The sequence below is a fragment of the Meriones unguiculatus genome, chromosome 15 (assembly GCF_030254825.1).
Source record: "Meriones unguiculatus strain TT.TT164.6M chromosome 15, Bangor_MerUng_6.1, whole genome shotgun sequence".
Taxonomy (NCBI): Eukaryota; Metazoa; Chordata; class Mammalia; order Rodentia; family Muridae; genus Meriones; species Meriones unguiculatus.
The window spans coordinates 6,940,368-7,156,386 of record NC_083362.1 but is presented as its reverse complement, the minus strand read 5'-3'; the positions used below and the strand labels follow the sequence as shown (position 1 = coordinate 7,156,386).

The 216,019-nt window shown below is 47.0% G+C and overlaps 2 protein-coding genes, 3 long non-coding RNA genes and 1 pseudogene across 7 annotated transcripts; 3 read left to right on the top strand and 3 right to left on the bottom strand.

Moving 5' to 3' along the window:
- Positions 1-13,071: 13,071 nt before the first annotated feature.
- LOC132648033 (uncharacterized) lies at positions 13,072-22,583 on the bottom strand. The gene is made up of 2 exons (XR_009586393.1): positions 21,981-22,583; positions 13,072-17,796 (listed from the first exon to the last, which is right to left on the bottom strand). It is a non-coding gene; the product is annotated as an uncharacterized LOC132648033 (long non-coding RNA).
- LOC132648034 (uncharacterized) lies at positions 16,648-27,209 on the top strand. Of its 2 annotated transcripts, none has more exons than XR_009586394.1 (4): positions 16,648-16,793; positions 25,089-25,237; positions 26,031-26,188; positions 26,866-27,209. It is a non-coding gene; the product is annotated as an uncharacterized LOC132648034 (long non-coding RNA). The 2 variants fall into 2 exon arrangements; XR_009586395.1 differs by lacking the exon at positions 16,648-16,793 and adding an exon at positions 22,602-22,673.
- A 12,833-nt stretch (positions 27,210-40,042) lies between these two features.
- Usp42 (ubiquitin specific peptidase 42) lies at positions 40,043-62,586 on the top strand. 2 transcript variants are annotated; one of them, XM_060368087.1, is made up of 18 exons: positions 40,043-40,192; positions 44,162-44,408; positions 45,488-45,688; positions 48,375-48,485; positions 49,226-49,328; positions 50,079-50,146; positions 50,785-50,855; positions 51,827-51,909; positions 52,513-52,624; positions 53,015-53,155; positions 53,322-53,422; positions 54,699-54,852; positions 55,297-56,025; positions 56,108-56,202; positions 56,939-58,414; positions 59,174-59,475; positions 60,961-61,000; positions 61,725-62,586. In XM_060368087.1, exons 2-17 carry the CDS (start codon positions 44,171-44,173, stop codon positions 60,966-60,968), a joined length of 3,993 nt encoding a protein of 1,330 aa, XP_060224070.1. In that variant the 5' UTR covers positions 40,043-40,192; positions 44,162-44,170; the 3' UTR covers positions 60,969-61,000; positions 61,725-62,586. The 2 variants fall into 2 exon arrangements, with proteins under 2 accessions (XP_060224070.1, XP_021507449.1); XM_021651774.2 differs by having other exon boundaries at positions 61,577-62,586.
- A 77-nt stretch (positions 62,587-62,663) lies between these two features.
- Cyth3 (cytohesin 3) lies at positions 62,664-160,625 on the bottom strand. Its single transcript, XM_021651763.2, has 13 exons — positions 160,445-160,625; positions 86,947-87,029; positions 84,973-85,037; positions 84,477-84,543; positions 77,462-77,580; positions 73,255-73,335; positions 70,960-71,072; positions 70,614-70,762; positions 69,490-69,601; positions 65,639-65,715; positions 65,489-65,560; positions 65,250-65,404; positions 62,664-65,032 (listed from the first exon to the last, which is right to left on the bottom strand). The coding sequence occupies exons 1-13, from the start codon at positions 160,476-160,478 to the stop codon at positions 64,960-64,962; spliced, it is 1,200 nt and encodes a 399-aa protein (XP_021507438.2). The 5' UTR covers positions 160,479-160,625; the 3' UTR covers positions 62,664-64,959.
- A 14,251-nt stretch (positions 160,626-174,876) lies between these two features.
- On the top strand, positions 174,877-191,297 carry LOC132647958 (uncharacterized). The gene is made up of 3 exons (XR_009586284.1): positions 174,877-175,052; positions 189,910-190,307; positions 191,049-191,297. It is a non-coding gene; the product is annotated as an uncharacterized LOC132647958 (long non-coding RNA).
- On the bottom strand, positions 181,414-181,879 carry LOC110557408 (large ribosomal subunit protein uL23-like; annotated as a pseudogene).
- Positions 191,298-216,019: the final 24,722 nt, after the last annotated feature.

Genomic DNA, 216,019 nt, shown 5'->3' with positions numbered 1-216,019 from the left:
AGATTGCTTCTCTGCCCTGAGGTCTGAGTGGTTGGGGGACGTAGGCTCTAAAAGACTGTGGGAATCTTAGTTCCGGCTGCAGGCTGGTCAGGAAGGCTTGTGCCTAGAGAGCCTCTGTCTTAGCTGCCAACAAGTTACTGCTGACAGATAAAGAATGTTCCCACCCAGCAGATCTGTAGTGAGACGAAGAGGGAGGTGTGCGCACGTGGCATAGTTCTGTTTATTTGGTGCATTTTTGTGTATGTGTGTGTCTTCCAGAAAAATCTAGGTGTGTGATTCAGGACTCTGGTGTTTTAAGTATCAAAATGTTTACTTAAGTAAAGAATTATGAAACGTGTACCTCAGCTAGCCCTTTCCTACATACCTACCTCCTTTCTTTCTCAACCTCTTTCCGTCCTCAGATAACTGGGAATGGAGATAAGGCATTTGTGCCAGAGGAGATCCACTGTTCCTCCCATTCGCCATTGACATATTTGGCTCCTGGCCAATGACTAGGAAACAGATGGGCCTTCCATGTTAACACATCATGGCTACAGTACAATCTGGGATACCATAAGCATCCTGAAAATACATCTCTAAATTACAACACTATCTTGTACATGGAGAAATTTTGCAAGAGGGAAGAAAATTCGATGAAATTCCCTGTGTATAATGTTCCATAGCCTGAATGAGGGCCTCCAGCAGAAATGTAGAAGTGGAATGAAGTTAAACCTTTGATCAAAATGAGAAACACCTTCCTAGTGTTTGAAATTCCTCCACGAGAGGATGAGCTGCTATACTCTCTCCTGGGTCAGGAGAGGGAAGTATCCGCTCCCCTCCCATGCTCCTCAGTAAGATCTGGGGCTACTACTAAGCTCCTCAAATGCCCTCCAGAGCCTAGGCCCCCTTACCTGGAGGCCACATGCTGAGCTGATGGATGTGTGAATTTGTCTTGCTCCAGGAAGGTCCTAATTTGCCTAATCCCTTGACCTTGTTATCCTGTCATGGGAGAATTTTAGTGCTAGACATCCTAGTGCCTTTTAACTATCCGAGGTATGACTGGTAGCAAAACAGTTTTAAAGATAAAAGGATTAGCCAAGCAAGCGTGGTAGAGAAAAGGGTGCCTATTCAGGAAGGCTTACCTACTGGCTGGGAAGCCTAGCATCCCCACCCTCACTTTGTGTTTTTTTTTTTTTTTTTTTTTCCCTTGAATTGCCCTCTTATCTTTACCAGCAAGCATCCTAATTACTCAAGCAAAGTTAAAGCATGGAAATAAGTGCTTTGGTGCCCTTAGTGCCCAAGCTCCAGGAAGGGCAGGACCTGGCAGGATTGTCCCTCTACGTAAGTTCAAGGATGCTCGGTATCTCGGTCAGCCCCGAAGAAATATCACACTAGATAATTTAGATACACACGAGACCCCCAAAAAGAGCAAGACCAAAACGGAGAACAGAGACTAAATCCCTTAGAAATTCAGCAAAGTTTGAGTCCATTCCAGGACTAAATACCAGATACCAAATGTCAGAAACAATACCAGAAAGATGCTGGGAACCTACTTTATGGCTTGGCTTCCTGTTTAAACGGTTGAGCTCCTCAGGCTTGCTCTGGTGTCTTCCAAGCCTCAGCTGCAGGGGCATGTTTTGCCACTGCCCCCTTTTGTCCTTATTCTCACCCTCCCTCCCAGGTGAAACAGCTGGAAGAGGACGGCCAGCTGCACCTACACCCTGTTCTTCAAGGGGGCGGCTTGCAGATCAAACTAGTTAATTCAACCAGCCATTACAGACATTAACATCAGGTGGGAAACAGCTGGAAAGCTAGGGAAATTTGAGGCAGTGAGACAGGAGAGGGTTTGTATTCCTACCTCCTGCCTGACTTTGCCCAATGTTAACGGGTCACTATCTGAAATCACTGGGTGATTTCAAGTCTTTGACACCTTAAAGACTTGAAAACACACACACACATACACACACACACACACACACACGTAGCAGGCACACATGCGTGCCTGTGGGTGCATATTGCCGTGGTAAGGGAACCTTCATACCATAGATCAGACACTGCAGGGGAGCAGTGGGCTCCTTGAATCAGAGTAGTCAAGGGCACGGGGTCACTGCCAAGGAGGAGGAACGGGCTGCTCAGTGGCATGTCATGGATTATGGACTGTTCTCCATTTGAAGTGGGATGGCCCACCATAAATGGGGGCAGCAGCTTCTGGTGACAGCTCAGATAGAAAGACAAGGAAGAAGGAAACGTGACTTTGTGTCTGCTTTGCCCTCACTCCTGCTGGTGTGGTCATTGGTCCTGTTCCTGCTGCTGCTGGAACCCGCTCCTTTAGACTTCCAATGCACGCTGAAGACTATAGCTCTCCAGGCACCCTACAAACTTTCAGCATCAGCTTGGGACTCCCGAGACATCCAGCTTCTTGGACTGAGAAACAGCTGGATTCTCAGCCACTCCAGTTGTGAGAGAAGTGAACTGCCCAGTTAACAGACAAGACAGTTGTGAACTACCCAGACTATATATATATGGGATTTATTATATATACATATATATTATTATAACACAACACACGTGTGTGTGTGTGTGTGTGTGTGTGGGTGTAGTCTCACCGGTTTTGCTCCATTAGAGAACCCCAATACAGGGTGTTTCCCTAAAATTCATCTTTCTGTGCTTATACTCCAAACTGGTTCAAGCTGTATAGGTCCTCTGCCTTCCATATCTGGACGTGCAAGGCATGTCTGAATGGAAACTGAGCACAAAAGAGTAGTACCCACATGGTTCCTAAGAGATGAACTGCACTGTTCAAAGTAGGGTGTATGTGTGGTTCAGTGCGGGTGAGGGCCCCCGGCTGCCGAATGCATCATTAGTAAAGGGGCGTGTGCATGCGGCCCAGGTCAAGTGGGGTACTAGGCTGCCCAGCTTAGCCCATGTCATTTAGTGTGTTCCTGTGGACACGCCTTTGGTGTTCCACATGGGGCACCTGCGAAGGTCAGAGGACAACTTGTGGGAGTCAGGTCTCTCCTCCCACCATGTGGATTGGAGGGATCTAATTCAGGCCATCAGACGCCCTGAAACTCCTGTTACAGTGGGTGTGCTGTGCCACGTGAGTTTTGGGAAATGCACCCAAGTCCCCTCTCTGCAAGAGGAGCCAGCACTCTTAACCACTGAGCCATTACTCCAGCCCCAAGGAAAAAAAAAAAAAAAAAAAAAAAACCTTAAAACTCGAGTGGCCCTCCACCCCGCCCAAGTCTCTAGGTAATCTATCTGGAGAGACCTCTCAGGCAGCTGCCTCCAGTGTCCATGTGAGTCCATCAGTTTCTAGCAAACCTTCAAGCAAATTAGCAGCAGCAGACGGCCATTGGAAGAGGGAGTGTCCCTGCTGTCCTAGGAGGAAGGTAAGGACCAACCTGAGTGACAGTTCCTTCTTGCAGAGTATTAAGATCTATGGGGCCAACGGGCTCCCTGATCTGGCTCCCCTGAGCCCTGTCCAGATTTTCTCTGAGAAGTCTCAGATTTGTCTTAGATGGTCCTGGAGAGGAAGCTGAGTTCTTACTCTACACTGGAACCAAATAGTTTGTGTTCCCAAAAAGGAGGACTCTGTCCAAGAAGGAATGTAAATAAGAGGGTACTGGGAAAAGGAACAGCAGCCTTGTCCAGTAGATTTAAAGCAGTGGTGCTCAGCCTTCCTACTGATGAGGCCCTTTAATCAAATTCCTTATGTTGTGATGACCCCTGATCAGGCAATTATTTCATTGCTACATTATAGCTGTTAGGAATTGTACTGTAAATATCTGAGATGCAGCATAGCTGATATGTTGACCCCTGTGAAAAGGTCATTTTATCCCAGAGAGGTCGTGCGTGACCCACAGGTTGATTTTTGTTTTACAGTTACTGGGGTTGGGGGCACACATAGGGTTTAAGAACCACACACTTTGGAGAAATATTTAGCATTAAATTTAGAGAATGGGACTTTCTTACACTGTGTCAATGATCCAGTGATTGTGAAACTATCTAAGAAAGCTTCAGCTTCAAACGAAATAATGGATTTTATGAAAGATTTATCTTTATGTGTGTTAATGTTTTGCCTGCATGTATATCTGTGTGAGGATGCCAGATCCTCTGGAACTGGAGAGTTACACAAGCTGCTATGTGGGTGCTGGGAATGGAACCGGGTCTTCTGGAGGAGCAGCCAGTTCTCTTAACCACTGAGCCATCTCTCCAGGCCCAGTAATGGCTTTTGAGCTTCATTTTTTCTTTATGTTTATGGATATTTTGACTGCATGTATATGTGCAGAGGAACCTGGCTCTTAGCAAGAAGGGCAGGAAGTGCTATTGACCCCTGAGCATCTCTCCAGCCCAGGTTGCTAATAGTGGTGCCTTGGCTGGAAAGGGTTTTCCAGTTTTCAAGGAGCAGGCACAGGCGTGTCTAAAGAAACAGTACAGAAAAGAAACCTTGGGTCTTATGCCCTCCCAAGGCCAGCATTGCCTGCCCCCAAAGGACACTGGCTGTTTGCCAGCTAACACCTCCATGAACCCAGGAGCAACCAGGGAGAGTCTCAGGCATGGCAGGTTTCTGCTCTATTTGGACTCCAGTTTCTTTCAGGTAACTGCAGAGCCCTCATATTGCAAGCTGCAAGAATAGGATGGTGACTCACTTGCATGACATGGACACTGTAATCAAACCATTGAAAAACCAAAGAAGCTACTGCTGAGCATCCCTGGATTAAGTACATGCACGGCAAGAGCTTAAAACAGGCACACTACCGAGGGGCTGCAGCTTCTGCCGCTAGGCATTTGGCTGTGGTCTTACTGCCATGCCTCAGGGCAGTTGCTGCAACTTGCCTGCTAGTTAAATAGACTAGATCTAGCTATGGGCAGCCTCTTGAGTTTGCTCCACAACAGGTCACCAGTGTTCGAGAAACAAAGAACCAACACCAGTTGGGTTTTGTTTGTCGTGTGTTCATGAGCTCCTAGCCCTGACTAACACACATGTTCTGCCAAGGCTGCCCAGATGATGTCTTCCTGGTCAATAGTCAGAGGGTTCTCTTTTAACTCTCAAGAGTTTTAGTTCTCCTGCGTCAATGTTCAGTTTCTTGAAGCAGGTTATCTGACAGACAAATCCCCTGATCTGCCGCCCATCCAGAAAATGTGCTTTTATTTATTTATTATGTATTTTTGCCCTCAAGAAACTAAAAAAATCTTTCCCTCTGATAGAAATATTCCCAGTGTCATTCAAAGGACTCTGAAAGGCACAACTTTGCTCTTGGTCAAGGGGGTGCATGCAAGAGAGCAAGCAGCAGCCCAAAGGGGGCTGTGAGCACTTGGCTTTATTCCGTGCAAGTAGCCGCATCATTTCACCACTGGCTGGGGTCTGACCTCCGGGCTTTTGCAGTTGGCTCTTTCTTTCGTTCTTTAAGAATCAGGGCAAAGGAAAGAGGAAAATTGGGAAGGGGTCTACAGCCTTAGTCACCAAAGTTCTGAGACTGTAGCAGGGGCTTTACATCCAGATTGTGGGGGAGGAGAGGTGAAGGCTAAACATTTGTCTAAAAGTCTTATAAGATGGATTGGAATAAAGAGTTGAATTCATTGTCATAACCCAAGTTTTACAATGTTTGATAGAAAACACTAATATTTAATGTTTCCTTTTTTCTTCTCTCTCTCTCTCTCTCTCTCTTTTTTTTGAGACAGGGTTTCTCTGTGTAGCCTTGGCTTTTCTGGCTTCACTTTATAGGTCAGGCTGGCCTCAAACTCACAGAGATCTGCCTGCCTCTGCCTCCCTGAATGCTGGTTTAAAAGGCATGCACCACCACGCCCAGCTTCTAAATTAGGTCCCTAATACAGGGAATTAATTATTTAGCATGGGTTAAGGTGAGCCTACATTGTCAGGGGTGGTCCCTTGCCTGAAGACTGATCTGGCTTAACCTCTTGACCAGAAGGGCTTTTTCTTCTTTTCTTTTTGAGTCAGGACCTCTCTATATAGTCCTGTCCTGGAATTCACTATGTAGACTAGGCTGGCCTCAAATCAGAGATCTGCCTGCCTTTGCCTCCCAAGTGCTGGGATAAAAGGCTCATAATATCCAGCCTGTTTTCTCTTAACAGGCCTTCATTACCAATTTTAAACACACACCTCTCCCCAATGAGTGGAGGGCAAAATAACCAAAATACAAGCCCTCTTTGGATCAATATGGTTTATACATGCATCTTGTAATTTCCTTTCTACCAGAGCCAATTCCTTTTCAGCTTCAGTTGATAATGTTATTGGACTACTTAAGTCCTTATCATCCTGTAAGATTTGAAATAAGTTACTTAGCTCTTGAATAGCTAAACCAAGGGTAGGCCGTAGCCAGTTAATATCGCCCAGCAATTTTTGAAAATCATTAAGAGTTCTTAACTGGCTTTTTTCTAATTTGTACTTTTTGTGGTCGAATTTTCAGACCTGTTTTGTATTCCTGGTAATTAATAGAATCTCTTCTTTGAATCTGTAGTCCCCAACAAGGCAAGAATTTATTTCATCAAGAATATTTTCTAATGTTTTCGTATCTGATATCATCCATATAGTGGTAAATTATGGGTTGAGGAAATTGCTTATGAATTATCTCCAACAGTTGTTGTACAAAATACTGGCACAAAGTAGGACTGTTTAACATCCCCTGCGTTAAGACCCTCCAGTGATATCTCTTTATTGGACAGCTTCTATTCAAAGTGGGTACTGAGAAAGCAAACCTTTCCCTATCATGTTCATGTAAAGGAATTATGAAAAAACAATCTTTTAAACCAATCACTATAATAGGTCATTCCTTAGGTAACAAGGAAGGCAATGGGATTCAGGATTGTAACGATCCCATTGGCTGAATAATTTTGTTAATTGCTCTTAGATCTGTTAACATCCTCCATTTGTCAGATTTCTTTTTGATGATAAATATTGGAGAATTCCAAGGGCTGTTGGACTGCTCTGTATGTTGAGCCTCCAGCTGTTCCAGGACTAGCTGTTCTAGTGCCAGTAATTTTTCTTTACTTATAGACCATTGTTCAATCCAAATAGGTTGGTTTGCCAACCACCTTAGTGGTAAGGCTGTGGGGGTTTTATTAGCAGTGGCTTCCCAACTTGAAGTTGAAAAGATGGCCTCTGCTGTATTTTGTTTATGGACAGCCTGGACAGTCTGAAACTGATTTTGATGACATTTTTAAAATAATTTTAGCTTCTTTATCAGGAGTATTACCTGTTGTTTGGCTTGCCTCTGTAATTGGGGGGATGTTAATCTGGGTTTTCCATTGATGTAACAGATCTCTTCCCCAAAAGTTTATGGCTATCTGCCGGTTGTGGTGGTGCACACCGGTAGGATTTGCTGAAGTTTATGGCTATCTCAGCTACATATAGCCTTAATTTTCCTATTTGACCTTCTGGTCCTGTACATTTACGCCATCTGACACTTTGTTTCACTTTAGATAAAGTTACAACTCCTTGGAATTGAATATCCACCTCTTGAAGCGGTCAATTTGGAGGCCAGAATTTAGGAGTGATAATTGTAATATTAGCCCCAGTATCTACCATGCCTTCAATTTTAATATTATTTAAAATTAACTTTAACTTTGGTCTTTGATCATTTATAGAGGTTTGCCAATATATTTGTTCTTTGTTCTCTTCCTGTTTTTTTGTTTTGTTTTGTTTTTTTTATTTTATTTATCTATAGAATCTGCTTTGGCCTCGCTGTCTAAGTTTTTAATGTTTATTCCCAGAGCAGTGGTGTTTAACTTTCTTGTGGAGTTGTATCCCTGTCCTGTTTTGGGGCCTGCGAGAGGCCCCCTTGGGCATTTTTTGATAAAGGATTACCCCATTTATCTGTGACTGCTCTACACTCACTAATCCAATGTCGAACCTTATCACATCTTCCACATATTCTAGGAAGCATAGGCTCCCTTCTTGAATTATTTTGGTTTTCCTAGTATGTTGGTATAATGTTCTTTTGAAATGTATACACCTTACCCTTGTTCATTTAAATGCTGATTTCCACCCAAACACACACACTCTCTGGTTTCAATCTGGATATTGCATTGTGATACTTATTCTAAGCATCCTGCCTCAATTTTGTGTAAACAGGCCAAAATAAAGCAACTAGCTACAATGTTGAGCAGGGAAAGGAAGTAGGTGGGAAAGGGGAGGAGCCAGATGACAGGAAATGAGTGGGAGGAGAAAGGAGCTGGGAGAAGAGAGCTGGAGAGAGATCTTGGAATGACGTGGAGAGAGGGACTGGACCTAAGATTTCACAAAAAGCAAGTATAATGTGGGAAATCTAAGTGTTAGGAAACTATGAGGGCTTGGAGGTTTAGGATGGAGTAACTATTGCCCAGCATTGTGTTCTAGGTTAACTAAATAAACCCAGTCTCTGTTTGGTGATTTGGTTATACAGCTGTTTAGGATTAACAGCAGCTTTACCAGAAGATATATCAATAGTAAATATTAATTGCCATGCCTACAACACTGGTAATTTCTTTTGTAGTAATCTCGCCCATCACAATTACAACATTTCCCAAGGTCTTCTCCTATCAAGGTAAAATTGGGTGAATGAGGTCTGATGTCAATCGTATTTCTAATCCATTCGTCTATTGGAGCAGATCTTGCTCTTAATGGCTTTATTGCCTCTTTGCATTCAGTATTAGCATTTTCAAAAGCTAAAGATTCTATTAATGCTTTTCTAGCTAGTGGATCTGATAATACTTCTATGCACAGCTGAAGTCAATCTTTGTAAAAAGTTAGTTAATGTTTTACTTGCACCTTGTATGACCTGGGAGAATGGCTCAAGCCTTTTTCCTGATTCCTCAAACTTGTCCCAAGCATTTAAGGTTTCTAGGCAACATAATGTTAAGGTTTCTTCATTATATACAGCTTGTATCTCTGTGTCAGCATACTGGCCATCACCAAGCAGCTGTTCCTTAGAAACATCAACACCTCTGGCTCAATTTTTGTGCGCTCTCTCTCTAGCTTCTTCTCTCCACCATGATGACCACTGTAAATATGGCCCAGGTTCTAATATTGCCTTTGCCATATCCTCCCAGTCCTTGGGGATTACTCTACTTCTAATTGACCAGGAAGTCAGCATTTGTTTTACAAATGATGAATGCATTCCCTAAATTAGTGACACTTTCCTTAAATTTCCTCAGATCAAGCACTTCCACAGGGCGCCATTCAGCTTCACGACAATATAGTAGATGATCATAACCTGCTGGTCCCTGCTGTGTACTGCCTGGGTGAGCCGGTGTCTGTTTTTCTAGCCACCTTTGGTTGGCTTTCTTTAGTTTTGTCTTTTGCCTCTGCCTGGGTATATTCTTTACTCGGTATTGTAAACTCGTCTCTTAAGGTCTACACCCGTATTTCATACCTATCTCTCTGTTGTTTGTTTTAATAATCTCTTGAATCTCTTGTGTTATGCCTCGCTTCCAACTTTTAATTTTTTCTTTATATTGTTCTAGTTGTTCTTTGTGCTGTTCCAGTATCTTTTCTAAAACTTCTACCCTATCTTTCTGTTGTTTATTCTGTTCTGCAGGTTTTTGTATCTCTTATTTTATGTCCTTTTTCCAACCTTCATTTTTTCCTTTATAGTGTTCTAGTATCTTTTCTAAAGCCTTTGCCTTCGTGAAGACATAAAAGGCTAATGCAACGATTAAAGTTAAAGTGAGGACTATGAATATAAGCATAGTCACAATTTCCAGACTTTCCTTCATTTCAGTCTTAAAACCTTAGAATAGATTATAGCCAAGCTCCAAGAAGTCTGTTTTATTGTTTCTTCCATCCTGTTAGACTGTAGTGACAGCCAGTTTTGTTATGTTAAGTCTCAGGTCTGACCACAGTAGGCTGCAGGGCTAGTTTAAAAGTCTCTTAAAGAGACAGTAATTGACCTGGGAGTTTTTAGATTTTAAATTTGGTTTTTATCACTGAGAGCTTATTCCCCCCACCAAATTATGATAAAGTATGATTTAAAGGGTGTGGATACTTAGATTAATGTTTACTATTGATATATCTTCTGGTAAAGCTTGCTATTAATCCTAAACAGCTTTATAACCAAATCACCACACAGAGACTGGGTTTATTTAATTAACCTAGAACACAATGCTGGGCAATAATTACTCCCTCTTAATTACTCCAAGCCCTCATAGTTTCCTAACATTTAGATTTTACCCATTATACTTGCTTTTTGTGAAATCTTAGGTCTGGTTCATTCTCCACGTTGTTCCAAGATCTATTCTCCAGCCCTGCTCTCCTACCTCTGCCCCCTCCCCTTTACCTTCTACTCCTTCCTGTCCTCTGGCTCCTCCCCTCTCCTGCCTACTCCTTCTTCTCTATTGCTCAACATTGTGGCTGGTTGTTTTATTTTGGATGTTTACACAAAGTTAAGACAGGTGATGCTTAGAATAAGTATCACAATGCAATATCTAGATTGAAACCAGAGAGTGGGTGGGGGAGAAAAATGAACAAGGGTAAGGTGTATACATTTCAAAAGAACATTATACCAACAAATATGTAATCATAGACTCGTTCAGGAAGCAGATCATATTTTTGGCATCTTTGGCTTCTGGCAAGGATGAGACTGCCAAGAGTCCCAAGAAACTGTCTGATGTTTAGCCAAGAGATAAACTGTTTGCTTTTCGTCTATTTGTTTTTCCCCTTAAACTGCCTAACAAAATCTCACCTGCTTTTATCATCCCCCTCTTCCTCCAAGAAGTAACCCTAGGATTATCCATATAACCACCTGGGCTAGGAAGAAGAGTCCTTGCCTGGTGCCTGGAAAGATATATGAGGGAAAAGAAAAGGCAAAAGTTACTTGCTTTACAAGGCCCAGGCCGAGAACCCGGAGAGCCAGAGCACAGGGTCTTTTAAATGTCCGATCAGACTCCATTAGAGACTCTTGACAGGGTCACAGGAAGCTGCTCCCTCTGTTGGGCTCCACTTCCTTCTTCTTCAGCCTTTAAGGCTGCTCTCAGCATGATGAACACTGGCTCTGTCTGCTGTCGGACCATCTAGTGGCCTTTGGAGTGGCAAAAATCAGCTTGACGCCCCTCCCACATAGCTTCTTAGGGAGAGAGGAGATTTAGCCCTCATGTGATTTTTAGGTTAAAGCAGTTGTGGGTCTCTCTTTCGGCTGCAGATTAGCAGTGCAGTTTTGAATTGAGGCAGCATCTGGCTTCTTACATCTGGGTTGCATTTTCTTATCAAGAAGAAAATTCTTAGTGAGAAATAGTTATCTAAATGTCTCATGGATTTAAGTTCAAAATCTGGGAAATGTGATCCCTTAGACTGTCAAAAACAAAACAAAGCAACGAAACAACAATAACAAAACTCCACACTGATCATCTTACTTGGGGTTATATTTTCTTTCTGGGTGACTTTATTGTCAAGGCCAGTTGAGGATCCGGTCCTCAGGGCTCACCTGGGTTTGAGAGGAACCTCTGGCTCCTTCAGCCTTCCTTTTGACTGTTGTCTATGTGAGGGTAAGTCAACAGCCTTGCTTAACCATGTTTTCCTCGGAAGCATTGAGGAAATTTTTCCTCTTGTGGACTGGTTAGAGTTCATTGGTTGGGGTCTTCCTGAACAAGCCAACAGATGACTTCCCACAGTTACAGAACATTTGAGCAGTTCCGCAGGACCCAGCTGACCTTGGAAGGCAAGTGGAAAAATAAATATTCTCCCTTTAGATTCCTCTTACCAGATGGCAGTGGAACACACCTTTGATCCCAGCACTCAGGAGGCAGAGGCAGGCAGATCTCTGTGAGTTCAAGGCCAGCCTAGTCTACAAAGCAAGTTCCAGGACAATCAGAGAATCTACACAGAGAAACCCTGTCTTAAAACACACACACATACACACACACACACACACAAATCCCTCTTACACATAAGTATAATTACTGAATACCATCTTAGGTTTTCTATTGTTGTGAAAAGACACCATGGGCACGGCGGCTCTTAATAAGGAAAACATTGAATTGGGGCTGGCTTACCGTTGCAGAAGTTTATTCCAGTATCATCGTGGCAGGAAGTATAGTGGCAGTCAGGCAGATCTGGTGCTGAAGACGTCTGAGCGTTCTACATGTAGATCCACAAGCAGCAGGAAGAGAACCTAAACCACTGGCTTGTGCTTCTGAAACCTTCACACCCACCCTCAGCGACACCCTTACTGGAAGTCCTCCACAAGGCCACACCTCCTAATAGTGCCATTCCCAATGAGCTTACAGGGGCCATTTTCAGTCAAGCCACCACTAACCTCTACAAGGTCAGTCACACCAGTCAGGTACTTTTGCCTACTGTGTTATATTTAGATGAAACCTGGGCCAAGACCAGACACTTCAAATAAACTTCAGTTAAACATTTTAACCAATTCTTGTGACTGTTATCAAGAGCAGATCAATAGCTCCACTGATTTAACACCAATATATTGGGGTTTTGACCTTAACATTTTTAATATCATACCTATCTCTCTAAGTCTCAACTTTTATATGCCTTAAATGACTTACTCAGATCTATACAACTTGAATGTACTTTCTGAATTGCGAAAATATCCATCTTAATGTTCATACGTAAATCCTCTTTTTTTTACCAAAGTCTTTCATTCCTATATCCTTCTAATTCATTACTTATGGCTTTCCTTAATACCACAAGACATAATCACATTAACACATAAAATTATTTGTTGTAGAATTTTCCTTGTAGGGGCAGGGGTCACTCAACACTGTCCATTTTCACTGGACTCTTCCTCCTGGAGGCACAGGTGGAGGAGGTCCCCACCGCTAGCTTTTCTTGGTCTATATACTCTAGTTACAGCCTGGTGGCAGGAGAGGCAGGACACCCAGTGAGGGCCTGGTGGACCTCCTTACTCTTTTTCTGTGAAGGACACCTACAACAGACAAACCCAGCTGTCACTGCAACCTGGCAGGGTGCATCTCTTCCAAGGGAGAGGATCTGAACACTCTCCCAGATGGATCTGAAATCCTGGACAAGTCCCAAATGATTAGGAATATTCTCAGGGTCACACACCCAAACAAAGGCAAAGCAAAACTTCACTCCTGATCCAAAGGGAGTACTCAGAAATGCATGTGCACACAGGCTAGGAAGAACACTTGGTTTTTATTTTAAGGTAGGTGGTGACTGTGTCTTTTCTCCATTGGCTGGGGTCTGACCTCACGGGAGGTTTTGATTGGCTAGTTAAAAAGCATCAGAGCAAATGAAGAGAAGGAAACCAGGAAGGGCTCCTTAAGTCACTCTCTATAACAAAGGCTTTGACAGGCTGGGGAGGGATTAAAATATGTGCAGAAAAATCTTACGAGGTGGGGGATATAAAAAGACTGAATTCTTTGTCACAAACGCCACAGTTTTACAGTATTTGATAGGAGGCTAGTGTTTAACATTTCTATACCTCATCCCTGTGCAGGCTGAGCTTTACTGGCTATGAGTACATGAAGCTGTGACCCCATTGTTTTAGGGTCTGCAACAAATAAATTGTTTCCTTAGACTCTGGATTGGTTTGTAGTTCAAAGACAAGCTCCAGGAAAAGAGCTGTTTCTGCTCCCAACAATCTGTGACCCCAGGAGCAGTAGGAGACACTATTCAGACTGAAAGCTTTGGAAGCTGTAAAAACATTGTAGGATACAGAACTAGGTCAAGGATGACAATACACAAGGTCTAAGTTCAGCACTCTGGAAGTAAGAGTATTGCTGTGAGTTCCAGGGCAGACTAAGACGCAAAGGGAAACACTGTTTCAAGTCAACCAAAGCAATCAGGAGGGCTTTTCCCCACAGTCCCAGTCTAGAGGTTAAAGCAGGAGAATCGAGTAGGGAGTGGTGGCCACGTCTGAGAGGCAGAGGCAGGCAGATTCATAAAGGCTGTGAGTTTGAGGCCAGCATGGTCTATAAAGTGAGTCAGGACAGCAAAGGCTACACAGAGAAACCCTGTCTTGATAAAACCAAAACAAAAGGATTTAGGGGGAGGCGGGGTTGGAGAGATGGCTCAGCAGTTAAGAGCACTGGCTGTCCTTCCAGAGGACCTGGGTTCAATTCCCAGCATCCTCATGGCAGCTCACAACTATCTATGACTCCATTCCAGGGGATCTGACACCCTCACACAGGCATACATGCAGACAAAACATCAATGCACATTCAAATAAATCACTTAAAAAAAAAAAAAAAAAAAAAAAAGGAACCCTGGCTACATGTCAGCTTGAATCCCGACCTTGCCTCAAAATTTAAAAACATTTTTCAGCTTACATAGCTTATTTACCCAGGGTACAGTTATGACACAGGTATTACACCAATGACACAGTCCGTCACTCATAAGGATTATGGTTACGTCAATCACAGGCTGGCTGTGAGGATGAATTACTCCCTTCTGGCCAGGGTGAAAGGCTGCAGGGTCATGGAGAGTCTACTCAGCCCCCTCCTACTTAGGAGGGCCAATTTCCCAGGTCAATGCAGGCCGTCTTGGGCTTTAGCCGTGGCTCTGGCGGTCTTCTGCAGCTGCTGAGTGCCTTCACGGTGATTATAAAGAGTCAAAAACAGCAGGGCTGTGACTGCAGCCACTTGCCAGTGAAAGGGTTGTGTCACTGCCATTTCCCCTGCTCAAAATAACATTTCTGTTGACAGTTTGCAGGTTAGTTTTTTTGAAGTGGGGACTCGTGGCCCAGGCTGGCCTCTTGCAGAGGGTCACCCTGAAGTCTTGATGATGATCCCGACTCCATCTCCTAAGTGCTAACCTGACAGGCACAGCCACCCATGGCTGGCTCTATAGGCATTTTTCAGACAACTGTGAATTTCCTCTAGTAACTCCTAAGAGAACAGATACCTGTTGTAAACAACAGATAAAGATGGGATCACAGGAAATAGAAGCTGGAGGGATTCACCCTTGATAGAGCTTTATTAGGGAGAGCTACCAGCTCGCAGACAGCAGCAGCCATGTGGGGTCTGAGGTGGGAGTGTGTAAGTCAAGAGAGCCACTAAGTACCGCCATGGGGACCCTGAAGGGAAAGAGACACAGTTCAGTTCCAGAGAACAGTGGGAGAAGGTGTTGCTTTTGTCCGTTTAATTCAAGGGTGTCTGGGCATCATCAGAGGGGCTGGGCTTGCAGCTGTAGGGGTGTGGAGAGAACAGAACTCTGGAAGAGCTGTCAGGTCCCAGCAGCTCTGCAGCTGACCTTGAGAGACTGCAGGGGGGCTCCCCTGGTTTGGGGAGCGGGAGCAGTGGTTAGAGGGTCTGGGTTGACACTATCCGCTGCGCACTCCTTTGCAATCCCCTTTGTTTTGTGGCTTTTCCTATACACTTTCCTGAGACTGGGGCTCAGGTGGTGCTGGCTGGCCTCGACCCCTGCAGTGTAGCACAGGATGGCCTGATCCTCCTGCCTCCACTTCCCCAAGAGCTGGGATTACAGGCATAAGTGGCCATATTTACATTTGGTGCTGGGGAATCCAACCCAGAGCTTCAGGCTAGTTAAGCAAGCACTCTACTGCCTGGATTACAGGCCCAGCCCAGCCCCCGTGTCTTTTCTAAGAACAATCCTGAACCTTTGCCTTTAGGAGCCTGAGCTGTGCTGCCAGTGCTGACTGAGGGCATTCTTGTCAGAGGACCTCCGACCTTAGAGGTCATTTCCCTTCGTTACCTTTCACCATTAGCATCTCCATTCAGAGAAATGCGCTAAGTCTCTTCCCTCTATTTCTTGAGGTGAATTGGATACCTGGTTTGCCATCTGTCCTGTGCCCGACCCAGTCCTTTTTCCCGATACCTGCAGCGTAGACTAAGGATGCAGAGGGACTGGATCCACACTGGAGGTGGTAAAGACTTTATAATCCCAAGAGAGGACCTGAAGCAGACTTGGAAGGAGGATGGTTATACAGTCACAGATCCTACACAGAGAGGGGTTAAGTCATGGCAGACAGGGTCTAGGGGGAGGTCCTAGAATCGACCAAGTGGCAGAAGATAAGAATGAGGGCCAAAAGCAGCATGTGGTGATGTGGGCCTCTAATCCCATCAGGGAAGTGCCTGTGAGTGTTCTCAGCTCTCCTGTGGTGAAAGGGCAGGCAGAGAGGAGCTAGCCTGGCATACGCAAAGGAGAGCAAAAGACCCTGCCTCAAGAAAAGCTTGAAGGCCAGCTCTGATGCCCAGGGAAGCTCTGTGGCCCTGCACACATGTACCATGTCATGTGTGCCCTGTCCCCCCTGCCCCAGACACACGCAGAGATTAAAAAGAATGAGAATGAGCAGAGATTCTGAGGGAGAGCCTTTAATGGCATTTTATGGTCTCCATGAAATGGAGAGCCATGCAAGATAGAGAGCAAAGAACTCACTATGTCCCCAGAGAACTCCTGACGGAGCTACCCCCACCTTTGGGTGTGCAGGCACACAGGGCTGAGCTACCAGCTCCCTTTACATGGTTCGGCAGGAGAAGCTTCCCGCATACCAGGGCGGCGCTCCGCCAGCTGTGCTTGTTCCTCAGTCCTAATGCCCTCCTTTAAATGTTCTTTCACATTCATTTCCTTTATGTGTGTGGGCATGCAGGCCTCAGTGCACATGTGGAGATCAGAGGACAGCTTGTTCTAAAATGTGAGTTTTGGAGATAGAACGCTACCCACTGAGCCATCCTTCTGGCTCCTAGTATCCTTTCTTAATGACAACCCCTCCTCTTTGTTTCTAGGAGGCTTATTGGTGCAACAGAGTGTGACCAAGTCATCATCCCAGGACCTGACTCCTGTGGTCAAGTCTGTTGACAGCCCCCTACCAAGAGGATCTCCACTGAAAGAGGAGAATTCCCAATAGTCTCCGAGTTTCTTTCATCTATTTCTCAAGGTGAGTTAAGACATTTGGCTTATCATCTGTCCTATGTCCTCACAACCCCTTTCCTAGACACCTGTACTTATTAAGGATGCAGATGTTGAAGGTGGGATGGTAAAGATCTTACGGCCCCTGGAGGAGACCAGAAGGGAACTTGGAAGGAAGATGGTTCTACAGTCACAGATCCCACCCAGAGAGGGCGGTGCCCCGTGGCTAGGCAGGGCCAGGGGTAAGCAGCAAGTCTGCATGAAGCAGCAGGACACAGGTTGGCGGGAGAAAGCTCACTGTGCAGATGTGCACATGCAGTCTCAGCACTCAGGAGCCTGATGCAGGAGAGTCACGCGTTCAAGGTAAGTAGGCTACGTGGAAAGTTGCAGAGTAACCTGGGCTCTTAAAACAAAGAAGTAGAATGTGGGGGAAGTCTGAGGAAGTCTCTTTTCTGGCATTTCTGAGGGAAAAGCAAACCTGGGTACAGCAAGGTGCTCAGCATTGGCAAATTGGAATAGTTCCATGGGGTTGGGTACAGGAGTTGTGGCCAGTTGCCTGATATCTGGCATTGGGTCAATTAGGGGAGGAAAAAGCTGGCTTGAGTATGAGACTTCAATTAAGAAGTTGTTGGGAATACAGACTCAGGATTGCTTGGTTTGTTCAGGATGGCCGCGCCCCTGGTCGAGAGCGCTTTGTGGCCCCAAACAATGACTACCCGAAAAGCATCCACCTCCCCCAAGCCTTCAAGCTTTGGGAAATATCAAAACATCCTAAGATACAGAAAGTAAGTTGGGTGTGGCCATAGACACCTGAAAACTCAGCACTCTGGAGGCCAGGACAGGAGAATTGCTGCAACTCAGCTGGGTTACAAAGTGAGACCCCCATCTCAAAATAAAAAAATAAAAAAACAGAGCTGTGCATGGTGGCACATGCCTATAATCCCAGCACTCTGGAAGCTGTGACAGTATGCCTGCCCATGAGTCCAAAGCCAGGCTGGTTGATTTGGTAGTCTCAGGTCATCCACGAAGACCTAAAAAAACAAAAACACAAAAGGGAGGGGGAGAAATTTGTTAACAAAAGTTAGCGGGCATGCAGTTCAGTGTTTGCCCACACTACTGTGGAAGGCTCAGTGAGGGCGCCTTTACTTGTTTTCTGTTGGTTTGCCTGTCTGATATCTTGAGGTCATGTCTCATAGTCTTAGCCAAGCCTGGATAGAAGTTACTGTGTAAGCCATAGGCTATGGCCTCAAATATAAGAAAATCCTTCTGCCTCAGCCTCCTAAGTGCTGAGATTTCAGAGGTGAGGTACCACATCAAGCTAGGATTTCAAGTTTGAGGCCACTCTGGGCTAGAGATTGAGACTCTGTTTCCAAGGCTATCACCACCCTGTCCCTTGCCTGCAATTAACTAATATGCAGAAATACCACAGAAAGAGGCTAGAAAAGCAAGCACAGGGGACAAACCCAACTGAGGAGGATTCTTTCCAGCTGTCACTTCACCTGAAAAAGCTAAGGTACCATTGTCCTGTAGCCCCAGGTACTCAGGACACTGAGACAGGAGGATCACTTGAGCTCAGGGATTTGAAAGTAGCCTGAGCAACATAAGACACCATCTCTAAAAAATTTTCATTAAAAAAAAGTCAAATATGAGCTGGTTACAGTGGTGCATGCTTGTAATCCCATCACTCAGGGAGGCAGAGGCAGGAGGATCTCTGTGAATTTGAGGCCAGCCTAGTCTACAAAGGGAATCCAGGATAGTCAAGGCTACACAAAGAAACCCTGTCTCAAAAAAACAAACAAACAAACAAAAAACACGTCAAATGTGGTACCCTTAGGAGGCTTGAGCATGAGGACTGCTGAGTGCAAAACCAGTTGCAGCTAAGAAGGAAAATCCCAGGCTAACCTTGTCTACACTATGAGACCCTGTCTCAAAAACAGAGTGCCAGGGATGTGGCTTAGTTGGAAACGTGCTTAACCAGTGTGCAGGAAACCCTGGCTTCAGTCTCCAGCACCCCAATAAGCCAGATAAGATGATGCATCCTGACATCATAGCCCTCAGGAGCTAGGAGCTGGGGGATAGGGAGCTCAAAGTCCTCCTTGCCTACACAGCAAGTTCCAGGCTGGCAGGGACCATCAACAAAGAAACACAGAATCAACCTACATACCAAGATAATACTGAGCAAAAAGTACAGTGCTGGAGGTATGGCCATATTTCAAGATCTCTTACTAAGCCACAGTAGCAAAACAGCATGGCACCTGCCCAAAACAAACACTTAGCTAATAGACTAGAGACCCAGGCACAAGCCTACATGGTCAGTTGCCCGAGTTTTGATAAAGGTGCCTAAAAACACACTGGAGAAAAGACGGTCTCTTTTGACAGTGTTAGGGAAAACACGTAGACAAGTAAAACTAGAACTACAGCTTCTCTCCCTGTATAAAACCAACTCAAAAGTCAAGCCAAGAGCCTAATGAAAGATAAACTCTGAAACTCTTAAGAAGTAGGACACACACTATAAGACATAGGCAAGAACTTTCTGAAAAGAACTTCAATAACTCAGAAATGCTGCTTACAACTAACAGGATTCCATAAAACTAAAAGGTATCTACCACCAAAAGCAACAACTGATTGTAGACCCAGCCTGAAGAATGGGGGGTGGGGAGGGATCTTTGCAGACTATACATCTGACCTGGGATCCAGAGCTACAATATATACAATTAATCCAAACACCATCAATGAATGTATGAATGAAATGAACAGCCAGGTCTGAAAAGATACATGCAGCAAATAAACTTGAAAAGTATCAAACCTCCTTAACCATCAAAGAAAAAGGAATTAAAACTGCATCGAAAGGCTATGGGGAGAGCTTAGTAGAGTGACTGCCTAACATCCAGGAGTCCCTGGTCTCCACTGAAATCTACGTGAATAAGTAACGGCCACAGGAACTGGCTAATGCCCACCTTGTCCACCCCCATCATAACCACAATGTAGATTTCCTTCACAGCACAGTGAGGACAAAGCAATGACAGTCAGCATTCTGTGCATATCCACATGTTTTGTTTACAGTGTCTGCAGTCCCCTCTAAATCCTCAACAACACATACCCTCATATGGGTCCTTCTGCCTACAGCCCTGTAGCCTGGAGATCAGCCCTCTCAAGCTAGAGATGTGACTGGGTGGTGCAGGACTTCCTAGCATGCGCGAGGCCCTGGCTTTAGCCTCCAGCACAAGGTCAGCTCTCTAAATTACTACAAGTCAGTAGTGCCAAAAGAAAACTCAAATAGCTACTATCACTAACCACCATGAGAGCTTGGATATTTAAATATGGTCACTAACTGCTATGCATAGGTACTATCAATTGTAAAACCTCATTTATTCAGGGAGTTAGGGCCAATAAACATATGTAATATATAAGGTATCATATAGTGAATTTGCTTATTTGATAGTAAAGAAATTAAGGGTTTTTTTGTTTGTTTTGTTTTTTTAACACCAGGACCCAATATTTTAATGCCTCACATTCTTTCATTTCTTTAACAGTTCTGGGCACTTTGCAGTAACTCTTGCTATTCCTTGGGTCACATCTTACATGGTGATTTCCATAGTTACCTATCAATCCTGTCAAGCTCTGAGGTCTCAGTGTTAGCACAGAGGCAACCACATTGTTATGAGGACTGTTTGTCTTAATTTAGGGCCACAAAACTGTCAGGTGGCAGGCTTTTGGCAAAGCCTGGCTAAAATGTACCTAGCTATGCATAATGGTACATCCTTTAATAAATGCACTTGGGAGGTAAAGGTAGGGGGACTGCCCTGTTTGAGGTCACCAGGGGCTACATAGCAACACTGAGGCCAGCTGAGCTACATGATAAGTGGTCACACTCTTGCCAAGTTCCCTCTTCCTGTTGACACTGGTCTCTGTGATCCCTGTTACACAGTGAATACTACATGACTTTGAGTTCAAAAGATACCATGGTAGATATCTTGTTCCTCTCATCTCTCTTTTAAGGCAAGGGGAAAAAAAAATCACACTGAATTTCGGAGACCCTGAGTAAATAAATATGTTATGGGTAATTTGTGACACAGGAAGAATAGATAAACAAGTTAAACCATATCTTAAGCATCATGTTGGGGAGGGGACTGGCCAGTAAAATTTTTGTTTACTTGCTACCAAGCAACACTTGTGATGTCATTGGGATTAGAACCCTCACTGGGTAGATCCTTACCTACATAGTGACAGTTAGCTTGGGTTCAGCTTGACTTAGCAGGTGAGCATACCTACTTTTGCTCTCTCTTCCTTTTTTAGATTTGGTGATGCTGGGGGTCCAGCCAAAGCCTTGCCTAACCTAGACAAGCAGTGGACTACTGAGCCACACACCCCACACTTCTACTGCGGTTCCTTTTCAAACATTTTTCTTCCTTTCGGTTTCCTGGCACAAGCTATCACTCCATAGCGTAGGCTGGTCTAGAACACACAGTATGGTCCGGACTGGCCTCCTAAGTCAGTGATCCTTCTGTCTCCCAAGAGCTGGGATTACAGGAGTGTACCACCACACCTGGCTTGCCTTCTTAATTCCTCAAAGGCAAATAACTTAAGGATCCTCACTGAAACTTACTCTTGCTATTCCTTGGGTCAACTAAGACACCTCACATGTCATTTTCCACAGTTAACTGCCAGTATGAGAGGGCTGCTCCAATGTCAATCCTTTCAGCTTTGAAAGGATCGCCTTTCAATGGCAGTACAAGAGGCAAAGGATATAGTATTTCAAGTGTTGTTAAAACAAAAAAGCCAAAACCATAAATTTTTCATGTAACTACACAAATCTTCTGGCAAAGCTCTAACATGAACACCTAGTTAGGCATAAGGCTGTTCTCCTAGTACATATGAAAGAAGGGTTCAAAGGCAAACCCCAGGTACATCCCAAGTTTAAGGCTAGCTGGGCTAACGGACACCCGGCTTATAGATAAATAAATAATAGAGGAGCCTGGGCATGGCGTCTCCGCCCTGTAACTGCAGCAGTGTGAAGCAATGACGAGGAACAGCACTCATGTACGTCCTGTTCACAGCAAGACATCTCAAAAGTACGTGAGAAAAAAAAATTCCTTACACTTTTCAGTGCCATTATAACAGTGGGTCCTCAAATAATATAATTCTTGGCCAGGGTTTAGAAATGTTTGTTATATTCACGCGCACGCTGGTGAATAAGGATGGAGTTTCACTTAACCTGTGCGACGGTCCTTCATTTGGGAAGGAGCTCTGGATGTTACCTAACTTGCAGGTCCCAAGTGCATTAAATACACCGGCGTATTTACAGCAGGTTCTCGGGAACTCGTACCCCGTTGTGATTTCCTTTGGTGAGCTCTGATCCTTTAGTCCTGGCTCCTAGGAGATTTGGTTCAAATTAACGTGCACCAATTCTTTCCTTCAGATCGATTTTACCCTTACTGTCAAGTGAGGGTTAACCGTCAAGTCAGCGAATAGTTTTTTGTTTTGGTTTTTTTGTTGTTGTTTTTTTAAACTTCGAGGTGAGCTGGAAACACACCCTCCAACACGCTTCGCGCGGTCCTTAGCTAGAGCCACAGCGGCAGCTACTTATATTCATATCCTGGTCCTCCATGAACATCATCAAGGGCCGGGTCGGACGGGATTAGTCGGTAACGGGCGAGAGGGTGCACAGTTCCCGAAGCATCACTGTATCTGAGGCCCCAGAGGCAGGCGCTGTCCGTTAGTAACGCCCACTGCGCGTGGGATGCAGGGACAGTCCGCAGGCGCACCGCGCTCGGCTCCACCAGGCACCCGTAGGGTTAGGCTGGGCGGAGAACCGGACGTATCCCCTCCCCCGAGCGGAAGTTCCACATTGGCTTCTTACTCCTGGTGGAGCGGGAACTTCCGCCGGCTCCGCCCTCTTCCACTTCCGGTAGGGAAGAATGGGTTGGTCCCGCTAGGTCGAAAACTGCCTAGAAGGTTTTAGTGGTGACGTTTTTTGGGGCGGCAACCAAGGGTCTCATTAGACCGTATGGCCGTGGACTCTGACCTCACCTCCTGCTGCCTTTGCAGACTGGCTTTCAGAGAGCCTAACCCCCTTTGACCATGACACCTTATTTCAGTTATTCTGCTCTGGCCAAAAGTAAGCGCTGTGTCTGGAATGCCCTCCTATCTTCTATTCCCGAACAGTACACATCCATGTAATATAAACTGAAGAGCCACCTGGGTTTGATTCTTTTGTCTTACTCAGACGTCATGAAAAGGGAGCCTAGTATGGTGGCCTCTGTCATTAATCCCAGCACTTGGAAGTGAAAGCAAGGATGTCAAGAGTTACAGATCATTCTGGGGTGTATAGCCTATTTCATAAGAGCCTAGGCTACATTCCACCTAGTTTCAGAAAGAGGGAGGGATGAAAGAAGGAAAGAGAGGAGAGAAGAGAAAATGAAAAAATGAAATGGTGAGTAGGTGAGAAGTCACTGGTATGCTGTTTTCTAGTTGACCTGGACCTCAAAAGTTCAAAATATTATGATCTAGACAGAACTAAGCCCTGAAGTTCATAAGTTTATGGTTCTAGGCCCTGACCCCTATACTCTACTCTTCGTATTATCACCTCAAGCCTGCCATATTTATTACAGAAATTAAATAGAGCAAAAGATTTGTGGGCTTGTTGTTGTAAAAGGATGGTAGCAGCCTACTGCCTCTCAACAGCAAACCAAATGAGGTATCAGTGTTTGTGATCTGAACATATGGGAAGTAAAGACAGGCTAGGGAAGAGGTCATCAACTACACAATCAGGCTAGGGCCATCCTGGGCTAGACGAAACGCTATCTGAAAAAGCCAAGCCAAACAGGTTACTTATATATCTGAAAGGGTATGTGTTGCAAGGGGATTATAGCAATCATGGTGTAGTCCATAATGCAACTGAAGGATTGAGTTTGTACCAAAGTCCTAGGAATCTGGGGGAGGGGAGTACCATCCTCCTCTGGCCCTGGTGAAAAAATGGCTTCAGGTCATCTAGAGTTTACTCCAGCCTGTCTTGTTTAGCAGTGGTGCTTTCTGAGGCCAGAGCAGGCTGTCTAGCTTGATCTTCAGCCATGCTTGCAGCCATCTTCTGCAGCTGCTGGCGTGTCCTTACCGTGACATTAGTGTTGAGAGCATCCGAGCTTCCATGCGGCAGTGCCTCTGGTCAACAGTAAGGCTCTGCTCGACTGGCAGCTCCCACTCCACAGAGATGCCTTGCTCTGTTGGTGTGTTTGAGAGCCAGTGTCGTGTAACGTAGGCTGGCCGGCAGCAGACAGAAACCTTGAAATCTTCATCCTCTGGTGTGCTTCTCCCAAGTACTGGATTAACATACAAAGCTATAAGGAATGTGTAAACAGATTTTCGTAGATAAGTAATTTCTGCCTGATGGCACAGGCTACCAGCAGAGGCCCTCTACCATCTTACATGTACTTCATATATGTAGTTTCACCAACAGAGAAAATCCTTCCATTCCCTGGGCACATCGACTGACACTCATTGTCCAATTGTGATCTACTAACTTAACCTAGAAGCTATAACATGAAAAGTATAATATCTAAAACAGTCTTGTAAGGACTATATGACATCCGAGATTTACACAACATAAGGGGAAACTGATAACACATGAGCAGAAGATAACCTTACAAATCAGACACAGCAGTGAACTCCTTCAGAATGCTGGGAAGAAAAGAGATCCTGAGTGGCATTTCAGTGATGCAAGTAAAACCAGGGTTTAGGGGCTGGGAGAATGGTTCACTGACTAAGAACATTTGCAGCGTAAGCAGGAAAACATGAGATCAAATCTGCAGCGCCAATGTGAAAGCCAGGCATGGGTACACATGCTTGGAAATAAAGCAAAGAGGAACAAAAACAAAAATAGTGAGCTTCAGATTTAATGAAAGGGCCTCTTTAAAAAAAAAAAAGAGGTGGAAAAGCCATGAAGAATGACACACAGTGTCCTACTCTGGCCACACAACATGCATGGAAATGAGAGTATGCATGGGAACACGACACACGTACAAGACAGAGAAACAGAATAAACCAAGTTTTCACGCTCAGTAAGCAAACACTATACAAACTAGGCAACAGGACCAGAGAGACGGCTCAGTGGGTAAGGAAGCTTGCTGCCAGGCCTGATCACCTGAGTTGAGTTTCTAGGACCCAAGCTTAAGAACCATCCTCTACAGGTTCTCTTCTGACCTCCAGATGTGTACTGTGGCTTGTGTCCACACATAACACAGAAGTTATAAAAATCATTTTTAAAATAAAAAATGGGGATTGGGACAGATGTAAGATACTTAATGAAATTTCAAATACTTTTTCCTAGAAGGCTTGTTGGTCTGTGTGGACAATAGGGACCAATGTCCTAGGACCTCTGACCTTTGCGGTTAAGTCCATTACTGGACCTCACCGAGAAGATCTCCCCTGCAGTAGATTTCTCCAAAGCCTCTGTGTTCCCAGCACCTATATCTTGAGGTGAGTTACGCACTTAGATTAACATGTGTCCTAGGTGCGAGCACTGCCTTTCCTGCATACTTCTGCAAGTACACTAAGGATGGAAACGTCAAAAAGTGGGAGATCCTTGCAGCAGCAGGATCTACTCAAAGAGGGGGTTGCCATGCAGGCAGAAAAGTTCCAGGCTGAATCAAAAAAAGGGGTCCAAAAGCAATGTGTGGTAGCGTGGGTCAAGAATTTTAACTCTTGGCATCTTCAGGCAACGGACCAAGTCCAGGACAGCCTGGGAAAGAGAGACTGTTCCACATAGCACTTTCAGACAAAGGGAATGGGGAAGATTGGAGGGATGGCGTAAAGCACATAAAGTCCTTTCACAGTGAGCTTGAGGAACAGAGTCTGGATACCGAAAACACAGAAAACCGAGGGAGTCCCAGAGGCCCGCACCTCTGTGGTGGGAGAGCAGAAAAGAGAGGCTGTCTGGAAAGTTGTATGCTTCTAGCCTAAGTGACATGTTGCAGAAGAGAGTCCGACTCCGAAAAGCTGGTCAGTGGGGGCCAACACCATCTCCAGTCCTGTGGCCTCCATTAGAGGTACCTGGCATGCATTTGTCACCACACAGAGTTTATGAAAATAGGATGAGATTCTAAAGCAGCCGCGCAGGATGTACCTACAGGGTGGGAATAACACATTTTGCACGATAAGGGTCTTGAGAATGAAAGCACTGGTAAGTGTGTCAGCAAGAGCCTTCATTCACTGACGATGATATTGCTGGGCCAAGATGTTTGTTGGTGACAGTACTGCATCTTTCTCCCAGGAGGCTCATGGGTGTGCACAGCCAGTAGAAACTAGGCCATCAGGTCCTAGGACCTCTGACCTCCTCCCATTGGAGAGGACCGCCCCCTCCTCCCGTTGGAGCTTCCCTGCAGGAGGACACTTCTACAAGGCCTCCAAGTTACCCCCCTATTTCCTGAGGTGAGTACGATACCTGGACTGTCATCTGTCCCATGTCCTCTATTCCCCGCTCCCTTCCTAGACACCTGCAAGAGGCCTGCGGTTACAGATGTTGGAGGTGGGATGGGAAAGACCTTTCAGCCCCAGCAGGGGAACCAAGAAGGCCTGGGAGGAAGAGGGTTCTAAACTTACAGATTTCACACATAGAAGGAGTGTTCCTGTGCTGGGCAGGGAAAGAACACTTGGTTCGGTCAGGAGGTGTGGAAGACACTAATGAGAGACAAAGAACGAACGCGTGGTAAAATCACGAAACTGAGTGTTGGGCGCGATGTCTCGACGCTCAGGAAACTCATGGAAATTCACCATTTAGATATTAGCTTACTAGTTAGATATTAGCCTGGGAAACAGGATGTCCTGGCTGGCCTGGGCCCTCAGTAATGGGAATGGAAGGTTGAGATGGCTTAATGGGTATAGCACTTGCCAGCAAGCAGGCGATCGGAGCTTGTGTCCCGAGAACACAGCAACATTGAGTGAGGAGACCTGGGAGGCAGAGCTCTGAACATCCGGAAGCTCGTGGGACAGCTAGCCAGGAAAGTGAGGCAGAGAGAAGGTGGACTAAAAGGAGAGAGGGTGGGACCGTATCTGACGATGCCCGGTGCCCCCCAGCACGGGCATGGCCATGTTGTGCCCGTTCACAGGTGAGTGTGCGTGAGGACACACACGCGAAGACAAACGCAAGCACACATAATGACATGAGGCCGAGTAAGTGAGGATTCTGAGGGAGAGCCCTCAGTGGTCCCTCACGGCTTCATGAAAACATGTGGAATGGCCAGGGGCTCACTGTGTCACCAAGGAAGACTTGAAACTGCTGTGTCCACTGTCACCACCTTTGGGAGTACCAAGATCACAGGTCTGAGCTCCCGCGCCTCGGTGCGAGGAGGGAACTGGTGGCTTCCTTCCTGCATGCTAGGCTAGCACTCTGCCAGCTGAAATTACTCCCAGTAACACTACGCCTTCTTATATTAAAATGATTTGAATCACATGCATTGTGAGTTGTGGACCCAGCAGCTGTATTCCATCACACATACGAGTGGGCCTGAGGACAACTGGGGTCTCAGTTCTCTCTTCCCATGCGGGGCCTGAGGATCTAGATTGTTCACTCCAGTAGTTGGACTGCCAACAAAAGCCTTTCTCCACTGCACCCTTCACCCACACCTAATGTCCTTCCTAATGACAGTCCCTCATCTTGGCTCCTAGGACAGCCATTGGTTTGTGCAGCCAGTAGGGACCTAGGACATCAGGTCCCAGGACTGCTGACCCTCTGGGCCAAGTCCATTACTGCCCCCCATACCCACTGGACTTCTACAAGCCTCCTAAGTCATCTCCCCTATCTCCTGAAGTGAGTTAGACACTCAGACGGAAGATGCTCACATTGTCCTGTGTCCGACCTGAGAGGCGATTAGTCATCCTCGGTGGCTCAGAGGGGAACCCTGCTCAGAGGGAAGGAACAGAAGCATGCAGTGGTGGGGGCATGTGATCCCAGGGCTCAGCAGGCTCTGGAGAAGCATGCAGCAGTGGGGGCATGTGATCCCAGGGCTCAGCAGCTCTGGAGAAGCATGCAGCGGTGGGGGCATGTGATCCCAGGGCCCAGCAGGCTCTAGAGGGACATTAAGTTGTCCCTGATATCCTGGGAAATATATGATGGTACAGGGACCCTGTACACTCAAAACAGGAGTAAGGAGACTTCAGGGGAGATGGCTTGATGCTTGCCCGACGAGCATGAGGACCTGAGTTAGGGTCCCAAGACCCTGTGACACATTTAAAGGTTAAGGCAAACACGTCAGGATTCCTGTCAGGCCTATGGTGAGATGGTAGGCAGAGACAGGCCACTTGAAGTGACTGGATCAGCTAGCCAGCCCTGGGCAGAGGATGACTTGAGATCCTGACCCCAGAAAGGTAGAAGGAGAGGACTAACAACTGAGTCCTGTGGCCTCCACACAGACCATGGGCTTGTTACTGCATATTATGTGTTTTTGTTTTTGTGTTTGTATCTTTTTTCTGTCTCTTGTCTCTCTTCCACATACACATACAGCACAACACACAGAAAAAAGGGAGGGAGAGAGAAAGAAAGAGAGAAGGAGACAGAGAATTTTCTGCCTAGGTACGTATCTGTTCACCACATGTGTGCCTGGTCCCCGTGGAGTTTAGAGGAGGGCATCAGATTCCCTGGAAACCAGTTACAGGCTGGTATGAGCCACTTTGTGGGTGCTCAGAATGAAACCTGGGTCTTCTGCAAGAGCAGCCATGCTTCTTAACTGCTGAGCCATCTCTGCAGCTCTCCCCATATCTTTTCTTCATGGCAATCCTGCATATTTCTCTTAGGAAGCTTTTTGGTGTTCCAAGTTGATAAGGACTTCAGTGTTCAGGTCCCAGGTCCTCTGACCCTCTGAGTCCACTCCATTTCTCCCTCTTGAACCTATTGGCATTCCCTCACTCAGGAGACTTCTCCAAGCTTCCCAGGCTACTCTCCCTATTTCTTGAGGCGTGCCAGATACTTGGCATATCTTCTGTCCCTGCAGCCCCCTTTGTACATCTTTGAGATGTACAGAGATGTTAGAGATGGTATGATCAAGTTCTTACAGCAGGGGACCTGAGGGAAACTTGGAAGATGGTTATACCATCACAGATAACACCCAGAGAAGGGGCTGCTCCATGGTGGTCAGGGTCACAAGGAAGGCCCAGGTTGAATAAATTGGCAGAAGAAAAGAATGAAAGCCAAAAGCAGCGCATCTTGGTGTGGATCTGTAATCCACATTCAGGAGGCTCAGAGAAGAGATATTCAGGTGGAAGGTTGCCTGGGAAAGAAAGGATATTCCAGGCCTTGGAAAATGTGAAGGGGGTCACTGAGGATTGGTTCTGGGTTTGAGTCCCAAGAAGGTATGTAAAGGCTGAGGGGCAGAAATAGGCTATCTGGAAGTTTGTGCAGCTAGTGTGGTGAACACAACAGAGAACAAGAGACTTAGCATAAGACAAGGCAGAAGATGAGGCCTAGCACCAGGGAGTCATGGCCTCTACACTCCTGCCATGCTAAGCATCCCTTCCCTGCCCCAGACATAGCCCAGGCACAAAGAAGAAGAATGAGCAGAGAGTCTGAGGCAGAGCCTTTAAATGGCCCTTCCCAGTCTGCATAGCCAGCCATGAAGGGTGACGAACAAACCACTCTGTGGCCATAGATGAGTCTTGAACTCCAGATCCAGCTGCCGTCACCTTCAGGAAGCTAGGATTGCAGGCCTGAGCTGCTATGTGCCCTCCCTCCATGCAGTGTTGGGCTAGGCTTGCCCTTCACCAGCTGAGCTTATCCGCAGCTCTAATGGCTTTTCTTGAAAACAATTTTGAATTGCATTGATTGTATGCACACACATGACTCACCTAGGTAGATCTGAGAGCAACTTGTAGGTGTCAGTTCTCTCCTGCGACCACCAGGACTCAGGGATCTGGGTGATCCATTTAATTAAGTGGTTACACTTCTGGCAAAAGACTTTCTCTCCTGAGCTAGCTCACTGTCCCCAAATACAAATATAGTTTCTTGATAACAGCCTCACATTTTTGTTCCAAGGAGGTTCATTGGTGTCCCTAAATCAGCAGGACCCAGGACTCTGAGCCTTGGGGTCAGGTCCATTACCAGCTTCCCACCAAGAGGAGCTCCCCTGCAGGAGGAGGATTCTCCAAGCCTCCCAAATCACGTCCCTAGTTCTTGAGGGAAGTTGGACATACCGCTGTGTCCTATCCCGTATCCTCCCAATACCTTTCTTAGAAGCCAATAGTGTATTAAGAATGCAGATATTAGCCAGATGTTGTGCACGCCTTTAAGCCCAGCGCTCAGGAGGCAAAAGCAGGCCGATCCCCGTGAGTTCAAGGCCAGCCTGGGCTACAGAGGAAGTCCAGGGCAGCCAGGGCTATGTTAAACAGAGAGACCCTGTCTTGAAAAACAAAAGAACCACAACAAAAGAATGAAGATCTCAGAGGAGAGATGATAAAGACTCTAAAGCCACCGGAGTGGACATGAAGGAGGCCTGTAAGGACATGGTTATACCCGACGGACCTCACTCAAACAGGACAGAGTGAGAGGGGATCTCGGATTGTGCAAGGTGGTGGAAGAGAATAATGAGGGCCAACAGCACCATGTGAACCGGAACAGCGGAATACTCAGGCAGGAGAGATCAGGTTGAGGTCCCCTTGGGAAAACCAGGAAGTTCCATGTTAGTCTGAATTCTCAAAAACAGAGAAGAAGGGGCATTGGGGAGCTGGCTTAATGGGCAAAGTGTTTACCAACAAGTGTGAGTGTGGGCTTGAGTCCCAGGAAAGGAGGGAAAAGCTCAGTGCATAGCACATACCTGCACTCCCAGCTCCCCCACAGTACGAGGCTGGCAGAATACAGGAGGCGCTCTAGGTTCAGATAGCCTGGTCTGTGCAGCAGAGGTCAGGAGTCTCCCTCAGGAAAGGTGGACAGCGGGAACCAACCCCTGAGGACAGCGTGCGTCCTTATACCATGTGCTGTTCCATGGCATACCACCCTCATATTCCTATTTTTTCAAGACAGGGTTTCTCTGTGTAGCCCTGGATGTCCTGGCCTTGCTTTGTAGACCAGGCTAGCCTCGAACTCACAGCGATCCCCCTGCCTCTGCCTGCTGAGTGCTGGGATTAAAGGTGTGCACCACCAAGCCTGGCCAGCCCCTCAGATTCTTATGGAGAGTGTTAAATGGCATTCCTTGGTTTTCAGGTAGTCCTGTAGGATGGCCAGGATTTCAGTATGTCACTAGAGTAACATTGAACCCAAACCTGGTTCCACTCAGTTTCAGGAATGCTAGGCTGATAGGCTTGATCTAATTTGAGCCCTATATAACGTTGGGAGAGGACACTTGGCTTCCTGTATCATAAGCTTAACACTCTACCAAGCGAGGTTAGTCTTCACCCTTAATATCATTTCCTTAATTAAATCTATTTTTACTGCATTTCTCATTCTCTGTGTGCACAGCTGTGTGCGCCTGATACTATGTACACGACAAGGTATAGAAAACCGTGGATCTCGAGGATCAAATTCACATAGTCAAGCTGGGGGCCCGGGAGAGCTTTTAGCCACTAAAATACCTTGCAGGCCTCTAAGATTTTCTCTTAATGATGAAACATCCTCTCTGCTCCCAGGAGGCTCAGTGGTGTACTTGGCCAGTAGCGACCTAGGCCATCAGGTCCCAGGACCTCTGACCCTTGAGGTCAAGGCCACCTCCAGCCCCCCACCCCTTGGAGCTCCCCTGCTGGAGAATTGTAAAAGCCTCCCACACGGCTTTCCCTATTTCTTGAGGTGAGTTAGATGCTCTTGGATTATCTTCTAGCCTATATCTGTCCAGCACCTTTCTTAGACACGGGTGGTGCCTTAGAGATCCAGATGCCTGAGGTGGGCCTCACCAGGGAACAGGAAGATCTGGAAGGGAGCGGGTTACCCAGCCAGCACCACCTGCAGGTGGGGGTGGGCGCTGCCTGCCTGCAGGGACGCGGGACCAGAGGGAGGGTCGAAACATGTGGTGTGGCCTGTGGTGGTGTGGGCCTCTGATGCCATCACTCAGGGCCACACGGGGGAACGAAGAGGTCAGGGTCAGCCGTGGAAACACAGGACTCTAAGGAAGGGAATGCTGGAGAGATGGCTTAACAGACATGTGTCTGCCAACGAACATGAACCTGGGGTCGAGTCCCAAGGCCCGTGGAGGACCGGTGCGCAGCGCCCATCTGCACTCCCAGCTCCCCTACGGTAAGATGGCAGACATGCAGGAAACTAGAATTTCTAGGGGTAGATGGACTGGCACATGCAGCAGAAACTAAGAGCCTACCTCAAGAAAGGTGGACACTGAAGAAAACTCCTCAGAGCTGGTGCCATGGCACATGGCTTCAGTCCCAGCACTCGGGAGGCAGAGGCAGGCAGATCTCTGTGAGTTCTAGGCCAGCCTGGTCTACAGAGCGAGTCTAGGACAACAACAGCTGCACAGAGAGATCCTGTCTCGAAAAAGAAAGAAAAGAAAAAAAAAAAAAAGGAAAGAAAGGAAGGAAGAAGAAAGAAGAAAACTCCTCAGGAATGACCTGTGTCTCCACAAGTGCCATAGCACACGTCACCCACCCTCACAGGGAAGAACTACCTCAGATTCTCAGGCAGAGCCTTTGATGGCGTTTCTTGGTTTTAGGTAGCCATGTGGGTTGGCCAGTGGCTCAGCGTGTCCCTGAGGATGAGTTTAGACTTGAGTTCTACCTGTCTCCACAATCAGGAAGCTTGGATAGCAGGCCTGAGCACCATGTGCCCTTCAGTCGGTGCCGGGGAAGGAGCTCACGGCTTGATCCATGTTTGGCTAGCTCTCTACCAACTGGCTTTTATCGCCAAGTCCAAATGCCTTTTTTTTTTTTTTAACTTTCCATTGATTCTTTGTGAATTCCTCACTAAATTCCATTCACGTGTATGCTGTGTGTTTGTTACCTCGAGTCCCCCATGGCATTCCCAAGGTGATCGAGGGCAACTTTAGGCAGCCAGTTCCCTCCACTGTGTGGGTCCCAGGGACTAAACTCTGATCATCAGACTTGGTGGCCAAAGCCCTCATCTGCAGTGATATCCTGCCAGCCACTCACACTTCCTTAATGACAAACCCACATCTTTACTCCTAGGAGACTCACTGGTGTGCTTAGACAAAGAAACCGAGGTCTTGGGGTCCCACGACCTCCGACCCTCGGGGTCAAGTGCATTGTCCATCCTTCACCTGTCGGAGCTCTCCACATCTCCCAAGTTACATCCCTTATTTCTTGAGGTGAGTAGACACTCGGCCCGTCTTCTGTCTCATTTGCCCTCAACACCTTCCCTAGACACCTGCGGTGTACTGGTGGATGGAGATGTGAAAGCTGAGTTGATAAGGACCCTGTAGTCTCAGCAGGTGACCTGAGGGAGACCTGGAAGGAATGTGGTTCTACAGCCACTGACCCACCGAGAGAGGAGGCTTCCACCTGCCAGGCCTGGTCCTAGGGAGCCCTAAAATGGATCAAGTGGTATAAGACAAGATGGGGGTGGGGGCGAAGCAGCCTGGGGCGGTTTGGCAGGTAATCCCAACACTCCTCAAGTTCAAGTAGTCAGGTGGAAGTTAAGGTGAAAACGCTGGTTTTTCAGGCTAGGTCAACTCTCAGAAATGGGGGCAGCAGCGGAGTTAGATTAATGCACTAAGCGGCCGTCAAACAAACTCTAGGACCTGATGTGAGTCCCAGGAACACATGCAAAGGCCTGGCAGGCAGGAGGGAGACATCAGTACCCACATAGTCCTCTGACAAGAAAGCATGCAGACAGAGGAGACTGTCTGGAGACTCATGGGATTGTGGTCCTGGTGCACACAGTGGAGAAGAAACCCTGCACCTAAAAAGTAAGCAGTGAGGACCAACACTTGGAAGATGTCTTGCACTCTCCATGTGCCTACTACTGCACGCCACACATCACCACCCTTCGTCAGACACACACAAAGGTTAAAGAGAGGAATGAGCAGAGCTTCTGAGAGAGTGAGAGCTTTTCATACCATTTCATGGTCTCACTAACTGTGTAGCATGACCATCATTGGTGACTTTGAACTCCTGATTCAGCTGCTTTCATGTTCAGGAGTTGTAGCGAGAATTTTGTAATTTTGCTTTCTTTAAAATAACACAGAAATATTATGGGACTATGTTTTTTTTTTAATCCCATGTGTGGGGATATGGGGCTGCTCTGCAGCAGCTGATTATGATTTGCCTCATGCTCTGGCAGAGGTGTGCTTTTGCTAGCTGCAATTGTGTGACATTTGGAATTCTGGAGACTTTTGAGAGGTGTATAAATGCTAGAGCCCCTATAGCCTGGTTGGTGGCTGGATTCTGTTGGTTGCAATTTAAGTAGTTGTGCACAAAGAAGAAACAAGGAGAAGGAGAGGAAGAAGGAAGAATAAGGAAAGAAGAAAGAAGGAGGAGGTAGAGGAAGAAACAGAAGAAGAGAAAGAAAGAAAAAAATAAATAAAGAAGAAAGAAAAAGAGAAGTTAAGATCAAACTTGCCCCAAGGAACTTGATGCCTGTAACCAGCAGGAATTAGTCTAGTGCTAACCTTGCCCCCTATCTACTCTTAGGGGCTTGGAAGGGTGCAAGAAATAGGAATGCACAAAGTAGCAAATTCCCGCTGCAAGGAGTGCTAAAACCACAAGCCTTATCCACTCTCTGCTCTTTGTTTGGCATTGGGGAGAGGACCTATGGCTTGCAGAAAGCTTGTACAGCACTCCACCAACTCTATCTCACTCTTCATATCCTTTCTCTTGTTAGACCATCTTAGTTCCATTTATTAGTTATTCTGTGCTATGGTACTATGTGTCCAGGGTCCTGTGTACAACTTTCAGGGTCAGAACAGACTCCTTCCACTGTGTAGATTCTGAGATGGAACTCAAATGGTTTGGCTGGTGGCAAGTGCGTTCATTAGGTAAGCCGTCAGGCTTGTCCCTGAGACCTCCCCTTAACGACAAGCCTTTCTCTCTTGGCCTAGGAGGCTCATTGGTGCACCCGGCCAGCAGAGCACTACATTGCCAGGTTTCCGGCCCTCTGCCTTGTAGTCCAGTCTTCTGGCAGCCTCCACCAACTGGAGTTCCCTCTCTGAGCCTTCTAAGTTCCTGCCCCTACCTTTTGAGGTGAGTGAAACTTTTGGTTTCTCTTTTGTCCTATATCCTCTTAGCCCCTTTCCTAGCTAACTGAAAAGAACCGAAGGACATAGAGAACAAGAAACACTGCTTCAAAGCATGCGTCTGGCCAGGACCACACAAGAGGGGGGGCTTGGTACGCTTCATCCTCACTCACAAATGCACACATAATAAAAATGGCGTGCGGGTATTGGAAGGGAGGAACCTTTAATGCCACTTCATCTTCTCCTGTAGCCGAGTAGGATGGCCAAGGATGTCTCTTACTATGACACTGAACTTCTTAGCTCCCTGCAGCTTTGTTGTTGTTTCAACAAAGGGTCTCACTACGTAATCCCTGGCTGTCCAGGAACTCAGAGAGATCTGCCTGTCTCTGCCTCCCAAGTGTTGGGATAAAAGGTGTGTGCCACTGTCTCTGACTTCTGAGTGCACATTGGGGATGTTGGGATTTCAAGCCTGGCCTCCAGGGGCCCTTTACACCGTGGAGGGGAGGGAAGTCATGGTTTCATGTACGTTATGCTAACATTCCCACTCTATGAATTTATTCGGCAATCCAAAATAAGTTCTTTTGTTAAAATATGTTTTTATTGCCCTGTGTGGGTGTGTGTACATGCATGCATGCATACTATACAGTTTGGGATGTCAGAGAGCACTCATTTTCCTCCTGTCACTATGGAAACCCACCTCGGTCCCTCAGAGAGGAGTCTGGTTTTGACACAAACACTTTTATTTCTGAGCCACCCTGCTAACTCTTAACAGTCTCTCATCTTTGCTCCTAGGAGTTTTATTGGTGAGGTCAGCCTATAGGGACCAAGGTCACCAGGTCCCAAGATCGCTGACCGTAAGGGTCAAGTTTCCTCCCCAGTTGAGAATTCCTCACATCTCTTACACTACTTCCTCTAACTCTTGAGGTAAGTTGGACACTTGGTTTGTCCACTGTCCTGTGCCTCCATTGCCCCCTTTCCAGAGGCCTGCAGTATGTTAAGGATGCAGGTGTCTGAGGTGGGGATCTGGAGGTCTGGAAGGAGCCTAACAGCAGCTCCACCCAGGAGGGTGTTTAATCCATGCCAGCCAGGGTCAGGCGGGTCCCAGGCTGGAAAAGGCGTCAGAATGAGGACAAAAAGCAGTGTGTGGTATAGGCTTGCAATCCCAATACTCAGGCTCCTCAGGTTTGACTTTAGCCTGGGAAACAAAGGCTATTCCGGGACTAGTCTGGGCTGTCAGCAACAGCAGCGTAAGTGGAATTATGGGAGAGCTTTGGGAATAATCTTTACTGGCATTTTTTGTTTGTTTGTTTGTTTGGTTGGTTGGTTTGGGTTTTTTTGTTTTGTTTTGTTTTTTTAAGAAAAGTAACCCAGGCAGAGTTAGACAAGTTAGCACTGGCAAATTGTAATAATTTTGGTTGGCTTTTAGTGAAGAAATAGTTTGTTGTTACTTGTTTTTCATGACTTAGTGGAGGCAAAATATGTATTTGAGAGTGAGTGGGGAGTAAGGATATTTTGTGAATAGAGCCTCAGCTAGTTTATTTTGTGAATGAAAGACATCCTCCTGGTATAAGACTCTCTTTCAACATAGAGTCAGCTACTGTTAAGGAGGGGAGTCTTCCAAAACCTGCACGGTTTGATTTGGATAATGTCAAACATCGTAAGGTATAAAATGTTGGTTCTGTCTGGTGCTTCCTACCTGCACACCCAGCACTCTGGGGGCTGAGGTAGGAGGATTGCTTTCAGTTCTAGGCTAGCCTGAGCCACAGAGTGAGACCATGTCCCAACAAATACAACGGTGGAGAAGGAGATGGATCCTTAATTGAAATGTTTTTATATTTATTTACTGTTAGGGGTCTGCTCATACGCTGCAGCATGCTTGTGGTAGGGATCATAGGACAACTGGAGGAAATTAGTTCTTTCCGTCCACTTGTTAGTCCCAGGAATTGAACTCAGGTCGGGAGGACTGCAGCAAGAACCTTTTCCTACTTATCCATTTCACTGGTCTGCCCATGAATCCTTCAGTAAAGATCTTCCAAGCATGAAGATCTGAGACAGATGGTCAGAACTCATGTGCAGCTGCGAGGCATGATGACATGGGCTTGTTTGCCTAGGTCGGGGGTGATAAAATCAGACAAGTCCCTGTGCCTTTCTGGAAAACCAGGTCTAGCCTTCTTGGCATGTTCAAGGCCAGTGAAAGTCACTGTCTTAAAAAATAACACCAAAAAATAAATAAATGAATAAAAAATTACAAAATCACCCCCCAAAAAATCCGCCAATGGCATCTGACTAATGATGCCTAAAGTTCTCCTCTGGCATGTACATGCACACACATACACATGTGCATGCCCCTATGATGTACATGTGCTAACATGTATGCACAACACACACAGATGCCAGGCATGATAGTGCACCCTAGTAATCTCCATTCTCTTGAGTCTGGTATAGGAGGATCAATGGTTCAAAGTCATCTACAGAGCCAGATTGGGGCAGGCCAGGAACAAATGATACCCTTCTCAAAAAAGCCTGCCCTCAGAAAAGAAATGATCAGGCATAGCCTACTCAGAGCCAGGAGTGGTATATTTGGCAAGTTTTGCAAGGAAGCAATTCTTTTGGCCAGACAAAGTGTCTGCAGAGTGTCTAGCATCCACTCTGGCCTGTCTTGCTGTAGGAGAGCTGCTTTCCAGGGCCAGTGCAGGGAGCCTGAAGTGGCCACAGCTGGAACAGTGTTTTAGCCACAGCTGCTGGCCTGTCCTCATAGGGCCAGGGAGTGGGGAGGGCCACAGCACAGATGACAGGACATGTAGATCTCAGGGCTTAATGGATGCCATCTCGCCAAGCTCTTGGTTCAGTGAGAGACTCTCTAAAAAAAAAAGTGCTACTGAAGTTAACTTCTGTCCTACACACACACAAACACGGTGAGTCCACCTGTATACATACAAGCACACTTACATACACAAAATATGGGGAATATTGAGGAAGACATCCAAAGTCAACAGTTGGCTTCCCAATGTGCATGCTTCCACAAGTGTGCCCACATACGGGTGCCCACACACTACACAAATATGGCCGCAGCTGAAAAAAAACACCTGGTGTTGACCTCTTGTCTCAACACACACGAGTACACACTCACGCACACACTCTGTCTCTCTCCCACACACATACTCCAAAGTTTTTCTACTGAAGTTGCTAAGGTGATCTGAAGGAAGGGACATCGAACTTTGTGTAAAATGAAATGAAAGGTCAGGGACATTTGAGAATGTCCCATCCACTGGGGCCATATTTTCTTTCTCCTTCACTCATTTACGCCTGTAAGGCCTGCACCTGCAGACTGAGGCGGAGGATGCAGGATGTGGAGGTCAAGCCCCCCTTACAGAATGAGATTGCCTTTATAAACAAATACCAAGACCCCTTTTCTTAATAAACCCCAACAAATGGTGGGGGGAAAGGGGAGGAGAGAGAACCTCTGTGACTTCAAAGGGAAGCAATTTGACACACCATAAAGCTTAGTTGAATACTAATTTATTTCCTCAGTTCCTTAGCATTTGGATTTGGCCATCTGAAAGGCATTTGGAAAAGGCAAAGTACTGAGCCCAACCAATGTCACTTCTAGTCTCACAAATCTTTCGTCTTTGAGACAGGGTCTCACTATGTAGTTTTGGCTGACCCAGATTATAGACATGCACCATCACACTTAGTTGTTTTCTTTTTTAATACAAAACATATAACTAAATATATTTATATTATTATATAACTAAATATATATTAATTTTTGAGGCAGGATCTCACTCTGTAGTCCAGGCTGGCTTGAGCTAATGGCAATCCTTCTGCCTCAGCCCCCTGAATTTTAGGATTACAGGCATGAGCTACCTCATCTTTTGCAAATCTCTTAATGTTAAAAAGGTTTACAATGGTGAAATTCCATTCTTTGTAAAGAATAAAGTTGTGTTAATCTTTACAGGTGATGCTGAAATTTGAGCAACTGGGGTTCCCTTTTCTCTTCTTTATTTCTTCAAAGTACTTTGGCTTTTTGCCCCAAATACACAATGTTAATTTTATAGCCAACCTACAAGGACAGTAATAAATCGGTAGCCTGGATAGGTACAGGCTCCTGACCTCTTCATAATTTTACAAGGTTAGAACAGGCTGTGGCTGGAACACGTAAAAAAAGGAAATGTGGAGTTTTGTTTTGAAACTGAGTATCACTATGTAGCATAGGCTGAGTTCAAACTTCCGATCCTCCGGCCTCACTCACCTATGCTGGGAATCATGGGATTTTTAATACCCAAGCTAAGTTGTCTGGCCCGAGAAGGTTCTGAATAGAGGAAATGACAGGCTGTGATCTGTCTTTTAAAATAAAACAAAAAACCGTGTCCACAATAGTAAAGTGAAACCAGAGTGGAGTGCCTGAGGAGCCAGTTAGACCAGGCTCAGAGAGAATGCACGGGGGTGGTGGTCAGGACCACAGCTCTCGGGGTCAGGAGGGTGGAGTGAGGGGTCAGCAGTGAGTGCTTCACGGCTGTGTCCTAAGTGAATGCCACAGGCAGGCGCTGCAGAGGAGAGGGAGCAAGCATGAGCTACTCTTGACAAGAAGTATTACTGCAACGCTAGGACACAAGAGCCCACCCCTGTTGCCTCAAACTGCAGAGCAAGGCTTGAGGTGAAACGACGATGGGGTGCTGTCTCTTTGCTCTGTGTGGCCAGCGGGGGTCCCCGGTGATGGCCGGTGGGTAAAAAGCCGGAGATCGAGGAGCCCGGGGTTCCCCCCTGCCCCCGCCACCATCTGTAGGGCCGAGCGCAGGAGAGGCATCAACGCCCAGGGATGGACAGCTCAGGTGTACCGCCGCGTCAGGGCCCCAGCCAGAGCAGCTCCGGGGGCTCAGAGCGGAAGCGGCCCCGCCCCGCCCCGCTGCCGGACACCCAGCCAATCAGCGCGCCCCGCCAATCAGGGCGTCGGACCAATCAGTGCGCCTCCTCCGGCGGCGCCCGGCGCTCTGCTGACGCGCGAGGCCAGCCCGCGCCCCGCCGCCCTTGGGCGACGGCCCCTCCCGCGCTTGCCGGGCCCGTTAGCTGCGCGCCGCGCCTCTTGCGCGACGGCCCCTGGGCGGCGGAGGCCGCGGCGGCGGCGCGTGCGGGCGCGGCCCTGGCGCGCCCCCTGGCGGCCCGGCCGGCGAGCTGCGGGTGCGGCGCTGACCCGGAGGCGGCGGCGGCGGTGCCCGGATGGAGGCACGTCATTGTCCCCCGCCGGGCGGCTGGGCTGTGTGCGGCGGCGGCGGCGGCGGCGGCCGAGGGGGATGGAGCGAGTGCCGAGCCGGGTCAGGTAAGCTCCCGCCTCCTTCCCGCCCGCGGCGGGCCGGCGTGGGGCCGGGCCGCGTGTCCTGGCTTCGCGGCCTCAGCCGCCCCGCCACCCTCCGCCGGCCGCGGCCCGCCGGGACCGGGGCGGCCCCCCGCCCGCCGCCCCCTCTCCAGCCGCCGGGCGGCCCGGGGACCCCACGGCTGCGGGACCGGCGGCGCCGCGTCCCGGCCGAGCCAGGCCCGCGGAACGGGAGGCGGCGGCCGCGGCGGGCGGGCTCGCAGCGGAGGCAGCGCCGGGGCTGCACGGGGAGGGCCGGAGCCCCCTGGTTGCCATGGCCACTGCGCTCCCACCCCCACCGGCCCCAGCCCGCCCCCTCGGCCCTCCGGCCCCACCGGGCTGCAGCCGGCAGCTCCCGGGCCGCCGGGCGGGTTTGGCGCTGCCGGGGTGGGCGTGTGCACGCTGGGACAGTGTAGCCGGCGTCTGGGGCCCGCCCGCTGCCCCCCGCGTGGCTGCCACCTCCGGCTCCGGGGCGCCCCTCGGAGCGGGGGCTGGCCTCCCCACCCCCACCCCGCTCCCACCCCACCCCGGACAAACTTTCCCACCCGGGCGCGGTCCACTCGGCTCCTCCGCAGAACACCGGAGTTGCCCACGCCGGAGCGGGCACCCGAAGGAGAGGCGGGCGACGGGGGTGTTGGGGGGAGGAGCCCCGTAGCTCATTCCCCTCCGAAAAAAGCAAGTGTGCCTTCCTCCCTCACGTTCTTTATCTTTGGGGCAGGGAGAACCAACTTACCTGCAGGAAAAGACGGGTGGGAGGGATCAGATTCAGATGTTTGAAATGAAAAATTGACGGGACCAAAGTTTTACAATCTAGGACTTTAACCTCCCTAGAATGAATACAGTTGAGATTACTTTTGTTGAATAGCTCTTTTATATTTGAAGGCCTTAGGGCTTGCTTGTTTGTGTTTCTTTTCAAGTAAATACACTCAAGTAACAAAAAGTGTTGGCAAACTAGTTAACGCCCCTTTTACAAAGTAACCACCAGCTTCGGGTTCTCATAGCTGCTTAATGGGGGATAACTTTTCTTCAAAGTCTGCGTTTTAAATACTCTGCTTTTACCATGTCACTCATTCAGGTGCATAGGTCTGGGAATAATCAGTTACACTTACTTGTTTTTACTTAGGGACAGGTTTCACTTTCTTTTCTGTAATCATTGAATCAAGACTGCAGTAAGTATTTGGTTTGCAGAGGTTTAAGGCCAATCATTCTGTTCACCTAAATAGAGTTAAAATTCAAGTGTTATCTTTTTAAAGTTTCTTAAAATGGAAATCTTACAAGAACTTGTATTCTGCTCTTAATGAAGAAGTCGATTGTAACAGTTTCTTTTTTTAATGTGTTGACCTTCTTCAGTGTGTGTGGAGTGACACAGTGTTTACATATTGATAATCTTTTTTAAAATGAAAAAGATGGATGTTGCCTGGTATTTACTCCTCATAAAAAAGACGTAATCAAGGAAAGGTTCTTAGTCTTGCACGTTTATCTAACTCTGGTCCTGTTCAGGTTGCTGGAGTCTTTTTAAGCGGGCTCTTGTAACTTTGTATCTCATGAGAGGGTGTTGCAGGTTAGAGATTCAACTTTCATTGAAGTAGTTACTTAGTAGTCACTTAGTTTCTCAGTCCTATTTTGAACCCTAACTTTCAGAAGCTTTACTTAGACTAAAGAACAGGAGCCATATGAATCCTGTCTTAAACAATGTAGTTGGGTTTTAAGAAAGGTTATCTCTATAAGAGGTGGAGTTTAGGTTGATACCTGATGGTTTTAGGGTAAGATTTCATTGGTTGAGTATCTAAATGAAGATGAATTGATTTAGTTAGTCTTGCCAGAATCAAAACAATAACATACTTGTTGATGACTTGTGTGTTCCTTAATATTTTTTGTTTAAGCCTACTGCCTGTTTCTGGCCCTTGCTAGAATAAATACAATGTTTCATTTGGTTGTTTGTTAATCATTGCCTGAAAAGGTTGCTTATCCCAGAAAAAATCAAGGGGTTTTACTGCTATTAATGTTATTTTAACTAAAGATAGATTAACCTTTCCTTACTACCCAATTTTGGCTTTCTTCCTTTAACTCTCCCTCCTGTTCCTTCTTTTCCTTTTCCTTTTGCCTGTAGCATGAGAAAAGCATAAACTTTATTTGGATAATAGGCCCAAGCTTTTTTGTGAATGAAGGTCATTTATCTTCAATTGACTAAATATTCAGATCAGATATAATTGACTTACTTTCTGGCTTTCTGTGACTGTCCCCACATTGTTAAGGTTTTACTTCACTTTAATTAAAAATTGTAAATAAGAAGCTTGAAGCTTTTAAGAAACAACTTTATTGTAAGCAGCAAGCATGTGCTCACATGTTCACTGAAGTGGCAAGGACATGAGTATTTTATTACCCTTTGTACTTTAAAGTAGTGAATATTTTAAAGGCCAAAATTTAGAGGTATTTCCTTAATTCAGAGTTTTTAAGGAATTAGATGATTAAATGCCAAAGATGATTAGATACTAAAGCAATTGATAGTTACTTCCTGTTTGCATGATTTCATTCATTTGTTGAACACACGTTTGGAAAGCTTTCCCCCTTTCAGGTAGGGTAGGGAAAGTTTTTACTGCAGGCTTCCGTCAAAATAAGCACAAGAAGGTTGGGGTGAAAGGTGTTGTCAAGGAAACCCTTCTAATTCAGTCTTGTAATGAATGAAAGGAATTGTCAGGGAAAGCATCACAGAAGAATGAATCCTGAGCCTGAGAACTGAAAGTGTTAACTGGGCAGAGGTAGAAAAGAATATATAAAAAAATAGTTTGCGGGGTCTCAGAAAGAGCAGGGACTAAAAATGGACCCTATGGTGGGAGCATACTGTGGGGAGTATGTGTTCCAGAGACCAAACCGTGCCAAGTTCAGATACTGGGAAGAAATATAGGGAGGGCAGTGGAGCATGCCTGAAAGGTTTTCTTCAGTGTGTAACGTGTAGATTTGCCTGCACGGACACTTAGAGGACCATTTCTAGAAGCACTTTGCTGACTAGGTGGGATATGGTTAGACACCAGCCCTGCTGGGTTTCGTGGCCCTGGCTTTCGGTCCCAGTAATTGCTGCATTCTGTAGCGTAGATTTTGACTGATCTTTCAAAGGTTTATCCTGAAAATTTAGCAAATTAATATATATTAATCATATATTATAATATATATAATCATATATTAATCATAATATCATATATTAATATGATGTCCAGCACATAGAAAAACTCAATTAAGTATATTTCAATTCAGAGAGAATTAAATACACATATTTGTGCTCAAAGTGTGATGTTAGTAAAGTTATGTTTCATTTTAAAAGTTAAAATACCATATACGTGGACTTTTTCAGGAAAATGTATTTGTTTCACTGGTAAGACTTTCTGCAGCTGTAATTTTTCAGAACACCAAATTTCATACAATGGTATTTTAGACTTTGAGTTAAAAATTAAATCTAAATATTCTCTATATTATAAAGTGTAGAATGTTCCTAACGATTAAGCAGTAGAAATTTAATATTAAGTATATATAATTATGAATTGAAGGGCCTAATTATAAACTTGAAAGATGGTTTTGGGGATATGGTCAAGGTTCCTTTTTTTTTTTTTTTAATTATTGTTGTTATTGCTGCTCTTGAGGCAGGGTCTTGTATTGACTCTTGCTCTTCTGGCCTCTGTCTCTAATGTTGGGCTGACAGGCATGCTGCACTTGGCAGGTTTAGCTTTGGAGATACGGGAAATGGGATCCGGGCTTCATGAGTGCTAGGCAAGAGTTCTGCCAACTGAGCTACATCCTACCCCCACTAATGTTTTATATTTGGGTGATTTGTTTGAAGCTAGTTTAAAATTCCCTAATTTTAAAATTGCCAAAGATACAGTGGCTGGCTAAATAGACTCCTCTCCTCACCTTTTGAAATAAGCATACTTTTGTCTTTTGCAGGGTTGAAAAATGACCATAGTTGACAAAACTGAACCTTCGGACCCATCAACCTGTCAGAATCAGTCTGGCAGTTCTGAGGCGGTCTCACCTGAAGACATGGACACAGGCTCTGCCAGCTGGGGTGCCGTGTCTTCAATAAGTGATGTTTCAAGTCACCCACTTCCGTTAGGGCCGGTGCCTGGTGCTGTAGTTTATTCCAGTTCCTCTGTACCTGATAAGTCAAAACCATCACCACCAAAGGATCAAGGTACGGCTGCGGGAGTACTGCCAGGGTCCCCGTGCAAATATTTCAGAACGGCAGTAATTTCCAAACAGGAACTATTTCAGTTCCTCTAAGGAACATTCATTGATTTGTCCACCGACCCACCTACCCATGCCCCACTGTTAACATGTATCACAAACACGATAGATTGATTTTTAGTTATCAGGATAATAATGTTTTTAATTTCCAATTTCTTGGAGGATAAACTTTTATCTTGGCTTCACACTCACTCTGTAGCCAAAGCTGGCTTGATACTTTTTTTTTTTTTTTTTTTTTCTGATTTTCTTGACTCTTGCTCCTCAGCGCTGGGATTACAGGTAGTGCTGGGGAGTCAACCCAGTACTTTTTGTGCATTCTAGGGAAGCACTCTGTAAATTGAGCTACATTCCCAAACTATTATTATGAAAAAGTGTGAGAAAACATAAACATGGAATTCTAATGAGCTCTCAGAGAGCCATCAGCCAGCTGCCAACCGTTCCTGGCATTCGGGTGTCCCTCCACCTGCTGACCCTCTTCACGTTCTGTGTGCATGTGTGCACATGTGTGCATGTGTGCATCTCATACCTTCTCACCTTCACACGTGTGGCACACACACAGCCACAGAAAATCAGTCAGGAGCTAGGTTTCCCCATTGAATAAGTTTTAAAAATTTGAGTGCCCCGCTGTGGTATCTATGTGGAGGTCAGAGGTGACTTTCCAGGGTCTGTTGAGGGTTCCAGGATCGAAGTCAGGTCATCACACTTGTTTGGCAAGTTCTTTCACCTGCTGAACCGTCTTGCAAGCCCTCAAAAAAATTTTTTTTAAATTAGTTTGAATGAAGTCTACTCTTTGCTTTGGGTGAATTTATGTCTGTTTAAGGTCCTGTAATTTGTACCTTCCCCCTTTTGTCCTTGAAAGTGATTTGTTGAATAAGCCGAATGAGTGTGGTATTAGTCTCACCCTGGGCTCTGCACGTTCTCTGTGTGGCAGGCTGGCAACAAGGTGTGAGGTCTTGATCAGATTCAGGCATTGCTCTGTTTTGATCATTTGTTTTTAATCTTTTGCTCTTTTTTTTTCCCCCTAAGTCCTAGGTGATGGCATTGCTCCTCCTCAAAAGGTTCTATTTCCATCTGAAAAGATTTGTCTTAAGTGGCAACAAGCTCATCGAGTTGGCGCTGGGCTCCAGAATTTGGGCAATACCTGTTTTGCCAATGCCGCATTGCAGTGTCTGACTTACACACCGCCCCTTGCCAACTACATGTTATCTCATGAACACTCCAAGACATGTGAGTGCCGAGTCTCTGTGTGCATGTCTGTCCTGCTGTGGTTTGCTTCCCTGCTGCTGTCATCCTCTGAGATGAACATTAGATAGTGAAGTTACATGATCATGGGCTTGGTAATTAGCTCAGTGGTAGTGTGCTCTCTTAGCATGCACAAGGCCCTAGCTTTAATCCTCAGCCTGCAATAAACAAACAAACAAAAAACCCAGTTATATGATCACTGAGAAGTTGGCTTGCTAGTTTAGAAACTGGGGTGGGGGTGGAGGTGGGAGGAATTCTTAGGATTGGTGTTTTGGTTGTATAAGGAGCATTTTATACCTAATTTGATCTGTAAAGTATTTTTTTAAAAGCTTATTTTGTCAGCATTTGACATTTCAGAACCCCTTGATTTTTTTTTTTGGGGGGTGGTGTCTCACTATGTAGCTCTGCCAGCCTTAAAAATCAAGGTGGACTTCCTCCTCCTCAGGCTCCCAGGTGTGAGCTGCCATTCCTGCCGTTTTCTTTTAGATTTCTTTTAACTTGGTAGAAGCCCAGCTCAGTGCTGGCTAGGGAAATTCGGAATTAAGTCATTCAGTTTGAAGGTTGACTGCTGTCCTTGTCCCTCGCCACAGCTTTTTTTGAGGTGTGATTGATAAACGGTAAATGGCATACTTCAGATTCACAAGTTGAAGCATGTTGACATTTGTGTATACCTCTGAGACTATGACAGCAGTTATAGTCATCATATCCAAAAGTTTCCTAGTCCCTCTGCAGTCCCCACTTCCCTGCTGCTGTAATCACTTCCTCTTCCTAGGCCACTTCTGATATGCTCGGTCACACAGGTTAGTTTGATTTTTTTTTTTTTTTAGGATGTTGCATATATGGCATTACAAATTATTATTTTAATTTGCCTGTTTTGGCATAATTAGTTCAGCATTGTTCTGTTGGTTGCATGTATGTACCTGTTTTGAGTTATCACAATTACACAGCTACACACTTGGGAGGTAGAAGGAGGAGGATCTACAAAGTGAGTTCCAGGCCAGTCTGGGCTACCTGGGATCCTGTCTCCAATACATAATTAAAAAAAAAAAAAAATTAAATCAGATGTTACGAATATTTGCGAGCCTTCATAAAACAAATACTTTATTTCTCTTGGAAATATATGTATGAATGAAATGGCTTTATCCTGAGAACTTTTAAACACTTCAGAACTGTTTCAAAGGGATTGTAATGTGTCAGTCCTGACAGGCAGGGGCAAGAGTGCTGTTCACAGCCTACATTTTCAATACAAGGTGTGCTCAGGGCTTTTATTGTTTTGTTTTGTTTTAATTTTGGTACTAAGGCTTAAACCTAGGGTGTCATGCCTGTTAGGTAGATGTTCTGCTATTCAGCTGTACCCTCAAACCCCAGGCCTTACCATTGTGATCATTCTCAGGGATATTTAGGAGAGGCTTCTGCCTGTTGTGACTTTTTTTGCATTCCCTAATTAGTAATGGTGTAAGCATCCTGTGGGCATTTGAATTCTGGATATTTACTTGACTGAAATGAATGCCTATTCAGTTCCCCTCCACCCCCTTCCCCAAATAGGATTTCATGAGCCCAGACAGGCACACCCACTTCTGATCCTCCTGCCTTTACCTCCTGAGTCCTGGGAATTACAGGTGTGTGTCGCCATGTCCTTTGTATAGAGTGCTGGGAGTGGAGCACAGGGCTTGCGTACATGCTAGGCAGGCAGGCTGCCAACTGAGCCACAGCTCCCCCTCCCCTTTTAAGTCTTTTGTCTGTCTGAAAACTCGTTTTCCAGTTGTTAAATTTTGAGGGTTTTATATATTTGGGGAATGTTAGACTGAGACTTGGAAATGTTTTCTCCAGTTTGACAGGTATCTTTTTATTTGTCTCAGTGTCTTTTGGAAAGTGTACTTTTAATTGTCAGCACTTGTAGTTCATTCATTTTTATTTTTAATCAGTTATATATTAAGTGTGTTGTTAAGAACTCTTGAGCTGGCAAGCTGACTCAGAGGCGCAGGTTGCTTGCCACCAGGCCTGACAACCTGAACTCCATACCGAGGATCCCTGTAATAGAAGGAAAGAACAACTCCCACAAGGTGCCCTCTGACCTCCACACACTGATACAGGTTTCCAGACAATACAACACACATACACAATACGTAAAATGTAAAAACATCCTTACCTAGTCTGAGGTCAGAGATATTTTTAGTATGTTTTCTTCTAGACATTTCTACATTTTATTTGGATCAGTGATACCTTTTTAAGTTAATTTCTGTTTGCGGCATGAAGAAATTTTTTTTGTCTTTCAGTGTTGGGGATTGAGCTCAGGGCCTCGCACATGCTAAGCAAGTGCTTTGCCACTGTGATACACAGGTCTCCTGTGTTGCAGTTGCTTGCACTGTGTGTGTGCAGAGAGTAGCCTTCCTCCACCGAAACATCGGGCACCTTTGTCCTGCGTATCTGTTACTTAGTGAACGTCTGACTTGGGGTACATTTCTTCTCCTGTCTTTAAAATAGTCAGTATATACTTACCACTCAGGCTTCCTGGGTTAACCAAATGAAAATTAATGATAGTAGCGGGCTCAGTGCGCGCGCATGGTAGCTGGCACTGTTGCCGCATCATGGGCATCTGCCCCTCACTTCTGGTGGACCTTCCTGTTGCATGTTGTCACATTTTGCTCACTCGGTTCTCATTATCTTGCAGGCCACGCGGAAGGCTTTTGCATGATGTGCACAATGCAAACGCACATCACCCAGGCTCTCAGCAACCCTGGGGATGTGATCAAGCCCATGTTCGTCATCAATGAGATGCGGCGTAAGTCTCAGCTGCAGTGTCTCACAGCAGTGGTCCATGTCTGAGCGGTGTTGGCAGCCGTAGCTCCTCCTCCTAGTATTTTGAGATAGGCACTTACACTGTAGGCCAGGTTGGACCCAAACTCATGGCACTGTTTCTACATACCTTCCAGAGTGCTGAGGTTATAGGTGTATAGCCATGCAGGCATCTACACAGTTTTCTTTTTCTCACACGTCATGCTTTTTGAGGCAGGCTCTCCTGTGTCTCAGCCTGGCCTGCACTCCTGATCCTCTTAATTTCCACAGCCCAAGCACTAGAGCATAGGGTTGTGCCGTCATGCCCAGTGTATTAATGTCCTTTGTACTATTCCTTTTTATAATTTGAATTTGCCAAGTTGTAATAAAAATGAATACAAAACTCATTCAGGCTTCTAGCTAGATAATTAGGGGACAAGAGGTAATTAACACAGTGACAAACTATTAATCATTTTGCCTAAAAAAGCTGCTGAAAATACAAAATTGTCTGGGTGTGGTGATGCACACTTGTAATCCCAACACTTGGGAAGGGAAGGCAGGAGGATCAGGAGTTCAAGGTCATTGGCAGTTACATGGAGAGTTTGAGGACTGTGAGAGCATAAGGCTCAGCCTCAAAAAACAAGCCATTCAGTGATTTCCCAAGCACATAGTTCAAGGTGTTGCTTTGAGGGGTCTTGCCCTGGCATAATGTAATCATAAAGCCTTGTCTTTCTTCAAATCTTCTAGGTATAGCTAGACACTTCCGTTTTGGAAACCAAGAAGATGCCCATGAATTTCTTCAGTACACAGTGGACGCCATGCAGAAAGCATGTCTAAACGGCAGTAATAAGTAAGTACAGCAGAGTGAATGTTGCTTCCTATGGCCACGTTCCCAGCCTGTCTCCTTGAAGGCTCACAGATCTGTCTGCAGAACCTCTTGTGGTTTTTTTTTTTTTGTTTGTTTTGTTTTTTTCATTATTTTAAAGTGATCGGCTTACTATAACCATTTGAATTTGTTGATCTTAGATGCAGGGCAGCAGGCCTCAGTCTTTCAGGCTTTAGTTTCCGGGTCTGAATCTAGCTGCTTTTCTTTTTCAGCCATGCCTAATATTTTCCTTGTTCATCTCCAGACTCAGAAGTCTGCCACACACCCCTCCCCATTCAGTTCTGTAGCTTCTTAAAAGTCAGATGCAGACTTGGGAAGACTGCGGATTAAAGGTTCTAACCTATCTGCTAGGCACTTGCTCTCATTGTCTCAGGGTCTTAAGGATGGGTCTCTGACCGTCAGTGCTGAGCAGAGGAAGGTGCTCTGCTTTCAGCTCCCCTTGCTTGGCCTCAGCAAAGAAAAGCGAAGCACAGGTTTGCAGAGGGCGTCTTCCTGATTCTCTGCCCCAAGTCCCTTCATAGCTTAGTTCCTTGCCCTCTTCACCGAGTCCTGAGAGTGGGCCAGGTCTCACTTGGCCCACCTTCTGACTTGTCATCTTTGTGATTCTCCTCTCAGTTCTTATTCTTTCGTAAACAGATGCTTCTACACTGTAGCCACAGTATCCAGAGTGTTTGCCAAGCTCTCCTCTCATGTCGCTGTTTGACTGTTTTTCAGATTAGACAGACACACACAGGCTACCACCCTTGTCTGCCAGATATTTGGAGGATACCTAAGATCTCGAGGTAAAATTTTATTTGAAGGTTCATGCCATAACATGCTTACGGTTTTAAAATGTTAACAGCAGGGGCAGGATGATAATGAAAAGTAGATCCCAGCTCTGCCCAGACTTCTGTTTATAGTATTTCCTTCTGGTACTTGCTTATGCAGGAGCCAGCTGGGAGCATACTACGCATACGATTTTCATCGTTCTCTCCCTGTTAGAGATCTCACGTCTGAGCACAGGTCTAAGATGTCAGTTCCCTTTCGTTTCCTGTTGAGGGAGAAGTGAGTTTCTGTTTTGGTGGTATCAGTAACAGTGCCCTATAGAACATTCATAACATACCATCGTGTGTGCAAACGTGTTCAGGGCGATGCCTTCCAATTCCTGAATCACAAGGTATCTAGAAGGTATAACACTATAGTCTAGCTGATAGTAGCTCAACTAAGCTAGGCTTGTCTCACTTCTACCCATGGTATTTAGGATTTACTTACAGGCTTTTTGGGTTGTTTTTTGTTTGTTTGTTTGTTTGTTTTGTTTTTTTCTCATTGTAATAAAAGTTGTACTCTTAAGTTCTTTATTTTGAAATATATACTGTCCGTACAGTAGTTGGTGGGGCAATAAATAGACCTTACTTACTGTTCATATTTTCTTTTTTTTCAGTCAAATGTTTAAACTGCAAGGGTGTCTCAGATACCTTTGATCCATATTTGGACATAACATTGGAGATTAAGGTGAGCTCAGCAGTTCCCAGGCGTGAAGTTAAATAACCTTTCTAGCCTTGGACTTACGCATGCTCATATCAATCAAACGTAGATGGTTTTACTCTGAGAAACCTTACTTAGCTCATTGAATTTTTTTACACTCCTTTTTTTGTTGTTTGGAGCTTGTTTTTCTGTTTATAATTCAGTTCTGTGCTTATTATAATAAACAAAGGAGAAATAGTTCAGAGAAAAGCAAAACCTGCCTCTTAAAACTTGCCTCTGAGAACTCATTTTTGGTGGGGTGATCTATACTGCTCAAGTAGATTGCTTGCTTTTTAAAAAACGTTTAGAGTCTTCAACATGTGTATCAGATACACACACGGGAAAGTGTGTATCTGTGAAAGTATGTATGTTTTGTGTGGGTGTGCACCTGCAGGGGCCAGAATAGAGCATTGGGTCCCCTTGAGCTGGAGTTACAGGTGCTGTGAGCAGCCTGACGTGGGTGCTACAAGCTGAACTCTGGCTCTTCTTGAAGAGCAGCAAGCACTCTTAACCTCTGAACCATCTCTCAGGCTCTAGATTGCTTTCTGTTTATGAAGATGGCCTTATGATTATGCCTTAGCCTGTCTGCTGTTTTCATTTGATTCTGCTTGGAAGCCTTGTTTTCTGGGCAGTTGTTTGGTGGGTCTCGTAAGTAGATATTTCTTAGTTTACATGCCTACCTAGTTCCTGCTGGTTTTATTTTTATCCTAGTGTAAGTTAAAACTACCATCTGCTTTTGTTCACTTTAATCTGCTTGTCTTTAAAGTAAGGACAAGCAAGGAGGGAGTATAATTTCTTATGTAGATGTATAAAAGTAGAAGCAACAACAACAAAATTACAATATAATTTCCTGTTGCTTTTCGCTGGGGGGTGGTTATGTGCACACATATTTTATCTGTGTATCCATCTCAACCCCTGGCAGTGTGCACGCTGACATGATGTGTGTGCCCTTTTCCTAGGCTGCTCAGAGTGTTACCAAGGCTTTAGAGCAGTTTGTGAAGCCGGAACAGCTCGATGGAGAGAACGCCTACAAATGCAGCAAGTATGGCTGGTGATGTGCTTCCTTCTTTTCCGGAGAGAGTTTGCTTTCTGTGGTTATTCCAGCTTAGAAACTGACTCAAGTTTTTAGTGCTTTTTAATTGATTTTTCCTTTTCTTTGTTCTTTTTGTTCTTGGTATTGGGTGTTGCGTCCAGAGTCTCACGTGTGCTGGGCAAGTGCTCTGCCGCAGAGCTGTATTCCGGCCCAAGTGAGCCATTTAATGGTATCAGTTATTGAGACTTTGGAATTGTCTTTTTAAAGGCAGAGTCTTCTGCGTGGCCCAGCATGGCTTTTGGGATCTGATCTTCCTTATGTCTTATGTTTCTTTCAAGTCCTTAGGTAGTTCCCTCTGTATTTATTACTGCTATGTGTATGTGGCTGTTACGGAGGATTTAGCCTGGGGCCGTGTGCACTGACTCACTCCCTCCAGCCATCATGCAGTCTTTGATTTTAGTACTTGACTGTTGGTCCAAGGGGATGGTTTGTTGTTGTTTTTCAGTTTCCTTGTTTTAAAATCTTAATTTAAGGTGTTTGAGAAAAATGAAAACCAAAACACTAAAACTTATCTACACTGAGCATCCTAACACTTCCTTCCTGTGCTTCAAGGTGCAAAAAAATGGTTCCAGCTTCGAAGAGATTCACCATCCATAGGTCCTCTAATGTTCTCACCATTTCACTGAAGCGTTTTGCCAACTTTACCGGTGGAAAAATTGCTAAGGTATATATGTGATTCATGATTTTTTTTTCATTACTGTACATTGAATTTCTCCCTTCCCAATCAGTGAAGGGTGACAGTGTCCAAGATGCAGTAATGTGCAAGAGATATAAGATGTGCTCGAGTCACTTAATAAAAAATTTGAGAATGACATATAGAGCTGTCAGTGCTGCATTTTGTTGAAGACTCACAGTGTGGCCTTATTTAGGGCAAGCAAACACAGTGGGATTATCAAGAGGCCTCTCTATTCCATGCACTAGGTGCCTGGGGTCAGGGCTGCAGGGCTGCGAGGCCCTTCCTTGGACACCCTCCTTTGCTATGGGACTAGGTGAAAACATGGGCCATCTGTCTTCAGAAATGCTGGACCTTTTTCTTCTTTTCATTTATTTTTAGGATGTGAAATATCCCGAGTACCTTGATATTCGGCCCTATATGTCTCAGCCCAACGGAGAACCAATTATTTATGTTTTGTATGCTGTGCTGGTGCACACTGGTTTTAACTGTCATGCTGGCCACTACTTTTGCTACATAAAGGTAAGCTGCTAAGTTGGGTGGCTGATAAGCCTGCTGTGGGATCAGCAGTGGAACTTCTCCAGTGAGGGTGAAGGTCTATTTTTCTTAGGTGGTTTTTGACTGTGGTCCTGATGTCAGACTAAATCCAGTCTCTCTCTCCCCCTCTCTCTTTGTGGTCTCTTTGCAGGCTAGCAATGGCCTCTGGTATCAGATGAATGATTCCATCGTGTCCACCAGTGATATTAGATCGGTGCTTAACCAGCAAGCTTATGTGCTCTTTTATATCAGGTATTTCCTTAAAAACAAGCCATCAGCTTTGTTGTTATGTCGATTCTTCCCCCCCCCATCAGCATACTTAAGTTTAATTTTGACCTACTCTTTGCAGACAGCAAGTTAAAGATGAGTTGCCATGCTCCCGAGCATGAGGAGGTCTTTCTGAGTACTGGCTATGAGCCTGCAGGCTTCTTCTCACCAGCAGCTGTAGTGGCGGGGACAGCCTTGAGGAGGCAGCTGAGTGGCCTAGGGGCTGCGGAGGCTTGGGAAAGGCTCTGTGTCCCTGCGTGCCCTGACCCAGCACCTCCCCAGATTGCGCACAGGCCTCCAGTTGGGTGCTACGGCACCAGCGCCCACTCTGTCCTGCTGTGGCTGCAAGCCCTAACTCAGCAGCTCTCCCTGGAGAGAACTGTAATGCCTGCTCCAGGCTGCAAGGCCCTTGGGGTAGAACTCAGGGCCTCATGCAAGCTAGCCTCAAGTCAGCCACAGCTGCAGCCTCACAAGGCATCCCAGCTAGCTGAAATCAAGGCTCTCCCCAGATACTCAACCTGACGAGAGTGGCCACATCCGACCTTGATCTTTCTCATGAGAGGGATTTTCATAAAGCCTGTTTTTTTTAATATTCTGAGATGGATGTATATGGGTGGGAAACAGTTTGAAAGACTAAATACAGGTATTGAAAAGAGCAGTGTGGACAAAAGCCTAAATCAGAAGGGGAGATGCGGAGTCAGTGACAATTCTGTAAGTAACTGTTTTGGCTATCACAGATTCTCCATAATGGTTTATATTTATTATTGAAAACATAAACAGGAAAAATAGTTTTCAGACAGCAGAACTATCAGGATATGTTTAAAACATCAATTGAAAGCCAGGCATGGAGGCTCATGTTTGTAATCTTAGCCCTTAGGCTCAGGCAGGAGGATTGCCCCAAGTTTGAGGCCAGCCAAAACCTGACAATAACAACAAAAACCCAAACCGAAACAAACATTTCATTGACCATCTGGTGCTGGGTGCCGTGCCGTATACCTTTAATGTAAATCTCAACACGCAGAGGCGCTCTGCAGATCTCATAGTTCCAGGCCAGCTGGGCCCACGTAATGTGTCATTGAGTCAGTTTCTTGTGTCCTGCCTTCATCCCGCAGCACTGACAGCCTGACGGAGGCGATGTGTGTAGCTCTTCGAGACATGGAAGACCCATTTCCTGTTCCTGACAGGCTTGGGTACTGTAGAATTTTATAAGTGAATCTTCTAAGGAGATATCCTTCCTCAAACAAGCCATTTCTGTCCTCAGGTCCCATGATGTGAAAAATGGAGGAGAACCCACTCATCCTGCCCACAGCCCCGGCCAGTCCTCTCCCCGCCCAGGAATCAGCCAGCGGGTCGTGAACAACAAGCAGGGGGCACCAGGCTTCATTGGACCCCAGCTGCCTTCCCATGTGATGAAGGTAACGCTTGAGAGTCAGGAAAGCATTTCCTTCCTGCTTGACTCACAAGCCTGCTGTCACTGCGCTAGTAGCCTCGTCTGCAGCTGAACCCCCTGCCTGCAGCCACTGTGGCCCTGTATTACAGAGGCCTCAGGGTGGCAGAATCACCCAGCGGTCCCTCCTACTGTGTGCTCCCACGCTCCGTGTGGGCTAAGTAGTGGGTTCCTAATTAAAGCTGGACTCGGGAGTGCAGCTCCTTCAGGGAGGGACACTTGGTTCATGTCGGGGGGGGTCATCTTAGGAATGTGGCAGTGTGAAAGCTGTTTGTGCTTGTAAACATATAACAGAAGGGTGGATATTTCTACAGAGGTCAAGCTTGTCAGTTCCCAAGACCCGAATGAGAAGGGCCCTAGCCATGTGCACACTGTCTAGAAACTCACCCAGCCACTCTGTTCCTCCTTCTAGAATACGCCACACTTGAATGGCACCACGCCAGTGAAAGACACACCAAGCAGTTCGGTGTCAAGCCCTAACGGAAACACCAGCGTCAATAGGGCCAGCCCTGCTAATGCTTCGACTTCTGTGCAAAACTGGTCTGTTAACAGGCCCTCAGTTATCCCAGAACACCCCAAGAAACAAAAAATTACCATCAGTATTCACAACAAGTTGCCTGTTCGGCAAGGTCAGGCACAGCTGAGTAACAACCTCCATGGCACTTCTCTGGAGGCCCCTAGCAAGGCGGCGCCCTCCTCCACCATCACTAACCCTTCTGCAATACAGTCTACCTCGAACGCACCCACGACATCAGCTTCTACTAAAGTAGCAAAATCAGTTTCCCCCAGCGAACCCTGTTGCCAGCCCATGGTGAACGGCAAGGCTAAACTGAGCGCCAGTGTGCTGGTCCCCTATGGGGCCGAGTCCTCGGAAGAGTCTGATGAGGAGTCAAAGGGCGTGGCCAAGGAGAACGGTGTGGGCATGGTGGCCGGCACTCACTGTGCCGGGCCAGAAGCTGAAGACGAGGACGGTGAGGCTTCCCCTCATGAGCTGCAAGAATCCGCCCTGCTAAATGGTGCTAATAGTGCAGACAGTGACTCAAAAGAGAATAGCCTGGCATTTGCCAGTGCCGGCTGCCAGGCCCAGCCCGATGCACACACCGAAAACCTCTTTTCAAAACTTAATGGTCTTCCTGGAAAGGTGAGTGGCAGGGAAGGAGAGCTCAGATCTTGGAGCTTACTGAGCTGGGTTTCTTGGGCTGAAGTAACTGTTTTTATTGTAGGTGACACCTGCTCCCTTGCAGTCTGTTCCCGAAGACAGCATTCTTGAGACCTTCAAGCTCGCCAGCCAGGCCAAGGGCCCAGCGGCTGAAGAGAGGTAGGAGTTGTGTCAGTGAGTATGCTAGTGTTACCTCGGGAAGTTTCACAGGGAGCACTTGAGATAGTGCAGCGAATGGCATGATCCTCTGTAGGACTTGTTAGCTGCCCCTTAGAAGAGTAAGATCCCAGCTGAGAAACTGCTGACATTTCCTCCTGTACATCCTCTTCAGATCCAATGGCGTTCCTGAAAACGTGTTTTTAAGACAGGGACTCATGTTCAGATTGACCTTCAACTCCCTATGTAGCTGAAAATGGCCTTGAATTCTCAGTCCTTCCGCCTCCTCCAGAGTGGTGGAGGACAGGTGTGCGCCACCACGCCTGGTCTGTGTTGCTGAGGGCAGAGCCCAGGGTTTTGTGCATGCTAGGTGAGCACTTCCAACTAAGCCACAAGCCCCAGTCCCTAGATGGTTTTAGACATCCCAGGTGCTGGGGTTTTAGACATTCCCAGGTGCTGGGGTCACAAGCGTGTGTAGCCACCATCCTTGGCTATACTTCGCTCTTCAGATGAGTCAGATACTTACCTGAAGGTATGAAGCTTCTAGAACTGCAGAGTTGTGGAAGTAGGCCTTATTTTGTACTTAATGAGGGAAAAAAAAAAATTTGGTATCCAGGAATGATAAACCTGATAATGGTTTCATCAGAGAAGTTACAGGCTGTTGAGCAGAACTGCCGGGCAGGCCTGGGCGGCAGGCAGGCTAATCGTACCTTGTGTCTTTGTCTTGATGTGGCTGTAGTTGGACTACAACAGGGGAAAGCCCCCAGAAGGACCCTGGTTCACAGCTGGAGCCCATCAGTGATGAGACTGGTCCCCTTGAGACCCTGGAGGCAGTCCCCAATGGGAGCATGAAGAGCCCTGCGACCGTGTCACCCCTGGAGCCCACTGTCAACTGTACCAAAGAAGACTCCTCCGTCATTGTTCCAGCGAACCCTGTGGAGGTTGTGCCCTCCGTCGCTGCTCTTTGTAACAGCACCGGTACTACCTTGGGGAATGCCCCACTGCCTGAATTGTGTGACCCTGGAGACTTGACTGCCAGCCCGAGCCAGCCAGCCCAAGCAGTGAAGGGGGATATAGCTGAGAACTCGCAGGTCTCCACCTTGACGGAGCCAGTGGAGAGGCTGAGTCCTGCTCCCTCAGGACTCGTGGGTGATGGCTGTGAGCAGAAACTCTTCCTTTACCTCAGCACAGAGGGGTCAGAGGAGGCGGAAGACTCTTCCAGAAGCTCGGGGGTCTCTGCCGACACGATACCCCCTCAGCCTGACAGGACCACCAGCAGCTCTTGTGAAGGGGCTGCTGAACAGGCTGCCGGGGACAGAAGCGAAGGAGGCAAGGTGGGGCCCAACGCTCAGGAGCCCTCCCCAGCCAAGGAAAAGATGAGCAGCCTCCGGAAAGTGGATCGAGGACATTATCGAAGCCGGAGAGAGCGCTCCTCCAGCGGGGAGCACGTTAGGGACAGTAGGGCCCGGACAGAGGACCACCACCACAAGAAGCGGCGCTGCTACAGCCGTGAGCGGCCCAAGCAGGACCGCCATCTTGCTAATACATACTGCAACGGGGACCAGCACCTGGGCCATGGCGACAGAGCTAGCCCTGAGCACCGCTCCTTGAGCAGGTACAGCCACCATCACTCACGGGTTAGGAGTGGCCCGGAGCAGGACTGGAGCCGGTACCACCATTTGGAGAATGAGCACGCCTGGGTCAGGGAGAGATTCTACCCAGACAAGATGCGGTGGGACAAGTGCAGGTATCACCACGACAGGTACACCCCGTACACGGCCCGGGAGGCCCGCGAGTGGCGGCCTCTGCATAGTCGCGAGCATGAGCGCACTGCCCAGCTTGGGCGGCCACACAAGGACAGCTACTGGGGTCGTAAGGGCTGGGAGCTGCAATCCCGGGGGAAGGAACGGCCCCACTTCCACAGCCCACGCGAGGTCCCTGGCCTTCCCCTGCCCCTCGAGAGGCATCCCCAGGAGAAGGCCTCGCTGGGTGTGCAGGACAGCACCCACAGCCTCCCTGAGCGCTTTCATGAACACGAAAGTGTCAAGTCAAGGAAGCGGAGGCATGAGACCCTAGAAAACAACACTAGCCACCTAGAAAAGAGAGTCCACAAGAGCCTGGAGAAGGACGCGCCAGAAGAGCCGAGGGGGAAGAAGCACAAAAAATCTAAAAAGAAAAAGAAGTCCAAAGACAAACACCGGGATCGAGATAGCAGGTGAGCCGAGGAGGGCAGCAGTGGCTGAGCCTGGCGTGGCCGCGGTGCCTGCCCGGTCCTGATAGTGCCGGGCCAAGGGGCTGGCTCACTGCTCCACAAGTTGGATTGGTTTTGTTTTTTTTTTTTCAGTCATTTGCATTTTGAGATTATTTTACATATCTCTAAAGTTTCACACAGTTGGTCCCTAATAACTCTTCCAGCCTGTCACATCATGTTCTTGTACCTGCTGTATTTTCTTGTCTGCCTGTTTGCCTGCATAGAGTAAGCTTAAGACACACCATTTATTTCTTTCTTTGGCTTTTATTCCTTTTTAAGGCACCATTTCTCATTTTGAAGTCTTAATTTTTTTTAATCCTTGTGAGGCCCCAGCAGGCTTCCTTCTGGCTCAGGGTCCCCGGCGCTGTTGCACTGCACCTGATTGGTTTTGCCTCACGTAGGAGCTTAGCTGCTGGCGACTGTCTTAACTGATGTCTGATTCCTGAGCATGAATGCCACATCCCTGAACACTAAACTGGAAGACGACCGCCATAGCCATTTGTAACCGGGCAGCAGGTCACAGCTGCCTTCTGTCCTGTGCCTGGACACATGGCAGAATAGGGCAGAGCACTGTTGGGGAGCGCCTTAGATCTTGTTTCTGCAAAAGGAAACCACACGTTAGCAGGAGAAATTTGCTCATATATGCATACTCGGTGTCCTGGGGGATGGGGAGCCCGAAGGGCAGGTTTCCTTGGTTCTGAACTCTGGCTGCTTCTTCTGCAGGCACCAGCAAGAATCTGATGTTTCAGGAGCATACTCTGATGCTGACCTCCATAGACACCGGAAGAAAAAGAAGAAAAAGAAAAGACATTCGAGGAAGTCGGAGGACTTTGTGAAAGATGTTGAGATTCATTTGCCGAAGCTCTCAAGCTATGAGGCTGTCGGCCATTTCCGGAGAACAGAGGGCACCTTTCTGCTGGCTGCCGGCCTGGCTGCAGAAGACAGCGGCTCTTTCCGGGAGAAAAGCAAGCATTTGAGGATGGAGAGCCGGCCTGATAGATGCCATCTGTCAGAGTATGGCCAGGGTAAGAGGATGGGGAACTAAGGAACGGTGACGAACGCAGAAGAGAAACGCAAGGGCCACAGAAGGGTATGAGAATGGATTCGAGTCCCCAAGACAGACCCACCCTGTGAGCAGAAGTGTGCTTTGACCTCTGGCTGGGTGTGTCTAGCCCTGTGGAAGGCCTGAGTTGCATGGAGCTGGGCCCAGCACAAAACCCTGCAACTTAGAGCGCCGTTGTATGTCACACAGTAGAACTTTGGCTTTTGAAACGGTCTGTGCTTGTGTGTGTTGTGTGTGCACGCTCTATCTCTGTGTGTGGTTTAACTTCGGAACCTCTAAAGGCACTCGTGGACCCAGGTCCTAGGTTAGAGTCAGTAGCGAGGCCTCTAGAGTTGTAGCAGTCTTGAGCTCTGGCACCCTCCACGCTGCTGGTTTCTTCCTGCTGAGCTCGTCTCCCTCTGGCACTGACTAAACTTAGGGCGGCCCCTGCACTTTCACCTTCCTATGCAGTCCAGGCTAGTCTGGAACTCAGTCCTCCTGCCTCACCATCCTGCATGCTGGAACTATAAGGCAGTACCAATGTGCCTGGCTGCTCCTTTCTCTTCCTGTCCTGTTTCCAATGAGCTTTTCTTCTAGGTAGGAGCATTGGCCTTGTAAAAAGTGTATGGGATATGATTGTGATTGTCAGTGGGGCCAGAGCATAGCCTAACTAACCTGCGGTTCGAAAAGTAAGTGTGTGAAGTTGGAGGTTTTGTGCCGGTAGACTTCGGCTGAGGCCCACGTGCTTTGTGTTGCCACCGAGTAAGGTGAGGCGTGGCCCGTCCCACTGAAATGGTTTTTTTGAAACAGGATTTCTCTGTGTAGCCCTGGACTCACTTTGACCAGGCTGACCTCAGACTCACAGAGATCCACCTGCCTCTGTCTCCCCGAGTGCTGGGAGAAATGGTTCTCATCATCTAGCACTTGGTACAGAAAGCCTGTCAATCTTGCCTCAGACACTGAAAGATCGTGGGCACAAATAAAGGGCCTGTGTTGTGGCAGAGACGTGGGCATCTTGGTGGCCAGGGGAACCTTTTGCTCCTTGTGAGTACACCCATACACTGCCTCAGGTTGCTCCAAACCGGTGGCTGATCTGCAGCTAATGCCCCTGCGCCCACACCTCACCCAAACCTCTCTCCAGGGCCTGGCCACTGATCCTTTCTTGCAAGAGCAGCAGTCCTTCCTCCAGCTCTTTTTTGTGACTCTCAGCTCATTTCTTTGGCCTGACAGAAATGTTCGTCCTCACATGAGAACATGCAGCAGTGTGCTGGGGCAGAGAACTGGTCCTCGGGTGTGGCTCTTGAGCATTCTGTGCTGGCGCTGTTTGCAGCACCGCCAGCCAAGGTCTGCTTGCTCATCCCCTAGAAGTGATTTTCCAGCAGCTGGTATCAAACTGCAGGAATTGATTATGGATACAGTCTTACAGGTATGCACGCATACTCAATCGTTTCCTCCTTTTGCCTTCCAGGTGATTAGAGCCTTGGTCTCATAACAACAAGAAGATTACGGTAAGCTATCTTCCTGTCTGTGCTTTGGTCATTTGTGGGAGTGCTGAGTGGATATAGGCGGGTTTCCTTGTGAAGAAAACCGGGTGTGTGTGTGTGTGTGTGTGTGTGTGTGTGTGTGGCGGGGCGTTCTTGGCGTGTCTGTGCCTTCAGCACACAGCCACTAGCTGGCACCCACACATAGAAGTTGTGTCAGGGCTGTACCCTGGTTCCTAATGCTGGCGTTTGATTGTATAGCCTGAGACACAGGAACTCAGAGCCCGTACCTGGTGAAGCGAAGACTGTCTTTCAAGGCCCAGTCAGCATAGAGGGTTTTGAAGTGAGCTGCTACAGAAGCTCAGTTTGCAGCTGGTTGACAGGCTTTGTCTGTGTTATTGAGACAAAGCCGCTAACCCCTGTCCTCCGCCCAGTGAAAGGGGCACCTGAGGTCTGGGGCCCAGCATCACAGGGCTCCCTAGGCAGTTCAGGAAGGTAGAGAGCACAGTTCAAGAACTTTTCAAAAGCCATGGGGGCGTGTCCAGAGAGCCCGGGAAGAGACCAGCCTCCGTTAGGCTAATGCCTGCACCTCTTATCTTCCAGATTCAACATTTGCAACAGAAGCCATCCCCAACTCAGCTTAAATTATAAACATAGAAAATAACTGTCCAAACTGCGTGGTGCTTCCTTAGTAAATACTGTACAGATTTTACCATGGACAACTTTTCCTTTTTTTTCTTTTTTTCTTCAGTTTTTACCTTTTCTTAATTGCCCTTATTCCAAACGGATACTTTCTACACTGCTGAACGTTGTAAATTACCGTGTACATAAAACCACACTGACAATAATGCCCTGGAATAGACCATCTCAAATGCTGCTTAACCACAGACTCAGGTTGACTACTTGTATCTCATGTAATGTTCCTCCACGCTAGACACCTGGTGCACGGCCAGCTGGGAACCATGGACTTCAAAAGGACAAACGACAGTGCGTCTATTTAATTTAAAGACTTACGTAAAGACCCAAGCTCTCAACTAGACCTTCGAGGGCTTCCTCTGCAATGTCTGATACTAGAAACTAATTTGCTTCACATTTTAGTTGTATTCAAGATTTGAAGATGTATTTTATAGACAAGTTCTGTTTTTGAACTTTGTGGAATTATTCCAATCAATTTACCAGTTATGATGAGTATTTGCATTATGAATGTATAATCCAGACATTATTTGTAAAGCCTACAGTATGTTTTTTTTACCTAACACTTTTTATACTGTGTCTCGTCTCGACAATATGATATTGGAGTCTGAGTCGTCAGCTTGATCCCTTCAAGTTTCTAGTTACAGACAAAAATCATACTGTGATTTTATTTTTAATATGGATATGCTATAAAACTGTGATACACTTATAATTCACTGGTCCTGCATCAGGAGACGGGAGTGGGGAAAAGACTGTATTTAATACAGTGTGTATCTGAATAATCTGTATGGTTTATACAGTTTGTGTTGTTCAGAGATGTCTAAAGTTGATCTTTGTTTTTTTAAGATTAAAAAAGCACTTGCCCCACTGTATATACGGCATGTAAGATTTATATAGTATATAAATGGCAGCAAATTAAACAGCTCTGTCTCGGTTTTTACTCTGTTCTCCACAAGCTCACAGCCACACCTGTTTCGAAGAATTGAGTCTTAGGCAGTTTTGTTTGAGCAGTACGTTTTTATTTAGGGAACACAGTATTTGACAGCTGTAAGCCCTCCATTTTGCTAGCTGTTTGCTTTGCAATAAAATAGCCAGAAATTATGATATCAACATTATTAGGGTATTTCTTCATGCAGACTGTAGGAGTATGTACACTGTATAACAAACACTGCAGAAATTAATACATATGTACATTATTTACATAGTAACTATTTATTGTAAATAGAAATGTTTTCTAAGGTAAAAAGAAGGAAATCACAACTTGTGGTTTCTGGTCTGTAACGACCTAACTTGTCAGCAAAGCACACCTGTAGCTCTGAAGTCAGTGTGCCGCGAAGCACAGTAGGCTGCTGCAGCTCCAGACGGCTCCTAGTTACACTGTGGTACCACATCAAGTGCCCTGACACTCAAAAATGGCGGCCAGGGCCAGGCAGGACAGGAAACTGTCTTTGGCCAGAGTAGGGCTTAATGCTTCAGTGAGAGCGCAGAGAGAGAGTGACGGACAGGGGTGTGCCTGAGCCTTCGTAAGCTCTGGAAATGGCCTTTGTGCCCTTGGGGCTAATACTGACACAACATAACCTGAGTTAGGTGACTCCACGTGGGTACTGAGAGCCAGTAACTTCGGATTCTTAGCACCAACATCCCTTCAAAGATAACTATGGCATCAAAGACGGCGTCAGGTGGCCTCATGCTTAATGTCCCCAATATCCAACGGAGAGCTCTGTTCCCCAGGGCCACACCTGGGCTGGATGTGAGGAGACAGGAATGCCAGTCCGCACCTCCCAACAGGTGCCAAACCAGCAGCGGGTTCAGGTTGAGGGGGAAGGAGGAGGGGGTAAGGACCACGGAAGACTGGGAGCCAAGCTGCATACACACCAGCCAGGCAGCTCAAATGCAAGGGTTTCAGATTTGAGGTATCAGTAAAAGAAAGCAAGCCCTAGAAGCTTGGGAATAAACCAATAAGTGATTAGTCTGGTGCATGAGGGAGTTTTTGGCCTTCAAGTCCCCTGCACCATCTTACATGACAGTTACTGCCACCAAGGTCAGAGGCAAAGAGCCTCAAGCCAGCTCACAGAAAGTCATGTCTAGGTGCATATGGTTGTTGGTTTTCCAGGACTGTCGGGATGCAGACAGCAGGGAAGCAGTTCTGCATGGGAAAGCCATTTCCAACAAGCCACATGAAGCCTCAAGAGGTTCCTCCAGATCATGAATGGGCCTCCCAGAGCCGCAACAGAAAAGGCCCTACCACCTTACCCAGTCTCAGCCCAAGCACAGGGTGGCCTGAACACACACCCCGGTATACACAGGGTTCTATATGCTACAGGAACCCCTCAGTGCCATCTTCAGCCTTTCCCCTCAAACGGGATGTCAAGTGCTGGAGAACTCGGCACTACAGAGGCTGGGTGGGTTATTTCTGGCTGCTTATGCCTACTCATTACACAAAACACACGTCAGTGAGCACTTAAAAGTTTGAAAACAGCAAGCAACAAAAGTACTGAAGCCGTGAGCCGTGTGCGGTTGGACCACACGGAACTGCCATGTCTGAAAGTCAAACAGCAGTTTCCTATGGTTTCACCCATACATAGGAAAGGACTCCGTCTCCCAGGCCTCAGCACTTGACGGGATAAACAGCCTGACCCACTGCCGTATTTTAGTGAACGAGCGGTCTTAGAAGCCTGTGAGGGAATTTAGCACAGCTCTTCACCCAGAGGCTGCCTGGGCCCCGCCTGCCACCCCAGGCCCCTCTCCCACCGCAGCGCTGGGGGCTGCAAATCTAGGCTGTTTTCAGTGCACAGTATATGCTTGTGTCCAGGAGTTTAGAGCTGCCATTCTAAAAATACTACTGTTAGAAATTAAGTATCTTTCATTATAATTTTCAGAATATAAAAAGGCATATAAAAGCTATAATCCTATATATCTGAGAAAAATTCTGAATAAAAAAGTGGTAGGTTTTCCTTTCCCATTTTGATATAAAACAGCGACTTCTAGAACAGCTAGCGCTGCCCCTAAGAGCAGGTGTGGCATGGTGTGGATGAGGCTCTGGTTCCAGAAAAGGAGTCCCATGTGGGCTGTGCAGATCCGGAGGCCGTATCACCAGGTGCTGTTGTGGACAAGGGTCTCCCCAAAGGTCAACGCCAGGACAGTGACAGGAAGGAAACACTCACAGCTGACCAGCGTCCCGGAGCACAGCACAGGCTCTGAGGCTTGGCTGGCTGCTCTGGCGGACCCCGGCACCGCACCGCCTCCTCGAGTAGCCGGGGTCTCTGCTGTGGAGCCTGGGTCTTGGCATTTACCTATTTCTTATTGGCAATCCTCCTTTTCCTTGTGGCCAGCATGTCATAGAACGGGTCCCTGCTGATGCTTGCTCTGGGGAAAAAGTTCAGCAGTTTGAGGCTGCAGGAGGGCCTGGATGCCAGCCCCACCACCCCACGCGTTCCCAAGCAAGCAGCAAGTCCAGGGGTGAGGTAGCCGGGCAGGCCGCCTGAGTTTCTGACACTCCGAGGAAAGGCATCCCACATGCACACACGTGTGCACACACTCCTGCTCCCCCACATGCCTGACCGGCCTGGCTGCCCTCACTCACTTAATGGACTTCATCCACTCCTCCTTCTCTTCAGGGCTGGGGGCGGAGATGCGGTACACGACGTGGTTCCCCTCCACCACACGGCCGTCGGCCTCTGTCTTGCAGGCTTTGATGACCTGCCCTTTGTGACTGGGGTTGTACAGCTCAAAGCAGTTCTGGTAGAGAGAAGGGAGCCGTCACAGGGTGGCGGGGGCCAAAGATGGAGGGAGAGAAGGCGCAGGCACAGGGAACCCACGTACCGGTTTCCGAGGGTCCTCCACCTCCCTGATGCTGAGGTTCTCCAGTGGGATGATGCCCCTGGGTTCCTTGTCCTAGGAGAGAGAGCTGTGAGGCAAGGCCCGGCAGAGCGAGGTCCCAGGCCTGTGGAAAGGGCTGTGCGGCCCACTCACCGTGGTGTACTCAAAGTAGTAGAGGCAGTTGTCTGTGAGGATGAACCAGCGCCGCTTCCAGGTCTTCACACGGCCCCCTAGGAGCAGACGAGGCCTGTGAGGCAGGTGCTCAGGCAGCTGGAGCCCGAGGGCCCAGAGAGGGGCCCAGAATCCCACAACCACCACCACCTCACTACCCTGCCCAAAGGCCACAGGAGCCAAGCTCGACTGTGCTTCCTTCCTCTTCAAACCATCCGCTCTGACCCCAGGTAAAAGTCAAGGGCAAGCGCTGAGCCCTGGTCATCCAGGACAGCTGGGTGCAGGGCTGGGGCCCCATGCATCCCCCGCCCGGGGCCCACACAGCTGCCTTTTCTCCAGTGCCACCCAGGGTCACCCTAGGTCACACACTGCTCCCAGGTCCTCTTCCTGGAAAAGTTAGTCGTAATGGATGGTCGTAATTCCCCCATGAAATGAACACGATGAAGCCGGTGCCGCTCACCCAATCTGTCCAGGCTTAATCCCGTTACGTCAGGGCTGTTAGCGCATTACTGGGACTTTGAGCAGCCCTGGGAGCCATCAGAGTCAATTACTCTTGGCCCAGGGAATTATTAGATTGAATTAATCTTTTAACAAGATCTGGAGCACATGAACACGAACACACACACACACACACACACACACACACACACACACACACACAGAGCTATCTGTACCTGCTCTTTACTACGGAAAGGGACCCTTTCACCCTGACATACTTGGTCCTATCAGTCAAAATTATTTGTACTGACAGCTTCTGCTTTGGACAAGAAGTTTGAAAAAACAAAAAAAGGCTGCTTGTGCTAACAGGTTCAAGTGTTAGCAGGGGCTCCAAGTGAGATGGCACTGTAGGCGCCTGGATGGAACAGTGGCAGCACAGGCACAGCTTGCCTTTCTCCACACCGTGCCAAGAGGTGGGGAGTGTGCCCGGGCTGTGGCTGCAGCCCTCTAAGGCAAATGCAGAGTCCTGGGAGTGCATGGGCTGTGGGAAGCACAGAAGGTGCCCAGGGGCGAGAATGGAGCTGCCCAGGCTCCCAATGGGTTCTCCCACTCAGGAGGCAGCTGGGCTAGGGGAGGGAGCTTGACCGGGAGTGTCTGCAGAGCACACTGGGATGCCAGGCCAGCCCCAAGCTCCTCTCCCTCAAGTTGCCACCAGGGCACACACCTGTGCCCAAAGAAGCCGTAAGGGCCTTCCCTCAAGCTTCCCCAGCCTGGAGCAAGTCAAACCTCTTTCTCCCTCCATTGTTCCTGAACCCCTTGCCGCCCGACGACGCCGGGGCGGGTCTCGCCCCATTCACACAGGAAACTTGGGAATTATGGAAGTCCCATCCCATGTGGGGGAAGAGAAAAAAATCAGTTCAGCCTCTTGTCCCTAAGTCCTCTGGTGAGGAGGAACAGAGAAGGCCAGGCCAGGATCTAGCCACACTAGCTTCTCTCGAGTGCGCTCCTGGGCCGAGGCTCCCAACTCAAGCCCCTCAAGCCCCTCAAGCCCACCTGTTGACCCCACCACACTCATCCCACCACACCGGTGCCTCCAGCCGCAGGCCGGCCACCTTCCCAACAGCAGCACTTGGAAATAAACATGCAAATCCGCCCCTTCCCAGCCATGGGCCCTCTTTTGGCAGAGCTGCTCCACGTCTCTGTGGCATCAGGGCTGCCTGGGAGGCCCTTCTGTGCTCTGCCGCCCAGGGGGGCATCTGGGAAGGTGGAAGGCCCGGGCTCTGTACCCTGGACATCTCCACTGGCCACACAGCCGGGTGACTGGGGAAGCCAGGCCGGGACGCGCCTACGCTGAGCAGGGTCAGCTGGGCTGGGCTCTAGGCTTGCCCAGCAGGCTACCATTCAGCTCGGATACAGGTCTAGCAGGGGAGAGAATGCCCCAAGCTTGAAGCCACAGCTGATTCTGCTACAGGGTGGTGGGATGTCTGCTCACCCACCCCGCATCCAGCCCTGTGCACAGAGCTGTGCTCCCAAGCATGGCCATGGTTCTATGTTCCCACCTTCACCGTTGTAGGGATGTGTAGGGGCCGTGCACACATAAATGCATTGATATGTGACATACACCTTTTCCTCCGCGACAACTCAACTTTAACTACATCCTATGTTTTTGATGAATGCTTCAAAATCCAACACTGTAATAGCCCCCCAAGACCCCAAAGTGCTTCCAGCACGTGTCCCAGCCTCCTGACACTTGGAGAAGATTCGGCTGGCTGTAGCAAATGCTGGTCTGCGCCCCATACAACTGAGGGAGGCCTACAGGCAGAGTACACAAGGGCACCAGGGGAGGTCACCCTGGGAGGGGTCACCCTGGGAGGGGTCACCCTGGGAGAGCCAGAGCAGGCTGGCCCTGCCCACCCGCTTGCTGGAATGCCATCTGTGGAGAGTGCCTCATGCAAACCTGGCTTTGGCCTCAGACTTTCTCCCTAGAGCAGAGTGAACACAGCGGAGCGGAGGTCCCTGCATCCTCCTGCCCTGGGCCGGGTGCATGGCTAAAGCTCTGCACATTTACTCCAGGGCCCCTTAAATGCCCAACCTCAGCCTTGGTTTCGTTCCTTTGTCTTGGGGACTGGCCTCTTTCTGGGGGCAGGAGCCACCTGAGTGGCTGGGACGCGGTGGTGCCACCATCCCTCCCGGGGCCACAAGCACACTGTAACTTGAGAGTCCAGTGTATCTATGTCGCTCAGGTGTCCAGGTTCAAGGTTAGTGTCATAGCTTTTAAGGCCAACATTGAGAATATTTCTGAACTTTGACATAGCGAGAGCAAAGAACAACGGCCAAGGCCAAAATTCTCCGGGGGAGCAGCAGACCTTCAGGGAGTACCCCCTCGGGTAAGGAGCTCTCTGTCACATGCCTCCATGTCACTGCCCTTCCTCCTTTGATCCGTCTTTAAATAAAATCATCAGAAGTCTATCCCTCATGTCTTTCCTACTGCACGGCAATAACAGTACCCAGATAGGGTACTGTCACATGTCACAGGCTTTACTGTCAATTTGAGGTGACACTTCATCTCCCCAGAGTCAAATGAACCCTAAAAACCTTAATTGTCCAAATGCAGGAAACCATTAAGTTTCCAATGCGAAGCCTTGCACAGGTGCAAAGGCTGTTGTTTAGTGGGGTGGAGGTGGGGTGGCACTGTATGGACAGGCTGGTTACCGGCTTCCTCACTGCTGCAGGCCCTGAAGGTGGGGGCCAAGCTTGTTCCCACACAGTCTCCCCATGCGCCTCTAGCCCCAAGTGCTCCGGGCCCTGTCCTGGAGTGGGCGTCACCCACACTAAGCCTGCATGATGCTGCCCAGCCACGTCCAAAGCCAAATGGATCAGATGAATGGCAACCACAGACCGGAGCGTCACACAGACCAACGTGGGGGAGAGAATGAGCCGCTGGGGCGGGGAGGAAGCCACTGGGTACCTACCTCCTAACGCAGGACAAGCAGGGACAGCCCGTCACAGAACAGAAAGGTGGGAGCACAGGCAGAAGGGAAACAACAAGAAGGCACATTTAAACCACTCGTCAGAATCACAGGCACGCCAAAGCACGAGAAAGCACGCAGGCTCTGAGGTAAAGGCGCTTGCTTCTCAGCAGAGAGCCACCCGGATCCACGTGGACACTAACTCGGTAGCTGTCTGGGACGGGTCGTGCAGCGAGGGCTGCAAGCCTGGCCCACTCTGGGAGGCCACAACTCCGAGTGGGCTCTGGCTGCACTGCGTTTTCTTTTTAATCTCTCTGCCTTGTAGCTGGGGGCTGTGGCTCCACAGGAGGAGCAGGACAAGGAGCCCTCGGGAGGTGCTGCTGTGGGCGGAGGGGTGCGGGCCAGGTTCCGCCCTGCCAGGCTCACCCAGCTTCAGCAGCCAGCCTTCTCGGTCCGGGTTGAAGAACGTGTGTGTCAGGTCATTCCCATCATCTTCCGGGATCTTAAACGGCTCATTCTTGATACTTTCATACAAGTTCTGTAAGGGGGAGAGCAGCCAGCCAGTCAGGGACTGTCGGGAAGCAGCCCTCCTCTCTCCCGCACAGCATGGCCTGTGCAGCCTGAGAGGCCGGAAGGCTGAGCAGATGCCTGGAAGATGCTGTTGAAATCAGTAAGCAGCATTATTGATTCCTATTAGATTAAGAGTATTTGAGGATTAAAATAACTTGAGCGGCCTGGAGATGGCTTGGGAGAGGAAATGCTTGCCAGCAAGCATGCGGACCTGACTCTAGACGCCCAGCACCCACGTAAGAGAAGAACCGAGGTTTGGTAGGACATATGTCATCTCTCAGGCAGACACAGGAGGACTCTTGGGACTTAGCGGCCACCGAGAGACCCTGTCTCCACACAACACCAGAACACCTGGAGGTGGCAGGCCAGCTCAGCAGGTTCAGGCACTTGGGCACCAAGCCTAGCAGCCCAGGTTCCACCCGAAGAGCTCACATACATCTGGAAGGAGAGAACAAACCCCGCACAGCTTGGTTCTCTGACCTCCACATGCCACCACCTCACATACCCCGTGCACACACACGACTGAGGGAGAAACCCAAGACTGAGCTCTACACACACATGAGTAGGAAAACCCCCAAAAGATGTCAAGGAAAGAGACTATAGTTTGTCTCTATGGCTAGTCTTGGTTGTCAGCATGACACAATCTCGAATCTCCTGAGAAAGACGTCTCACTGAGGCATTATATCTAGATCAGGCTGGCCTGTGAGGAGGGAAGGGCTAGCCTCATAGTGGCTGCCACTGTTTCCTGGGCGTGGGTCCTAGAGTGCATAAAAGAGAATGTGAGCTGAGACCGGCTAACACGCATATGCTCTTGACTGGACCTGAGCAGGGGCCTGCCCTGACTTCCCCACAATGGCGGACCCTATGGAACCTAGACAAACCCCTCCTCCCTTAAAGTTGCACTTGTTGGGGTGTTTTATCACAGCCGCAGAGATGAAAGCAGGACAGACCTACAAGAGGGAGGCCGCCCACGGACTCACCCTCAGCAGTTCCTCAGGAAGGTCCCCGCCCTCGTTGATGCCGCGGTTCATGGTGATGAAGCGCTCTGCAGTGGGCTTGTCCCGCACATTGTGGTTGTGCAAGCTGGTGTTGAGCATGATGATGGCAAACGACAGTACGTAGCACGTATCTGCAACAAGCCACAAGAGGGGGAGGCTTGGAGCTCGGCTCGCTTTTCCACATGGGGATGGCCCCGAAGTGTTGCCTAGGCTGCCTTCCTGGCAGGGTGCTTGCCCGCTTTGAGGGGCGGCTCCCCACAGAGGCAGTAAGGGCGATGGGGAGCTTTGGTAGGAGCACCTCAACTCAGAGATGTGGCAGGCCACTGACCTGTGGACTGGAAGACACCAGGGTTGCACAGGCAGTATCGTGACGCGAAGGCCTCCATCATGCGGTCGATCTTCTGCGCCTCTCCAGGAAGCCTGAAGCTCCACAGGAACTGCCTGTGGACACAGAGGATGCCTCCCTGAGTGGCCCTGGGAGGACAGCTCTGGCGTGGGCCCTACACCACAGGGAGAGTGTGGCCCGCTCAGTCCAAGTGCCAGAACTAGTGCCATGAAGTCAGCTGGCCTCCTATCCAACAACTGAGGACTGCTGATGGCTACTTCTGTGTGACTACAAACAATTCTCCACGAGCTGCTGTGGATGCCTTAAACCCCTCCAGGGTCCCAGTATGTCTGCCCTCCTGTTATCTAGTACAGGTACTAGCTGATCACCAGGGCACGATCCACCCCCATAGCTGCCACAGTTCTGGCAGGACACAAGGCAAGGCCAGTGAGCAGTCCGTGCCCACCCACATCTCCCAGGTCCCAGCCGGGCTGGCTGAGGTGTCACTCCGGAATCAAGGGCCCAGAAGCACAGAGATGTTACTGTCTTTGGAAGTCGCCCTATGTGACACTGTGGCTCCCGCCCAATGTCCCCAACTCCTCTGTGCTTGGCTTTCTTGGTAGGCACCCACCAGCACTTCCCGCCTGTCTGCCTTAAGCACTGAGGGCAGGTTAGATGGCTGGCCTGCTCCCTCGGGTCTCTCCAGCCAGTGAGCTCACACCCAGCTGCCCGGGGACAGCCATGCCGCAACGGCTCAGTATGAGGATGAGAACACAGGTCAGACCTACAAGCTGGAGAAAACCTTCTGCACTGCTTTGGGTCTTATGACATGGCTGCTACAGTGATACAAGGGAGAAAGACCTGTTCCCCTTGCCCTGGGCTCTCCCTCCTGTGCAGGCTGGTGAAGTAGGGCTCTTTCCTCTGGGCCTGCCCCCACCCCAGGGGTATTTGTGCCATAATCAGCCCTCACTCTGCAGATCCTGGATCAATAGCACCACACCCGGATGTCCCACACCCACTTTCAAGACAGAGATGAGCCAGGTCCAGCTCTGACACTCCCTCTCCTCCACATGGTCACCAACCTGCCACAGACGCTCTCCTTGCGCCTCAGCACTGCAGGCCAGCAGCACCCTGTCCTTAGGGCAGTTCTCCAGACTCCAGGCAGCAGCGCCGACCTAAGGCCGCTCTCCCCATCCCGGTGCTCGCTCCATCCTCGTCAGTTCCACCCACCGTGCCTTCCCTCCTCCCACTAATCTGAGGACCTCTTGGCCAGCCTCACACTTTATTGCTACAGCAAGCAGCTTCTCTCAACAGTGAAACAGGCATCAGCAATGCCTGTCATCCTCCTGCACCCACAGTGGACTCTGCATCATTCTGAGCAGCTTGAGTGGCACCCAAAGAACACACCGTAGACACCAGAATAGCACCGAACACGAAGAGCTGTCCTCCTTCACTCACATGCGATCTACAGTGACAGGGGTTCTCCTCAGACAAGACAGAAGCCACAGAATGACACCTGAGGGTTCAAGCGACATCCTCCTTGGCACACAAGCCCATAAGCTTGGGGCCTGAGCACAAATCTGCTGACAACAGTCCAAGGCATGGGAAGCAAGCACACACACAAGGTGTGATGGCTAAGCTCCACTGTCAACCTGACTATGTACATAGTCACCATGGAGACACACCTGTGGGTCTATCCTTGACGGTGTTTCCAGAAAGGTGTGAGTGAGGAAAGTCTGTCCTGAATGATGACGTCATCCCATGCACCGAACTTCTCCCTACTACCTCCCACCTCCATGAAACCCGTGTGAGCAAGAAACCCATCTCTGTCCTCAGAACGCAAGGCTCTGTCTGGCTCTTTCAGAACCCCACCATGTTGTACATGGTGGTTCTGCCATTTCCAAGACACGTTACAGCTGAGAGCTGGGAGCTCTAATAAAGCTCTATGGAGAGCAGCGAGCTCAGCTTCCTTTCTGCAAAACTGTCTCCATCTTTTACTGTCTACATACCTTAGGCAGCAGTGCTATGCCCTCCCCATCATGACAAACTGGGAGCCAAAATAAAGCCTTCTTTAAGGCCTTCTTACCGGGACATCGGCTATGGCAACACAATGGTAACAGCAAGTACAGGGGCTCCCCAGAGCAAGTCTGGCCTCTGCCTCTGACTGCTGAGTGTCGCCCAGGAGAGGGAGAGGCTGAGCCGCCAGAACTGCAGGGTTACTGGGGGTCCACCAGAGTCACGTGCAGTGACTCAATGGCTGCGGCATCTGTCTACGCGTGCGGTGAGGCACACGCTCACCTTAAAGCCTGGACAAGGTTGAGATCAGCAAACTCATGCAGCTCAACAAAAGCCTGAAGAACTTTGATATTAAAGTCATCCCTAGGAAAGAACAGAAACAAGGCAAACACATTACATCTGAGTTACTTGGAGTCAGGGCTTATTCCACAGTAGGCCTTGGCAGGTAATGTTAGCTCACTACGAGCAACCATGTTCTTCACTGTAAACTTTGTTTTCAGAATTTTGATTTGTGTTGTTTTTTGAGACAGAGTCTCACTAGGCTGCAGAAGGCCTGGAACTCAGGATCCTCCTGCCCCCACCTCCCAAGTGAGGGGATTACAGGCATGCACCCGTGCTCCCGGTTGCCAGGTTCAATGCAAAGGAGAGCTGAGAGGCTGTCTGGAGAGTGTTTCCACCATAAACCCTCAGTACATCTTCAGGCCAATGCCAAGCACTCAATGACAAGTTCACCCGGGGTTCTCTATACATTCTGGAGCCTTCAAAATGGCCCTGAGCGGGGCCCTGCCATGGTCTCTGCTTCATACATGGGGACTGGAGTGTAAGAAAAGGCAAAGCAAACTCTCAGGCCATAAACCTAAGATGCACTAGACCCAGGAGAGTCTGGGAGAAAAAAACCAATACATCACATTGGGGATTTTTGATTTGTTTTGTTTTTGGAGGACGGTGAAATAAGGTCTCATTCTGTAGCTTTGACCGGCATGGAACTATAACCTAGGGAATTCATTTGAATACTCCTGCCTCAGCCTCACAAGTGCTTGGATATTGGACACAAACCATAAGCCAAATCACACAGGTTTTTAAAATGAAACATGAAAATATAATAAGGCAATTCTTTAAACAGCAATAAAAAAATGATGTGTCAGTGTGTCTCACTGGATTTTAGCTCAAGTCCTGCCATAAGCCTGCTGACCACATGTTGTGTGGACATCGCGGAAGCACAAGGCCTGGGTTTGTCTACACTGTCACACGACACCTATAACCTCACAGGATACACCTGGCATCCGCCATCCTTGGAGAACAGACTAAACCTGGCATAAAAACCACAGTCTGTGCCACACAAAGACCAGACGCAGTAAGCTGTGGCCATATAGTTTAGTGTTGTCTGCCCATAGGACCCCTCCCCAATGGAGGTTTCAAGTTCAAAGAAAGCAGCTGGGAAACAGCACTCTGGCTGGGAAGATGTGGCACGGTTCTCTCTAGGGCCCTTGGTGGTTCCTTAGCCTGTGTCCCCTGAAGAGGGCACGATGAGACCTTCCTAGGAGGCACACTGTCCCTGAAGACAAGACAGGGTGTCTTGAGTCTCTGATCCCGCAACACCACACTTGTCAGATGAGCCACTAAACTGGCCAAGCGGCTCGGCAGCCGACACACGGGGCCCGCTGCTGCTCAGTGTGGAGGAACACAGTGGCTCCAGGTTAGGGCCACAGCTAAGGACAAGACCTGTGACCACAGCAGCTTACCAGAACCTCTGCGAGCAGTGCACCAGAAGCTGTGTCAAAGGCAGACTCCCATCTCTACAGCAATTAGGGTTTGGGATTGGGGCTGGTCAACCTGCCTCCCTCTTTGAGGGAACTGTCTCATTCTCTTTTTCCTTTGTCTCTATCTCCTCTCCCACCTTTTATCTCCCTGGTTTTTTGAGATAGGGTTTCTCTTGTACACTAGGCTGGCCTCCAACTCAGAGATCCACCTGCCTCTGCTCTTCCAAGTGCTGGGATTAAATGTCTGCCACTACCTCCGGCTTTTTCTTTTCTTCTCTTTTCCTCCCTCTCTCTTAATAGTATTCTCTGAAGTGAACAATAATAATTTGGGCCTGATGAACTGACTTAGCAAGTAAAGAACTTGAGGCAAAGCTTGACAACCTGAGTTTGATCCCAGAACCCATGTGAAACAGGACCAGCTCCCACAGGTTGTCCTCTGATCTGCCAAAGGGCCACAGCATCCTATCACCCACACACATACAAATAAATAAATGTTTGATTTAAAACTTCTTTTTTGATGTTCAGTTTACCTCATCTTCTTTAACTGTTGGGCTTCGGCCACTAGACTCCTGCAATTACAGGACCATGACGATTTGCCCCTGGCTCTTTCTAAGCACTCAGTGGCTTCACATAAGTGTCTTGGACCCCTATTAAACCCTTGTGTATAGTGAGGGGCTAAGGGGAACCTCAATTTAAGAACTTTATCAATCAGGCTAGTCTGTAGCCAGGTCTGTGAGAGATTGTCTTGGTTGATGACTGCCCCCTGTGGGCAGTACTGTCCCTAGACAAGAGGACCTGGGCTACAAAAGAAAGCTAGCCAAGCAAGAGCCAGCAGGCAAGCCAGTAAAAAGAACGCTGCTCTCACTCAAGTTCCTGCTCTAGATTCCCTGAGCTATACGTCTATATAAATACGCCAAATAAACCCTTTCCTGGCCAAGTTGCTTTTGGTCTGAGAATCTTATCACAGCAACAGAACGAACAGCATGTGTATGTAGGTGCGGTGTGTGTACACATGCTTGCTTGCAAGGACGTTGGCGTGCAGGCATGTTTAGTCGCACATGTGTGGAGGCCAGAGGCTGATGCCAGATGTCTTCCTCAACCACTTTCAACTTGACTTTCTGAGGCAGGGTCCCTCATGCATTCAGCTACAGCAGCAAGCCAGATTTCACGGGTCCCTCCCCAACCCCATCTCTGCCTTGAGTGCTGGGACTACAGGTGGCCACACAGCGGCTTGGCTTTCAGAAGGATTTTCTATACACATGGATCATACCTGCAAACTGCTCTACCTCGCCAGCACGGACATCTTAGTTTTTCATTTTGTGGCCTATGTGACCGTCCAGTGCCATGCTGAAGAGCAGTAATGCGATCACACTGTCTTGCTCTTTGCAGAGAAAATGTTCAGTCTTTCACCATTAGGTCTGACCTGAGCTGTGGGCTTTTCACGGGAGGCTTCTGTCACATTGAGGAGAGATCCCTTCTAGTCCTAATATCCTGCTGAGGGTTTTTATCATGGAACAGTGTTGAGTTCTGCCAAATGCTTTGCCACCTTTACTGAGATGTTCCTATGAGTTTGGCTGTGCTCTATAGATGTATTACTATAGTGTTTTTTTTCAAAATGGGTCTCAGCCAGCCTGGGCTAGCCAAGGACTCAGGCTATAGCTAAGGATGACCTTGACCTCCAGAATTCTGGGAGTAAAGGTATGTGCCACCATGACCAGCTCATACATGTGTGCGTGAGTGTGCGCATGTGTGTGCGGGCTCGTGTGTGTTGCTCAGGTCTGAACACAGGGCCTCATGCATGCTAAGCAAGCATTCCACCACTAAGCATCACTAAAGCTCTTTAACTGACTTGTAAACTGCACCAACCGCCCTGGGCTAGAGATGCCAGTAGTGAACAAATGAATGAGTGACGGACAAAAGTAAATGGTCATTAGAGACCGTGAGGGCACATGTGAGTCCACTTGGTATAATATTCATATGCTGCCGAGTCTCGTTTGTTAATCTGCTAAACAAAAATCATTTCTAGGCTCCTAAGATGCTGGACTATGGCTTTCTTTGTTGATGGATCTGGTTTTGGTGTCAGGTAGTACTAACCTCCCTGAACAAGCTGGGGACCGCTCCACTTCAGATGAAGCGTTTTAAAAAGCTAGGAACAGAACTGCGTGAGTGAGCAGTGCCGGGCTTTACACAGCTCCCTTCTTGCCTAGCCTCAGCCAAGCACAGCAGATGGCCCTTCAGGAAATGCTGGAACAGCCCTGTAATCCCAGCCCTTAGAGGAAGAAGGAAGATCACTATAAGTGTGAGGCCAGCCTAGGCTACACAACAAGAGCAGATCTCAAAACCCGCAAAGACAAGCAAAGCAAAACCGAGCAGACGGACAGGGAAGAAACCCCTGGCAAGTCTGGGCATTTATAGGAGGGGATGAGCCTGGTGACTGAGTACTCCCATGGGCCACAGAGCGACCTGAGCCTCAGGCACCTGCTCCCTCTTCTGTTGTGTGTGCTTCTGCTGTAGAGCTAAGAAGCCCTGTGTAAGCCCAGACCACGTGGGCTCACCCCTACCTTTCCTCCCTAGTACTTAAGTTTTCTTTGCTTTAGGTCTTTGGTCTACTTTAACCTTTGGTGTGGTAAGATCCCAAATGCCCGGGTGTCCCAATACCCTGTCCTCACTTGGAGATCAGTCGCCTCTGTCCCTGTAGCTCAAGGGCTGTGAGAGGCCCCTCTGCTTACCTCTCACCCAGGTAGTCTCCAATGACGGTCTTGTTCAGGCCCTCTCCCTTGTACAGGAACTGGGCGACATCCTCTGCGGAGCTCTGCAGCAGGTCATTCTCAATTAGGAACTGAATGCCCTGAGGAACAGTGTGAGATGGAACAAGCAGGTCAGCAGGGCAGCTCACGGCCCATTTTCAAGGCTGGAAACGTGCTTTGTGCAGTAACCTGGACTCGGTGAAAATGCCAGAGACCTATGGGGCCCACATGCTCTCCGAATCACCACAGTGTGTTTAATCCATTCAAGATTAAAACAAACAAACTGTGTTTGTCAGGCACTACACAAGCAGTAAAATCCATCATCAGATTTTGTTTTGTTTTTTTGAGACGGTCTCTCTCTATAGCCTTGGCTGTCCTGGACTTGTTCTGTAGACCAGTCTGGCCTTGAACTCAGAGATCCACCTGCCTCTTCTTCTCCAAGTGCTGGGACAGGCATGCACCGCCATGCCCGGCTACCATCATCAGGTTTTTAATGCTTAGGGAAACAGCTTTTTCCTGCCTCACAGGACCCGACTGTGGTGAGAGATGCTGCCGGTTGAGCAACCAACACCTGACCCCAACCACCAACCTTTTTCAAATTTTTTATTTCTATTTTATGTGTGTGACTGTTTCACCTGCATGTATGTCTGTATCCTACATGTATGCCTAGCACCTGCAGAGGCCAGAAGATGGAGTCAGACCCCTGGGACAGGAGTTACAGATGTTGTGAGCACCATGTGGGTGCTGGGCATTGACCTCAGTCCTCAGGCAGAGCAGCTGAGCCAGCTCCCCGGCAGCCTTGGCCCACCTTTTAAAAAAGAAATAATTTTTAACTTACTAAAAATCTAGATTACATTTATTTACGTGGGTGAGCTCAGGTACTGGCCATGGTCAGAGGACAACTTGACATGAATTGGGTCTCTCCTTCCAGCATAGGGTCCTGGGAATGGAACTTCCACCAAGTCTTCAAGCTTGGTGGTACCTTTACCTAATGAGCCAGCCCTCCTTACTCATTGTGACGGTGTGTGTCATGTGTATGCCTGCGCTACAGTGCACATGTGGAGGTCAGGGAGCGGCCTTCCGGCTCAGCCCTCTCCTTCCACCTGAGCACTAGGGACTGAACTCAGGTCATCAGGCTTGTGTGGGAAGAGCTTTTTTCTCATCTTGCCACCTGGCCCAGCCCAACCCTTCTATTTGGCCATCTTACCCCAAATAATTGCTTCATAGGCCCCTTTACATACAAGTGACCTTGTGACCCAGATCTGGGCAAGCCAACATAAATGGAAACCTAAAGAGATGTCTCCCACTGTCTTTTCTCTTCTTCCTACTTTGAGCTCCACGCAATGACCAGAAACCCAGCTTCCCTCATGTGAGAGAAAGACTGAGCATCTTGCTCCTGTCACTTGGAAGCCTCCAATTGCCACAGCAACTATATGAGAACATAAAAATCCATCATATAACCAATTTGGAAGGGAGGGGCTGGATTTTCTGTTACCTGTTACACTACCATTGAGCTTACACCAGCCAAACACATGCCTACTTGAAGAACCTGCAAAAAGTGTAGCTGGCAGTTTCGAGAGACAAGGCCTGTCCCAGGCTTAAATCAGCTGCACTGCACTACCTCTCAGAACCCCCAGGACCCCACAATAGCAAAAGCACCTCTTGCACAAGTTGAGAGCTGGTTTCAAGCTACCTTATACCAGGCTAGCGAGAACACAGGGAATTCTGATATCTACGTGCCAAGAGGTGTTTCTACAAACTCAGAGAGACTTTTCCAGCTCAAACTCCCAGGCCTAAGCCTGCTTTGGCTTCCTCACACCCACAATCCATCTGGCAGCCTTATTTAGCATTTCCAAAAACTTCAGACAGCAACAGACAACCAGTAAGAGAAAAGATAAAGATAGAAGATGGAAGATTGTGGCTAGATTAAAAGAACAAAATGAACGAGAGGCTCCCAGACCTGGTACAAAGCAAGAGACAACACAAGAGAATGTAAATAGATGCAATTATTGTGTATGTGGTGCACACATGTGGAGGTACACATGCAAGTTCTCCTGTGTGGGGACCTGAGTTGATGCCAGGTCTTCCTTGATGGTGCTCCATTTTTAATTGATCGAGGCAGGGTCTCCCTTGAACCTAGAGCTACCAATTCCAGCTTTCCTGCCTCTGCCTCCTGCATGTGGGGAGCACAGGCAGACACTGCACCTGCTCAGGTTTCAAGCAGGTTTGGAGCATCACTCCCTGGTCCTCAAGCTTGCCCAGAAAGTGTTGCATCCACTGAACCCTCTCCCCAGACCCGGGCAGGTATATTTTCATTCTGCTTACGCAAGATTTAAAAAAAGCAAACCTAATTTTGGTGCTAGTGTGGGATACCTGGGGAATGGATTTGCGAAACAGTGGCCCCAAAAAGGTGGCCTACAATATTCTGCATGCACATTCTGTTCTGGGTTGAGAGTTTTGTTTCTTAATTTGTCAAGATGCTCCAAGACTAAAATTTGTGTGCCTTGTAGTGTCATTTAAGTATGACAGTCACACGTTAACTCTTGTGGTTTCTGGTAGGAGCATGAATGTGCACATCTATCTGGGTGTGACTGTGAAGCCACACACACTCTGCACACCCCATCACTAACCATCCAGATGAGGAGAATTAGGCATAAGTATGGATGGTGAGCCAGAAGCCAGCAGGAGAACACAGTACATAGCTCCCTTGGGGTCAGCAAGGGAGGGGCAATAATTAGAAGGTTAGGCAGAACTTTACTGTCCAATACCCCAGGGTCAAAAATCAATAACTCCCTGGCTAGGGTTATTAGGATTCATAAGACTAACAGTGAGTGTAAACTGTAGGTTGCTACTCTGAAGTCTGCTAAGAGCAGGGAAAAGGGCACCTGAAAATACCCAGGGTTCTGGAACAAAGGGCTCATGGAAGCAGAGACAGAAGTGGGTCTGGTCCAGGCCTGGTTGCTGGAGACTATCTTGACTGAGACTACAATGCCCCAGAGGTTGAGTTTGTAGCCATTCCCCCTTAAGAGCTCAATGACCCCTAGCACACAGTCCCAGTGCCCTTAAGAGGTCTTGCATCTTTGCCACCTGGCCTTTTCTCCCCTTCTACTGTCCTGGAGCTTCAGGGTCTGTGGTCTCAAAGCTGAGTGCCAGACCCTGGGACCTCAGGCCTGTGGAAGGTCACAGTGAGAGTGTGGAACACACTAGATGGTCAGGACATGCCCTGGACCTTGGCCCTCTCCCCCAAAGACCTAGGAAACGGCTGATCTCGACTGCCAACTTGAAAGCACTCAGAAACCCTAGGAGGAGAGCTTGCCTGAGAGGGAGTGTCACAAGAGTTTTAACTGATGTGGGAAGTCCCAGCTCAGTGCTGGTGGCACCCCTGCCCTGGCTGCCTGCCTGCACTGAGTCAAAAGGAGAGGGCAAGCTGAGTCCCAGCGTCCCTGTACGCTGTATGGCTGTAAATGTGGTGGGAGCAGCACCTCAAGCTTTGCCACCACCATGGACTGCACCTCTTGACTTGTGAGCCTGTACACATTTTTCCTTCCTCAGGCCGATTTGATCAGGCATTTTTGTCACGGTGGTGAGAAAAGTAACCAACACAACTGTTCTGGAAGAAGTAAGAAAGTCAAATGGGGGGACTGGAGAAATGGCTCAGAGGTTAAGAGCACTGGCTGCTCTTCCAGAGGTCTTGAGTTCAATTCCCAGCAACCACGTGGTGGCTCACAACCATCTATAATGAGATCTGGCGTCTTCTTCTGGATTGTGGGTGTAAATGCAGACAGAACACTATATATACAATAAATACATCTTTAAAAATGGTCAGAACAAGGTCATTTCTTCCTTATGAGTCACAGGAGGAACACGTGGGGTCCCAGCAAAGAAGAGTTCTCTCTGCAAGAGATACAAACAATGCCCTGACCATGGGAACAAAGGGCCACTGCTGTGATCAGGCCAGAGAACCTATGACAGCTAATGTGGTCAACCTGAACGGACTGGGAGCCACCTCCATCAGGGAAGGACACCTCTTGGTGTGTCTGTGTGTTTCCAGACATGATTAGATTGAACTAGCTTAGATTTTGAGTATTCTGGCCTCACTGATGTTAGATTCTTTACGATAGGTTGAACACAGCAGTGGAAGACAGGGTCTGGTTAGAGGAAGTGGGCTGATGGAGCCTGTCGTTGAAGGGTCTATCCGGCCTTTCCTGCTGCTTTTTTCTGCTTCCTGTCTACATGAGCAAACAGCCTCTGCCACACCCTCTACCATATAATGTTCTCAGACCCCAAGTGACGCGTCCAGATGGCCATAACTGAAAACTCTAAGACCATGGCCCAAACTAATCTTTCTTCCTTTCAACTCCGTAAGTGATTTGTCAGAGTGATGAGAGTCTAATATGGATCATAAGCAGATGTAGAGTCAAAAGCCAGGAACCATGCAAGTAGTTTCAAGTAAGAAAGGGCTGCATCAAGGTGTGAGGCACGGCAAGCAGGGTCAACGGGAGCAGGCCAGCTTTGAGCTCAGTGACGTGTGCCCTCAAGAGCAGCTAAACCAGGTGTGGTAGTACACACCTGCAGCTTCAGCACTTCAGGGGCAGGACTGTCTCAAGTTCTAGAGCAGCCTGGACTACACAGCGAGAGGGCAAGGGGCACAGCAGAGAAGGCACAAGACACCAGAGGGTATGGTCACAGCTAAGAGCGCCTGTTGTCAATCACCTGAGCTAGGAGAGAGGCCCGGACAGACTCTGCGTCCAAGTGTGAAGGGTACTCTGCCCGTACCTTCAGCTTGGACTCCTTGTCTTCTGTGGGAAGATATAGTTCTATGTCTTAAGTCATGTGTGTGGTAAATGCTGGGATGAACGCCTGTGTCACCACACCCAGAATAGAAATCCAGCCCTTTCACCCAGTGCCTTCTCTTGTCCCTTCATTCCAGTCTTCCTCGAAGGGCACCTTAACCGAGAGACAGCCGGAGTTTGTTTTTATGAGCATAGGCCTTGCCGCCATGCACGTCTGTGCACCACGTGCATGCAGTGCTTGCAGAGGCCAGGAAAGGGCTTCACAGTCTCTGGAACTGGAGCCATGGTGGCTGTGGGTGGTCGCCTGGCTGCTGGGCCTCCAGTCTGCCAGTGTTCCTACCCGCTGAACCATCTTCTCCATGTTTATGGTAAGAAATTACCTGTTAGAACTTGCTCCTCGCATCTCTTATCCGGTGGGCTTTGGGGAGGGTCTTTCTGAAGGAGGATTTGTGAAAAGGCCCCATTGTGCAGCCCAGGGCACCTCAGCTGTCATACAGGGCTTTCCTAATTCTACCTTTCCCACTACTTTATAAACCTTATTTCATCCCTGGTTTTAATGGCGACCCAGACTCGACATGTTAACTTGTATGTGTCTAGCAATACCTCAGCTGTCCTTATTGCTCTCCTTTTCCTCCTTTCTTATAAAATAGACCAAGATAAAACTTTTTTTCACATAATCTTCTTCTTTTAGACTTAGGTTTGTTGGCCCCTCCTCTCCACCACACCTGGCTCTGTTTACCTTCTGAGCCCTATGGGTGTGTTTCTTGGTTTTAGGTATATTTACTCAGCTTCTCAATGAATAACCAGATGAGGTCTTAGTGACTAACTTTTTGAGTCCCCACATATCTAAAAATGTCACTTTTTTTTTTTCACTAGGGACAGTCTGGACAGAGTTCTCAGTTTTAAATCATTTCCCTGCTTAAACCTTAGAAGATACTGTTTCGCTGCTGTGCCTGACACAGCAGTCTCTGGTAATACAGCTCCAGACTTCCTTGATCTAATCAATCCTTTCCTGACTTATTTATAAACCCCAGTGCTACTTCTAGACTCCAGCCCACTGAACAAAACCGAAGCCCCTTGCTTCAAGTGTCCTCACTCAGAGACGGACAGTCCCTGCTAGCCTGACACTAATCACGCTGATGATTTGGTGCACTAAGACACTGGACTGAACAGGACTCTGAGCTGAAAGGGAGAGTGCTGGTGTGTCTATGGGCTAAATGTGTTCTCTCAGAACTCACACGCTGAGGCCCAAATCTGCAACAGTCTGGTAGAGCCTGTGAGGATAACCACGGTGACATAAGCTCATCTGGGCAAAGCCCTAGGGCCGGCTTGTGTAGCCTCATGAAAAGAGAAACTAACCTCAGCTTGCTCCACACCCAGGTTCAGAAAGAAGCTGCTATCTGCGCTGAGAAAAGAGCCTCACCAGAACACAGCCTCGTGAGCAAGCATGAGCTCAGACCTGTAGGCCTGGAGCTGTGACAAGTGTCTGTGGCCTCAGCCTTCCAGTCTGGGTTCTTTCCTTCTATGCAACCCAGGCTGGCCTCTAGCTGGCTTTGTAGGTCAAGACAATGTTGAGCTTCTGATCCTCTTGCCCTCCTGTTTCCACCTCCCAGTGCTGGGGTGACAGCGTGCACCTCCTGGCCTGGTTTTCAGTTCGTGTTATTTTTACAACAGCTCGAGCTGACTAATGCAATTCTACAATACCAAATGATTTTGCTAATTTTTCCCCCAGTAAAAAGCCATATGCAGACTAAATGAGCTCTTACTTTTGTTGAGCAACTTAATTACAAATAGTTAAATAGAATCAGTAATTAGCGTAAAATACATAAAAATACTTTTCAGGTAAAAAGGAACACAAAGTGAAGCCTATGAAGCAATTCGCCACAGCATGACTAAGCCCTGCTTCCCTTGGATGTCATGGGCAGACACCACAGGGCCAGCTGGGGTCCCTGAACCTGGGGCTCCCTACAGTGAGCCCAGGGGCTCCCACTGATTACACCTGTACTCAGAGCCTCACACTGTGAGAACGGCCGTTAGACCCCGTTCACACTTCATCCCAATAACCTGCTTCATCCCGCTTGTCACACAATGAAACAACAACTCCATATTTTCATGAGGTAATATTTTCACCTTGGTCCAAAGAGAGTCACTCACTAAAACCAGTCAGTCATTTGCATGTTGGAAGGCCAGAACTATTCTCTCACCTTTTTGGGGTCCATGTTGAATTTCTTTCTTCCCATGGCTATTTGCTTGTTCCTCTGAGTAGTTTTGCTATTGGTTTTAAACAATTTTAAAGATCGTTAGTGATTACTTCATGGAGTGCAGCAGAGTCACAGCCTCCTGTGCCTTCTCCAGCTCAGGTCAACCTGAGACACTAAACAGTGGTGTCCAGCAGAGCCCACCACCATCCACAGACGAGGCTGCTGTCGCAGCAGCTTTTCACACAATTCTTCCAGAAAGGCTAATGGTGAAGAGCAGCGCCTTTCTGAAAGAACTTAAAAGTGCTGTTCCTTGTGATAGAGAAAGGTTACAGCATCCCCATGTTATTCCCAGACCTACAAAGTTGTTAAGGACACAGGAGGCAGAAGGAGGAATGGGCGATTCCAAAGGGCCCCCACTCCCAGCCCAGGCCTTGAAGTTTGGTGAGCCCAGTTAGAGGAAGGTGGCAGGAATAAAGAGGGTGAGTCATGAACGCTTTACCTCTCCTCCACTGAGGTCAGGTTATCAATCTCTGTCATCACTTCTGCAATTTCATATTTCAGCCTCTGTCAGAAAAGAAGGAACTAGGTCATCTATCTTAACTGTCCTGTACGCATAGGCTTGGAGACACCCTGGTCTTCCATTCTCTCGGATGAGCATCATAAGGCCAAAACCCAACACCTGTATCAATAAGGTACACTCAAAGTCAGAGGCAGCACAGCACAGAAAACGCACACACATGCACATGTGCACGCACATGCACACGCACACACATGCACACGCACACACATGCACACGCACACACATGCACACGCACACACATGCACACGCACACACATGCACATGTGCACACATGCACACGCACACACATGCACACGCACACACATGCACATGTGCACGCACATGCACACGCACACACACACGCCATGTTCACCTCCTGTCAGACACATCGCAGGGGTCTTAAGTACTTGTGTGAAAAATCAAGAAGAAAGTAAAACATATAAAGGCAAGTAAAGGCAAGCAGTGGGTCCTTAGCTCGCCTCACTGTAGTCTTGACATATAACATGGGTAGCCTGCATTCTGAGGGGAAGGGGAAACCCAGGTATGTCTAAGGTAGACCTCAGGTTTGCCAATCAGTCTCATGACTTCCCTTCTTAAGAGAAGAAACCTCACGGGGCTAGAGAAATGGCTCAGAAGCTAAGAGCATGTGCTATTCTCTACAGACAACCTAAGCTATAAAAAACAAACAAACAAACAACAACAAAAAAAAAAACAGGTGGCTCCCAACTGCCTTAGTCCAGCTCCGGGGGCTCCCACTCCCCTGCCTCTATGGGCACCTGCACACACAGAGACACAGAATTTAAAATACTATAAACGTTTAAAGTGATAATTTGCTATGATTCTTTAAAGTGAGAGATCTGAAGCCTCAAGGACAAAGTCCAACTCAGAGATATAGAAACAGAGGGCACAGAAATGGTCGAATCCCCACTAGCTGGCTTCCCCTCAGTAGCTTGCCAGCCTCTCTGAGCCTCAGTCAGCATCCTCGGAACAGGATGAAGTAGGCCGAGTGCACGGCAGAGTCCGTACTAGGGAGTAGTGTGATCTGTGCTCCTGTCCACACTTACTATCCATTCTTATTCTTTAGATAAAAGCCTGCCCTGGTTTGCACAAGTTTCTAAGAATGCAGGCTAACCTTACAGCCAAACCGCCACCAATTACTCCTCAAACACAAAGACATTTTATTCAGAACCCTATTATGTGTGTGCCAACAAGTTCACTCAACAAGTTCCTAGAAAGGAGTCATTGTCTAGGACAAGGCCTGTGAGGGGACATTTACTTTGGCATCGACAATGACAAGGAAGCACCTCCCAGAGCCACAGCACTGACTTTCCTGAGGAAGGTCCACACCAAGGGACCAGGGAGGCCTCTGAATGGTGACTGAAACATCACAGATACCCCCGCTCTCTGAAACTGTGGCTTCATTCATTTACTCTCCTGTGGTCTCCAAGTACACAGATGTGGGAAGGCAGCGTTCATCTGTCTGTTTTATTTGTCTTTGTTTAAATTTGTCATGCTGCTCTTGCCACCAAGTAGGTACTTGGTATGCAGTTGGAATCCAATATATGTCTGTTCATTCAAAGAATACAAACTGCCAAAAGTGTGGCAGGCATCTCTACATGCTTGGGATAATATACACGGAGAAGGGCCGTGTGTATCAGGCTGTGGCCACTCTTTACATCAACACTTGTAACTCTGTGGCCACAGAATTACTGAGAGTGCTAGTCCCACCGAGGTCTCTACTCCTGAGCTTGTGCTGTTTCAGATGGACGGTCTGCCTCAGCAGCCTGGAGAAGCCATCTCTCTGTCTCTGTGGTCCTCACCCACACATCCTGAAGACTCATCCCCACATTTCTTGCAGCTACCCCATTCAGTATTCTACACGTCCAAACCCTGAGATGCTCTGCTCTTGTTTACCTCAATGTCATCAATAAGTTCCTTTTTCCTTCGGCGAATGTCCAAAAGTTCTTCTCGCTCTTCTAATGACAGGTCTTCAGGCACTAAGGAGGAGAGAGAAGAAAGAAAGGTCAACAACCTCAGGGGCTGGTAAGGCTGAAGACTGGAGGTGGGAAGTCGAGTGGGGAGGCCCCTGACCCTCCTCCAACCCACCCTACAGAGGCTTCTCCGGAGGAAAACAGAAGCTAAAGGTCACAAACCACATGTGTGCACATCTTACCCCACCAGAGCCTGCCCCCGAGGCTTATCACAGACCTTCCCCAGCCACAGAGTCCTGATGAGAGGTTAGTATGGCTGGTGCTTCTCTGCACCCTCTCCCAGGCTGCAGCTACACACGCAGACCTGGAAGGCAGCCAGCACAGCCCCTGGTGCCCAGCAGGGAACAGTGGCCAAGGCCATCCCGCAGCACGTAGCTCTCCACTGCTTCTTAGCCTTGCACTCCTGAAGCGCTGTGTCTGTACCACAAACCACATGCACTGAAGCCAGCACACAAAGCTAAGATCAAAGTGGTCATGCTCTGGGGAGAAGTGCGAAGGGCAGTGGGAAGGCAGCTCGGAGCCGGCCTCCCACACTCAAGCTCCACGACAGCCTGGTAGAACTAGGGACTTTCTTTCACATCTCTAACTGACAATATAAAAAATGCATGCCGATCTCACTAGACTGGCTACCATGGGAGTGGGAGCAGGACGTGAGGAGCACAGGTGAGCAGGCTTTGGGAAGCACTCAGGCAGCTGCGTCAGACAGCACCAAGGCTGTGTATGTTATGCCCAGCTGCGCTCCTTTAAGTATACACAGTAGAGAACGCTCCAGCAGGGCAACAGGAAGTTCAATAACGCTGGAGAAGCGTATCTCCTCATAGAGTGCAAAGATGTTAAATGCCTATCCACAGTAGGATGGGTAAATGTGCTGGACTCTCACAGAGAAGCAACAATCAGGTGATTTCGGGACACCAGTGTAAACAGTAGACACATTCTCTTAGGAACTTCAAAAACAAAACATTAAGTAGTATATTGCTTAGATATTATGTAAGTCTTAGTTTTGTTCCCCTTTGCCTGATAAAACACCCTGACAAAAGCATATAAGGGGCGAGAGCCGTGGCACATGCCTGTAATCCCAGCACTCAGTGAGGCAGAGGCAGGTGGATCTCTGTGAGTTCAAGGACAGCCTTGTCTACAAGAGTGAGTCCAGGACAGTCAAGACGACAGAGGAACCCTGTCTTGAATAAATCAAAAACTAGAAGCATATTAAGGGAAAAAGGGTGTAGTTGGCTTACAATTCCAACCCATTGTGGGATGCCATGAGTGTTTGGACACAGTCAAGAGCAGAGAGCAATCAACATGTAGGACTGTGCTAGTCCACAGACTTGCTCTCTCACTCGCCAGGACCAGCCCAGCACAAAATGGTGCCGCCCACCTTCAGAGCGGGTGGCTCCCGCCTCAACCCAATAAAGAAACTCCCTCACGGCCATGACCACAGATGGATCTAATCTAGAGAACTCCTCACCAGAGACTTCTTTTCCAGGTCCTTCTATATTATGTCAAGCTGACAACTAAAACTAACACCCTGGCTGAAGAGATGGCTCTGAGGTTAAGAGCACCAGCTGTTTTCTCCAGAGGACCCAGACCCAGGTCCCAGCACCCACATGGCAGCTCACAATTGTAGCTCCAGCTCCAGAGCATCCAATACCCTCTCACACACATACAATCAGGAAAAACACCAATTCACATAAATAAATAAATCATTAAAAAAGAAAAATGTAACCACCACAGGCATATCAATACCTGTCATAAAATAATTAGAATAATAAATACAGAATTCATAATAAGCATGACTTCTATGGAGGGAAGGAAGAACATGGAGAAGGGTGGAAAGCAGAGACTGTCATATTGTTAATTTCTTTCCTCCTCCACCAGCTAGTCTACACTGAAACTGAATGACGTCTTAGCAATGTTCTTATACAATCTTCTATGCCAAGATACTACCAAGGAAAGAGCTATTGCTCTCCAGATAAGACAGGGCTATAAAACAACTGAGCCCTTCAAAACACCACAGAGACAGCCAGTATAGTATTTCTACTTTTTAATGGAGGCCAAGAGAGACTGCAGAAGAGATAATGAAGACATAATGGGGCTGGAAAGATGGCTTAGCAGTTGAAAGCACTTGCTGCTCTATCAGAGGCTCCGAGTTTGATCCCAGCACCCACATCATGCATTTCACAAGCATTTGTGACTCTGAATCCAGGGGTTCAGATGTCTCTTCTGAAATCACTGAATGAACAGACAGATTCACTCAGACTCACACACACATACATATACACACCAAGAAAGAAAGAAAGAAAGAAAGAAAGAAAGAAAGAAAGAAAGAAAGAAAGAAAGAAGGAAAGAAAGACTCTTTTTAAAAAGAAATAATGGTCTGCAATACCATATATCTGGTAAACAAGAACAGCACAGTCCAAGATTCTCCGCAGGTGCCAGCCATGGCAAAGTCATGTTTACAAGCTGTGCAGCATGCAGTGGGCAAGAGCTCCACAAGGTCCCTGGACCCAGCGACTTCCTTTCCACCTTGCAAAGTGGCAGCTTCGTCATGAAACTGACTTCTGCCCTGCTAGACAGTACCCGGGCGCTAAGGCCACATGCTTTCTCACCGCAGGGCTCCTCAAGCTTCTTCCCAGATCCTCTTCCCAATTCTCACTGGCCCAGCCTGTCTCAGGTCTCAGTTTATACCGATTAGCAAAAATAGGAGACATGCCACCCCCCCCCCCCCAATATTCAAAGAGAAGACATACAAGGGCCAAGAATTTACACTGCAGAACATCAGCAACGCCCAATACCCAGAAAGATGAAGCCTAAACCAGCATGCACTTTTAGTCTCTTAGCACAAGCATCCACAGAGAGCAGGTCAATTTAGCCAGCCTCCAGAGTGGAATTAGCCCAATGTAGTCAACTACACAGATCAGCCTCCTGATCAACCCCTAAGGAAGCCTCTTCTGCTGACTGACACATGAGTCTGAAGGAGAAAGCTGGAGACTTCAACCTCCTGCAGACGGGTTGTCTAAGAGAGTCCACCAACAGCCTTCCTCCTCCCACCCGAGGACCAGAGGGCTACTAAGAGTGAGCAAAGATGAATGGAAACTCCAGGATGACTTCATTCTAAAGAGGCTGATGCACCTCCATCGGAACCTTTCCACGGACTGCCTGGCTCTTCTTTCCTACCATGCCCGTCAGACCCTTTAAAGGCAGCGAGGACCTAACAATACAGCACTGTTCATCCATGTTACCAACCATAAGCCGCTTGTCTAAGAGAAGAGCTGGCACGTGGCCCAGCCAGTAAGGTTCCTGCCAAACCCAACCTGCCCCAGGACCCACATGGTGATAGGAGAGACCTGACTCCCATATGTGCTCCACGAGGTACATGTATGTGCAGACGCATGCACGCACACGCATACACACACACATTTTAAAAAAATAAGTTTTCAGGTAGAATAATGGTGTTGAAGTTATTATAGGAAATATCCTTATTTTCTAGAGATTCATGCTCAACAAAGATGAATGGAAACTCCAGGATGACTTCATTCTAAAGAGGCCAATGTGGTAAAAAGCTATTACATTCAAATTTTACTCTGAAAGACTTCAGAAAAAAAATGAACAAGCTAAAAATAACTAAACTTATTTGATTGGTTATCAGTTCTACATTTGAAGTTTGAAATTTTTAGGCTGGGTGTGGCAGGGCATGCCTTTAATCCCAGCATGATCGGCCTGGTTTTCATGAGTTCCATGCTAGCTAGGGCTAGTCTGAGACTCTTGTCTCCCGGGTACAGGGTCAGGGAAGAAGAGAAGGAGGAAAGGAAAAAAAATTTAAATTTCTCATATCCCCCCCCCCCCACACACAACCCTTTTGACCTGAGATGGCTAGTAGCATCTCTTCTTGTATCATCTTTTCGGGTATTTGGCAGAAGCAGGCATAGGAAAACAGTAGACACTCTTCAGCACATCAAAAGACTAACAGGTCTGGGTCGTGTAACCCAGTGTACTCGTTAATACACAGGATAAAAGAACATGACTGAATATTCCTGGACCAATCTCTGCACTGCTTCTGTCGCTCCTACATCTTTCTGTGCTGTCATGTTGTCGGGTGCCAGCAATGCACCATGAACGCGCACAACTGTTTGGTAAGCACAGCCAACATCCATCTCTGTGGCCGTGAGATCTGCTGACACAGGCCAGTTCACAAGCTTAGCTGTCTTTGTCCAGGGAAGCTGATACAGGGCTTGGACTCACATCCTGACATTCTGTGCCTGTCACTGTGAGTCTCTTGGCTTAGGAGACGCAAAGGTGTCATAATGAAAAATATTTCTTCCAACATCAAGTAAGAAAAAGGGGCAATGGTGTCTATCCAACATGGTCTGTACCATTTGGGCATTTCCACTTTGCCAGAGCTATTAACAGAAGGGTGCTTTCGCTTTCTGGCCGTAAAACTAGGTGACAGCTTCACTGTGGCTGGGGTTGTGTCTTCTGTCTGTGAGCCGAATTTTCAGCACAGGAAGGGGTGTGCCTGGTAGTCACCTGACACACCACTGTTCCTCCTTCAAGTGACATCTACTTGAAGCCAGCCTGAAGGCCATGAAGAGGGGAGCAGCAGTCATTTTCTGTGGGCACTGTTGGCTTGAGGAGATCTGGCGTGGCTCAGAACGTTACCCCCACATCTCTTAGCAGTAGGACCGGGAGGCAAGTTCAGGACTTCCAGCTTACTGAAGCAGAGCTTTCACACAGACCTTCCCAGGAGTCTCTTCGCTGTTGCTCACAGTGTGGAGACATGGCTCAGACAACTGTTGGGCTCGTGTGCACACACTTACTATGCACATTTGCTATCTGTATATTGTGCATTTGGCATCCCTGTCTTTTCTGTAACATATTTTAGTGTCACCATTTCTGAGGTCTCAGCAGTTTAGAAAATTGTCCAACATCAGTTCATTAGATTAGAAACAATCCATTTCTGGAAAATCTTTCTGGGAATTACTAAACTAAGTATCTGTGAGTTTAATCTCCTCTCTTTTCTCTCCTTTCCTCCCTTTTATTTGCGATGCAGGTTATGACAGTCAGGGTCCTGCGCATGCTAGGCAGTTACCTACCACAGAACTATATTCAAGCTCAGTTTTGATCCTTTTTGGTGGGAGAGGACTGGGAGTTGGAGAGCCTTGCACAGGCCAGGCAACTGAGCTATATTCCCAACCCTTTACTTTGAGACAGTCTTGCTAAGTTAGCCAGACTGGCCTTGAACTCACCCCGTTTTAATTTCTTTACAAAGTTTTTAGGTTGGTGGATAGGCAGTTGAGATTTTCACCATATATCCTACACAAAGGCCACAGCAGTAAACACAGAGGTGCAAGTGAGAAACACTTCCTCATGATGCCAAAGCAGTGGAGGCAGAGAAGTAGGGAGGGTCACCACCCGAGCATGTCCACTACCTGTACTCTGTTCTCACTGTGTGTGGACAGGGGCTACACTTTTAAAATGGCTTCAAAGAAGAGGCCTCTTGCATGAATCTGCCCAGAAATCAAAGTGGTTCTGGCACTGTGGCTTGGAGAAGGGCGGGCTGAGAGAACCGTCAGGTTTCGCTGTCAGGACAGAACTACCCCAGCTCTCAACACCAGGAGGCTGCAAACCCTCATTTCAAAATCTTAGCAAGCCTGAGGTTCTGCTGCTCATCCCAAGTACACCTCACACAAACCCTTCGGCATACAACTTTTTCACGTCAATAGGTAAGCTCTGAGAACAAAATAATGTTTTCCCGACGCTGGCTTTCTAGGGTGACTGGTTCTGAGAGTACAGCTGACCTGGGTTGACTCACGGTTCATTCTGAATGGGGGGAGGAGGTGGTAACGTCTGGATTAAGCCATTTATGACCCTGGGGTTTGGGCTATAGTTTCATTTGTTTGTTTTGTTTTGTTTTATTCCAACTCTGAGTTGCTTTCTCTGTTCAGGGTCTCATTCTTGGTCAGGTTTGTGTCTTTTCCTTAATGTGAATTCTTGTTTCTAAAAGTGTCTTTGAAAGTTCCTGTTCATGTTCCATTGTCTTGCCGCAGGCCCGCTCTCAATTCTTCTCCTTTCCCTACTAATATTACTATTTCTGAGTGTTCTAAATGCTGATTTTTTTTAGGCAGCTGGTTTATGTTAAGCTTTTAACACTTGATGCTGTATTTTCTATAGAAATGCTTGCAATTTTTATTTTTCTCTCATGGATTTAAACGTCACTATTATTTACCATACATGAATCATTAAAATATCTGTGCTTGTAAAGAAAATAATAACAAGAGCTAGTTAACTACAATCACTGGTCTGCAATGAAATCCCTGAAGCTGGCTGGCTCTCTCACAGAATTCTGACCACATGGAGGCAGGCCTGAGCTCTTTGTTTGCATTATGAGGAGGTTTACAGTCCGGATTTCTGAGAGCAACAAGCACTGGCAGTGTGAGTGCACGTTGGTTGTAAGACAGCAGGTATACTTTCAATATCTTGGCCCAAATTCTGGATAGCAAACAATGGAAAAAAGTAAGGAAGGAAAGCAGGAAATCCTGCATTCTGCTGCTAGCACAGCTTCAGAGAAGCTTCAGAAAAAATTCATGACCTGGACCAGCCCTTGCCTTTCTCAGGTACTTGCCTCCTTCAAACTAAGATTTGCAAATCAAAGCACCTTAGGGTTGGTAAAGTCTGCTGCCAGCCATGATACGGAACTAAAATTGGACTTATAGTTTTGTCCAAATTGAAGGGGAAAGTGGACAAAATTCCAAAGCTTGCAAAATATCTTTCAGGATAAAAAGGTGAAATGGGCTACTTTTCAGACAATAAAACTTTAAAATAATCATTAGCAGATCTGCAGGCAGGCAGGTGAGGAGTACCAAATGACCTCTATCTATACAAAAGAGTGTCAAGTGCGAGCAAAGGCTGTCCAGTCCTGACACAAGGCCCCTGAAAAAATACAAAAAGCAAAAAGAGTACTGCTTTAGTGGATACGGAGAGGCGGCAGAGTAGGAGACAGGGGGGAGGCAACAGCACATACTGGGGGCACACCTGTAAACGGCATTCAGAAGGCCACGCCAAGAGAATCCGCCTAAGCTGAGGGCCAGCTAGAGCCACAGAGAGAGACTGCCTCAAAAACAAAACAATGACATCAAAAACAGCAGAAAAATACCCTTTTCCGGTATGAGAAATGGTATAACATATTTGGTGGTAGACTAGGATAAGTTATTACAGGGCCGGAGAGATGGCTCAGAGGTGAAGAGCACTGGCAGAGAACCTCGCTTCAATTCTCAGGCCCCACTTGGCAGCTCACAACCATTTTTTTTTATTATTAATTACACTTTATTCATTTTGTATCCCCCCATAAACCCCTCCCTCCTCCCCTCCTGATCCCACCCTCCCTCCCCTTTCTGTATGCATGCCACTCCCCAAGTCCACTGATAGGGGAGGTTCTCCTTTCCTTTCTGACCTTAGTCTATCAGTTCTCATCAAAAGTGGCTGAATTGTCCTCTACTGTGGCCTGGTAAGGCTGCTTCCCCCCAGGGGGAGGTGGTCAAAGAGTAGGCCAATCAGATTATGTCAGTGGCAGTCCCTCTTCCCATTACTACGGAACCCACTTGGACACTGAGCTGCCATGGGCTACATCTGTGCAGGAGTTCTAGGTTATCTCCATGAATAGTCCTTGGTTGGAGTATGAGTCTCTGGGAAGTTCCCTGTGTTCAAATTTTCTTCTTCTGTTGCTCTCCTTGTGGAGACCTTGTCCTCTCCAGCTCTTACTATTTCCCACTTCTTACATAAAATTCCATTCACTCTGCCCAACAGTTGGCCATCAGGCTTAGCATCTGCTTTGAGCTCACAACCATTTTTAACTCCAAGGACTCTGACACCCTCTTCCGGTCTCTGCAGGCCCCAAGCAAGCACATGGTGGACAGCTATGCATACAGGCCAAATGCCCACACATTACACAACTAACCCCCACTGTCTCTGAAAACAGAGGAGAGCACAGTGACTGGGAAGACAGCCTAGTGGGTAAGAGCACTTCCTTCTCAAGTGTGCAGATCTAAGTGCAAACCCTTAACTCCCACTTAAGAAGCTGGTATGGCTGCAACACCAGCACTGTGGAGGACAGAGGCAGGAGGATTACTAGGGTGTACAAGCCACCAGCACGGCTCTAGGCCCTGTCTCGAGTGAATAAGACAGAGAATGGTACAGCAAGATGCTGAACAGCCTCCACTGTCCTCCACACATGCTGCCACACATAAATGCAGCCCACCTCACAAACACAAGCAACTAACAAATTTTGCAGTGACAATATTGATTCAAGAAAGTAGAACTGCTGCTTTATTTACCACATTCAGTAAAATTCAAGAGTCCATCCATTATACACTGTCTCTTCACAGATATTAAAATATAGAAATATTTACATCTCAGAATTAATGAAAAAAGGGATTTTGTACATAGTTTAGAAAGCATTGGTATTTAAAATGTATACTGACATTAAAAAATAAGCAGTATCTCAAAGATGAAAAGAACTTTCTAGTGATGAAATTATATTAATAACAGACAAATAATAGATACCAAGAAGCTGTGGTTTCCGCAGTTCTAGACTGTTGCTCTTCTTAAGGCTACCCTTATAACTCACTTTCTCAGTCCCACACAAACATTCTCTCTGTGTCTGTCACACACACATTTTCCATAAAGTTCCCATTCTGTTCTACAACTCTCCTGAGAAAAGATAAGGCCCCAGAGTTATAAACTGGGATCAGGAACATTATATTTTAAGGCTAGAAGTCAAATAAAACAAATTATCTAATGAACAGAAACTGGATCACTTGATTACTCAACTTGATTACACGCTTTCAGCTCTCAGCTGCAGACTGAAAACAGTGCCTGTGACTTTTGAGTTTGCTTTCATTGCAAGTAATCAACATTAATACAACAAGGCTAGCCTTCCTCCTGCTGATCCACTCAATGGCAACTCTGTACACAGAAACAATAGCTTTCCTACACTCCAAATACTGATGATTCAAACATTACTAAGCATGGGTTCTGAAGGACAACCAGGGAGATTTGACAGAAGGAACAAAAGGGCAGCTGAGGGCCAACAGGAGCAAGCACTGACCTTTGGATCTCATCACCACCAAGAGCCACTTGACCTCTAGCAGGTGATAAAGCCCGTCAACACTCTCACATCCAAGTGGGTCACTTGGCCAGTCACATGATAACAACAGGAAGGGATGGTAGGGAGTGCTCCAGCTGGCCAGGGTGCTGGGCTGAGCCACAGGGCCAGGAACTGAGAGCCTCAAGGTCACATGCAAATTGCTAGTGAATGCAGGGGCTAAGTCAGCTCCCGATACTGGGTACCCTTGTAGCTTTCCTCATCTACTGCTCCTCTTTATTGTGTCAGGACTTCCTGGTCTTCTTTAAATTAGGTAAAACAACAAGTACAGACTATCAAAACCTGAACAATTTGCCACCTGTGCACTACTGCTAAAGGAAACTCTAAAAGACCATTGAGAGAAAAGGTGGTGAGGGACGCCAGAGAGCACGAGCAGACCTCCTCGATCCACTCTGAAGGAAAGCCACACACAAAGAACTAGGAACCGGCGGCAGCAGCTAGTGAACAGCAAAGCAAACAAGCTTCCCTCAAGCTCTTAAGAGTTCTGAATCATAAAGTGTAGACTTGACAAGATTTTATAAGAAAATGTCAAGGCTAGGCCGGAAAGAAACTGAGTTTCAAATTCCAAAGATGGGAGGGTGGACTAAGATCAGAATGAGGACAAACCATCAACATAAAAGGACAAGTGGGCCAAGGTGGTGGCTCATTACAGTGCTGGCCCTAGGTTCTTCCCCAAAGACGAGAAGAGAGACAATACCACCATTAGAAATATAAAATATTCCCACTGTCGGAGAAGGAAAACAAGTCCCCGGTAACCTACAGTTCCTCCTGTCATGAAGGGGAATCTCCCCAGTGCTTCCAGACGATCTTAGAAACTTCCTGTGACCAAAGGAAGAGGGCAGGTGTGACAATGTGCAGGGTCCAGGCCACAGAGCCTCCCACCTCCAATATCTTGGAACCTGAGACCACCAAGCTCCGGAGAAGCCGAGGCCCATAGCCTTAAGGGAAGAAACTACACAAGAGACAGAGCTGCAGATCGCCTGGCCCCTGCCCACCCTGGCTGTCATTGTCACCGTCACACCTGGTGTTTGCTAAGTCCCCAAAAACCAGGGTGTCATTGTGTGCATGAGCTCAGTCCCCACATGACTTTCCAGCTGAATGCAGCAAAGTGAGTGAACCCATCAAATCAGGAGACAAAAAGGCTGCATGAGACAACACACTACCGCCAGTTCACAACAACTGCGCTAGAGAATGTAACATGTAGTAATGTGTAGCTGATACTTGTACAATAAATATAAAAGGGAAAAGGTTAAGTTTAAAACCCAGAGTTAAAAACTGAACAAAAATTAAAAATAAAGCTAATGTTATGCAGACAAAACAGACTTTAAGGGGGGAAAAAGGGCTAAAGATGAAGAAGCCATAGCTAATCACAAAGTTAGTTAAGTCTGAATTATATGTATCTAATAAAATATTCAAAATGTCAATCAAAATTGGACAAATGGAGATTTAAAAATGAACCCCTCCCCCCCAAAGAAAAAAAATAATACTGTGGTAGAGAAGATTTGCCTAACAATAATATGGGCACTCTAGCTGGGCATGGTAGATTCACCTACAGGCCCAAGTAACAAGTAGGCTGAGAGCAGATGAGTCCAAGGCCAGCCTAGATCAACAAGCCCAGTCTTAAAACCATGACATACTTCACAACCAGAGCCACCTTTAAAAACAAAACAAAAGAAAAAAGAAAAAAACAAAGCATTTTAATGCCCCAAGACCTACCTCTCTGTGATTTGCTTATTACAGGCTAGAATTCTAAACAGATGATCGCTATTGCTGGATGCTTCTGAAAAGAAAGAAAAAGGGATACAAGCCTGCTCATGGGGATACACCTCCCAGAGACACCTTCAAAAGACAGTCTCACAGAGAGAAAGAAAAAAAGTATAGACTTGGAAAAGGTCCTGGAAGAAACAAAGAACACCATTAGGAAATGGTGTGTCATTTCTCATGCTCATCCTTCAGCAGTGGCAATGCTGTTCAGACACAAGTATCGACTATACTGACTAGAAAGCTGTTTGCAAAGGAATGGGGCTCTAAAGGTATTTTAAAAATATCTTGACCTGCGAATTCTGCAAATATTTCACCTTTTTTCCCTAGAGAAAAAGGCCTAGAGTCCTGTGTGTGCTAGACATGCATGCAACCAATGATCTACATTTCCAGCTCCAACATTTTACTTTTTACAGTATATATATGCACAACAGTGTGTGTGTGTGTGTGAGAGACAAGGCCTCAGTATAGCCCAGGCTTGTCTCAAACTCAGCAATCCTCCTATCTCAGCCTTCTACATGTTTGAATTACAGGTTTACAGGTGTGTTCTATCACCTGGTAGTAAATGTTATTTTAAAAATAAATGTTTAGGGACTAGAGAGATGGCTCAGTAGTGAGGAGCACGGGCTGACCTGCAGAGGACCTAAGTTCGATTCCCAGCACACACGATGGCTCACAACCATCCCCAGCTCACTCAGCTCAAGGCAATCTGATACCATTTTTCCTGGCTCCAAGGGCGACATGAGGTGTGCATGTGGTACAAAACATTCACACACAGAAAAGTAAATCTTTAAAAATGTTTTAAGTGTAAGTCACTCTTGCATTGTCAGTATAAATAAAACTCTAAGTCTGGTTTAATGTTCCCCTTTTTATTGAAACATGTAAAGGGATTCCTGGTTGATGTCAAATTTGTGCTCTTCATCAGCCTCTGAAGTGTTAGGATTACAGGTGTACATGGAACCTTCCCAAATAGGCTTCTCCTTCTTACCAGAACCTAAAACAACGATGCTTCTTACACTTGATGGAGACAGACCCAACAAACTCACTGCGCCCGGTGCCTGTGGACATACTTTCTTTTGAATCTTTCATGAGATACTTATTTAAATTGCTGAAAACCTTCTAGGAGACTGGGGAGATGGCAGAGGGGCTAAGAGCAGCTGTTTTCGCAGGGGACCAAGGTTCAGTTGCAAACACTCACATGGCATCTGTAGTTCTAGTTCCAAAGGAACCAACACATCCTCTGGCCTCCAAAGGCACTACACACATGTGGTGCATCACACACACACACACGCACACGCACACGCACGCACACTCATGCATAAAACATGAAATAAACCTAAGTACCTTTTAATGTCCTGGGGGCTCAGTGAAAGCTCAGTGTGGAAGAGAGCACACAGTGCAAGCATGTGTGCTGTGTAAACACAAGGGCCCAGTTCTGAATTCTCAACACCTACATATACAGCTAGGAATGACCACATTCGTATGTAGCCCAGAGCGGGCATCAGAGGCAGGATAATCCCAGCAGCTCACTGGCTGGTCAGCCTAGCAAAACAGCAAGCCTCTAGCTCAATGAGAACCTTGCTTTAGGGATCTAAGGTAGAAAGTAATATTTGTGCCTAAGTTAAGTACATGCATCTGTACATATACAGGTACAACACAAACACCGTATACACCTTTAAGACCTTCTTAAGCGCTGATGGATGGATGTACTATGGATGGAGTGTTGGGGCCTAGATTAGATTCTTCCTCCTCTTCCTCCTCCTCCTCTCTCTCCCTCTCCCAAGGGACTGATGGGAGAGAACTGATGGGCTTCTGTGGATGACTGGACTCTGCTGACGAGTCAGTCAGTACACAGGCCACACACACACACACAAGAACAGAGTCGACCGGCTGCTTCTTAGAGGGCAGAGGCTGGGAACGGAGGGTTCCGAGATCAGCATCTACCTATCCTTCTTTGAGTTTACTCTCTAGACTCCTAGTACTGGTAAACCCACTGCAGCAATGGTGGTCTCCTAACAGCCCTGTGGACCTGTCACCCATTGGTGAGTGTGGACTGAAAGATTCCAGGGATGACCACAGAGGTGGGAGTTCCTCTAGGAACTCTGGAAGCCAGGCTGAACCCTCTCTTCTAGACCACAGCAAATATCCCATTCCTCAAAGCATATTCATTCCTGCCTAAGTTACTCACAGGGCTTTGTTTCTTGGGACTTTCATGGAAAAGCCACATGAATTCAGCAACAAAACAGTCACTAGAAAAACCATTTGTTTAGAAATTAGAAAAACAAGCCTAAAAGGACATTACGTTAAATGAAATAAGACAAATACTGTATGTTCTGTCTCATAGGTGGAAGCTATATGGACGTCAAGCAGAAGAGAGGATGTCATTACTACAGGCTAAGAGGGGAGGGGAAGAATAGAGAGCGGGTGGTAGAGACCAGCACAACCAGCTAGGCTTTGCCAAAGTGTAATTAGCTAAGAAGGTGCCTGATGCTCTACGACTCGGCCTGTAACCCCAGCACTCAGGGAGGCAGAGACAGGCAGATCTCTGTGAGTTTGAGGCCACCCTGATCTCCAAAGTGAGTCCAGTTCAGCCAAGGCTACACAGAGAAACCCTATCTCGAAAAACCAAAAAAAGAGACAGAAGGCAGGAGTTTCAGGCCATGAGGGGCTACACAGACCCTTTTTCACAAGGTGAAGAAAGAGGTGGGAGAGGAGACTTGGAAGAGCTGAGTCTGAGATTGCAGAGCAATGAGGACAACGCTAATGACCTGATTTGATTAGTGTACATTCTATACAGGAATTAAAACTTTACATTGTACCCCAATAATGTGTGCAACTACTACATTAATCAGAAAAAAAAGCTAAGAATCCCAATTGCAATTAAGCTATTGGTCGAAAAAGACACTGTAAAAAAACGTTTTCACATTAAAAATTTTTAAAGACCAAAAACGGAATGATTGTGTAAAAATGTCACATATCAATGTCTATACACTATAGTTCTAACACTTAGAAAGTCACAAGCTAACATGACAATTTTAGAAGATAAATTGAAAACATAAGCTAGGCACTCACTTTTAAAAATCAGAAAAATAAGTTAGTTAAGCCCAAAGAAGAAAATGAAACACTTAATTTTTTAAATGTGATACATTATTGCCATTTTGGAATAGAGCTTGGCAGCTCTTCAAAGAGTTCGTCTGCATAATGCTGCAGCAGCTCCAATCCTAGGCATGTGTCTCAGAGAAGTAAAGATACCTGTCAGCACGAGAACCTGCGAGTCAGTCTTCAGAGAGCACTGCTGACAAGTCAACCGTGCAAACAACCCAAACGTCCACTAACAGAAGAGTTGGGGAGGGGGAGGGAGAGGGACACACACACAAACACACACACACACACACACACACACGAAGGAGAGAGAGGGAGACAGGAAGAATAAGAGAGGGAGGGAGGGAGAGAAGGAGGGAAAGAGACACAGACACACAGAGAGGAGGAAGGGAGAGAAAGGAAGGGAGACGGAGAGAGAGAAGGGGGCATATGTGTGCGAGCCTGAGTGTGTCTGTTTACCGCATATGTGCAGGAGCCTAGAGAGGTAAGAAGAGGCCATCAGATTCCCTGGAACTGGAGCTACACAAAGTTATAACCACTATGTGGGTGCCGGAAACCAAACCTGGGTCCTCTGTAAGAGAAGCAAGTACTCTTTACTGCTGAGCCATCTCTCCAGCCCCCAAGATCACATTTTTAAAGGGAGCATTAAGAACAGGCCAAGAGAGTGCATGGAATCTTATGAAAGAAGTCGGAAATAGTAAGATCTGGAGAGGACAGGAGCTCCACCAGGAGAGCAACAGAACTAAAAAATCTGAGCACAGGGGTTGTTTCTGAGACTCATACTCCAAACAAGGACCAGGCATGGAGATAACCTAGAACCCCTGCACAGGAGTAGCCCATGGCAGTTCAGTGTCCAAGTGGGTTTCATAGTAATGGGAACAGGGACTGTCTCTGACATGAACTGATTGGCCTGCTCTTTGATCACCTCCCCCTGAGGGGGGAGCAGCCTTACCGGGCCACAGAAGATGACCATGCAGCCACTCCTGATGAGATCTGATAGACTAGGATCAGAAGGAGGGACAGGAAGACCTCCCCTATCAGTTGTCTTGGGGAGGGGCATGCATGGAGAAGGGGGAGGGAAGGTGGGATTGGGAGGGGAGGAGGGAGGGGTTTATGGGGGGATACAAAGAGAATAAAGTATAATTAATAAAAATAAAAATTAAAATAAATAAATCAATCTTAAATTTTAAAAAAAAAGAACAACAGGCCAAGAACAGAGAAGCCAGTTCGTGGTAATAGAAATCCGAGCAGTGGCTAAATCTGGGGGTGGTAGGTGCTGCCTGCCTGAGAAAGGGCATGGCAGAGCTTTGTGGTGGTGCACAGGGGGTCACTACACATTGCATGTATCCCGCATATGCTGACAAAAGACAGCTCGACATCTAGGGTTCACTTAGCATTTGGAACTGCGTTAGTCAGATTCTTGTCACCATGACAAAACATCCAAGATAATCAGCTACAAAAGAAAAGGTTTATTTTGGCTTGGAGTTTTGGAGGTTTTAGTTGTTTGGTCCTGTTTGGGTTTGGGGCAAGGAAAAAAATGGTCAAGAAGAAACTACTTCATGGCCAGGATTGGACAAGAAAAAGAAAAAAAGCAGGAATCTAAAAATACCATTCAAGAGCACACCTCTAATGAGCTTCAGCCTCCCTCTTGGTCCCCTCCCTTCAAGGTCCACCATCTCTCAAAAGTGCCATAGTGTGAACCAAGCCCTTACCATACAAGCTTTTGGCAAGTATTTGAAACCCAAACTATAGAACACTTAACCAAACTTTAGCACACACTTTGTTACCCTTAAAAGGCTCCGTATAGGGGCTGGGGGATGGCTTAGTATGTTAGAGTACTTGCTTTGAAAACATGAACACCTGCATTCAAATGCCTAGCGCCCATATGAGAACTCAGGCATGGCTACAGAAACCTGTAAGCTTGGCATTAGAAGAGTGGAGACACGTGATACCAAGAGCCCCCTGACCAAGCAGCCTAGCCAAAGCAGTGAGCTTCTGGTTCAGAGAAAGGCTCTGTCTCAATGCTCTGGCCTGCACATGCGTCACACATATGCACACAGTTCTGAAACATTTTCAAGACAACACCTGACTAGCTGACTCTTTCAACCCTTGACAGAGGTGGGGAAAGCACTGCCTACAAAATAAAGGCACTCAGACAGCACCTGCGATTCAGAGAGTAAGAACCAGGGTTAGTCATCAGCTATCAACAACGCTGACTTTGAAGCCAGGAATGCTGCTGCACAAGTAGTGGCACATGCCTTTAGTTCTAGCACTCGGGAGGGAGGCACAGGCAGGTGGATCTCTGGAAGTTCAAGGCCAGCCTGGTCTACAAAGCAAGTCCAGGACAGCCAGGGCTGTTACACTGGAAAACCCTGTCTCGAAAAACCAAAACCAAACACTGACTTTGTATGGGATAGTCTTATTTTTTTTCACCTAAAGTTACTACATTTATCTCACAGTAGATAAAAAGGTTTAAAAATTAGCACATTGTATAGATAAATAAAAACAGCAAAAATTGAGAATCAGAACAGTCATTATCATTTCAAATGGCTGCCTTGTCTTTACACAGTGTTGTATATTAAAAAACAAAACAAAACAAAACAAAAAACCTGGCATTGCAATGTTCCCACATCAGCCTTTTGGACTCCATATAAACATCCTCTTGACAACTGGCATGCCAAGCCGCAATTGTCGCTCTTCCTGTTTGGTGATGCAGTCAACCACCACCAAGGAACAGAAGACCCACTGTAGTCGTGTTGCTGAGGCAGTGGTAGAGGGCAGTTTACTCCCTGGCTCCATCCAGCAAAGCTAAACACAAGAAACCCACACTCAGCCAGCTCTCTAAAACACACAACAAAAATGTTCCTTCAGAGCCTCTGAATCTGGCTGATTTTCCACAGCAGTTTTTACCATGTAGCCTGTAAGCCTTCAACCAGAGCTACTCAGAAGCACAGATCGGGGTCTGGGAGACGCTTGGTAAATATGTGCTTACTGCACAAGTATGAGAGATGGAGTATGGGCCACAGCACCTAAATAAACAGCCAGGCACAGCTCCTCAAACCCGTAACCCGATGGCTGGGGAGGCAGAAACCACAGGCCCTGATGAACTGCTAGTTTGGCCAACTGAGGGAGTTCCAGGCTCAGTCAGAGACCTGTCCCCAAAGTAAGGTAAAGACACCTGGCGCTGACCTCTGCTCTCTATGCAGCACCCCAACACACACATGCGCACAATTCACATGCACACACACACAGTACGTCTTTGAAATACAGTTCCCAGACTTTTCCCCAGGCCTTTCAAACCAGAACCTCGGGGCATGATTCCAAGGATTCTTAATTTTAATGACCTTTTGGAATGATTCTATTAAACAAGGAAAATTGAGAATCTGCTAAGATGTGCTGGTGAACATAGAAATCCAAATGCATGAACGCTGTGGGCCAAGTATGGAAGCAGTGCTGTGGTCTGGACCTGGGCGGGCCTCTCTCAAAGGCTTCTGTGTTGAGGACGGGATTTCCAATGCACACCATTCAAAGCTAGCGCTTTTGGAAGGGGGTTAGATCACAGAGGCTCTGATCTCATCCACAGGTTAACCCCTCACACATTCATACTTTGATGGCCTTATTGTGAAGTGGTGAACCCTCTTAGGGTGGGGCCTGCCGGGAGCAAGTAGGTCACTGAGACTACCCCAGGAGGGATCCCAGCCTCTTTCTCACTCTCTCTGCTTCCTGGCAGCCTTGATGTACACAGCTTTCATCTACCACACATTCCTGCCACTATGCTTCCGTCTCACCGCAGGTCTACAGCATAAATTCAAAGTTCTAGAATTTCATGGCCTGAAGCCTCTGAAATGAGGAGCCAGAACAAACTCTTCTTCCTTTACATTGTTTGTCTCAGGAAGTATGTAACAGCATGTAAGGCAGACAATAACCAGGAAACTAAGTCGGATGTGGTGATGTCCACTTATCATCCAAGCATGCCAGAAGCTGAGAAAAGAGGCCATCCTGAGTTGCATAAGACTAAGTCACTGTTTATTGCTGTGAAGAGACACCATGACCATGACAACTCTTACAAAGGAGAACATTTAACTGGGGCTGGCTTACAGCTTCAGAGATTAAGCAGCAGTAGCTTAGAATTCTACATCCAGATTCACAGACAGCAGGGAGAGACACTGGGTCTGACTTGGGCTTTTGAAACCTCAAAGCCCAACGCCAGTGACACACTTCCTCCAAGAAGCCACACCTACTCCAACAAGGCCTAATCCTACTCAAGGAGTGCCACTCCCTGCTGACTAAGCATCCAAATACATGAGTCTATGGTGGCCATTCTTATTCAAGCCACCACACAGACGTTGGCTCAAGAAAACCAAACTGAGGAAGACTGAGTCTCACAGAAGTGCTGTGTCTCAAATCTAATGCCTATGACATATTAGCTGGGTGACCTTGAGCTACTTATTAAACTTTATGTGACTCAATCAATCTATAAATAGGCAATACTACTATTTTTAAAAGTTAATCAAATCTCTTCTTGATTTTGAAATTTTAAAATAAGTATTGTTCTTAATGAAAACAAAGAATAATTTAAAGTTTGAAGAATACTCAAAAAGCTAAATAACAGTGGGCAGGGAGACTTTCCACCCTCAGCAGCAGTAGAGGAAATAAACAACTTTTCACATCAAACCCGACAGACTGGTGCTTTGCACATCCAGAAGCTGAACTTGCGGAGGAAAGAGAAAGTTTCACAACACAGTAGGAACTGTGTGGCGACACTTTGGAAGGCAGTGTGGCAGCCCCTGACAAAGGTAAACATGGGCAAGCAACACAAGCCAGCACTGCAGTCCCAGAGACTGGCCCGGCTCAGCTGAACACTCTGTCCACACAAAAACTTGCCTGTCAATATTTATAGCAGCCATTTCATTATGCCCAAATATAGAACAACTGTTATGTCCTTCAATAGGTGAATAGACAAAGAAATTGATACATTCCTATTACAAAATAGTATCCAGAAATAAACTATGACGCTGTATTAGGACTTGTTCATAGCTATGCCAAGTACTTAAGAGACAGTCTAGGGATAAGATTCATTTTGGCTCAGTGTTTTAGAGGTTAAGCCACAGTTTCCAGGGCATGCCCACAGTGACCCCACTTCCTCCAACAACCAGGCCTCACAAACTCTGCTCCATTGACTAGCTCAGAGTTCTCAATGTTTAGACCCACAGGCCAGAGTTCACACCCTCAACAGTGAGCCTTTAGGAATACCCCCCCCCCCGACAACAGAAGCCACAGTGGACACCTGTGCACATCACACTGCATAAGCCAATATGAAAAGGTGACACTATGTGATTTCAACCACATGACAGTTTGAAAAGACAAAACTACTGCAATGGTCACAGGCTGAGGGACACACGAGGAAGGATGACCAGGCAGAGCACAGAGAACACTCTGGGGTAGTGACCCTGTCTCTGATGCTTAACACTGACTTATCAGTGGTAAATGGTGATACCAGGTAACATGTTAACAGAGAAATTTAGGGGCTGGTGAAAAGCCTCAGGAGGTAGCGCTCTTGCCAAGTGGATGATTCGAGCCAAATTCCCAGAACTCACATGGTGGAAAAAAAAATCAAGTGTGTTCTCCGTCTCTCTTCCACGGCCCCCACGCCCTCCCACCACGCGCACACACACACACACACACACACACACACACACACACCTGGGTTGTTTTTTTGTTTTGTTTTGTTTGTTTGTTTTCTTTCAAGAAAGGGTTTTTCTCTGGGTAGCCTTGGCTGTGCTGGACTTGCTTTATAGACCAAGTTGGCCTTGAACTCACAAAGAACCTCCTGCCTCTGCCTCCCTGAGCGCTGGGATTACAGTGATGTGCCACTGTGCTCAACTGGTATTTTTCTTATTCACACAGTAATTGTCTTTTCTTGGTCAAATCCTGAGCCAAGCAATTTTGCCTAGACTGCCCAGAGAAATAATAATAATAATAATAATAATAATAATAATAATAATGTACAGGTCAGGCAAGACATGGCTCCTGGCTTAACCTGTGATGAAGTTCTCCAACCAGTTCCAACCCTAGCCCAGAACCAGCCACTGAACTGCTTGAGCTTGGCTGTTGTGTAGATGCCACTTGTAATGATGCTGGTTTAGAAGCTGCAGCAAGGAAGGAGCTTGAGGGACTGTGGAACTGCCAAGCTGCTGAGGCTCCCATCTGTCAGGGTCCCTGGTTGGCTCAACACCACCTGAAGACAGCTCAGCAGTGGAGAGGAGCTACTGACCAAGAAGCAAGGACAGAGCAGCTTGGAGCAGATGTACATTTTAAGGTGTGAGGGATCAAGGCGGGAGAGAGCTGCTCCCAGAGATAAGAACAGAAGTAAGAAGGGTGGTGAGCAAGTTTGTTTGGTTTTTTTAGTAACAAATGTATCTGGGCACAATGGTATCCGCCTGTAATCTCAGCACTCAGGGAGGGAGAGGCAAGTGGATCTCTGCAAGTTTGAGGCCAATCTGGTCTACAAAGTGAGTCCAGGACAGCCAAGGCAAGACAGGGAAATGCTGTCTCAAACACCACCACCACCACCCCCCAAAAAAAGAAAAAAATGAAGAAAGGTAAGCCCCACTTGTCCAGTGCACATACCTGCAGTCCTGGCTACTGAGGAGGCTAAGGCAAGAGATCCTGAGCACAGGAAAGAAGCTGTGATGTGGAAGGGAACAGACCAGGCCTCTGCACTAGCAGCTCAATTTTTATGTAAATCTAAATCTGTTCTAAAAAAATTAAATCAGCCTATCTGAAAAACAGGGACAATGACAGTCACAACCGACAAGCAATTCTCCCTCTCCAACAACTGTGAGAGCTGCCTCTGACAACCTGATCAACCAAACTTCTACCAAGCCCTTTTGAAGATCTGAAGGAAAACGAAAGGACCCCATCCAATGCAGATAAGCCTTTCAAGTGCGTTGTCAGGGAAAGTCACCTACAACTTGTGCTAGATTTTACTATTGTCACTGGATCAAGTGCAAAGGGGTTGGGGGAACTTTCTCCTCTAAGAACTTCAATTGGGAAGATAAAACTTTTCTATAAAATTAAAATTAAAAAAAAAAAAAAAAAGCTGGGCATGGTGGTGCATACCTCTGATCCCAGCACTCAAAGGAACAGAGGCAGGTGGATCTATGTGAGTTCGAGGATAGTCTGGTCTACAAAGTGAGGCCAGAACAGCCAGGGCCACACAGAGAAACCCTGTCTCAAAAAAACCAATAATAATAATAATAATAATAATAATAATAATAATAATTTTTAAAAAATTATTGTATCCATAGGCAAAGTTTTAGCAAAACAAAAACCCACATCAAAAAGATACTTGAAATCTGAATCACTATAACTGTCCTATTGTGGTCCCCCTGAGGGTGTGTGTGGAAAAAAAAAACTTTTTTTTTGTGTAAATACACCCTTCTCTGCAAGCATCCTGATGGTGCGTTCTGACATAGCCTCACACATCACCTAGGGCAGTGGAAAGCAACATTTGCATATGTGCATATCTGAAAAAATAAAACAAATGGCTATGAATAACTGCTGTTGTGAATAATATATGACATCCAGCTTTGCTGCACAGCACCAAAACACCAAATGTTGAGTTGGAAGAAGCAATAATTTAATCTTCAGTAAAACTCAAAGTCTTAAACTAGACATTGGTGATGGCTGTTCTTGGTAATCAATCTGGCTACATATGAAATTAACTAAAATCCAAGCAGCTAGGTATACCTGTAGGGGTTTTCTTGTTTTGATTTTTGTTTGGGGGGAGGGCTTTTGTTTGCTTGGTTTTTGTTGTTGTTTTGTTTTTGAGACAGGGTTTCTCTGTGGAGCCCTGGCTATCTTGGAACTCACTATGTAGACCAGGCTGACCTGGAACTCAGAGATTCGCCTGCCTCTGCCTCCCCGGTGCTGGGCTTAAACCGACACCACACCAGGTGGCTATTTTCCTTAATTAAATCATTTGAAATGGGAGACCCACTTTTAAATAGACATCTTTTGAGGTGGGAAGAGCCACCTTTAATTTGGGTCATACCTTCTGGCGACGGCCTATATAAGGAAGAAGTAAGAAGTGTTAGCTCTGCCTGCTTGCTCTCGCTCTCACTGGCAAGTGCAACCCTTCATTGGCATTAGAGCCGACTTCTTCAGTACGCCAGCATATACTGAAGACCAGCTGAGACTCCCAGCCCTGTAGACTGAGCAACTACTGGATTCCTGGACCTGCTGTTGGTAGACAGCATTATTGGACTAGTTGGACATTCTAATAAATACCCTTTCTATATTCTTAAGTTCTGTTACTCTAGACCAGTGGTTCTCAACCTGGGGACAAACGACCCTTTCACAGGGTCACCTAAGACTATCGGAAAACACAGATGACTGCATTACAATTCACAACAGTAGAAAAATTACAGTTATGAAGTAGCAACAAAAATAATTTTATGGATGGGGGTCATCACACCATGAGGAACTGTGAGAAAGGGTGGCAGAGTTAGGAAGGCTGAGAACCACTACTCTGGAGAACCCTGATTAATACAAATATTCTGGACTGTCTTCTCAACTTCCTTTACAGTGAGCTTTAATACTGACTCAAATCAATTTATGTCACAACAGCTCCCCAGAAAAGTTGGCATGACATCCAACCACCTCACCTCAGCCCCCAGGTCACTATCAGCTCTCACCCGCCTGGGCATTGTCTGTTGCTGGCTGGCAGTTCCAGCTCCAGAGCACAGCTTCCCTCTGCCTCTCCCTCCTTCAGCCTACTCTGCCCCACCCCACTAGTAAAGGCCCACAGCCGTTTCCTACAAGACACCATTTTGGAGCACCATCCTTAGCGAGTGCTCTGAGTGAGAGCCTGATTGAGACTCAGCGCTCCAGTGTCCGGGCTCCAGTGTCTGCCCCTGGCTAAGCTGTGTGAGACTATGCCGTGAGTTTCCTTTTTCGCACCTAAGAAAACGGAATTTTTTTAAAGTTGTTATTGAACAAAACATTATTTACCATCATAGCCAATTGCAGGTGATATGCCTGCAATTCCAGCGCTTGGAGGAAAGAGGCAGGCAGAGTCCAGCATACTTGAGGCCAGTCAGGACTACATAATGAGACCCTGTCTTTTGAGAGAGCAAAATGACCCCTTACAACCAATTTGTGGGAGTCAGAATGCACAGGGGAATATGTGTGTACCTAGGAACTGAATCTAGATCCTGATTCATACAAATGAGCCCAACTGAGCTACATTCCCAGCTCCTTCATGACCTTTTTAATTATTTATGTTTTTATTTTATGTGCATTGGTGTTTTGCCAGCATGCATGTCTGTGTGAAGGTGTCAGCTCCCCTGGAGCTTGGAGTCACAGACAATGGTATGTGGGTGTCAGGAACTGAACCCCACGCCTCTGTAAGAGCAGCCAGTGCTCCTAACTGCCAGGCCATCTCTCCAGCCCCCTTCATAACCATTTTTAGGAGTACAGTTCAGGGGGCTGGCAAGAAGGCCCAGCAAATAAAGGCACATAGTAAAGGCACTTGCCACATAGCTAGTTCCAACCCGCATGGTGAAAGAAGAGAACTGACTCCCACAAACTGCCTTCTGACCTCCAACATGCTGTGACATGTGTGAGGGCACAGCACACACATATACACACAACAGACAAATAGTACGGTTCTGTAGTGTTAACTACATTCACACATTTATTCGTCCTCAGATCTCGTCTTGCAAATAAATAGAGAGTTCTGTCCCCAGTAAGTACCAACCTGACCCTCACTGTTCTTCACTCTGGAGAGCTTCTGCCACTAAGAACTGGACTACTTGCAGACACTTCATGTAGGGGGTTTTCTGAGGGGCTTGCCTACTCAGCACAATGGTGCCATCAGGGTTTGTCTAGGTTCTAGCATGTGACAAGATTGACCTTTTTTTTAAGACAGGGTCTCACTTTGTAAGCCCAGATTAATCAGAAATTCAAGGTCATCTTCCTGCCTCAGCTTGCCCACAGCATTGGGATTATAGCACATGACAAGTCTAGAAAAAAGCAAGTTCTTCCTTCTAAAGGCTGAACAGTATTCAATTATATGGACCTGCCACATGTTGTTTAATCATTTGTCAAAAGAAATTTTTATTAGATTCATTTATTTTATGTGTGCTTTTCCTGCATGTATGTATATACAACACATGTGTGTGGTGCCTGCGGAGATCAAGAGGGTAACTGGATCGCTTGGACTTCAGGTACAAAGGGTTGTGAACTACCTTGTGGGTGCTAGGAATTGGACCTGGGTCCTCTGCAAAAGAAACAAGTGCTCTTAATGGCTGAGACATCTCTCCGCCCACAGTTTCCACAGCTTCTATCATCAAGGTCATGTGGTATTCCACTTTTAGCTTGTCAAGGAACTTCCATACTACTCTCCATAACGGTTATGTCTTCTTACATTTCCACCAACAATGCACAAGAGTCCCAATTTCTCCAGTCCACCATCTTTAATAGCAATAATGATAACTTCTTTGCCATAACAATGGGAATGCTATGTATTAGCATCATCAGTAACATCATGCTAAATTATTTAGTTAATTCTACAATAGTGTACAGTAAGTACTCAGAAATTATTTGCTGAATTGGATGCAGGCATCACTCCCTTGCAGCATATTTAAACTATTGAGAGAGACAGACAGACAGAATTTTTGGAATACGTAGAGCATAGGTTCTTCTGGGTTTTTTTGTTTTGTTTTGTTTTGTTTTTGTTTTTTTTTTTTTCCTTTTTAAAAAACTTACTCAAGGGATTAGAGGCTTTTGCTTGCCAATGTCTTGCAATATAAAGAGCTGTTTCATGGGGCTGGAGAAGAGGAATAGGAGTTAAGAGAGCATCCTGTTCTTGCAGAGGACATGAGATCATTCCCAACATCCACGATGGTACACTCCAGCTCCAGATGATCTGATGCCCCTCTGACCTCTGTGGGTCCCTTCGTGGATATGCACACACCCACACACATATACACATAATTAAACATAACAAAAATAAATCTTTTCTTTAGAAACAAAAGAGTTGTTTCAATTATTTCATGGTCCTAGTGAATTCCTGAAAATTGGTCCCAGCACTGACTGCTGTGTCAGATTATCTACAAAACAAAATTTGGGGAGGAGAAAAATACCTATAATGGTGTGTCAGTAATATTTTAACTATTTTTGTGTCAAATAATTTTAAGGACGGGACGCCTTTAATGACACCAGAGCCCAGCATTTTAAGATCTACAACACAATGAGGCAATGTGATCCTGATTTGTGAAATATAGCCTCAATCTTGGCAAAGCATCCCTCTTCCTTTTCCTCCCAGTCTTTAAATAACCAGTGAAAGTAGTCTTAATCCTCTTGGCCCTCAACCCCCAGGGCCTTGAGAACGATGGTCTCAGCAGGTGCAGCTCCTCGGGGTGACCCTCTCACTGCCCTCTAGTGTCTTCTAGATCTTAAGAGCAAACAAAAACCCCGCCTGTAGGGAAAATTCCAGTTTCTTTAAAACCCAGTTATGTTATGTGACTGTTTTTGTTTTAATCCCAGGTGCTAGATTTGAGGCTCTTCAAACTGTCCACAACAGCTAACTATAACGTATTCTGGCAGAGGTGTGATTTGTGCCAGCTGCAGATAGTTTAATTCTGGGAACTCCTGAGAGAGCACAGATGGGATTGGTGAGAGAGCCTGTGGTGGCTGCTCTCCTGGCTGCTGCTGGTTCATCCTGCTGCTGCATTTGCTATTGCTGGTCTGCTGGAGAACCTCACAACCACCTGTAACTCTTGCTCCAAGGGATCTGATGTTCCCTGCTGCTTCCACAGGCACCTGCACAGACATCCAGACACACAAGACAGTCACACATACACATACACACACACGCTTTGAAAATATTTTTTTAAATTAGGTTATTAAAATGGCTTCTCGGCTATAAAGAAGCTATTAAACTTTTAAAATATTAATGATGTTCTCCCTTAACATTATCTATATAAGGAATGCTTTGCAAAAGATTACTTTTATTTATCCTCAAATATCTCCAAGTACCCCTTAATAGCATATTTTTAACTCATGACACCCAGACTAGTAGAAGTTTCATTTTTAGCCCTTAAATACCCAGCAGGCTCTTTTCTCAACACTGTGGCATGAGAGCACCATAAATCACATAAATTGAGTATGCCCTCACCAAACTCTATGAAAAAATTTACAAGTTAAAAATCGCCAAGCATGGATGACCTGCTAGCTCAAGAATCAAGCATGTTGGGCCAGGTATGGTGGTGCACACCTTTAATCCCAGCACTCTGGAGACAGAGATGAGTAGGTCTCGAAGTTTGAGCCTAGTCTGATGTACCTATTGAATTCAGGCTAGCCAGGGCTACAGAGAGACCCCGTCTCAAAAACAAAAAAAGAAAAAGAAAAGAAATGAAGGATGAAGGATCTCTAAGGTCCACTGTGTTATCTCTTCTGCCCTGAAGGACACACAGAACTGCCAGGACTTCCCACAGCAATCTAAAATCTCCACTGTGATACCAGCAGACTTAAGACACGAAATGCCACCAGGGAGAGCATCCCCCTGTGGAGGGCCAAGTTTCTCCCCCACTGTGCTCACACTGTCAAGGCAGAGGCAACAGTGTCCTGATTTCAATCAGCTTTAGCCAAAAACTAAGATTCCTTTAGCAAGAAACAAATTTTCAACTAAATATATACCTAACACAAACATAGAGTCATTTTACATGTGAAGAAAATAAACCGGGAGGGGAGGTCTCTTTGAGAATTCTGCATGTATGTGTGTTGGGGTAGAGGTAGAGAGAATGGCGAAAGGTCAACATCAGCTATCTTCTTCAATCACTTCCCACCATACTTTTGACACTGAGTGGGACCTGGGTCTCAACTGTTAGGCTAGACTTGTTGACCAGCAAGCCCTGAAGGATTGGTCTGTCCCAACTCCAATCTCCTCACTACATGTGGTATGTAGTGCCACACACATTTTTTACATGGATGCTGAGAAGCTTGATAGCAATCACTTTACCCACTATGCCATTCCCAGCCACTATCTTCGAGCACATGATCTATGCCTTTCCAGACATGCGGGGTGCTGCCAGACACAGGATGCCAATTTGCAATGGGAGTACCCAAGTCAATAAAGAAAGGCCCGGTGAGCAGAGTCTGAAGGTCGCTGATGGTCCCTTCAGCTTCAAGGAGCCACAGAAGGAGATACTCCACAGCTAAAGGGACACCGACATCCAGAGCGATGGAAACCTCTCAACACAAATGCAGACAAAGACTGCAAGCTGGAAGAACACTTTTTATGGCTTTAAAAAAAAAAACCTTCCCAAATTTGGCACAAACTCTCTCATAAACCTATAAATTCAAGAAGCTGAACAAACTCCAAACAGGATAAACCCAGAGATCTACGCCAAGACACATCATAAATACACCTCTAAAGGAGAGGGGAAAAGAATAAAAGTTTCCAGCCAGAACAAAGGATGCCTTACCTAGAGGAGACAGACACCCACTCCACAGTGCGTTCTCACCAAGGCCCTCCCGGCCCAAGGAAACAACACAACATTTTTCAAGTGAAGAAAGAAAAGAGCTGTCAACCCTCAACTGCACATCTGACAAAACTATCCTTTGGGAACGCGGGGGAAACGGAAACATTCTAAGACGAAGGAAAAGTAAGAAGCGTTTGCCAGGGGCAGAACTCCCCTTGAAGGCCAGGAGAGAGGACATGGTGCAGAAGGAACCTGTGAGCGTCAGAAAGAGCAGGTGGAATGCATGACTATGGTTTGCTACCTGAGCTCTTCTCAAGGATGGCACTGAGGGGAAACTCCTAGCTTCCTGCTGTGTACCATGAATTAGGGATGGTTACAGGACACAATAAGAAGTTCCTAGACTTCATCTGAACTGGTAAAACAGCAACAATTTTAGAGTAATCCTATGAACATATAATTATGCATTATATGTAACAGATAAATACACACATTCACAGTAACGCATGTGTACGCTACGCACACACGCAGACAGACACAGATACACACACACACACCTAAAACAGCCAATAAAGCGCTTATACAAGTTGGACATGGTGGCATACACCTCTGACCCAAGTGCTGGGAGGCCGAAGCATGAGGATCCTAAGTCTCAAGTCATCGTGGTCTGTATGAAACCCTGTTGCTGAAATAGAGGAGAAGGAAGAGGAAAAAGACTCAAAAACAGTGCATACTCATAAAGCTCAGATTCACAAAAATTTTAAGTAATGTGTGGGAAACAGGGAAGGGGGGAGAAGGAGGAGGAAGAAGAGGAGGAGGAGAAGACGATGACAACAACAATGTGCAGCAACAGGCTTGAACACAGAGCATGAAGGCAAGTGCTCAGCCACTCACCTACAGTCCCAGCCGTCTTTTCACTCTGTTTTGAAACAGGGCTTCACTAAGCTGCGCAGGCTGACTTTGAACTCATTTTATAGCTGGCCTTGAACTCTCAACCCTCCTACCTGAGCCTCCTAAGTGCTGAGATTACAGGTATGTACCATGACTTCTGACTCATGACTTTTGAATCATCGATGGCAAAAGCTAAAAGAATTTTGAGAAAAATAAGTTTTTAAAGAATCCTAGAGTTTAAAAATCATCAGTGAGGGGCTGGAGAAATATGGCACAGTGATTAAGAGACTCTGCTGCTCTTGCAGAGGATCTAGGTTCAGTTCCCAGCACCCACATGGTGACTCACAACCATCTGTAACTCCAGTTCCAGGGGATCAGATGCTTTGTTCTAGCATCCTTGAACACTAAACTCAAATGTACAGACACACATGCAGGTAAAACACCCATAGATATAAAACTTTTTTAAAGATTAAAAAATACTCTGCGATAGGGTTTGGCCAGGCATTGGCTAGGCATTCCCTCAATCTCTGCTCTGTCTACATCTTGTAGGCAGGGTAAATTTTGGGTTGAAGTTCTCTGCGTGGGTTGGTGCTCCCCTCTTTCTACTAGGAGACTAGTCTAGTTAGTGGGTGTCTTCTTCAGTCTCTATGGTCTCTGCTACTAGGGACTCACCCTATTGGAGGGTGCCCTGACACGATGAACGATGCTCTGCTAAACTTGCAGACAGGAGCCTGACACAGTTGTCCCCTGAGGCACCTCAAAACAGACTCAACACTGGGTGATGTGTAGGGCGTCTTATGGAAAAGTGGGAGGAAAGAGGAAAAGGTCCTGAAAGTGATGGGCACTCCACAAAAATACCAACAGAGCCAACTAACCAGGGTCCAGCGGGGCTTGCTGAGATTGATGCAGCAATCAAGGACCGTGCACGAACTGGACCTAGGCCCCCTACAAAGATGTAGCAGACAGGCAGCTTAGGCCTCATGTGGGTCCTCTAGTAAGGGAAGTGGGGACTACATCGGACCTGGACTCACTTGCTAGCTTTATCACTTTGCCCTGGTGGGACTGCCTTGCCAGGCCACAGGAGAAGAGGACATGCTCGCTCTTGATGCAACTTGATGATCTGGGCGGGATGGGAAAGGGAGCTCCCCTTTTCTAAGGAAAAGGAGAGGGGGAAGGAGGGGGGAAAACAGGAGGAGGGATGGAGTTACAACAAGGATGTAAAGTGAATTTTTTAAAAAGATAATTAATTCTTTCTTTGTAACCTCACGTTGCACCCTACTGGTAAAGAAAATCTGGCTGAGAAATTAACTTGCTTGCTTGCACTTTGTTAATCTGTAACAAGTTGCTTAGTTGCAAATGTATATGAGCTCTTGGGGATGATTTGTGTTTCATATTTGTTTCTCACCCATAAAACATAAAGCACGTGATCCTGTGAGGGTATTGGGGCACATGTTCTCTTCTGTATACTCACCGTAATCATTAACTTAAATAAAAACAATGTAACCCCAAGAAAAGACTAAAAAAATAAAAATCATCAGTAAAAATGTGGATTTTAGACCAGGTGTGGCGGTGTGCACCTTTAACCCCAGAACACTGTCGAGCAGAGGCAGGAGATCTCTGAGTTTGAGGCTAGACTGATCTATATAGAGAGTTCTAGGCCAGCTAGGGCTACATACTGAAATCCTGTCTTTAAAAACAAAAAAATTAAAAACAGCCACTGAAGACAAGGAGGAAAGAAGAGAACAACAGAGAAATCAGTGTTGTTTCACAGAATGAATCTTGTTATATTTTATTTTGTATGTATGTATACACATGTGTTCTAGTGGCCATGTGGTGATGACAGGGCAACAGTTTTCTCTACCACATGGAGCCCAGGACTCAAACTCAGGTCATTAGGTGACAAGCACCTTTACCCAATGAGCCATCTTGCTGGTCCAAGAATAATTCTTCATAGACATACTATTGGTTTAAAAAAAAAATGACATGAAAATATCATTGGCAGGCCAGTGAGATGGTTCAGCAAATAAAAGCACTGCCACCAAACCTGAGGACCTGAACTCCATCCCTGGCATTCGTATGGTAGAAGAACAGAAATGATTCCCTCAAGTTGTCCTCTGACCTCCATTTGCCATGAGACAAGCATATGCATGCATGAGCACACACACACACACACACAGAGAGAGAGAGAGAGAGAGAGAGAAAGAGAGAGAGAGAGAATATTAAAGTGTTACTGCCAAGGGTCAAAAACATCAGACACTTGTTTTTAGAGATTATTATATACCGTCAGAAAAACTTGCTGACAGACTGGCTGGACAGTCTCCTCTGACTGACCACATGGAAAGCAGAACTTCAGACACAGTTCTGAAGCATACTGCTAAAGGTGCCACCTAGTTTCTTCTTGTTGATGAAAGAAAGGCACTAGCAGAAAGAGATGAGTTGGAAAAATTTATGCACAAAGGGACTAGGAAAGTCTCACCCTTTGTGAAATGCAAAAGATAATACAAACAACTCTAAGAAAGCACGTACAAGACCTGTATGCTGAAAACCGAAGAAAGAAATGAAACGTCTAACACAGATCACAGCCCAGGATTATGGATTGGAAAACTCACCAGAGTAAAGATGTCAGTTCTCTTGGTGCATAATATCATTTCAACCAAAACTTCAGCAAATTTTTCTTTTTGTAAAAGCAGGTGCGGTAGTGCACAACTATAGTCCTAGCGCTCAGGAGGCTGGGGCCGGAGGGTCAACTAGCCTGGTCTACCCAGCAAGACAGCAAAGGAAAATCAAACCAACTACACACACCTTACCAAGGTCAGTTTCCCGATTTGAGTTTTGCATTACGGTTATGTGAGACAGTGCTACTGTGTTACAGTTATGTAAGATATAACCAATGCCAACGAATAGGCTAGGGGTTATTAATACCTCTGTAGAGAATCTCTGCAACTTTCTAAAAACCTGCAATTCCTTCCATACACAGTTAAGCCAACCAAGAAAACAAAACCTTTACATTGCCTAAGTGGAAAGCAGGTGTTGTCTATATCCTGGTGACCTGACAGTAGGACCTGGCCTTCCTGGTCTCTAGCAGCACAGATCCTAAAGCACCTGTGGTCTGAATGCCACAGAAAACTAGCAGGGAGTAGAGGGGGCAGATAAGAACAACATGAGGTTCAAAGGCAAATAACTAAGGTCACCCTACTCATCACGGTCACTGACTGAAAGGTGACCAAGACGCTAATGAAACACCAGCCAGAAGAATTTCCAAAGCAGAGAGGTCAAGGTCCATCTCTGAGTGGTCACCAGAGCTTGCCAATTTAAATATGTGATTTCATTGAGACGGAATTGTTAACACACACTGTTGTCTCTGATGCAAGGCATGGACCCAGCTTTCTGCACTCATGAACCTGTCACAGTGTTGATACTGAACTAGGATCGTCCCTGATATCTTTGAATTGTCAGGAACAAAACACACATACACAAGTTCTAAAACTTTGGATGATAGTTCATTTTGTTTAACAAACAGCTAACATGACAAAGGAACATTTTAAAGATTCTAAAAAAACACTGTCGTTTAGGCAGGTGCAGGAGTTTAAGATTATAATCCTAGCACTTGGAAAGCACTATGAAGTTAGTCTAGGCTACACAGCAAGATCCTACAGAACAAAAGAAAACAAGGGGGACGCTGGAAAGATGGCTCAGAGGTTAAGAGCACTTTCTGCTCTTCCAGGACTGAAGTTTGGTTCCTGGTACCATAGTCAATGGCTCACAAGAGCCTGTAACCCCAGCTCCAGGGGTTCAGATATTCTCCTGCACACACGACATACACTCACAAAGGCCCAAGAGCTCATATTCTTTTTAAAGGGGGCCTGGCCATGGTAGTGCACATCTCTAATCCCTGCACTCAGGAGGTAGAGGCAGGTGGATCTCTGAGTTTGAGGCCAGCCTGGTCTACAGTGAGTTCCAGGACAGTCAGGGCTACACAAAGAAATCTTGTCTCAAACAAAAAAAAAAAAAAAAAAAGGAAAAAAACCACACTTGGGTAACATGTTTACCCATCAGTAATTAAGAAATTTAAAATAAACTAAACATCTGAAGGTCATCCTTTACTGACAGCAACATTAAGGTTTTTCCTTCATTACTTGAAGTTTGCAAAAGTGAAGAAGACAAGTCAGTTCTCCACTGAAATGCAGATCAGATATTTACACCCAGATTAGCAAGGAGAGTTTGCAAAACCTGACAGAGATGTAAAATTATCTTACTTTCTATATGCAAAATTTTCACTGATTCACAGCTTCACCTAGTCATGTGGGGTTTTTTTTCTCCCCATTGCACAAAAAAAGCAAAAGATAAGCTCATGCAGACAAAAGCCAATGAGAGACAGAGACAGAAGAGAGAGCAAGCAAGCAAGCAAGCAGGGTCATCGCTACATAAAGACAGTGACAGTCAACATTTCCAGCACTCCAATATACAGAACAGAGACACAGAACAGTACACAGTAAAGTATAGCCTAACAACGGGGCAGAGGTAATGAGGAAGACTTTGGGGGAGGAAGCACTTGGTCCGGGCTGCAGTGGTGCGGCTTGGTCTACTCTTTGTGCTGTTCCTTTGCTGATGATTACAGCCAAGCTGTCACTTTCCTCCCCACCACCTAAAGCCAAACCTTATAAAAAGCAAATGCCACTATCCTCTGGAACAGTTCAGGTTAACTGTCGGCTCCCCAGCATCTGGAATCCCCTAAGGAGTGCACCTGCTGGCACACCCTAGCTTAGCAACACTCTAGATTAGGCTAGCCCTTTGGCAAGTCTGTGCAGGTTTAGCTTGAGGACATTAAGTGCTACATTAATTTGGGGCAAGACAGTTCTTTCCTGGGCAGGGATCTGGGGAAAAGCAGAGCATCTGTGTGTGTGCACCCCTCTCTGCTTCCTGACTGTACATCCAGTGACCAGCTGCTTCAAGCTCCTGAGGCCTTGGCCTCCCCTCCCCATCATGAACTATAACCTGCAACTGTGAACCAAAGTCCTTTCTCCGTCAAATTGCTTTTGTCTGAGCATTTCATCACAGAAAAAGGAAAAGTAACTAAGGCATGTGCTTTTTAAAACACTTTGTGCAAAGAAACGGTCATTTAGCCGAGCATGAGTAGGCATGCCTGTTAGCCAGCACTTGAGATGGAGAGGCAGGAGAATTATAAGCCCAAGGCCAATGTGAGCTCCATAATGAGATCTAGTTTCAAATTTTTAGAAATTAAATTAAAAAACAAACCACAACAAAGACATGATAACTTAAAAGTAAAAAATCTCCGGGTGGTAGTGGCATGTGCCTTTAATCCCAGAACTCGTGAGTCAGAGGCAGGGCCGATTTCCACAACCCAGCCTAGTCTACAAAGTAAGTTCCAGGACAACCAGAGCTACAAAGCAAACCCCAGCTGGGGGAGAAAGTAGTTTTGGGTGTGACCTGCATAAAACGGTGTGGTGACTCACGCCTGTGACACAGCACTCTGAACGCAGACACCAGGGGATCCTCAGTTCAAGGTCATCCTCAACCACCTGTGGAAGTTGAGTCCAATGTGGACTGCCAAAGATCCAACCTCAAAAAAAACCTTTTTAATTTAATTTATTTGTGTTATTTTGGTTTTTCAAGACAGGATTTCTCTGTGTAGCCCTGGCTGTTCTGGAACTCGCTCTGTAGACCAGGCTGGCCTCGAATTCACAGATTTGCCAGCCTCTGCCTCCCTAGTGCTAGGATTAAATGCATGCACTACTATCACCCTACCAAAAAAATAATTTTTTAATCAACAGCAAGGTGTGAGAACGTGACTCTATTCCTGTCATGTGCCCACTTAACCTCATATACCTAATAGTAATCTAACCTTCAAGCCCTCCACAGTTAGTCTCCAAAATTCAAAATGTGTTAATGCTGTTCTAAGGTAATCCTAGAACAGGCCTCTTTCACCACGCTGAGGCCCACACTGTGCCACGCTCATCGAGGTCCATGTCCTAGACAGCAACTCTTTCCTCCTCCAGGACTCTGCTCCCCCTGAGCCATCCCTCTCTCCCAGTAACTTCTCTCCTGCCTAGTCACTCTATCGATGATAAACATGTTCAAAACCCTCCCACCCCACCCTTCAGAAATACACACCCTTCTACTGGCATCACACAGTCGTCTTCTCCTATAAACTATGTGAAAACATACTGATCTTGAACTCTGCTTCTCAAAAACAAAGATGACCCAAGTATCATCCACAACTTCAAGTTGGTAGGTAAACAATGAAACATAAGCATTCAATGACACCCTGCCAAATGAATATGATACAGAAAATAGGTAAAGAGAACAACAGACTGAACTATAGAGCTTTAAAACAGATAATCACACATGAAAAGTACTCAACTCAGAAGCTTGCCTGTGTGTGTGCACGTGCGTACGCATTCTAACGTGTGCATGAAGTCCCCAAATAACAGGGAACAGAGAGTCCCAACTGCCATCTCTTGTCACCAAATGAAGCTTCCCATGCCAGGATTGGTTACATCTAGCTGAATTGTTGGCCAAAGGGGTCCTGTGGGAATCTACATACAACCCAGGCTATTGTCATGACTATGTTGCTTTCTACAAACTGACAGCAAGGCCCCACTGTTCAGGACAACACCTCATTGAACATGGAGAAGTTGAGCTGATGCCTACATAGAGCCTTCACCCTTAGGGGCTATTGTCTTTGATAAAGGAAGGTACTCTGCACAGCACCAAAAGAGAAATGTAAACAGCAGGGAAGCCACAAACCCTTTCATCTAAGCGGTATGCTGTTGGGGGTTGGACTGGTGCTATGTATTCTAATGTTAATTATCTGGTGGCCCAGAGGAGTGCATTCTCACAGACACCAGTCTTTACTGTGTAAACTTTGCTCTCCCTCATTCAAAGTTAATTGGTTAATAAAGTTGCGGACTGGGCAAAAGTAGGCAGCGCTTAGGTTCAGGGTTTGGGGTCTAAGAGGGATGACGGAAGCTGGGAAGAGGAGAGAGAGGGAGCAGAAGATGTAGATGCAGGAGAAGAAGGAAGTCACTCGGGGCAGCGCAGACCAGTAGCATGTGGCCACGAGGGCTGGCCTGATGGAACAAAAGCACCCTAGGCAGGAACAACTGTGGCAAGTGACTCAGGGTGTGTAGCTGGAAAACAGCAAATTAACTTAGAGCCCAGTTATAGTGCCTTTATAAAACCAAAAGGTCTCTGTCTTGATTATTTGAGAACAAGCTGGGACAGGGAAGCCATCTAGTCTAACAACCTTTCCACAACAGAATACTGCCTGCAAGATATGCTAAGACAATAAAGCTTGTGGCACAAAGATTACAGGAGTAACCAGCCAATATATCTGATTTGACTTAACCTCGAGATGGAACCGATACCAGACACTGCTTGGGTGACAAAAAAACCAGAGACTAGCTAGTCCAGGGACCTAGGGTAAAACCAAACACTACTGTTCCAAAAGCAAACAACAAAGTAGCACTAACATGACTCCTAATGACATCCTGCTGTACCCATGGATTAGTGTCTTGCTTGGCCATCATCAGAGAAGCTTTCCCCTGAAGCAGATGGGGACAAATACAGAGACCCACACCCAGACATCATTCAGAAAGTGCGAGAGACCTTGGAACACTCAGCCCTAAATGGGATGTTTCTTTCTATTCCTCCCTTCAGAACTTAAGGAACCCACATAAGAGGCAGAAAGAATGTGAGAGCCAGAGGAGATGGAAGGACCAAGAAAACAAGGCCCTCTAAATAAACATGATCAAAGCTATATGAACTCAGAGACTGAAGCAGCATGCACAGGACCTGCACAGGTCACACCAGGTCTTCTTCATGTAGTGTTTTCATGGGATTTATGAACGTGCAAACAAGTGGTCTCTGGTTATTGTCCTTCTCTTGAGCTCTTTCCTTTCTGGTTGTTTGTCTTGTCCAACTCCAACCTGTTGGGTTTTTGTTTTATCTTATTATTATTCCTTAGAAACCTGTTGGGTTTTTGTTCTTTTCTTTGTTTGTTTGTTTGTCTTTCTAGACAAGGGTTTCTCTGTGTAGCCCCGCTGTCCTGGAACTTGCTCTGCAGACCAGGCTGGCCTCAAACTTACGGAGATCCACCTACCTCTGCCTCCCAAGCACGCTGGAATCAAAGGTGTGGGCCACCACTGCCTGCCTTCTGTTTGGTTTCTAATGAGGGACAGAAAGGGAGTGAATCTGGATGGGAGAGGAAATGGGTGGGAACTGGGAGGAGTAGAGGGAGGGGAAACGGTATATATTACTGTGAGGGGAAAAATCTATTTTCAATAAAAGAAATTAACTCAATAGTCTCTTTAATAAACTATGCTGGGATAATGGGGTATCAACATAAAAAGGATCAGGTTATACTTGAATCCCTTATATAATATTCAAAAACTCACTCAAAATGGGTTATTTAAGCTCAGTGTAAGAGCACAAACTCCTGGAAGAAGGGGGGGGTAAGTCCACATCACCTTGGCTCCATTAAAGCATTATTACATATGACAGCAAAAGCAGGAGCGATAAAAGAAATACAGCACATTCCTAGAACTCCAGTTGTTGAGAACTCGAGGTGGGAAGATGCCACCTTCCAGGCTAACCCGAGCTACACTGGGAGCCCACATGAAAACAACTGGCAGAGGGCCGCTGGTGCCTGTGGCAACAGCCCAGTGGTTAAGAGCACTGCTGCAGGGGATCGGGGTTCAGTTCCCAACATCCACATGGTGGCTCACAATCCTCGGGAGCCCAAGTTCCAGGGGATCTGACACCCTCTTCTGACTTCCAAAAGCACTAGGCATGCACACAGCACACAAGCAGGCAGTTAAAACACTCATAAACATAAAATTAAATTAAAATGTAAAAAGTATTATGTACAAATGCCAACAAACACATGAAAAGAGGCCGAGCACTGTTAGACACAGAGAACTGAAAATCAAAACCACAACAACATTCCATTTCATAGGCATGAGAATGGCTGCAATATTTTTAAAACATAAAAACTAGTGTTGGCAAGAACGTAAGGAAATTAACCGTCCTACATTGCTAGTGGCAAAATAAAATGGACTGGTCACTGTGGGAAAGTCTGCTGGCCTCTTTAGAAAGCTAAACACTAGATGACCCAGCAATTTTGCTTCTCTGTATATACCTGAGAACAAACACTTTAAGCAATGTTCACAGAAGCACCACAATAGCCAAAGGTGGAAACATCCACCAATCCATGACTGGATAAAAACAGTGTAGTAGTGGGTTGGGGGGAGGGTGCTGCTCTCCCAGAAGGTGCAATGCCAGGGGGCTCACCATTCCTCCCACCTCCTCTACTCCCCCTACTCCATAACTCCAGCTCCAGGGGCTCTGGTGCCCTCTTCTAACTTCCTTGGCACTGGTACTCACATGCACAGCCCCCAACACACATGCACATGCACACACACACAATTTTTAAAATAATAAATCTTTTAAAAAAGCTGTTGTATATCCTTACTTATACTGGAATCCTATTCAGGTAGAAAGAAAACACCAATACATGCTACCGTATAAATAAAGCCAGACAAGATATGCCTCATTACCGAGGACTGGCTGAAGACTTACTGCAAAACGAGAAGGAGGGATCTTTTGAAGATATAAACATTTTCTAAAGCTAAACTGAGGCAGCAACTGTCCTTGAACTATGCACTCAAAATGGTAAATGTACCTCAATAGAGCTATTTTAAAGCACAGGTTTTTAAGGGCTGGAGACATGGTTCAACAGTTAAGAGCACTGGCTACTCTTCCAGAGAATTGAGTTCAATTTCCAGCACATAGAAGCTCCAATACCGTCTTCTGGCCTCTGCAGGCATCAGGCACGCACATGATATAGTCATACAACACATGGTGCACAACAAACACATGAAAAGAGTCTGCACACTCTTTTATTCATACATCCAGGCAGAACACCCACATGCATAAAACAAAATACTAAATCCAGGTTGCAGAACTGGTCTTTTTGCTTTAGAATCCGAGAATCTAAAATCCCTACTTTCCTACTCTGTCCTCTTGTATCTGCTCCATTTCCACATTCTGTGCATAAACATCAGAAAAGCTGGACGGTGCAGCACTGGACACGCGGAACTGGGCGCCTGTGATGCTACCTTTGTGAGACTCTGAAGCAGGAGGATCACTGACATTTAAGAGTTCAAAAACCAGCCTGAGAAACTCTGTCAGATCTAGGCTTACACACACAGGTATTCACAAGTGCGCACGTGCACACAGACACACACACACACCACATACCTCTAGAACACACAGAGGCAATCCTAGAAGTCCATCATTACCAAATAAAAATTTTAGTGTTAATATAGTCTATAAATCAAACAAATCAAGCCAGTACAATCTGTCATAGCGTCCAGTAAGATGATTGCGCACTCTCTACCACACATCCAACCAACGGCTACAGAAACTGCTTTGCCTACAAGGAGCAAACTATGGGATAAACACTGACGAAGCTCACAAAAAAATTAATCTGCACATTATCACGACGAAAAATATAAATAGGTTTTGCCTTTAATCAAAGAAGAAAACAGTCTTAAATGTTTGTTAATCGGTGTCCTTTGACATATGCCTAACAAAGCAAGTCACAAATCTAACAAAATGTACTCAGAGAGTATATGAGAAAGAAGGAGGAGGGAGAACAAAATGTCAGAGAACGTGAGAGAGGGTGTAAGCAAGGACAAGCATGCACACACGATGTCCTGTGATTAGCTGCCACACTCCTGCCTAGTGAGTGTGTGTGTGTGCATGCCGAGGAACGGGAAATGCTCTTAGCCACTGAGCCATCCCTCCAGCCCCCCAGCTTCTTCTGAAGGCTTTGGGCAGTCTCCACACAGACTGCAATGTTCTCCCTGCACCGATCACACATCCACACACAAGCACAAACCATGATTCCCAGTAAGTTGCCTTAAAAGCCTTGGAGATGCTTCCTCCCTTCTTGCTGGGAAAGCCTGAATCACAACTCCGTCTGAGGCAAACTGGATACAGCTGCAGAACATCTGGCATTCCATTTCCCACTCACAAACATCTAGAAGGTAGAACACTTGAGGAATTTAATGTTGGAGTGGGGGTAGGAGAGTGCTATTTTAGGACACAGTGGGCAAAGAGGGGTGTAGACCATCTGGTTTTCATCTCACAGCCCAGGAGAGGAGGTAAAGTGAGTAGTCTGGGCTGAAAACTGCAAGGATGCTCCAAACACTCCGGGGCAAGGCCCTCAAGGAGCCTGAGGTCATGACCCCACACTCTGATCCCAAGCCCTCACTCTTGGTCAGAACACCTCACAGTTGGTCAGAACACCACGGTTCCTATGGAGCAGAAAGTGAGCCTGAAAGGTTGGCAGCTTGGATGCAGGCACTTGCTGGAGAGGGCAGGGCTGGCACATGGGTGGGCTCTCCCTCTTTTCTAAACCCCAAGCGGCAGAAGAGGCTTTTTTACAGAAAAATCATTCACAGCTCAGAAATGTTATTTAAAAAAAAAACAGAACATACTGAAGAAAAGATTCTTCAGGAGACACACACAGCCTGGAGAAGTTGGTATTTTAGAGTTGAAAGCCTGGAGTCAGTTGGAATGCCGTTCCCACTCAAGTCAGAACCAAAAAGAGGAGGTGCTATGTCCTGGCTCCACACTGAAGATTTGCAGCAAGTTTTCCAAAGATGAGAAGCCTTTCTTTGGCTAAGGGCATCAGTCTACCAACCCAAAGGCAAACATTGCCAAAATAAAGATTTCGATGATTTGGGACTGAGAGGTTGCTAGGCAGGCTAACAGGGCTTGCCCCACAACCCTAACAACCTGAGCTTGGGTCCCCAGAACCCATGTAAAAACAAGGCACAGAGAAGCGTATCTGTGATCCCAACAGACTTACATTAAAAAGGAGGCAGAGGCTGGGTTGTGCCAGGAAGATCAGGGGCCAGCTGGCCCCAGCAGGAAGCACAGTAACAACAGAAAACCCTGCCTTAAACAACCCAAAGCTGTCCACTGACCTCCACACATGTACTGTGACACGTGGGGACCGCCACACACATGTACACAAACACACCTACACAAAATAATTTTTTAAATTAGCAATGTCCAGTATGTTAGCATATGTTTTAATCCCAGCACTTGGGAGGCAGAAACAGGCAGAGGGATATCTGAGTTTTGAAGTCAACTTGATCTACCAGGACCATCAGCACTACACAGAATAAGATCCTGTCTCTCTCTGTTTCTCTCTCTGTCTCTGTCTGTCTGTCTGTCTGTCTGTCTGTCTCTCTCTCTCTCACACACACACGTTAGCAATGAATGTAAAAATATGAGCTTTTCCCTTATTTTCCATTCTAAAATGCTTACTTTTACTGATAACAAGGACTGTAGAAGAAGGGTCTAAGAAGCGCCTATTCAGTGGCGGACTGAGCCAGCAGCATGCGCACACTGAGCAAACATTCCAGCACTAAACTACACCCTCGCCCAGAAGGCATCTTCTTGAGTCTTTATCCTACTGAGCTATCTGAAACTACTGGTGATAGCTTTCCAGTGTCAGGGGCATGTCAGAAAGAGTAGATCTCATGTGAACAGTACATTCATGAAGATGAGGCTGAGACAAGACTGTTTGCTGGCTTCAGAGTGCCCTTCCACGACTACGGGACAGAAGAACACACTCCGCGTGCCCTCTGGCCAGGCCTCTGCTCTAAATACTCAGCTCCAAATGTGGAGGTTTTGGGGGAGGAGAGGGTAGAAAGAAAAGTCTTTGTGAGCTAAGGCTCGAGTTCTTGATTTGTGTGGGAGGGTAGGATTCAGGGGTCAGGCACACTGATAGAGCTAGGCTGGGAGCAGAGAAACTCCCCCAAAATGACCTTATTAAAAAGAAGAACTGTTTTAAGCTGAAAAGTGGAGGCAAAGGAACTTATCTACAGCCAAACCAACGCTCAACTTTAACATTTAGCTTCTGGAAATCCAGGCTGCCTCCCCCAGCTGAGTGTCCTCCCACACTTTCCTCCACAAAAGGATTCCCTCAACTCAGGCACTCTGCCTCATTTTTAAGAATGTAAAAAGTACCCCTTTTTATAGGGAACTTCCTCCTCCCACTGGCCTTATCTTCCTTTCCCTCCATTTATCTAGTGGGACACAAAGTCTGACTTTGTCAGACATTTTTATCAGTGAGTTAGAGGCTGCAGTGACAAAAGGCTATGAAGCCCTTTGCAGCTGCTTCGTTCTGAAAGCACGGAGTGCACACAAACAGGATACAGGGAGCCACTGTAGAGACACAAACAACTGCAAGTTCTCTGAGCAAAGTAACAGATGTGTAACAGCTGTCCAATGACAGCCTGAAATGTGGAACAGAAGGTAAAACTTGAGCTAGCCAAATGAAGTGTAGAGGGAAATCCAAGGAGGAAACAGTTATATGCAAGTTGGCTGGGGAGCCCCAGTGCCCTACTGACTTGTTTCTCCCATCGGATGTTCAGCTACAGCTAGAGAAAGGAAAGCAGGCCTGCTGCTTTTAAGTGCCCAAAAGGTGGTATAATATGCTTCTAGTTTTAAAAATATGGTGCCATTTTAGCCTTCTAAAGATGTGGTATTTCACTACTGCCAGCTGTGCCTTAGCTCAGAGAACACGCTTGCTTGTCAAGGCAAGGCTTGAGAACCAGCAATCATAGGCCCATAGCTCAACTCCATCTCAGGAGTGTCATGAAGGTTATTTACACAGAATATTTTATCTGGTTAAGTGCCAGTTTCCTCGTCTAATGACTGGGGTTTACATTCTTACAGCTAGTCCTCCTAATCAAACCATTTCCGACTGGAGGGGAGCAAATTAAGACTCAGGAAATTTATAAGGCTTATGTAGAAAGTAAGCAAAACTCACAACTATCAGGAAGTTCCTAAAGCCTACAAGATTTACAAGGTCCCTCCCCTTTAGCAGTTGGTACAAACTGTACCAACTGCTAAAGGGAGATTCTACAGCCTGCCAAACTGCCTGCATGCTCATTCCTGGTAGGGTGAGTTTTAGGTGATACAGCTTGCCTATGCATCATTCATACTCTTCTAGAAACACCAATAATCTCACTGGCTCACTAAAGTAGAGTTGTTCATGTCTGGACAAAGAGAAACATCTCACCAAGAAAAATCACACAACAGGAGCAATCATCTCAAAAACTGCAGTAAGGATTACAGCTGAGCTGGGCAGTGGTGGTCTTTAATCCCAGCAGCTGGAAGCAGCAGGTGGATCTCTGTGAGTTCAAGGCCAGCCGGATCTACAGAGGGTGCGCCAAGACAGCCAAGGCTACACAGAGAAACCCTGTCTCGAAAAAAACAAAAACAAACAAACAAACAAACAAAAACAGGAAAAAAAGACTTACAAGTGAGCTCACAGTTCAAGTGGAAAGCAATACCTCTGCCATTTTTATTGCTATTACTTAAAAACACTATAACATCCTTCAACTGTAAACTTGTAAGGAGCCATGGGTCCCTAAAGCTAAAGTACATAACTCGAAGGAGGAAAAGGGAACTTTAGGTGAATGGAGAAGGCCAGATGACTAATGCAAATGCCAGAGACAGAACTAGTCAACAATAAAAATGAAGCCAACTGTGACAGTAAATGCCTGTAATCCCAGTACTCAGAAGCTGGAAGCGGGGGGATTGGGAGTACAAGAACAGCTTAGTCCCTTGCTTCAAAAACAAAACAAAACACACAAAAGCAAACCAGGGTTCCAATGTACATTCTACCTTATTAACAACCAGACTTAGAAAATTCTGTGCCCTGGGGGGGCTGACATGACAACTGAAAGAGTAAAAAAGGTCTGCATGCCCACAGGGACACTCACAGCCACCTGTCACTTCAGTTCCAGGTATCTGATGCCCTCTTCTGACCTCGGTGAATGTAAACTCACACAGGCAATGCATTCTTACACATAACATTTTTTTTTGTTGTTTTTTAAGTAGCAACTAATGAACAAAAAGGGACTTGGGGTACACCAGCATTTTCTCAATGCTAACCAATCAATTTCTAAAGATAAGCATGTCATGGGAAAGAGATTACTAAAAATTAACATGATCAGGAGGTATCGCCCAAAAGCAGGGCCCACTGAGAATCAGAAAACTGCTCAAACTTGGAGAGGGGCTTAATAATGGCCTGGGGAACTCACCTCACTAATGACATTTCCCAAACACCTCTCAGGCACCAGCTTATCACCCTGGAGAAATCTATGGATTTCTTGATAAACGCTACCCTTAGGGCCTGCCATTCCAGGCAAATTCACAGCTGGTTACTATTAAAACAAACCAGGAAACAAGCTGGCCTCTGGCCTTGGATATACCTACAAGAAATTCCTAGCAGGACTGGAGAACTGGCTCAGTCGATAAAGTGCTGGCACCACAAGTATGAGGACATAAGTCTGATCCCCAGCACCATGTAAAAGGGGGGAGGGGTGTGCTGGTGGTATATGCTTGTAAACCCAGTTCTGGGGAAGTAGAAATAGGCTACCCCTGGGCTTCGTGATAAGCAAGTCTAGCAAATTTAGCAGCCTAAGTTTTGTTGAAAGGCTCCTGTTAAAAAGAAAATAGTCTCCTGATAGGGGAGGACATCCTCCCCTTCTATCTGACCCCAGCTTATCAGGTCTCATCAAGGCTGGCTGCATCATCTTCCTCGTGGCCTGGCAAGGCACCACCACCACCACCACCACCACCACCGCCACCACCCCCCGCCTTAAGGGGAGGTGATCAAGGACCCGGCCACTGAGTTCATGTCAGAGACAGCCCCTATACCCCTTACTAGGGCACTCACTTGGAAACTGACCAGCCAATGAGCTTCTTTTGAACAGGGGGTCTAGGTCCTCTCCATGCATGGTCCTTAGTTGGGTTATTGGTCTCTGCAAGCTCCCCTGGGCCCCGGTATTTTGGCTCTGTTGTTCTCGTCATGAAGTTCCTGTCCCCTCCAGGTCCTTCTATCTCCCTCTTCCATAAGGATTCCGGCACTCTATCCAAAGTTTGGCTATGAGTCTCAGTATCTATACTTCGATACCTGGTGGGTAGAGTCCAATTGGGACTGACCTAGGCCTTCAGCACAATTGTGCAGCTTGGCCTTCATGTGTTACTCCTAACAGTGGGGGCAGGGGATGTCTCTGACACCGCTGCCTGCCTTAGGGACCCTTTTCCTCCTACTGGGTTGCCTAGTCTAGCCCCAATAGGAGAAGTTGTTCCTAGTCTTGTTGCAACTTGAAATTCTGGGAGGCCTCCAGTTTTCTGAAGGGAAAGGGAGAAAGAATGGATGGAACTGAAAGTAGGGATAGAGGACTGGGAGGACTTCAGTCAGGATAAAAGTAAATAAATGAAACTCAGCCTACTGATAGCTTTGGTTAGGTCTGCAACAAGAGCTCATAAAGATCCCACCTGGTGTTCCCATGTCTCACCCTCCAACTACTCTTCTCCCCAGCTGCTACTTCTCTGCTCCTGTGAAAACTACCAAAAGCACAGTGACAGATGGATGCCAAGTCTGTCATGATGGGTGAGCTGCCATCACAGAAGGAAAAGACCAGCGCCATGGTTTCTGAGCCATCCTGTTGTGAGGCTGACCAGTATGTGTACACAAGGATAAAAAGAACCCAACAACAACAACAAAAGCAACTTAGAAAATCTTTGCCAGCACCAGCTATAACCAGAAGCCTGTGGTGGCAGCTGCAGCAGCAGGCAGAGGGCTAGCTAAGCCAGACTGCTCATGTGCCCTGGCTCCAGCTGTAGCTCTGGTTCTAGCTCTAACAACCACTTCCCTTACCTCTGGTCAGTTTTCTGGGTATGGCTTTTCAGACTGCCTGTAGGTTCCGCAACTTCCCCACATCCTTCCAGTGACTTCCTTACACACTGAGATGAACTAACATCACCTGTGATTTGCAACCAAGGAGGATGGTGGGCACAAACATCAACTGTAAAGGGCCAGCCCTGCTACATGACACTCTCGAAGGCCAACCTTCCTGCTCTCCTACTGTGCTCACTCAAGACCACTCTACTTTCCTTCTACTGACTTCTCAGATTACTTTTAGCTCAGGTAACCCAGAGTTGCCTTCTTCCCAAGTACCTTAAATATGACTCCTTGTTTTTCAGTCATCCACATTCCTCATTCTAAAATGTCTCCGTTAGCCTTATCTCCAGTGATGCTGCAACTTCTCCTACGACCTGAGTACTAACAACCTTCAACTACAACATACACACCTTCACAAGGAAAAGCCGCACAGACATCAAGGTGTTGGCAGAGTCATTTGTCGCCTCATCCTCTACAGTCCGTTCCTACTCTGTACTCTCCTTTCCACCATGTCAGACAAGCCCTAGCTGTCACTGCGGTCTTAGTTCCTACCCATTTCATGCCCTTACCCTTTCTCCAGCCTTTCCACTTCTGTCTGTCTGGCCTGCTCTAACAAGATGCTCTAGGCCGAGCTACTTAGAAACTACAGAAACGTGCATCTCACGGTTGCGGAGGTTGGAGTCTATGACTGGTGTCTAGAAGGAGCCTCAGTGTCCCGTGAGGGCTGCTCTCAAAGTGGCCATCTTTTCACTGTGGCCTCATGGGGTGGAAGATGCAAGCAGCTCTCTGGGGTCTCTTTTATGAGGGCACTAATCCCCATTCATGACCTAAGCACCATCAAACACCCCAACTCCTAACACCATCACCTTAGGGGCTAGCATTTTTTTTTTTAAGATTTGTTTAACGTATGTGAGTATTTGCCTGCATGTATGTATGTGCATGCCTAGTGCCCATGGAGGCCAGAAGAGGGCATCTAATCCCCTGGAACTGAAGTTAGAGATGTTTGTGAGATGTCTGTGAGCCATGTGGGTGCTGGGAACCAAACCTGGACCTTCTGCTAAAGCAGCAAGTGCTCTTAACTACCAAGCTGTTTTATCCAGCTGGGTGTGGGGGAGAGAAAATGGTGCTGGGACTCAACAGATGAATTCTGGACTGGACAAGGTGGTACACACATAACCCCAACTGCTGAGGTGAGGTGAGACAGTGGAGGGGAGAAGATCACTTGAGCTAGGAGCTCAAAAGCAGGCTGAGTGGGTGTGCTTGTTGCTGGCCGAATCCAGAGCCACACGCCAACTAGGTGCAGCCATCCTGTATCACAAAGCACCTGGAGAATAACCTCAACCTCTGGGAAAACTCTAGTTTTCAGAGACCTCCCACAGAATCTTCCTTTCACAGGGATGTCACTTACCTTGAAATGATGAACTAACTGACAAGACAAGGAACAGCAGGCAGGACCTTGCAACCCTCATTTATACAGTTTCTTGAAAGTGAACTTCAAGCACACTGTAAAATCCGCAAGGGCAGAAACCCCATTCCAATGTAAGCAGAGTCTCCTTTTTCTCCTCAACAATCTACAACAGGCCTATCTGCCTGTTAGGGAGCACCGTTCTCAAGACTCCAAGGACAGAGATAGTTCTACCCATCAACTGCCTGTCATTCAAACATGACTTGAGTTCAGAGCCCTAGCATCCACATAAAAAGCCAGGCACGGCAGCATGTATCTGTAATTAGAGAGCTGGGGAGACTGAAACAGGGGGCTCCCTGAATCTTGATGGCTAACCAGCATAGCTCAATCACTGAGATGGAGATTTAGGAGAGATTTTGTCTCAAAAACAAGCTGAAAAGCTGGCTCAGTGGTTAAGAATAGCAGTTCTTACAGAAGGCCTGAAGTCAGTTCCCAGCACCATCTCAGAGGCTCACAAGCACCGAACTCTAGCCTCAGGAGTTCCAATGCACTCTTCTTCTCTGGCCTCCCTGGACATCCACACAAAGACAAACATATATATTTTTTAGGGGCTGGAGAGGTGGCTCAGCAGTTAAGAGAACTTGCTGCTCTTTTAGAGGACCTGGACTCTGCTCCTAGCACCCCCACATGGCAGCTTACAACTGTCCTTAACTCCATTCTAAGGAGACCCCATGACTTCTTCTGGCCTCCATGGGTACCAGACATGCATACCATGCACAGACATATATGCAAGCAAAACATCCCTACACATAAAAATAAAAAAAAGAAAATAAAGATTAAATTTAAAACATTAAAATGTCTTAAAAGTAAGGTGAAAGATCTAGAGAAATGGCTCCATGGTTGAGAGTACTTGTGGCTCTAGAAGAGGACCCAGGTTCAATTCCCAACACCCACAGAGCGGTTCACAAGCATACACAATTCCAGTTCCTGGACATTCAATACCTTTTTCTGGTCTTTGTGGGCACCAGGAAGGCATATGGCACACAGGAAAAATACCCATACTATACACAATAAATAACATTTTTAAAGGCACTGCACTGGGCACAGAAACTTATCTGACTCCCGCACTTAGGGCCTCAGTTCTCTCAGAACTCCACACACAAGCTACCTTAACAGTCAAGTAGTGAAGAGGAGAATGGCTGGGGTGAGGCATGAAGGCACATGGTGAATGATGACAGCACAAGGCACAGCAGCCTGGAGGACAGCCTGGGCTCCATGAGTTTCCAAAGGACATCTTGGGTTCCACTGATAATAAATCTCAGAAATATATGACACCACTAACTGAGACAAAGCACCAGCTCTTCATCCACTCTGTTCTGATTTCTACTTTAAGACATGTGCAGGCTAGAGAAACAACTCAGTAGACACATGAGAACCTCAGTTTGGATCCCCAGCAGCTACACAGAAAGCCAGGTGTCCAAAGTCACATCTATATAATCCCCGTCCTGAGAAGGCAGAGACAGGAAGATCCCCGGAACTCACTGGACAGCTAGCCTAGACAACTGGTCCAGTGAGAGGATGCCTGGTAAAGAAATACAATGTACAATGGAAAGTAAATAACCTATACCTACAGAGAAATGTACTGTGTAAAAATAAAAAATTCCACCAAAAAAAAAAAAAAGGTAGAAATTGACAGGGGGAAACAGAGACAGCAGCCTCTGGCCTTCACACACATGCATACACAGAGACAGAGCATGTCATGTTTATAAGAATCACTGCTTATGACATGGGTCTCGACTCACAAGAACTGGCTACTCATGTGTCTTCACTTCCTCCTAGAAGTCTCAAACTCACCTAATTTCCAGGGAAGACAAGAGAGGCCAAACACAAAAGAGAAAAAACGCTCAGGGAAGCATTTGCCCTCTGTTGCTAGAACAGGGCCTGTGCACCAATTTGCCTGAAATGTTGGACAATCAGTGGAACTGGCTCTGTGCAAGCATTCTAATTTATAAAGGAAAACATCTTAACTGTCTGAGGCAGCTGTTCTCTTAGCACCCTTACAAATGGTTGTCATTCAAACCCAGGACACCAACCAGGACACAAATTAACTATTAATAATTTAAGTCAGATGTGTTCTTTTTTTTAATTAATTGCTTCTTAAGTACATGTCCATAAAAAAAAAAATTTAAGCATTATGAAACTTTGTATCCATGTAATTGCTTCATTTGTAGTCAAAAGAAACAACTCTGAGGCAGCCAGTGGCACACATCTGTAATCCCAGCACTCAGGGAGGCGGGGACATGCAGAGATCTCCGTGACTTCTATAAAGGGAGTCCAGGACAGCCAAGCTACACAGAGAAACCCTGTCTCAAAAACAAAAAAAGAAAGAAAGAGGGAGACAGAAAAAGAGAGAAAGAAAATAAAAGAGAGAAAGAAGAGAAAGAAAGAAAGAGAGAGAGAGAGAGAGAGAGAAAGAAAGAAAGAAAAAAAGAAAGAAAGAACGAACGAACGAACTCTGGGGCTTGCAATCAAGCATAGTTCTCCCCTACACATAACTGCTTAGCAGTTTCAATCAAAAGAATTGTCTTACTTTTGAAAGGAGTGGTGGAAAAAAAGGTCAGATTAAAGAAGTGACTGCTAACACCCAAGATGAAGCTCAGAGAAGACAAAGAAAACAATGTGTTTAATAAGGTACAGTAGGGGGCTGGAGAGATGGCTCAGCGGTTAAGAGTATTGGCTGCTCTTCCAGAGGTCCTGAGTTCAATGTCCAGCAACCACATGACGGCTCACAACCACCTATAATAAGGTCTGGTGCCCTCTTCTGGCATGCAGGTGTACGTGCAGTCATATGCAGGTGTACATGCACTCATATACATAAAATAAGTAAAATCTTAAAACATAATAATAAGGTAAGAGTAGGAGAACACCCAGTAAATAAATGTGATGTGCAGTGGGCTATAAATAATCTATACATACAGAGAAGTGTACTGCATAGACTTCGGGTTCCACAGTATACACAGTAAGGAAGAAGGGAGGAAGAGTAGGAAATGGGAGGCCTTCAATGCAACTGCTCTGTGCACTACAGTGAAAGAGTGCGCGCTGTGTACTTTCAGGTTTGTAGAGTACACGCCATCACGATACCTACCAGTAAGTGAAATCCAGTCTATATCATGGACCTTGGTCAACAGTAAGAGAGCAGAGATTTCCACGAGGCTACAGTTCGAATCCAATGAGCAAGGTGCCCTTGTGTGTTAAGGGCCAGGTTGTCAGGTGACTGGCTTTTGAGAGGTAAATGAATCAACCAACAAAGAGTCTACGGTAGGGCCTGGTTGGAAGAAGTAGGATGCCAAAAGGCAAGGCTCCCATGAGGTTAGCATTTTTCTCTACCAATGCTCTTCTACCACGTGTCCTTTCCATCAAGGGCTCAAGAATACAGGTCAAGTGGCCACAGACTGAGACTTGTCAAGCTGCAGGGGAAAATAAATCCTCTCTCCTTTGGCAAAGCAACCGGCAGGTAGCTAATGGATGAACTTCATCACGCAGCTGCTACGGTGTGGGGCGGTGACACTGGGCAAAGAGCAGGCGGAGCAAAGCACGGAAGTCCCTGCTTATCCTTGAGAACACGTTCCAAGACCTCTAAAAACTTCACATAGTGCCACTTTGTATATACGTAATTTTTCCTACCTAGATATCTAAATAAGATTTAACTTATTATTTAGATACTGTAGGAGATTAAAAACAATTGATAGCTGTAACATATTGTATTGAAAGTTGCTTAAAAACTAATGAATATTTCTAGAATTTTCCATTTGGTGTTTTGAGACCAAGGTGAACCAAGAGAAATGAAACTGCAGAAAATAAAACCACAGACAACCAAGGACAGAGGCTGGAGGTGATTACTGAATAAGAGAACTCTCTAAAGACTGCTCAGTTTTGTTGTTACCTAAAACTGCTCTAAAGTCAAGTCTGTTCAAAGTCTCTAGAATCAGGAGGCTAAGGCAAGACCAAGTTTGAAGCCAGCATAGGCTACTCAAGACCTTGTCTCAAAGGAAAAAAAAAGAAAGGTAGGGGGCTTCTTTCCCATCCTCTCAGGTCTCCACATCACCCCCACAATGCCTAGGGTCACTGGGCCCTCAGCTCTGTCCTCTTTCCCTTTAGCAAACACAAGTTTTCAATGCTCTAATCGCCACCTACAAGCTAATGTCCTCCAAAGTTGATGTGATAGCTAACATTGTCAACGTGACAGGATCTAGAATCACCATGGAGACAAACCTCTGGGCATGTCTGTGAGGGACTTTCTCGATCAGGTTAATTGAACCAGAAAGACTCACCCTAAATATGGATGACACTATCCTGTGAGCTGCAAAAAAAAGAGAAAGGCACCTGCGAGCCAGCACTCATACATCTCTCTGCTTCTTGACTACAGAGACCATAACCTCTGCCCTACACTCCTGCTGCTGTGCCTTCCCTGAAGTGACTGCACCCTCAAACCGGGAGCCGAAACTCTTCTCCCCGGAAGTTGCTCTTGTTGGGTATGTTATCACCACAATGAGAAAGGTAACTAACAGAGCTGAGTCTAACCTATTGCCTCCGAACTAGAATACCAATGGCCTCTCCGACCAACACCTTACAGAAAATACAGGGCTCTCTCTCTCATCCCTTTGTACTAACATGCTGCAAGACTTTCATGTTTGGAGACTGTCAATTAGCGAGAGTGAGCAAATAAAGCTGCAGAAAGAAGAAAGTACCAAGACTACAAAAGAGTTGTTATTTTTCCAAGTCTTGAGTTGTTCTTAAAATGTTAAATTATTGTGACTTCTTTTCCATTACAACTCAATACCTGAAATCTACATTTGTATTCTTTTTACCCAAACAGGGTCTCCCTATTTAGCCCCTGACAGGCCGAGAACTGAATATGTAGACCAGGCTAGCCTCAGACTTAGAGTTGCCCCTGCCTCTGCCTCCGCCTCCATATTGGGGTTAAAGGTGTGTAGTACTATGCCAGGTGGGTTATTTCTTTTAAAGAGGGGCTTCCAATTAAGTTTCAGGCCCCATAAATCCTCGCTCCACCCCGGCTGACCTCAGTTGCTGCAGTGGGGCCTCTCACAGTACTGTCTCTCCTGTATTGCTGTTTATTACAAAAACCAAGACCCTGGAGAAAGCAAGCCTTTGAGAGAACATGCTCACGCCCTCATCCATCTCCAACCTCTACCTAGAGTCATAAATATCTACTTAAAAAGATCTCACAAGCATCTTGAGTGAATCATAGATATCAAAATTCTAAACAAGTAAATTCCATGTCTCCCATTAACAATCTGCACAAAAAGACACCTGCTTAAAGACTCCCTAAATCAGAGCTGGGGAGATAACTGCACCAGGAAAAGCGCTTGCTGCACAAGCATGACCCAAGCTCAGATCTCCAGCATGGAGCAGCCACACACCTCCATTACCCCAGTGCGGTGGGGGGGGAGGGGGATTAGAAACAGGAACATCCCAGAATTAGCTGGCCAGTCAGTCTGGCCAATGAGCTCCAGGGTCAACAAGACTGTCTCAAAAAGGTGAAAAGTGGCAGAGAAAGTCACCTGATGCTGACCACTGGTCTTCACACTCAAAGACATGAATCCACAACACATAAGCAAGCACACGAAATCTCTAAAACCTAGTCAAAGTCTCTAGCTATGCTCTGAACGAATAGAGGGAGAAGAGAGAGCACAGTGCTTTTGCCTGGTAGGACCTGACCCTGTAATCGTTTCTGCTTTATTCCTCTGATGTAAAATACCTTCATCTTATGTTGCCTTTTCTAGTTGTTCCCTTTATATTGTTTTTTAGGCCACACTACTATCATATTTTTGTAATTATCAATATCAAAAGCAAAACCAAATCTGGGTCCTTACTTCTTCTAATATTTCCTGACCCATCTTCACCACCAACTCGTCAGCTTCTCTAGCGCCCATTTCACTTTCTTAGACTAGTTAGTAAAGAACCAGGCGCTCACCGTGTTTTACCTTCTCACAGAATTCACTCTCATGGTTAAGTTTATAATTAGACAAATTTAGGTTTAAATTTCAATGACAGTATTTTGGTTTTGTGTTTTGAATATCATAACTTTCTCATTTAAATTATTTCAACTTTTTTTGCCACTAATAAGACAGATTCTAACTACGTTGTCCAGGCTGACCTTGAATGCTGGCTACAAGTAATCCTCCCATTTCAGACTTTATGGAAGGAGAACTTCCAGACACACCAATTAAGTCTTTCAGTTGAGTGCCTGCATCTATGAAAAAAGTTGTTTCTTTTTACAAAAACAAACAAACAAACAAACAAAAACCCTCACAAATGGCATCAGGAAGATTGCAGGGGGACCCCATGTCCTTGAACCGAAAGATGCTGGTGTCTTTTCAGTCCAAGGAAGGCCGAACTCCCACTGAAGCCCACATGCTAGCTTCACCCTTTGTGTGTGCATGTGTGCAGGCGTGCACACATTCGGAAAACAGAGGTCAATGTAGGGTGCACTTTCCTCGCTTCCGTCTTTCGTGGAGACAGGCTCTCTCATAGGCTACCCTGGCTAAGTGAGCTCTAGGGCCTCTCTGTATCCCAGGCACTGGGTGACTGAGGCAGCCTCGCACCTGGCATTCTGCATCAATGCTGGGAATCAAACGCAGCTCCTCATGTTTACACAAGGACATCATGGACTGAATCATCGCCCACTCCCACAGCTCTACCTTCTCTGCCTTTCTGCCTTTTCAGAGAGCTCTTTTCTGTTTTCTTCACAAATTAAAACTTAGGGTGATCGATTCTTGAATATAATCTTTTCCCCTCAAAACTCTCAGCCTTACTCTATCCAACAATGTCATAGCAAATCTAAGAGCATCCCAATGGCCCCTTCCTAAGTAACTCCCACAAATACATTTGCTTTAGTTGAGCTACTTTAAAGTACTTTATCCTTAAAACTGAAGATTTTCATCAGAATATGTCTTTCTACTAATTTCAACTAATGCAGAATAAGCCCACTGATTATACAAAAGCATCTGGTGTTTTTCTTTCAACTCAAAGGTACTTTTTCCATTGTACCTATGATTACTGTTTCTGTTTTGTTTTGGTTCTTCTCAGGAACAATACTTATTTAGATCACAGCAGTAATTTAACTTCCCACATGGCCAATTTTCTTCCTCGTGGATCCTAGTAGAGTTTAAAATTCTGCAACTACATTTAGTAATATTATTTTCTTTCTCTTGGCTTATTCATTTCACTTCATAACTCTGTCTCTCAATCAACTAGTTTTCAACTTGGCCCATGGTCTTTTTCATTTAAAAAAAAAAAAGGTTTTAAAGTTCGTATGTACAGGCACACAGCATGCCTGTGCCACATGTATGCAGTGTCCATGGTGGCCAGAAGAGGGCGCTGGAGCCTACAGAGCTGGAGTCACAGGTAGTGGAGCCATGGGAAGAGGGTGCAAGAACCTTGCAGGAGCCAAGCACTCTCATCTACTGCTCCATCGCCGGGCCCCAACCCCTTTTTATCTTTTAATCCACATCTTCTATTTTATTAAAATCAATAGAAAGTACATTTTTACCTAAATTTTTTCTCAAGTTTCTATAGTTCATTTTTTCTTAGTATCACATCTCAAAATCTACATCCCCCTTTACTTTATTTTGGCAGCAGACTGTTTCTTTCTATTATTATTTAACAATGGTTTCCATGCCCAAGTTTCCCCCCAAACAGAGTGGCTGGCCCTGCTTGGTACACTGCCAAGTTTGGTGGGGTTTGTTTTGTTTTACTTTTCTTATTTTCTTTTTTCTTTTACTTTTTGTTTTTGAGACAGGGTTTCTCTGTCTAGCCCTGCCTGTCCCGGACTTGTTTTTCAGACCAGGCTGGCCTTGAACTCACAGAGATCCGCCTGCCTCTGCCTCCAGGAGTGCTGGGATCACAGGCTTGGGTCACTGTGTCTGGTTGGTCTACTTTCCTACCTCTTAAGAATAAGCGGGAGGGGCTGTGTACACCTAAACACAAAGCACTCTTGGGGTGGTCCAACTTTGCCCCTCAGACACTCAGTGTCTCTGAGTCTCCTTAGGTAAACCTGTCCTGTTGATTCTGGATCCTGATGTCTGTACCTAACTCTGACCTGGTTTCCACTCCAGGTGGCTGGAACCCTGCCCACTGCTCCAGGGGAAAGGCTAATGCATGAAGAGAGCCTTAGCAGTCCTGAGCATATGGAGCCCACATGTGTCCTCTGGCCTCCCAGGCCAGCGGCTCCTGACGCTAATCGCTGTGCAGGGACAAACCACCCCTGGCTGCCCTGAGTCACTGGGGAGCCATCACCCAGCCTTTCTTCTTCCCAAATTAGCAGAGTCCATGCCACAGTTACATCGTTTCGTGCAACCTGCACTGAACGCTTAGGGAACAGAGTGAGTGAGTCAGGCCTAACACTCCTCACCTCGATCCCACCTCTCATGATTCAGCTCCTCACTTTTCTTCTCTCAATCACTTCTATCGGAAGCTGCTGATTCAAGAGGAAGGAAGACGGGAACATGGAGGAATTCTAGTGCCTCTTCACTTATTTCCCTGCAAGTTGCCAAGGAGCATTTTCTAAAGTGTTCATCCATCCTCTCAATGCTCCTTCTTTTGGACCAGCTATTCTTTCTAAAAATATTTTGCATTAAATTCTCTCTCATGCTGCTGGGTTTTTCCACCCATCTAGATATCCTCACCATCTGCACTCATTTGAAAGTGAGATGGACTTAACTACATGGCATACTTCAGTGTTGTAGCAAATGTCTCCTCTCAGATTTCCCTCTTGAGTTTGTATTTTGAGTGAGAAGGTGCATTAACTTCGAGGTTCACAAGCAAAGCCTAGCCACTGCCTTCCAGCATGGTGAAAGGTCAGAAAAGGGCTGGTGGGTTCAGAAGCCCTCAGAAAGCAAAAATAAAAACAACACTGTCTGGGTTATCAGGATATGTCCAGAGAGCCCCAATTTTCCTCCAAACAGGGAATTCAATTTTTATAGAGAAATGTTTGCCTAAGAATAAATATCAACTGTGTCCTTAATAGAGGAAAAGGAGTGAACAGAGGGAAGAGTGTGGGGAAGGGCACAATGGCTTCCAGATGGCCTTCTGAATCCAGTTTGTGTGTGAAACAATTCCCACACTTGCCACTCTTGCCCAAGCTTAGCCTTGCAAGGGGCTGCCAAGAGCCTTTCCTCCTTCTTCTACATCCCCATTCTCACACCATCGTGGTGGCACAAGCTTGTCATCCCACTCTGGAGGTGGAGGCAGGAGGAGCAGTTCAAAGCCCATCTTGGCTACAAAAGAACTATATCAAAAAATAATAACCTTCATTCTGTTTGATCTGTTTGTAGGTTTCCAATTTCTTATTCCTTCTAACGGCTTAGCCCTCTGCAAAAGGGTCTTTCCTTGTACTTCTCTCTTTCCACTTAAATTACAGCATAATTGACAAATAAATTCATCCTATGTATCAGATGTGTGTAGTGACACACAGCTTTAGACCCTGGGGGTAGAGGCAGGGAATTCTATGCCAGTACAAGTCCGTCTAATCTACACAACGATACCCTGTTTCAAAGAGCTATTTGACATACATATATATTGTGAGATGATTCTCATTTGAGCTGATTAACATGGCCACCTCCTCAGTTACCTAATGAGATAAAAACTAAAGCTGATGAATTTCAAGTACATGATATCTAGAACTTATCTTACAATGCTACTATCTCCTACTTGCCCACCCCAGCTTATGCAAGACTAGGGATGAAATACTTGAATCCATTCATGCTATGAAAGTGTTCTGCACCACCTGAGCCCTTCTACATCCTACATCCTCCACCCTGCCCGCAACTGCATACTTTAAGAGGGTGACATTCATGGGCTGGGAATGCAATTCAGTGGTGGAGTGTGTGCCTAACACCTTTCAGACCAAATCTAATAGTGTGTTCCCCACCAAACATTACTGTTATGATGTTAATTTTAGCCCTTAATGAGGGGGGAGGTGTTTTACAGCACTGATTCCCGTTAGTTTGTAAGATCTAAAACTTCTAATAGATCTTTGACGCTATTAAAATCAGCAAATCAATCATTTCTAAGTAAGTTTATAAGCTACCAGACCATTCTAAATTTAAACAAACAAACAAGGTAGGAGAACATTAATGAGGCAAGAAGTGAGGAAGACTTGCAGGAAGTATCTCAGTTTTGAAAACGCCCCTATCAATGGACTGGGGGAGGGGCATAGGAGGAGAAGAGAGAGAGAGAGAGAGAGAGAGGGAGGGAGGGAGGGAGGGAGGGAGGGCGGGCGGGACTGGGAGGAAACTAGGCAGGGAGCCACAGCCAGGATACAAACTGAATAAATTGCAATAAATAATAAATAAATAAATAAATATTTTAAAAAAGAAAACACACCTCTCCGTGGGAGGCAGAAAATGAAGCTTATTATGAGGACCAAGGAAACAGGGCCCTTCCTACTACACAGTAGGAGAGGAGACTTGAAAACTCTTGCCTGAGCTGGCACAGACCCAGCAATACTCTAGCAAGTAGATTCTCTGCCCTTAAAGATGGCCAGCACTGGGAGCTAGTCCATGACATCCACGAAAGCACCGCTAGCTTGCTTTTCCAGAAAGTCTAAAGCTTTAGATAGTGAACATTTCTGTGCTAACATGTATGTGTTCCTAATGCCCTGAACCACAGAAATGTAGATCTAAAAATAGTGCACAGGGATTTTCAAGGAAACCTGCCTATAAAATCAAATCTAAGAACAACTAAAGGCTTCCACAGACCGCATGACTTCTTCACAGCAGAACTGGTCTCAAATAGCCCCCAAACAGGATGTCTGGCTACAGTTAGAAGAAATATGAGAACTGTGACTCACTCACACTCACACACTCACACACATACACTCACACACACATAGAAAAATGTCCAAGATGCACAAAGGTGTGAAAATCACTAATCAGTCAGCCCACTAATCACAAAACTATTTACCTTCAGCTACAGGGTGACAATCTATGTTGGTCCTTAAAAGACACCAAGTCACAACGGCTTTCTAGTAGGTAGACTGAAACAAATACAATCAAATTAAACTTCTGATTGAACTGCTGATTCGGAACTTAATGGCTTGATGGTACATGTACACATAGGAGGAAAAAAAACACGAAAGAGAACCTGGCTTTCTTTAGTGGAGCGACACTGCCTCTACCCCACCCTGAGCATATACAGTATTTTGAAGAATTCTCACTCTGTTTTACAGGAGGAACAAGCTGGGTCCTCCAGGTTCTCACATGTTACTATTTTCTGCCTCCCACTGAAAATGTGTCAGCCTCACGCACACTCTCTGGCTACATGGTGTGTGCATAATATTAAAAGGGAAAAAACCTAAAACGCCTACTAGACTAGTCACAAACAGAATTAATACTTCAGAATGGAATTTAAATCAGCCATCTGAAAGGGAGACTCCTAGATCCTGTTGCTATTTCTTGAATGCTTTTATAGGGTGTCATTTTTTTCCCACCCTGCCCTTTTCCTTTATTGAATTTTCATACAATGAGTTTGCTATGACCATCACCGGATGTAAGAACAACAACAAAAAGTTACAGCTGGATCCTGTATTGGCTTCAGCTGCAGCTAAAGTTAATTTCTTTAAAAAAAAAAAAAAAAAAGCCTTCAGGAAAGCGCTGAGGAATGGAAGACAGACTCATTCCAGAGAGTTCAAGTTTGTTCTGTAGCCAAGGATATAACGGCAAAGCATCTCTTTTGTATATTATAACTACAGTTTGTCTAAATTCTCCAATCCTATAGTTTATTTCATTATAAAACCCTGGCCAAATATGCAAATAAAATCTTTACTGTGAGGTGGAATGGTGGCACGTGCCTGTTATCCCAGCACTGGGGGAGGCAGAAGCAGGTGGATATCTGTAAGTTCAAGGCCAGCCTGGTCCAGGACAACCAGGGCTACACAGAGAAACACCGTCTTGAAACAAAACAAAATCTTTACTATGTTAAGCCAGACGGGTAATCACCTTCTTAAGGGTGTGGATCTAACAAACCATTGTGCACAGAGGTTCCAAGCTCACCCACACACATGGGCCACTGACATCTAAGCCATTTAGTCACTTCCTTGGTTACCAACTTGAATCACATTTACCACAAATAACACAAAAAAATAAATACAACTTTGACCTTGAATTAATAAGATTATTTTAACATATTTGTAATGAAAGTGGCATTAAAGAAACTAACATACATCTCTCTCTTGCTCATGTGCATAATCTAGTCTATACTATGCAAAGAATATTAGGCTATACTCATCAAAAAAAGTGGGAAAACTGAAAGAGACTAACTATATGATGTAAATCTTAATTAGAACCTAAATATGTAAGAAAAATGAATGGTGGAGCAGTGGCTGATCTTCTAGAGGACCCAGGTTAGAGTGCCAGCACCAACATGGCAATTCACAACGTCTGTAACTCCAGTCCCAAGGGATCCGACATCCTCTTCTGGCCTCTACGGGGACCAGGTACATATGTAGTACATAAATGAACATGCAGACACAACACCCATACACATAAAATGAATAAATAATGTTTAGAAAAAAAATAGTTTGAAAGACATCTTGAGAATAATCAGGGAAAACTGAATTTGGATGACCTGTGAAATACTATGGAGTTCCTCTCTCTCCCCCCCTCTCTCTCTCCCTCCCTCCCTCTCTCTCTCTCTCTCTCTCTCTCTCTCTCTCTCGTGTGTGTGTGTGTGTGTGTGTGTGTGTGTGTGTGTGACACAAAGTCTGACTCTGTCCCCCTGCCCAGGCTGGTCTAAAATGTACTAGAGTAGCACAGGCAGCACCCTGCTTCGGCCTCCCAAGTGCTGAGATCCCAAGTGTGAGCCCTGGTGCCCATCAGGAATCGCTGTTACTGTTTAGGTGGAACCACAGCTGTGGGTCTACAGAAGCATTCCCACAGCAAACCAAAGTATTTAAGGAGAAAACGTAATGGTGCTTGTAAGTTACTTTCATAATAGCTCCTACACACACACACACACACACACACACACACACACACCATTTAAGTTATATGAAAAGGAATAAAATGAACAAAAGTTCAGCAATTCGTGAAACTATAATTATTAAGAGGAGGAGACCATAAAATGAAATTTGACCAAACTGATTCTGAACTTAACTGCTCAATGTATTTATTGTACCATTCTTTCAAAAAATGTGTATTTGAATACTTTCAAAATACGAAGTTCGGAGAGAAAAACTACGCTAATTATATTGCCAATCATAAGGTTTTCCTGCAGGCTTAAAGCAGAGGCAGCTCCGGCTCACTCTGCTTGACCTGTGAACTGGGGCAGGCGAGGGCTCAAACATGAAGGGCTACACCCCTAGCCAAACCAAATTCCTTTCTACTCTACCAAAAGCCTTCACAGGTAAATTGGAAAAGTCAAAGAAATAAGTTTCTGAAGTAGAACTCGTGAAAAGACTTCTAAAATAAATAGTCTCCACCGCTCTTCAGAGGCAAGACCACAATAATCCATACTAGCTGACAGCAAGACAAGCAAGTTCAATTCTCCCCCACTGTGAAGGAGAAAGGCAGAGGCATGTGAAGGTCAACAGAGACGTAAGATCTAAACGCTAAACGCCAAGGCATTAATGGCGGCAGAGTCCCAGGGGGAGTCTTATGTTCTTTCCAGACTTAAAAAGAAAAATTAGTCATGTTCTGCTTGTCCAGCAACATTAGTAGGCATTTTATGAAACACAACTTGTACCCCCAGCAGCCAAATGAGGGTGGGACACGTATGTCCTACTTTGGACTCTGCTCCTCTAACTGCTGTCATCAGGAGTGAAGGCCATGGGACAAGGTCTGTGGAGCAAGAGACACAGTATGCAAAGAGCAGACGGAAGGAAAAGAAGGGCAGGTACCCACACACACTCTAATACCTACTTGACTTGTATGGAGCCTAGCCCCTATTTTAGGTGAAAAATAAAATAGCCAGGGTAACATGGCAAGAAACAAACTTTTAAAAAGCAGAAAGCACCAGGCGTGGTAGCACATGCCTGTAGTCACAGCACTCGGCACTGGGGGGATGGGAGGGAGGCAGGCAGATCTCTGTGAGTTTGAGATCAGCCTGTTCTGCAAAGAGAGTCTAAAAACAGCCAAGGCTACACAGAGGAATCCTGTCTCAGAAGCTGCCCCCCCCCCAAAAAAAAGCAGAAAGCAACACTTTAGAATCATGTTACTTTGGGAGGCACAGATAGCCCATGATTCCTGAGAATCATGGTTTGTCCCATGTGAAGATTCTCTTTCTATATGGCAATGAAAGGCATCATTTTCTTCTCAAATCATTCATGTTCTCAGAAATGCAGTATGTATTGAATTAAAAGTCTGCAATCACTCAGCCTCCCACACTTGGGATATACAGCCTTGTCATGTGAACAGGCCAAAGGTTTAAAAGCCGCTAAACCCTCTATTTTCCCATACTCCAACACAAGCAAAAATGAATTCATTTGTCTGATTTTTTCCTCAACTGAAAAAAAAAAAAGACTTAATCTAATTAGTGAAACTTGGCAAAAGGCATTCTTGATCATTTTTTTTATTTCCTCTCTGCTAAGAACTAAAAGGGAGACCTGTCTTCTCATAGAATGTTGTCAGTGACAGCACACTATTCCTTACTGCATTTAAAAAATATTTATGCTTGAAAGAATTGTAATCATAAAAGCCTGCCACATGCAACGATAAATATATTCTAAGCTTATAAAAAGATAATTTTGTTTATACATTTCATACAGAAGAACAAAGTGTTAATCTCAAAAAGAAAATATAACCTAGCTCAATTCTTAACAAGACAAATCTATATGATGAATTGAATACTTACAGAAAAGGAAGCTGCTTTTCTCTCTGCAATCTACAGCAGTGTGATCCTTGCTCAGTGAGAAAGAAGGAAACGTACAGCTGCCCACAGCCTCAGGCCAGTCACCTCTGGCTCTTAGAAACAACACCTCTTCCTGGCCACTCTAATAAGGAATTTATTGCCCTATGTGACAGGAAGTATAGAGACAGTGATGCTACAAGGGGGAAAGTCAGCAAAATCCATCATCCAAAAGTGTATGGGCTTAGAACTCAATGGGCATAAAAGACACCATGCCTAGAATCTGGCTTGCATCACGGCTCAATAAAGCCCAGTGTGAGACTTCATTTTATATAGCCTCCTATAGTTATTTAACACAGGAACCCCCCTCAAGAAACCCCTCTACCAATCGCCCTTCAGGCTGGCCCTCCTCCCTGGGAACTGGTGATAAGGAGAGGGAGCCTACCCACACTATCAGACTGTGGTGATGAAGACCCTATCCCCTGTGGGAAGACAGCTTCTGTAAACTCCCTGGTTCTGCACACAAGGAAGACGGTGGACTTATGAGAGCACAGCAACACAGCAGCGATCCCAAGCTACACAGTAACAGGGAACAGAGGAATCAACAGGCTGCTCAAGCCTCCTCTCATGATCCCACGGTTTCAAATAACAGAGCACTATTTAGGTATTGCTTTATAGAAAAGAAAAAAAATTACTTAATTCCATCAGCCACCCTATTATTTAAATCAACTCTAGAAATAGCTAAATAGTTACTGCTTTAATGAACCCTCATATTATCAAATTGTGGTTTTTAAAGAACCTCCAGAATGTGAAATAATAAATGCAACCCAGATGTTCACCGAAAAAAAGAAAGAAAACAAGACTGTTTTTACTTCATAGCAACCAAATAGGTCAACCCATTTCCTCCTTCCGAGAATCCTCAAGGGACCGCACGCGCCACTCCAAGAGCATGGGTTTCATATGCATCTGTGCACAGAAATAGGAAGCGGCGCTGTCCAAAGTAAACGGGGAATAGTGTATGTTCCCATGAAAATGAAGCAGAAACTACTAGAGAACAGTAAGACTGCTTTCTCTCTGCTGCCAAACGTCTGAACAAAAATGGGGGAAGGGGAATCAGTAACGACTTTTCAGTCATCATCAAAATGCTTAGTTTATAGTAAACTGTTCATTTTACATATCAATTACAGGAGTAAGTTTGTCCAAAAAAAAAAAAAAAAAAGAGAGGCCAGCTCCCGACAACAGCCCAGCTGAGAGCTTTCAGCAGGAGTTTCACTGTCCCTTATTTGAACAGAGCTCCTAGTGACTTACTAGAACTGAGGCAGCCGAGAAAGTCAATTTACTCTGTGAAAGTAAATTATAGAACCATCTTGGCCAACTGAGTTGACGGGAGTGAGTCTCTCCTAATATTTACATAGGGCTGAAAGACATTTATCCGAACTAAAACAGCTACCGGACTGTGTCCAGGCAGAGTATGTAACTTTTCTGAATCCCAGAATCTATCCTATCATGCCATTTGAGAGCCAGACATCAGCTATAAAGTTTAAGAGCACAGTTAATTTCAAAAGTCAGATGGAGACAAGAAGTATTTTCTACACTTACTTAAATCATTTACTGTTTTCCCAAAAGGTCAAAATATTTTATGTACCTTCAGCAGACATTAGTGTAGATTGATAAAGTCTACTTTAATTTTTTTTTTTTTTTTTTTTTTTTTTTTTACTTTAAAAGAGCTGGAGAGATGGCTCAGCAGTTAAGTGCACTAACTGCTTTTGCAAAGGGTCAAAGTTCAGATCCCAATAGCTATCAGGAACTGTAGTGGCTCACAATTGCCTTGTAACTCTAGCTCCCAGACAGCTAACACCCCCTCCTGGCCTATGCCAAAACTTTCTCTCTGTGTCTCTCTCCCCATCTCTGTCTCTCTGTCTCTGTCTCTGTCTCTGTCTCTGTCTCTCTCTCTCTCTCTCTCTCTCTCTCACTTGCAAGCACGAAGGCACACATGCATGCAAACCCCTACCTTTCCTTCCCTCAGCTCTGACCTCTCTGGTCCCCTCTATGCTACTCACTACAAGGCTTCCATTTCAACAGCAGATCCAAACAGCCAAAACCTGCCTACCTAACAACCAGAGCTGATTTCCAAGACACACATGGTGAAGAGACCTACCACCACTCCCTAAACACACACACACACACACACACACACACACACGGACAGACACAGAGTGTGTGTGTTTTAAATAATGAAACACAAAAAAAAACCTACTCTCAGATAGACACATAACAACCCAGAAGACATATCTAATTGCATGTAATCAGAGTTCCAGGAGAAGGACTCAATGAAGAGACAATGACCAAGAAGTCTGCTCATCTCATTTAAGATCAAGCCCTGGCATGGCCCTACCAGAAAGAAGAACAGTGGCAGCGAGTTATCCCAAGCAGAGCAGAGTAGAGGTCGACCTCCGGGCCAGCACAGCGGAAAGGTGAACAGGAAGACGGCGGAAAGGGGAACTGGAAAAAGAGACATACTAGCTTCAAAGGAGCGGTGAGACTCAGTGACTTCTCCACAAAGGCACCGGCAGCCCGTGGTAAAGGGTGAAATGGTCCTGTCCCAGCGCCTGGAGAATGAACTTGGTAATCTACAACTGCACACTCAGTGAAAACAGCCTGTGAAGGTGGAGAAGGCCAAGACATTTTTTGACAAAACAAACACATGAACCCTCTCTTCTGCTCTGTAAGCCTACAAACATAAGCTAAAAAGCCAGTCATCTTCAACTCTGCGGTTCCTGCAACTGCTAACCCCTCCAAGCTGTCAGTGTCCATGTGAACCTTTAAGACACATTTCACTGCTAGAAAAGCAACAAGAGTCACAGCTATGGGGCTAGAGCAATGGATGATCTTCCAGGGGTCCTAGGTTCAATTCCCTGCACTCACACAGAGGCTCACAACCATCTATAATGGGACTCAACACTTTCTTCTGTTGTGCAGATAAACATCCAGACGAACACTCAGAAAGAAGGAAGGAAGGGAGGAAGGAAAAAGAAAGAAAGAAAGAAAGAAAGAAAGAGAGAGAGAGAGAGAGAGAGAGAGAGAGAGAAAGGCACAGCAGTGTATCATATTCCTGAAACAGGCTGGCATTTAAGAGCCTGAACACGAGTGTGGATTAACATGCTGAGGCTACTGGGAAATCAGAGTAGCACCCACAAGCTCCTAACGAGAAGGCAGTCTGCTGGAATCTAGGAAAACCGAAAGCAGGCCCAAAACCAGCAACTGTGATGTCAACGCAGACCCAGCAACAACAGACCCAGAGAGCCTCACTGGCTTATGAGAAGACACATGCTCGCAGAGCTCGGCTCAGAGTTGTCTGTAACCACATCAATAGAAAAGCAACATGTCAGAGTTCAACACAGGACAAGACAGAATGTGAGAGAAACTAACAAAACAAGAGTCTGTACCATGTGCGCGGGTCATCGTACATTTACGTGCAAGCTGCCAAGCATCCATACGGTTGACACTAGTTTTAGCATTAAAAAGGAGACTTACACAAATACAAACCTATGTCCAAGCGTGAAAAACATACCACAGAGCCCCACAGCAAATTTTAATGGCTACCTTTAACCATCTGACTAATAGAGAATAGGACCAGAGAGCTTGCTACACAACTGTAACCACAACTGACTTGAAAATACTTGAGACCTGATGAAGTGCCTGCTGCACAAGACTGAGGACCTCCCATTGAGACCCCAGGCTGGGCACGACGCTACATGTGGGCAGGCCTGGTGCTGGGCAGTCAGAGACAGGCAAGCCCCAGGAGCTCAACAGCCAACCGGTGAGCCCTGGGTTCTGTGAGCAGTTTTCTCAATAACAGCAGGGGCTGGAGAGATGGCTCAGACATGAAAAACGCTGGCTGCTCTTCCAGAGGACCTAGGTTCAATTGCCAGCACCCACATGGTGGCTCACAACTCCAGTCCCAGGTGAAGTAGCATCCTCTACTGGCCTGGGTGGGCACTGCATGTATTATGGTACACAGATACACACTAATGTAAACACAAATATGAAATAAAAATAAATGTTTAAAGGGTAAAGTGGAGAGCCTTTGTATAGTTCTTTCCTTTTATTGAAATTGATTTATTATTATTATATTCTTTATTCTCTTTACATCCTTGTTGTAACCCCATCCTTTCTATCCTCTCCCTCTCCTTCCCTCTTTTTTTTTTAATGTAGGTCTGTGTGTGTATGTGTGTGTATGTGAGAAAGAGAGACAGAGAATCAGACATCAGCCTCTGACCTCTACATACAGACATGCATATGCACCATATCCAAATAAATAAATAATTTTACTGAGGACCTGATTTACACAGATGCACAGAGCTGTATTTTAGATCTTAAAGACATAGCAGCAAATAATATTTCTTCATACATACATCCTATACCCCTTTTCACTTTATTTATTTATTTGGTTTTTCAAGTTTCTCTGCGTAGCCTTGGCTGTCCTGGACTCACTTTGTAGACCAGGTTGGCCTCGAACTTACAGAGATCTGCCCGCCTCTGCCTCCTGGAGTACTGGGACTACAGGCGTAAGCCACCACACCCAGCCAGAATTTATATTCCATGACAGAAGTACAACATAAACAAATGCATGAAGAACTAAGAGAGATAGAACCAGAAGAGGTAAACTAAGAAAAGGGGGAGACTGACACTGGGGTGACGTTTCAAATAGGGTCCTGAAGGAGATCTCAGGGGCAAGGAGATATTGCATTCCTAAAATCCTGAATGAAATCAGCAAGGCACCAGGTGCAGCTAAGGGAAAGGTCCTGAGGCAGCGGTGTACCTGGCAAAGAGACCCGGAAGTGTAACTGGAGTGAAATGAAAAGGTAGCTGGAGAATGCTGAGATGGATCAGCAGCTAAGAGCACTTGTGGTTCTTGCAGACCCGAGTTCAGTTCCCAGCACCCAGGTCAGGAGGCTCACTCTACTTACAGGAGATCTAACACTTTCTTCTGACCTCTTCAGATCCACAGACAGACAGACACACACGGACACATAAATTTAAAAAAAAAAATTTTTTTTTAAAGAGCTGGACTATACGGGGCCAGATGTGGTGGCAAACGCCTTTAATCCCAGTACTTGGCAGGCAGAGGCAGGCAGGTCTCTCTGAGTTCAAGGACAACCTGGGATGTACAGTGAGAACTTGTCTCAAAAACAAAACAAAAAACCAACCTAAAAGGGGTTAAGGAGAACAAATGGATTTCTTATTTAGTATATATTGAAGTTTATAAATTAGTGTATACATATGTATATATTCATACATATATATAGTAAAGGGTTGGTAAAGCGGGGAGGAGGAAGATTTCTGACAGTGCTGTGGCCCACAGAGCCTGGGCATCCTTTCTGAAGCTGCCCCTTTGACAGACAGAGCCTTAGCCCCCTGGAGGCCGGGGCCATGGCAAGGTGTGCAGGCAGGGGTCCTGTTAAGGGCAGGGCAGGGCAAGGCAGACTGTGAGTGGTGGGAATGCTCTGGTTGCAGCATAAACAGAGCTGCCGAGGGCTTGGGCGGGGAAGGGTGTCTGAAAGCTAAGGCAGAGGGACGATAGCGCCCTACAGTCTGGCTGGAGCAACCAGAAGGATGACAGTGCTGAACACGGAGACGGAGGGCCAGCGTCTGCCACACAGAAACATGGAGGGCTTATCTGCAGTGACACCTACAGTCACTCCACTACTGTCAAAGGCTGTAATACTAATTCTGAGCAATGGCAACATCATGTATGCTTGCTGGTTTGGCCTGGAACTCAGAGACCCGCCCGCCTCTGCCTCTAGGGCACTGCCACACTGTTTTTGTATGGCGATAACTCACACATATCTTTCATCCCCTTTCACCAGCATGTCCCTGCAGCAGCAAGCTAGTGTAACTATCACTGGGACCATGACAACGCCTCCCTGTGGACCCCACACCATCAATCTTCTTCCAGCCCATTCTTCACCGGGAACCCAGAGAACCTTTCTTAAAAAGGCAAGGTGGCAATGGTCAAGAATACGGACTCAGGCCTGGTGGTGGTGGCACACGACTTAAATCCCAGCACTCAGGAGGCAGAGGCAAGTGGATCTCTATGAGCTCAAGGCCAGCCTAATCTACAGAGGAAGTTCCAGGACAAGCATAGCTACGCAGAGAAGCCCTGTCTCAAACAAAACAAAACAAAAAACAGAATATAGAAAAACAACACAGATAAAAGTCATGGAGCCACAACTTACCAGCTGTGAAATCTGAAGCAAACTATTTAGCTTTCTTTCTACCCCCATTTTTCTATCTGTAGAAATATCTGGTAATATTTGCCAGAGTGAATAAATTAAGATATGTAAACCTCAGGAGACAGGACTTGACAACGAATATTATCTAAACATTAGATAAAATTACTGAAAGATAATCTAATGTTGTTGTCCTGTTTCAAATAGGCTTCCTGCACTGTGAGTAAAATCTGTTGCCTGTTGCTCTGAGCCACACACTGGGCTCTGCCAGCATCACCAACCCCACAGGCTGCCCCTGAAGGAGTCCTTCCTCCACGAGGCCAAGGGCTTTCTCCCACCTCCCCGTCACTTCCATGCTCCACCTCTACCACCCTCCTTGTCACCTCTTGATCTCTTTCAACATATTTAGAATAATTTTCCATTCTCTTGGAAATAAATCTATTTGCCTTTTTTTAATTTAATTTTTATTTTATGTGTATTGGGATGAAGGTGTCAGATCAGACAGTTGTGAGCTGCTATGTGGGTGCTGGGAATTGAACCCAGGTCCTTTGGAAGAGCAGACAGTGCTCTTAACCACTGAGCCATCTCTCCAGCCCCTCTATTTACCTTTTTATATCTGTTTCTCCGTGCAAGCAGCAGGTTCCATGAACACAGGAAATTCACTGCTTTACTCATGATGACAGCCCTTGTGCCATGCATAGGGGCTGTCTCAATATCTGAATTACTGCCAGAACATGCTCAATGCATAGTCTGAAAGCACCTATGCCATTCATTTCTTAAGCTTCTCAAAAGCAGGCTGGTGATAATTTCCTATAAATACAAAGAGTGCATGCTGGGAACACTTGGTATTATATTTAATAAATAGTTTATCTTATGTAAATATTCTCAAAAAATAAAGTTTTGAGCTATAAATCTTTTTTGTAAAAGGGGGTATTTTCCTTTGTCTCATAGGGGTAGGTGTGTGCTTCTTTGTTTTGTTTGGGGTTTTGTTTTTGTTTTATTTTTGATACAGAGTCTCTTCATATAGACCTGGCTCTCCTGGAACTCATTTTGTAGATAAGGCTGACCTCAAACTCATAGAAATCCACCTGCCTCTGCTTTATGTACTGGGATTAAAGGTGTACTCCACCACAGCAGACTTTGTAGAGATAGAGTTTTTTATTGTTGTTGTTGTTTGTTTTAAAAAGGGTTTATTCTGTAGCCCACACAGTCCTTAGGACCCACTACGTAGTTCAGGCTGGACTTAAACTCACTGCAAGTCCCCTGCCTCAACCTTCAAGCACAGGGATTATAGGCATTCACTGTTCCAAACAAACAAAAGAAAAAAAAAAAAAAAGGTGTTTTCTGACTAGCACAGCATAATCTTTTTCCCTAAAACTTGTTTTCTAATTTTAGCAAGGTGAAGACAGACTTATTTCAGCTTTATCCAATTTCAAGAAATAAAAAGGCAGCGAATGAAACATTTCCTCCCAACTTAAATTCATCAACTTCTCTGAACAGGTGATCATTGTTCTTAGTTCCTTGTTTAACCTTCCAGAAAAATGTTCTTTCCTATACATGCACTTCCCTAAAAAAAAAAAAAAAAAGAAAGAAAGAAGCGCACAATGCATATTTTCCTACTTTGCTTTTGTAACTTAACAAAACTTCATGGAGGTCTTTCTGTATCTACGCAGCTGCCTTTTCCTCAACTGTGTAACTTTAGTCACTATCCCTTACATTAGTGTTTATTCTCCCAAGTCTCCTGCTGTTGGAGATTGATGGCAAATGAATAATCTTTTGTCCTTATTGCCCACACAAGTACAAATGCATCCCCATGTTGCATGCCTAGAACTGCATTGTTGGTCTAAGGACTCAGAGTGTGATTTTAAAAGCTACTGCCTAGTGCTGCAGTAGTCAGAGTCTAAACGGGAAAACAGCCATCTCTTTAAGGCTCTAAAGTAGAGGGAAATTGGCCTAGGGAATTGGTTACACATGTGACAGAAAAACAGGAAACAGTAAGGCAACCCAGAGACCAGGAAGAGTCACAAGCTTGCCCTTCTGTTAGAAGGCTGAAGGCAGAAGATATTTTCAGGGCTTGGAGGCTGGGAAGGACAGAGGCTAGGGAAGCAGAGACTCCATGGCAGAAGGAGCCTAAAGGGGGAGCAGCGGCAGAGAAACTGCCTGAGGCAGGACAGCTATGAGAGAACCTGGTTTCTTTCTGCCTCCAATCTCCCCAAAAACTCCCACTGGCCAAACCCAGCCCTGAAAGACCACTCCCCCAGTCTGGGAAATACACCTGCAGGAGGAAGTCCCTCCCCAAGGGAAGGGTAAGAAACAGATCTCAGCCAACAGGACCCAGGCTACGTTAAACCTTGAGAGCCGTGACTAATCGGCAGTGCTGGCAGCAAAGGCTAAAATGACCCTGCCAACACTGTCTTCACACTTGAGGCTTAGCACCTGTCTGCCGGGGAAGGCAAGATCTCAGCCTGGCTTTACTTTCATGTCTGAGTACCCTGGGCTTCAGAGCACTTGAGTACAAACTTCACCCGCATCAACACAGAAGGGAGTGCTGGGCACAGCTCATGCCCATCACTTCATCTGCCCCAGTGGCACATTCAAAAATCAGGTGGTGGCAAGGAGCCAAACTAGCCAGGAACTTTTTAAAGTAGCAGCCTACTTCAAGAACTGTTCTAGAAAATCTGAAAGGCACCAAGAGCCAAAGGAAGCAAAAATACCTTAACTACAGTCTGCACACGTTACAAAGAACAATGTGTTCTTGTAATCTTATACCCCCACTTGCTCCTCCTTGTAACCGCCTTCCAGCCATTCATGCGCCATCCTTTCCTTATCTTGCATTGCAAAGAACAAATAATTGAAGCCTGGACAAAAAGTTCAATTATAAAAACTGCAACTGGAATCAACTTCTGAAGTCCTTTTTACCTGACCAACACACTAACAATAAAAAGCTCTTTTAAATTGTCTTTGGCCTCTGCTATAACTACGATTGGAATAAATTTAACTTTTATCTTCTAGACAAGCTGAAACTGAGTTCCCAGATGCAGAGCAAACGTCTCTCCTATACTCTAATGATCTGCCCAATACTGCTATGCTTTGTAACTGCCTGGCAACTGAAACAGTTTTATCAAAGGGCTGAGGGTTTTTTTAAGTTCTTTTTTTTTAGAGAAAATGAGGTGTTTTTTGTTTTTTGTTTTTTGATGGAAATGGAATTACTACAAGGAAATGTATGATAACCTCAAACCTCCATGGATCAAGAGTTATACAGAAGCCATTAAGTTCATACTCACATTTCAAAACTGTGAAACTAAAATTAAATACTCTAAGATTGCCAAAAGTCTGTAAGTCTCTTTTCACAATGTAAGGAGGAAAGATATTTGATAAGCTGGGTCAATAAAAGTTTAAAAGTTGTTTTCTATCACCTAGCACACTGGCATTTCAGTAGAAAAATCAACAAATCTCTTCGTTACTGAATGTTGCAGGAAGGTGAATTAAACAACACTGGACGTTTCAAATATCCACATCTTTTATAAGCTGAGGGTTTTTTTTTTTTTTCAAATTTGAAAGCAATGCATGTTATCCTTATTCAAGAAACCTGAAAAATATAAGAGAAAAATCCATGATACCAGTGTTTGCACTGTTTAGACCAGAATGTATAAAATAACTTCTTATTCTTTTTAATTCTTATAGTTTTTAAGTGTGTGTGTGTGTGTGTGTGTGTGTGTGTGCAAGCTTGTTGCAACTTGCCTATGGAGGTCAGAAGACACCTTGTGGGCGTCAGTTCTCTCCTTCCACCACACAGCTCCTGAAGTCTCTGGCCGTCAGGCTGTCTTGACAGCAGGCCCCTTAATTATTTCTAATGTCTCCTTGAAGCAGTCTTACCTGACAGGCATTACTGTTTCTAATTTTTTCAACTTTTTCCCATGGAATGCAGCATCTTTTTTTTTTTTTTTTAATTTTAAGAGTGTTTCTCTGGGATACAGTCCCAGAGGAGATATTAATAGTCCAGAGGTAGTTTTAAGCCTTTTGATATTTAATATCATGCTTTATTGTAATTCTCCAATTCTATGCACTGCTGAAACACACATCTGCTTCTGAGTTTTTCCCTCCGTATCTGCTCGTACCTTCACATCTTTCACATTTGTTGACTCACAGAACCTGGAGGACTTACAAGGCAATCGCCAACACAGGTAGCTCCCTGGTTCCAATGACAAATTGCCACTGTCTTTTCTAAACTACTGCGGTCAGGCTGTGATACAGGCGAAAGGCAAGGCATCCGCAGGGATGCAGCGTCTCAAACCGGCAGCTGGTACGTAGGAGGGTTTGCAACTGGGCTCTTTCTTTTCATAAACAAAACACCCACTCGGTGCCACGGTGCTACCCCTGGCTTTTACTATGAGAACTGAACTTGGCAAATGCCACGAGGAGTGCCAACTTCCTACCAGCCCAGCCACCTCATTTCTTTCACAGAGGAAAAAAAAAAAAATCTGAAAAGCTGTGGAATTCTAGAAGGCACCTTGATTAGCCACTCCACCAGGAAGTCTTCAACGCTGCTGGTTCTTACAGGCAGCTGCTCCAGCAGACTGTAATTAAGACTTTCTTTTCCCCTAAACACTCCCTTATTACATGGAATTCTGATCATTCTGTCAGCAAAAAGGAAGATCGTTACTCAAAGTCCAGACAGCTTCAACTTGGGGTGTTTGGTTTAAAATGATGGGTACTTAACCCTTTGCTTTCTCAATCAACGATCCACTCCACTATTGTTTGGGAAACCAAATCCACAGGACAACACAACAGCAATTTGTATTCCATTGGGTAGTTTGCAGCCAACACCACATTTGCGGCAGGATGGAACGCAAAGTCAGGCACACACGCCTAAGCTGATAACCCGCCTCTGGAAGGGTGTGTGTCAGAAGCACCCGTCCTGCAGTCTCCCAGCCTCGCTGGCTGTGGCTCTGCGTTCCCTCCCTCGGCTTTAGAGCGATCCCACCTGATCCCTTTAATTTCTTAATTATATTTTCCTTTTGCTTGTGTCGGGGATCAAGCCCAGAGCTTTGGGCATGTAAGACAAGGATTCTATCATTGGGCTGTTTATCCTCCTCTTTATTTTCACCCCCCACCCCTTCCTCTGTGGCATTTTTTTCAATTTGATAAAAATGCATGCTCAGACCTGGACTCGAGCTGCCTGTCTGTCCAACGTGTCGTTTAAGCCATTCCCAGCGAACACTTCTGATCTAAAAGCCAGAGACGTGGTCATGATTGCCAGCCTTCCTCCTCTCCCCCGATGGACCGGACCCCCTCCCAGACGTCCAAATTGAAAACTTTCCCCTCCCACGGGCTCCAGACACCTGAGGAGAGCTGAAAAGGAGAGGGGCCCGTCCGAAACAGCTGGACTAGGGAGGGCGTGGACGCCCTTGGCAGTGAGACGCCGGGAAGGTCGCCCCGCAATGTGGCCTCATCTCGGAACGGCGACCTGGAGCTGCGCCGCTGGGATCCCGGCCTCGAACCCGCGACCCGCGACCGCGCCGGGCGACGACCCCGCGGTCCCCGACACGTCCTCTCGCCGGCGCTGCGAAGCCCGCGTCCCGGCCTCGCCCCGCGCGCCTCCCCACGGTCGCCGGCAGCGCGCCCCAGCCCCGGCCCCGCGCCTCGAGCCCGGGCTCTCGGCAGCGCGACCCCCGGCCTCAGGGCCGCCCGGCGAGCCGGCCACACCTCCATCACTCACCGCTGCCGCCCTCGCCGCCGCCGCCTTCGTCCATCTTGAGGCCGCTCCCCGCCAGCCGGCGAGCCCGGAGCCGGCGGGAGCGACTGGGCTGGGAGCCGGGACGAGGAGAGGCGGCCGCGGAGAGAACTGAGGAGCTGCTCGGCGAGCGCGGCCCGGGTCGCGGCCGGGCCTCCTCGGAGGGCCGGGCGGGGCCTCCCTGCTCCGGCGCCGTCACGTGACTCTGGCCACGCCCCGTCTTGGCTGTGTGGGCGGGGCCTCGGCGCCGAGCGGCCCCGCCCCCAGGCCCCGCCCGGCCTTGCAGTCGCCGCAGTAGCTGCCAGCCCCGAGACTTGGATCCTGCAGCGCGGCAGCCTGCCACCGACCTCGCGTCTCCCACTCTAGAGCATCCTGGAGACTCAGCCCTGCCGATCGGGAGCGCTGGGAAGCCGAACTCTGCAAAACCAGGCGGCTAGGGTTGCTACTCGCACGAGCACGGACTGGGAAAACAACTAGAAGCAAGGCATGACTGGCTCAACTGCCCCCTCCCCACTTAAAGGAAAGAACTGACTCTGTAAAGTTGTGCTGTGACCTCAGCGTGCGTGGCCGTCCACACGTTACATACACACGGCAATGACTGTGTGAGGGGAGAGTTCTTCTGTTGAGAGGAGCTTAACTGTGTTGAAGAGGACCGAGTTTGGTTCCCAGCACCCACATGCGGAGGCTGAGAACCCTCCTAACTCCAGCTCCAAAAAGGATCCGATACTTCTTGGCGCCTGCACCCAAATGCACATATCCACACACAGACATATTAAAAACCTAAAAACACATAAAAAGAAAATAATAAAGAGCAGGAGAGAGAGCTCAGCTCGGAGACTGAGAACGCTGGCTGATTTCCAGAGCATCTGGGCACGATTCCTAGCTCCTGCATGGCTGCACACAGTCGCCTGTAACTCCAGCTCCAGGGTATCTGGCACAGTCCTCTTACCTCCACAGGCTCCAGGCATGCTTGTGGTGCACATGTATATGTGCGAGCAAAGCATCATACACATAAAAATAACATCACGTTTCTGAGGTAGGGTTTCTCTGTGTAGCCCTCGATGTCCTGGAACTCTCTCTCTCTCTCTCTCTCTCTCTCTCTCTCTCTCTCTCTCTCTCAGAGATCCGCCTGCCTCTGAATCCCGAATGCTGAAATTAAAAGCGTGAGCCACGATGCCCGGCTAAATAAACATTTCTTTTTAAAGTACTTATGTAAAAAAAAAAAAAATTTAAATCGGGTGTGCCGGTGAATACCTTTGATCACAGCAGACAGATCTCTATGAATTCAACGTGAGCTTGGTCTACATAGTGAGCTCCAGGTTAGCCAGAGCCACCTAGTGAGACCCTGTCTAGAATAATAGTAAAAACAATAACAATAATCTGAAAATGAAGCCACCGAGAAGTCAGCCTCTTCCCACCCCCACCTCCACCCTTCTTCACCCTCAGGATGTTAGGGTAATTCCAGCCTTTTATCCTTTGGCTGTATGATAATAATGGAGTCTCATTCTTCCTGCGGATTGGATGCATTTTAAAATTAACAAAGAATTAGGTTTGTAAATGAATGCAGTTATGACGCTGAACCCTAATCCCAGTCTAGCACAGCTGGGGCAGAGCTCTCGGAGAGCATTATTCTAGGGGTTGGCCAGTCTGGCGTCAGATGCCCTTGGAGTTGAGCTTTAGTCTCCCTTGGACTGCTGCCAGCTGCCCTGGATTTATGAGGCAGTAGGAGCTCTGAATTCAATTTCCCGTGGGCACAGCCCAGGGCTGGGCAGACGGCCTCAGTTCGCCCCTGTTCCAAATCTATGGCTTGCTTTTCTCATTTTGTATGTCTCCTTTCCAGTAACCTCTCCTCAGCACTGAATGTGGGCCCTTCCCAAGCCTTTCTGATCGAATTAAATTGCATTAAAGAAAAGCAAACATTGTAAAGAAGGAGATAGTTCATCTGTAATAAAATTTTCCAGCAACTGTTTTATATTTACAAATTGCCCATTGAATCAAAGGATACTTCCCCCATCATCTATCTATCAAAGCAGACAGCTTCGCCTTTTTGCTCAAGGTTAGAGGATGATTTCAAAGAGTCCAACTTCCTGATAACCTCAAGAATTATAACACCGGATATTCTGGTACTTCCTAAACCATAAGGTATGCTTCTGCGAGTTGATAAGAGATTTAGCGGTTTGTGACAGAGATTCCTAGAGAAGTGATCTGGGAGTCAAGAGATGTAGGTTCAAGTCCTAGTGAACAAGAATGTGACTTCCTGATCCTGTTCCTGTCAGTGTGGTTATCTCAAGATAACAGCTTCATATCTGAGAAAAACGGCAGCACTCTTTGAACATGGGGATGTGCTACGGCGCAGCTTTGGACTCAGATGTCATCAATTCTAAATGCTTTTCAATATTAATCCCCAGGCTGGTGAAATGGCTCAGCGGGGAGAGGGGTTTGCTACCAAGCCTGGCCACATGAATCTAATCCCCGGGATCCACAGGGTGAGAGGACTGACTCTAGCAAGTTGTCCTCTGACTTCCACATGTACTCCATGCACATGTGCACTCACACAAACACACATGCACACACACAGTAATATTGCAATCTAAGATATATATTAATATTACTTCCTAATGCTTCCATGTCTTAGCGTGGTCTGTAGGTACTCCTCTCACAGTCCAGATCTAAAAATCTGCTTCTGATATCCATCCAGTCCAATTCCATTAGCATAATGCATGCACAGGGTATCTGTAAGCACTGTGTGTTACCCTTGTGGGTTAGCCTGAGCCCCCATTTTGACAAAGCCTGAAAGAATGTTGAGAGAAAAGATGGCTCAGTGTGCCAGGTGCTGATGGTGCTTGACTTTGATCCCAACCCTTGGAAGGCAGAGGCCGGAGGATCCCTGAGTTCAAGGCCAGCCTGGTCTACAGAGCGAGTTCCAGGACAGTCAAGGCTACACAGAGAAACCTTATCAAAAAAAAAAAAAAGGACATTGAGAGAATAAAAAGGCTTAGGGTATTGTTTCTGCCATTTATTAAAGAACTTAAAAGACTTCAAGATCTTCAAATTTCACAGGCATTAATAGCAGGAAAAAGAGATTTTTTTTTTAAAAGTGCCATTTTCTGGTATTTCAAAAAGATCTGCTGTGCCTTCTTATAGGGACAATCAACTCTCTCATTCGCCACTAAGACACTCAGTTGTGGCTAGTTTTGAGTGGCTTTCTCAGATGTTAAAAAAGCTTTTATTACATTTATTTATTTGTAGGGGGCAACGCGCATATGCCATGCCTGGGTGTGAAGTCAGGGAACAATTGCAGGAACCATGGGATTAAACCTGGGGCTAAACGCACGCTGTTAAGCTTGATGGCAGGTGCCTTCAACACTGAGCCAGCCACAGTACTGAAACTGTTCTAAATAAATTTGTAAGTAGAAGACTCTTATGAGAAGACATGCTCCAAGATAATTGTATTAAACACAGTTATTACATTGTTGCAATTACTGGGTTAGAAAAGAGATACAGGTCCCACTCGATTTTTTTACATTTCTTAATTGTGTATGTGTAAGGGCACACATGTGGCTGTCGTATGGAAGGCAGAGGACAACTTTCAAGAGTTGATTCCCTCTCTCCACCATGTGGGTCCTGGGGAGTCACACTCAAACCCTCGTCCTGGGGCTAGAACTCAGGTCCTTCGCCATGGCAGCAGGCACCTTTAGCCACCGAGCTACCGTACAGGCTCCTTAGGCACCTCCTACATTCCGGTCCCTGGTCTAGGTGCTCAGAACACAAAGATGATTAAGATTCAGCTTTTGTCTTCCTGGGATTGATGGACTAGAAGGGATAGAGTCATCAAGGAAGTAATTACATTGTCACCCGTCCCGGCTGCCCCCCCCCCCCCGCCACACACACACACACACACACACACACACACACACACACACACACACGGTGGTTCAAGGGATGGAACCCAGGGCAGGTGCTAAGGGCTCGCTGTACCCATTTTAACTCTGATGCCCTCTCTATCTATAGCTATCCCTGTGTTTGCCTGTGTCATGCCTTACTGACAGATTGCAATCTGTCTCTGCTATCTCCTGCAGGGTGTGACCATGTAAAAAGGGGAGAAAACAGCAGTAATTGCTGGAGGGACAGGCCTCGTGAAAAGTGAAAGACATTCTGCAAACATGTTGAAACCTATTTGTCAGTCCCTTAGCCATGGAGGAAATCAAGAATGTGCGCATTCCATCCTGGTTGGGACTTTTTTTTTTTTTTTTTTTCTTAATACGTTCATCTCTCTCGCCCCAGGAAGTCTGTGAAGGCAGACAGTCTCTTCTCCTAGAACTAAGGGCACAATGGCTAAGACCTGCCTCAACCAGGCTTTTTCTTTCCTCCCTTCCTTCCTTCTTCCCTTCCTCCGTCTCTCCTATCTTCTTTTCTTTTTTTCAAGTAGCCCAGGGTGGCCTTGAACTTGCTACACAGCCAAGGATGACCTTGAACTCCTGTCCTCCTGCCTTCTGGAATTAAGCAATATCTAGTTCCCCCCTCTCTCTCTCTGTCTCTCTCTCTCTCAGTGTGTCTCTCTATCTCTGTCTCTCTCTCCCTCCATCTCTCTCTTTTCCTTTCCCCTTTCCTGTCCCAACAACCTCTCCTGTGTAACCCAGGCTGGCTTCAGTGGCCTTCTACTTCACCCTTCTGTATGCTGGAATCAACAGACTTACATGCTGCTCTCAGATGCCCTCTTCTTTTGGACCTTTTCTCTCTGCATGATCAGGAAAAAGACCGCCCACACTGCTGAGCTATGGCTGCTGCCAGATCCGGGGCAGAACAGTTCCCAGCTCCTTTGATAACGGTCAAAGAATGCAGACACAGTGGTGACAATCAGCAGAGCAAGACCTCAGCTAATCTGTTACATGTGGTCAGGGGTCTGGTCCAGTCTGGGGAATGCACACAGAGACAGCCAGCTAGCTCCCTGTGGGCTCACAGTCACGAAAGGAAAGTAATGTTTTCCCAAAAAGAAAAAAACAAAACTAATTTCACCTAGGAATAGAGAGGATCTTGAACAGATTAGCAGGCCCCAGGCTCCACTCTGCCCAAGCAAACAGGAGGATTTCACATGGCCAGTCACAGCGTTCATTAAATTTTCAAAAGCTCTGTCTTTCAAATCGTTCAGTGCCATCCACCTTGGTCTCATTTTCCCCCTGGAATCCAGCGTTGACATCAGTTCCCCGGCCTCCCATTACTGAGGGCAGCTTAATTTGTTTTAGATTGATTCCTTTTTTTTTTTTTTTTTTTTTGTTCCAGGAACAAAGGTGGCCAGATTTTTTTTTTCAGGGTAAACTTGGAAAGAATAACTGAGCCCTATTCCCAGCTGTTTGTCCTTGGATGAAAGGCATGCCAGGCAGCACCAGTTACTGTTATTATAACTGAAATTGTTTTCTACAGTAATAAAATGCTGTGCTTTTTATTCTGCTTCTTTTTTGTTTGTGTTTGTTTGTTTGTTGAGAAAGGATCTCTAGGGACAGCTATCTCTCACCACCCTATTTTGCTCCTCGGTGGCTGAAATTACAGGTGGGCTGCCACATCTGTTAGATATTTATTTATGTGGATTTTGGAGGCATCCAAACTCCTGTTATCATGATTGAACCAAAAACACCCTAACTGCTAAGTCAGGCTCAGGCTCCACACTGTTGCTATTGCCTTTGAGCTGGACACTCTCTGAACATTACACAAGGGCTCAGGAAATCAAACTTGCAAGTCCTAGGAAGTCCCTGAAACTTAACAGGATTCCCAAGATGCCCTCCACCAACCAGATTATGTAAGCATCAGGAATTTCTGGGAAAGAACACTCCTCTAAGAGCTCCAGGGACACAGCTTTTCGTGAGTCATAACCCATGGTGGAGTAGGATTTTTGGTGATGCAGCTGCCTTTGACTCACCCATGCCTCTGTAAGAAACCTCAGTAAATTCATTGCTTCATCAAGATAGACTCTGGGTGGAATCCTTTCTTTCATCTGTCTTCATTGCTTTAACAGGAAGGTGAAGAACGTGGTTTTTTCCCATGTCTTCCTAGGAATGCTCACCCAACAGTAGCTTCTGCAATCCTTCAAATCATGATTCTGCTGCTTCCGCCCAGCAAATGTGTGCCAGCACACCACACTGGGTAATGTTGCTATCATCTTTACCTAGTGCTATAGTTTGTCCCTGACCTACTGAAAAAAAAAAATTAATCAATTTCCACACACAAAAAGGTAAGTCACAGTCTGTGGTACACAGCTTCAATTGTCATTAGATGTCCTGGAGTGCAGAGTGTATACTCATTCAGGTGATTAAAAAGCCAAAGGGTGAAATGACAAATATACACAAATATACAAATATATGAAAAAAGCGTGCTCCTTGTCAACAAGCGACAGGATGCTAAATGGTCCTGTAGTGTAAGGACCGTGACTCAAGAGGGCTTAAATGTACCCAAGCAGCTGTGATTCTGAAATCTGGCCTCTAGAAGAGCAGAAGCCGGGCTGGAGAGATGGCTCAGTGGTTAAGAGCACTGTCTGCTCTTCCAAAGGATCTAGGTTCAATTCCCAGCACCCACATGGCAGCTCACAACTGTCTATTTCAAGGGATCTAATACCTTCACACATAAAATAAAAAACAAAAAAGAAAAAAAAGAAACTAAAAACAAACAAACAAACAAAAAAATGAGCAGAAGCCAATCATGAATTCTGGCCATGTCACACCCAGTGATTCTTTGGGTCCTGGCCATGAAACATGAAACATCAGAAAATGCTACCACTGGTGCCTGGGTAATGCACACTGTCAAGTCAGAAGGACAGGACACTTTTCTTCCCTGGCTGTGTAACCTTGTGCAAATTGTTTCACTTCTCTGTGCCTCAGTTTCTGTAAAACGAGTCCAGCAACACCCCCGGCTCATGAGAAACTGCTGCTGGAAAGCTGGGCATGGTGGCATGTGCTTGTAATCCCAGTGCTTGATAAGCTGAAACAAGAGCATCATGTTCAAGGCTGGGACTAGAAAGAGCGCTGGCTGCTCTTCCAAAGGGCCTTGGTTCCATTCCCAGCACCCACAGGGTAGCTCACCATCATCCATAGCTCCAGTTCCAGGGGACCTGATGCCCGTTACTGACCTAAACAAGCAGACGGCATTCACATAGCTTAAAAATGTACATACATGCAGGCAAACTACCCATACACATAAAAATTAATCAGTCAATCAATTAAAATGTGCCCATCCCCAGTTCTCTCCTTTGCTCTCTAGAGAACACCCTGGGGTTCTTAAACCCCTGGTACTCTGCTCTGAATGGTCATTAGCCCAATATAAGTTCTTGCCGTGACTCTGTTTCTCTGGAAATGCCATATATTTTCACTTCAAAGATTATGACCAGGGCTTCCTAGTGCTCACTGCAGACATCACCAGCAATATTTCCAGGGTCCCAGCATGGAATACCAGTTATTCAGGAGACTAAGGCAGGAAGACCAAAAGTTCAAGACCAGCTTGGGTTACAGAGAGAGTACAAAGCCAGTCTAGGCAACTTCATGAGACCCTGTCTCAAAAAAAAAGAGGATGGGGGTGTGGCTCAGTGGTAGAACTCCTGCCTAGAATTCCCCAGTGAGGGGTTGGGGTGTGGCTTAGAGGTAGAGCACTTGCCTAGAATTCCCTAGGGTAGGGATGGGGGTGTGGCTCAGTGGTAGAATGAGTACCTAGCATTTCAGGGTCTGGATTCAATCTGCAGTAACACACACACACACACACACACACACACACACACACACACGTCATTATACAGAATCCTGATTCCAGATGGAGTAAAAGTGATCTCTAATCCTCTCACTAATACAAGTGACGTGGGCAAACATTGTATATGGAGCAAACATAAGAGGATGGAAAATGTAGGGAGAAGGCAGCAGATGAGGTCTGGACATAGGGACCCAAGGAACACCAGACCATGAATTCCCTCCTTTTCTCTCTGCCCATCTACCCCAGAGTGGAGGCTGGTGAAGCCAGACATTCAAATGCATGCAGAAACACCAACTGGCATCTAGGGGTCTGTGGGGGTGGGGTGGGGAGGAAAGTTCCAACAAAAAAGGCTGATCTCTTCAGCCAAGACCAGGAAAGGCGTAGCCGGACAGGACAGGGAATGTTTAGACGATAAAGCTCAGCCCCTACCACCCTACTCCCACCATACAAACAAAAGGCTGGGTAGGGAGTCCGTCCCCATCCTCCCGAGGCTGCCAGGACACATGCAAACCCTCCCCGAAAGGCCAAACGGATCTCATTCCAGCTGCAAAGTAAATGAGGCCCCTCTTCTCCCTCCCCACAGAGGTGATGTCAGGGCAGATCTACGGGGAAAAATCAGGACCTTCCCCCACCTACCAAGGCCTAGGGGTAGCCAGAAAGCCCACCCACACTCCACCATAATAAAGTACCCCCTCAAGCAGAGGTCAAGTGGGAAAACCCAACTTCCACCCCAAACTAGTCCTAATGAGGAGATGCCCTTGCTTTGACAGAATAACTGTAAGACCCAAGTGTCCTAACATATAACTTATCAAAAATCACTTACCAAAACCTTAGCACGGCTGTGAATACCTGTAACCTCAGTACTCAGGAAATGGAGGTGAGAGGGTTTGCAACTGGGTCCTCTGGAAGAGCAGCCAGTGCTCTTAAACCCTGAGCCACCTCTCCAGCCCTTTCAGTTATTTTTTAATTCACCTGATTAGTTACAACAGTCACAGGGAACTAATATCCTTTGACTCAGTCACTATTTTTTTTTTTTTTTTTTTTGACAGCTTTCACTCCCTATAGCTGAGACTGCCTCTGAACCTCTGGTCAGCTGCTGGATTACATGGTCTTTTATGACGTGAGGGATCAAACACAGAGCTTTGTCGTGCTAGGTAGCCACTCTGCCAATGAGCTACAAATCTAGTCTCTATTTCTATTTTCCCCCAACCCCTATTTTAAAAGCCAGGGTTTCGCTATGTGGCTCTGGCTGTCCTGGAACTCACAGAGATACGCCTGCCTCTGCCCCCCAGATGCTGGGATTAAAGGTGCGCACCACAACAGCTGGCTATTTTCTATCCTTTTACTGCTCATGACAAGCCTTGCCACATAGCCCAGGCTGACCTCAAACTCAGATCCTCTGCCTAGGCCTCCTGGGGGCTGGGATGCCCAGCTGAAGGGAATCTTGCTAACAGCAGCACAGGGAGAAAGCAAGGTTTTATGTGGAGACTGTTGGAGCTGACACTGACGTGGTCTCTCCAGGAGAATGGATCCCAGATTTCATCTGCAGCTGAAGAACTGGCTTCTACGAAAAGAAAGAGGGACACTCCCTCAATCAGACAGCGTTTTTCTTCGTCTCAGGAGGAGTTGGAAAACAAGAAAACAGAATCACTTTGTAGGGAAGACACCACATCAATGGCGGGCCCGGGGCACGGGGCATGGAGTCTGCTCTCTGTCAGGAGGGTCTGGGTCCACTGGCTGGAAGCTTAATCATCTTGGCCCTTTAAGCCTCCACAAGGCCAAGTTCAAAGGAGGTTCAGGGAGACACTCTGGAGGAGCAGGGGGGGCAGGATGAAAGGGTGTTTTAATTTCTGAATGCTCTTTCCATTCCTCTAAATGTCACTCCTCCCCTCCTTCCTCCCATTCATTTGTTGTTTTGTTGGTTGGTTTTGTTTGTCGTTTGGTTTATTGGTTGCATTTGTTTTGTTTTACAAGACAGGGTTTCTCTGTGTAGCCATGGCTATCCTGGAGCTTGTGATATAGAACAAGCTGGCTTGGAACTCACAGAGATCATTCTGTCTCTGCTAGGATTAAAGGTATGTAACATCACACTCAGCTGCCCTTTTGCTTCCTAAAAAGAAAAAGCTCTACCTCTGAGCCACACCCCAGTCCCTCACTGGGGGATTCTAGGCAGATGCTCTATCACTGAGCCACACCCCAGCCCCTCACTGGGGGATTCCAGGCAGGGGCTCTACCACTGAGCCACACCCCAGCCCCTCACTGGGGGATTCTAGGCAGGGGCTCTACCACTGAGCCACACCCAGCCCCTCACTGGGGGATTCTAGGCAGGGGCTCTACCACTGAGCCACATCCCAGTCCCTCACTGGGGGATTCTAGGCAGATGCTCTACCACTGAGCCACACCCCAGCCCCTCACTGGGGGATTCCAGGCAGGGGCTCTACCACTGAGCCACACCCCAGCCCCTCACTGGGGGATTCTAGGCAGGGGCTCTACCACTGAGCCACACCCCAGCCCCTCACTGGGGGATTCCAGGCAGGTGCTCTACCACTGAGCCACACCCCAGCCCCTCACTGGGGGATTCCAGGCAGGTGATCTACCACTGAGCCACACCCCAGCCCCTCACTGGGGGATTCTAGGCAGGGGCTCTACCACTGAGCCACACCCCAGTCCCTCACTGGGGGATTCTAGGCAGATGCTCTACCACTGAGCCACACCCCAGTCCCTCACTGGGGGATTCTAGGCAGATGCTCTACCACTGAGCCACACCCCAGCCCCTCACTGGGGGATTCTAGGCAGATGCTCTACCACTGAGCCACACCCCAGCCCCTCACTGGGGGATTCTAGGCAAATGCTCTACCACTGAGCCACACCCCAGTCCCTCACTGGGGGATTCTAGGCAGATGCTCTACCACTGAGCCACACCCCAGCCCCTCACTGGGGGATTCTAGGCAGGGGCTCTACCACTGAGCCACACCCCAGCCCCTCACTGGGGAATTCTAGGCAGGAACTCTACCACTGAGCCACACCCCAGCCCCTCACTGGGGGATTCCAGGCAGGTGCTCCAACACTAAGCCACAGCAACAACCATTTTTTTGGTATCTTAGAATGTTTGTATGTGATATATGAATACAGTGCATGCACACATGTATGTACAGATGCACCCATGCATGTTCCCAGAGGCCAGGGGAGGATACTGGATAGCCTGCTTTAGCTCATTCTGCCTTACTGGCCGGAGACCAGGGCCTTTCCCTAACCCTGAAGCTAGGATGGTAGCCAACAGATGTTCCCTGTCACCTCCCCCCATAGCTCTGAGCTTACAGGCACACATGTACACACACACACACACACTATCATGGCTTTTTTTTTTGGAGACAGGATTTCTCTGTGTAGCCCTGGCTGTCCTAGAACTCACTCGGTAGACCAGGCTGCCCTCAAACTCACAGAGATCCCCCTGCCTCTGCCTCCCCAGTTAAAGGTGTGTGCCACCGTGCCCAGTTCATGCCTGGTTTCTTAGTTTGGGGAATCAAAGCCAGGGCCTCATGCTTGGGTAGTGAGTGCTTTTACCCACTGGGTCACTGCTCCAGCCCCTCTTTCTGAGTTTTGTTTTTGTCTTGTGCTGTGCTCTAACTGGACTTGAGCATGCCCTTTGTCTGCCTCCCAGACTTAGTATGCAAAACAAGGGACCTCAGGCTCGACTCTGCCCACGCCCAGCAAGTCCATCAACACCACCATGATCTCGGCTCCCTTCCTCTTCCTGACCTTCTGGAGACTAAGCGCAGTTCACACTTTCCCTGGAGCCCTCCCAGGATCCTCCGCATATCCACCAAACAAGGCAGATACTGTCCCATTTAGAGCCTGGGAAGAGGCTCCCAGACAGTAACTTGCCTAAGACCACACAAGATGACAGGAGAGGAGCCAACAAGCATATTGCTTCCACTGGCCCTGTTCCTCAGGAATCTGAGAGAATCGGAATATTTCAGTCTCAGCAAATGTTTTTGCCTACCTTTTCTTTCCCCCTTATTCTTCCCTCTCCAACTCCCAAGTGCTGGGGATAGAGCCCAGGGCCATGCCATGCTAGACCATGCTCTACAGCTGAGCCATAGTCCTTGACCCTCACCAAAGGCTCTACCACTGAGCCACACCCCAGCCCCTCACTGGGGGGTTCTAGGCAGGGGCTCTACCACTGAGCCACACCCCAGCCCCTCACTGGGGGATTCTAGGCAGGTGCTCTACCACTGAGCCACACCCCAGCCCCTCACTGGGGGATTCTAGGCAGGGGCTCTACCACTGAGACATGGCCCCAACCATTTATTTTTTCTTTCTCACTAAACTGCCTAAACAGGTTCTGAACTCACCCTGTAGCCCAAAACTTGACCTTATGATCCTCCTGCTTTAGCCTCTGGGGAGCTGAGTGAGATTCCAGGCCTATGCCATCAGGCCCAGGGTTTTGTTTTGTTTTTGTTTGTGTTTTAATCTTCTGGCTGCCCTGGAACTAATTCTGTAGACCCAACTGGCCTAGAACCCACAGAGATCCGTTTGCTTTTGCCTCTCGAGTGCTGGGATCAAAGGCATGCACCACCACGCCTGGCTAGTGTATATTCATGTTATGGGCTACTTCCTCCAAACTGAACCATCTCTCTCCTAGAAGGTGGAGCAAGACTGAGGAAGCAAATGCTACTTACAAAGTACCAGAAGTAAACAAACACCCAAGTCTCAGGACTGAGACTTTCAACACACACACATACACACAAAACATACATACATACATACATACATACATACACACATGCAAACATATACAAATATACACAGAGACACAAACATATGCACACAGACACACACAAAATAAACACAATAAATCTCTTGAAGAAGTGTACGCATGTGGCGACACTCGTTAATCCCAGCATTCAGGAGGCAGAGGCAGGCAGCCTGCTCTGTACGGTGCAGTGGTTCCCGGCCTTCCTAACGCCTCAGCCCCTGCGTCCTGGTGACCCGCAGCCGGAACATCATTTCCGTCGCTTCTTCATAACTGTGATTTTGCTACTGTTATCAGTCTCAATGTAAATATCTGATATGCACGATATCTGACAGGTGACCCCTGTGAAAGGGTTGGATGACCCCCAGAGGGGTCTTGACCCACAGGTTGAGAACTGCTGACATGGTGCGTGTCAGGACTACACAGAGAGACCCTGTCTCAAAAAAAAAAAGAAATCAAAGTAAATAAATAAACGAACGAGCAAACAAACAAACAGATGAATATTAAAAAGTGGTTGTCTCCTGAGGAACTACACCCAAGGTTGACATCCTTCACACACGTCTGCACGCACGCACGCACGCACGCACGCACGCACGCACGCACGCACGCACGCTCTCACAAACTAGCTCGGGAGAGAAGAGGCGTTTCTGTTATCGCAGCTGTCTGCAGGTCCGACGGAGACGCCTGGGGTCCTAGCATGTGTGCGTCCCATGCTTTTTTCAGTGATGCAGTTGCCATAAACCCCTCACTTAGACTCCTGTACATCACCCAAAAGACCCCACCGGCGGCCTAAGCTCCACGTGGGGAGTCCGCACCCATCTCCCAGGGAAATGTCCCACAGCAACAGCCCCGACCCCATGGAGAGCCAAGCCGGGATAAAGTTTCCGTCCCACTTAGCCCCTCCCACTCCTGCCGTCTGCACGCCTGCCCCCTCCTCTCCACGCCTGCCGCCTCCTGTCGGCGTGCACACTCGGGTGAGCTGGGCTGACCGGAGACAGGTGAGTCAGGACGCTGGATTCTCGTTACACCTGTCCCACAGAACCTGGCATTCCTTCTGCTCGCTTCTGGAAAACTAGTAACAGAGGTGTAAACCGCATCCCAGGGCTCCCGTCCCAGGGCATATGACCAGGCAGCTCACTAATGAATGGGTGGCCACTGAGGGCTGTGACCCTCTGAGACATGCTACCCATCAGGTTTGCCAAGAAGGGTGGCTTGTCACAGAACGCCCGGGAGGTCACAGCAGGATCAGCCTGGCTGCAAGTGAGGGAAGACAATACCAGCCTTTTGTTCTGTTTTGTTCTTTTGATCGTGTGTGTATGTGTGTGTGTGTGTGTGTGTGTGTGTGTGTGTGTGTTCACATGCATGCGCGTAATGAGTATTTCTCTATGAGGTACTCTCCTCTTTCTTTTGGCAGTGTCTTGTACTGTCCTGGAACTCTTTAAGTAGATCAGGCTAGCCCTCAAGCCCCTACCTATCTCCTCCTGACACCGTGCCAACACCCTGAGATTTTTTTCTTTTCACTTGTTTCCTTGTTTGTTTGTTTTTTCTTTTTCTTTTTCGAGAAAGGTTTATTGTGTAGCTCTGGCTGTCCTGGAACTCGCTCCGTAGACCAGGCTGGCTTCAAAATCACAGAGATCTGCCTGCCTCTGCCTCCCAGAGTGCTGAGATTGAAGGCTTGTGCCACCACCACCCGGCCCCAAGCACTTTAGCATCTTAGCTAGGCCCTGTTTTGTGAGGGAGGGACTTGACCTGTGGCCCACGCTTGCCTTGAACTCCATATGTGGGCCAGGCTGCATTTGAACTTGTGTCCCTCCTGCCTTAGCCTCCTGAGTGCTGGCACCACACCTTTTTCCATAGCTGGGAGCGAGCCTCGTGGCTAAGGCAGAAACTGAGAACAAAGAGCAGACGGTCAACCTAGCAGGAGGCAGCCAGGCCGGTCCGCGCTGCACAGTACGCTCAAAGCAGCAGCATTCATAAGCTGCAAAAGGAGGAAGCTGCCCAGACAGCTGTCCATGAGTGTCTGGCTGCCTCAACAAACGCCAGGCTATCCGTGCGGTGGAATGTTAACCGGAGAAAGGAAGGCGTGGGGCTCCAGCCACGGCTCAGCAGGTAAAAACCCTCTAAACCATCAAAGGACCAGAAATCAGATTCCCCCATCACCCATATAAACGCCAAGTAGGTGTGGCAGCCCGCTGTAATTCCAGCATGCAGGATGGGGGACAGGGATCCCCGGAGACAGCTGGCTAGCTGGATCGGCCTAATCAGCTGTGTTCGAGAGAGATCCATAAGCCGGAGAGTGATCTGGGAGACGCTTGGCATCCGCCTGTGTCCCCCACACTCACAGGTACGTGCGTGCTCATGCACACACGTGAATATGCACACACACACACACACACACACACACACCCCAAAATAAAAGGGAAGGCGGGCTTGGTGCATGGTGCCGGATGGACAAGCTCCAAAAGCATGCTAAGTGACAGCGTGACGGTGCCAGACACACAGACCACAGATTGTGCGATTCCATTTATAGGAAATAGCTGGGATAAGAAAATCCATAGAGACGGGAGGGAAGCAGGGAGCCATCGGTGGCTGCCGGGAACTGGGGCGGTGGAGGGAGGAAACGACTCCGGAGTGGGTGTGAGGCTTTCTTTGTTGAAAATGTCCGGGACATGGATGTGATATAAACTTGGAGATTTTAGCCAGGTGGCAACACACCTAATTCCTAACATGTGGGAGACCGAGGTAGGAGGACCCCAAGGCCAGACCAAAACACACAGTCAGTTCAAGGCAGGCGCTGGGCAGCGTAGCAAGTTTTTGTGTCAAAAGAGAGTGGATAAGGAGTATCGGGGCTGCAGCTCAGCAAACGAGTGCTCACTGGTTTGCTTGATGCCTTAGGTTCTGCAAACAACCCCGAACCCGCCCACCCCCACAAATGAGAAGAAAAAGAGAACCTGATATGGTAGCCCACATGCCTGCAATCCCAGAGCTCGGGAAATGTGCTCGGGAAATTCAAGGTTCTGCTTAACTACATAGCCAGCTGGAGGTCAGCCTGGGCTACTCAGGCTCAAGAAGGAGGTGGGGGGGCTGTGGAGATGGCTCAGGGGATGGCGGTGCTCGCCATTCCACTGTGAGGGCCTGAGTTAGAATCCCACAGAAAAGCTGGGTTGCGGTTGCGTAAGCCTCGAAGGAGTCCTAGACATGGAAATCCCCAGAGGCGCCTGGGCCGGCTGGTGTGGGAGATGAAGGGGTGCACAACAGAGACCCCTCCTCACACACGGTGAAAGGCAAGAAGCAGCAGCCAAGGCTGTCCTCTGACCCCGGCCCGCCTGCGCGCTGCGGCATGCACGCGCAAAGTACAAGGAGGGCCGGAGGGGTATAATCAAGTGGCAGACCTGTCTGTGTGCAAAGTCCTGGTCCCTCGCACAGAAAACCAAGCAGACATAAGCCAGCCAGGCCCTCTCCTTAGGGGGCCTGTGAGAGAGCCACGGGAGAAGAACGTGGCCGGGTCCGAGAAACCTCAGCTTGACGAGCTGGCGAGAAGCAGTGGCACTGCTGTGGTTTCTCATTTAAGTGTTCGGGGCAGACAGCTCATCCCTGCTAATGGAAGGGGCCACCTCCGCTTCCTGGGTTTCGTGAACGGGGTAAAGACCCCTGAGGAAAACAAACAAAACCTGCCTGCCCAGGCAGCACAGCGGACGGCACAGGTCCATTAGTTTTCTGGGCGTGACTTCAGGTTAATTATTTATGAGGGGGCTACAGGAGAAGCAGAGCAGCGCACAGCCTTCTTGTAACCGCTTGGTTTCTCAGAAGGAGCCAAGAGGGACTCCGTGATCGGCATGAATAATAAAATAAGGAAAGTTAGGGACCGGCGGGTTTAATTTTACATTTCCACATCACAGAAGGCAGCAGGGGCAAGAACTCAGAGCAGGAGCTGGGAGGCAGGAGCCGATGCAGAGGCCATGGAGGGATGCTGCTTACTGGCTTGCTCATCACAGCTTGCTCAGCCTGCTTTCTTACTGAACCCAGGACCACCTGCTCAACGTTAGCCCTGCCCACAGCGGTCTGGACCCTCCCACATCAACCACCCACCAAACATTATTTTAGTTGTTCTTAAGACAGGGTTTCTCTGTGTGGCCCTCACTGACTTGGACTTGCTCTGGAGGCCAGGCTGGCCTCAAACTCGGAGATCTGCCTGCCTCTGCCTCCCAAGTACTGGAATTAAAGGCCTGTGCCACTAGGCCCAGTTTCATCAAGCCTCAGCACCAAATTATGGAGAATCCTAAAACATCCATCAGTTGGGGAATCGGTAGAAAAATGGCATATCTGTACAAGGCATTATTATTGTGGAGGTAAGGAGAAGAATTAAGAAAGAATACATACAAAATATGTATATGAAATTCACAAAGAATTAATAAAAAATATATTTTTTTGAAAAAACTGAAGCGAGGCAGTGATGGCACACACCCTCAATCCTGGCTCTCAGGAGACAGAGACAGGTGAATCTCTATGAGCTCAAGGCCAGTCTGTCTACATAACCAGTTTCAGGGCAGCCAGAGCTATATAATGAGGCTCTGTGTCAAATAAACATATATCTTGGTGGAGGCAGCGTCGGGGAGGGTTGACTGGCAAGATGGCTCAGTGAGTAAAGGGTCTTGCTACCAACTCTGAGGACCTTAGTTCGTTCCCAGGCCCCCCACGTAAGAAGAGGCCCGACTCCTGTTAGTTGTCCTCTGACACACATGCACACAAATTAATAAAGACGAAGTGTGCTTTGGTCTGGCCCTCAAACTAAGAATTAAAGGGGAAAGTTAGAGGCTGGCTGTAGGGGTGGCTCAGCGGTTAAAAGCACCTGCCATTCTTGCAGAAGACCTGGGTCCAGCTCCCAGAACTCTCTTCAGGCAGCTCACAACCAGAGAATCTGGTGCCCTCTGCTGTTCTCCACGGGCACCTGCACTCACAAGACACACATACGTACACATATATGCACATAAAATAAAACACAAATTAAATACATATTTTTAAAAAACAATTACTCATAAACAAAATATAGGCAAAAGGGAAAAGCAGAAAAAAAACATTGTTTCCCTGAAGCCTTCACTCTCTCTGGCTCTTATCTAAATCTCCTTCAACCAAGAACTGAATGGCGCTGGCCAACAAGCCACCTTCCTGATGTGAAGCAGATTAGATGTTGATTCTGAGATCACAATAGCATAAGCCTCCCTCCCATGAAAAATTCTAGTGCTAAGGATGGGGGAGGCACATGAAACAATTGAACTTCCACTTTTTAAAAGATAATGTTTGTTACACCTTATTCTTATTTAATGTAGTACTAGGGGTTGTACCCAGAGCCTTGTACATTCTAGAACACTCCCTGTCACTGAGCCACACCCCAGCCCCTCACGGGGGGGATTCTAGGCAGGTGCTCTACCACTGAGCCACACCCCAGCCCCTCATGGGGGGGATTCTAGGCAGGTGCTCTACCACTGAGCCACACCCCAGCCCCTCACAGGGGGATTCTAGGCAGGTGCTCTACCACTGAGACACCCCCCCACAAGTTTATCATGGAAGAAAGAAAAGTAATAAAAAGAGAAAAAGAGGCCTGCCCTATGGTTCAGCATGAACCTTAACCCTGGGTTAAATGCCCAGCACCTTATCAAAACTTGATGTGATAGTGCACACTTATAATCTTACCACTCAGGAGGCTCAGGCAGGAGAATCATGAGTCACATGACAATGTGGGCTACATAGCAAGTTCAAGGCAGTCTGGACTCCATGAGACCCTGTCTGGAAGAAAAACAAAAGGGAGAGAGAGGAAGATAATGGAGGGAGGGATCAAGGGAAGGAGGCCAAGCCAGGCATCATGGTGCACACCTGTTATCCCAGCACTTGGAAGGTGAAGGCAGGAGGAGCCCAGGTGCAGTGTTGTCCTGGACTACCTAGAGAGTTTGAAGACAGTCTGTCAAGAGAGGGCAGGGGGGAGGGAGAGCACAACAGAAATGGAAGGAGGGAGAGAGAAATGCAATGTAATTTAAATATGATATATTTATTTACTGAGCATCCCATCCCTAGCCACTGTTGACAACTAAAACCTGACTTGCAGTTATCCATTTAAATCCCAAATATTCTTCCTTAAGAGCAAAGAGTGGCATATTAGAACACAATGAGAAGTCCCATGGAGGGGACATGATCTGCAACTCAGCCCCCAGAGGAGGTTTCATTTCCATCCCACTGGGCGAAGCTGCATCTTTATTGATTCTGAGGCATACTGCACTCCTCACATCTCAGCAAGAACCACTCATTTAGGTGTGAAATTTAATAAGTGACACATTTAATTATGGATGTTGACTTTGCCTGTCCTGGAGGGTGGAAAACAAAATGACTGTTATGAAACCCAGCACAAGAAGAATGAAGGAGCTGCCTGTTGGACCAGGAAATGGAGCCACCCACCACTGCATACTGAAGAAATGGAGAGGGCTGAGAAGTTACCTCAGTGGTGGAGCTCCTGCCTAGAATCCCCCAGTGAGGGGCTGGGGTGTGGCTCAGTGGTAGAGCCCCTGCCTAGAATCCCCCAGTGAGGGACTGGGGTGTGGCTCAGTGGTAGAGCACCTGCCTAGAATCCCCCAGTGAGGGGCTGAGGTTTGGCTCAGTGGTAGAGCACCTGCCTAGAATCCTCCAGTGAGGGGCTGGGGTGTGGCTCAAAAATAGAATACTTGCCTGGAATCCTCTAATGAAGGGCTGGGGGTGTAGTTCATATGTAGGGTACCTGTCTAGCTTGCACGGAGCCCTGGGTTCAATTCCTAGTACTGGCTGCTCTCCCTACCAAAAAGAATAAAGAGATGGAGAGGGGAGGAAACAGGGAGGTGTTCTGAGGCATGGTGAAGCTCTCCTCTGACAGTATCCACCTACCCATCCATCCTGCGGAGCCTTGATAAGAATCAAGTTCAAAAATGTTGCTTGGTAAATTTTAAAACTTTATTATTGTGTGGGTAAGATTTGCGAGTGCCAGTGCATGCATACCACAGTGTGCGCATGGAGGAAAGGATGTTCAGGGTCAGCTCTCAGCTTCTACCTTCTTGAGGCAGGCTGGCTCTTGCTTCCACCATGCACTGTACTCAAGGCTGCCTGAGCCTTGAGCTTCCAGGCATTTTCTTGGCTCTGTCTCCAAGCTTGCTGTAGGAGTGCTTGATTTCCAGATGTGGGCTCACCATATTCAACTTTCTTTCTTTCTTTTTTTTTTTTTAAGATGTATTTATTTATTATGTATACAGTGTTCTGCCTGCATGTACACCTGTAGGCCAAAAGAGGGCGCCAGGTCTCATTACAGATGGTTGTGAGCCACCATGTGGGTGCTGGGAATTGAACTCAGGTCCTCAGGCTTGCACAGTGAAGTGTTTACCTGCTGAGCTTATACTTAGGACTTTCTCTTTTCCAGAGACATGCTGCTCCCGCCCCCCTTCCCCCGCTTTCCTTCTTCAGTCAATTCATCCTTTGGAAGCTACAGCCCAGAAGTACCCACCTCCTCCAGGGGAGCCTTCTTTTGTTGGTTTGTTTTGTGACGAGGTCTCACCATATACCAGGCTAGCCTCAGACTCCCTGTGTAGCCATAGATAACCTTCAACCCCCAGCTCCATCTTTCACCACCTCCCAGACACTAGGATTACAGGCCTGATCCAACATACCAAGTGCATGCATTACTGGGGTGAACCCAGGATTTTGTGCATGCTAGTGAAACGCTCCAACTGTGCTATGGCCCCAGCAGTTCTTCTGTTTGTTCGTTTGCTTGTTTTGAGACAAGAACTCATGTAGCCCAGGCTACCCTCAGATTCATTGTGTAGCAGAGGACAGCCCTAAAGTCCTGATCCTGTACTTCTTTTTGTCTTGTTTGTTTTAAGACAGGGTCTCTCTGCGTAGCCCTGGCTCTCCTGGAATGCTCTGTGTAGACCAGGCTGGCCGCAGTGCTGAGATTAAAGGCATAAGTCACTACTAAAATTGACGTTGGCTAGGCATTGGGGTGCACTCATGAGGAAGAGGCAAGCAGGTCTCTGTGAGTGCAAGGCTAACCTCATCTACATAGTCTGGATGCCGGGCAGTGATGGCGCACGCCTTTAGTCCCAGCATTTGGGAGACAGAAGTAGGTGGATCCCTGTGAGTTCCAGGCCAGCCTGGTCTACAAAGCTAGTTCCAGGTCAACCATGAACTAAATAAAAAAATCCTCTCTCAAAACAAAACAGAAAACAAACAAACAAGTAAAGAAATAAATAAGAAGGAAGGAAGGCAAGAATGCTTGAAATTCTGAACATGGAATTGTCTGCCACTTAAGAGTTCTGAGCATCCTAGCTCAGGAGGCATTCCTGTGGAGTCCAGGGACACCATGGCTGAACTATACTTCTTCCAAAGTCACTTCTTTTTCTTCTTTTTTTTTTTTATGGTGGAAAAAGTATATATTTAGAATTAGCCAGCTGGACTCAGTTTAGATGATCCCAATCTTGTTGGCAACATCCAGAGCATCATAATCAGGAGCCAAGCGAACATACGTCTTCTTCTCTCCTTCAGGCCTTATCAGGGTATTCACCTTGGCCACATCAATGTCATAGTTTCTTCACGGCCTGTTTGATCTGGTGCTTGTTGGCCTTGGCATCCACAATGAACACAAGTGTGTTATTGTCCTCTGTTTTCTTCATGGCTGACTCAGTGGTCAGGGGAAGTTTGATGATGGCATAGTGGTCAGGCTTGTTTCTCCTGGGTGCACTCTTCTGAGGGTATTTGGGCTGCCTCCGGAGCCGCAGGGTCTTGGGCCACCGGAAGGTGGGTGACTCGGGGATCTTCTTTTTGCGGCCGAGGATGCCTTTCAGCGCTGCCTTCTTGGCTTTCAAGGCCTTCGCTTTGGCCTCGGCTTTGGGAGGGGCAGGAGCTGCCTTCTTCGCTTTCAGCGCCATCTTGGCAAAAAGACCCAAAGTCACCTCTTTCTCTGATGACTCTGAATATTGGAGTTAACAGAGTTCAAAGCCATCCTGAAGTCACAAAGCTGTGCTTACATTCCCGCTTCGTAATCTGTGGGGCACAGATGCTCTCCGAACCTTTAGAACTTAGAACAGCGAGGGGCTGCGGGAATGGTTTGATGTAGTATCTGTTGCTAAACTGGGATCTCCAGCACCCCTGTAAAAGCCAGGCGTGGTGGTGCACGCTCATAGTCCCATCACTGGGGACATGGGTTCAGGGAGGGACAGTCTCCATGGACCAGGAAGTTCCAGGGTCAGTGAGAAACCACGTCTTAAGCGATAAGGTGGTTTCCTTCAATGATGAACAGTGCTATGGAAGTGTAAGCCAAACAAACCCTTCCTCCCCCTGCCCTGCCCCCAAAAAGAAAGAAGGTGGCATGGCAGCAGGGTGCCTCATGGGAAAGTGCTTGTCAACCCCAACAAACTATGTTGAAGCCTGGGACCCACATGGTGGAAAAAGAGAACTAACTCCCTCAGGGTGCCCTCTGCCCACCACACGTGGGCCACGGCACACATATGACCACACTCACACATACACATCACACACAAAAACAAATAAGAAAACCATAAAAAAGAAAATAAGGAAATAATGTGGGTGCTGGAGAGATGGCCCAGTTCTGAGAGTGCTGGCTGCTCTTGTAGAGATGCCATCCCAGGTAGCTCCCAGCTTCATGTAACTCCACCTTCAGGGGCTCTGATGTCTATTTTGGCCTCAGGCTGGAGCTTGTCTGGCCACCATAAGAGCTACATGTTCTTGGAGAGATCCTGCCTCAAAGGGATAAAGTGCAGTAAGACAGAGTAGCGTGCCCCTGCACACGTACGTATAAAATTAGTCCTAACTGGAGGCGCGTGCCTGTAACCTCAGCGCTTGGGAGGTCCCTTTTCAAAAAATGGAAGAAGGCGGCTGGAGACGGCCAGGCGCCTGAGAGCACTTGCTGCTCTTTGAGAGGCCCAAGGTCCAGTTCCCAACATCCATGTCAGGTGGCCTGCACCTACCCATAACTCCACTTCTCTCTTGCTTCTGTGGGCACCTGTACACACACCCCTGCATGGAAACACACACACACACAAGACTTAAAAGGAAGAGAAACAGAAAAAGGGAGGGAGGAAGAAAAGAGAAGAAATTTGCAAGAAGTCAAACAAACAAATCCTCTTCTGGGAGATTTGAGATCTGATGACACAGCCTGGCTATGTGCAAAACTGAAACTTGACAATGAGCCAGCCAAAGGTCATCTGTAAGGTCGCTCAGCTGGGGAATGTGCCACCGTGTTCGTCACTGGCAGAATGAGCCGGGGTCGTTCACATGAGGGAAGACTGGAAGGCAGTGTGAGATGAGCAGGCCCATTAGAAGGGGCAAAGCACATATCTTCCTGTGTGGTTATTAATGGCTTTTGAGACGGGGTCTGGCCTCATGGTGCTACAAAGAATGAGTTTGAATCCTGACCCTCTTGCCTCCCAAATGCTGGGATTACAGGCATGGGCCACCATCCTGGGTTGACACTGTCTTTTACAAACATTAGAGGGGTGGGTGAAATGACATCAGCCGCCAAGCCTGAGGACCTGAGTTCAGTCCTCGGGACCCAATTGGCGGAAGCTGAGGACTGACTCTCCAAAGCTGTCTACTGAGCCGGGTGGTAGTGGTGCATGCCTTTAATCCCAGAGGCAGGAGGATCTCTGAGTTCCAGGGCAGCCTGGTCTGCAGAGTAAGTTCCAGCCAGGCTACACAGAGAAACCCTGTCTAAAATTAAAAAAAAAAAAAAAATAGTCCTTTGATGTCTATACACATGCAATTATTGCACATGCACACACACTAAGTAAACAAATAAATGTAAACAGAATTAAAAGCTTTAGAAATGTTTGTGCCCTTTCACCCAGTAAACATCACCTCTCAGAAATCAATTTAAAAAATTACAGAAGTACAGGTGAGTTTCTTTAGCTCTCAAAAATAGATAGATAGATAGATAGATAGATAGATAGATAGATAGATAGATAGATGATTCAGCTTCAAAAATCTCAGCCTTGCAAGATGAGTTACTTGTATTTTTGGAGAAATTTGTCATTTTGTAATGTTTATTTGTGTATGTGTGTGTGTGTGTGTGCGAGAGAGAGAGAGAGAGAGAGAGAGAGAGAGAGAGAGAGAGAGAATGATCACGCAAAGGTCAAATGACAACCTTGTGAAGTTGGTTCTTCCACTTTTACATGGACTCCTGGGATTGGCAGCTAATTCTTTCACCCACTGAGCCAGCTTACCAACCCTGAAGTGGACTTAATAGAAGGAAAAATTACCTGGCATTGGTGGTACAAACCTTTAATCCCAGCACTCAGAGAGAAAGAGGCAGGTAGATCTCTGTGAGTTCAAGTCCAGCCTGATCTACAAAGTGAGTCCAGGACAGCCAGGGCTACAAAGAGAAACTCTGTCCCGAAAAACAAACAAACAAACAAAAAAACAAATAAACAAATAAATAAAACAAACAAACAAGAGGAAAATAATTTATGTTGTTAAAAAGGCAGAACAATAGCCTTTATCCTAGCAACTGGGAAGCTTGGGCCAAGCTGATGATCTGAGTCGGATCCCTGGAACCCACACAGTAGGAGAGAATTGATTCCCAAAAGTAGTTCTCTGACCTCCGTACTTACACTGTGCTTACACACACACATGCGCGCGCACACACCCCTCCACACCCCCCACATACATACCATACACCCCCTCACATAGACCCCCATATCCTCACCCCACACAAACACACACCCCCAAGTCCCCCCACACCACACACATACACACACACCTCTACCCCCCCGAGTAATAATAATAAATATATTTTTGTAAAAAAAAAAAAAAAGAAGAAGAAGAAGACTCTTTGAAAGTTTGAGGCCAACCTGGGCTACACAGCAAGGTCCTGTCTCAAAAAAAAACTAATAAAGAAATTAAAATAAAAGCAAGGCAGCGGCAGCACACAACTTTAGTATTCGGAAGGCAGGCAGATCTCTGAGTTTGAGAGTCCAGGACAGCTAAGGCTACATAGAGAGACCCTGCATTTATCAAAATAAATGTTTTAATTAATTAATTAGTTAATTAAAATAAAAGTCATGCCGGTCATGCTCACAAATACAACCTCCATAAGCCTTCTTTTTAAATATGATGATATATTTTACAAAACAATAGATAAGGAGCTAGAGAGATGCTTAATGGTTAAGAGCACTGGTTGCTCTTCCAGAGGACCAGGGTTCAATTCCCAGCACTCCCATGGCAGCTTCCACGGGACTCCAATGCCTTTTTCTGTTCCCACATGTGGTGCACAGATATGCATGTGTGTGAAACACCCACACATAAAATAAATATAAATCAATCTTTACAAATAAAATAAATAAAATCCCAGTATCAGGGTGGGAAGATGGCCCTGTAGAAGAGGGTGTGCCAACCTGATGGCCTGAGTTCAAGTCCCCAGGGCCCGTGTAAGAGGCCAGGCATGGCACCTGTCACGGCAGCTGGGAGGGGGTGAAATCAGGATCTCTGGGGCCCGCTGGCGACCAGGCTCAGCTCTCGGTTCAGTGAGACACGCTGTCCCGAGGAAGTAATCAAGCGGGGCACCCCCTGTCTTTCTGGCCTCCACACATGCATGGGTGTGGACACCTGCACAGATACATTGTCACACATTCGTGCACACCAAAAAAATTTCAAATTTTTACCCAAGAATAAAATGGCTGGTAACATGATTCAGGTGGCAAAGGAGCTTGCAGCCAAACCTAAGTTCAGTCCCTGGGAAAGAGAAGTAGAAGGAGAGAACTGACTTTCTCAAGTTGACCTCCACTCTGAATACCATCACACAAGCGTGCGTGCACACACACGCACACACACACACACACACACACACACACACACACACGTACACATAAGTTAATGAAATATTAAAAAATAAAATAAGAGACCAGAAAGATGGCTCCGGGGTTAAGAACACTGGCTGCTCTTGCGGAGAACCTGGGATTGACCCCCAGCACCCACATGGTGGCTCACAACCACCTATAACTCTACTTTCAGGGCATCTAACACCCTCTTCTTGCCTCCATGGGCACCAGGCACACTTAAGATGCACAGACATACATGCAGGTAAAACACTCACACACATAAAATAAAGTTTTAAAAGGATAAAATAAAAGCCCAGCACTGCTTTTTAGAAAAGCTTGCCTGTAGGTTCCCAGTGTCTCAATCTGCTGTGCTGGAGCTAAGTGCGGTCCTACTCTCTTTCATCCCTGTGAACTCAGAAGACACACACACTGCAGCTAAAAGCATGCTTTTGCTAGTGATTTAGTTTATGGATGTTATAAATATAATTGACTTGTAAAGGAGAGAGCACATTCTTTCAGACTCCGGCATATCTCCTCAGATGGGCTTAATTAAGACGAAATATTCTGTAAATAAAACGCCTCATCAGAATGCATGACATTTTTAGAACTTAAACATGACCATGGAAGCTTCAAGACACTAAAAAATATGAAAAGCAAGCATTCTTCCTTGTCAAGAGTCCCAAAATATGTCTCAGTATGCACGAAGATCCAAGACCCCAGAACAAAGACTCTGGACTTGATATTTTAATACTCACATTAAAAGACCAAGAAATATGACCGCAGTCTGGATGAAATTGGACAAAACCTGGAAGGCGATCAAATAACAAAAGGAAGTACCTTTCAACATAAGAATTTTCAGTTTGATTAACGAGGCCTACAACAGGACGGGGCTGGGTAACCATTTCCAGGCAAAAGTTTCTGGTTAGAGCTGAGCAATTAAAAAGTTTGGAAACTCCTTTCCCCAGAACCCACAAATGACAGTGAACTCTGTCAACATGGCACAACTAGAATCACGTAGGAAGAGAGTCTCAGCGAGGTCTATCCCAGGGTTGGTCTGTGGCTGTATCTGTGGGGAATGGTCCAGAAGAATGTGCCCACTCTGGGTGGCACCATTCCCTAGGCAGAGGGAGCCTTGAACTCTATGAGGGTGGAAAAACTATCTGACCACAAGCGTGAGCGGAGTCATTTCTCTCCTGACTATGGGTGTGAGGTGTCTGAAGTTCCTACCTCGACTTTCCCTCCCTGAAGGACTGTGACCTGGAATTGTCACCTGCAATCAGCCCCTTTCTCCCCTGAGTTGCTTTTTGTCAGGGTATTCATCACAGCAACAGATGCCAGGCAGGTATCTGTAACATCAGGCATAGGAATTCTAATGCTCAGGAGACAGAGATGGGGGAACCTCAAGATCAAGCTGGCTACTGAGACCATCCAGATAGGATGAGTTCTAGGCTCAACTGAGAGACCCTCCTTCAATGAATAAGGTGAAGAATGACTGAGGTGACTGAGAAGGACAGCCAACATCAATCTTGGGGCTCCACACGAATGTATAACACACACACTTACCTAAATACATGCAAACAAACATATCATCTTAGTTAGGGTTTCTATTTCTGTGAAGAGACACCATGACCAAAAGCATCCATTATAAAGGAAAACATTTAACTGGGTCTGGCTTCCAGTTTCAGAGTCTTAGTCCATCATCATCAAGGCAGAAAACATGGCGGTGTGCAGGCAGACATGGTGCTGGAGAAGGAGCCAGGAGTTCTACATCTTGATCTGCAGGCAGCGGAAGGAGACTGTGTGCCACAATGGGCATAGCTTGAGCATACGAGACCAAAAAGTCCACCCCCACAATGACATACTTCCTCCAACAAGGCCACACCTCCTAATAGTGTCACTTCTTATGAGCCAAGCATTCAAACATATGAGTCTATGGGGGCCATAGCTACTCAACCCACCACACATATGTAACATCCAAATACACACCAAAGGAAAAAAAAAAGATATTTTTAAAGTGTCATGGGACCAGGCAAAATGGCCTTTAATGCCAGCCCTTGGGAGGCAGAGACGAGTAGATCTCTGTGGCTCAAGGCCAGCCTGGGCTACATACAGTGAGACCAAGTTTCAAACCAAAGCAAACAAATAAACCAAAGTTGTCCCGGACTGGGGACATGGCTCAGTCGGAAGAAGATTTGACTAGCATGCATGGAGTCCTGGGTTCTGTCCCCAGTACTATGTACAACTGTGCACACCTATATTCTTAGCATTTAGAAGGCGGAGGCAGGAAGATCCTTAGCCACAGAATAAGTTTCAGGCTAGCCTGAGCTATAAGAGACTCTGTTTCAAAAACATAAACACAAAACAAAAAGGTATCATTTCCAGTTTACAGCCTGAAAGGACTTTGTTGTGGCACAATCGGTTTGATACAAGGATGTTGAAGGTTTGCTACATTTCCTAAAGTCTGAGGCTGGGATTACAGGCCACGCCCACCCGACAGTCACAGATAAACAAGGGCTGTCTTTGTCTCTCAGCATAAGTAGGTGTGTGAGGCTCTGGCTTTCTTTGCATGCGCATGCGCACATGCACACACGCATTCTGCTAATGAGGCTGGGTTTAGCACGGTTGGTAGTGTACCAACTTGCTTAGCACACACAAAGCCCTGGGTTCCCTGTGTGGTGCTGAACACTTGCAATCCCAGAACCAGGGAAGTGGGGGCAGGAGGATTAGAAGTTGAAGGTCATTACCAGCTACATATCAGATTATATAGCACTCTGGGCAGCATGGGACTTCCAGGTATAGGCTGTTTTGCGGCTTACACCCAGGTGGATTTTAATGATGAGCCTCTTGGGGCAGAAATTCATGCCTGGGCCCGCTTCCTTGGCCCCCACCCCCACTCTTACCTCACGTCCAGGGCCACTGTCTGGCTCTGAGTTGTCTATGGATCTAAGAACAGCTATGAGATTTCGAAGCCTGGGGTCATATTTCACTTCTCAGTACGCCCATGAACTTGCAAAAAGTTTAAAAGACAAATGTTGCAATTTAGTATGTATTCTCTTTTTTTGTAGTGTGTGTGTATGTGTGTGTATGAGAGAGAGAGAGAGAGACCTTTGACCATGGCTGTCCTGAAACTAAAGTAACTAAAGATGACCTTGAACGCTTCATCCTGCCCCTTCCACCATACCTGGCTTAGTGATTCATTCTTTTAAAGAACATTTTTACAGGGGTTGATTGATTGGTGTGAGGGGAATCGTGCCACAGCAGCCATGTGGAAGTCAGAGGACAGCCTGTGACAGTCTGTCCTTTCTTTCCCCTGTGGGGCCCAGGAATGGGACTCAGATTGCCATGCTTGGCAGCGAGGACCTTTTTGTAGACCAGGCTGGCCTCAAACTCACAGAGATCCACCGGCCTCTCTGCCTCCTGAGTACTGGGATCACAGGTGTGTGCCACCACCAGGTTTAGCATTTATTCTTGACAATGCGGGGTGACAGGGAGATAAGCAGAGCCCAGGGCCCTGTGCGTTACAGGCATGTGATATGCCCTTGAGCTGCGGCCACCAGCCCCATTCTTAGAACTTGCCATCCAAAATTCTCAAGGCCAAAAAAAGTTCACAGAAAACATTTCAAAGATGGGTGGACTCCATGTTTCCCAATAAAGAATCTACTTTCTGTTTCCAAATATATCGAGTGCTCTGAGCATGACCACACTCTTGATTCTCTTTCTTCCAGGGAGGGTTTAGCTGGAGGAGAATGAGGTAAAGCATCCGCTTATAGAATCAGACATTTTCTAAGTTATTCGTCTATTAATGTGATTTAAAAAAAACAAAACCAAACATTTCTTTGGAGACAGTCTTGTGGCCCAGTGTTTGCTACTCTGTGGGTTCCTCTTTCTTCCACCCTTGCAACCCTCTAAAACTAAATAAGAGGGGAAAAAGAATAGAGGGGAAAGGAAAAAGATTCCTGGATAAAGTCAAGGGTCGGGAAAGGGGTGGGCATCACTGTGAGACTACATCCTGCTGATTAGGGGCGTCAGGTTCTTTGGGGCCAGTTTGGTCTTCACAGTCAGGATATCTAATTTCTTCTTGTTGTTTCCTCTTTCTGCTGGACTACTTAAACTGTGACCAATAGCAACCAGCCAGCAACCTCCCGCGCCTCGCCTCGCCCCAGCGTTTATATACCAACTAAAGAGTCCCCAGAATTCAAACCACCGCACAGCCCCAGGAACTGTCTGCGGCGGGTACAATCACTGCGAGAGCACGAGGCAAAGCAGAGTCGGCTGTACAGTCCCATGTCCCCACACCTGGGATTAAAAGGAAAACAAACCCAAAGTCCAGCATTCTCACTACCAAGCCTCGTCCCAGGCTGGCTTCAAACTCACCGTGTGAACTCCTGCTCTGCTCCCCGCGCCTGAGCGCTGAGATTACTGGCGCGGACGCACGCCCTGTTCATGACGCGAGCTGCAGATAGAACCCAGGGCTTCACTCCACCAGCTGAGCCGCAGCCCCACCTAGGTTGCTAAGGAGGAGGTAGGACGAAGGGGGGAAAGAGAAAGCTTTGTCGGGGGAGGCAATGAGGGGTCCCTTAGCACTAGGAGCCCATCCCAGGCGGCCCCCGTAGCCAGGATGGGTGATTCAGGGTCGATGGTAGCTGGGAGGAGAGAGGCTGAGGCGACCCCAGAAATCAGGCTGGAGGGCGAGGGCCCAGGCCAGCATGCGGACTGTCATCGCAGAACTCCAAGCCTGGCCGAACAGTCCTACTGTCTGAACACATCGCCGCGAGAGAGCGAAGCCAGACACGGACTATATGTTACAGGGTTCCACGCGGAGGAGATGGCAGGAACTGGGGAGCCCACAGGGACAGCTGGGGGAGGATGGGCAGGGCCTCTCTGGCTCCTTTGGGGGTGATGAAAATGTCCGGAAAGCAGGCAGTAGCAGTGGTTGCTCAACAATTCTCAAAGAACCAAACATCACGAATGGTAAATTATGCCCCGGTGCTTTACTGGTATTAAGGGGAGGCTGGGAGGAAGCAGGAAATAGATGCCTGCTGATGCCAGCACGTAACCCAAGCACTTGGGAGCAGGCAGAGGTAGAGGTGCAGGAGTTCAAGGTCAACCTCGGGGATAGACTGAGCTGGAGGCCAACCTGAGCCGACCCTGTCTCAGACACACACATACACACACACACACACACACACAGGTAGAATGTTCGCTGTTAGGAGCTATAGGAAAGGTATAGGAGTCAATGTTTAATTTATTTCTGTTTCAAAAGATGAAGAATGTTCTGCGCATGATGGAGGCAGCAGATGCACAGCGACTGTGTCGGTGCCAGTGGACCGGTCACGTGGAAATGACTTCAGGGGCAGCTCCCCCGACCTCCTGGTGCCGGGTGTTGAGCCCAGTGCCTTGTGCTTGCAAGACAAACATGTCTCCGGGTACATTCCTGCTCCCCAAAAAACGCTTTTTACATACACCATGTAAGCAATGTGATCATTTGAATTTTAAATATATATAAAATCTCTGTGTGCGTCTAATGAGCAGTCCCGGAGGAGGGGGAAGACGGTGGTCCACCCCTGGAGCTGGGCTCCTGGGCAGATGAAAGCTGCCAGGTGAGAGTGCGGGATCTGAACTCGGGTCCTCTGCAAGAGCAGCAAGTGCGCTTAACGGCTGAACCATCTCTCCAGCCCTCCTGTTTAACCTTTTCAATTACAAGTTTTAGACTCCATTGAATTATTTACTACGCTGTAGCCATCAGCTGACAGGTGCTTGCCTAGTGCGCACAAAGCCCCGGGTTCCATCCCCAACACTGCAGTGTGTGTGCGTGGGTGTGTGGGTGTGCACCGGGCCAGTGCGAGCACGTGGAAGTCAGAGGACAGTTGATGGGAATCGGGCCTCTCCTTCCACCTCGAGGGTCCCAGAGACCTAGCTGGGTTGCCTGGCTTTGGGGCAGGGGCCGTGGTCCCCGGAGCCATCTCACCGGCCTGCTGATTTGTGAAATCGCTCTCTGGAGAAGTAACCATGTCATAAATTATCGTGCAGGCCACGCATGGTGGTGCGAAGCTGTGATCTCACACTCAAGAGGCGGAAGCAGGAAGAGTGCTGTGAGTTCCAGGCTAGCCTACACCACAGATATAATCGTGAGCAGTCCTAGTACCAGTGCATAGAACAGAGAAGAGGGACACAACAAATCTCAACTAAATAGTTCCCCATTCCACGGTGGAAACATCACCAACCTTCCAATAAGGCATATGGGAAAACTGGAAAATGGTGCCATTGTCCTAACTTGAAAAATCAGGACAACTAGGTTGGGCTTTGTTGACAGTGTTTGCATAGTATGCCCAAAGCCCTGGGTTCCATTCCCAGTGCTGTAGAAGAACTGAGCATGGTACAGCATGCCTGTATTCCAGCGCTCAGGAGTTAGAGACAAGGGAATTATAAATCCAAGGTTATTCCCAACTGCATACTGAGTTCAAAGCTAGCCTGGGCTACATGAGACCCTGTCTCAAGAAAATTACTCAGAGCCATCCCCCACCTGGTGCCACATGACCCAGGCAGGGAGTGAGCCTGAAACAACCTCCAGTCTGAAGGGGGGGGGGAGGCTGTGAGGAGCAAGCCTGAGTCGACCACCAGCCTGGTGCCATGCAGCCCCGGCGGGCAGACCACACCAGAGGCGACCCCCTGCCCAGTGCCACATGGCACAATTGGGGCATAGCACTCCTAGACCACTCCTGAAATGACCCCAGACACTCCGAGACTGCAGGCACCGCTAAGAGGAGCAGATAAGTGGTTGAGAAATGGAAGAGAAAGAGAATAGAAGGATGTGGATACAATGAAGAGAGGCAAAACTGGAGAGACTCAAGGGTAGTGAGGAACAGCCTGATAGAAGCGGCAAGTGATGCCATCTGAGACCATGGCGGGTCCTAGCCTGTGCTGCCACCCCCACGTCTGGACGGGGAGACAGGGGAGAGGGCTATTTGTTACCACCAAAGGCCAGGCGGACTTTCCTAGTCTGGGCTGCTTCCACGTTGTTATGGGAAGGCTGTGCAGAACTGGCCCCACCCCTCACCTGGGCATCTAGGCAGAGCTGGTCCCAAATGCCCTGTCCATTACTAGCTGCAGCACTCACGGCCCTGCACCCTACTTGAGAAGCACGGTAGAGCTGGCCCAGGTGGCAGGGACGCGGGTGAGCCAACCCAAGGGCATGAGGGCAGGAGAGCTGGCTGTGCCCCTTGCCAGCTTCAGCTACAGCTTGGGCTGTCTTGGGCAGTGCTTTAGAGCTACAGCTTCCACAACGAGACTTCTTTTTCTTCTGTGGGGGAGATTGTGGGGGTGCAGTGCAGTATGAGAGGGTGGGGAGATGAGTGGGACTTGGGTGCATGATATGAAATTCACAAAGAACCAATAAAAGGTTTTTTTAAAAAGAAGAAGATAGCCCATAGCAGCTCAGTGTCCAAGAGGGTTCCCCAATAATAAGAACAGGGACCATCTCTGACATGAACTCAGTGGTGGGCTCTTTGATCACCTCTACCTGACGGGGGAACAGCCTTACCAAGCCACAGAGGAAGACAATGCAGCCAGTCCTGATGAGACCTGATAGGCTAGGGTCAGATGGAAGGGGAAGAGGACCTCCCCTATCAGTGGACTTGGGGAGGGGCATAGGAGAAGAAGAGATTGGGAGGGGATGGAGGAGGGGGCTACAGCTGGGATTCAAAGTGAATAAAACTGTAATTAATAAAAATAAATTTTAAATTTAAAAAAAGAAAAAATGATTCTATCTAATTCTGTTGTTCTTATATTTTGTTTGACTTTGGTTTTGTTTGGGGGTTAAATGTCATTATTACTGTGCACATGCATTTTGTGTGTGTGTCTGTGTGTGTGTGAGAGAGAGAGAGAGAGCATGTGTGTGTAGGTGTGTCTGTACGTGTGTTTGAGTGTGTAAACCAGAGGTCAGCATTAGGTGTCTTCCTCATCTCTCTTCACCTTATCTTCTGAGAAGCTCTCTCAAAGCTCGCCTAGGCGGGCTGGCTGGCTCACCCACGAGCCCCAAGGATGCTGTCCTCTCCTCCCCACAGGCATAGGCCGCCACACCCCTCTTTAAATGGGTGCTGAGGATCCGAATTCCAGTCCTTCGGTTTGCATGGCAAGCACTGTACCGACTGAGGCCACGAGTTCCTGAGGACCAGTGGCCCGAAGAGGGGACCCCGCAGCACAGCTCTGGAGCCCGCCTCTTACAGAGGAAGTCCGGTGAGAGGGGTCCGCTGCTCCCGGAATCCAGGCAGGGGTGGGGAGCACGGGCGCCGCAGGGCTGGAGCCACTGTGAGGAGGATTTTGATTCTTAATCTGAGTCACAAGGGCAGTCAGGCGCTTTAGTGCAGAACATCAGATCGTTTCTTCCCCCTCCCTCCCCCCCAAAGTAGCAAAGAAAAGATCCCGGAGTTCTGTTCCCAGGGTCCACAGGGGATCGAAATCGGAGAGTTATTTCCCTTTGATGTCGAATCAAACCCGGAACAAGAGCCTCCCGGAGCTGCTCTTGGGAAGGGGTCACCGATGTTAAGGAATAGGGCTTTTAGCCCACGTGACTAACCCCTGGGCTAACGGCTTGAGCCCTGTTAAACTCGGGAGCCTCTGAGACAAACAAGGCTGCGCTTGGGGAGGATTAGGGCCTGACCTAACCGGAGTGTGAAATGCCATGGGGGCACGGATGCTTAAGGAAGCCGGTCCACCGTCTCCGGTTCGCTGTCTCTAAAGCCCTGTGTGTAACCGGTGAAAAAGCTGCCCTAGACACCAGCTTAGGGCATGCCAAACGCTGCGTGCTGACCTCCACACACAGGACCCGGCACGCCTGAGTCCACGTTCACAGACCCACACTTCAGATACGCACACGCAGTAATTATAAACGCACACTTCACTAATACACAGGCAGTAATAAGGGATAAAATAGCCAAATGACAAGAGCAACTCAGATGTACAGCTGCAAAAGATTGAATTAAAAAGAAAACGTGTAGCGGGCTGGAGAGGTGGCTCAAAGGTGGAGAGCCTTGGCTCACAACTATCTGTATTGAGATTTGGTACCCTCTTCCGGCGTGAAGGCACACATGCAGGCGGAACCCTGTATAAATGATAAATAAATCCTAAAAAAAAATAGAAAATGTGTAGCCATAGCCCTATTGGTTTGACTAAGAATGGCTCGCTTAGCCGAGCGATGTGGTGCACGCCTTTTAACCCAGCACTCGGGAAGCAGAAGCACTCTCTGTGGGTTCGAGGCCAGCCTAATCTATAAAGTCCAGGGCAGCCATGGCTACACGGAGAAACCCTGTCTGGGGGGGGGGGTAATGGCCTCCTGAAATTCACAGGGATGGTACTATATAAAAGGAGGTGTGGCCTCGTTAGAGGACGTGAGTCACTAGGGGTGGCCGCAGCTCCTTCTCAGGCACCACGTCCGCCTGCCCCTGCCATGTTTCCCGCTGTGATGATAATGGACTGGACCTCTGAAACTGTGAGCCAGACCCAATTCAATGTTTTCCTTGTAGGAGTCACCTCCGTCATGGTGCTTTGTCACAGCAATAGAACACTGACTAAGAAACCATTCAATATCAATTAGCTTTAAAAGGTAGAAAATTCACCCCGGGCGGTGGTGGCACTCGCCTTTAGTTCCGGCACTCAGGAGGCAGAGGCGGGCAGATCTCGGAGTTCAAGGCCAGCCTGGTCTACAGAATGAGTTCCAGGACAGTCAGAACTACACAGAGAAATGCTGTCTCAAAAACCAAAAATAAATAAATGGGAAGAAAAAAAATTAAAGAAGAGGAGACAAAGAGAAAAGGAGGGGGGAAGAAGATGGAGTGGAGAGAAAAAGTGGGGGAGGAAGGGGGAGGGCAGAGTGGGGAGGAAGGGGTGTGATGGCCCGAATGGGAAATGTCTCAGGTATACTGTAGTTGACGGTGCCACCTGAGCAGGTGGGGTAGCCATGCTGGAGGAAATAGGCCACGGGGAAGCATGTCACATGACAGCCTCTGCTGCCATGCTTTCCTGCAATAGTGACCTCTTATCCCTCTGGGATCATAAACCCGAATAAAAAGAATAAATTCTTCCCTCCATAAGTTGCACTGGGGATTTTGGTCACGGCAATAGAAAAGTAACTAACACAGGCTGAGCACCCATGCGCATGCATGCCATTAATCTTAGTGCTTGGGAGGCAGAGGCAGGAGGATAGCTGTGAGTTTAAGGCCAGCCTAGACTACACAGTAGACCCCGTCTCAGAAGTGTGTGGTGGTGGGTTGAGAGGGAGAGAAGGAAGTGGGGAGCCAAAAGTCCTCAAGTGCACAGAAGCAGAAGATGACATTGGTAGCGTCACTGTCATGGTTACCGGGGTGGAGGGGCACCAATGTTGAATAAACAGAGTTTCAGTTTTGCAAGATGAAGATGTGTGAAGGAACTCAACCCTACTGAACGGTACAGGTAAAACACCTTAGATTACCCGGGCACTGTGGTGCACGCCTGTAATCCCAGCATTCAGGGGGGCAGAGGCAGGAGGATGACTGTGAGTTCGAGGTCAGCATGTTCTACAAAACAAGTCCAGGACAGCCAAGGCTACACAGAGAAACCCTATCTTGAAAACAACAACAAAATCCTTAAGATAGCAAATTGTGTGTATGTGTGTGTGTGTGTGTGTGTGTGTGTATTGTTTTGTTTGAAACATGGTTTCTTTGTGAAGCATTTGCTGTCTTGGAACTCTCTGTAGACCAGGCTAGCCTCAAACTCACAGATATTGTTCTGCCCAGTTCATAAACCCCAAAAGACCATGAATAACTAGACTCCGCTGTAAATACATGAGGATCTTTTTATTATAAATCATTATAAGCTGCAGCTTGGGCCCACACCCCCCACTGCGGAAGTGCTGAGGGCCGAGACTGCCGTGCCCAGGTTAGTTGGGTGATTTAAAGATTCTGGTCCATCCCAGCATGCCCAAGGCAGGGGCAGGCTGCCTGGCAAGCATCTATTGGTCAAAATGCTACATTTTTAATTGATTGGCTATAGGAAGGTTCCCAGACCATTAATGACCTGGTGTCCCTCCCTAGGGGGATGGGCCAGTTTCCTAGCAACTGTATCTCTAGTGGGTGGGGAAAGAATGCAGTAAGGTGGTCCTTCCCCTCAGGGCATTACTGGACTTCTTTACCTACCTAGTTCAGGTCTTAATAATAGCTGCTAATTTTTAATCTTTTGGTCTCTCAAGATCAGCCAACACCACCTGGCATATATTTCATATTTTTAACATAATTAACATGTCATATGGAGACAGATAATAGAAGTTTCCTGGGGATTATGGACCCTGTCTATACATACATACATACATACATACATATTTTTTTTTCAACTTTGTTTTTAAAAAGTCTCTAGACTAGAAATGCAGCTCAGTTAATAGAATGCTTGCTTACCATCCAGGAAGCTCTGGGTTTGATCCTCAAAACTCAGGAGTTTTAGCCAGTCCAGGCTGTCTCAAAAAAAAAAAAAAAAAAGTGGCCAGGCAAGGTGGTGGATGCCTTTGATCCCAGGACTAGGGAAGCAGAAGGATCTCTGCAAGTTCAAGGCCAGCTTAGTCTACACAGCAAGTTCTAGGATAGCCAGAGCTACAATGAGAGACCTTGTCTCGGGGCTGGAGCCATGGATGATGGTTAGAAGCAGCTCTGCTCTGGCAGAAGTCCCAGGCTTGGTTCCCAGCACCCACATGGCATCTTACCATCACCTATAGCTCCAGTTCCAGGGGCCCTGGTACCTCTCCTCACCTCCAGGGGTTCCTGCCTGCACGGGGGCACAGACGTATACTCAGGCAACAAATAAGTTCTTTAAAAGAATAGAAAAAAAGTCTCCTTGTGCTCTTTTCCACCATCCCTCACCCAGAGACAGTCTCTGTGTCCCCTCCCTTAATAAACCACCCAGTGAAAAGAAAGTCTCTTTGTATGCTAACGGGGGGGGGGGGGGGACATGTTAAGAGGGCTAGCAAGATGACTTACAGGTGCTTGCTGACAAGCCTCCCAGGCCAAGTTCCATCCCTGGGACCCACATAAAGGTAGAAGAAGGAAGAACTGTCCAGAGCTGTCCTCTGACCTCTAAGCGTGTGGCAGGGGTGCACACACACACAAACACACATGCACACAATAATAATGCATCATTTTTTAAAAAGCAGAGGTTTGGTTTAGTTGGTTTGTTTGTAAGGCTTTGGAGATGGGATCTCTCTGTGTAGCCCTGGTTGGCCTGGAACTCACACTATAGACCAGTCTGGTTTCACACTCACAGACACCCACCCACCTCTGCCCCCTGAGTGCAGGGACCGGAGGCTTGAAATAGCACACCCAGTACAAATTGTCTTTTAAATAGAGAAGTTGAATAAAATTGAATTTCAGCAACTTTCTAGACCTGGATTTGTCGAGGTTTCACACTTTAAGGGACTTTTATTCTTGAAGGATTCATGTTTGTGGTCTATGTTTGGAAGAGTTTGTGTTCTCTTTAACATCAGAAAATTACATAAGGTCATTGTCACTTCGGTGACTTCCCCAGGATTGTTTTCCAAACCCTGCAAGATGTTTGTTTTATTTGGAGCATTCTCTAACTCGCATTGTATAAACTGTACCGGTGGCTCAAAGCTCAGTCAAAATAATAACTGGAAATACTTAACCAAAGCACAGAGGGCCAAGCTCCCCTCCCCCATCAACTGATTTAGCAAGGCTGGGTGAACCCCAGCAGCCGGTGTCTTTCTGTAATCCCAAACGGCTCACGGATGAATTAGGCTTTGTGAAATGGTGGTCTATGCAGATGGCTTGCGTCTTTTATTTGTTTTTTGATACAAGGTCACCAGATAGTTGAACTGTTTTCCCGTGGGCTTATGGACTTTTTTCTTCAAATTTGACTTAGTGTGTGTTTCTGTGTGTGCATGTCTGCACGATATATGTCCAGTTACATGAGCACACCTGTCACAATGTGTGCACGTGGCGTTCAGAGAATGACTTTGTAAGTCAGGTCTCTCCGTCCACATTTATGTGGGCTCCAGGGACCAAACTCAGGTCATCAGGCTTGCAAGGCCAGTACCTTTACCCACTGAGCCATCCAGCCTGCTCTCTTTGTTATTTCATTCAATTTCTGCCACATGAAGAAAATGTCACAAAATTCGGGGGAGCTGGGTGTGGCCCCTCATGGCTATAATCCAGCACTCAGGATCAGAAGGAGAGAGGACAACTGCCCCTGAGTTTGAGAACAGCTTGGTCTACAAAGTGAGTTCCAAGACAGCAGAAACCCTGTCCTCTAAAGCAAACAAACAGAAATGATGCAGGGCTGGGGCCTGTGAGATGACCCAGAGGTAAGGCACCTGCTGCCAGGATGGAGGACTTAAGTTCAAGCCCCAGGACCCACAAGATGGAAGAAAAGAACCAACTCCCTCGAATCGTCCTCTCACCTCCACACATGTGTGATTAAACACATACACACATGCAGTAAATAGGTAAAACGTTAATTTCTTAAGAAGATAAAGGGACATTTCGGTTATGGAACTTGCTATTATTTCCTTGGTTTCCAGGGCCAGCTAGGCCCATCAGTGGTGCACAGAAACAGTCCCAGTGTCCAAGGACAGCTACTAGTTAAACAAACTGTGGTACCTCCATACAGCAGACTAGGGGGATAAGAAAGCCAGCTGTGGGGGCTTATCCCTATAATCCCAGCACTCAGGAGACTGAAGCAGGGGGATCCCAAGACCAGCCTGGACTACGCAGTAAGTTTGAGGCTAGCCTGGGTAACTCAGTGAGACCTTGACTCAAAATGACGATGATGATGAGGATGGAAACAGTAACAGATGAACCCACACTGACCACAGTCAAGCTGCAGTCTGAAATAAAACAGGTAAAGTCAGGTGGTGGCGGCTTTGATCCCAGCACTCAGAAGGCATATCTCTGTGAGTTTGAAGCCAGCCTAATCTAGTAAGTTCCAGGACAGCCAAGGCTACACAGAGAAACCCTGTCTCAAAAAAAAAAAAAATAGATAGATAGACAGATCTAATAAATCAACAAAGATAACTTATTTGATTTGTCCATCATGCCTCAATAGAGCTGAAAAAAATAATGTTGAAAGAGCCAAATTCAATCATAAAAAGCTTAGACACTAATGACTTAGTCAAGTGTCTCAATCTATTTTTAAATTATTTCATTTGAGATTTATTTTTACTTTGTGTGCGAGTATTTTTGCCTGTATGTTCGCATGTGTACCCCTGGCATGCCAGCTGTCCACGAAGGTCAGAAGGCATCAGATCCCCTGGAACCGGAGTTACAGGCAGCTGTGAGCTGATACACAGAGGTGAGGTCCTCTGCAGGAGCGATCAGTGCTCCTGGCCCCTGAGCTGTGGCCCCTATTCTTATCATCTGTTGTGCTGGGAATGGACTCGAGAGCCCCCAGCATGCTGGATGATGCTCTATAGGAGAGCTATTTCTCATCCCTTGTTACTTATTATTTTGCAACTATCTGCTGATTGGCTGATAAGATTACCCACCTATAAAACCAGACCTGGCTACGGGTTACCACTTTATTTTTATTTTAATCTTTTTTTTTTTTTTTTTTTTTTTTTTCATTTTTTTGAGACAGGGTGTTTTTGTGTAGCCTTGGCTATCCTGGCCTCACTTTGTAGACCAGTAGACCTTGGCTGTCCTTGAACTCACAGAGCTCTTCCTCCCTTTGCCTCCCAGAGTGCTGGGATTACAGGCATGTGCCCCGGTGCCTGGCTAAGTTACCATTTTTTATTTCAGTTGAAGAACTTTGGAAGAGAGCACTCTTCCATTGAGCCACACTCTAAACGCATAGTTTTTTGTTTGGTTGGTTTTTGTTTTTGGTACAGGGTTTCTGTGTAGCCCTTATTGGCTTGTAGTCTTGGCACTTAATGTGTAGATCAGGCTGGTCTTAAACTCAGAGATCCACCTGCCTCTGTCTCCTGAGAATTAGAGGCTGGAATTAAAGGCATGAGCTACCAACTGCCCAGCCCATAAAGTTATTTTAAACAGATTTCAACCTCACGGCAAGCCGCCAAGTTCTGATGGGAATAAACCTAGTGGCCTCTCAAACCCACTGTGGGGCTGCCAGTCCCCGCAGGCTGAGCTGTCCATACCTGCTGAAGAGTAGGGTAGAGCCCTAGCTTTCTGGGAGGAAAATGGATCTCCTAAAGCCCCAGAGATTATCAGACGATTTTATTAACTTTTTATTCCTGTCTTTACAAGATTTGTAGACAGCATGTTTCACATACTTCAGATTCTCATAACTACTCAGGTTGAGTCATTCTCTTCCTGTGTGTGCCTGAGGATGTAAAATAACCTTTATTGTCGTCTGGGAGGCTAACTGCCTCAGTCTGCTAGCCAGGGCCTAGTCCTGGAAGCTTCTCGCCCCCATACATTCTGACCTAGGCCTAGAATGTTTTCAGCCTCTGAGACTTACTGCCAAATAAGCTCACCCTTTCTAGCTCCTTCTGAACTCTGGCTGGCTGGTTCAACTCAGCTGTTCTGGCTCAAGCTCCTCTCTAAGCTCCTCTCTAAGCTCACTGATTGAAATTTCTCTCAGCTTCTCTGAATTGCTCAGCTTTTTGGCCTCCTACTAACTTTGGTAATATGTTCTAATCTTCTGGCTCCTTATTCTCTGGCTTGTTCTGTCTCCACTAGAGTCTAACTTGCTCTCACTCTGCACCCACTCTCTATTACTGTCCCAATAAAACTGCCTCCTCTCCCGTTCTCTCTGCTGCTCCCTTAGGTAGCTTCCTTTTCCTTCTTCTGGTGAGAGTTGAGCCTCGCCTGCCAAATCTTTCTCTGATCGCCACTTTGTCTGCCACTCAAGTACACATCACTTTCAAACATGGATGCTTCCTTCTACAAACTAACTTGACCTTCATGGTTTGGGATTAAAGGCATGTACCACCACACCTGGACCTAACCTTTTCTTTACCTGAAACTTGCTCTACACCAAGATGGCCTGGAACTCAGAGATCTGCTTGCCTCTGACTCCTGGGATTAAAGTTGTGTCTGTATTCCAGGCAGATCACAGAGACCTAGAAGGTCTTTGCATGGATCTCTTGCCAGAGCAGCCATGTTCTGAATTAAATCCCTCTACATGCGTATGCCTGTGTTTCTGTGTTTTGCATGTGAGTGTGTCGTGCAGGCAGACCAGGTGAAGGCCAGTGGTCACTGACGTCTTCCTCAACTGTTTTCCACTATTATGCAAACCAGGATGGCCAGTCAGGCTCTGCCCCCTGAGTGCTGGCATTAAAGGCTTGTGCCACCATGTCTGGGGCACATTGTATTTTCTTAATGTTAACTATTTTAGTTTTAATTGTTCTTATTCAATGTTTATGGGTACTTCCCTGCATGTATGGATGTGTACCACATACATACCTGCGTTCACAGAAGTCAGAAGAAGGCACTGGACCCCCAGGACTGGAGTTATGGATGATTGTGAGACAGCAGGTCGGGGCTGGGAATTGAAGCCCAGGGTTCTGCAAGAGCAGCCAGTGCTCTCGTCGCTGAGTCAGCTCTCCAGCCCCTTTCCACCACATTATTTTTTTTAACTTTTTATTGGTTCTTTGTGAATTTCACATCATGCACCCCAATCCCATTCTCCTCTCTGTTCCTTTATCCCCGCCCTCTCCCCTTGTAACCTCCCCCCAAAAGAAAACAAAGAATAAAATTAAAAAAAAAGTCTTGTCACGGAAGCTGTGGTCTGTCACAGGGTGTCACGTGGTGCACCCTTTCGCCCAAACAGCTCTCTTTGCACATCTTCACTGCACTGAGTCACTGGTCTGGTTCGAGGCCTCTGGCTGCTGCCGCGCTATCAGGGCTGAATCCTCACTGGGAGCCCTCTCGGATATCCCGGATATCCCGCTGCTGCCCTGTGCTCTGGATCTGTGGGACCGGCCCCTTCAGGCATTCCAGCGGTTCAAGACGGGGTGTGTGAAAGCCCTGGATCTGGGTCGGGGGGAGCTGAGTTGGTCATCCCACCAGCTCTCCTGCTCTGCCCAGGTAGCGGGTGGGGCCATCTCTCCCACTCCAGTACCCGCGGGGCTGCTCTCCCGGGCCCCCGCCACCAGGGCAAGCACTACTGTGCTCCGCCTTGTTTTTTAAGACAGTTTCTCACTGAATTTAGAGCTCTCCCATTTGGCCGACCAGCAAGCCCCAAGAATGCTCCCTCCCCACCTCCCCTACGGCGGGATAACAGGCATACATCATCACAAGGCCAGGTTTTACATGGACGGGTGCCGTGGACTCGAACTCCTGTCTTCGTGCTTGCACAGCAAGCTTTTACCAGCTAAGCCACCTTCCAGCAACTCCCTTATTACCCCATTGTAAAATGATGTGTTGTGTACGTGTGTCCACGGGTGGATACTCTGCAGGAGTCAGGGCCCCATGATCCCTAGTGTTGAACTCAGGTTCAGACTTGGTGGCAAGTGCCTTTATTGACCGGATCGTCTCACGAGCCCTGTGTTTTGTTTTTCTGAGATTGAGTCTCATGCTGCCCAGGCTGGTGTTGGATTTCTTACGTAGCTGTGGTGAGCCTTGACCCTTCTGCCACCACTCTCCTAGGCACACCCCACCCCACCCGGGTTCACCTTAGCCGTTTTTCAGTGAACAGTTCATCGGCTCCAGTGTTCACAACTGTGAGCAGCAGTTCCTCCATCTTTTCCATGGGGCAACTTGGTCTCCATCAAGTCCTATTGGACAGAAGGAGGTGGCTCAGGGTAGAAGCTCAGAACACTGTCCCGTCCATTCTTGTCCTCCTAGTTGTTCATTCCTACTGAGGAACGAGTTGCCCTGTGGGCTCAGGAGCTTTTAAAGATGTCAGGAAGACGGAACAACGCAACCCAGGGTGGCAATGCACCAAATTCAGATCACACTCCCAGCAGCACCATGAAGTCTTTCAGGGAGGGTGTGCGCTGAGGCAAAAAGGAAAGGAATCTGAAGGCAAAAGGATCAGAGTGCATGCCTACCGAGACACTGAGCCTCCCTATGGGAAAAAGACCCAGTGGTGAAGATTTCAAGACATGGGATTGTTTCCAGATAAGAATCCACAACCACTATGATTTACAGTCTTTTAGAGACTGTTAAAACTACCTCCAACAAGCCAGGCACGATGGCGCCCGCCTGTGATCCCAGCACTCAGATAGGCAGGTGGATCTCGGAGTTTGAGGCCAGCCTGGTCTACAGAGTGAGTCCAGGGCAGCCAAAGCTACACAGAGAAACCTTGTGTCCGAGGGGGTTGGAGGTGGGACAGGAAACCAAAGCTACTCCCAACAGTATTGAGCCAAGAGAGGATGCTGAAGTCGCTATTGGAGATGATTAAGTCAACTGTCTTAATAAATTGATTTAGTCAGTTGATAAAAGATGATGGATAGAGAGACAGACAGACAGAGAAACAGACAGACAGATATATAGATAGATAGATATGCTGGCATGTATCTGTAAACCCCAGCATTCAAACAGTAAGGTGGAAGGAAAAGACAGAAGAATCAGCCAGAATCATGAAGGCCAGCTACTCCGGAGTACACCGAGCAGAGATTAACATACTAGACCTGGCCTCAACAAAGTAGGAGAGAGCCAACTCCTGAAAGCTGCCCTCTGACCTCCACATGCATATAATGGCATGTGTGCACCTTGTTCACCCACACAATAAATAAAATAAAAACATTTTTAAAATAAATAAAACTGTTGTCAGGGGACTGGAGAGATGGCTCAGAGGTTAAGAACATTATCTGCTCTTCCGGAAGTCTCAGGTTCGGTTCCTCAACTACGTGGTCGCTCACAACGATCCTTAACTCTAGTTCCAAGGGATTAGATTCCTTCTTCCACCACCAAGCACTTGGGTGGTACACAGACATGCAATTCAGACAGAATACCCATCCACATAAAATGAAAATAAACGTTTTAACAAACGGCTTCAGAATCTGGAGATATGACCTAGTGGTTCACAGCATGCACTTCTCTTGAAGACCTGGGTTTGGCTCTCAGCACTCACACGGCAGCTCGGAATCCCTATCTCCTTCCTTCCTTATTTTGTTTTTCTAGACAGGGTTTCTCTGTATAGGCCTGGCTGTCCTAGAACTCACTCTGTAGACCATGCTGGCCTCAAACTCAGAATTCCACCTGCCTCTGCCTTTCAAGTGCTGGGGTCAAAGGTGTGTGCGACCATAGCCTCACCCCTTATCTCCATCCTTCACTCTAGTTACAGGAAACCAGATTCCTCTTCTGGCCTCCACCAGCACCTGCAATGACACATTGGCATACCCCCCATACACACACATATATACGTTTTTAAATAAAATAAATCTGGAATTAAACCCATTGGCATTTCCAAAAAGGAAACAATGCTCACTTATGGTTTCTGAAAGGAAAGCCATACCCAGAGCCCATGAAAATTTGGGTTAAAACCACAGGAAGACTCATTAGAATAGGTGATTTCCAGGCACACACTCATTGATTTAAACCAGCTTCTGTGTGAGGATAACCCAAAAGAAGTTAGAGGACTAGTTCACTTGTTGTTGCTTCCTTTCAGTCCTGAAGATGGAACTCGGTGCCTTGTGCATGCTAGTTAAGACCTAAAATACTCATTGGAACGTTTTAGGTAGGTACTATTTCACTGAGCCATGTCCTGAGCCCCCACTGGGGGATTCTAGGCAGACACTGTACTGCTGATTCTAAGCAAACACTCTACCACTGAGCCACACCCCAGCCCCTCACTGGGGGATTCTAGGCAGGTGTTCTACCTCTGAGCCACACCCCAGGCCCTCACTGGGGGATTCTAGGCAGGTGTTCTACCTCTGAGCCACACCCCAGCCCCTCACTGGGGGATTCTAGGCAGGTGTTCTACCTCTGAGCCACACCCCAGCCCCTCACTGGGGGATTCTAGGCAAGTGTTCTACCTCTGAGCCATACCCCCACATCCTTACTGGGAGATTCTAGGCAGGGGCTCTACCACTGGCATGCAATGTGAGCTCAGGCATGCTTCATTATCATTGATGAAGGGTAACTTTCTGCTTAAAAATAGAAAATTTCATTCTAGCAGAGAATTCACTATTCACAGCCACTCTCAGGAATCCTTGCTTTTCCTTCTTTTTTCCTCTCACTCAGAGCAGCGAATCTATTGCCTGCATTTCCCATGTCTGAGCTATTTAACAACCGGCTATTTTTGCTAATCTTTTGGATTAGTCTTTGAACTGCTGAAGAATCACCGCCTTAAAAAGGAAATGCTTCAGCCTTAGACCTTCTACTCTGATGGAATAAGTGTGATCATTCAAAAAAAAAAAAGAAAAGAAAATGCTGTGTAAGTTCCCAATGACTTGCCTCAAAATGGGTCCCAGCAGCTAAAAATATGCCCTTAAGGAACAGCAAAACCTAGGCCAATCACAGTGTGACCAGCAGACCCTTCTGGAGGTGAGGAATCTCAGGGTCTAAAAGCTGATTTGTTCTGGGTTTATTTTGATCTAGTGCAAAGACCAGAACTGATGCAGATATCTCATATGTATGAATCAAAATGTTACCCTGCCCCTTATAAATATGTTCAGTTATAACATGCCACTCAAAAGGAAATACAAGCTGGGGATGTGGCTCAGCAGTACAGTGCCTGCCAAGAGTATAGCTCAGTGGTAGAGCCCTGCCTAGAATCCCCCAGTGAGGGGCTGGGGTGTGGCTCAGTAGTAGAGCCCCTGCCTAGAATCCCCAGTGAGGGGCTGGGGTGTGGCTCAGTGGTAGAGCACCTGCCTACAATCCCCCAGTGAAGGGCTGGGGTGTGGCTCAGTGTAGAGCCCCTGCTTAGATTCCCCCAGTGAGGGGCTGGGGTGTGGCTCAGTGGTAGAGCATTTGCCTAGAATCAGCAGTACAGTGTCTGCTAGAATTCCTCAGTGAGAGGCTGAGGGCATGGCTTGGTGGATATAGTCCGGGTATAGTGGTACACTCCTCTGATCCCAGGACTTAGGAGGTGGAGGTGGGAAGATCAGGAGTTCAAGTCAAGCTTCAGCTACATAGAAAATGTGAAGCTAGCCTGGACTACAAAAGATTCCATCTCACAAAAAAAAAAAAAAAAGTACACAACTCAGTGTCTTTTCGTATGTGCACAGAGTTGTACAAACATCACTATCCTCAGTTTTGGGATATTTTCATATTTTCATCACCACCACACAAAAAAATCCCCTGATCATCTTAATCATCTTTCCCTTAGTCCTTTGAACCTTGCCCCAGTCCCTGGCAACCACTGCTCTAATTTACTGTCTGTAGATCCACTTTGTCTGACATTTCACATAAGTACAATTATGCAATAAGCAACCTTTTGTGTCTGGCCTTCCATGCTTACCAAATTCATGGGAGTTGTAGCATATATCACTTCCTCATTCTTACTGTGTAGGAAATTAGGGGACTCGTCCTGCTGGGCAGTCCACTGCCCCATACCCTGAATCACACTTCACTCAGTATGTGTGTGTACATGAATATGTCTGTCTGTCTGTCTGTCTGTCTGTCTGTCTGCCTGCGTGTGCGCGCAGGTGTGGTTCCTCAGGCTTCATCCACATTGTCTGCGGCAAACAAGTCTAGGCTGGCTGGCCAGTTAGCCCCAGGGATCCTCCTGTCCCTGCTTCTCCGGTGCTGGGATTAAAACTACACACCACTTTACCCAGGATCGATCCTGGGTTTTCGTGCTTTTGTGGCAAGGGCTTGACTGACTCCTCCCAGCTCTGCTTCGTCCATTTATCATTTATACCTTGCCGGGTTCTGGAGCTCCAACCCCAGGCCTTGCACATGCTAGGCAAGCACTCCGCCACTGACAGCGTCCAGCCTCCTTTACTGCCTTCCTTTTTTTTTCGTTCCACTCCACGGTTTCATCACCTTCGGCTGCTCCTGCAGATTTCCCCAGAACAGGTGGCTTAACTAACAAGGATTTGGGGCTCAGCAGTTAAGAGCACTGGCTGCTATTACAGAGGAGCTGGGTTTGATTCCCAGCCCTATGTGGCTCTCACAACCATCTGTAACTCCAGTTCCAGGTGACCTGATGCTCTCTCCCAGCCTCCGTGGATACCAGGCCTGCACACGGATGCACAGACACACCTACAGGCAAAACATCCACAACCATAAAAAGCAAGCAAACAAACAAGATTCAGGCATTTGTTTCTCACCATTCTGAGGACAGAAAGTTTCAAGATGAAGGAGTGGGGAAGATGGCTCTGCAGTTAAGAGCACTTGCAGCCGGAGGGTCCCAGCACCCATGCTGAGCAGCTCACAACCTCCTCTATTTCCAGAGATGAGAGATCGTTACTCTCTGAGGAATTGCCAAACTGTTTTCCAGTGCAGTGACAACCCCTGAATTCTCACCAGCAGCACCCCAGGGCTCCAACTTCTCTGCATTCTACCCCAAACTCCCCACGACTCTCGGGTAAAATTCAGTTTAGGACATGCAAGTCCCCTCATGGCTAACGATGCTGAGCATCTTTTCACTGTGGCTACAGATATGACTCACCCCTTGTTCTCCATTCACGATGAAAGGGCTAGGGTGAGTACCACAGCCTGTATTTCCTTTCCCTGGACCGCCCCGCATTCTTACAAGCTTGAGAATATTGTCTTGCTCCTCTAGATTAGAGAAGGGGAAGAGACTAAATCAGCCTCTGTGTGTGTGTGTGTGTGTGTGTGTGTGTGTGTGTGTGTGTGTTACAGTGAATGGAACACAGGACCTTTCATATGCTAGGCAGGCTCTCCGGGCCTGAACCAAACAGCCCCAGCCCCTCACTGAGGAATTCTAAGCAGGTGCTCTACCTCTGAGCCACACCTCTAGCTCTTCTCTGGGAGATTCCAGCCAAGGGCTCTACTGCTGAGCAACACTCCCTGAACAAGGGAGCCTGTGCTGGCTAGTTCTGTGTCCGCTTGACACAAGCTAGATCGTTTTAGAAGAGGGAACTCCAGTTGAAAACAATGTCCACACCAGACAGTCCTGTGATTCACTTTCTTGGTGGTGACTGACAGGGGAGGGCCCTGCCCCCTGTGGGCGGTCCTGGGTTCTGAAAGAAAATAGGCTGAGAACACCAGGAAGCAGCAGAGGCCCTCCATGGCCTCTGCCTCAGCTCGTGCCTCCTGGTCACTGCCCTGTTTGAGTTCCTGCCTTGACTTCCCTTAGTGGTGGACCATGATGGGAAACTACTAACTGAAATAAACCCTTTCCTTCCCAGGCTGATTTTGGCCACTGTTTCATGACAGCAGTAGAAACCCTAACCAAGGCAGGCTCTGTATGTGGCCCAGGTGGCTTCAAGCATGCGATCCCCCTCCCTAAAAAACGCTGGCAGTACAGGCACGAGCCACCATGCCTGGTAAAGCCTGGATGTTTGCAAATGAGGAGATGAAAGGTGGACCATTGCAATGGCTGCTGGTCAGCTGAGATGCAGCCCCCGGCCTACGTGTCTGGTTACCTTGTGATCTGCCCGCCATGGATCCCGCAGTAACAAGACAGGAGCTGACAGTCTTGAGTCTGTGCGACACACCGGTGGATGCTGTCATTTGGATGTGATTAGTCTCCAAAAGTACTGGGGAGTTGGTCTCCAGGGTAGTGGTATTGGCAAGTGAGACATGCTTGATGAATGTGTCCAGTGGGAGGTCTCTGGGTCATAAATCAGATTCTTCGGGTGTCATTTCCTGTGAGGAACTGATCATTCATCAACAGGAGACACAACCTAGAATCACCTGAAGTGAGAGTCTTTGGTTTGGTTGGTTGGTTTTCAGTTTTGTTCCAGATAAGGTTTCACTGTGTAACCCCTGGCTGTCCTGGAACTCACTCTGTAGACCAGGCTGACCTTGATCTCAGAGATCCACCTGTCTCTACCTTCTGAGCCCTGAGATTAAAAGCCTGTGTCACCACTACCAGGCTTGGATGAGAGTCTTTTTTTCTTAAATTAATTAATATATTTATTCACTTTACATCCTGATTGCAGCTCCCTTCTCCTCCCAGTCCCTACATACACACACTTCTCCCCCATTCTACCCTTTCTTCTCCTCAGAGAAGGGGGAGGTCCCCACAGATACCAACCCACCCTCACACATTAAGTTGCTGCAGAACTAGGCGCACCCTTTCCCACTGAGGCCAGACAAGGCAGCCTGGTTAGGGCAACAGGATCCAAAGGGAAGCATCACAGTCAGAGAGGGGCCCCGCTTCAGTTGTTGGGGGACCCACATGAAGACCAAGCTGTGCATCTACTACATATGTGCCCGAGGCCTGGGACCAGTCCATGCACGCTCTTCGGTTGGTGGTTCAGTCTGTGGCTCCGTAGGTCTTCTTGTGGAGCCATTGACCCCTCCAGCTCCCTCACTTGTCCCCCTAACTCTTCCATAAGCCTCCCTGAGCTCTGCCTAATGTTCGGGTCTCTGCGTCTGTTTCCATCAGCTGCTGGGTGACGCCTCTCAGAGGACTTATGCTAGGCTCCTGTCTACAAGCACAGCAGAGTGTCATTAATAGTGTCAAGGATTGGTTCTCTCCCATGGGGTGGGGCTCAAGGAGGGCCAGTCATTGGCTGACCATTCAATCTTTGCTCCATCTTTGTCCCTGTACATCTTGTAGGCAGGACAAATTTTGGGTCAAAGGTTTTGTGGGTGGTTGGTGTCCTCATCCCTCCACTGGAAGTCCTGCCTGGCTTACAGGTGGGGGCCACTTCAGGCTCCACATCCCCGATGCTAGAAGGCTCAGCTAGGGGGACCCCAAAGACTTCCTGGGGCCTCCCCTATCCCAAGTCTCTGGCAAATCCCTGGAATGTTCCCCACCTCTGATTTCTGTTCTCTCCCCTACTCTCCCTACTCCTAATCCCCAGCCCTTCTCCCACCCAGCTCCCTCCTTCCCTCCACCTCCAATGCTATTTTATTTCCCCTTCTGAGTGAGATTCAAGCATCCTCTTGGACCCTCCTTGTTGCTTAGCTTCTTTGGGTCTGTGGATTGTAGCATGGTTATCCTATACTTTTATGGTTAATATCCACTTACAAGGGAGCACATAAGCTGTACTATAGAGCAATAGTAATAAAAATTGTGTGGTACCGGCATACAAACATACAAGTAGATCAATGGAATCGAATCAAAGACCCAGAAATAAACCCGCACACCTACGGACACTTGATTTTTGACAAAGAAGCCAAAACCATACAACGGAAAAAAGAAAGTAACAGATGGTGCTGTCCTAACTGGATGTCTACATGGAGAAAAATGCAAATAGATCCATATTTATCACCCTGCACAAAACTCAAGTCCAAGCGGATCAGAGACCTTAACATAAAACCAGACACACTAAATTTGTTGGAAGGAAAAGTGGGGAAGAGCCTTGAATTCTTTGGCACAGGAGACAACTTCCTGAACAGAACACCAACAGCACAGGCTCTAAGAGCAACAATCAATAAATGGGACCTCATGAAACTGAAAAGCTTCTGTAAAGCAAAGGACACTGTCGTCAGAACAAAACGACAGCCTACAGATTGGGAAAGGATCTTCATCAACCCTACATTTGACAGAGGGATAATATCCAGAATATATAAAGAACTCAAGAAATTAGACTCCAACAAACCAAATAACCCAGTTAAAAAGGAAAAAAGAAAAAGAAAAGATGTAATAATGAAATATTTTGTTGCCAAGTTAATAAAACTAGACTCTCATGAGGTGTGTGTGTGCTCAAGTGCGTGTGTGAGGTGTGTGTGTGTGTGTGAGTGTGAATGTGTGAGGTGTGTGTGTGTATGAGGTGTGTGTGTGTGTATGTATGTGAGAGATGTGTGTGTGTGTGAGGTGTGTGTGTGTGAGGTGTGTGTGTGTATGTATGTGAGAGATGTGTGTGTGTGTGAGGTGTGTGTGTGTGAGGTGTGTGTGTGTATGAGGTGTGTGTGTATGTATGTATGTGAGAGATGTGTGTGTGTGTGAGGTGTGTGTGTGTGTGTGAGGTGTGTGTGTGTGTGTGAGGTGTGTGTGTGTGAGAGGTGTGTGTATGTGAGTGTGAATGTGTGAGGTGTGTGTGTGTATGAGGTGTGTGTGTATGTATGTGAGAGATGTGTGTGTGTGTGAGGTGTGTATGTGTGTGAGGTGTGTGTGTATGTATGTGAGAGATGTGTGTGTGTGTGAGGTGTGTGTGAGGTGTGTATGTGTGTGAGGTGTGTGTGTGTGAGAGGTGTGTGTATGTGTGGGGTGTGTGTGAGGTGTGTGTGTGTGAGGTGTGTATGTGTGTGAGGTGTGTGTGTATGTGTGTGTGTGTGTGTGGTGTGTGTGTGAGGTGTGTGTGTATGTGTGTGTGTGTGGTGTGTGTGTGTGTGAGGTGTGTGTGTATGTGTATGTGGTGTGTGGTGTGTGTGTGAGGTGTGTGTGTGTGTGAGGTGTGTATGTGTATGAGGTGTGTGTGTATGTGTATGTGGTGTGTGTGTGTGTGTGTGTGAGGTGTGTGTGTATGTGTGTGTGGTGTGTGTGTGTGTGTGTGAGGTATGTGTGTGTGTGTATGTGTGTGTGGTGTGTGTGTATGAGGTGTGTGTGTGAGGTATGTGTGTATGTGTATGTGGTGTGTGTGTGTGTGAGGTGTGTGTGTGTGTGTGTGTGTGAGGTGTGTGTGTGTATGTGTGTATGTGTATGTGTGTGTGTATGTGTGTGTGTGTGTGTGTGTGTGTGTGAGGTGTGTGTGGTGTATGTGTGGTGTGTGTGTGTGTGTGTGTGTGTGTGTGTGTGTGTGTGTGAGGTGTGTGTGTTTTCACACTCGGGAGTGAATCCAGAGTCTCCTGCAAGGTATTCACTCAGCCACGGAGCCACATCCCAGACCTTTGTCTGTTTTATATTTGTGTATCTGTGTGAGCATATGTGCATGGGTGTGCTTGGAGGCCGAAGGGGGTCTTGGGTCTTTGAACTGGAGTCTATGGGTGATGTGAGCCACCTGCGGTGGGTGCTGGGATTTTAATTCCAGTCCTCACGATAGAGCGCCTCACTCCTAACTGGTGAGCCGTCTCTCCCATCCCCCATGTTTGTGTGCTGAGACACAGTTCTCAAGCTCTATTGCCCAGACTGGCCTTGAGTTCGCAGCAGTTTTCCTGCCTGGGCTTCCAGAGGGCTGGGACCACAGGGAGTGAACGAGAGACCCTGTCTCAAACAAGGTGGATGGTGAGGATTGATACCGAAGCTCTGCGGGCTTAGCAGAGCATCTTTCATAGTGTCAGGGAGGGGTTGGCACTCTCCCATAGGGTAGGTCTTTGGTTGGGCATTTCCTCAATCTTTGCTCCACCTGCTCTTTGCACAAATCTCACTTGAGAAGGGAGCTAGAATAGACAGAGGTAGTGGCTGAAGAGAGGGAGCAAGGTAGGAGAGGGGTTGCAGAGAGTTAAGAGGGTGGAGAACAGAATGGGGAGAGCAAGGGCAAGAGGACAGAAGGCCTGTAGAGAAAGGAGAAACTGAGGGCGGGGACATCTCTGTGACAAGCTGGAGACCTAAGTCAGGGTAGGCTCCTGGGAGGATATGAGGGGGACCAAGCAGAGACTCCTAGTAGCAGAGGCTGTAGAGACTGCAGAGGACACCCACTCACTAGACTAGTCTCTTAGCAGAGGGAAGGGAGCACCAACCCACCCACAAAAACCTAGACCCAAAATTTACCCCGCCTACAAGCTGTGCCGGGATAAAGATAGAGCTTGAGTGAATGCCCAGCCAGTGCCTGGCCCAACCAAGGACTTACTCATAATTTTTAAAAAGAGCTTAAGTTCTGTAGCTCAGCACTTGCGTAGAATCCCCCATTAAGGGGCTAGGGTTTGTCTCAGCAGTAGAACCCTGAGTGTGACAGAGAGTGACAATCATCACCTTGGCAGAATCTAGCATCACCTGGAAGACGAACCTCCAGACATGCTGGTGTGAGGCTGTCTTAACGACTTTAATCAGCAGCAGGTGGTGGTTGCACACGCCTTTAATCCCAGCGCGCGGGAAGCTGAGGCCTGGCTGGTCTACAGAGCCAGTTCCAGGACAGCCAAGGCTGCACAGAGAAACCCTGTCTCGGAAGAAATCAAACCACTACCAACAAAAGAATGATAACGTGACCAGCTGCTTCAAGCCCTGGTGTTCTGCTTCCTCCATCGCAATGGATGGCACCTTGAATCATGACCTAAAATAAACCCTTTTTCTAAGTTTCCTTTGTCAGGGTATTTTATCGTAGCACCACGAAAAGAAACTAGAGAGACGGCCCAGGGGTCTCTCTGCACTTCCATGCTTAATTCCCAGCACCCATAGGAGGCCTCAAAACTGCCTGTTAATCCAGTTATACTAGGGAGTCAGTGCCCCTTTCTAGCCTCCCAGGGCACTGGGCATGCATGTGGTACACAGACACAGACAAGGCAAAACATCCATGCGTATAAAAGAAATTAAAGAAAAGGAAAGGAAACAGGCTAGAGAGATGCAGCCATTCAGAGCCCTGGCTGCTCTTGCAGAGGACTCCGGTTTGGTTCCCAGCGCCTATAAGGCAAAAGGCAGTCACAACTGCCTAGCATTCCAGTGCTACAGGATCTAATGCCCTTTTCTGTCCTCCACAGAGTCTAGGCACACACACGATGCACTTGCATACATCCAGGCAAATGCTCAGACCTGTGTTTTTTATAAAGAAGGAAAAAGAACCAGAACTCCTAGCATGCATTGCCTGGAGTTCAAGTCCTGGCACCTAAAAGAAACAAAACGCTTGCAAAGCAGTAACCCAGACCTGAAATGGGCTGGTGTGATGAAGCCTCCACCCGAGAACTCAACAGGCAGTTAGTGAGCATGTGAGAGCCTCTCCCGGCATCTTCTGGATGCCTCCCAGCCCCGAGAACCGTCTCGGCCTTCCACACAGCTGTATGTTAACAGCCCATTTCCTTCCTCGCCTGCAGATGCCTGAAGGAGACGGACTCCTGTTTCCCTCACATGTTTATCTTTAGAGTCTGGCATGCTGTCTCAATGAAATAAAAACGTTCCCTGGGAAACCAAAATGACTACTGTAGGATCGTCCAAGACCTGACCTGTCTGTTCCGCTCTGGCTGAACAGTTCCCATTCACACACGAGGCCGGCCAGCCAAAGGCTGTTGCCTGCTCTAATCGTGGTTTGAAAATTTGAGCTCGAGACAGGGTCTCATTCTGCAGCCCAGGCTGACTCATCACTCGCCCTGGAGTCCAGGCTGGCTTTCACTCCCGGAGCCTCCCAAATTCTGGGATTGAAAGGGTGAGCCACCACGCCCCACTTCTCTGATCGTCTGAAGGAAACCGATGTGTCCCTAATGATGGGTGACCTCATTGTTTATGAGCCTTGCAGAGCCCAGGACAGGGTCCAGGCGGATGGGAAGCACCATGGCTAATATTTGTACTGACTCTGTTTATAAAGTGGACACGCCCCAGGGCATCCAAATCTGGTAACGTTAACATCTTCTTCCTTTTTGTGGGCGTAGGGTCTTGCTGTGTATCCCAAGCTGACCTTGAACTCACATCTCCTGCCTCATTAATACTCTCTAATACCTCGATGGTGACCACCATGCTAGGCACAGACAACATCCTAACCTAGCCTAACCTAACATGCTTCAGGAGAACAGGTTTGGTGCCAGGGACAGCATGGTGGTGCAAGCCTGGGATTCCAGCACTTGGAGACGGGAGGCAGTAGCATCAATGCCAGTCTTGGCTATGGAGAGGCCCGCCTGAGCCACAGGAGCTCTAAGAAAGTCACAGAAAGCATGCTGGGGCTGGAGAGATGGCCCCAGCAGTTACGGCAGAGCACTGCTCTTGCACAGGACCCGAGTTCAGTTCCCTGCATCCACACTGCGCAGCCCACAGCTGCCTGGAACTCCAGTTCCCAAGCACCCAAAGCCTCTGGCTTCCACAGACATCCGCACTGATCTGCATGTCCCCGTACACATCAGCGGACTATGCCCTCGCTCTTGTTGGCAAATTCATCTATCCTGCTGCCGAGACATTCCTTCACTGGTGTTAGAACCCCCTTCTTCAGGACTTCAGCACAGACTGAAGACCAGCAGCTCTCTAGGAATCCTCTGGGACTCCAGCAACAAATCAGAACTGTTGTGACAACCAGCCTTGTGGGCTGAACAACCCTGGGTTCCTGGTCTTTCCATTGGGAGACAGCCACTGTGGACTACCCAGATCTCAGTGGTAAGCCACTCTAATAAATCCCCTCTCCACACACTCACACACGCACACATACATGCACGCATGCACATCCATGCGCGCGTATATTCACGCACACCATTCCAT

Bases quoted from the DNA above. Each gene is read 5' to 3' on its own strand.
- Usp42 (XM_060368087.1), top strand. From the start codon at position 44,171: ATGACCATAGTTGACAAAACTGAACCTTCGGACCCATCAACCTGTCAG. The intron at 48,486-49,225 runs GTAAGTCTCAGC...CAAATCTTCTAG, and splicing joins CGTCATCAATGAGATGCGGC to GTATAGCTAGACACTTCCGT. The intron at 52,625-53,014 runs GTATATATGTGA...ATTTATTTTTAG, and splicing joins CCGGTGGAAAAATTGCTAAG to GATGTGAAATATCCCGAGTA.
- Cyth3 (XM_021651763.2), bottom strand. From the start codon at position 160,478: ATGGACGAAGGCGGCGGCGGCGAGGGCGGCAGCG. The intron at 87,030-160,444 runs GTGAGTGATGGA...TCTCCTCCTTAG, and splicing joins CGGCGGCGAGGGCGGCAGCG to TGCCTGAAGACCTGTCATTA. The intron at 77,581-84,476 runs GTGAGAGAATAG...ACTGTTCCTCAG, and splicing joins TCAACATGGACCCCAAAAAG to GGCATTCAGTTCCTAATTGA.